This window comes from Leiobunum rupestre, chromosome 9, assembly GCF_980474605.1.
Source record: "Leiobunum rupestre chromosome 9, qqLeiRupe1.1.hap1, whole genome shotgun sequence".
NCBI lineage: Eukaryota > Metazoa > Arthropoda > Arachnida > Opiliones > Sclerosomatidae > Leiobunum > Leiobunum rupestre.
The window spans coordinates 35,711,271-35,955,063 of record NC_143392.1 but is presented as its reverse complement, the minus strand read 5'-3'; the positions used below and the strand labels follow the sequence as shown (position 1 = coordinate 35,955,063).

Genomic DNA, 243,793 nt, shown 5'->3' with positions numbered 1-243,793 from the left:
AAAATGGTTGTCACGAAAATACATGGGGACGAAATTCTTTGCCGAGGCCGCTATCGTCGCGAACATCATGAGCGCGTGCAGGGGTCCGTGGTCTGGCTTAAAACAAATTGAACATCGTCTTCAATGTATAACACTACCGATGCCTGGCAACACTTTACCGATTCTGGCAAACCCCTAGGTGAAAACTTTGTTATTCATTTGATATTCATGCTGGAAATTAATACATGCGTGTTGTCTAATTTAATTATGTCTAATTAATTGAAATGACGTTTAACTGAAACATTGGGGCATATTTTATTATTATTTACAATCCGGAAATATTTTTATTATTATTTACACAATTGTTGCTTAATATGTATATATAACAACGCTATATATTTGGCAAATTTTCAGAAATGCCTTTCGTATATTTTCTCGAGGAGTAGAGTAGTTTTATACTCCTAAATATGACCAAGAAATTTAAATTTCTCAAACTTTCTACGGAATTATTGAAATTTTAGTTATTTAATTAATATATTGCTCGTTTAATAAATGAGAAATGAATTGATGCAGACCGGGAAAAATTATTACTGTAGCTCGACAAAATGTAGATTTTATCGAAGTTGGTATTTATTCGTAATATTTAAAAAAACAAACTATTATATTTATTTTGGACGTTTCGCTGCCGTTAAAAACTTTGCTTAATGATTATTAACAATAACTTATCCCTATATAAGTCGTCTTCCTAACTTTGTTTTAACTGTAACAATGTCGCCAGGTATAACTTTCTCTAGGCTACGTTAGAGAAGAGAAAGTTTAAGGCGGCGACAGCAACGGTTGGTATTCGGGAATAGAAATGGCCACGCTCGAGCCGACGGTTGAGACCAAAGGAGTGTCCTCGGCACTGTCGCTGGCCTCGGTGATCATCTCGGAATTCGTCTCCGAAGACGGCGTGCGGCTGTGGAGGACTAGAGCTTGCCGAGAGGAGCTACCGTTTCCGGCCATCGACGATAGCAAGTCTCCGTAAAAAGTGGCGTGGTCTTCGCTGAAACTTTGACTATGTCCCAGACGCCTGACCGAGGGAGAGTTATTGGCGGCCGCGTCGTCTTCGGTGATGGTTGGTAAACAGTGCAAGGACGAGAATCCCTCTCTGGCGTGATGGTAAGACGCGTTATTGCTGTCAACGTCCAGTAAGCGACACACGTTTTCGGGGGAGAGCAGCGACTGAGCGGTCGAGAAGGCAGCCATCGAATACGACGAACTTGACCGGCGAGGGTAGTTATCAGGCACTCTGGTAGGAATTGGTAGGCTCGGACTCGATTTTTCCTTGTCAAAATCACTATTTTTAGAGGAAGCGACGTAACGCGCCGAGGAAGGCGACTGTTTCTCTCTGGGCACTGCGGTACTTTGTCGTTGAAACTGCGCTCGATGACCAGCGTCGCCGGAACGGGCCGGGTCGGAAGGACCCGCGAAGCTGGTGGAACGCGAGACCTCTCCCACGGACGCCGGGCTCGAGTAACCGCCCAAAAAGCTCGAAACGCCTCCTAAACTGCTTCGCCGTTTACTGGAAATGTCCGAAAGACTGAACCGTTTGCGCTGGAAGAAGGACACCTTCTTGGAGGAACTGATCAAGTTGGGAGGAGAAGACGCCATCGACTGCCTCTGCCGTTCGCTCGGGTCCAGTAAGAAGTCCGTCGACGCTCCCCTTTGACTACTAACCGGGGACAAGTGGAAAGACCTGTCCGAACCAGACGCGAACATATTGCTGGCCGAGAGAGAGAAGTGCGGTAAGGAGCGTCGCCGGCAAGAAGCCAGTTTGGGGCCCCGTTTGGGCAAGTAGGAAGCGCGAGACGGGCCCTCTTCGGGCTTCGCTTCCAAAGGTACTTTTTCGTAGTGGTCCGTCGAAGTCAGAGACGGTTCGCTCAAGCGGCCGCGCGCTGGGACGCTGCGGAAGGCTCGATGCTTCGCCAAATGGTCTCCGCAAGAATGTCGCCTGCTACTTCCGGAGTCGTGTCCTATTTTCTGTTCTTGAAGTTTCTTGTCGAATTCTTCGACCAGCATCTGTATTTCCCAGTCATTGGGAGCCGGCGCTCTCGGAGTCACGCTGATTGTGGAAGGCAATTCGATGGCGCACAAGGTAGGGTCCACGATCGGAGGGTCGTAAGCCACGGGAGGAAACTCGGTTCTCCACAGGTCATCCGAGGACAGGACGGTCGGCGGTTGTCCTTCCTGAAATTAACGAAACGAATCACTCGATTTTCAGCACGACCGGAAGTTGACGGGCCGTACTATTGGGTTGGTGTCTTCGTCCCAAGAAAAGGGTTGCCAAGTGGGGCACGGCCTGTTGGCTCCCGCAACTTGGGCCAACCCACTGGGCCACGAAGAGTGGTGACTGCTCGATTCGAGGCTGTGGGAGTGGTTGTTCGACGCTGACAAAACGGGATCGAGCACTAAGTCCTCCAAATCAGAATCTGTGTCCTGGATTTGCGCAAAATAACAAATTTTATCAATTTAATCGAAGTACTATTTCTTAAAAATGAAATAAACGCGATCGGATACAACTTCGTATAAATAGTTCAAGCGTGACCAAGATTTGTTTCAAACGAGTGTTTGATATGTCCCAGATTGGACAAAATATTTATAAATTTATAAAAAAAAGAAACAATTGGTTTGAAACGTTACGAAATAATCTTGCGTGTGGAATCAGCCAAAGTAGATAAGATTACGATTAACGGAGGTATAAAATAAGCCACAAGACACAAACTAAAACGAGATTTGTGCATCGTAAGAATAACGTGAAGTGATAAAAGACAAGGTGCTGGCGTTCGAACTCTCAATTTGCGTACCGTTGAAGACAAGTCTCCGGACACGGACGACAGCAGAGAAGACAAACTCGTGACATCGTCCAGAAACGTCGAACCGGAACCCAGACTATGCGCAATTGACCTATCCTTTAAGAGTGTAGGAGGAAGAAAAATTTGGCCAACTAAATTTCAATCTACCGGAGTGCAGTGGGGTGGGGTTTCATGCCGCGTTGAAATGGATTGTTCCGGGTGTGGTTCGGTAAAGGGATTCGAAACAAAAGATAGCGTCTCTACCTGAACTTTGAGAGCTTCTTGAAGTTCGTTGATCAACAGGCTTTTCTCCTCCAGTTGCGTTTGAAGACTAGTGATCTGACGGTGAAGATCGCGTTGAGTTTCGTCCTGAAAAATGACCAAATCACAACGGAAGGATAATTACAAAAAGAATCGAAGAGCGAACGAACCAAAACACGCACTAACAACGCAATACCACAAATATAAATCCGATGAAAAAACTGTTGACTACGGGACTCGCAACAATATGTCTGTATTACATTCGTGAAAACCGAGAAGGAATAGAAACTCTTTCGTTATGTTTTGATGTCAGCGGGAGTCTTCTAACTCGACGTCGTAGCTTTCTGATCTAGAGATCGTGTTAATCGTGCGCCTTAATTTCAAATCTCTACATTTTATTTAACTAAAACCATGAAAATTTTACGGGCTTGCCTTTGATAACGGTTTCCAGTAAAAATATACTGTTCGTTTTGAGAACTATCGGATATTTTTATGGACAGGTCAGCTCACTTCAGGATTATTTGCGCAACACGTTTGTCAGTTCATAGACCAAGAATCTAAGGGGACTCACTGTCCAGGCTTTAAAAAGCACGCGTGAATACTGGGAATAGGAAAATCACGGTTCATTTTAGTTCAATGTGGACTCGGGACTAACTTGGCGTAGCTGAAATCGATTTCGTAGAGAAGCTAGAACGTTCACGTTCAATTTGGACAAAATGGCGCCGTTGTTGTCGGTTAAATGATTAGGCTTAGTAAGTTTTAGACCTTTTATTTTTGAAATTGCTTCGTTAAAAGTTTAAGTAATGGTAATTAAACATTATGTTAAGTAAAAATAATCAGCAAACCGTGTATGGCTAAGGTTCTTTAATCAAATTAACTGGATTCCATTGAATTTCTAAATATTAATGACTAAGCCTAACCTAACTTTCTCGCACGTACTGTCGCCTAAGCCCCGACCACGGTTTATATATTTACACAGGTTAGACTACTCGGCTTATGAGCTACTCCCGCGTTTAGAGTATTTGAAAAATTCTACTTCGCGCCTACAGCGCCGGCTTGTGTAAAGTTTCTGAACCAGGGTTGGCACAATTTTGCCAAGGGTGAAAAAAAACTAGATCTTTCCGCGGTTTTTTCCACCTATTGTTTTCCTGTTATAAACCGTACTTCCATGGTTTTTTCCACCTCTAGTGGCAAAATTCAATAAAAAATAAATAATAAAAGCAGTATATTCTTCTATTCTATTCACTCTTTTTTCATCTCTCCTATTTGCAATGACCAAATTAGTCACTTAATAGATATATCAATGATTAATTTAGCATGAATAGACATTTTTCCACTTTTTTCCGGTTTTTACCAGTTTTTCCCACATGTCCCGGCAAAAACCGGTTTTTGCCAACCCTGTTCTGAACTATAATCAACTATGGTTAAAATAATATTTATTTTTAAAAATGGAGCGCCACCTATATTTTAAATTTAAATGTATCGTAGCAAATTAATAAATTTTAAAATACATATTATCAAATTATAAATACGGTAGCTCATTAGTCTATTTATAATTAAAATTTATAAAAATTTAATTTTTAATAAATTAATTAGTACTGATTTTATACATTAGAGAGCGTACCAGTAGCATAGTAGAAAACAGGGTTGCCTGTCAGAAGAACTTAAGAGGCTCAAAACGCTAGCACGTATCATGGATTAAAATTTAATCCATGCACGTATGAAGGTACAAGTAGTCTATAACCTGTGTAAATATATGAACCGTGGCCCGACTAAGATTATTTTAGTGATAGTTGAATAGAATTCTAGAGGCGCTTCAAAGCGACTGATGTAGCTCAGTAAGCCTTCCGATTTAGGCCACGCCTAACGTGTCAAAATATCGGGAGCCGTGAGTCCCCTTAGATTCCTGGTCCATGGTCAGTTTCAGGCCGCGGGAAAATCTCACTCTTCTCTTTTTCGCCATCTATAAATGGTACTCCAAATTACATATAAGAGATTATAGAAATCAAATTATTTTTATTATTATTTTGTCTTCTAAATTATTTTTAATTACATTCTTCAAGAAATTATATAAAACATTAAATTGATTTTATTCAGTTATCTGTAATTTAATCACTAGTTCCCCTAGCGGCCGTGAGATGGCGCAACGAACCCCAAATAAGCTAGTAAGGTTCGTCGATAAATATACACTATTTTGGAAGCGAGAACAAAGTTGCCAGCCTGTACGATAATTTCAACGATTTACAGTAGCAGAACGTACGATAATTCAGTCGAAATAAGCTAATGAGGACGCACTTTGCTTGGCGTTCAGTGTGCGCTAGGATTGATGTTTGACGTTCTCAAGGGCGGCTTACAGCAAGGAATCGACCCAATAATAATTATTTGGGCCCTCTTGTTGTAATGGGGGAGGAATTTTTCAAGGGTACGATAATTCTGACAATAAAACTATAATTTCCTCCTAATGGTACGATAAAGCTAATCGATCAGGTCGGAAATGCGTTGCCAGAATCTTTGCGCACTTGTGACTAACATGGCACCCGTCCATAAAGATAAAGATGCCTCTTATCAAAATTAGCAAAAACTTAAAATATTTAAATTAATCAACGAATATCCAATGCCTTCTACACCAGTAAAATGCTAAAATGACAATATTTCCGCTTTTGCCATGAATAACAGTAACTACATTGATGTACTCATTTCAACTCTTAGCGCCTATTCACACACGAGCCAAAGTTTTTGCAAAACAAACAACAGGTGAAACCAGCACCATTAAAGGTGTAGAGGGAACTTGTAGGAGGTGCAGTTTGTTCACATTAAGCTACGTCTACACGCTTTGGTACGCTGGCTTAACCTCTTTATTGCTGGTCAACACACGTTTTTGTCGGACGACTTTCGAAGAACAGCCGTTTTTGTGACCGAGGCTTAGCTTCAAATATTTAAATCTAATCATTTTCGTACACATCCATTTGATTACGCCAAACTAAATAATAATAGTAATATATTAAATACCATTACCAATATAAAGTGACATATTCTGTAGTATTTTTTAAGAATTACCAGCAATCTTCTTCGCCGGTTAAAGCTCAAAATCTGGACAACGAAAATGCAAACTACGCTCCGCTGTGAATAGGCCTTAGTATCGTGCTTGTAGGCGCGACAAACGCGTCATATCGGAATAAGAAAGGAAAACCCTAATCTCACTGAACTGATACAATTCTTACCAAATACGTTTTTAGAACTTGTTTCATACATTTCATGACTCTGCTGAAGTAAGATTCGAGAAGGGCTTCGGTGGGGCTGTCGCACCTCTTGATGGGAAATCCGTCGCCGCAAGAGCTTCTCCTTCCGCGTGCCGACGGTTTCCGCGCCGGCCTCGGAGGCACCGGATCGTCCCTCTTGATCAACTCCTCTTCGTCAGAGCTCTTACTTCCGGCGGGACTGTACTTGGGGAAACCGGAAACGGGCGACGTGACTCGCACCCCCGTCTCGACGATCGCTTTCGGACTCACGTTGGTCGAAACGTCCCGTTTGTCTTGGCCGCCTTGGATGTCCGAGTTCTTCTTAAAAGCGCATATCTGCGACTCGACAGACCCGCTGCTCCCCGAGGTACTCGTCCCAGAGTAATCCGACTCATCCATCGAGTCGATCTCGAAGGCTTCCATGCGAACCAGCTTCGTCCTTCTGGCGGCGTATCCTTCCGGTGTGGGCGCTCTCAGCAGTTCCGGGGTGATGATCAGCGGCGACTTGACGATGATCTTTCCGGTCTGCGGTTTGGAGACGGTGGCCAGCGGAGAGACGGGCAAAGGCCGGCTGACTCGCTCGCCACTCCCGTTCAATTTACAGCTAGCTAAAGTCGTTTTAGAGGGACTTAAATCGTGACTAAGCGACGATTTCGTATCACAGACATTTCTCTCCGCGAGCGCGTTGGATTTCACTGACGGTTCTTCCGGCGGCGGCGGCGGTGGCGCTGGTTTGGGTTTCGCGAAGGGCAAAGTCGAAGGCTTGGGTTTGGCCACGTCCGACTGGGCCGGTTCGTCCCGCGCTTTCATTAACACTTTCTTCAACAAGGGCACGTGCTTCTCGCACGTTGAAGGCACACTCGAATGATCACTTAATTGACTCCTATTATTATTACTATTATTACTCGTTTGGTCGTCCGCACTGTCCGCGACGTTCACCGATGACGCGTTTTTCGAGTCGGCGCCGCTGGGAATATCGGGAACCGGAGGTTTTGGAGGTTTAAAACTGCCGGCTAGCATCTTGAAGGAAGGTTTAACCGCGGGGGTTGTAGTCGCGGTCGTGGTGGTAGTTGAGGTGGTACTGGTGGCGATAATGGACGGCTTCGTCGCGGGGGCGACGGCGTCGCTACTGGGTTCCGCCGCTGGTTTGTCCTGGGCCGGGGCGGCGGCGGCCGCTTTGGCCAATTCAATCTGCCGCAGAAGTTTGATCCTTTCCAGAAAAGGAAGACCTTCCCCGACCACTTTCACCTGAGATTCGCTCGTCGCGACGGTCGTCGTGACCACCGTTTCTGTGACAGATGGATTTGGTTTTAGTCGAATCGTCTTAGGGTCGTTCCATGGAGAATGAGTCAAAGGATTTTATAATCAGCTAGGCACCACCCTAGGCAAAAGTCATCTAGCGACTTTAATTGCCTTTAATATAGGTGGCCGGGTTAAATCGCGTAGGAGGGTGCTGTAAAGCACTTCATGGCCCAAGAGCCAACATCTCCCTACACTTACTATTACCATTAGCAGGAAACATGACTCCTGCCATTAGCCTCTACAAGTTTTTATTTACCCTAATTGATCTTCGAGCTCATTGGAAATTGCTACAAATAGCGCTTATATAAACGGTCAATATTTTATTTCATAAATATTATCTTAGGGGTACCAAATCGAGCTTACATGTTTGCGATTTTTATGTTCTGTAATAAATAGGGGTCGATTTCGAAGGTCAGTAGAGAAAAATTCCCTTTTCTATCTCACATGACTTCATCTGTTGCCAACTTAAGAGAAGACGACGGAGCAGACGATTTTATGACGCAGGGATAGCGAGTCTTGTTAACCAAATTTCCACCCAATTAACTTTCGGAATTAATCAATTATTATTCGCGACCGAAAACTGTCGCTACGCCTCCTTTGGAAAAGCCCTGGACATAAGAGTAAATTTGACGAGGCACCCTGTTTTTAAGCATAAACTGAACTGAACTTTTACGTATTTCATGACGAAGTGCTACATAAAAACAAGTTCAGCAAGGGTAGCTTATTTTATGGAAAGGCCTATTGGAGTATTATATTAAATATTATAAATATTACAATTTGCGATCGAAAACTATCGCAACGCCCCCTTTGGTTCGCCATTGAAACCTATATAAGTAGCGGCTAAACTAGACGCTATTAGTTTTCCCTCATCGTTATTCGTCAATTTGACTTTATAAATAATGATTTCTGCATAGTTTGCTTATATTTTGATAAGTTTAATTAAAAAAAAACATTCTTATGACTTTTTAATTGTACTGTAGCAGACGCTAGATCATAGGCGCTATCTCGGAGCACGGTTAACTTTGATCTCTCGCGCTACAGCGGCCATCTCATTCGTTTCTGATTGACGTTTCTGTGTTAACCTATGAGCAAAAGATGTGTATGACGTGAGCGCCCCTAGAGGATTAATTTTTTTAGAATAGTTTTTACATTGAAGTCAATATAAAAACCGAGCATGGCGCTGAACTCCTACACGTTATAGTACAGTTTATAGGGGGAAAATCCTTGCTCGCGGAATTTCGACGAATGTGTTGGCCGCTGTAGCGCGAACAGCGCGTGATCAAAGTTGGCCGTGCTCGGAAAAACTAGCACCGTTACGCCACCTAGAATCGTTTCGGTCGCGAATAAAAAATTAACCGCTGGATAGTTTAAAAAAATACTTTTAATTTAATGTTTATATAAGTACAGTGCCATTTTTAGCAATGTTCAATGCAAACCCGTTGTCTCATTCTACATGTACGTAAAAATACGAAGTCAGCGTCTTACCATTTGTGGCTTGTGTCGAAACGCTATCGCTTCTAGAATGTATCTTGCTAAAACAAAGAATATTAGTTGGCTTTTTCTAAATACGAATATTTGCGTACGTATTGCTGTTGTACGTCGGTTAGTTCGGAATTAAGACCTCCAAATAAATCTAGATAATTTAGGGTTAGTTTTCATTAGGGTAAAAACGCCGCGAGGGCGAATGTTGACGCAAAAAATTGTATTAGGCTTAACCGGGATGTTTTTGCGTCGACGGCGACGCTCGCTGGGGTTTTCGCCTAGTGAAAACCGAGGAAATACCATAGAAATACTATTAGCTTTTAAATCTAGAAGCAGTTATGCTCATTGAGTTGGGAATATTAATCTAGAGGTCCAATCAAAACGTCGGATTTCAGTATTTCGCGAAACTAGTTTTTAACAAATAAGAATACTGCCGTCTGCTCCCAAATGACGAGAAACCTTTTTCATTCTAACCGTGGCGCCGTCTATCTCACAATGGTTCGTTCAAATAAGACGCGTTTTCCGGCAAAAAGTTTTTTTTTCTTCAAAAATGATGGATGGCGCCACGTGTCATATGATAACGTTTTCTCGTTATTTTAGAGGAAACGGCACATTCGTAATTTTCAAAAACTTGTTTCGCGGGGAGCAGATTTGATTGGATCTCTAGATTTATATTCTCAACTCAATGGTTATGCTTAGTAAATGTATTACTAAAATTCCGTTATACTTGACGTATTCCTATCAGTGATGCCAGATCGTGGGATAAATCCCATATTGTGGGATTTTTAGGGTGTTATTTTTGGAAATGGGATAATGGGTTTTCTTAACCAAATCAAAGGGTTTTGTGGGATTTTCCACTTTTTGGGAGATTTTCGAACGCCAGTTCAAAATACCCACGAAACTTTTTCTAAAGAAATATTGATACTGCCTTCGGAGAAAAAATAAAGTACCCCTTCTACAAGTGCCGCTTGTAAGAACCTTGCCCCCTTCCACCTGTTCGGCTCCATAACGGTCCTAACTTTTACTTTTCATTCTCATAAGCCACGGTACCCACCCTTAGTCCCCCCCCCCTCCATAAAGAACCGCAAGGAAGAACGGGCGGATCATGACGTGCGCCAAGTTCCAAGAAAGGTGAAAGGTCGCTGCTGCGATTGCAGCTGGCCTTCGCATTTCTTGGAATTCGTCCACAGCCTTATCTCCGAAACAGCGTTGCCAGACGTACGATAATTATCGCACAGTGCGATAATTTTATCAACATTTTTAGGGAGTACTATAATTTTCATGGCGTACGATATCGTACCATTATTTCGATAATTCTGCCTCAACGTACTATAATGTACGATAATCTTTAGATTTTTTTTAAAAGTCTACGAACGATTTATATTTTATTATTAATTTATATAACTTTTCTACTTAAAAATGAATGATATACATTTTCTGTACGCGTAGTCCAGAGTGTGAGTTTATTACTCCTAGCTATTACCCCATTTTTAAATAGATTTTTAAACATATTAAGTTCAGTTAATAATGATAATAGACATTTTGTTTATTTCCCTGAATTAAAACTCCTGTAGTGCTTTAAAAAATCATCTAAATTCAACGCATTTATGTATGAATTAAAATTTATCGCCAAAAAGAAATGTACGATAATTTTACAGGAAAATCGATAATTTTTTGGCCTAGATACGATAATTTCAGATTTTCGATCTGGCAACGCTGCTCCGAAACTACATTCAGAGGCTTAAACCAAAGATAATCTAGACTACGCTTAAACTATCATCACGTTACTGTGGAATGCATATTGCTGCATTTTGAGATCTAGCTTTGGGGCCAATAATATCAATTGCACTAACTTCAAGCCAGAACCCCGACATTTCGATCTCCACAATTCAAAAATGTATAATGAATAAAATGGTAGAGTTGCTACCTATGGATAAGCAAGGAGGATAAAGTAAACTAGTTCTTTAAATATGACATTAATAATTTTTCCAAAAAATAAAAATAAATAAAATACAAAACAAAAAAAAAACTAATTTGATTCGGTCCCAAAAAATTGTACCTGTTTTCCGAGGAGTTTTCGTGAATGTATAGGGGTTGCGGCTTTTGGGCGGTTTTTCACCGAAACTGTGGGATTTTTAACTTTCGAACATTGGCAACACTGATTCCTATCTCGGGTTCTTAACCTCCGCAATAATAACATTCAATTCTCTGACGCGTCAATCGATAATAAGCCTGTAAACTATATGTTTTGAATTTATATAAACAAGTCTTACGGTAGATTGAGTTTATGTAAATTCGGCGTATGCATTATTTATGCCACTTTTATGTGTATAAAGAAAAAATAAAAACCTCAATAATCGATGAATACGTTTTGGCATGATTTGTGGTCGGCCTGAAGACGAAGCTTCCGAATTTATTGATTTGTCGGGGAGCGAGGACATCTCCAACTGCGTTTCGGACGTCAGGTCGATTTTAGAGCTACAAAAGAAAATACATTATGTTTATTACGCGAATTTAATTAATAAATTTTTAATATTATTTCCGCTAATCTATACCAATAGGTGCCGACACAGGCAACTCGATACTTCAGTACGGTCTTAAATCTAAATATGTAGAAACATTATCCCAGACTATTTGTTTTTAGTCTGTAACGATAGGTGGCGACAGCAGCAATACGATACCAAAGTATGGTCAATGTAAAAATATTGTTATAGTAACTCCGAAATAAATAAATATAAATTTTAAACATTATCTTCGCTTTTGTTTTTGGTCCATACCAATAGGTGGCGGCACAAAAAATCAATAACTTACTAAATTCAATGCAAAAATATGGTAAAAAGGTTTTAAATTTATATCTTAAACATTATATTGGCTTATTTTGTTTTAATTCCATATCAATAGATGGCGATACTAGTAACGCAATATCTCTGTATACGTTCAATGCAAAAATATGGTAAAAGCGTTTAAAATTAAAATTTAAATATTATACATTATCTCCTTTAGTTGGTTTTTTGTCCATACCAATAGGTGGCGACAACAGCAATTCGATACGTTCAATGCAAAAATATTTTAACCCAAAAATGTTTTCGATTTGGAGAATCTCAAGGCTTAGTTTGGGGATTTATAGTAAAACATAGACAAATAAAAGATTATCCAGGACCGCAGCTGCTATCCTACACCTTTCTCCGTACCAAGAATGTATTTATTTATACTCAGGGAGAATGAATATGTCGAGATTATTTTTAGCGTTTCTCCAATTCCACCCGTTGGGCCCCCCAGTATGCTCCTCCGCTTTAATAAAATCAAATAATACTGCAATCTCATTGGTTCTTAAAAATTACGTTTTTCGACGCGATTAACGCTGCAGCGAGGACGCAAAAATAAGACCGCCTCCTTTTTCCCTCCCCCCCCCCCTTAGCGCGACGGGGTTAGGGGCTCAACGTGTCCGTCGATAGTCTCGACATATTCATTCTCCCTGAGTATAAATAAATACATACCAAAATGGTCGTCTCCTCAGCGTAACCGAACACTTGTGGTGGAAAAGGGGATTTAGGGACATTTGAATACGAATATTATTTCTAAAATATATGCTTGTCATTTAACTAAATTATATTAAAAAATGCAGATCTTATCTTTGGATACTTTCATTTTTTATTTGGGTTGTTTAATTTAATTTTTTTGGGTCACAGTCAAATTATTTTGAGATAAATTAATAATTTTCTATTTTTAATTTCTTTTTTGGGACATTTTAATTATTTGGGATAATTTAATTGTAAGCCAAAATTTATGGAAAAGATCTGTGACGTAAGTAGTACCCAAAATGACCTTTTCTACATGTTTTTAAAAAATTCGTCTGCTAGTTTTCGAATATTAAAATTCATTGTCTATTCGGTGCCTACGTTATTATAATAATTATTATTATTATTATTATATAACATATAAAAATAAAACTAAATGAATAGTTATCTTAAATTTAATTACTTTTATGTTGTAAAAACCTAAAACCAGAATGTAAAATAGTTTAGAAACTAAGCTCGAGCCAAACAATTCAAATTTTGGCGCGAATCACCAAATATTTGAAAAGGTAAAGACAAGGAAGAACGCCACCTATCGGTCTTTCCCGCGTAAGCCGAAAGCTGCTGTCACCACCTAGATGATGAGAGTGCACAGGCCTTTATAATAACGTAGGCACCGGTCTATTCCTACTAAAAACACGGGACTAGAAATACACGAATAGAAAAACTTGCAGACGAAAAGCCGATTAGAAGTGTAAAGGTTCTACGATAGATGGCGATACTTGTTATGTCCGCGAATTTTTTACTGCCCCGCCTAAAACGGGAGACGACCACTCCAGGTTTACTTGAATCCTCCTAGGTATAATAATTCTTTCCATAAAATCATTCCCGACTATCTTGCCTCCCTGCCGAACATTGCGGCCAGAACTTTGACAATATAAAGAAAAACCGGTTGTAAGTCCAGTTGCGGTCGCGCAAATTCTATATTTGACTTTGATGGGGATTTTATGGAAGCATCTAAAACCCCACTTCGCATAATCGGCGAAATTACCATTGACGATAGGCCTATTAAGTTACGGGTTTACGAACGCGAAGTTGGCCAGTTAAACCGTCTAAACATACACGCGATATAGCTGTTGACATTCCCCGAGGTCAATCGGTCCAAAGCGATTTGGATTAGCGTCACGTAAGCACCAAGCGATACTCGGTCGCGCACCAACGGTCCAAATTAATTATTTTTCACCTACTCGGTAGAGCCCGTTTTGGATCGTAACAGTCGCTGAAGGTTTTGAACGTCTTTTTTGAGTTTGAGCATGGCGGGTTTCAATTTCCGGTTGGTTTCCTTGCTTCCTTTGAAGGATCCGGAGGCGCTAGTGGCGTCCTTGCCCTGGCCGGAAGCGGCTCCGGAGGCGATGGCGCTCGGGGTGCTGGCGGCGCTCGTCTCTTCTTGCCGCTTCGAAGCCACGGCGGCCAACCGGGCCTCCATCAACCGTTTTCGACCCATTGTCTGTAAAATTTCCTGTTAGGAACATAAGCCGCGTAGTTACACTTAAAGAAGAGACTAGTTTATACCACTACCATTAAGAATTCAAGAAAAAGCAAATAGAAACCAAGCCAAATCGGTTATTCCCAAAATAAGACGTAGAAGGGACAGTTAGTTTTTAGGGTCTTTTCCTGAGATGTTTATTACGTTTATTTCCATTCGACCGAATCCCATTCGACCGAAAGAATTTTAAAATGTAGCCCAATTGGCGTGGTGATTTGGTATTTTATTTATAAGGTATGTACTATCGAAGATCCATGTTTAGGTTAGGTTAGGTTAGGTTAGGTTAGGTTAGGTTAGGTTAGAGTTGGTTAAGTTTACTATTTCAGTTTTGGTTCAGTTACTTTTCTTGACTAGGTGAAGCTAAAAATATAATTCCTGCTCATTCCATTTTATCTTAAAATAAATGCATAGTACAAAGCCAATTTATATAGCAGCGTTCGGTCGAATGGGACACATAAAAGCGTTCGGTCGAATGGGACACATAAAAACCGCACGTTTCGGCGGAATTCGGTCGAATGGGACACCTCAAAAACCGCCTTCGGTCGAATGCGATTTCGGTCGAATGGGACTAAAGCGTTTATTAGTCCGTATGTCAACTCGCTGCAATTTCAAATGGTTAATTACTCACGCTTAAACGCTCGTTTTCGATAGGGCTAAAACGGCGGAACGCCGAAAGTTGACGCAAAAAAAAGTGGTCTAAAGGCTGGTTTTCATAGGGCAAAAACGCTGCAACGGCAAGCGCCGACTTCTTTAAGCTTGTTTTCCACTAGCACGCGTCATAATGTTATTTTCGTTACGCGCGTAAAAACGTTTGAACGTTTCAAAGCTGAGAAACGCGTCGTTGCGCGCGCCAGTGGAAAACAAGCATTAGGCGTTCCTAGTTGCAGCGTATTTGTCCTAGCGAATTAGAAAATTGCGAATCACCGATTTTAAGTGAAAGTGATTGCTTTAAAAACATTTGGCGTGCACTACGATTAGACTAAAGGATTGAAAAAAAGAGGGGATGATGTGAAAGAGTCAACCTACTTGCGCTTCGGGATAGTCTTTCATAGCTGCCAGAACATCTTCCCTGGAAAGACTGAAAAGCTCCGAATAGCCCACGGAACACACGTCCGCAGTTCTTCTACCGGGAGAGGAAAACGCAAAACGCACTTTAGGAACAAGCCATAGTATTATGACACCTTGGACTAATTAGTACAGGGATATTTACTCACTAAAACGCAAAAACACTTCTTTCCATCCCTCTCCCGACTAAAAAAAGCGTAACTCACTCTGCGCATGTGCACGGAACGGCCATTTTTAAAAAACCGTAGTTCCGTCAATGAGGTAGAATATGAACTAGAGATCCAAACAAATCTGGGATTCGCGGGACACGTTTTATTTGAGTAGGAGAATTAGGCTTAAGTTTCAACTCTATCGAATCGTGTTGGCGCCATCTGTTTCTATAAGCAGACACTTTTGCAACATATATTAAGGTTTAGTTTTCCAATAACACGATAGATGGCGCCAACACGATTTGATTGAGTTCATTTACTAAGCCTAACTCTCCAACTCAACAAATACTGTAGGTTCTGGAGGCGGATTTGGATCTCTATTTATTTTACCTCATTGAGTTCCGTATATTTGCGGCTACAGGATTATAAGTAATAAACGAAGGTGGATTTTCCTGCTGATGATCATAGAAATAAATTTTACTCTCTTGATAATGGAACGACGGTCATTCCGAAACTAGTTGAGAATTTGTATAGAATTTTTAAAGTGTATATAAAGAAATTTATTCATGCATATAATGAAAGTGTCTGAAAATTTATTTCTATTACAGATTTTTAAACATGGCCGCTCCTTAAGGTACTTTCGCGCTTGCGCAGTCACTGTTACGCATATTTTTCTCGATAGAGGGATGTGAAGAGTGTTTCGCAATTGCTAAATAAATTATAATTATATGGCACCGAAACTTCCCTGTATTAATTAGTCCAAGATGACACGGTAAGCTTTGGACAATTACCTGTTGAAGCCGTCTAGATTTAGGATACCAATTTCACCGAAGAAATCTCCGGCTTTCATTTGAGTCAGCACCTTTCCGGTTTCGCTGCTCAACGAATGGAATAATAAGAATTAAGGTACATTAATAATAATAATAATAATAATAATAATCAGCTAGGCTAATACCCAAGGCACCACCTTAGGCCTAAGTCATCGAGCGACTTTTAAAGCCTTTAATTCAGGTGGCCGGGTTACAATGCGTAGGAGGGTGGTGGCAAGCCCTGCAAGCCACGTGAGCCAACAGCTCCCTACACTAACTATTACCGTTAACCTTAACAAGTTTTTATGGAAGGGGAAACCGAAGATCTCTGGGGTAAACCCCTTAAACCAGTGGGGAGAGAACTTGCAAACTCAACGCAGCACGGGCCAAAAAATATTGCTACACATTGTTTGACAACATTACCACAATTTGTTGGGCACACATAGGCAGGGCTGGATTTAACGAACTGGAGGCCGTGTGCTTGGAGACCCCAAATTAATGGACCAACTGGAGGCCCTGTGATAGGAGACTTTTGGAGGCAACAAATTAATGGGCAGGAGATGGAGTCCAAGCCCTTACGAGGCCCAGCCTTTATACGACGAAGAGGCTGAGGCTCTGTACTTAAGTACAATGGGAAATCCCACACTGCACAAAAGACTGGTTCAACTCGGGTAAAAACGGGTCAAAGGTGAGCATTGACGCAAAAAAAAGCCGTTAAGCCTTGGATTCCACTAGCGCGCGAAACGGTGCGTTACTCATCTTTTAGAACGTACAAACGTAAAAATGCATTTTAATAATTAATAATTATCAGCTAGGTTAATACCCAAGGTACCACCTTAGGCCCAAGTCCTCTAGCGACTTTTATTGCCTTTAAATCAGGTGGCCGTGTTACAATGCGTAGGAGGGTGGTGGCAAGCTCTTCATGCCAAGTGAGCCAACAGCTCCCTACACTTACTATTACCGTTAACCTCTACAAGTGTTTATGTAGTGGAAACCAAGTATTAGGCCAATAGTACAATTGTTTTTGCGTCGACACTCGCCGTTGCGGCGTTTTTCCCCTTGTGAAAAACAGCTTTACCGTAACGCCTTTACCCAAGTTTTCAAATACAAAACTGAATTTCAAGACTGAGGCTTAGATACAAATATTTAAATCTAATAATTTTCATACACAATCTCTTTTGATTAAAGAGATAGTGTCAGAATTTTCTACGTATATGAAGTTTTTTCATCAATTATTTAAAAATATAGTAAAGAAAAATATAGCTATAAAACATTTGGTATAAATATAAATATTCACGATTAATTTCAAATTTTAAAATAGAAAGATAGCGTAACTTTTTTTTATCACATACTGTCTACGTCATAGATAGGTTGATGTTTATTGGTTGCTACTAGAGCGAACTGGAGATAGAATTTTTAGGGGATGACAGGAGGAAATTTTACTCCCATCGCTTTCTTTTGATCCGAGTTTCACGCTTTAAGATTCTAAGCTTACAAATCCTCTACGCGATAGTAGAAAAAGACTACTGGAAATTCCCCGCCGCTCGAGCGCGCCGAAATCTACCAAACTCATGACGTCAACAATCTGTGAAGTTTTGCGCGGCTATTGAAATACCATTATTTTACATTAAAATATAAAACTAAATACTAATTCAAAGTGCTAATATGTATATATATTCTGATTCAGGACTTAAAAATCTATCATAACGTGTAAGCCAAAGAACAAAATTTTAAATTAATCTGAGTTGGCACTATCTCTTTAAACGAAACTAAATGAAAATAAAAATATTACCAGAAGTATATAGCGTATTTTTTACGAGAGAAGTGACCACCATATATTGATTTTCTAATACTATTTCACCGGTAAAATATGGTTTATCAATAGGTAAATATCCCTACACAGTGTCATTTTTACATCTTTAAGCAAAGTAATAAAGTGGGTAATTTTGAGCCGTTTTACGGTGTATACATCCGCGGTTTGGCGGGATATTCGCGCCTAATGGAATCCGCGTGTTTCATTTTAATGCCCCTAAATTGATACTTCTCTATATCAAGTTCCACGTATTTTATTCGTAGCTTGCTCGTGGTTGTTGCTTGTGTTCGTTGCCAAACTAACGCGTATTGGTCGGCTATGACATTAAGACGCCCACGCGGGGTTTAGCTACGACCATGGACCAAGAATCTAAGGGGACTCCAATGTTCAGGCTTCAAAAATCACGCGTTAATACTTGTAATATCACGGGTAATTTTAATTCAATGTGGACAAACTTGGCGTCGATGAAGTCGATTTCCGGCGTAGTTTCGGTGAGAAGCTGAAGCGCCCACGTTCAATTTGGGCAAAATGGCGCCGTTGTTGTCGGTTAAATGATTAGACTTAGTAAGTTTTACACCTTTTATTTTTGAAATTGGTTCCTTAAAAGTTTAAGTAATGTAATTAAACATTATGTTAAGTAAAAATAATCAGTAAGACGCGTATGGCTGAGGTTTTCTAATCAAATTAACTGGAATCCATTTAATTTCTAAACTTAAAAAAATTAATGAACTAAGCCTAACCTAACTTTCTCGCACGTACTGTCGCCTATAAGCCCCGACTAAGATTCTCGTAGTGATAGTTGAACAGAATTCTTGAGGCGCTTCAAAGCGGATGGTGAGCCTCAGTAACCTTACCGTGTCAAAATATCGGAAACAGTGAGTCCCCTTAGATTCTTGGTCCTTGCTTACGAAGCTACGAGCAAACACCCAATAGTTATAAAAATATATTTTTGAGAATGACGTGTTCTTTTGTTCGCCTGTTAACGTACCAAATATTTTCACGGAGCGTGTTTCGCGAACTCAGGCCCAAAATTGTATTGACCAACGAAAGTGGTTAAACATAGGATTTAAAAGCCGTCATATAATGTTAAACCAGGAGTATTCGAACAGAAACCTATGCGGAGTTTGCAGACGCGTCATGTAAATTCTAGTGTTGGAAGCGAAATCCGTTGCAATTACTGTCAAGCTCAAATTGAATCGAAATCCATCCTTAGCGCTACCTATCGTGCTAAGGCGAAACTAAATGAGCGCAGTGGATGGCAGCCAATTAAAATTAAGACAGCCAAATCAGAGCGACTATTACGCAGCAAACATTTTACCCGTGACCTTTACATTAAACCCATAAACCAAAGCTTCAGCAGTGGCGTAGGAACGGGTGGTACAGGGGTACAATGTATCCCCCTTAAAATCGTTCTACGCGCCTGCACTTCAGTTCGCATTTCAAAGATTTTTTCATAGGGATAATGCCAATAGAGGTCCATTTCGAAATACCCGAGGTCTTACCAGATGGCGGCAGTAGTCTGAAACGTAGAAATTTTAATTTAAGCTAATATTTTTTCTGGTTTCTTTTATGACGAATTTTTGTTTTAATGAATCACAGAATCGTTTTAAAAATTCGGACCAAATTTAACTTCCATATACCCGTGATAACAAATCCAACGAATGATAATTTGGCTTTTTAAAGCCCTATTTTCGAAATTCAAACGATTTTGTGGCATTTTAAAATAGCTTAAAATAGCATTAGCTGTTGTTAATAAATCCCTTTCCATCAAAACGTTTAGATTGGCGCCATCTAGTATAAATAAAAGCGTTAAAATCGAACCTCTAAGGGCTTCGGTCTAATGGTTTGTTTCCCTGTACGAATGATCCGGATAAAAGGCGCGTTTACCTGATGACTTCCAAAATGCCATCAGCGATGATGAACATTTCCCGGGCGACTTCTCCCTTCCGACAGATCATATCGCCGGGGGTAAAAATGTAAGCCTTCATCTTTAGCACCAAATCGTGTAGGAACTCGGGTTGGCACTCTTGAAAAATAGTCACCTGGAATGTCAACAAGAGGGGACAAAAACGGTTTCATTTAAAGGAAGATTAATGACAAGGTATTTTGATTTATTTTGTTACCTTCTTTAACGTTTTCAAATTGACGTGTAAGGCAAGCTCGGTTTTTAACTTGTCGGGCAGAATCCCCAGAGCGGAGTTGATGTCTCCTCCTCCTTGCATCCGCCCACGGGACCACGAGTAATCGTACCACCTCTGAACCCTCCTCTGCATATTGTGCGGGACTTTGTGGTGTCGCATGTACAATTTAGCACCATCCTATAGTTTCAACTCATTTTTAACCAACGACATCTCTGGCTACATTTTAAAATAACCTTATGAACCCGAATCATAAGCGAAAAACCGCATTCTTCAAAATTAATCGCCTGCCAGCGCCCCTACAGAGAAAAACGCCAAACTTTTCCACTCGAATACAAATCGCTCGCGTTAAAAGGTTTGATGTCCAGTTAAACATATTAATTGAGTTAATTTATTGATATTAGGACTAGCATCTTTGCTATTTGGGTGGAAATCTTTCTAATATCGGACACCGTGGCGCTACAAGCGGTACTGCTCTAAAGGTACCAAGGTATTTGGGTGGAAATCTATCTAATATCGGACACCGTGGCGCTACAAGCGGTACTGCTCTAAAGGTACCAAGCTATTTGGGTGGAAATCTTTCTAATATCGGACACCGTGGCCCAACAAGCGGTACTGCTCTAAAGGTACCAAGCTATTTGGGTGGAAATCTATCTAATATCGGACACCGTGGCGCTACAAGCGGTACTGCTCTAAAGGTACCAAGCTATTTGGGTGGAAATCTTTCTAATATCGGACACCGTGGCGCTACAAGCGGTACTGCTCTAAAGGTACCAAGCTATTTGGGTGGAAATCTTTCTAATATCGGACACCGTGGCACTACAAGCGGTACTGCTCTAAAGGTACCAAGCTATTTGGGTAGAAATCTTTCTAATATCGGACACCGTGGCGCTACAAGCAGTACTGCTTTAAAGGTACCAAGCTATTTGGGTGGAAATCTTTCTAATATCGGACACCGTGGCGCTACAAGCGGTATTGTTCTAAAGGTACCAAGCACCCAAACTAGATTCGGGTCCAGTAGTTTATTTGTCTAAGTTTACAACCACTATACGTTAAATAATAGTTCCAGGCCCCATGAGAACCGTTATTTATTGAAACCACTATAACTTTTAGGGGTAGAAATCCGCTTTTACATACACGCTCGCTGCACGGGCCCCGGTAATATGTACGTCTTTCGTTGCGATGATATCCCATCGGGAAGAAGAGCTTACAATTTTGGCCTAGAGAGGGCTCTGATATCCACCGAACACTCGCGTTGAAATAAACTTTCAAATATTCAACACTTTTTGGAAGGCTTAAAATAAGTAAAAGAAATAGTCCCTTTGAATTTCTATTTCGGAAAGAGACCCGGTAATGCGGTTAATAATAAAACCCGAAGAAGAGATCCGCCCTTATAGTTCCCGAGAGAGTTCATAGATGGAGCCTTTAATACCGAAAACCGTCCTCGTCTACTAAGTCCCTTATTTTATTTAGCCTCCTTCCTGGAACTCCGAACTACAAAGTCACGTTTACAGTTTAGTACGCGTGGAAAGCCTCGTTGAAGTCTTCGCGTTGACGTTCATAATAATGGTACTTAACCTCGCACTCTCTATCTTTCTGGCCGAAGAAAGCGGAAACGTGAAAATTCGGTAGCACTCTTAATACCAATTTATCGTTCGTTATCCAAGATATCGCGAAAAGAATGAAATATGTATTTTCTCGGGAAGACGAGAATTTTTTCACGACTCACATATTTTACTTTGGAAATACGTTCATTTGGAATTCTGCAAACGCGTTTTCGGGGTTATAGTTAAAAGGGCCGAACGACGCGGAAGTTTCAGATCAAAGAGCGAAATTTTTCATCTTTCTCAGAATCCTCCCCTTTTCAACCGACGGTATTTCACGGTTAAAAATTAAATCTTCAAAATAACAACAAAAAACTACTCGGAGTACGTCAAGAAGATAAAAATTCGATTCTCCACTTAAGAAAAATTATTCGTTAGAATTATTATTCTTTCCGTTAAGAATTTGCTAAGTGTCAAGTTAAAAATTATTATTTTAAAGATGGTGGACTAAGCCTATGATTTAAATTCACATATTTTAATAAATAAATATATATTTAATATTTATATTTATTTATATTAAAATTTATTATTTATTTATTTTATTTATATTTAAATTTATTTTATTTAAATTTATTTTATTTATATTTAAATTTATTTATATTTCAATATATTTATTTATATTTCAATATATTTATTTATATTTCAATATATTTATTTATATTTCAATATATTTATTTATATTTCAATATATTTATATATATTTCAATATATTTATATATATTTCAATATATTTATTTATATTTCAATATATTTATTTATATTTCAATATATTTATTTATATTTCAATATATTTATTTATATTTCAATATATTTATATATATTTCAATATAATTATTTATATTTCAATATATTTATTTATATTTCAATATATTTATTTATATATATTTATTTATATTTCAATATTTATTTATATATATTTATATATATTTATATATATTTATATATATTTATTTATATTTCAATATTTATTTATATATATTTCAATATTTATTTATATATATTTATATATATTTATTTATATTTAAATATTTATTTATAAATTTTTTTATAAATATTTATATATATTATTTATATATTTATATTTTTCAATATAATAAACATTATTTATAAATATTTATTTATATTATTTATATATTTATATTTTTCAATATAATATACAATTATTTATAAATATTTATTTATATTATTTATATATTTATATTTTTCAATATAATATACAATTATTTATAAATATTTATTTATATTATTTATATATTTATATTTTTCAATATAATATACAATTATTTAATATATTATTTAAACTTAAATATATCGTTGAAAATTAGCGAATTTATCCGAAATTTGTTACCTGTGACTGAAAATTATTAACCAAAGTAACTAGTCTCTATTTGGATTGATCATTTTGATCAAGGTTAGTGAGAATGCTGGAAGGCATTCTCACCCTTCTTAAGAAGATCAGTCCAGAGTTTGGGAAGTTATAATTATCATATTCAAGTTGAGAATGTTTAGCTTCTTTACGTACCCTTGGTGTTTCGCGAGAATAAAAGTTCTATAAATAGTAGTAATCCTACCAAAAGTCTTTCGAACTCCAAACGACTAGCATTTCGGTTGGTTATAACGTTTCCAACTTGACCTAAAATAACACAAAGAGTAGCGTTATGAGTTACGACAATCTGTATATAAATGTTAAATTAGAACAACACCTAAAAGTTACTACAATATTTCAAATGTACACAAAAACAATCACAATACTACTTTAAGGCGTTTTCGTACTTAAAAATGTACCAAAATGAGCTTACCGACGATTGTAGCAAAAACAAATACACCTATCAGGTAACTGACAATTGTGAAGATATACCTAGAAACAACGGAAAAGAGATCCAATTAGTGATTGCTAGAAACCGATTTGAGAACGGAATCGGTTACCGATATCGCGATTTTATAGATTAATTGGCTCGCGTTTAAATTTACCGATTAATCGGTTGGCCATTAAATTTACCGATTAATCGGCTCGCCTTTAAATATACCGAGGAATCTGTTCGATTTTAAATGTATTAATAACTCGGGTTGAGGTTAAATTTACCGATTAATCTGGTTGAGTTTAAATTTACCGATTAATCGGGTTGAGTTTAAATTTATCGATTAATCGGGTTGAGTTTAAATTTACCGATTAATGGGGTTGAGTTTAAATTTACCGATTAATCGGGTTGAGTTTAAATTTACCGATTAATCGGGTTGAGGTTAAATTTACCGATTAATCTGGTTGAGTTTAAATTTACCGATTAATCGGGTTGAGTTTAAATTTACCGATTAATCGGGTTGAGTTTAAATTTACCGATTAATCTGGTTGAGTTTAAATTTACCGATTAATCTGGTTGAGTTTAAATTTACCGATTAATCGGGTTGAGTTTAAATTTATCGAGTAATCGGGTTGAGTTTAAATTATCGATCAATCGGCTAAACTACCGATTCCTATTTCAAATTGTTTTTACTGATTATTTAAAAGTAAATTTTCTCAAAACGTCGATATAGATGGCGCTACTGTTATAGCTTTAAACCTTGACATAGCTAACGTTGGTAAATACGACCTATACCGATTTAAACCGGTGTTTATACCAATTATCCAAAAGCAAACTGTCTCAAATAACCGCATAGCTGGCGCTTTGGTTTAAATAATAACCTTGCACGTTGACATAGCTGACGTCAGCTGTTACGTCAGCTTTTTCCAAAGATAACGGTTAAAAATAGGTATCGGTCCCGGGAAGGGTTAAATTATTCTATCGAAACAGCACTTGAATAAATTTACTTTCAACTATCTATATATAATAATAATAACAATCAGCTAGGCTAATACCCAAGGCACCACCTTAGGCCTAAGTCATCAAGCGACTTTTGAAGCCATTAATTCAGGTGGCCGGGTTACAATGCGTAGGAGGGTGGTGGCAAGCCCTTCAAGCCACGCGAACCAACAGCTCCCTACACTAACTATTACCGTTAACCTCAACCAATATTTGTCAACCAATCAATAAATATGCCAAAATGTCTCAAAACTATTAAGGATAACCAAAAACAAATTATATTATTATATATTATTATTATAATTATAATTCGATCCGAATTTCCGGTAGCTCCTCCTTTTTCGTCACGTGACCTTCCCCATTTTCAAAACCAGTTATTCTGTAGCTATACCAAAGATAATAGTTGATTTTATAAAATAAAAAGTGGTCTTGCCCAGCTTGTTAAAATGTTGCTCTTACGTCACAAGACACAGCTTTATTAGTATATTTTGCGCACGAGCGATTTGCACTTGCGCGCTAGAAAAAGCTATATTCCTCGCGACTGTAGCGCGCGCTAGTAGGCTTGTGAAAGTAAGAGGCTGTGACGTAAGAGCAACATTTAAACAAGAAGGCCAAGTTAGTTTATAAAAAGAACTATTTAAACTCGTACCCTAGATTCGAAATAACTCCCTCGCGCGTTGCCGATAGCGTTTACAAACTTCCCGCTGGAACTCAGAAACAAATTCGCTCCATGGTTTGCGCCTTACCGCAACCGATGGAGCCCGATTTTTCTGAGGTCACGTGCCGGAAAAGGGTAAACGCTTCGTAACAAAATCGTCAATGGGAAAGCTCTCAGTAGGTGGTTTTTTTTCGCCTGTCCCAGGACAAAACGTGTAAACTTTTTACCCTAAAACGTTTTATTCGCCTGTTCTCGGGGTAAGATTTACCCTGTCCCGAATTTTGTTCGCTTGTTCCAGAGCTCTAAGGTTACACTTTTTACTCCTCCTCGAAAGGAGGTGTAGAGGGAGTAATCTAGCTTATATAGAAAATTCGTCCGCTTAAATTTCATTTCACGAAAACATAACGGGTTTTGAACATCTTCACATGTGGCAAGCTTTAAATAACGAATATCCAATTGTTAAATGCTATTTAATGACTTTAAAGAGAGAAGGGTGTCTATCCGGTGAATGAGAATTTCATTCTCAATCACCGGATAGACACAAAGAGCTTGGCTCCCGCCGTTCACCCGCGCCTATCCCGTTCCTCCCCCACCCGCGCCTCTCCTCCCTTGATCACCAGAATTTCCAATCACCAGAATTTCTAATCACCAGAATTTCTAATCATCAGATTGCCGCAGCAGTTTTATCTCTCCGAAATAATTAATGTACCCAAAATTGGACAGCCAGTTTATTATTCTTTTTAGGGGAATCTCTATGGGAGTTTAACATTACAATAAAGCTAAAAGGTCCAGTTTGGGGTACATTTGGTCCGAAATGGGGTACATAGGGCCGAAAATGGTGACTTTGGTCGTTTTTGGGGTACATTTGGTCCATTTTGGTCCATTTTTGGGTACATCCCTGCTTTCCCCCATCCCCATTCACTGGATACTTTATCTCTCGTTCACCAGCTCCTTTTCCCCATTGCTATCCCCATTCACTGGATACTTTATCTCTCTCTCTCGATCACCCGCTCCTTTCCCCCATTGCGTTCCTCCCTTAATCACCAGAATTTATAATCACTAGATTATCTCTCCCGTTCACCAGCTGCTTTCCCCCCATCCCCATTCTCCAAAATTAGTTTTTGCTCGTGCAGATATCTGGAGATTAGATTTTTACCCGTTTGCTTATCGCTTCCGAACTCCATAATTTCTAATCTCTAGGTAATAAAAACAAGTTATTTACATTTAATTTTTTATTTTAGAACTTTGTTTACATGTTAGTAGGTACTATCAGATATTCCATTAGATGGTTATCTTGTACATTACTCAATTAAAACAAATTAAAGTAGTTAAGTTTACAGGCATTTAAATGGGGTGAAACGATCTCCTGCAACTTAATTTAATTAAAAGTTCTAACTCACGTATTTGTAGTGTTTAGCAGCAGTATCGTCTGACATACAGTCACAAACGTCTTCTTCAGGTACAGGTGAGATGTATTTGTCAGTGACCGTAGTTGCTTTTGGCGTCGGGGGAATGTCCCATTCTAGCGAAAGGTACTTTTTTTCCGATGGTGAATTATCCCTAGCCGGACAGTTTGGAAAGAATCTAGCGTGTTCAAGTTCTGGTACGTCTCCTGATTCCCATCCTTCTAATACGCCATGGCACTTGTAACATCGTACTTCATCGCCCCGCTGAATATAGTAGAATCCAGCCTTCGCTAGTTGTTCCTTAGTAACGTGCGGATTTTTCCAGTGACGAAACGTTTCAAGTCGATACACTTCAATATCCATAGCTGATCTAGACCAAATACGTTCTATAGTTTCAAATGATACATTCTCTAAGCCTACATTTACCCATAAGTCTACTAAACCTAATTTTATCAATATGGTTAAATTTCTACGCTAAAATTCTCAATATAAACGCTTTTTTCAATATGCAAATTGTTTTAAATATGTCTAAAAATATAGTCTATTTCAAAGAAAAAAATAGTTACTTACTTTATGGGTAGAAATCCTTTGTCGAGCTGTAGAAAAGACAGCGATCCGTCAGCAGGTCTTTACTCGTCAATGCACCGTAGATAAATGACGCATGGAAGATTAATTTATTCCTATCTTGTTGAGAATAATTCATCACGTGATCTAAACTTCAAATAACCCTCAAATTCTATTGGCTGTCTCTCTCTGACAGTTTAAACTGCCTCTAATGATTGACGGCACATATTAACCCACTTGAGTATTTGGAAAAAACCCTTTGCTACTCAAAGGAGAGTTTTGGAAATACCACGTTGACGATAACAAAATCGAGCTCTCACTAGAAAATGTTTTGACGTCACCCAGATGAGATCCTATTGAACGAGATATTTCCGAACTAATAATTATCACGTGATCAAATCTGCAACTAATGATACTCATTGACGTCACATAATTTTACCCACTTGAAAAAAAAACCCATTGTAGATTCCTCTCGGGAGCTTTTGATGGAATCATATCCTAGAAAACAATACAATTAATAGAAATTTACATTAAATTAGTATACTATTAATACCATTTTGCGAACTACAGTGAAAAAAGTTACAATTTTACGGTAGAAACGTTTTCAATAACTTAATTGTCTAAAATGTATACTCTACAACAAAAACAAAATAGTAAATTACTTTCTACGCTAATCTTGGCCTAAAAAAAAAGCAAAATACTAAAATTCATTTTTAACTCTAATTCAGATTCCTACCTGGTAAGCCTAAATTTAATATACTAAGTATAATATGCCTTAAAGTTCAAATACTGTCTAATACAATAAATATTCATGAAAAATTCTTACTTTGTATGTACAATGAACGCTCCAAAAGGCTGAAAATGTAACATGGGACAAGACAGAATTTCTACCCAAACCTTTCCGATTGTATCGTCAAATAAAACAAAGATCTCGCTAAGTCAAAGTTCAGCTATCTTATCAATGGTACGAGCGCACGCGCTCGGAAAAATGAACGAGTCACGTGAGAATCGGTACGTCACGAGCCCCTATGCATAAATGTTAGGGCGTCTTACTACCATTAGATCTAATCGCACTAGCACATTCTCGAAAAATAAACCAGTTCTTGGGAATAAGAGACGGTTTTTTTATCAAAGATAAGCCAATTTATAGTTTATTGTATGAAAATATTAATTAATTCGGAAATATATTCGATGCTTACTGTTTTTTATAATAATACGCTGAAATACATTTTCCAATACGTAAAAAATTAAAGCTAGACCTAAAAAACCTGTAAAGTGTAAATAGTTAAGACTATTTTTTATCAAAGTAAGCCAAGTTTAAAGCTTATTGTCATTGGTTCCATAACAAAAACCACATTGTAACGTGATAATGGCTGCTCACTAATCCCAATTCCATGTGAAACTCTTTCAGTTTCTTTAAGTTCCTTTTGAGTTACAAAATAGGGTTTTAGAAATAGATTTTTCCTATTTCATTAAATATAAGTATTAAAATTAGAATTGCTTCATTAAATTATGCATTTGTACTGTTGTACTGTACTGTACACAATACCTGCATTTGAAATTGTATAACATAAAAACACAGTTTTTTAAAAAAATATATCAAGGTTTTCAATTCAGTTAAAGGTTCCATAACAAAAACCACATTCGGATCAAAATAAATTTATTTATTTATTTTATTTTTATACAGATTTTTTTCATTTTTTTTTGCCTTAATTTCAATTTTGGGAGTCGGTACCCGTTTCACCGAAGATGAAGATGCTTCGTTTTATTCAGCGTAGGGTAAATCGCCGTGTAAAAAAACATCTAGCATTGCATTAACTTTTTCCTCGTCCTCGTCCGAGACCCCTACAATACGTCTCTCGATCTATAAAGTAAAGAAATCAAAATAATAAGCTAAACGATAATCCATACCTTCTATTCACTAGTTCAATTTATCACTGTCTCATATATCCACTATCGTACATACATACATACATACACTAACTTACTAACGCTTTAGTCTCCGCAAGTTTTTATGTTGTATAATCAAAGTTTTGAATTGAATAATAATAATAATAATAATAATAATTAGATCAAAACAAATTTCAAGCTTACGTTAATGTATTCCCTTGAGTGAGGGCCCAATCTTTGAAAAATCTTATCAATGACGACATGGGTAGCTAGATGGACGTCGATGTAACCTTCGTCCTCTTGCAGGTTCAATTCACGTAAATACCAGTTTTTATATTTTCTTAACATTATTTCTAACGTTCTAAACGAAAATTGTTTTTCGGTTGGCATATCAGGCTTAAAAGAAAACCTAAGAACAGCTTTAGTTACACGCATATCCACGTTATTTTCCATAGCTAATATTTAGCCCTTAAACTTGCTCGTAATTACGAAGAATGTAAAAATGTAGATTGCTCGCTCCTATATTTATGCCAAATCAGAAATCACTTGAAATAATAACTTCATTTGGTACTTAAAAACGGTGAGAGGTGGGAGGAGGGGTTTGGTAATTTATAAATTTTTATAATCAAGTGTACCATAGCAAAAGTATATAAATAATACAAGAAGTGTACTAATTAGAATTTTCGCTCGCCAGGTAATTTCGTTTGATTTCCGTTTCGCACGGACGCAGATAACATGGTAACGCGACTACAGCGAACCGATAAAGCTAATTAATAAAATATTGTCAACCATTTGATATTAGAAATGTTAAAATAAAACTTTTACAGATAAATCTAATTTATAAAATATTGCCAATTGAGGGTTTGCAAGTTAGTTTGATTATAGGTTTTGTACCATCGTCTGCTTCGTAAACTTTAGGGATGCGTTGGGAGGGCTCAAATTAAGCTAAGGGGATACACTTCTTGTTTAATTTATATACTTCTAACCATATTAAAGTATCAATTTTAATTAAAGGAATTCAACTTAAGTGTTGTTTTGCTATCTGAAATTCGAAAACAAAGAAGGTAGTACAGGGGTACTTAAGTTGATTTTAATATTTTTTTAGAAATAACTTAAGTATACAGCGAAATAATCATTAGTGGTATCTAATTTTTTTAAGTGCCCCACATACTTCTCATCTCGTATAAAAGGGGGTCATTTTTGTACTATAAAACCATTCCATTCCTGAAATCCGCTACAGGAAAATCTGCAAAGGGATAAAAAACAATATATATAGCTTAAATCAAATAAATAAATAAATAAATATATTCTTTATGGATTATAAGTTCGCGAAAGGTGTGTATTATATTTAATTTCTTACATTTCGTATCATTATTTAATAGTGAAGATAAGTTGATTAAGCTAAGCAATTTACGAGCGACGTCCTAGCGTACTTGTAATTAAGAAAGTAAGTACTTAGTTTTACGATTTTGCTTAAAACTAGGATTTTAAATCGATAAAGTGAAACACGTAAAGTGTCCCTGACCAAAATTGTTTCACAAACATCTGTACCGTTTAATAAAATACGAGTATGATGACGATTTCTAGAGCCCTATGTTCAATAATGATTCATTAGGAAAATTTGAATATAGTTTAAATTTTTAATTACTTATTTTTGGGTTGACTACCAATTTGGAGGACTACTCTTTTGATTTTGATATAACTAAATTTGATTGGTTTTCGAAAAGTTTTCTCTTCTACCCCCGCCCCCAGTTTATAATTATGATGTCAGTTGTAAATTGTTTTTTTCGAGTATAAAAAGGGTAAACAGAAAAATTGAGAGATAGTATTAAGAAAACAGCCAATTGGAATTGTTTCGGAATCGGCTCGAGGGACTAAGTACGTAGATATACGTCAATTGCAAATTCTAAACTTTGTATATATATTATATTCAATCATTCATTCTTACTAATTTTATAGTAATGGATCCTATTTCCATAACTTTGGCCTCGGGAAATGAGTACGTCGGTATGACAACCGAATCTATGATTTGCTTTCACTGCGGCGAATGTACGGAAGAATTGGCTGTAAGAGGTGGAGCACTCTTCTTTTGCTGGGGTCGAGAGTGCGCGCATTATCAAATGGGTGTAATTTTTCGACATGGTAATGTCTATACCAAACACATCCCCGGGCATCTTATAAAGGAGTTCCCGCCCCATCTCCGCTGTACGTACTGTGGAAGAAGAGGGTCGAAGAGAAGCCGTCGACAGGAGGAGTGCTCAGCGTTCGATTTCATGGGATGCTGTCATTACCCTAAGCCTCCCAGAGACCGAACTGTAGTTCGTTTTATAAATAAATAAATAAATAAAATTGCGAATAATTTACAAATAAATGTCTATTGACTTTTCTTCATCCTATAATATAAGTTTATTCCTAAATTTTTAAGCTTATTACAATAAGATTTCTTTAAGAGACTGATGGTGCCCCAGCCGTGTACTTAACAAACGGTGTCAATAGTATCGTTGTCTCAATTCAATCTTGGGAATGTCTTACTGAAAAATGGTCCTATGTCATTGACGCTCTGGGGTCACAAACAGGAATACGAATTACTCTACCAACGCCTACTATTGAGCAGTATTCGGATTGCTGTTACAACCATTACTTTCGCGTAACGTCGACAGGCGGATTCTAGCGTACTTGTAATTAAGAAAGTAAGTACTTAGTTTTTACGATTTTGTTTAAAACTATGATTTTAAATCGATAAAGTGAAACACGTAAAGTGTCCCTGACCAAAATTGTTTCGCAAACATCTGTACCGTTTAATAAGATACGAGTATGATAACGATTTCTAGAGCCCTTTAAATTTTTAATTACTTATTTTTGGGTTGACTACCAATTTGGAGGACTACTGTTTTGATTTTGATATAACTAAATTTGATTGGTTTTCGAAAAGTTTTCTCTTCTACCCCCGCCCCCAGTTTATAATTATGATGTCAGTTGTAAATTGTTTTTTTCGAGTATAAAAAGGGTAAACAGAAAAATTGAGAGATAGTATTAAGAAAACAGCCAATTCGTTCGGAATCGGCTCGAGGGACTAAGTACGTAGATATACGTCAATTGTAAATTCTAAACTTTGTATATATATTATATTCAATCATTCATTCTTACTAATTTTATAGTAATGGATCCTATTTCCATAACTTTGGCCTCGGGAAATGAGTACGTCGGTACGACAACCGAATCTATGATTTGCTTTCACTGCGGCGAATGTACGGAAGAATTGGCTGTAAGAGGTGGAGCACTCTTCTTTTGCTGGGGTCGAGAGTGCGCGCATTATCAAATGGGAGTAATTTTTCGACATGGTAATGTCTATACCAAACACATCCCCGGGCATCTTATAAAGGAGTTCCCGCCCCATCTCCGCTGTACGTACTGTGGAAGAAGAGGGTCGAAGAGAAGCCGTCGACAGGAGGAGTGCTCAGCGTTCGATTTCATGGGATGCTGTCATTACCCTAAGCCTCCCAGAGACCGAACTGTAGTTCGTTTTATAAATAAATAAATAAATAAAATTGCGAATAATTTACAAATAAATGTCTATTGACTTTTCTTCATCCTATAATATAAGTTTATTCCTAAATTTTTAAGCTTATTACAATAAGATTTCTTTAAGAGAGAGAGAGAAAAGAATTGCTTAAATTATTAAGTTAGGGTTATAAGTCAACATGATAACTTATATCCTGGGTATAATTTACTAAACTTTGACTTGATAAAGTAGGTAATATATGATTCCATCTAAGTATACAAAAAAAATGCTTCAATCTTTCAATAACTTTATTTAAATTACATTGATTGTGGAAAGGCTTAATTTAAGTATGCGAAGGATATAATTTACTAAACTTCAATAACTTTTCGAAAACCAATCAAATTTAGTTATATCAAAATCAAAACAGTAGTCCTCCAAATTGGTAGTCAACCCAAAAATAAGTAATTAAAAATTTAAAGGGTTCTAGAAATCGTTATCATACTCGTATCTTATTAAACGGTACAGATGTTTGCGAAACAATTTTGGTCAGGGACACTTTACGTGTTTCACTTTATCGATTTAAAATCATAGTTTTAAGCAAAATCGTAAAAACTAAGTACTTACTTTCTTAATTACAAGTACGCTAGGACGTCGCTCGTAAATTGCTTAGCTTAATCAACTAATCTTCACTATAACAAGATCTGTTTACAAGAATACTTCATAGATTATCTTAAGTAGCGTATCTAAAGAATTTTAAATCGAGTTAAACGCTATAAAAGGAATTTTTTCGTAAAACTTGTCATTTGTGTTTGAAACTTCTTTACTCGTTAGAATATTTTTTTAATATTTGTCTTTAATATTTGTCTTTAATATTTATCCATAATGGAAATTCCTCAGCAAATTCTGAAATTCGTAAGATTAACGAAATATGCATGCGCACCTACTCGAGAAACACCTGGCTCTGCAGGTCTTGATTTATGTAGTGCATATAACTATGTTGTAGCCCCCATGGCAAGAGAGCTAATAAATACTGATTTAAGTGTAGTTATACCTGATTTCTGCTACGGCCGTATTGGTAATATTATATATATATATATATATTTATTTAACGAATACCATGTTTTATTTTTATTTATTTATTTCTAGCCCCTCGTTCGGGTCTTTCCGTAAAACATGGTATTGATGTTTTAGCAGGTGTGATAGATAAAGATTACACTGGTACAATAGGGGTTGTCTTGATTAATCACGGGAAAAACGCATTTAAAATTTTCAAAGGCGATCGAATAGCTCAACTTATCTGCGAATGTATTTCGATGCCAGTTCCTATGGAATGCCTTGTGAGTTAAATTGATATGTTCCACCCTCCAAAATTATTATTATTATTTCAATTTTCCTGTTTTGGTTTGTATTAGCAAATTGAAGAAGATACAGAAAGAGGTTCGAGAGGCTTCGGTTCTACAGATATTTGAAATAAATATTTAATGTGTGTTTTTTTTCATCCATATTCCTAATAATAATAAAACATGAAAATGGTTCGTATTTTTGTTTATTGTTTAGAAAATTACAGTATGTCTCCCAACAGTAATTGTAAATGTTTTATATCGTTCAAACAATAATTCGTTAGAGAATATATTTCAAAGGGGCAATTCCCACAGAATTTTTCTAAAAAGAGGTTTTCCAAAGGCTTAGAATAGTCGTTTGAGAGACGGAATCCACTGTATAGTTCTAAAAAGCCACAGGGATTCTCTCTCCTCTCCAAAGGTTTGAAAACACTATAGAAAGTTCTGAATTTTTGTTCGAGAACTTCATACATTGTGGTGATGGATGATTGATTTTGCCGAAGTACGGAAAGTTGCTCATCAATTCTGGGTTTACACTGATCGAACGCAATTACCTGGGGTACGCTAAGCGTCAAACTCCCAGTTAAACACATTTCATCTAGCAAATACTTTTGACTAAATGGTTGCAGAATCCAATTAAACTCTCCGCCTGTTGACGTTACGCGAAAGTAATGGTTGTAACAGCAATCCGAATACTGCTCAATAGTAGGCGTTGGTAGAGTAATTCGTATTCCTGTTTGTGACCCCAGAGCGTCAATGACATAGGACCATTTTTCAGTAAGACAATCCCAAGATTGAATTGAGACAACGATACTATTGACACCGTTTGTTAAGTACACGGCTGGGGCACCATCAAAAATTGAAGCTGTAACTCCAAAACCAGAGTGTGACTTCAGAGTAAGACATACTTTTTTAAAAATAAAAAATCATTAAATAATGATACGAAATGTAAGAAATTAAATATAATACACACCTTTCGCGAACTTATAATCCATAAAGAATATATTTATTTATTTATTTATTTGATTTAAGCTATATATATTGTTTTTTATCCCTTTGCAGATTTTCCTGTAGCGGATTTCAGGAATGGAATGGTTTTATAGTACAAAAATGACCCCCTTTTATACGAGATGAGAAGTATGTGGGGCACTTAAAAAAATTAGATACCACTAATGATTATTTCGCTGTATACTTAAGTTATTTCTAAAAAAATATTAAAATCAACTTAAGTACCCCTGTACTAGCTTCTTTGTTTTCGAATTTCAGATAGCAAAACAACACTTAAGTTGAATTCCTTTAATTAAAATTGATACTTTAATATGGTTAGAAGTATATAAATTAAACAAGAAGTGTATCCCCTTAGCTTAATTTGAGCCCTCCCAACGCATCCCTAAAGTTTACGAAGCAGACGATGGTACAAAACCTATAATCAAACTAACTTGCAAACCCTCAATTGGCAATATTTTATAAATTAGATTTATCTGTAAAAGTTTTATTTTAACATTTCTAATATCAAATGGTTGACAATATTTTATTAATTAGTTTTATCGGTTCGCTGTAGTCGCGTTACCATGTTATCTGCGTCCGTGCGAAACGGAAATCAAATGAAATTACCTGGCGAGCGAAAATAATAATTAGTGCACTTCTTGTATTATTTATATACTTTTGCTATGGTACATTTGATTATAAAAATTTATAAATTACCAAACCCCTCCTCCCACCTCTCACCGTTTTTAAGTACCAAATGAAGTTATTATTTCAAGTGATTTCTGATTTGGCATAAATATAGGAGCGAGCAATCTACATTTTTACATTCTTCGTAATTACGAGCAAGTTTAAGGGCTAAATATTAGCTATGGAAAATAACGTGGATATGCGTGTAACTAAAGCTGTTCTTAGGTTTTCTTTTAAGCCTGATATGCCAACCGAAAAACAATTTTCGTTTAGAACGTTAGAAATAATGTTAAGAAAATATAAAAACTGGTATTTACGTGAATTGAACCTGCAAGAGGACGAAGGTTACATCGACGTCCATCTAGCTACCCATGTCGTCATTGATAAGATTTTTCAAAGATTGGGCCCTCACTCAAGGGAATACATTAACGTAAGCTTGAAATTTGTTTTGATCTAATTATTATTATTATTATTATTATTATTCAATTCAAAACTTTGATTATACAACATAAAAACTTGCGGAGACTAAAGCGTTAGTAAGTTAGTGTATGTATGTATGTATGTACGATAGTGGATATATGAGACAGTGATAAATTGAACTAGTGAATAGAAGGTATGGATTATCGTTTAGCTTATTATTTTGATTTCTTTACTTTATAGATCGAGAGACGTATTGTAGGGGTCTCGGACGAGGACGAGGAAAAAGTTAATGCAATGCTAGATGTTTTTTTACACGGCGATTTACCCTACGCTGAATAAAACGAAGCATCTTCATCTTCGGTGAAACGGGTACCGACTCCCAAAATTGAAATTAAGGCAAAAAAAATGAAAAAAAATCTGTATAAAAATAAAATAAATAAATAAATTTATTTTGATCCGAATGTGGTTTTTGTTATGGAACCTTTAACTGAATTGAAAACCTTGATATATTTTTTTAAAAAACTGTGTTTTTATGTTATACAATTTCAAATGCAGGTATTGTGTACAGTACAGTACAACAGTACAAATGCATAATTTAATGAAGCAATTCTAATTTTAATACTTATATTTAATGAAATAGGAAAAATCTATTTCTAAAACCCTATTTTGTAACTCAAAAGGAACTTAAAGAAACTGAAAGAGTTTCACATGGAATTGGGATTAGTGAGCAGCCATTATCACGTTACAATGTGGTTTTTGTTATGGAACCAATGACAATAAGCTTTAAACTTGGCTTACTTTGATAAAAAATAGTCTTAACTATTTACACTTTACAGGTTTTTTAGGTCTAGCTTTAATTTTTTACGTATTGGAAAATGTATTTCAGCGTATTATTATAAAAAAACAGTAAGCATCGAATATATTTCCGAATTAATTAATATTTTCATACAATAAACTATAAATTGGCTTATCTTTGATAAAAAAACCGTCTCTTATTCCCAAGAACTGGTTTATTTTTCGAGAATGTGCTAGTGCGATTAGATCTAATGGTAGTAAGACGCCCTAACATTTATGCATAGGGGCTCGTGACGTACCGATTCTCACGTGACTCGTTCATTTTTCCGAGCGCGTGCGCTCGTACCATTGATAAGATAGCTGAACTTTGACTTAGCGAGATCTTTGTTTTATTTGACGATACAATCGGAAAGGTTTGGGTAGAAATTCTGTCTTGTCCCATGTTACATTTTCAGCCTTTTGGAGCGTTCATTGTACATACAAAGTAAGAATTTTTCATGAATATTTATTGTATTAGACAGTATTTGAACTTTAAGGCATATTATACTTAGTATATTAAATTTAGGCTTACCAGGTAGGAATCTGAATTAGAGTTAAAAATGAATTTTAGTATTTTGCTTTTTTTTTTTAGGCCAAGATTAGCGTAGAAAGTAATTTACTATTTTGTTTTTGTTGTAGAGTATACATTTTAGACAATTAAGTTATTGAAAACGTTTCTACCGTAAAATTGTAACTTTTTTCACTGTAGTTCGCAAAATGGTATTAATAGTATACTAATTTAATGTAAATTTCTATTTATTGTATTGTTTTCTAGGATATGATTCCATCAAAAGCTCCCGAGAGGAATCTACAATGGGTTTTTTTTTTTTCAAGTGGGTAAAATTATGTGACGTCAATGAGTATCATTAGTTGCAGATTTGATCACGTGATAATTATTAGTTCGGAAATATCTCGTTCAATAGGATCTCATCTGGGTGACGTCAAAACATTTTCTAGTGAGAGCTCGATTTTGATATCGTCAACGTGGTATTTCCAAAACTCTCCTTTGAGTAGCAAAGGGTTTTTTCCAAATACTCAAGTGGGTTAATATGTGCCGTCAATCATTAGAGGCAGTTTAAACTGTCAGAGAGAGACAGCCAATAGAATTTGAGGGTTATTTGAAGTTTAGATCACGTGATGAATTATTCTCAACAAGATAGGAATAAATTAATCTTCCATGCGTCATTTATCTACGGTGCATTGACGAGTAAAGACCTGCTGACGGATCGCTGTCTTTTCTACAGCTCGACAAAGGATTTCTACCCATAAAGTAAGTAACTATTTTTTTCTTTGAAATAGACTATATTTTTAGACATATTTAAAACAATTTGCATATTGAAAAAAGCGTTTATATTGAGAATTTTAGCGTAGAAATTTAACCATATTGATAAAATTAGGTTTAGTAGACTTATGGGTAAATGTAGGCTTAGAGAATGTATCATTTGAAACTATAGAACGTATTTGGTCTAGATCAGCTATGGATATTGAAGTGTATCGACTTGAAACGTTTCGTCACTGGAAAAATCCGCACGTTACTAAGGAACAACTAGCGAAGGCTGGATTCTACTATATTCAGCGGGGCGATGAAGTACGATGTTACAAGTGCCATGGCGTATTAGAAGGATGGGAATCAGGAGACGTACCAGAACTTGAACACGCTAGATTCTTTCCAAACTGTCCGGCTAGGGATAATTCACCATCGGAAAAAAAGTACCTTTCGCTAGAATGGGACATTCCCCCGACGCCAAAAGCAACTACGGTCACTGACAAATACATCTCACCTGTACCTGAAGAAGACGTTTGTGACTGTATGTCAGACGATACTGCTGCTAAACACTACAAATACGTGAGTTAGAACTTTTAATTAAATTAAGTTGCAGGAGATCGTTTCACCCCATTTAAATGCCTGTAAACTTAACTACTTTAATTTGTTTTAATTGAGTAATGTACAAGATAACCATCTAATGGAATATCTGATAGTACCTACTAACATGTAAACAAAGTTCTAAAATAAAAAATTAAATGTAAATAACTTGTTTTTATTACCTAGAGATTAGAAATTATGGAGTTCGGAAGCGATAAGCAAACGGGTAAAAATCTAATCTCCAGATATCTGCACGAGCAAAAACTAATTTTGGAGAATGGGGATGGGGGGAAAGCAGCTGGTGAACGGGAGAGATAATCTAGTGATTATAAATTCTGGTGATTAAGGGAGGAACGCAATGGGGGAAAGGAGCGGGTGATCGAGAGAGAGAGATAAAGTATCCAGTGAATGGGGATAGCAATGGGGAAAAGGAGCTGGTGAACGAGAGATAAAGTATCCAGTGAATGGGGATGGGGGAAAGCAGGGATGTACCCAAAAATGGACCAAAATGGACCAAATGTACCCCAAAAACGACCAAAGTCACCATTTTCGGCCCTATGTACCCCATTTCGGACCAAATGTACCCCAAACTGGACCTTTTAGCTTTATTGTAATGTTAAACTCCCATAGAGATTCCCCTAAAAAGAATAATAAACTGGCTGTCCAATTTTGGGTACATTAATTATTTCGGAGAGATAAAACTGCTGCGGCAATCTGATGATTAGAAATTCTGGTGATTAGAAATTCTGGTGATTGGAAATTCTGGTGATCAAGGGAGGAGAGGCGCGGGTGGGGGAGGAACGGGATAGGCGCGGGTGAACGGCGGGAGCCAAGCTCTTTGTGTCTATCCGGTGATTGAGAATGAAATTCTCAATCACCGGATAGACACCCCCCTCTCTCTTTAAAAGTTGCTTGATGACTTAGACCCAAGGTGGTGTCTTGGGTATTAGCCTAGCTAATTATTATTACTATTAAATAAATAAGAAAAATTAGTCCTATATTGATGATCTCACCACTGGTCGCCATCTTAAAAACAAAACAAATATATAAACTTTAACCTCTAAATACTCCCTTCTTACTCCAACTCGTTTTTTTTCGTCAAGATAGAATTGGAGTAATATGACATCATAGGGCTACACTTTTGAACCTGCTCTAAAAACCCAGAACAGGCAAAAAAAACCACCTATTATTCGAATCTAGGGTACGAGTTTAACCTTTCACTAGAGCATAGCGCCATCGATCCAACGCTGATATTTTATCTGCCGCCGAAAACGTTTTGGGTTTTTCTACGTAATTAATTTTTTGTTACAAAAAAATTTTTGAATTGTTTTCTAAAAATTTTCAAAGGGGGATACATTTTTACCCCTCCCCTCGCCACCGCCATTGAGTCCGGTTGCCACTAATGGTAAGCTTAAAGACTATTGAGGAAATCCGCTCTGGGGCTCTAGATTATTCTCAACTCAATAATAATAAAAGCTTTTTTATTGAGATAACCTTTTCAGTACATAGGACTGCTTTACAAAATGGTCTCCGATTTTAAATTAAACACCTAACACAAATTCAATCATCACCCGAATAAAAATATTTTTAAACACTTTCGTTCCCCTAATGATGGCCTAAATAAGCCGAAACTATAGTCGGTTTAAAAACTGATTTTTAAAAATTGTGCAAAATAAAAACCGTTGATTTTATAAAAATAATTTTAGTATAATTTATGCGCAAGTAGCTAAAACCAATTTTATTGTGTAAAGTAGGACGATTTTTAATCTTATTCGGGATAGTTTGCCATAAAGTTATTCCATTTTCTTTCACACTCTTGCTATTTAAAGTTTTCTTAGAATTTGCGCGATTCGATAAAAGTTATTTTGACTACTACGAGTGCCACCAAAAAAATCAACGCCGCCCAAAACCCATCTGACTTTCTTTCACGTTCTCAGTTACAATAAATACGTTCTTGGTATAAGACGAAGATGCAAACAAATGAGGCAGATAGTGGATGAGATGGAAAAACGGTTGGTTGAGATTTGGGATTAGGGTTAAAAATAGCGACTAATACCCTTTTGGGGGAGGGGCTAGGGGAAGGGGAGGGGCCGGGGAGGGGCGCAAAAAGAGGGGGGTCGACACTTCTTTATCGATTTGTAGGGTTATCTGGAGCGGAACAGGCGGTCGCAAATCGAATATTCGGACACCGAGCAACACATTTTTCAACGAGTTCCCCTTTTCGTTTCGAAATTTTATTGAACGTCCGTTACTATATATCAACATCGGCTGAACGAAACCACCTATCACTTGACATTGTCAGGTCACTCTTACCGATAGGTGAAGACTGTTTACTACTAAACCATTACTGTACCCTTGACCCTTTAAGGTCAACACCGCGTACGGGTTTTTCGCGAGATAATAACCGGCACCTAGGCCAGTAGATCAAAATGTACGCTTCTAAATCAAAAGTGAAAATAACGTAAAAAAAATTTAAGCAAAAACTGCTTTTAGTTTCGGGAGAGAAACGGAATTTATATGGAAAAAAGTGACAATAAAACTTTTGTAGAATCTGTTTTTCCGTTTTTGACAGAAACTATTCATTTTCTTGGATTTTTGAAGCGTTTTTTTTTCTATTTTTTTAGCTCTTTGAATTTATATTCCGACGTTATGGAAATAAAATATACGTGGATTCTATAAAATAAAAACATATTAGAAATTGAAATTATACCATTTTCCCAAAATTCAGGATTCAATTTCGGGGGAGGTTCTAACTGAACTACGAGCCACTTACGTTTTGCACCTCCTTGATCTATTTCGGGGGTATTTGAACGCAAACCCACCCCCTTAATTCCGTCCTTGACCGTGGCTTAGAATTCGAATTTTTCTTTAACAAATATTTCATTTGCAAGTTAATTATCACTACTTGAAGATATTTTACCGAAAAGTATTTACAATGAAACTAAGATTTTATCTCTAAAAAGGTTTTAGAGTAGTAAAATATTAAATTAAAGTGCTTTTGCGATCACAGTTATCAAAAAATATTAGCCAATAGAGTGCTTTCAATTCGAAACTCACGACGTCACCAATGTAATTTGCCTATTGATAAAAAACGGCAACTGTCATGGTGGCCACTATTAACACTACAGCTGTGACGTTACAAGTTTTCCAAATCGTATCAGCCGAAAACACTATAAATAAAAATTATGTAATTTCCATTAAGTGCCGATAGGTCTATTTCTGGCCTATAAACGCCTGTAAAAGTGTTCGACCAGCAAAACACCACTGTTCAGGGAGAAGCTACCTTCCAATAAACCTACGAAAAATCATTTTCAAATGCCATGTTAACTTTACCAATAAAACATTTAAGGGAAGTACAAACTAAATCGAAAAATCGTCTGCTAAGACGCGCTGTGACTTAATGTTTAACGTAACTAGCGCCAATCATCCCTAGCGCGTGTTAAACCTGACTGCAGAGATGTGATCTACCATAAATAAGGAAGTTCATACTTCATTTTAAACCCTTACCTATCAAAATCTTAATAAACTACAACAAACGCGCAATTCGAAGGTCAAGGTCAAGGTCAAACAGTCCGATAAACAATACGGTCTAAGTCGAGAGATAAGAGGGAAAACAAACACGAAAGCCAGCGGATCTCTTTATTCCCTAATAATAATGGAGATGAAATCTTCGAAGGGAATACACCAATTTCTAACCTACAAATTCGGAAAACAAACCTTCGGGACTGGATAACCTTAGTTACCTACGAAATTGGAGAGATAAGGGGGAAGACAAACTTGATAAGGATCCGAGATGGTAAGAGAGAAGCTATAGAAAAAAAAACTGGATTCCGATATTGACTTAAAATTAAGGAGGACCGAAAGGATTTTTCCGGGGATGTTTGGATACACGCTCCCGAGAGATGGCGCGGTAAGAAGGAGAAAATAAAGGAAGAAGACGCGGACGTCGTAGAGACACGAGCGCTTGGATAAACTTTAAAAGGAGGCGAGCAAATCGTAGCGGAAAGCTTGAAGGAGCGGAAAGGAAGTATTTCCATAATATCAGTACTCGGAACATCGCGGAGAGCGAAAATTGTATTTCCGAATCATCCCTCGTCGTTTCCGAATACAGTAAAATCGTCTTCTAACGCTGGGGGGAGCCACTTACGCGAGCAAACTTTACCCTTTTAGCGCCTCGCGATTTAAGCCTTCGGTCGGAGCGTACGATTGGGGCGACGGCTATCGGTGGCCGAGAGAATCTGTTCGGAATTCGAGGGATGGAATAAACCAGAATCGTTTGGGAAGCAATAAGTTGAGCGTGGGTGTCGGGATCGAGCGAGGGGGGGTCGTCCCAGCCCCCGTTTTCTACATTTTTAGCCTTTTTTGGGGTCGCTCGAAGGGAAAAAAGTGTGTCAAAAGCGAAGGCATGGAAAATGGGTGAAAGTTTTACCAAGGGTTAATTCTAGCGGAATAAATGGTTAAAGGGGGGTAAGGCCACACTTATTGAATAGGCCAGTTTTTTAACGGCGGCAATTTCTAAAGGCGCTGCTCACTACGATAAACCAATAGACCCGTTACGGATCGTCTGCCTTTTTTCCGTGAAATTGGCACCGATAAACTTTACGCAAAAATATGGTAACTCGCAATTTCAATATTTTTCTACTGAAAAACGATTTTAATATTTATTAATATTTTTCTACAGAAGAACGATTTTAATATTAATCAATATTTTTCTACTGAAAAACGATTTTAATATTAATTAATATTTTTCTACAGAAAAACGATTTTAATATTTATCAATATTTTTCTACTGAAAAACGATTTTAATATTAATTAATATTTTTCTACTGAAAAACGATTTTAATATTAATAAATATTTTTCTACAGAAAAACGATTTTAATATTAATCAATATTTTTCTACTGAAAAACGATTTTAATATTAATTAATATTTTTCTACTGAAAAACGATTTTAATATTTATTAATATTTTTCTACAGAAGAACGATTTTAGTATTAATCAATATTTTTCTACTGAAAAACGATTTTAATATTAATTAATATTTTTCTACAGAAAAACGATTTTAATATTTATCAATATTTTTCTACTGAAAGACGATTTTAATATTAATTAATATTTTTCTACAGAAAAACGATTTTAATATTTATCAATATTTTTCTACTGAAAGACGATTTTAATATTTATCAATATTTTTCTACTGAAAAACAATTTTAATATTTATTAATATTTTTCTACAGAAAAACGATTTTAATATTAATCAATATTTTTTTTACTGAAAAACGATTTTAATATTGATCAATATTTTTTTTACTGAAAAACGATTTTAATATTTATCAATATTATTTACTGAAAAACGATTTTAATATTTATAAATATTTTTATTCTTAAAAACGATTTTAATATTTATCAATTTTTTTATTCTTAAAAACGATTTTAATATTTATCAATTTTTTTATTCTTAAAAACGATTTTAATATTTATCAATATTTTTCTACAGAAAAACGATTTTAATATTAATCAATATTTTTTACTGAAAAACGATTTTAATATTTATCAATATTATTTACTGAAAAACGATTTTAATATTTATAAATATTTTTATTCTTAAAAACGATTTTAATATTTATCAATTTTTTTATTCTTAAAAACGATTTTAATATTTATCAATATTTTTCTACAGAAAAACGATTTTAATATTAATCAATATTTTTTCTACTGAAAAACGATTTTATTATTTATAAATATTTTTCTACTGAAAAACGATCTTAATATTTATAAATATTTTTCTACTGAAAAACGATTTTAATATTTATAAATATTTTTCTACTGAAAAACGATTTTAATATTTATAAATATTTTTCTACTGAAAAACGATCTTAATATTTATAAATATTTTTCTACTGAAAAACGATTTTAATATTTATAAATATTTTTCTACTGAAAAACGATCTTAATATTTATAAATATTTTTCTACTGAAAAACGATCTTAATATTTATAAATATTTTTCTACTGAAAAACGATTTTAATATTTATAAATATTTTTCTACTGAAAAACGATCTTAATATTTATAAATATTTTTCTACTGAAAAACGATTTTAATATTTATAAATATTTTTCTACTGAAAAACGATCTTAATATTTATAAATATTTTTCTACTGAAAAACGATCTTAATATTTATAAATATTTTTCTACTGAAAAACGATTTTAATATTTATAAATATTTTTCTACTGAAAAACGATTTTAATATTTATAAATATTTTTCTACTGAAAAACGATCTTAATATTTATAAATATTTTTCTACTGAAAAACGATCTTAATATTTATAAATATTTTTCTACTGAAAAACGATCTTAATATTTATAAATATTTTTCTACTGAAAAACGATCTTAATATTTATAAATATTTTTCTACTGAAAAACGATCTTAATATTTATAAATATTTTTCTACTGAAAAACGATCTTAATATTTATAAATATTTTTCTACTGAAAAACGATTTTAATATTTATAAATATTTTTCTACTGAAAAACGATTTTAATATTTATAAATATTTTTCTACTGAAAAACGATCTTAATATTTATAAATATTTTTCTACTGAAAAACGATTTTAATATTTATAAATATTTTTCTTCTGAAAAACGATCTTAATATTTATAAATATTTTTCTACTGAAAAACGATCTTAATATTTATAAATATTTTTCTACTGAAAAACGATTTTAATATTTATAAATATTTTTTTACTGAAAAACGATCTTAATATTTACAAATATTTTTCTACTGAAAAACGATTTTAATATTTATAAATATTTTTCTACTGAAAAACGATCTTAATATTTATAAATATTTTTCTACTGAAAAACGATCTTAATATTTATAAATATTTTTCTACTGAAAAACGATCTTAATATTTATAAATATTTTTCTACTGAAAAACGATCTTAATATTTATAAATATTTTTCTACTGAAAAACGATTTTAATATTTATAAATATTTTTCTACTGAAAAACGATTTTAATATTTATAAATATTTTTCTACTGAAAAACGATCTTAATATTTATAAATATTTTTCTACTGAAAAACGATCTTAATATTTATAAATATTTTTCTACTGAAAAACGATTTTAATATTTATAAATATTTTTCTACTGAAAAACGATTTTAATATTTATAAATATTTTTCTACTGAAAAACGATCTTAATATTTATAAATATTTTTCTACTGAAAAACGATTTTAATATTTATAAATATTTTTCTACTGAAAAACGATCTTAATATTTATAAATATTTTTCTACTGAAAAACGATCTTAATATTTATAAATATTTTTCTACTGAAAAACGATTTTAATATTTATAAATATTTTTCTACTGAAAAACGATTTTAATATTTATAAATATTTTTCTACTGAAAAACGATCTTAATATTTATAAATATTTTTCTACTGAAAAACGATCTTAATATTTATTAATATTTTTCTACAGAAGAACGATTTTAATATTAATCAATATTTTTCTACTGAAAAACGATTTTAATATTAATTAATATTTTTCTACAGAAAGACGATTTTAATATTAATATTTTTCTACAGAAAAACGATTTTAATATTTATCAATATTTTTCTACTGAAAAACAATTTTAATATTTATTAATATTTTTCTACAGAAAAACGATTTTAATATTAATAAATATTTTTTTTTACTGAAAAACGATTTTAATATTGATCAATATTTTTATTCTTAAAAACGATTTTAATATTTATCAATATTTTTATTCTTAAAAACGATTTTAATATTTATCAATATTTTTCTACAGAAAAACGATTTTAATATTAATCAATATTTTTTACTGAAAAACGATTTTAATATTTATCAATATTATTTACTGAAAAACGATTTCAATATTTATAAATATTTTTATTCTTAAAATTGATTTTAATATTTATCAATTTTTTCATTCTTAAAAACGATTTTAATATTTATCAATATTTTTCTACAGAAAAACGATTTTAATATTAATCAATATTTTTTCTACTGAAAAACGATTTTATTATTTATAAATATTTTTCTACTGAAAAACAATTTTAATATTTATAAATATTTTTCTACTGAAAAACAATTTTAATATTTATAAATATTTTCGAACTGAATATAAGTTCATTTTTATTCTGAAATATGGTGTATTGCAGATTAATATTTTTCTATTCGAAATAATTATTTTTGTTCTGAAATATGGTGTATTGCAGTTTCAATATTTTTCTATTGGAAATAAACTATTTTTTATTCTGAAATATGGAATATGGTAGTTTCAATTCTATAGGCAGCTAACGGTTCTACGTCACACGACGTCTCCCATGCTTTTTCCTGTTGAAAAAAAAACTCTACCCACCATGGCGGCCACAGCCAAAGCTACGGAGTGTTAGTTCCCTATTGGAAATAAACTATTTTATTTTTTTGAAATACGGTGTATTGCAGTTTCATTAATTTTCAACTGAAAATAACATACATTTTTTAAAAAAATGTTATCTAGCCTTTTAAAAATTTTCCTTCTAAAAAAGGTTTTATTTTCTGAAATATGGTTTCTTTTGATTTTATATTTCTTGAAATAACAGTGAATTTATTTTAAATTCATCATATTTTAAATAAATTTCCGTTAATCCCCTTATTAATTTTTATTTAATTATATTAGAATCACAAATTATCTAAATTATCGTTTACCTTAATTCATATTTTTAGTTTCCGGTTTTGACGTCACGATGGTCATTGGTTTCTCACCGAAGTCATCGGCTCCAAGAGCCGGTTTTTCCGATAACTGACGACTTTAAATTCAAGGCTATTTAAAAAAAACACCGATGACTGAAGAAAAGCCTTTAACAACTTACGACGTCATTATGACGAAAAAGCTCATCGGTGGAAAATATCAAACCATCGGGGTTTTTCCGTTGGCCTTAGGATAACGAAATTTCACTTAAATCGATGATGAGATACTAATTATCCCCTCTAAGATTCTCCAAATTGATACCTATTTTAACGACGTGACATAATGGCGTTCTTAAGACGAAAAGGTAACTACTTAGGTATCTTTCATTTTAATCAAACCGGAGCGAGGGAATTTTTGGAAAACGAGTCTATATTTCAGCGGAATGGTCAGGTAGATTCTACCTAGAATTTGTACGATACATTTTCATCCCGCTGAGAGAGAGAGAGAAGGGTAGTTGAAGAAGCTGAAGAAAGGCGAAAGAGGGGGATGTCCTAGAGATACTATCGATCCTCCGGGGGTACCAGTACAAAGCGAATGACTCGTGAATGAAGCCAGTATATAAGTTCACAACCCACTTCCCCTCTTCAACTTCTTAGCGTTTGGTTCCGGGGCCGGGAAAGACGTTCGCGGAAAGAACGACCCCGACAAGTCTCTTCGTTTTCTTTCAATATAGACAGAAAAAATGCTCCGTAAAGGAAGAAGCGTCATCAGCTGGTAGCGCCTTCCAAAGCGGACGCTGCTTAAGGCGACGCCCACGAAATGGTAGCGAGTAAGGGTATAGTTCTCTTAGCAACTATCAGTTAAGGAGGGGGACTAAACTCCGGGAAGAGATCGTCGTGGATTTCCAGGAGACTTGGCGAAGACCCGTCGTGAATCTTCGCCGGACAGAATGACGGCCACTATAGAAATCTAGCGCTAGTGACAGAACGGAAGGAAAGTGTAGGAGGATCCGAGAAGGCCCAGATGAGCGGCGAGGATGGGACGGGGTTGAGGGAGGCGATGGGGATGAGGAAGAGGCTGGCCCGATTTATAGATGAGAATCTCTTCGCAGCGACACCACTCCCTTCCCAGCCCGTCCGCTGTCGTCCGAATGTCAAGGAGGGGAGTGATAGGGCGGAACAAATACGGCTATCTTTACGTAATGCATTTCGGGCTGACACGCTGATTTCTCCGTCCGAGAGAAATAATAAGTAACCCCCTCCACGAAGAATACAATGGACGAGGAAATTACTTTTTTCGTTTTCTCAAAACTAGAAGAATCAACGGAGAAAAGTGATAGACGCGCTGCATTTTTTGCGTAGTCATTCGACGAAACTTTTAAGAGACCTGGCTGGTTTATTCCGATCGAGATAGCTTTAAGTATATAGGCGAAGATACTCGAGGTATCGAAGGGGTAACCTCGTCGAGAAAAGCGACTTTAGCCGAGTGATTGGTCCCTGAGCAACTGGATCACTTCACGGACATTTGAGGAACCACGTCTGAGTTGACACGATCATACGCGTAGAGAAGGAACGTAATGCATTTACTACGTTCCATCGACGGGTACTTACACACGGACGATTTCAATGTACACGGCTTTAATGGTTTCTAAAATCATAATTTTAACTTTCCTAATTGGAAAAAAAACATGGGTGACGTATTATATACGTCATGCTTCCAAGTAACTTTAGCAGGCCTGATACTCTCTTTTAGACAGTAGAATTTAGTGAGTTTAGTGACTAAAAAGTTTAAAAAAGTGACTAAATAGTGACTGAAAATCTACCTAAAATGGTAAAAACAAATACTGTGGTATTACGTTTTTTGACTAGTTACATAACTAAAATAGTAACTATATAACCATAGGAAGTTATATCACTTAGGCTATTTCCACTTCTACAAAGTTTTTATCACTAACAGCTTTTTTCAACCGCTTATTTGCTAATTAAAAAAATATTAAAAGTGAACAATGCGGAAAAATAAAAAAATTAAACAAATTACTTTTTAAGGGTTTTTAATTTTTTTTAAAACTTTTTATCGATTTAAAATGACTAATATCAGTAAACATACTACAAAACATTAATAGTGTTACATTTCTAACCAGTTTAAACTAGTCTAGAGGTTTAGTTTAACCTTTAGATTCGAAAAAATTAGTCGAAAATGCTGCTTAATTTAAATCTGCAAACCATATACTAGACTAATCGTGGAATGAAAACTTTTTTATTTTTTTTGGAAAAATACGGAAAACTTTCCCGAAAAAAAGGCCTCGGTCATTTCCCGGAAAATTGTCTGAGTGCGGGTAAAAACGTTTTTCCAAGATGGCTGCTTGTGGTCATTTTAGCAGATATATTCTGGATAAGCAGATGATTTTATTAGTTTACTGTCTTTGAGGTAGAGATCGGCGTTTGAATAAGAAATTATACAATTATTTATTTTTATTCATAAACGCAAATTATCCGAAAAATATACGAAAAAACCGAATATTTTTGAATGTTAAATCGTTGTTTATTCGTATAAAATGTTCATAAAAAACAGTTAACAAAACTTTTTATTGTTAATCGAAATTAGGCCGGTTAATTTATTCGTTCCGCCGACCTCTACTTTGAGGTAGAGTAAAAAGTATAGCCACAATAATCTGACCTTCCCAATTAGTTCACGGTGTAGAGTAATTATGTCTACCAGAACCAGAGAATAGTTTAATTTAGTGTAAAAGGTGTACAGTTTTTGTTCCGGAATAACCGAAAAATATCCACCTAATAGCGTAACTTTAAAAAATTATCAGATCACATATAATTATGTGGCTAATGCGCCTGGAAAAACGGACTGAGCTTAAACAACGCCAGTTTCTGTGAGAATTATCAGGGTCACCGTAGGTTTACCGACACATTCCAAGTGTAAACTTATATAACTTCCTGCCCGTAAAATACAAACACGTTGATCAGGTATATTTTCGGTACACGAATGATTTAATAACGAGGATTTCATTGATAAACATATTTCACATCAATACCATAATGTCCATAGGCGCTTCAATAAAACATCTTCAAGAGAAATGGCCAAATAAAAATAATATATCCGAGAGCCAGGACCTGCAAGTTACTGTTTATTTGATGCTTGTTGAAATAATGGAAACATTTCACCTGTAAATAGAACGTCGTGTTTTTGCTAAGCCGTAATATGTCTACCTGGGCTGCGTCAAAATTCCTTGAATTCTTCAGTTGATAGTGAGAATTCTCACTTCTCAAAATTTTGACGGTCCTTCTCGCAGGAAGTGACGTCATCTCTTCTCACGAGTTCTCTTGAGAAGAGTGAGAATTCTCACTTCTCAAAATTTGGACGGTCCTTCTCACAGGAAGTGACGTCATCTCTACTCACGAATTCTCTTGAGAAGAGTGAGAATTCTCACTTCTCAAATATTGACGGTTCTTCTCACAGGAAGTGACGTCATCTCTACTCACGAATTCTCTTGAGAAGAGTAGGAATGCCTCCGAGCATTCTTAATTGGTCAAAAAGGGGGGATATTATAAATAAAAATGGCAGCTAATATTCCAATCAGTTTACTTGATGCTGAAGAAAATAAACATTATGATATTTTGTGGACGAAAATGAATTTCAGAGAACACAGAATAGTTAGTTTTCTTCCTTTATATATTGTATCGTGAAGTCGTGTAAAAAATAATATTTATTGTTAAAGGCTTAGTTTACAACGTTCGTGGGATTATCGTAAGCCGACATCTTTAGAAGAATCTTTTTACACTTGACGCATTTTATTAAAAATTCTCACGAAGAACTCTTTTCAAGAGAAGAATTCCCTCTTAGAATTTTGACGTGCCCCAGGTTAAAAGGAAACGCTTGTTTCACACCGTATATGTGAAAAGTTTCCATTATTTCAACAAGCACTATATAAACAGTAACTTGCAGGTCCTGCTCTCGGAAACATTCGTGGCGATTTCCTTGAAGATGTTTTATTGAAGCTTCTATTGGACAGCACTTACGTATTTTGGGCTTAATCTGTTTATAGCTACTTATTATATATTTAACTATTAATTTAAATAGAAATTTTTACGTGTAAAATAGATGGATAAAATGAATTGTATAAATTCAATCAATTGAAATGGATAATCCTTAATTTAAATACTGACTTGGTTAAAGATTTGAACGTTGAAAGTTCAATATTTCAAAAATTTTGCTCTGCACATTTAAAGCTCACGTCACAATTAATGTTTGTTCATTACGACAACGGATAAACTTTGGTGGCGTCATCATTTGTCAGTTAATGTAAACCTAAATATAATTAAATCCGTAATATATAAAATATTTCAACTAAAAATAATTTAATAAGAACCTTCAAAGCTTTTATTAGAAATAATTCGTAAAATTTTTAATATTTTAAAGAGTAAATTTCAAATTATTCGTTACCGCCTTAATTTTTATATTAAACGAAGCGCGTACGTTTAAAATACCCAAATATAAAGTTTCGTTGCTTTCCGTTTCGTAGTTAATTAGAAGTAATTAGTAGAACGGCGTAACAATTTGAATTTTAGCGTGGTGATTGACGTCATTGACTACACGTTATTTCTCATTGGCCGCTATCCCCAACATAAGAATTTAGACTTGGATACAAAATGTAGATGCTACTGATTCCATGGCCGAATCCGAAAACTTTCCTATGAGATTCTACTACTGAATTTTGTACGCGAGTGTTTACATGGTTTTAAAAACACGCGCTCACGCTTATCCTTTAGAGCACGCGCTAAATTTAATTACAAGATGATCTTGGTAGGATAATGAAAACTATGTAATCTACCAGAAAAAATCGTAGTGTAGTCAATGACGTCAAAAACTAGGCACGATAAAATTATCTTTCAAAATAAAAGCCGCAGTGGGGCGCTACAAGTAAATTTCATTTTAATATTAAATAAAATTAAAAACGGTATTTCATCAAGTTAATTACATTTTCGGAAAGCCCGTGATCAAATGAACACGAAAAATATAATGTAGTTAAGTGTATATTCCGAAAATTTGTATGCAACTTACTCTTTAATACCATACTAATTTACGAAGCACCTTCAAAGCTTGTAGAAACTGTCAAAAGATGTCGCACCCCTCGACTTTTAAAAAACTATCAACATTTCTACGAATAGAATTTCTTCATGAATCAAGGATCTAAGTGGACTCACTGTTCCCGATATTTTGACACGGTAGGCGTGGCTTACTGAGGTACATCAGTCGCTTTGAAGAGCCTTAAGAATTCTGTTCAACTATCACTACGTGAATGTTACTCGGGGCTTAGGCGACAGTACGTGCGAGACAGTTAGGTTAGGCTTAGTTCATTAATTGTTTTAAGTTTAGAAATTAAATGGATTACAGTTAATTTGATTAAAAAACCTCAGCCATACACGGTTTACTAATTATTTTTACTTAACACAATGGATAATTACCATTACTTAAACTTTTAAAGGACCAATTTCAAAAATAAAAGGTCTAAGACTTATTAAGCCTAATCATTTATCCGACAACAACGGCGCCAATTTGTCAAAATTAAACGTGAACGCTCCAGCTTCTCTACGAAACTACGCCGGAAATCGACTTCAGTGACGCCAAGTTTGTCCACATTGAACTAAGATTATCCGTGATTTTCCTATTCCCAGTATTAGGCGTGCTTTTTAAAGCCTTGAACAGTGAATCCCCTTACATTTTGGGTCCATGATTTATCTATGGCAGCATAAAATAGAATAACGAGTCCCGTTGAATGTAGGTGGTCTGAGATTAAAAGCCAGTCATAGCTCGTGCTAGCAAACGATTTTTCTGTTTATTCGATTTAGAACATGCTCCCTTTCAAAGCAATGCTCATTCAATTTGCAGTAAGCGAGTTTCAATAACCACAGCGCCATCAATCGGCTGTAAAAATAACTATCAGGATGGTACTTGACGGTCTTAGGTCACCGAGGTCACGCTGAGGTATCACGTCAAAGTGATTATTTGGGGAATATTAAAATGATATTTATAATAATATTTAAATTAATTAATTAAAGGAAAAGTCCAGGTTGGGTAAAACTTGGGTCTATTTGAAAGATCATGTTTAAATAAACTCAAAAATATCAGTCGTAAAATTGTATCTTTTTTTAATGACGAGAAATTAATTTTTAAACGAGCGAAATTTACCGCCAAGCGAGCTGCAATTTTCTTTCGCCTTCCCTCCGCAGACCGCAAGCGGCAAGCGCGCGCGGGGAACAGAGCGCTGTTAAAGCCTGTTATAGCGCGAACAGCGCGTGATTAAAGTCCTAAAACGTCACCCCTAAACAAAAAATGGCAGATCGCTTGGCGGTAAATTTGGCTCGTTTAAAAATTAATTTATCGTCATTAAAAAAAGACACAATTTTACGACTGATATTTTTTAGTTTATTTAAACATGATCTTTCAAATAGACCCAAGTTTTACCCAACCTGGACTTTTCCTTTAAATAAACTTAAACATTTTCAAATTGTCGGTTAGTCGTATTAAAGTTTTTCGCCTTGAAGGCCTATCGGACGAAGTACCGCATATTTTTCCCCATTAAAGCTTAGTTTTCTCCCCTACTTATTGGTCTCTTTACTTGTTCGCGTTTTTACTTATCAAAATATAAGCAAACGATGTAATAATTTATTTATAAAATCAAATTTACCAATAACGACGAGGAAAAACTAATAGCGTCTGCTTTAGCTTTCTAGGTTTCAAGGGCGAACCAAAGAGGGCGTAGCGATAGTCCTCAGTCGCGAATTACAATTTGCTTCGTTACGCGGAGTAATATAGGCGGTCAGCTTTCGGTAGCGAATATTTAAAAATGTAAGTTTTCGATTTGGAATATACAAGTTTTAAGAATCGATGAAAATAAGGCAATTTTATTTCAATTTAAAACCCCTTTTGATTTAGAAACAATCCTAAATCGCAATTTTCGTTGTTAAAATTACCCGCGAGCCAATATAAGCCATTCATTTCCATTACGATTAGGGGCGAGTAGAAACCGACTGCAGATTTAACAGCTCTTCCACTTCGAGGCACGGTTCCGGGGAGAAGATTGGCCAATAAAAAACGACCGGCACTGGATGATAATAATCCAGCGTAGAGAGAGAGAGAGATACGAACTATACAGAAAGAGAAAACAAAAAGGAACGGCTCCTTTTTCTCTATTCCTTTTTATTCCGTCGCAGCATAGATGCCGCCGGAACTATACTCTGAGAAAGGAGCGGCTCTGGGATCTGAAAACTGACTCCTGGGGAACACAGGGTTTCATCGCTGTGCGGAGGCGTAGGAACCGATGGGCAAGGGTCAATGACCCTCCCTGAAAATTATTACGCTCGGTTGAAAATTTAAATTTCGAAAATAAAGGTATTAATGGCTTAATAGTGTCAATATTAAACTACGATCCTTAATTCTGTTAAGAAATATTGGTTTTATATCAAAATTAACTTGAAACTTACTAAAATCTCTTCTATTTTTCTGTTAATTATCAATTTAAATTCATCTATAAAATTTACAAATGGGAACTTTTTTTTAATCTGGTCCGTTTTCGGGTTTCAATTTGTTTTTCTTATCGCCAGGGGATTTCCCCCTCCCAAATTAAACGGCATGGTCCTCCCAACTTCTCAAACATCCCTACGCCACTGTCGCTATCTGTTCTAGGAGTATGGAGACCTCTACCTAGTGGGGCTAGGGGTTAAACTTAACAGTGTAATTTTAGAATTAAAGCAAGTGGCGGTTCTATCATTGCCACCTGTATTATGAAAAGGCCCCTGTTATTAGAGATGGCAATGAATCTTTACAATTCTTCGAAAAACGCGACTTTAGTGGAGAGCGTGGTGCCATCTATTTATGGCAAAGGAAGCTAAAATTTAAAATAGTCAAATGATAACGTCGTCGGAGAGCCATTAAAGGGTATTATAGTTAGACAACTTATACGCTATTTAGTGGGCTTTAACTTAAATTATATATCCCATGTAAAAATATTGTTTATAACTGCTGTAATTTTTGTTATTGACCAATTTCCAAACGATCCAATCAACGCGAGGGGTACCTATAAGTTGCGCCTTTTTGATTTCGACGATAGCGATATCTATTGAAAAAAGAGCTACTTCACGTCGAGCTACCACTTGCTTTAAATTAATATTAAAATTAAGAATTAAAGTAAAATTAATAATTAAATTTATATTAAATTAAAATTAAGAATTAAATTTATATTAAATTAAAATTAAGAATTAAATTTATATTAAATTAAAATTAAGAATTAAATTTATATTAAAATAAAATTAAGAGTTAGATTAAATTTATATTAAAATAAAATTAAGAGTTAGATTAAATTTATATTAAAATAAAATTAAGAGTTAGATTAAATTTATATTAAAATAAAATTAAGAGTTAGATTAAATTTATATTAAAATAAAATTAAGAGTTAGATTAAATTTATATTAAAATAAAATTAAGAGTTAGATTAAATTTATATTAAAATAAAATTAAGAGTTAGATTAAATTTATATTAAAATAAAATTAAGAGTTAGATTAAATTTATATTAAAATAAAATTAAGAATTAAATTTATATTAAAATAAAATTAAGAGTTCGATTAAATTTATATTAAAATAAAATTAAGAGTTAGATTAAATTATTATTTAAATATTACAGTACTTTTGTCGCCAAATATTCGGTTTACGTAAGTAGATGGAGACTTAAGCGCCGGATTATATTTGGCTTTTTGGCAACTTGTTTCTACTTCTTTTCTTTGTGCATGACGGGGGAGAGAGGGGGTCCTTTTTTCCCTAGTGGCATTATATTCGGCGCATCCCAGGATAAAAATGAGCTGGGCACGAGGGATGGAGAAAGAAGAGCGAGAGAAAGTCGAAACCGAGGCCCCCGAAATAATGAAAAATAGCGCTAAAGCGTGGTCGGCTTTCCTAATAATATGACGAGGCGAATAAAACGTCAGCGCCTTCTCCAAGAAAACCCCAGAAACTAAAAGATTTACCCCGTTTTACGAGTTGAGAGTTTAATGAAAAAAGGAGCTAGCTGCCACGTTAGATAAAAACGAAATAAAAAATATTGACGCCATAAAACGAACCACTTATAAACGTCTTTAGCCATAATATTAGCGAAGCGTTAGTTGTTAAATTTGATTTAGAATAGAAAAAAAAAGCACTTACTGTAGATTAGTCGCCGGAGTGGCCAAATCCCCGATGGTGGTCAAAGTGAGGGTCGACCAGTAGACCGATCCCAGGTACTTGCGTGTCAGGAAGCTCCAGTTGCCGCTGGGACTGGGGTAGGACCAGCTGCCTTGGAAGTTCTCCACTTCGGAGAGCATGTAGTAGAAGCAGCCGAACCAATGGGCCAGCAAGAGCAGGATGTGGATGAGGTTGACGACCCGCCACAGATTGGGGTATATGGTACGCGATTCGACGATGTAGTAGAACCGATACGAGCGGTACACTTTGATGAAACGCGGGAAACGCAACAAGGGGAAAGGTCCGACCGAGAACTGGATCAAGTCCAGCGGCGCCAGGGCCAACAGATCCATCATAAACATCTTGGAGCGCGCGTAATGTCCGGTGAGTTTTTTCGCGTCGCACACCATCATGCCTTGTTCCAGGTATCCGGTGCGGAACTGGACCATGATGTCCAGGATGTAGACGATGTCGGAGAAGATGTCCGTCGAGTACCAGAGTAAAGGCGCCGAGGACTGCAACTCGGGGAAGGCCTGGCGGACGATCAGCGTCCAGGCGTTGTAGAGGACGCAGCCCGTCAATATCCAGAGCCACATGAAGAGGGCGTTTTCGTCCGGGTTGAAGACCGTCGAGAAGATGCTGTACCAGGGGCGCGGGGGGCCGCCTTCGCCGCCGTTGCACGAGCTGCCGTAGTTGCCCCACATGCCGCCGCTGCGGGGGGCGGCGCCCGACGACGCGGGGTCGTGGATCTGCCTGGTTGAAAAGCGAGTCAAGAAGGAGTCCTCCCTCTTCAGCGGGTGCTTGCGGTTCACGTGAGTGATGGCGCCGGACAGTTGCACTGTCGTCCTCAATTTCAACCACCTAGAACGACCCCCGCTTCCGCCCGGGTCCGAAGCCGGGGAGCTCGCCGTCGCCGCCCCCCCAGCGCCTTCTCCGCCGTCCGTCACCGTCAGATGACCTTTGATCCCCCCCGCTCCGCTCAGTTCCCGCGGCCGGACGTCACCTTCGGAGCCCTTTTTCTCTCGTGAGACACCTGCTACGCGGAGGAGACAAAAACCATCTTGGGGTTCATTCTCGTCGTTGCGCCTCATCGTCGACTTCGAGACAAAGTACGAGATCGTTTTTGTCTGGGACTGCGTTCAGTAACGATCAACGGTGAAATAAAAATTCTTCGAGGAAATTGCAAAGAAGTAATAATTCCGAGAGCCAGGACCTGCAAGTGTCTGTTTATACAGAGAGTTTGAAAAGGTGATGCAAAAATTTGAAGGAGTTGTAGGGGTGAGTTGAGAAGTGTGCCTGTTTTTCCCCATTTTCCCACGATGAGTGAAAAGAGTGCCAGAGAGCTTCAAAGTCTGGCTTACTAGCCCCTGGAAGTAGACCGCAACAAGCGCCAAACCAAGCAGCAGGGACTTTAAATACTAATTATTTTTTTTTACGCTGGCTACCTCGATTTGTTTGCAAAGTCCTTTTTTTACCTATTACACGAACCCAAACCATAATATTCGCGTTTCCCTGCTGCTTGGTTTTGCGCTTGTTGCAGCCTACTTCCAGAGGCTAGTAGGCCACACTTTGAAGCTCTCTGGCGCTCTTTTAACTCATCATAGGAAAATAGGAAAAAACAGGCATACTTCTCAACCACCCCCTACAACTACTTCAAATTGTTGCATCACCCTTTGAAACAACTTGTATTGTGATTATTGAAAAAATGGAAACGTTTCACCTGTCCGGTATGCAACAATTTCCTTTTTTTTTCCAGGTTAAAAGTTTCTATTATTTCAATAAGCGCTATATAAAGAGAGACTTGCAGGTCCTGGCTCTCGAAAATATTACTTCTTGGTAATTTCCTTGAAGATGTTTTATTGAAGCGCCTATTGCAAATTGTGGCTGGGTTATTGACCCCGCGGTGCTAATGGACTCGGCTGCGATATTGAGCCAGACCCGTTGAATGCCCATTCGCTACTGTACGACTTTTCGCATTTCCGGTTTTGCCCTCATGTTTGCAAACAGAGAGTCAACGGGAAGGCTAGATGCGGACGACGTGGCAGACGATATTTTACTAAATCAGGAATCCATACCTCTACTTGGAATGCTAACCCTGCCGTTTCGCGTATGGTAAGATAACTCTGACGGCTTTGGCCCCGCCTACGAGAGAAAAAATCCCCTCTGCGCGCGCTCCCCTCTCACAGTGACGTTGTTGTTTGTTTAGTTAACATAGTGACGTCAAAAAAAACCGTCAGCCACATCGAGACGAAAATCTGCCGCTATAAGCATTCCAAGTAGAAGTATGGATTCCTCACTGAATTTATAGCAATCGTAAAAACTGTTTCCTCCCCGTTGAGTCTTACTGAACGCAGTCTGCCTTAGTAACCAAATGTCAGTTACAACGACAACTTATTTTCTAAATTCTTAAAGCTAAGTTTTTGGGGTATATGAGAGTACAATCGCTTATTAAAACGACCCTTCCAGATCCCCGGACTGAAATCGCGATATGTTTTTGATCGTAGTAAGAATTTGCATTGAACACCGGTTCAATGCAAATTTGAATATAAATAGATCTACCGAGGAACTCTTTCGAAGGAAGGAAAATATTTGGTGGGGTACAAAAATTGAACCCCACTAAAAATTTAAAAATACATTGGCCAAATCTTTACTCTGTGACTGTCCTCGTGTACCCCACTTTACCACACAATATCTAAAATTAAATTTATTTGTTCACACATTTATTATTTTCCGTGACTCCTCCTTTAGAGAAATTTGGTAAATTATAGACTGAAATGTAATTTATGATATTTTTGGGAGTACAATTTGGGGGGGGGGGGGAAGCTGGTGCCCTTGACTGAAATCTGGGGAGGGGGTAAAATAAAGATAATCAGCTAGGCTAGTACCCTTGGCATCACCGTAGGCCCAAGTCATCTTGCGACTTTTAATGCCATTAATTCATTTGGTCGGGTTATAATGCGTAGGAGGATGGTGGCCAAGCGAGCCAACAGCTCCCTACACTCACTATAGATGTTTCCATAAAATCCCCATCAAAGTAAAATATAAAATTTGTGGGACCGCAACTGGACTTACAACCGGTTTTTCTTTATATTGCCCAAGTTCTGGCAGCAATGTTCGGCAAGACAGTCGGGGAGGATTTTATGGAAAGAAGTATTACCGTTAAACTAAACAAGTTTTTATGGAAGAACTCTGTACCGCTGTACCCCCTATCCAGTCACCACTGTTACATCTGTGGTGTGAACCGTGTGTCATATTCGAGGTTAAAGTTTAAAACACACCTCGGTAAGATCGCTTAAAAATATGAAAGACAAATTTGTGTGCTGATTGACGTAATTAGTTCTTAACAATAGTCACATAACGTTAAAAATGAGATTCATAGTCACTCAACTGCATTTAATTAACTAGATTCGATAAAGGTTGTACCCTCAAAGTGAAAATGCGGCGAGCTTGGCGTTACGAATTCCACTTACGAGGAGTGTACCCGAGGTGTAAATCACCGATTTTGATGAAACTCGGGGGGTATGTAGACCTTGGGGTAACATGAATTTTCACCAAGGGAAAAGTTACGCTGGGCTTCCGTTTTGCTATGGCAACCGAAAATGTTTTTGACAACTTAAAATGAAAAAATCTACATTTAAAAAAGCATGGGATTTTCTCGGTTGAAAATTTTAAAAACTCAAAAAAAAAATAAAAAATTTAAATTTCAACTAAAATGCTAAATTTGAACACTTTTGGGTGAAATTCATCAAGTTTGGGTAATATTGAGAAAAATTCATTGAATTTGATAAATAAAGGAATATTTTAAAATTTTACCTAAATAGGGTATTGTCAAATAATTTGTTTTTGAAATCGACAAAAATTGGCTAAATTGACCAAAATGCTTTTTTAAATGTAGATTTTTTCATTTTAAGTTGTCAAAAACATTTTCGGTTGCCATAGCAAAACGGAAGCCCAGCGTAACTTTTCCCTTGGTGAAAATTCATTTTACCCTAAGGTCTACTTACCCCCCCGAGTTTCATCAAAATCGGTGATTTACACCTCGGGTACACTCCTCGTTAGAGGAGAAGGTTGTTTTCTAAACCCAACCAAACCATCACCAAGGTTACGAACCGAGAGATCACTCGAAATCCGCTTCCGCGTAGATCCAGCGTTACCATGGTAATGTCAGGGGGATTTTGAAACCAACAACTCTTTACTATGGTAATGGAAGGTAAAACGTGCAACCAACATCTAAGTAAAGAGAGTACATCCTTTAACGAAGCTAGTTAGTTAATCCAGGGACTGACGGAGATTCTCACCTCTGGATTCCGCGGGTGCTCTGAATCCATTTCCGGATGAAGAAGGCTGCGAGGACTCACCGTGAGGGCTGGTCGAAGCGGCCACTTGGACTCGACGCGGACTACCATCGACCATCATGGCCACGGAAGGCCTGGTCAGCGGAGACACTCCTAGCGCTCCTGGAGGACTATTCTGGAACGAAAAACAATGAGGCGAAAATCAATCATCTTAAAAGAAATAACGGCCAACGGGCCTATAGAGAAAACATCAAATAAGACAAATCCCTCGTTAATTTCGAGTACGGGCGGGAGTCGTTACGAACATCTCAGCCCCGAAGGAAAGGAAGATCGTTATACCCGAGATCAAAGAAAACGGGTTCAATGTTTTTCTAGTAGACGACGACCCTATTCCCGTAAGTTAAAGAAAAGGGACTATCTCCGCGCTGTACTTAGAGATTCGCGTTTGGAAGGAAGAAAAAATATCCTAGACAGAAACTCGGGGTATAAAACTGCTTCTTTTCATCTTTGGCAATTTAATGCCCAAAGGGAATCTCGCCGCAGACTGATAAAATAGCGTTAGCCCCAGTTAAGGGCGGACGGACGGACGGACGATACGTGGTACGTCCCTCCCCGCGAAAATGTCAAAAACGGTTGGCGTTTGATGGATAACCAGGGACCCCGAGCCAGCGAGAAAATATCTCGCCAGAGAAGGCTTCTCACCTTCCAAAGTCTCTCCGTCTTCTTATATTTCGGAGAAGGACGCGTTCCTTCGACCCTAACGCCTTACACTACGGATGGGAGGGGTAGAGAACCCAACTATTCATTGGCATTTCTTTCGCTAGATGGGGCCACCGCGATGACACGTCAGCCTCCCTCAACCAGTTAGGACAACGATATGACATTCGTTCCCTCTTATTACAAATATTTGGAATCTAGATGATCATGGCGGGAATTTATCGATTTACGTTATTGAAACCTCACTAGAGTGAAAGACTGCCTATTCCCAATGGCGTTCCGAATCACTAATTGGAGAAGATCGCCCCCTGTATTTAATGGTCCCAATCCTACGACGTATCTGTCTCTGTAATCTCGACATACGTCACCCGCGCTTCGAATCTTGGCGTTCAAAGTTCCCAATTCGGAAATGAGTCATTCAATTTGAACCGGATGTCTTTACAGATTTCCACTCTGGCTCGTTCGGTGACCGCGTCTAATTTGAGTTCTTAATTATATATTTCTTATATTTTAAATACTGTCATCTTGGAAATGTCTCATTTTGTATAAAGATACTTTTTTTAATGAAGTTATAAGGATAGTTTTTTTAATGAAGTTATAAAGATAGTTTTTTTAATGGAGTTATAAAGATACTTTTTTTAATGAAGTTATAAAGATACTTTTTTTAATGAATTTATAAAGATAGTTGTTTAATGAAGTTATAAAGATACTTTTTTTAATGAAGTTATAAAGATAGTTTTTTAATGGAGTTATAAAGATACTTCTTTTTAATGAAGTTATAAAGATAGTTTTTTTAATGGAGTTATAAAGATACTTTTTTTAATGAAGTTAAAAGGATACTTTTTTAAATGAAGTTATAAAGATAGTTTTTTTAATGGAGTTATAAAGATACTTCTTTTTAATGAAGTTATAAAGATACTTTTTTAATGAAGTTATAAAGATAGTTTTTTTAATGGAGTTATAAAGATACTTTTTTTTAATGAAGTTATAAAGATACTTTTTTTAATGAAGTTATAAAGATAGTTTTTTTAATGAAGTTATAAAGATACTTTTTTTTAATGGAGTTATAAAGATACTTCTTTTTAATGAAGTTATAAAGATACTTTTTTTAATGAAGTTATAAAGATAGTTTTTTAATGGAGTTATAAAGATACTTTTTTAATGAAGTTACAAAGATACTTCTTTTTAATGAAGTTATAAAGATACTTTTTAATGAAGTTATAAAGATAGTTTTTTTAATGGAGTTATAAAGATACTTCTTTTTAATGAAGTTATAAAGATACTTTTTTTAATGAAGTTATAAAGATAGTTTTTTTATTGGAGTTATAAAGATACTTTTATTTAATGAAGTTATAAAGATACTTTTTTAAATGAAGTTATAAAGATAGTTTTTTTAATGGTGTTATAAAGATACTTCTTTTTAATGAAGTTATAAAGATACTTTTTTTAATGAAGTTATAAAGATAGTTTTTTTAATGGAGTTATAAAGATACTTCTTTTTAATGAAGTTTTAAAGATACTTTTTTAATGAAGTTATAAAGATACTTTTTTTAATGAAGTTATAAAGATAGTTTTTTAATGGAGTTATAAAGATACTTCTTTTTAATGGAGTTATAAAGATACTTTTTTTAATGAAGTTATAAAGATACTTTTTTTAATGAAGTTATAAAGATAGTTTTTTTAATGGAGTTATAAAGTTACTTTTTTTAATGAAGTTATAAAGATACTTTTTTTAATGAAGTTATAAAGATAGTTTTTTAATGGAGTTATAAAGATACTTTTTTAATGAAGTTACAAAGATACTTCTTTTTAATGAAGTTATAAAGATACTTTTTTTAATGAAGTTATAAAGATAGTTTTTTTAATGGAGTTATAAAGATACTTTTTTTTAATGAAGTTATAAAGATACTTTTTTTAATGAAGTTATAAAGATAGTTTTTTTAATGAAGTTATAAAGATACTTTTTTTTAATGGAGTTATAAAGATACTTCTTTTTAATGAAGTTATAAAGATACTTTTTTTAATGAAGTTATAAAGATAGTTTTTTAATGGAGTTATAAAGATACTTTTTTAATGAAGTTACAAAGATACTTCTTTTTAATGAAGTTATAAAGATACTTTTTAATGAAGTTATAAAGATAGTTTTTTTAATGGAGTTATAAAGATACTTTTTTAATGGAGTTATAAAGATACTTCTTTTTAATGAAGTTATAAAGATACTTTTATTTAATGGAGTTATAAAGATACTTCTTTTTAATGAAGTTATAAAGATACTTTTTTTAATGAAGTTATAAAGATAGTTTTTTTAATGGAGTTATAAAGATAATTTTTTTAATGGAGTTATAAAGATACTTTTTTTAATGAAGTTACAAAGATACTTCTTTTTAATGAAGTTATATAGATACTTTTTTAATGAAGTTATAAAGATACTTTTTAAAATTAAGTTATAAAGATACTTTTTTAATGAAGTTATAAAGATACTTTTTTTAATGAATTTATAAAGATAGTTGTTTAATGAAGTTATAAAGATACTTTTTTTAATGAAGTTATAAAGATAGTTTTTTTAATGGAGTTATAAAGATACTTCTTTTTAATGAAGTTATAAAGATACTTTTTTTAATGAAGTTATAAAGATAGTTTTTTTATTGGAGTTATAAAGATACTTTTATTTAATGAAGTTATAAAGATACTTTTTTAAATGAAGTTATAAAGATAGTTTTTTTAATGGTGTTATAAAGATACTTCTTTTTAATGAAGTTATAAAGATACTTTTTTTAATGAAGTTATAAAGATAGTTTTTTTAATGGAGTTATAAAGATACTTCTTTTTAATGAAGTTTTAAAGATACTTTTTTAATGAAGTTATAAAGATACTTTTTTTAATGAAGTTATAAAGATAGTTTTTTAATGGAGTTATAAAGATACTTCTTTTTAATGAAGTTATAAAGATACTTTTTTTAATGAAGTTATAAAGATACTTTTTTTAATGAAGTTATAAAGATAGTTTTTTTAATGGAGTTATAAAGTTACTTTTTTAATGAAGTTATAAAGATACTTTTTTTAATGAAGTTATAAAGATAGTTTTTTAATGGAGTTATAAAGATACTTTTTTAATGAAGTTACAAAGATACTTCTTTTTAATGAAGTTATAAAGATATTTTTTTAATGAAGTTATAAAGATATTTTTTTAATGAAGTTATAAAGATAGTTTTTTTAATGGAGTTATAAAGATACTTCTTTTTAATGAAGTTATAAAGATACTTTTTTAATGAAGTTATAAAGATAGTTTTTTAATGGAGTTATAAAGATACTTTTTTTAATGAAGTTATAAAGATACTTTTTTAAATGAAGTTATAAAGATAGTTTTTTTAATGGAGTTATAAAGATACTTTTTTTAATGGAGTTATAAAGATACTTCTTTTTAATGAAGTTATAAAGATACTTTTATTAATGAAGTTATAAAGATAGTTTTTTAATGGAGTTATAAAGATACTTTTTTAATGAAGTTACAAAGATACTTCTTTTTAATGAAGTTATAAAGATACTTTTTTTAATGAAGTTATAAAGATAGTTTTTTAATGGAGTTATAAAGATACTTCTTTTTAATGAAGTTATAAAGATACTTTTTTTAATGAAGTTATAAAGATACTTTTTTTAATGAAGTTATAAAGATACTTTTTTTAATGGAGTTATAAAGATACTTCTTTTTAATGGAGTTATAAAGATACTTCTTTTTAATGAAGTTATAAAAATGATATTAAAAAATGTTAAATAATTTAACATAATTAAAATAAGTATGAAACTTCCTATTGTTTTAATGCCAATTTCCTGACCGAATCTTTTTTCGACACTGGCATTTTCGCCAAGCTCCGATTTGGACTTTCACCCGAATTGAGTAGTATGTTGTTGTCCTTGGTAGTAGTAGATTTTTCCTTGGTAATATTTAAACACTAGAAAGCTCTGTGCTTAACTAAATCTTAATTGCGCAATACCTCGGAAAATTAGATCGAAGATGATTTTGGCTAATTGTAGAGTTGTTAATTTTCCGGAAAAAAAAATGCGGAAAACTTTCCGCAAATCGGAAAAATAAAAAATTGAAACATAAATTTATTTTTAAGGGTTTTTTAATGTTTTTAACTTTTTATCGATATAAAATGTCTAAAATCAGTAAACATACTACAAAACATTAATAGTGTTACATTGTTAATCAGTTCAAAGCTAGTCTAGAAGTTTAGTTTTACTTTTAGATTCGAAAAAATGAGGCGAAAATGCCGCTTAATTTAAATTTGCAAACAATATTAGACTAATCATGGAATTAAAAGTGTTTTTTATTTTTTTCGGAAAAATACGGAAAATTTTCCGGAAAAAGGACTCGGTCATTTTCCGACTTACAACTCTAGCTAATCGTCATACTTATTGTTATTATGTTACTTAGGGTAATAATTTTTAAGTAAAAACGTAGGCTTAAGTAGCCTACACGTTTATTCCTACAAAAGTTTACATGAGGCGAAGTAATTGATAACTTTAAACCGAATTTTTTTTAAATCATCCTGTTTTATCATTGGTTCAATACAACTGACGTCTAAATTAAAAAGTTATAAAAACGTTCTTTCTTAAATAAACTTATCAAAGCAAGCGATGCAAAAATTACATTAAAATGCAAGTATCATTATTTATAAAGTCAAATTTACATACAGGTTGATAACTAATAAACGATACAATGCTAATAACTCCAAATGAATTTAAGCTAGGAATTTGAAACTTTCAGGATACATAGAACGTGCAGGGGCTCACTTGACAAGGGACATTTCCATTACCTTGAACCATGTCTTCAAGGTCATTTAAAATTTACCTCAAGAACCATTAGAGATAAAAAGTTGGTTTCAATTAGAAAAGTGTTTCCTGTCACATTTTAGATGTAAATAACTTTGATCCTTCCTTATTTGACCAATAACAGAAAGAATTTAGACAAAAACAGGAAAGGCGCGATGAAAATAATGTACCAAAGACCAGGTTAAAGGGCTAATAACTCGAATAATACTCATTCCAGAGTATAAAAATTTGCATTTCTCTAAATTCATTGGTTCTCGAGATAAACTTCGATTGACCTTGAACCATGGGTTGAATGTCATCCGAATTTACAAATTCTAAAGAATTCCTTTAAGATGAGTATGTCAAGCAAATTTTGATATTCTAACATGAGTAATTTTCGAGTTACTAGTCCTTTAACCTGGTCTCTTGTACATTATCTTATCACGACCTTCCGGTTTTTGTCTAAATTCCCTCGACTGGTTATTGGTCAAATTAGGTGGTATCAAAGCTATTTAGACCTCATATGTGACGGGAAATACTTTTCTATAATTGAAACCAACTTTGCATCTCTAATGGTTCTCGAGATAAATTTTAAATGACCTTGAATTTCCGTTTTCAAAGTGACCCCCTGCACGTTCTATGTGCCCTGAAAATTTCTCCTAGTTAAAACAAATTTTGAGTTATTGGTCCCGTATCGTTTTTTAGTTAACGATGAGGAAAACCTAATAGCGTCTGCTTTAGACGCTACCTATCTAGGTTTCAATGGCGAACCAAGGGGGCGTTGCGATAGTTTTTGGTCGTGAATTGATTATTATATATCATTATTTATATAATAATAAAATATATAAATATTATATTAGAGGCTCAACCAAAAATTCAGAAATTTAAACCTAAAACAAGCAGTGGTAACCTATTGAAATTAGTTTTTTTAAATAATCAAAGCCAGAAGAATATAATATCTTTTCCAAGAGTAATATCCATAAGCCATAAATATTTCACATTTGTCGGCTTAAACAACATCACGGCCGCTGAAAATGCACCACACGTATTACTGTGCCTGAGGTTATGAAATGTAAAAATGACTTCCTTTTATAGACCATTTTATAAGGCCCTATTTGACTATTTTTTCTTTCGAAACGCATTTTGAAAAATTAGCTAATAAAATTAGCAAAATATACTATACAGGGTGGAAGCCTCAGCCGTGGTCCAGCCTCGCTACTTCTCCTAGTACACCAGAGTGCTGCGGGTCGAACACTTCTACAGGCGCTGGTAGGCCACAAATAGACCAATGGCATAATTAGAAGCGCATCTTTATCCAATCACCCGAAAAAGCATTTGGAGGATGCGCTTCTAATTCTTCCATTGGTCTTTTTTTAGACTAGGAAAAGTACCGACGCTGGACCACGCCTGAGGCATCCAATTCTCCCATTGGTCTATTTGTGGCCTACCAGCGCCTGTAGAAGTGTTCCATCCGCAGCACTCTGGTGTACTAGGAGAAGTACCGAGGCTGAACCACGCTGAGGCTTCCACCACCCTGTATACTTCTGTCAGAAGTTCAGAACCAATATTAAGTATTTTATTATGAAATTTAAATGCAAAATTTCAAAAATTCATTTATCATACTTAATTATTTTAAATTTAACCCCAATTTTAAAGCAAGTTTCGGCTTTAAACGAAACCATTTGAATACTTATCCGTATTACACTAAAAAAAGACGTCGTAAACTATCGCCATCTATCGGGAAATATTATAATTTAATAAATCGACAAGAAATACAGGCGCAAAAGCCGACTTTCTCAAAGCGCTTGAAATACCACAAAAAGCTGAACTTCATACGATGCGTTTCGTTGGTCTGTTGAAAATCCGTAGAGACCAAGTTCGGCGAACGCCGTAAGACCAGCTTTTTTCAGTTTTCAAGTACCTTTGAAAACCTTGCTACCACGCGTTCCATATCGAAGACCCCTCCGCAACAAACCACTCACAAGGAGACGACCCGAGGTGTTACACACCGATTTTGTTCAAACTCGGCGGATTGGTAGACCATCATGTAACTTGAAAAATCCTAAAGGGATTTTATTCAATGGACAACGGTTTTGTCATGGCAATGAAAAATGTTTTTGACAACATAAAATAACATGGGATTTTGACCGATTGCCCTGTGAAAAATTTTTTTAAAAATTGATAAAAATGTGAACAATTTTGATTTTTTTCGTCAATTTTGGTATTTTAATTTGTTTTCAATTTTGAAAAATGTTTGGAATCGGTCAAAATCCCATGTTATTTTCAATGGGAAAATTTCCATTTTAAGTTGTCAAAAACATTTTTCGTTGCCATGGCAAAACTGTTGCCCATTGAATAAAATCCCTTTAGGATTTTTCAAGTTACATGAAGGTCTACCAATGCCCCGAGTTTGAACAAAATCGGTGTGTAACACCTCGGGTCGTCTCCTTGTAAGCAGCACCGATAATGTCAAAAGTCACAGGAGGGAGCCCATTGGGCGCGACCACAGAAATACTGGCTCTAATATTCCCTTAAGACGCCGACCCAGTAAAACCGGAAGTCGATAGAATAGGATCTAAAAGCGACGCCGCCTCGCCCCGTGCAGATACACCACTTCAGTAATTCGATCTGCGCAAGCGCTATAACTGACACGCCATCTATTATCAGAAGATAAATGCTCAATTGGTAATTTCTTTTAAAATATAAAAAATATACGCTTTCGGAAACCGGCCCTAGATGGCGCCCGTACGTAGGCTTTCAAAATCTAAACCAATTAGAGCTAATACGCGAGATCGGACTCACGCCATGTATTAAGCCATCGTGGTATTACACTAGCGACGACTACACTGCTTACGCAAAGATTACGCGCCTTCGTCCTCATAACCGAGTCTTTCATCGGGCGACATCTTAACAACATTGTTAAGACGTTGGACGAACTGTAAGAGATTAAGCCGATATAATTCCCGGTATTAAATCGGTGACAATGGACGGTTAAGTCCGCGACGATAACGCTAATTAAGCTGGGGTCGTATTCAAAACAATGGCCGCGACTGACTGAGATTTTAACGGATTTAAGGGCCATCTAGCCGAAGCCACCAAACCAGGTCTGATATAAACGAGACCTGGAAAATACGCGTCGCAAAGTCTTTTAATACTTAAGAAAAGAAGCCTCCGCTAGATGGAGTGTTTGTCGGACGCTCTTGAGTGATTGCGTGTCGGGAAAGGAGGTGCTGGCGTCGTTCCATTCTCCATCCTTAACCCGAGACGACACCCGAGGAAAAAATATTTCAAAGGGATATCCTAAGAAAATGCCTAAAAGAGTATACGTGGGATGGATAAGCGGCGGCGGTCGATGCTAAATTGGGACGCCCCGAGACTGCCCTATCGGCCTAGACGTCGATGCTTAATTCTAAACCACCGTATACCACCCTATATACGGTACACGTACCCCTCGAAGTGTTTTCCTGAAGCGCTGAAAGCGTCGAAGTAAAGGATCTTAGAAGGTGGCTGCGGATTCTCTACTGGCTTAAGCAGTTTTGGGAGACGCAAAGTTTGGATCCTTTCAGGGTCTACTTTTCTTTCTAGCGGAATTCCCTTCGCGTATCCCTCCGCCGTAGCTTCCGCTTTGATGGCAAGGTTATTAGTCGCTCGCGCTGAAGAAAAAAACCTATAGTCAGCGGTTTCGCCGACTGTCATATTTATTCCTAACTCTCTCTTTAACTTTTCCAGAATCCTTTAAAGACATTCGAAAGTGGATGGTGAAATGTGTCGAAAAGAAGAGGTTAAGATCGAAAAATATTTCGCGGAGAATATGCCTTGATAAAGCCCGATATTCTAGACGAATTCCAGAATGTATTTCGCGTTCTTAACCTCGTTATTAAATCAGAAGTAAGCTCTTTCCTATCCAGCGGTTTCCGAACGAATAAAGTCACTTTTAACGGTAACGAAGCGATTCAGAGAGCGAAATTTATGGCCAATTCCTTACTTGTTTACTGCTTTTTAGTACGACTTATACCGAAAACGTAAAAGTGCTATAAAAAGTCGGTACAATAAAGGATAATTTTTCCCTTCCATATAGCGAAAAAAAATGAATTTCGATTTTGCAAATATACAGGGTGTTTCAAAAGGTTATGCAAAAAATTGAAGGAGTTGTAGGAGTTGAGCTGGGTTGGCAATTTTTTTAATTTAAAAAAAAAACAAATAAATACATTTTTTTGATTTAAATCGGATTTTTATTGATTTTTTGATTTTAATTAAAATTTCAAAGTTTTATATAATTTAGTATCGTAATTTTACCTAAAAAAAATATGTTTTAATTTTTAAATATATGTATAATGAATTTATTAAATTTAAGCTAAAAATCATATAAAAGTTTTAATTTTTAAAACGTATTTTGGTACTTTACGAAAACCAATCGGCGTAATCTCCAGCCACAGGTAGAATCCAATGCAACATTAGGGGGAAGTACAAGAAAGACTATATTTAAACCTAAATTATAGCAATTGGCAAGGTTTTTCTTTTTCAAAAATACTATATAAAAATTGATTTAAATCAAGTTGATTTAAATCAGCCAACCCTGAGGGTGAGTTGAGAAGTATGCCTGTTTTTCCCACATTTTCATACGATGAGTGAAAAGAGCGCCAGAGAGCTTCAAAGTGTGGCCTACTAGCCCCTGGAAGTACGCTGCAACAAGCGCAAAACCAAGCAGCAGGGAAACGCGAACATTAAGGTTTGGGTTCGTGTGATAGGTAAATAGTACTTTGTAAACAAATCGAGGTAACCAGCGTAAAAAAAGGAAACTTAAACAGTATTTAAAGTCCCTGCTGCTTGGTTTTGCGCTTGTTGCAGCCTACTTCCAGGGGCTAGTAGGCCACACTTTGAAGCTCTCTGGCGCTCTTTTCACTCATCGTATGAAAATGGCAAAAGAAACAGGCATACTTCTCAACTCACCCCCTACAACTCCTTCAAATTCTTGCATAACATTTTGAAACACCCTGTATATTCATATAGAAAAAGCGGTTGTATGATAAAAAATGCGCAATTTTTAACAGTCAGAATCAAAATTGGGACGAGGGGGGTTTTGACACCCGTTTGACAAAATCATAAGAGAAGGAAGGGGTGGCCGAAATTGAACGAACTCCGACCCACCCCCGCAGACTTCAGTCACAATCTATCCATAACCGATACCCAAACGAACTAGACAGCGAAGTTAAATGAGGCCATACAGGGTACATTCTACGCCTAGCCCATTCGCATTCTTTCGCATTCCGTCTTTGACAATTTTAAGGCCTAGACGCTGTCTTTAATATGAAAGAAAAAATGAGAAAAAGATAGCTATTTAACGTCAGATGTCGCTCAAAGCGGGACAAGAACGGATTTTTGTAATTTCCTCGCATTGACGTTCGAGATTGAAACAAGTTGCCCAAGTCTCAAAACGATCATTTTGGCCAAGATCTTTTTAAGGAGAGGTTAAACGAGGGGGAAATAACTTGAGTAATCTGGTGTACACTCGTTAGGTAATCCCTCTTGTAATCTCAGGAGAAAGTAGTAATATCCTTAATTCCAAAATAATCTCGAGTAATATCCGTAATCAGTAATCTCGATTAATATTAATGAATCTCGCGTAATATCAGTAATATCAGTAATCATAATGAATCAAACGTAATACCAGTAATCATATTGAATCAAACGTAATACCAGTAATCATATTGAATCAAACGTAATACCAGTAATCATATTGAATCAAACGTAATACCAGTAATCATAATGAATCAAACGTAATACCAGTAATCATATTGAATCAAACGTAATACCAGTAATCATAATGAATCAAACGTAATATCAGTACTTAATCATAATGAATTAAACTTAATATCAGTAATCATAATGAATCTCGCGTAATATCAGTAATCATAATGAATCAAACGTAATATCAGTTATCATAATGAATCTCGCGTAATATCAGTAATCATAATGAATCAAACGTAATATCAGTAATCATAATGAATCAAACGTAATATCAGTAATCATAATGAATCAAACGTAATTACCAGTAATCATAATGAATCAAACGTAATATCAGTAATCATAATGAATCAAACGTAATATCAGTACTTAATCATAATGAATTAAACTTAATATCAGTAATCATAATGAATCTCGCGTAATATCAGTAATCATAATGAATCAAACGTAATATCAGTAATCATAATGAATCTCGCGTAATATCAGTAATCATAATGAATCTCGCGTAATATCAGTAATCATAATGAATCAAACGTAATACCAGTAATAATAATGCATCAAACGTAATACCAGTAATCATAATGAATCTCGCGTAATACCAGTAATCATAATGAATCAAACGCAATACCAGTAATCATAATGAATCAAACGTAATATCAGTAACCATAATGAATCGAACGTAATATCAGTAACCATAATGAATCAAACGTAATATCAGTAATCATTATGAATCTCGCGTAATATCAGTAATCATAATGAATCAATGTAATACCAGTAATCATAATCAATCTCGCGTAATATCAGTAATCATAATGAATCAAAGTAATACCAGTAATCATAATCAATCTCGCGTAATATCAGTAATCATAATGAATCGAACGTAATATCAGTAATCATTATGAATCTCGCGTAATATCAGTAATCATAATGAATCAAAGTAATACCAGTAATCATAATCAATCTCGCGTAATATCAGTAATCATAATGAATCAAACGTAATATCAGTAATCATTATGAATCTCGCGTAATATCAGTAACCATAATGAATCGAACGTAATATCAGTAACCATAATGAATCTCGCGTAATATCAGTAATCATTATGAATCTCGCGTAATATCAGTAATCATAATGAATCAAAGTAATACCAGTAATCATAATCAATCTCGCGTAATATCAGTAACCATAATGAATCGAACGTAATATCAGTAACCATAATGAATCTCGCGTAATATCAGTAATCATTATGAATCTCGCGTAATATCAGTAATCATAATGAATCAAAGTAATACCAGTAATCATAATCAATCTCGCGTAATATCAGTAACCATAATGAATCGAACGTAATATCAGTAACCATAATGAATCTCGCGTAATATCAGTAATCATTATGAATCTCGCGTAATATCAGTAATCATAATGAATCAAAGTAATACCAGTAATCATAATCAATCTCGCGTAATATCAGTAATCATAATGAATCGAACGTAATATCAGTAACCATAATGAATCAAACGTAATATCAGTAATCATTATGAATCTCGCGTAATATCAGTAATCATAATGAATCTCGCGTAATATCAGTAATCATAATGAATCTCGTGTAATATCAGTAATTTCGAGTAATCTCGCGTAATCTCTAGTAATCTTCAATAATCTTGCGTAATCAGATCTCTAATGATATTATTTGGATTACTCGAAATAAGTAATCCCACGTAATTTTTTGTAATCTCTAATTTTTTAAGTAATCTCTTGAAATATGTAAACTGGTGTACACATTTTCAGCGAGTTATTCCCCCCTCGAGGTTGACGCACATCCGGGTTTTATTAGCAACTCGTTCGTTAGTTTCAAGCGAGGAAAAAAATCCTTGTTTCGCGCCATCTATACTGATAGCCAAAACGATATACAGGATGTTAACTCAAAAACGATACAAGCTAATAACTCATAAAGTGTTTATGTATGAATTTGAAATTTTAATGGAGTATAAAGCGTTCCACAATTAAAATTTCAATGACCTTGAACCATGTCTACATGGCTTGGTTTGGCGCTTGTTGTAGCCTACTTCCAGGGGCTTGTAGGCCACACTTGGAAGCTCTCTGGCGCTCTTTTCACTCATCGTAGGAAAATGGGAAAAAACAGGCATACTTCTCAACTCACCCCTACAACTCCTGAAAATATTTGCATAACTTTTTGAAACACCCTCTATATAAGAAATTGTATTAAACAAATTATTTTAATCCTAATGTTTATTATAACTAAAAGCGTTACCATGGCAACGGATACAGGCCACACCCACGAACAAGTTACTAATATACTACCCTTCATAGTATCGGTACTCTGATTTTCGAGCTTAAAATCATATTAATTCCAAAATCCGTCGATAGATGTCGTGACTCGACAGCAGAAGATTTATCTATGCACTCACCAGAGGCAGAGAACGATTAAGACGATAGGGGAGTACGCTGACCTGTCCATAAAAAGACCATGATTTTAGCTTTGAAGCCGCTACCGATTTGGATGGACGAAAAGTCCGCAATTAAGCATAGGGAAAGCTTAGACGTATAATGTCAAATGCTTAAGCTCTCTATTAGCATAATGTCGATTTATCAGCCTTAATTCACGTTCTAAAGCGAAATTTAAATGAATAACGGTCTTAAGAGAAAAGCACGGTAATCTACGGCGATTCAGCCACTAGACGGAGCAACACGAAAAGGGATAAAATAATGGGTTAAAACCAAAAAAAAAACACGCGAACCTTCTTTGAGGAAAATACGCTAAAGGCCCATTTTCATGCTCGCTGGTAGCGGATAAAAATCATCAAAATACGCATCCGCCACTCGCAAGCGTGAAAATAAAGCTAAAATATCTGTTTGAAACAGATCGACGCGGAAAATTAAAAAGTGTGTAGCGGAAGCGGGTTTTGCCGATTTTTACCCGCTACCAGCGAGCATGAAAATGAGGCTTTAGAGCCCAACAACACTGAACAGTGGATTTACGCTTAGACCCAGAAGAAGCAATTTAGACGGACGAAAAGTAATTTGTCCCTAAATCTAGATTTAGCTGAAAATATACTTTTGAAGCTTTCCCAGATTTAGATGAAAATATACTTTTTAAGCGTTTTTTCCCCGTAATAGATGAACACTTAGAAAAATTATTTTCTCTTTCTTCTGATGGTCTTGTAGTGGTTAATGTAAAGAGTGGCCATGACCAAGTACCATAAAAAAGGGGAAACTACCGTAAAAAGGCGCGTACGACTACGGGCGGACGCGTGATAAAACGTGGTAATAAAACGCGGCCGCATCCTGATACACTCTTCCGCCGGGTACAAATGGTCCCGAGGGAACGGTGTCACCTAAACTCGTCCGCTCATTGAGGGAGAGGGCAGAACGCCGCTTACAAGCACGCCGCCAACGTTCTTGAGTTCTTCCAACGGAATAAACGCTAATGCAAATATAATGAGAAACAAAATGGTTATTAATAAAACGTGAGCGTGGAAATAATGGCGCTATCTTTGTGGCGTGAGTTGTCACATTGTTCATATTGCGCGTATATACTATAGGGGGATATTTTTCGCTTGTTCTCGGATTTCGGAGTAGGTTAAGAGTTGTTGATTTTGAATTTAATCGATTATTTTGATTTCAATCGATTATTTTGAATTTAATCGATTATTTTGATTTCAATCGATTATTTTGAATTTAATCGATTATTTTGATTTCAATCGATTATTTTGAATTTAATCGATTATTTTATTTCAATCGACAATTTTGATTTTAATCGACAATTTTGATTTTAATCGAATATTTTGATTTTAATCGAATATTTTGATTTTAATCACTTAATAATAATAATAATAATAATAATAATAATAATAATAATAATAATAATAATAATAATAATAATAATAATAATAATAATAATAATAATAATAATAATAATAATAATAATAATAATAATAATAAAATAATAATCCGCACCACCTAAGTTATCAAGCGACTTTTAAAGCCATTAATTCAGGTGGCCGGGTTACAATGCGTTGGAGGGTGGTGGCAAGCCCTTCATGCCACGCTCCCTACACTAACTACTACCGTTAACCTCTACAAGCTTTTAAGGAAAAGGGAAACCGAAGAACTCGGGGAAAACTTGCAAACTCAACACAGAAAAGGTTATTCCGCGTTTTAGCCCAGTGCCACAAGCTGGGATCGAACCCGACTCCTCTAACTGCGAGGCGAAAGTGCTAACCACTAATTCACCATGATGTCATTTTATTCTGATTCAGTGGTCGAGATTAGTTCGAGTGAGGGCACAAACGTTTTAGCAAAATGAATGCCTGGGGACATTTTAGCAGATAAATTCTAGAAAAGCAGACGACTTTATCAGTTTACTCTCTTAACATCTTCTTTTGATAAAGAGTAAAATGTGTAACACCAATACTCTGACCTTGACGAGCTAAATTTTCGAGCATAAGCAGATTTGGTAGCTACGCCAAAAATCGTTTTAATATTAGTCATTTATATCCCGAAGTATAAATACCAGGGTTGCCACAGTTTTTTCACATTCTTGAATCAAATTCCCTGACTTATCCAGGTTTTCCCTGACTATCTCCGGAGATTTTCCCTGACTTATTTTGTGTCAAGATTTGGTATTTTTTAACCAATATTTTAGTAAAAGTTTTCTATTTGCCATCGAAATTAAATTCCCTGACTTTCCCTGATTCTTAAACTAATTTTTTAAATTCCATGACATTTCCCTGATTTTTAAACTAATTTTTTAAATTCCATGACATTTCCCTGATTTTTAAACTAATTTTTTAAATTCCCTGATTTTTGTACCTATATTCAAATTCCCTGACTTTTCCAGGAATTCCAGGTTTTCCAGATACCGTGGCAACCCTGAAATACATTCTTGCACTGTAAATAATGGTTAGAAACGTTTAATAATGAAAATATGTAAATTATAATAAATGCCATAGGGAAAATTGTGCAGATTAAGTTTATTTCACTGACAAAATATTCAGTGACATTTTTGAAAAGGTATATACGAGGGTATTTAAGTGCGTCAGTAGATTCACTTAAGATTGCTATTGTACATATCAAAATAAGCGTTTTATATTATAGTTTTCCCAAAATGTATATTTAAATATTATGAATACCATTAGCAATGGTAAATATTCATTTTATTAAAACATAAATATCTGCATAATAAATAATGTTAAATGACTTCCAATAGCAGTAAAAAGGTTAATATTGATAAAAAGTTTTAATTTTGTTAAATAAAAAAATATAAACAGTACAAAAACATTTACAATTACAAATTTTTAAATTTGACTTATTTCAATTTTATATTTACCATTATAACTAATATTTACCATAACTAAGTTAATCGTAAATTTTAATTTTCCCAGTCATGGCTTATTTAATATAATAAAATAATAGTAAAAGAGACGGGATACTGCTTGACTAAATATTTGACGTCAACTTAAAAGGGAACTACGGTTCAAAAGCTCGCCAAAAATAAATTTTTTTAAAATTTTTAAATTTTAGTCATGTAGTATCCCGTCTCTTTTACTATTATTTTATTACATAACTAAGTTATTTACCATTATTAATCATACAATTTACCCCATGATAAACAGAAATTCAAAACACGGGAGCAATGCAATTTTATAAGAGATTTAGAGCAATTTCGGAATTTCTGAATATTATAAACCTAAGTAATAATAATAATAATAATAATAATTTGAAATTGATCCTGGCTAAGGATCACCTCAGACAAACTCAAAATCGCTTCATTAACCATTCTAATTTAAATTAGTCTCTCAATCAAAACATTTTACATCTTTATTAAGTATATAGTATGAGAATCTTAGACGTAGAATATTAACTTAAAATGTGTAAAAATATTAACTTAAAAGATGTACAAAGTTTTTTTAACTTAAAATATGTAAAACTTTAAACTTAAAATATGTAAAACTTTAAACTTAAAATATGTAAAACTTTAAACTTAAAATATGTAAAACTTTAAACTTAAAATATGTAAAACTTTAAACTTAAAATATGTAAAACTTTAAACTTAAAATATGTAAAAATGTAAACTTCAAAAGTGTAAAACTTTGAACTTAAAAAGTGTAAAACTTTGAACTTAAAAAGTGTAAAACTTTAAACTTAAAAAGTGTAAAACTTTAAACTTAAAAAGTGTAAAACTTTAAACTTAAAAAGTGTAAAACTTTAAACTTAAAAAGTGTAAAACTTTAAACTTAAAATGTGTAAATCTTGAATTTTAAAATGAGTTAATATTAAAACTCAGTGTGTAAACATTTAAAATTTGAACTACGAAATTGTAAACCTTGAACTTGTTTTGTCTTATAATTTAATAATAAGAACTGTAAATATGAACCTCTCCAACACTCAATAAATGTAAAGCCCCAAATTGAAATAAAAGAAGTCATAACCTGAAAAAATAATAATAATAATAATAATAATAATAATAATCAGCTACTTGTCTAATTCAAATAAATTGAAACAATTATACCGAAACACGAACAACTGAACGATTCAACTATTATTAAAATATTATTTAATAATAATAATATAATAATATTTTTCCGACAAATATTTCGGGTCAACGTCCTATTCTCATTCTTAAAATATTCTAACTCATTCAGGAATATTTCTACTTGTCTTTGGCAACTGAACCAGCGCCTGGGGCTGACACGCTGAATGCTGGAAAATAATTAAAATGCTATTTAGAATATTCTCCTTCGCTTCGCTGGCTAAAAACATCAAAATATTTTAGAAATAATATAATGGTAAACTTGATGGATAGTCCTTTTGAAAACATTTTTTTTGGCGTTCTCAACAACATATACGACGAAGCCATGCAATCTCTATTAAGATCCCCCACCCCCCGTTATTCTAAAGATGAACTCAAAAAAATAGTGTAAAAAATACCCAACGCGTCATCCTATCAAAACAAAATAAATTGTGAAAACGTTCAAAGAACACCGACTCCGATTAGCCTCGAAAATCGACAAACGGCGAAGCAAATAATCTTTAAGAAAAACACACAGCCTTCACCGGTTTTTTTAGTCTTGAGCTATAACGTTATTTAAACTCGCTGAAGCCTTGAACGAAGATTTATTGAAAAAAAAATCGATGTAAAGATGTTTTTCTTTATTACGTTAAGAGGAAGAGTATGTTGTATAAAATAAAACTGTAAAAAAATTGGAATCTCCGTAAGATGGAGTTAGCGGCGTATGGTAACTTACGTAATATAATATGCCTCAATTTGTTTTTTTTTTAGAATATGAGATGAAATAGCCCTGTAATAAGATACCGTTAAGTCAGTACAGAAATTTGGTAACTCGAAAATAGTTTCAAGACAGGAAATTTAATTATTATTGTTTTTGTAAATATTGAAGCGAGACAAAGTTTGATATTTGTATTTACTACTATGATGAAGAAATATAAAGCGTTCCATAAAATAGCAACGCGCAGTGGTTAGCACTTTCGCCTAGCAGCCAGAGGAGCCGGGTTCGATCCCAGTTTGTGGCACTGGGTGAAAACTTGGAACAAATCCTTCCGCGTTGAGTTTGCAAGTTCTTTCCCCGCTGATTGAAGGGGTTTTCCCCCGAGCTCTTCGGTTTCCCCTTCCATGAAAACTTGTTGAGGTTAAAGGTAATAGTGAGTTTAGGGAGCTGTTGGCTCGCGTGGCGTGTAGGGCTTGCTACCACCCTCCTACCCATTGTGACCCGGCCACCTGGATTAATGGCTTTAAAAGTCGCTTGCTGACTTGGGCCTAAGGTGGTGCCTTGGGTGTTTAGCCTAGTTGATTATTAAAAACGTTTTCTTTTAAATTACAGTACTACCATAATTTGACCTTGAAAATTTTATAATTTAATCACTACAATAACCCTTTTATTCGTTTAATTTCTGAAACGCAAACCATTCTATTAATTGTTATTTAAACTTTAAAATACACGCATTTTCTTATTTAAGAATCCGAAGTTAATCTTAATTTCTGAAAACGGAGTTACTATATTTGCGCTTTCACTTAGGGGTATCGTGATGCCTAAATCGAGTCACAGAGGGCGTTGTTAGTCTCGTTCTTATTCATATAAATCACGATATGATTCGCTCCGTTGAGCCGCGAAGGCCGATGACAACGAATACCGCGCTCGACGCATATTTTTTTTTATAACTAGATGGCGCTTTTTACCAACAGATTTCTTTCTAGCGAAAGAGAAAAAAGGGGTGAAAAAAAAGTTGACCCATTTCCAACCGCTAGGAGGCGGTGACATCCAGTTAAGTGATGACACGCATTTGTTAGGTTAGCGCCCAGCCTCTATCTCCACCCCGGGCTTTATACCCTCTTTGGATGAATTCGTATGTAAACGGATTCGATTCGGTTAGTTAATTCCAAGTTTTATTTTCGGATATAATTTAGGCTCTTAACGAGAAAAAAACACTTAATTTAGTTTAAAACCCTGCCATTACTAATGGTTGTAAATGGGAAACGTCCTTTCCTTAATGATACGTGAAAGTGGTTGTAATTATGGTTGGTCCGTATGGAGGATACAATAACAGCTTAATGATCTCGTCTATTGTTGACCTACTAGCCCCTGTAGAAGTGTTCCAACCGCAACACTACGCTGTTCAGGGAAAAGCTTAACTATGAACAAAAGTCCTTTTTACACACAATCCTAAGGATTTGTGTGTATTAGTCTCACGTACAGTGTAGCCGTTGCCGATGCCGCCGATGCCGCCGTGTCACGCATACCTCTTCAACGGTAAGGGCTAGAAGAGTCAATGATAACTCGTTCGAATGTACAGACATCGCCATTGATAGCCTTTCATAAAGTTTGCAAATCGGAGCCCAAGAAGTTTAGCATTTGCCCAACTTACTATTTTCGGTGATTTCCTTTATGTGGTTGATATTTTCTTTAAAATTAAGTCCGATAACGTTAAAAAAAATATTATTGGATAGGTTAGGATTAAGTTGAACTTCAACTTCGGTTAAATCAGTAAATATTAAATTTAAGTATAGTTTTCGGGGTTATTTACCGGACCCCAATGTTCGTGGTTTTATATTTCCGCCTGAAAGTCGACATAACGTTCCTTAATTTAAGTCCGATTTTCATGAAAGTTATATTTTTGAATAGCTGTGGTTTACATTTAACCTAGAATTGCAAATACGTTCCTTAAATTTAATTCTAAGTAAGGGTTTTTGGGTAGCGTATACGGACCCCCGCAATTTCCAACATTGTAAATCCGCGTGTTTATAGAGGTCTACGCGCCCGTTTCCCTCTGGCGATTTTCAAGGCCATTCAGAGTGGGCCGCGCTTTCATCGTATGAGCAGAAGTAACAATTAAGTATGACACTGATCGGGCCTAGTCTTCGGCGTATGACCAGAAGTAACAAATAAGTGTGTTCAGAAGTAACCAATAAGTGTGATCAGAAGTAACTAATAATTTACTAGATCAAATAAGTGTGACACTCAACGGCTGACTAGTAGTAACAAATAAGTGTGATCAGAAGTAAAAAATAAAAGTGACACTGATCGAAGGAATTTTCGATGCTTTCAAAGTATGACTAGAAGTAACAAATCAGTTTAAATATGTATATCTGTGTGACCGTGGATATATTTCGGTTGCGATACCGGCGTTGCAGGTTGCTGTGAATAGCTCAAACAAACTTAACACATTAGAAGGATTGTGTGTATTCTGACCGTCGTACGTCTTGTTTTAAATCTAAGGCTGTCTTTAAAATTATATTCCACACAGTTTGTCTCAATTTTCACATTTCAAAATTTATAAAGATAACCTAATTTATTTTATAACCCTACTATTACTAATGATTGTAAATGATTAATATCCTTTTCCTTAATGATACGTGAAAGTTGTTGTAATTACGGTTGGTCCTTACGGAGGATACAATAACTGCGTAACGATCTCATCTAGTTTTGACCTACTAGCCCCTGTAGAAGTGTTGCAACCGCGATGCTTCGCTGTTCAGGGAAAAGTTGAACTCTTGACAAAAATCTTCGTTTTTGAAATAATAAATGATGCCGAACTTTAAGAACGGAACTTCGTTCTGAACTTATGTCATATCCTGATATTTTCAAAATTTATTGAATTTTTTGAGAAAGAAAAAATGATAAATATAAAAACAATTTCTTTTATCTTAAAACTTTCCCTATAGTCTAACCTAGTTATTGAAAGGGGGATGTTAGAGGGGGGGTCAGAACATCAAACAAAATTGGCGCGCATTAGAGGAACCATCCATCAAGACGACCTCCGCCGAAAGCTCAGACCGAACGGAGAAAATAGAATAATTCGATTGACTCTAATGCTATTGATTACCGGTATCGGCAGCCGTACAGAAGTAAAAAATGACCCCGCAAAGAACAACGTTTTAGGCCAAACGGGGAAGAACCTCCGGGTCAGAAGGCAATCCATTGAAAGCGCCTGTACATATTTGGTCCCGCCCGACCCGACAACTTCGGAACGGGAAGGAGATAGTAGGTGGACGGTAAGGAAGATTGCGCGTCGAGGAGTATACGTCGAGGCGGCGGATGGGGTTTGCCGGGATAAAGAAACAATTGAAGGCAGCCCGACCAAAAACTAATGTTCCGTGAAACGACGAAATGGAAAATGGGGGAAAAGGTTTCGTCGTTGACAACGCGAGATATCAACGGTCGCCTTCAAAAGAAAACGACTCTAGTTTTCGGTTTCACCACGCGCCACAATTTCCTCCCCACAAAAAAAAGCGACAACAACCGTGTTTGGGGTCTTGTCCGCGGATAAACATTATCTCTTTAGCGCCCCGGAAGAAAGCTTATTGGGTTCTGGTACGGCTACCGGGAACTTACCGTCGTGACATACTCTTAAAGAAACGCTACTTTAGTTTTTAAGACGATAACAGTCAATGACCTTTCATATTTAAAAAAAAAAACATATTGAAGCCATGTTTCGAGATAGACAATAAGCCAATTTCACGGATGTCATAGCGGAACGAACCGCGTAATCTTCCTATCACTCGGGAAGGTAGCGGAACCAGAGTGTTGTGGAATGTCTCGAGAGTTACTCCAGCGATTTTATAAACTGGCAAAAAGCCCATTTGAACAACTTAGATGTGCATAGAGAAAGTTGAAAATCTACCGTAACAAATCCCCCAAAATCCAATTTTAAGTTATACTTGATATTTCAACAACGCGTCGGTTTATCTGACCGAGGCAGAGCTTCAATATTTCCATCTAATAATATTTCTACAAATCCTTTAAATTTCATAAACCTAAATTAAATTATTAAATTTAATATTGTCCACCTTTATTAAAGGGAACGGCCAAGCTTTTCCAAATATGGCCTTATTTCTGTATCAAAAGATTAACAAGACGTTCAATATACTAACACGTACCTTTTTTTGTCTTGAAAAAATAGCTTTTGGCCCAAAAAGTTGAAACGAAAAATAACGCCAGGTGTTTGGGTTTGAATTTTCGCCGCCATCTTAGGGGCTGCCGCCAGCGCCCCTACCCCCGTATGAGCGATTTGCGAACTATCCTAACTTTTAAAATCGCGCAATTTAGGCTTAGGTCTCGTATAACTGGAACGCGCCGCGCGTCCAAAACATATTCTTCAGCAGCGCGCGCTTTTACGTTGTTTGTCTGTCTCACCGACTTCTCACCAGGTGTCGCGGCGGACGCGCGCTTTTCGATTTCCCGAAATTTCTTTATTTTATTAAAAATTAACCACTCAATATTTTTTGATGCGGTTTTCACCATAAATTTTAGTTAATAATGGGCTATAGGGCTATCTAACTGGTTAAAGCTTGACCGTTCCCCTTTAATGTAACTTGAAACATTTTATTGTAGTAGAGGTATGTTTTTCAGAGTTACGAGCAATTTCCTTTGCCGGTTAACCTTCTAAGCCTATGCAACTTTTCACGGAGCGAGTGAACGAAAACTCGACGAGTATTTGTAAATTCGAATCGAAAACTACGTTAAAGATCGACGAAAATATTGTATCGTCTAAAGATAATAATAATAATAATAATAATAATAATAATAATCAGCTAGGCTAATAGGCAAAGCTCCACCTAAGGAAAGCCCTACATTCCACGCGAGCCAACAGCTGCCTACAATAGCTATTACCGTTAACCTCTACAAGTTTTCATGGAAGGGGAAACCGAAGAGCTCGGGGGAAAACCCCTTTAAATAGAGGGAAAAGAACTTGCAAACTCTACGTGGAAGGAGTTGTTCCGAGTTTTCCCCCAGTGCCACAAGCTGGGATCGAACCCGGCTCCTCTTGTTGCGAGGCGAAAGTGCTAACCACTTCGCGTTGCTATTTTATGGAATGCTTTATATTTCTTCATCATAGTAGTAAATACAAAATAATATAAAACCTAGTCTTGCTTCAAGATTTACAAAAACAATAATAATTAAATTTCCGGTCTTGAAACTATTTTTGAGTTGCCAAATTTCTGTACTGACTTAACGGTATCTTATTAAAGGGCTATTTCATCTCCTACTCTAAAAAAAAACAAATTGAGGCATATTATATTACGTAAGTTACCATACGCCGCTAACTCCATCTTACGGAGATTCCAATTTTCCCCACGATATGAAATACGTACTGTATATTTAATTCCAAAACTCCATAAGCGAATAAAGGATGAAAGTTGTCAATTAGAATTGTAAAAAAAATTGTAAATTTGTAAAGCCAAAAATATGAATGGACAGTTTCTTAGAAACATGAGACTTTTCGTCACCTTTGGACATAAAATATCCACGGGGTAACGAGAGAAGCTCCAGCATATTATTTTCTGCGAGTAAAAGGCGGCTTATAAGGGTGTAGTCCGATTTCATTGAAGCGAGCCGTCCTCTAACAAGGTCTTTTCGCCGAAGCCAGTCCCCGGTGATCTCAAACGAGAATCTTTTTACTTCTAGCACGCCCGATCCAAAACAGCCTCACGATAGCTCGACAAAATCTTTTTAACAAGATTTTTTTTCGTCAAAAATGATACGCGATATTTTTTTGAATTTTTAAAAAGGTTAGAAAAAACCGCGGAAAATAACGTAACTCCCCTGAATTGAAAGTTTTATTACGATCCTTGGTGCACTATCAATTTAATACACATTTTAATCACTCATTAAAGGTTCATCAGGAAGTGTCATAAATTCTTCGACGACGTATTTTTTTTGAATTTTTAAAAAAGGTTTGTAAAATAACCACCGAAAATAATGTAACGGCAAAATATTGAAATTTTTAATACGGTTCACCGCGTAATTTTTACACGATTTTATCAATATTTTATGGATCGTTATTCTAGAAAAGTAATAAATTATTTAATGGTTGATTAAGTATATTACCTTAATATTCGAAAATACCGAAATTGACGAGATTAAATTTTGAAATTGAAATTGTTAGTTACGACAGCTTTGCCGTAACGAGTCTGTGTATTTTCTTTGTAGAAAACGTATAAATATGACTGGAAAGTTTAGAATAAAATAACTGGAAAGTTTAGAAAAAAATGACTGGAAATTTTACAAAAAAAAATAAACTGGAAATTTTAGAAAAAAAATAGACTGAAAAGTTTAGAATAAAAAGACTGGAAAGTTTAGAAAAAAATGACTGGAAAGTTTAGGAAAAAGACTGGAAAGTTTAGAAAAAAATGACTGGAAAGTTTAGAAAAAATTACTGGAAAGCTTAGACAAAAATCGGACTGGAAAATTAATTAAATAATCTGACTGGAAAATTAATTAAATTATCGGACTGGCAAATTTGTTAAATTATCGGACTGGAAAATTTATGAAATTATCGGGCCGGAAAATGAAGAAAATTATCGGACCTGAAAATTTTATAATTATAGGACGGGAAAATTAGAAAAAATGCGACTTAAATTTAGTAAAAACTATGACCAAATTAAGTAAAAAATATGAATCAAATGAAGTAAAAAATATACCCAAATTTCGAAACAATTTCACTCAAATTTAGTAAAAACGTGACTTAAATTAAGTAAAAACAATGACTCAAATTAAGTAAAAAATATGACACAAATTAGGTAAAAAATATGACGCAAATTTAGAAAAAAAATGACTTAAATTTAGAAAAAATATGACTCGAATTTAGAAAAAAATATGACTCAAATTTATAATAAAAATATGGCTCAAATTATAAAAAATATGACTGGGAAAATGTAAAAATTTAGGGATGTTATATTTCTAGATCATTTTATTTCTGGAGTGGCGAATGGCAATCATATAAATAAGGGAAATTGGATTCCTATCGTTATTCAATACGGATAATACTATTTACTAAGTAGGTCAAGAAAAATTCCATTGATTAAAATAGAAAATCTTTAAGTTTGAAAAACAGAAGGGTTCCGCGACATATTTCCCGTTTTCCAGCTTGTGAAAAGAGCGAGCGCACTATGGCTTCCGACGACCCTAAATTCTGTCAAGAAATTTAAGGGTTTCCGGTTTAAGGGATAGAGAATAATAAAAAACCTAAACTATATAGATAGATATACTAGATAGGCTACGAACTGGGCTTGTGGCTGCTGCGTTAGAGCGGTTGGAGCCAGCAGCAACTTCGAGCTTCAAAAGATGAGGCAACTGAGGAGCCGCTTGGGACATGACGGCTGCCACCATAAAAAAGAACCAGAAAAAAGAAGTGGGTTACGCCAAAGGATTACGGGAACAAACAAATATCTACATACACGTGTCTAGTTCTCGCACCAACGCTTTAGCGTCACATACCTCGCGAAATACGCAAACATCACGTAATACCCACAGTTCACTTTGAACCGAATACAACGTCAAACACCAACATTCAAATAGCTAAAGTAAACTTGACAAAAGAGGTTAAAAACAATCTAGATATTACTTTTTTCTCGAGGTATTTTCTAAGCCTAAGCATGGTTAACTTTAACTGTTTTGGAGATTAAGATTGTGTTATCCACTAGGGGAAAAACACGTCAACGCAAAAATCTCCATTAGGCCTACTCCCGCGAAACACTAAAATTACTAGGCCATATTTCGCTAGAAAACCAAACTCATCCATTTTCGGTGTATTTGATACAAAATAATCTGAATATGGTTACGATTCTATCTCTATTTAGTCGGATTTTAAACTATATTCTGGCAGCTCTGTTTTTCCACACCAAAAATCGCGGACATTTTGTTCAGTCGAAACTTTATCCTAAGCGGTTCTTTCGATCGTTATTTTGAATTATCGAGCTAAGATCATAGATTTTTTTATCGACAAAAAAATTGTTAGGCTTAGTAGATATTTTCTGTGGACGCAAAAACGTTTTTAGGCATAGTACATTATTTTCTGTGGACGCAAACACTTTTTAGGCCTAGTACATTTTTTCTGTGGACGCAAAAACCATTTTAGGCCTAGTACATTATTTTTGTGGACGCAAAAACTTTTGTATGCCTAGTACATTTTTTCTGTCGACGCAAAAACATTTTTATGCCTAGTACATTTTTTCTGTCGACGCCAAAACGTTTTTATGCCTAGTACATTTTCTTCAAAGACGTGAAAATTCTGTTAGGCCACCTAAATTATTTCGTCGACGCAAAAAATTTCCGTTAGGCCTAGCAATTTTTTTTCTTCGATATATCTTTAAAAAGATACGCTTGGCGTTGCAGACTATGTTTTCAACGTATACATACATTTTCCGGTAAAAAATATTAACTAATTTTAACAGTAAATTTTATTTTCAGCAAACAAAATTCCGTCTTTATAATTTCATTATTTTAAAAATTATAAAAATTCTTATCAAACTCATAAATTTTCACGAAAATCCCATTTTATATTTTGATAATTTTTATATAAAGTTCAAAGGTGATTTAAGAGTCTTTATAGTTACGTTATTTTGTTAATTATAAATACTTTCATTAGATATAAACGGGGTTGTATTAGCTTCCTAAGACTTGGCTCGACGAGCTGGTATTACCATACTAAAATTTGTCCTCTTAATACGGGATATTCTTTCCGACAAGGGTTATTATTAGCTAATATCCCCCTCCAATTTAAGCTAGATACTTCCAAGTAACTATCACCACTGTCAGCTACTTTTTGCACAGTTAAAACTACTAGCTTAATTAGGTTTATTTAAGGTGCAGAGGAAAGTCAGTTCTGACTGATGAAGTTGACGGAAAAACGCCTTCGTAGGCGCGTTTCTCGGGACAACACCCACGTTCTGTCAGTCGTACAACGTAATTATAACGTTGCTCGCCTCTAAATTAAGGACGAACCCCCTAAAACTTGACAAATAATTAAAAGGTGGATTATCTCTCTAAAAACAGACAAGGCTTAGATTTTATAGCAAGACGTCATCCAAACTAGAGATGTCCAAACTGTATTTACGCATAATAGAGTACGAGCGATTGACGCGCAACGCCTCTAGCGGCGAGCTCGAGCGTAACTTGGTAAAAATAAACTACAATTCCCGTTGACGCTAATGTAAATGTAGCGATGATTTAAAGTAAATTAAAAAATTGTTTTTAGAAAAAATATTTGATTAACATTTTTTCATAATAAATGAATTTAAAAGAGACCCAAAACAATCCCTAAAGATATATTTTATCGTTTTATTTTCGAAATAGGCGGGCTCAAAGTTCATGTGTCTGCCTAGATATACATCTAGGGAGAGAGGTGAATTTTAAATACTTCTATCTTGTACGACCTAGAGTAATATTTTATAGAAATTATATGACAATTAAAATTAAATTACTTACATTAATTGTTATATCGTAGACTTTTTTAGTCATCGACGTATCTCGTATTAATTGCCCTTGAACTACTGAGATGTCTTCGTTAACTGTTTCCCTAACGTTAAATATACGATTGCCTACCAAAAGAGCTTGACCTTTTCAATACGTAGATTCTCTAAAATATTTTCTAAGTCCATTTAACGCCAAAAATCCCACGTATTTCGTTATTTGTTTCGTATTACAATTGGCGTTCGCCATCATTTAACGATAGTAGTAATCGAGTTTTTACGATTCAAAATACGCGATAGATTAAACCGAGGCTTAAGACTGGACAAGATTCACCGCCTTAAAATTTTCCTCTACTTTAAAGATACACTGTGAACGAACCAATGGATGAAAAGTTATGAAGCTAGCTTTTAAATAAACCTGAAACTTATTTCAAGTCATATTTATAAATCAATCACTGATGACGAAATTCGCGAAAAGTATTAATGTCGTTCTGAATTACAACCTATTTTCTAAAATCTCATTTTGCTTTCTAATACGCGAGTTGACAACGCAAACTTTACCTAAACGAGCAGCTGTTCGATTATCTACATGGCGCGTTAAAAATATTATTTTTGAGTGTTATAAAATGATAAACGATTTTTCAAGACGATTTTATATTACATTTAAGTTCATATAAACGGGAAAAATTGTCAGTGGAATATTTCTTATATCATTTGGTAGGTTAATTAACGTTTAATTATCGCCGACTTAACATTAATTTCAATGGGGCGGGGAAATTATTTTAAGTTACGCGCGAGCTCGCCACAAGAGGCGCTGGGTGTCATTTTCGTTTGAAACCGACAAAGCCTATAAAGGACACACAGGTTTACTAGTTTTCTAGCAGAAATAGGGCTGGGAAAATCCAAAACTATGATTGGCCAGATCTGCTTACGTAATAACATAAGTGTACAATATTGTTACATAAGTGTGACACTTCCTATTCTTCACATGCAAAAGTTTTACTGAGAGCTATTCGCAAGACAGACTGAATAACGGACATCGTCGCCGTTTTGCGTCCGCTTGCTAACGCGTCACACGTAGCTAGGGGGAGATTTTCTTCTTGTGATGACGTCACTTCGTTACTATCTCTCAGTAAAATATTCCCCAAAGTGACCAACTTATGGAATAAAATTATAGACTTATGGTAATAAGTAAGAGGAGGAGCTACTATATTTTTATACAGATTTTTCCAAAGCCGTGTTGGCCCTTTATTCTTCTGGTTTAAGGGGTTTTCCCACGAGTTCTTCAATTTGCCCTTTCCATAAAAACTTGTAGAGGTTAACGGTAATAGTTAGTGTAGGGATCTGTTGGCTCGCGTGGCATGCAGGGCTTGCCACCACCCTCCTACGCATTATAACCCGGTCATCTGAATTAAAGGCTTTAAAAGTCGCTTGATGACTTAGGCCTAAGGTGGTGCCAAGGGTATTAGCCTAGCTGATTATTATTATTATTATTATAACTAATTTTTATACTAAACCTTTTCCTTTAATTTATATCATAAGCCTATCATAAGGTCCCCCATGAGCAAAGGTCTAAGCCAAATTTTTGACGATCACCCGTTAATAAGAAATAGGTATTCAACATCTGTACCCTTAGCATCGTAGCCAAGGCTTATTCACAATTTTATCGCTTTAAAACTTAAAATTGCCAAATGATTCATCAGAACCTAAAACTGGCTTTTAGAAAAAAGATTTGTGTTTCTGATGGTATTTATTTTTCAAATTTGAGATTTAGACGCGTTTTGTGTGGCATTTATCAACCCGAGCGTGGCTGCTTTACCAAGTAAGATAATATTTTGAAAAAGAAGATGTCGCTAGACCTTTACTTATGAGGACCCTATGATAGGCTTATGTTTATATTAATATTAAATTTTCTGAATGTACAATAGGTTTTCAAAGTTTTAAGCACGCCACAAATTTAAAATTAAAATTAAACCTGAACTTCCTTAAATATTTGAAATATAATTTTTTTACATTGCACTTAAATTCATTTTAAATATTTGAACATTTGCAGTCAAAACATTGGAATTTAAATGCGAATGTCATTAATTATCAACTGCAAAAAGCGTAGGCGAATTTAATTAGCTAAACGACCGGTAGATGGAAGTAAAGTACCGAAAAACAATTAGCCCTTATCGGGTCATAAACCCTAACTGCCTTTAAATTTAAGCCACTGTAAAAATAATCATACCCGATAGTAAATTAGGCAAACCAAGGCTTAAGCTTATCTCGCATCGTCTGCTGGATAAATAGTGGTCGCTAATTAGTGTCTTCGCTACAAAGATATTCAATTTTTTTTAATTTTACAACTAATTTTTTTCCCAGAGTTCATCTCATCCTTGGTCAAAGGTAGCTCAAACGCAAATTACCGCGTTTTTAAGTTTCTCAGAATCCTTTTCGCGTTAATCTTATGGTCGTTTCCTCTTCTGGTTGCCAGCGTAATGGAAAAATCAAGAACTGCTACTCTCCCGCGCTTACAAGGAGACATCCCGAAGTGTAACCCACCGATTTGGTTCAAACTCGGGGGATTGGTAGACCTTCGTGTAACTTGAAAAATCCTAAAGGGAATTTATTCAATGGGCAACAGTTTTGCCATGGCAACGAAAAATGTTTTTGACAACAACAAATGGAAATTTTCCCTTGGAAAATAACATGGGATTTTGACCGATTCCTAGGAACCCCCCTGTGAAAAATTTGAACAAATTTCAAAATTTGGAAAATACCAAAAATAGAAAAAATACATCAAAATTGACAAAAAAAAACCATAAAAATTGATCAACTTTTGATCAATTTTGAGGTCAAAATCCCATGTTATTTTCAATGGGAAAATTTAATATTTTGTGTTGTCAAAAACATTTTTCGTTGCCATGGCAAAACGGTTGCCCATTGAATAAATTCCCTTTAGGATTTTTCATGATGCATGAAGGTCTACCAATCCCCCGAGTTTGAACAAAATCGGTGGGTTACACTTCGGGATGTCTCCTTGTCAGTTAACTCTTTATTTATCTGTCTTACTTGTTTCCTCAAGTACTCCGATAAAAAAACTTCGCAAACAAGACTTGCTTTTTAGCTTTTTAAGTGTTTCGTTCTGGCGCAGAACTATTACGCACCGCTTTCATCGAATTAAAAATTAATTTAAAATTCTGGTACCTTCATTTGCTACAGCCACTGCGTAGAGCTTTTTAATTGAATTAAGAAACCGTGGTTGCTATCGATTAAACCCAGTTTTACCTGTTTTCGGGCCATTACCATGGTTACTGACCAAAATGTATCTCATAAATGAAAGAAGCGGCTAAGTAAATGCAAACAATCCAACGATTCGTATTAACCGAAGCTTATAATCACGGTGTTACAGGGCAGATTAATTTTAGATTTTAATAACTATAACCATTAATTTAAAACTCTATCATTACCCTACTCCAGAACCAATGAAATGACGCGTGCTATAATTTGTTTGGCTTACTTTATGATGCAGGGTTTTAAATAGACGATATTAATTTTTGAACATAGCTTGCTAACTTAAAGGGAGTACGAACTAAATAAAAAATCGTCCAGCGCCAATCATACCTAGCTTTTCTTAAACCTGGTGGCAGAAATCCTTAATTAAATAATTTATACTTCCTTTAATTGTACATTTCTTGCCTTAAAATAGACCGAAATTTGGATATTTTATGATGGTCCAACAAGTTTATAATTTAATTTTATCAATTCATTAACTTTTGGGTGTAGAATTTTCGTAATTTCTTCAAATTTTAACAGGCTAATAAGTAAATACCTTTTTATTCCTTTTTGTCTACGCCCAATTCAAATTGGGATTTGTATTTGTTTCAGGTACAGCGTAGGCCCCGCCGTTGCCGCTGCCGCCGCCGCTATCACCGTATTGTATATAACTCTACAACCGTTAAGGTTAAAATGATAAATGATACATCTATCAAACAGAAAGTTACACGATCTCGATAGCCCAATATGAATTTCGGCGATCGGACGCGGAACATGGGCCAACCCTATTTTCGCGATTTCACGACGCTGTCACCGCATTTTAATTAAATAACGCTCCATCCAATATGGTTTGAAGAATGAAAGATACAAACAATCGATTGGAAAGGTCAAACGCTCAGCGTCCCATTAATAATAATAATAATCAGCTAGGCTAATACCCAAGGCACCACCTTAGGCCTAAGTCATCATGCGACTTTTGAAGCCCTTAATGATTTAGTTATTTTCGCCTTAAAAACAACATCATTTTCTTAAAATAAGCATGATTTTAGAAGTTTATCAATGGCTCGCGTGGCATTTACTCCTTTACACCTCCTTTCCAGAAGGAGTAAAAAGAGTAGCCCTAATACTCCGGAACAAGCGAATAGTTGATGGACCGGAGTAATTTTCATTCACAGAACAGGTGAATAAAACGTTTTGGGGGGTAAAAAGAGTACACTTTTAGTCCGAGAACAGGCGAATAAAACGTTTTGGGGGGTAAAAAGAGTACACTTTTAGTCCGAGAACAGGCGAATAAAACGTTTTGGGGGGTAAAAAGAGTACACTTTTAGTCCGAGAACAGGCGAATAAAACGTTTTGGGGGGTAAAAAGAGTACACTTTTAGTCCGAGAACAGGCGAATAAAACGTTTTCGGGGGTAAAAAGAGTACACTTTTAGTCCGAGAACAGGCGAATAAAACGTTTTGGGGGGTAAAAAGAGTACACTTTTAGTCCTAGAACAGGCGAATAAAACGTTTTGGGGTAAAAAGATTACACTTTTAGTCCTAGAACAGGCGAATAAAACGTTTTGGGGTAAAAAGAGTACACTTTTAGTCCTAGAACAGGCGAATAAAACGTTTTGGGGGGTAAAAAGAGTACACTTTTAGTCCGAGAACAGGCGAATAAAACGTTTTGGGGTAAAAAGAGTACACTTTTAGTCCTAGAACAGGCGAATAAAACATTTTGGGGGGTAAAGAGTACACTTTTAGTCCTAGAACAGGCGAATAAAACGTTTTGGGGTAAAAAGAGTACACTTTTAGTCCTAGAACAGGCGAATAAAACGTTTTGGGGTAAAAAGAGTACACTTTTAGTCCTAGAACAGGCGAATAAAACGTTTTGGGGTAAAAAGAGTACACTTTTAGTCCTAGAACAGGCGAATAAAACGTTTTGGGGTAAAAATAGTACACTTTTAGTCCGAGAACAGGCGAATAAAACGTTTTGGGGTAAAAAGAGTACACTTTTAGTCCTAGAACAGGCGAATAAAACGTTTTGGGGTAAAAAGAGTACACTTTTAGTCCTAGAACAGGCGAATAAAACGTTTTGGGGTAAAAAGAGTACACTTTTAGTCCTAGAACAGGCGAATAAAACGTTTTGGGGTAAAAAGAGTACACTTTTAGTCCTAGAACAGGCGAATAAAACGTTTTGGGGTAAAAAGAGTACACTTTTAGTCCTAGAACAGGCGAATAAAACGTTTTGGGGTAAAAATAGTACACTTTTAGTCCGAGAACAGGCGAATAAAACGTTTTGGGGTAAAAAGAGTACACTTTTAGTCCTAGAACAGGCGAATAAAACGTTTTGGGGTAAAAAGAGTACACTTTTAGTCCTAGAACAGGCGAATAAAACGTTTTGGGGTAAAAAGAGTACACTTTTAGTCCTAGAACAGGCGAATAAAACGTTTTGGGGTAAAAAGAGTACACTTTTAGTCCTAGAACAGGCGAATAAAACGTTTTGGGGTAAAAAGAGTAGCCTTTTAGTCCGAGAACAGGTGACAAGAAACCACCTACTGAATACTATCCGACATTTTAATAAATTTTAATAAAGAACAGTGCGCTTTACGAGGTAGAAATAGCAAACGAGACTGCCATCAGGCCCATCTCTACCATTGGGCTAGGTAGGGCTAAGCCCTAGGGCGTCGAACTCCGGTAGGGCACCGTCTGGTCCTTAATATTTTTTCTATAATTTAATTGTAATGACCCGGCCATATGAAAAAGAGTGCCTGATGTTATAAGCCCAGGGGCGCTTGAAAGGTAAAGACGGCCCTGACTGCCATTCAGCCTTGAGCGAATGAAGAGAAATCAGATACGCCTCAATCTTTTTTCACGGGCGCAAAAGTTATTTATAAATGATTAATCGTATTGGTTTTCCATTACAGAGAGAAGAGTAGACGTTTTAGGGTTGTTAACGAGATAAGCCTCGGCACCCAAACAACGCGCCCGTTCAAACGACAGGATAACGAGGGCTTTAAGACGTCTCATTAACGAAGCAATAAAAGACGCGAAAATTATTATTCGCGGATAAAAATCAGACGCGGTAGGCTCGGCTAACAGATGTCGCTACTAGGCCAACGAAAGCCGCGCATAAATTTGTTCCTAATTTCTCCGGAAGACGCGCCGACGAAAACGAACCCGGATTAACGTTTTAGATATTTCGCGATACACCAATACAACGTGGCAGCGAAGTTGGAAACGGGAACCGGGACTGAAGCGCTCTTTGACGAGGGATTGTACGATTTGTATTTGGAAATCCCGTTTCGTTCCCTTGACCTTTTTGACCTCCGCAGTAAGGAAGCCCTTTGTCGAGTGCCAGCTTGTCGCTAAGTAGGGGAATTAAGGAATAATGAGCCAATCGTTCAAGCGCGAAGAGGGGAAGGGTGGGCGAACGGGGCCACCGTCCACTCCAAATTTAGGGCGACGCGCGGGGGGCATACTCCATTACCGGGATATTTCGGTCCTTCGGAGACTTAACCAAATCGGACATCGACCAAGAGGCTAATCAACCGACCAACTAACCATTAGAAGAAACGCGCCCAATTCTCCAGAAATACGGAAAAACGAACGATTTTCCAGATTTAAATTTAAATGGAATTCTACAAAGGTCACGGTTTTATTCGAGCGGTAATGCAATGCGTCTTTTAAATTTTAAATTAGATTTTGGTACAAGACGGCAAAACATAGATAGATTAAACTACGATACGGTATGCGAGCAAAACAATCTAAATAATGGAGAACTTTAGTTGTTCAAATTAAATTTCTGTTAAATAACTACGTACTTATTTATACCAAGAATGTCTTTATTTGTGTTTCGTGATAATACAATGTTGAAACGATTTTAGCGTTGTTCTTAATTCGGGATACAGCGATAGCCGGTCGATATATCGGGCGATATTAACAAAGTTATTATCATATACACTACTGTTATGATAGATATCATTGTAAAAGACGGTTCAGTGCACTGAAGTACCATTTTATTCTAATTTTTCATGAAAAAAGGTTGGCAAGAGCATATCCGAATATGTTTCTTTTCATTTTACCAAAAGTAAATGAACCGCAGTTATCAGACTGCTATACTCCCCGTGTTGGAGGCGTTTTCCTTATGAAGATACATTTTGACCTCGAATTTGAAATTTTGCACGCTCCTAGGCCGAAAAAAAATTTTGTTTCTATGAAGCCATTTTTTATACATAGAAATAGCTATACCCACAATTCCCAAGTGCAATTTATCGCGTCAAAAGACGGGGATGGAAATTAGCTTTTATTCGACTCAATTTTCTCATCATTTTCATAAGGAAAACGCCCTCCGATTCTGAGCGCTATTTCGATAACTTCAGTTCATTTACTTCTGATTTAAATGATAAATATTTTCTATCACAAATCGAATATCGTTGTTTTCATTTGTTTACACTCGTAACCAGGGTTGGGCATAAGGATATTTTTTTTAGAAGTCAGCCTGACTAGTGAGCCTCCTATGTTAATTTATTGTATTAGTCACTGACTAGTAGAGGTAAAAATAGTGGTATAAAAACCAGAAGGACAGCCCACATTTTGCTTTACCCGTCAGAATTAAAATAGGAGTTTAATATCACTCGAGTTACATCATTCATGACTTTGGCCAATTAAATTTTTTTAAACAAAATGGGATTGATGAATGATGAATTTATGATATTTTCCTAAAACTGCAGTCTTCCACGATTGATTCAATTACAATAAATACAATCTGGTTATAGTCCATTTTTTCGCTATCAATTAATAGTCAGATAGACTTACTAAATATAATTAAATACAGTCTAGATAACAGTAATTAGATCATGATGAAAAGATAATCGTACTTAAATAGAAAAAACTTTATCTCTAATATTAATCAGAGAGATAAAAATAATTAATTTACCTTCATTTGTCGTCACGCCCGATGAATTAGGAAACAAGCCAGTACAAATTTGTCTAGGGTGTCTCCCCGAAAACATAGTTATTACCTAGGGCCCGGGCCTGATCAGGGTGGCCCTGTTCGTCTTGCGTCGCCGAAATTTGAACAATCATTTTTAGAATTAAGTCTATTTGCATATCACTTAAATTTAAAAAAACATGTATTAACAGTTTCTCAGTTGACGCGCACCGTCAAAAATGACCGTGTCACGGATAATTATAAAAGTAAACGTCCGCTGTAATAAATAGAGCCCTAATTCATCACTAATAACCGCGCGACACGATGAAAATTTTCAAAACAATTAACACTTTTAATAATGAAACTTGGCTAGCGAATTTTTCAAACTTTCCGGCCGACTTGTAACTTTCGGATCAAATTTGAAATTGCGTAAAGACGGGTTTAAAACGCGCAACCCTCCGCGCTGTCGCTTTGCGTTGAATGAAGCGCGAAAAGAATGGACCCCGGGAAAATCCTTGTTTAAGCATACCACGTCCGAACGCGAACGCGGGAGTTAGTCGAAACGCCGAACAAAACAAACTGTCTAATACGCGGAGTCGTTTATTCGCGCGAGATGTTTAGTTTTGATATAGAGGGCGCATTCTGTTTTCGCTGGCGAATTATTAATGGTAAAGATACGCCGAGGCTAAATTCGGCTTTCGCTTCGGGAAATTTCTGGGCTAAAGGGGAACAACTAGAAGCTCTATTAATTTCAAAGCAGCAACGATTTTTCAACGAAGAAAGTTCAGCAGGGTCAAAAAAGGTCAAAAAGCTCCCGAGGGAAATCAAAAAGCTCGCGTTCTCCCGCAGGATCTAGTCTCTTTTACCAAATGACTGACATTTTTCGCCACGTTTCTTTCAATTAGGCCTTGGCCACAGTTCTTCACCATTACGTCAACAATGTGTTTACACTTTACAGAATATGAAATGGAGGAAGTTTAAATTTAACTCTAGAATAGATATTTTCCCTATTTCCAGGGGTATGTCGGACACTAAATTTTGTATACTCTATTTTGTTTTAAACAATGTCAGAATCCTACGAAGTATCTTTTAGTTATCTGCTGATATTTAACTCGTATAAATTTTTATATCAGATTATTTTAAAATTTTCAAGGGTTTATCATTGAATTTCGTATACTTTCTTTTGTTTCAGACAATGCCATAAGCTTGCAATGTATCTCTTTTCTCATCGCATCAATTTTAAAATTTCCAGAGGTACAAATGATATTAAATCCTAAATACTACATATGTGTACTATGTATCTCTTATTCATCTCCTCAAATTGAACATAAATTTTAAGTCAGATAATTTTCGTATTTAGGATTCTAAATCTTGTATACTCCATTTTGTTTTGTGCAATATCAGAAGTGTAAAATGTATCTATTCTGTGAGAAGTATCCATATCTTTATACTGCTAATTTTATTCGTTTGCAGTTTTCCTCAACATTTTTCAAAATATGTGTGGAGAGCTAGTGAATGGCCAAATACCTCACATAGTTCATTCTAGAGCTTTTACTTAAGGGGGAAGACTACAGTGGCCATTGTCTAATTTCGCGCTATTTCAAGCTAAACTCTTTTAATTTTGTATTTTTACTTATAAAATTAATTTTTAAGTGTAGAATAGCCTCTTGTTTAGTGCTTAAAACAATTTTGACAATTTTAAATTTTAAAATAATTAAGTTATTACGTTTTAATTCGGAGCCCCGGAGCTAAACAAGTTGGGCAAGCGCCCAAACTACCCTTTAGTTAGGAGTCTTAGGACCTTATATCTCGTTAACTATTAATATTAGAATTATCAAAATTATTTTAAGCACAAGAGGAAGGTTCAGCCTAATAAGAAAAATATAATTCAATGATGTAATTGTTAAAACAGAAACGTTCAGCTTGAACGAAAAAGAGGCTTTTACTGTATTCTTCCCCCTTAAGGGAAATTCGTTTTGTAAAGAGGTTTTAACTTTTAAGCTGTAATTTTTACAATTAAAATCCATAGTTGGACAAATACAGATTCTACATTCTAAGCATCATAAATGGATACTTATTACTTAACTCGTAAGAGTTATTTTACAAACTTCTGGCAATATTAACTGACACTTCTAACCTTAAAAAGTCCACTTACGGATGGAACGAACTTACGTCGCCTTCGTTTTAAGACTGAGATGATATTTCGCGTTATAAAGCTAAACGATCTGGGAAAACGTTAAAAGGAAAACTAAATTATGTACACTTAAATAGTTTGATAGGTTAAATGAGATAAGACTTAAAACTTAACATCCCACTTTGCGCCTGTATCAGAAGCTCAAGGTAATATTTATAAGGTAAACTTGAAAAACAGGGAAAGACTGGCGAAGGAATTCACTTTCAATTTAGTTCAAGGGGAAAGTACAGCCGACTAAACAGGGCCAAATTTGCCTCCAGACATAGCGCTGAGAAGCGCCAGAGGTCGGAGGAGTAGAAAGGTGAGCTCAAGGCCTCAAACTCGAGAAAGGGGTTAAAGTAACAAACATTCTTGGAGAAACTCTAGAAAGAGGACCGGGACTTATGCACGAACTAGAATCGCTTATATATTGGTGGCGGCTAAGTTAATTAAGTTACTAAACGAACGGGATGCGGATCACGAAAGAATTTCGTCAAACTGCGTGGACGCTGGCGCCATCTCTTTGTCTTTTTGTCGTTTCCGTTCCCCCGCGTCACGCCTTCGACTCCACCGAAAACATTCGAGCTAACAAAATTCGCTCATTAGCGTCGAATATAGAGAGCGAAAACTAGAAGAAGAAACTTGGCCAAATGTTAATTAAAGGGCCTTTTATTTAACAAACCCCACCTAGAGGTACCCCTCCCTTCAAATCGCTCATTAGAGAGGCTTAAGACCGTTAAGTGACTCTTGTACGGCCGGGGAGAATTGCCCTACCCATTCGGCTCACCTTTTATTCCCGCAGTACACATTTGTCTTTCCACGTTATGACCGACCCGGAGAATTAAATTAATAAAAATCGCGTCTGCAAATCAGCGTCCAATTAAAAAGAGTACAAACGATATAATTAAATTAAATAAATGTCCTTGAAGTTAATTGATTGCGGATCCGGGTTATATACGATGTTTGGGTAGTTTGCCTAGCTGATCCGTGTGACCAAAGACGTTTAATACTAAAATCAAAAGTGACATAATTACCAAAAGTGTGACAATCCCTGTACTTTCGTATGCTAAAGGTTTAATGAAGGCTCGACTCGAGATCGACCACATAAAAGACCATTTATTGTCGCCTTTCTGGATCTCTTTTTTAGTCTATGGTATTATATCGTAGGTAGATGGCGATAGCATCTCCACAGAACGACGAAAAAGCAAAAAATAGACTAACTTTGACCAGTGCTACTTAGTTCCTCCGTTCCTCACTACGAGTCGTTATTTGTGGGTTTTAACTTCTTTCCCTCCCCAAGGCATACTTTCCCTTCTACCCCCCCCCCCCCCAACTTGTATTTCGCTCGTAACATTCATTAAGAAATAGGTCCGATTGACACACTTTTGGTAATTATGTCACTTTTGCTATTAGGAAATTATATTGGAATGTCTAAGGCTACATTGGTACCGCGATTGATTAAACAAACCCTGATTCATTTTCAAACTAAGGTCCTTAGAAAATTTATTAGTTTCTTCGCGAAACTGATCTGAACACGTGATTTTACGTGGAACTAGATGTTTAAAAAAATAGCAAATTAATTATTTCGAACTTTTATTCCAGAAAAGGCTTAAAGCAAGGGTCGGCTCGACGTGAAGTAGCTCTTTTTTCAACAGATGTCGCTAGTTTCGAAATCAAAACAAGATGCTGAAGCTACATTTTGAGCCAAAAGGCGGGACATAAAAAGTATGCTTCGCGTTGATTGGCCCGTTTGTAAATTTGTCAATAACTTCAATTATAGTAATTGTTTACAATATATTTTATATGGGATATCTAATTTAGGTTAAAGTTCACTAAGTAGAGTAAAAGTGGTCTAAATATAATTTTCTATAATGGCTCTTTGACGACGTTATTGTTTCGCTATTTTGAATTTTAGCTTCCGTTCCCATTAATAGATGGCTCCACGCTCTCCACGACAGTCATTTTTTTCGAAGATTCGGATAGATTCATGGCCATCTCTAATAACTGGGGCCTTTTGATAATACAGGTGGCAATGATAGAGCAGACAGTTGCTTTAATAGATGGCATCACGATCTCCAGTAAAGTCGTTTTTTTGAAGAATCGGATAGATTCATGGCTATCTCTAATAACAAGGGCCTTATCAAAATAAGGTGACAATGATAGAGCCGGCTGTTGCTTTAATGTAGAATCAACCATAGAAAAAACAATGCCCGTTTCTATGGAAATCATCATAGCCACCAATACAAGTGTATAAACAGGGTTGCCACAAAATTTTCATATTCAAATTCCCTGACTATTCCCTGTTTTCCCTGACCATTTTAAGAGATTTTCCCTGACTTATTAAGGGGAAAATTTTTCTTTTATATTTTACTTTTATCAGAAGTTAATAAATTTGGATGGCCTTATATTTCAGTAAAAAGGTTATTGCAATGTTGAAAAAATTAGCCAAACATTCAAGGAAATAAATGATAATCGTGGAATTTGTCATACATCAAGAGTTAAATTACCTTCAAAAAGTGCCCAGATAAAATTAAATTCCCTGACTTTTCCCTGAATCTTTACAAATTCTTAAAATTACCTGACATTTCCCTGACTTTTTAGGCCCATTTTTAAATTCCCTGACTTTTCCCTGATTTCCGTGTTTTCCCTGACGTGTGGCAACCCTGATAAATATATACTTATACTATTCCGAAAATATTTAATATACCTTATATTGTAACTGCTTTGTTTTGCTGAATTAGGTATCTAAAAATATGGGGCAGAAGCTGGTCAGTTTTTTAATCACAAAACACAATCATAGATGGCGATAATCTGTGTGAACTCTCCTTAGTTACCTATTCTTAGGTACTTGCATTAATTCTTGGTAGTAACATTTCATAGCATAAGGTAATGGGAAAATCTATAGATATTCTAAAGCAATTCGGAACTACAACTGTTTGCAGAACAGTCGTAAATGACGCGCCATCTACTAACAGAAAAGAGAAACAATCTGGTTTCGCAAAACAGACGTAGATGTCACCACAATAAATTCCAAAGATCCCGGAGCCACAAATTAACTGTCGACAGTTTCAAGAGATTCTATAGTTTTTTATAAGTCTTATACACTGCAAAAAATACGGATAAGAAATATTTCGAAATAGCGGCGAATATACAACAAAGGGGGATTTCGACCGAAAGATAACAAGTCTGTGAATTTAAAATCGTCCCCTCATAAATATGGATGACCCGCATTCTTCAAACTTTAAACCTTCCGAAAAAGGACACCCACTCACTGGCAGATCCTAAGCCGACGTTCAGTTCAACTTTAAAGCGATACGAATATTTAAATACATTGACTAATGGATTTATTTATATTAATTTATAACCTAATAAATTGTAAGTCACGCCTTCAGAAACGGCGGAGACGGACTGATGAAAAAATACAGTTGCCATGGTTACGTAATATTGGTATCTTCCCATTGCGCCGAATCCCATTCGACCGAATTCCCATTAGACCGAATTCCGCCAATGTTTTTGATGAAATTAGCCCAAAGGCGGGTTTTGTATTTTTCTAATCGACCGACGAAATATTCACAATTGAGCGACCGCAAAAAAAAATAGTTTTTCTTTCTACTCGTTGTGATTTTTTATGGAAGCGTTTTAATATATTTTTAAGTCTGTTAGGTTAGGTTAGGTTAGGTAACACTACATGCTGTTCTGACAGATGCTGAAACGGATAAAGCCGAATCCTAAACCCGGAGAAGTGCGGGTTTTTCGGTCGAATGGGATTGGGTTCGGTCGAATGGGATTCGGCGCAATGGAACGGATTCCGTAATATTTGGGGATGCTCGACTTTTAAATATTTTGAATTATTAATTGGACATTATCGTACTGCCTATTTTGAGCCATACAAACTAGCTACCTTTTGAAAATAATTCATTTTTAATACTTTAACGGTACGACGTTATATTGATTGACGAAACTATCTTATCTAATTAAAGATTTAATTTTAACATCCCCGGATTTTTAGCGTTCTAAAGATTTTTAATTTGACTTCTAAACGGTGGAATTTTTCGATGGAAATCCTACATTTATTTCTGGTTTATAAATTATAGGGTTAATTTCAATATAGAAATAGGAAAATTTTAAATTTAACAAATTCTTCGCGCGTTTTGATGAAAAACGTACTGAAATTTTTCGAGTCATTTCAAACTTTTGTTTTGTAATAATTAAAAAATTTACGTTATTTTAAAACTTCACTTTTGGACTGGTAAAAATCCCGGTTTAAACACTTACTTTTAGTGCCGTGTTTTAAACCTCGTCTGCAGATTTTACTAAAAATGTTTTTTAAAAGTTCGCGTTATGTTCATTTTCGAAAAACAATGCTAACTTTAATATTTTATAGTAAAATTTCCATTGTATAAAAGTTTGGTTTATTTAAAAAAATTATTTAAATGTATGAAAATAAATTTATTGAAACATTATAAATTTATTTAAAAATATAAAAAGAAATTTATTTTAAAACATTAAAAATTTATGTAAAAATATTATATGATATTTATTTAAAATATCAGAAATTTATTTAAAAGATCAAAAACTTATTTAAAAATATCAAATTTATTTACTATTATTAGAAATTTGTTTACTATAGTATAAGAAATTTGTTTACTATAGTATTAGAAATTTGTTTACTATATTATTAGAAATTTGTTTACTATTATTAGAAATGTTTTTACAATTATTAGAAATTTGTTTACTATAGTATTAGAAATTTGTTTACTATATTATTAGAAATTTGTTTACTATTATTAGAAATGTATTTACAATTATTAGAAATGTATTTACTATTATTAGAAATGTATTTACTATTATTAGAAATGTATTTACTATTATTAGAAATGTATTTACTATTATTAGAAATGTATTTACTATTATTAGAAATGTATTTACTATTATTAGAAATGTATTTACTATTATTAGAAATTGATTTACTATTATTAGAAACTGATTTTCTATTTATAGACATTTAATATTATCATAAATTTATTTACCATTATTAGAAATAGTAGATCTTCGAATACCAAGACACAGTTACAAAAACGTTTTTATCAGTCTTCCGATTTAAAAATTAAAGAACTACCCGCGTTATTTTGAAATAAATAGTAAATACGCGTATACCGATACGATAAAAAGAACTACAATAAAAAAAGACAATATATAAGTAACCTTACCGTTTTCTAGTCGAGCCTCTCGTAACATTGCCATCGGTTCTTACGGCGCGTTTACTGAACGTACAAACTTCCCAGTTATTAACTTCGCACGATTCCGGACAAAATATTCGCTGTTAAGTTCGACAAACTTCCCGACCAAACCGCGACTTTAAAAACTGGAAAAATAAGCGTACGGCGGAACTAACGACGAAGACCCTTTTGAACCGTTAGGTAGAGATGAAATTACGTAATAACTTAGTTACCGTTGACCGTTAATTAGAAGGGAAAACGACGGGGAGGAGATGAATGGAATGGGATGGAATGAGAGACGGGAGGAGGGAAGTGGAAAAGGGTGAAAAACTCGGCCCGATTTAAGACGAAGTAGATTTTCCGGCGGGTCGAAAATATTTTCCCTCGAATTAACTGGAAGGAGAAAATCGGGGCATTTTTAGCGGCGTGATGTCCCGCGATGACTTCAATCTCTGGCGTCGATGCCCGATGCAGGACCTTCGCGCATCTTCCGCGCAGCCGCGTTAGCCGCCCCCCCCCCCGCCCAACTCCGGACGAGGCTTAGTCGATATTCCCCACTAGCGTCCAAAAACGTAGACTGTCCTACTTTGGCGCGTATCGGCCGAGACGTTAGTTAGGGCCTTTTTCGACTCTCTCAAATACAACGCTGGTAACATCCCCCCCTCTTTTGTACTTGGTACGGCGCATTTGGGCCTAGATACGGAGCCTAGTACGCCCCCGCGCCTCGATCCGACGGATGGGCAGAGGGGGGCGATTGCCCAACCGGTTCTGGGAGGGTAAAACTTTCAAGTTTCCAACCCGGCCTGTTCTTAAATGTTAGCGTAAGTAACGTAACAAGCGTAAGTTACTGTTCCAACGCTTATTTTATTATTGATAACGTTTGTTATTTATATTGTATTATCATAAATAGCTCTTCGGTTTCCCCTTCCATTAAAACCTGTTGAGGTTAACGGTAATAGTGAGTGTAGGGAGCTGTTGGAACGCGTGGCTTGAAGGGCTTGCCACCACCCTTCTACGCATTGTAACCCGTCCATTTGAATTAATGGCTTCAAAAGTCGCTTGATGACTTAGGCCTAAGGTGGTGCCTTGGGTATTAGCCTATAGCTGATTATAATTATTATCATTGACAAGTATGGCACTTCCTACTACTAGACTACTACTAGGCTAGGCTAATACCCAAGGCACCACTTTAGGCTTAAGTCAGGTGGCCGGGTTACAATGCGTACTAATATTTTTTTAAAGATTTGTTCATTAATGAAACAGACTACGTGGCTAAGACTTGTTAGTAATCTTTGGAAGTGTCTTTGGATCAGCCAATGTTTATTAAAGGGAATATAACCTTCAAAGCAATGTTTATGGAAGACCCCTTCAATTATTCAAATTTCCCTGTACAGTGGCGCCAAACATTTTAAAAGCCAAAGGCAAGAGCGGCCAGAGCTGCAAACGTTAGTGTTCCACACCAAATACCTGAGGTTATATTACCTTTAAGAATTGAAAGGCTTCCAACAGTAAAATTAACGATTACTTTGGCAAAATACTGATAAATTATTGAATCGGCACGTAAAATTAACCATTACCAGGAATCCATACCTCTACTTGGAATGCTTATCCTGGCGTATCGCGTATGGTAAGATAACTCTGACGGCTTTGGCCCCGCCTACGAGAGAAAAAATCCCCTCTGCACGCGCTCCCCTCTCACGTTGTTGTTTGTTAAGTTAACACAGTGACGTCAAAAAACCCGTCATCCACATCGAAACGAAAATCTGCCGCGAGAAGTAGAGGTATGGATTCCTGCCATTACATGTATAATCATCAACGAGAAATTCTGGTGTCATACTTATTGTGTTAAGTTACTTATGGTATTAGACCTATCCAAAAACTCACGCCCCCCCCCCTTTATCCTTTATATTTCAAAGCGGGTTAAATGTAGAGGAAGAGATTCCAAATTGGGGGTTTGTGGGTGGTATTTTGTCTGGGTTGATGTCAAATTAAAAAGGCCCTTTTTGTTTTTGGGGACTTCACGCCGAAATAAAATTTTCTGGCTGTTAATATTCGAGCGTAAGAATTAAGAGTGAATGTCAAAGTCCGATTACGATCCAAAATGGCACGCGACGGAATTAAGGCATGCTGTTTTTGCCGAAGGGATTAAAAGAAAATGTTTTGCCCATCAACGAATTGGCTTCTTATAATAATATTGCCTTACTGCCGAACTTTTCTCGATCTTGTCATTCCATCGGATATAAGGCGATATTCCTGGAATGCTGTTTAGGAAGAAAATGTTTGGAACTATCTTAATAACTAATAGGTGGATTCTTTGAGTCTTTTCCGGAATTTCAGAGTAGAGTAAGAAGTAGACAGGGTTCATATAGACATTGAAATATCAGGGAATTAGATAGTCGACAGAAAAGTCTGGAAATTCCCATTATTTAGTAAAAATTAGGGAAAATTCCCATTATTTAGTAAAAATTGGGGGAAATTCCCATTATTTAGTAAAAATCGGAGAAATTCCCATTATTTAGTAAAATAGGGGGAAATCACCCATTATTTGGTAAAATAGGGGAATCACCCATTATTTAGTAAAAATCGGGGAAATTCCCATTATTTATTAAAAATCGGGGAAATTCCCATTATTTATTAAAAATCGGGGAAATTCCCATTATTTAGTAAAAATCGGGGAAATCACCCATTATTTAGTAAAAATCGGGGAAATCACCCATTATTTAGTAAAAATCGTTTAAATCCGTGAAATTTATGAAACCTCAGAAAGTTTGCCCTAAAGAGTACAAATTTACATCAATAATTTATTCTTAGCCGACGTTCTTAGCTAAGATTTGCCTTAATACTTGTTAGAATAAATAGCCATCATGAAATTAGTTACACTATGGTCGAGGGGTCGGACATTCAAAGAAATCCCGTACACTTTGCAAGAAATCCCGAAATCCAACGCGCAAGAAAAATTATAAGAATGTATACCGTAAAACATTTACTGCTAATGACCTTCATGACCTTGAACCTCATAAATTGAAGGTCGTTAGCATTAGTTTAACAGTGCAAGCTTAATATAAAATCAAATTCAAGCGTAAGAAGAAGTTAAATAATGTTTACAAAAAACATTCACTTCTAATGACCCTCATGACTTGGACCTTAATGGTCATCACGACCTTGACCCTAAAATTCAAGGTAATAAGAGTTTAATGGAAAATAAAATACAAGCGTAAGAAAAAATATCAGAGTGCATACCGAAAAAAACATTAATTTTCAAAATGCCCTTATGAGCTTGACCACAATGGTCATCATGACCTTGACCCTCATAAATTCAAGGTCGTGAGCATTTGTTTAAGAGAAAATCAAAATAAAGCGTAAGAAAAGTAAAAGAATGCGTACCGAAAGAACATTTACTTTTAATGGCCCTCATGACCTTGACCTTAATGATCATCCTGACTTTGAAACTCATAAATACCAGGTCGTGAGAATTTGTTTAAAAGAAAATCAAATTAAAGCGCAAGAAAAAGTAAAATAATGCATACCGAAAGAACATTTACTTATAATGGCCCTCATGACCTTGACCTTAATGATCATCCTGACTTTGACCCTCATAAATGCAAGGTCGTGAGCATTTGTTTAATAGAAAATCAAAATAAAGCGTAAGAAAAGTAAAAGAATGCGTACCGAAAGAACATTTACTTTTAATGGCCCTCATGACCTTGACCTTAATGATCATCCTGACTTTGAAACTCATAAATACCAGGTCGTGAGAATTTGTTAAATAGAAAATCAAATTAAAGCGCAAGAAAAAGTAAAATAATGCATACCGAAAGAACATTTACTTATAATGGCCCTCATGACCTTGACCTTAATGATCATCCTGACTTTGACCCTCATAAATGCAAGGTCGTGAGCATTTGTTTAATAGAAAATCAAAATAAAGCGTAAGAAAAGTAAAAGAATGCGTACCGAAAGAACATTTACTTTTAATGGCCCTCATGACCTTGACCTTAATGATCATCCTGACTTTGAAACTCATAAATACCAGGTCGTGAGAATTTGTTAAATAGAAAATCAAATTAAAGCGCAAGAAAAAGTAAAATAATGCATACCGAAAGAACATTTACTTATAATGGCCCTCATGACCTTGACCTTAATGATCATCCTGACTTTGACCCTCATAAATTCAAGGTCGTGAGCATTTGTTTAATAGAAAATCAAAATAAAGCGTAAGAAAAGTAAAAGAATGCGTACCGAAAGAACATTTACTTATAATGGCCCTTATGACCTTGACCTTAATGATCATCCTGACTTTGAAACTCATAAATACCAGCTCGTGAGAATTTGTTAAATAGAAAATCAAATTAAAGCGCAAGAAAAAGTAAAATAATGCATACCGAAAGAACATTTACTTATAATGGCCCTCATGACCTTGACCTTAATGATCATCCTGACTTTGACCCTCATAAATTCAAGGTCGTGAGCATTTGTTTAATAGAAAATCCAATAAAAACGTAAGAAAAATTAAAAGAATGCATACCGAAAGAACATTTACTTCTAATGGCCCTCATGACCTTGACCATAATGGACCTCATGACCTTGACCATAACGGCCCTCATAACCTTGACCATAATGGCCATCATGACCTTGACCCTAAAATTCAAGGTCATAAGAAATCTATATATTAATCAAGTTTAGTAGAAAATCAAATTCAAGGATGCAATTAAAGATTTGTGCAAAAAAGATCATCTCCAAAAAACAAAATCCAGGCGAGAGGAAGAAGGAGGAGAGTAATCACCTCATCTCGACCGAATTACGGATCAAAGGCTTATCCGTCAATGCGAACCGAAAGCTTTTGTCTGCAAGCGGATAAAGCCAGAACACCAATACCAGAGCTAGCCAGGCAATTCGGAACGAAGCGGAACTAAAGCTAAGTCAATGTCGAAGACATTCCCAACTCCCCGCCTGTCATCCTATAGTCAGACCAAGTAAGGATAAACCGCGTCTCTGTAGCCTTTCTAAAATAATAACCTTATTTCGGGACTACGGGTCCCTCGGAGTCACGTTTCGTAAAGAAGGTAAATAAAATTACCATTATTCGCCAAACACGTGATTTTCTACAGTGTGGTATTAAAAATTCCGTTATGCCGTGTAAAATACGATCCAAAGACAAACTTCGCTGAATTTTATAAATATTCATTGGTTCTAGGTTTCTCTATTAAACATTAAAATTTTTGTTGCGCAAGTTCACGGAGTTTCCTTTTATTATAACCAGGTTAAGCAAAACATTTTGAAAGAAACTATAGAATGCTTATACAGGGTGTCCACTAACAAAAAAATGATAAATAACTGAAAAACGTTTTTTTTTTTAAATTTCAAACATTGTAACATTCCTCGTGCAGGGGAACATTAGCTAGTGTAAAATTGAATGACCTTGAACCGTGTGTTCAAGGTCATTCAAAAACTATCTCGAGAACCGTTGGGTTTACGGATTTGGTTCCAATTAGAAAGTTGTTGCTCGCGATATAATTAGTTTAAATAACTTTGATTGGACTAAATTTAAGCAATCAGGGCCGTTCCTAACGTCTCCTGCATAACTTTTCCCATTTCTTTCAATTGGATTGCGTCAAATACAAATGGGAAAAATGTAGTTTGGTAAAATACAGGTTTCCGATACTTGGGATAAACCGATTTATCTCGACAACATTCAACCCAAGTTTACAGGTTTAGCGATATTTGAACCGGCGCGGCGTCCCAATTTTTATCGATGTTTCAACCGGCAAGCGCTGTTGACAGATACCAATATTTCAACAAGCGTCGCGAGTTTTTGAACATTTTAACCGGCCGCGGCCACGACCTAACAATTTTTACAGGTATTTCAACCAGCAAAGCGCTGTTTAAGATATCAATATTTCAACCAACCTCACGATTTCTTAAGTTTTACAAAAAAATTTAATGCCAACATTTCATTTCATTTAATAGAATATCGCGATATCGGCTTATTTTAACCCTAAATCAATTATCGTGAAATATTGATTACCACCTAATCTTACTTCTTTCCTACCGTAAACATTGAACAATACTAAATTAATTGAATCTCCAAAAAGCGAAGGGACCCAACCCGGTTCGAAATAGCAGAAAATTGTTACGGAACAAATTTAAACGTAGACGTGCCCAACATCGGAAATTACCCGCTGCTATTCGGACAAAACAAACATTGAAGGGTCGAGGAGCCAACTGAGAGATTAAATGCCTTTATCATCGAATCAGGACGTTTTGGGATCAACTAGGAACGAAAGAGAAGAGTAACCATGGGAACCCGCGTTGCCTCGGGCGGATAATAACGAGGACTGCGCATCAAATAGTTATTCCCTAAAAACAACAATCGTATTGATTAGCGCAATATGGAAAAAAAATATCTTCTATACTAAAATTGACAAATATAAGTAGTTATTCTATTCATTTTACAAAATAAATACCATAATGAATCCGTTAGAGAAATATATTGAAAATAAAATTGATGGTAACGAAAGTGGTTGGATAGTAATCGGTAATCGATGGTAAGCGGGAGCTAAACTGAACCACCGAACCACAAAAATCGTTTCCTAGAAACTACACGTTAAAAATAACGCGGGGATAAAGTACAGTTTCCGCCGTTTCAACCGTTTTTGTCTCCGTAAACCGGCGCAGGCTCTCAAAATTTATTCTACAAAAGAAAAAATGTAAGAGAATCTTCGAAGGACATACCCCGAAGAAAAAGCAACGCGGCATACTTTAGTCTTCCTTCCCTCTCGGATTCAAAAAGAAAAAAATACTTTTTTCGTTTTACGCGCCACCAAACCCGAAGGAGAAGTAAACGCGACGCAAGTTAAGGGTGATAGGAAAATAACAATCAAAATCTAGGACCTATTGGGGACTCTGTAGGAGGAATACCAAAATTACAGGTATGGCGACGGACTAAAACTAAGCATTTTCGCCGCTAGGAGGCGAAATCGGGTCGAAACGATTTCGAAAAAATACTTTTCTCGAGATATAAAGAAAATTTCCGAGACTTTCCGGAAAAATTGCCCGTTTATTTTCCCATAGTTTTTTTTTAGGTAAGCGTGGGACCAACGGGGGGCGCTGTTATCAGGTATTATTTACCTTGTTTTCGAATCATTTCGACTGGAAAGTATATAATGTCGAAGATATTTCTCGTGTATTTCGAGTTCAAAGAAAATAAAACTGTAAATAAATGGAATTTCTTTTTCTTTTCTTGGAAATAGTGGAAAGTGATGTGGTGGTGCTTCTGGAAGGTGGTTCATGGCCGATTGCCCAAATCGATTTGTTTTATAGTTTTCTCTCGTTCGGAAGTGGAACGATATTAATTTACAAAATCCTTTTTCTTTTCTCGATTTTCCGTATATACGAACAAGTTGGCAAGCCAAAATATACCTCTCCTCGGAAGAATTGTCCCAAGTGGTATTAATTTCGAGATAACCCTTAAAGATATATCTCCGCAATTATAGAGTTATTTGTTAAAAATGTTATCCCAGTTCTATCCCGCCCGGTATAAAATTTTAATTATAATTAAAATAATTGAGACGAAACGACCAATTTTAATTTATTCAGAATATCATAAGTTAAGTAGTTACAACAGTGAGTTAGACGTACTATAACAATTCACAATTGAATTAAACCCTCTTTACAGTACAAGTTTATCAGTTGAATATAATTCGAAACAAATTTTAATGAAATAAATATTTACAGAGGGTATTATAACGACCGTTCGCTTTTTGGTTTATCATTTTAACGGAATCGGGCCGATTTTAATTAAACGATAGTTTATCGAAATTTTGTTAAAAGAATATTCCCTAAGGCCGCGCGATAAATTTACGAGAATAATTTCCCGTCGTCGTTATATCGAAAATTTATTTGATTCGGGATTGCCAGAACTGTAATGTTGTGGGCGAGTGATTAGAAAATAAAATGACAACCAGAATTATGCAAAATTATAAATGTTTATTTTTATTCAGAACAGTCTATGGAACGTTCTAGATTTAACTTTCATCAATGACACAACAATATATACGTAATTGTACAGAACTGGTACTCAAGTGTCTAAGACTAGATTTGTCTTAGTTCATCGTGATTGAAACATAAACCAAAACACACTTACACTTAAGTAAATATCATAAATTATACTGAGTAATTTTAACTAAATTCAAACTACCTAACTATAAACTCTGCCTAAATTAACAGCTGAGAGCTGTTCTCTACTAATTACTTCCAATCTACTTAATTACCCTCACAGGTTGAGTCTATAATTTCAAGGGTATAATTAGGTTATTCCAATTCAAAAAATAATAACAATCAATTTTATCTTACAGCTGACTTGAGTTAGTTCACAATTACTTTAACACTTTCAGTCTTAAACACGCACTGTTCATACACTTAAGTCCATTCACTCACGTTCCAAACGCGAAACACAATTTAACTCTTTTCTTGACCGAAGACCGAGCATACTAATTAAAACCGCAAAGTTACCTCATAACTTTTGACCGACACCAGGACCCCGTCTTGTAGTAGTTCGTCTGACAGCCAAGAACTAAGAAAGACGATTTCTTCTATATTGACGGCAACGGCTTTATATACCTTTATTTTGTGTTTTTTTTGACCCGTCGAGATTTGACTAAAGTTCGAAAAATTGAAGAGATTATATTTTTTACCCGATTTAATTGATAGTTCCCCACACGGTGGCGCTATATTATTACTTTGATATAGTTTCCGCGGGAGTTTTGAATAATTATCCTTTTTCTAAGCGTTATTAAAAGGTAACAATGAACTACTTTTGGTGTTTTAACGAACTTTTGTTAAGAATTTAACAAACATTTAAAACAAAAAAAACCGTACCAAAGAATAAACAAACTAAGTTCAATAAACAATATATACAGATATTGTATTATTCCGTTTAGTAAAAAACCCGCCTTATCATAATTGTTCCTTTACTTTAATATTTTCCCTAAGGAAGTCAATGGCTCGGCGGTGAACTATGCGCATTGTTACAATGCGACCCGAGTTCAATTCCTGATCACGATCAAATTTTACATTAAAATACTAAAATATTTCATTAATTATAAGATTAATCTAATTTATAAATATTTCATTAAATATAAGATTAATCTAATTTATAAATATTTCATTAAATATAAGATTAATATAATTTATAAATATTTAAAATGATGTAGAATAAATTATAGTACCTAACGTTATAACTTTGTAAAGGACATTCGCCAAAGCTGTTTTTTAGAAAAACACCGAAAATTAACAAGCGTTGGTGGCTGAGTGGTTAGAGTACATCTCTCGCACGACGCAAACCCGGGTTCGATTCCCGGCCAGCGCGAAAAAATCGCAAATTGATACTAAGACGAATACCGTGTACAACTGGTGGAAACCCTGCCATTGGACGTTGAGAGGTTGCATAACACTCAGCACTCGGTCCGTTCCAAAGTCATTAAGAAGAAGTTGGAGATAAAACGCCCATGCAAACACAACAGACTCAACCGTCATAACACGAACTCAACATCTACAACAATCATAACACGAACTCAACATTCACGACCTACACATTAACTTTATTACCTCGGAGAGGTAAAAATGGAAAGATTCTTGTATAGAGAGTTGGTGCTTTTGACGTTAATTCGTCGGTATTATTTCGACTTTATTTCTAATGAATAATTACTTTAAGTGGAAGTATATAATATATGTTTTACGAGGCCATAAAAGCGAAAGGCAGATTCCAACTGGGTCTAATTTCCGGCCCAAACCGCGCTAGCATTACACCGCAATACCCCACCATATTTACTCCGTCTAAAGAAATAAAACTTAAAAGAATCAGGCGAGGTTATATTTACTTATAAACTATATTATCCCTGTAATATAGTTTAAAAATTACTGATATAATTCGCCTCAACAGTAATTATCTCTCAGTTTACATAAATACATTAATTGCTATCAATAAATTTAAACATGAGTCAATAATATTGTTCCATAAGTTTGTCACTTTGGAGAATATTTTAATGAGAGCTAGTAACGGAGTGACGTCATCACCAGAAGAAAATCTCCCCCTAGCGAGGCGCTGTCAAAGGCTACGTGTGACGCGGGAGCGAGCGAACGCAAAACGGCGACGAAACCCGTAATGCAGTCGGTCTTGTGAATAGCTCTCACAAGGAGAGTACCCGAGGTGCTTATTGCCGATTTTGTTCAAAGTCGGACGTAATGTAGACCTATACGAGATATGAAATTTCCCAAAAGGAGACGTTGCACTACCCATTCCATTTGCCATGGCAACCGGAAATGTTTTTGACCACTTAAAACAAAAAAAATCTCCATTTAAAAAAGCATGGGATTTTCTCGGTTTCACAGGGTCCTAGCTACGAATTTGTTTTTAATTTAAAATCACGAAATGGGTAATTTGGACCACATTTAGGTAAATGTCTTCAAGTTTGGGTAAATTAGAACATTTTTTAGGTAAAATTGTAACAATTTTTGGGTTAAAAAAGGAAAATATCTTATTTTTGTTTTAAATGGTCCAAAACATTTTCGGTTGCCATGGCAAATCGAACGGATAGTACAACGTCTCCTTTTGGGAAATTTCATATCTCATATAGGTCTACATTACGCCCGACTTTGAACAAAATTGGCGATAAACACCTCGGGTACTCTCCTTGTCAGTTTAAATAAATACATTAATTGCTATCAATAAATTTAAACATAAGTCTATATAATATTGTTCCATAAGTTTGTCACTTTGGAGCATATTTTACTGAGAGCTAGTAACGGAGTGACGTCATCACAAGAAGAAAATCTCCCCCTAGCGAAGCGCTGTCAAGGCTACGTGTGACGCGGGAGCGAGCAAACGCAAAACGGCGACGAAGCCCGTAATGCAGTCGGTCTTGTGAATAGCTCTCACAAGGAGAGTACCCGAGGTGTTTATTTCCGATTTTGTTCAAAGTCTGGCGTAATGTAGACCTATATTAGATATGAAATTTCCCAAAAGGAGACGTTGCACTATCCGTTCGATTTGCCATGGCAACCGAAAATGTTTTGGACCATTTAAAACAAAAATAAGATATTTTCCTTATTTTACTCAAAAATTGTTACAATTTTACCCCTAAAATGTTCTAATATACCCAAACTTGATGACATTTATCTAACTGTGGTACCAATTAACCCTTTCGTGATTTTAATTATTTTTAATTTTCGTGAAACCGAGAAAATGCCATGCTTTTTTAAATGGAGACTTTTTTGTTTTAAGTCGTCAAAAACATTTCCGGTTGCCATGGCAAATGGAATTTGTAGTGCCACGTCTCCTTTTGGGAAATTTCATATCTCATATAGGTCTACATGACGCCCGACTTTGAACAAAATCGGCAATAAACACCTCGGGTACTCTCCTTGTCAGTAAAACCTTTGCGTGTGAAGAATAGGAAGTGTCACACTTATGTTAAAATATTATACACTTATGATTTAAATCATTACAAGGAGGGATTTGATTTTTAAGTTTGCGTATTTTATCATTTGAGGCGCTTATAATTTTGATTTGCCATAGATTCTACGTCACTCCACACATAGGCATCAGTAATCACTTCGACTAATTGGTACACTTGCGAAACATAATCACCTATTTACGATATTTAATATTAGTTTACTACTATAGGGTAGTACCACCAGGGTTGGACATAAGGATATTTTTTAGTAGTCAGCCTGGCTAGTGAGCATCCTATGTTCATTTATTTTAGTATAGTCACGGACTAGTGGGGGTAAAAAGGGGGGTATAATAACAAGTAGGACAGCCGACATTTTGCTTTACCCGTCAGAATTAAAATAGGAATTTATTATCACTTGAGTTACATCACAATTTTTTTAAAATAATATGGGATTGATGAATGACGAATTTATGATACGCCATATTCGCCATTATTTATTAATATTAAGGTAAATTTTTCACTTGTCAAATTGACTAGCGAGCCCCCAGATTTTGATTTATTTTAGAAGTTAGTTTTAGTATTTTGTACCCCCCTGCTCCACGGAATAAATTCCATACTACGGGGCAAAGTTATAAAAAGGGGGAGAGAATAGTATGAAGTTCCCTGAGGAAAGCGAGGTTCAGAAGGAGACACTCGGAACAAAATTAAATTATAGGGTAGAAAAGGGGATCGAAAGTTAAACGGGTGGAAAAATTTTGACGGTAAGAGTTTCAATCAAAGAGTGCAGAAAAGTTAACCAAAAAAACACAGCACACCTAGTCCAGAGTAGCGTCAACACTCTGGGTCGCAATAGTTGTGCTGGAAGCATTAGAAGAATGCATGGATATAATATCCGTAAAACGGAAAGTAATTTTTTTCAGTGTTTAAATTTGTGGTAGTAAGCACCGGTTCGCCGGTAGCATTAGTTAGGAGGCCGTGAAACCTCGCTGTAATCGGGCAAGTGGTAATAAAATGGGTGACGGGTGCGGACAGCTCACCGCACACGCACGACGGTTCTAAGCAATGGCCTAGGTGAAACAAGTATTCGGGAAATCAGAGCATTTATTTTAGTAGTCAAATGTCGTGACTAGTGCCTTATGTCCAATCCTGAGTACCACTCCGTATTTTTAGTTATGGCCGCCATTTTGCGCGTTTTTCCCTCACGTGACTCAACCACGGCCAACTTTGATCTCTCGCGCTATAGCGGCCAACCCATTCGCTGAAATTCCGTGAACAAGGATTTTCCTACTATAAACTGTAGGAGTTCAGCGCCACGCTCGTTTTTATTGGCTTCAATGCAAAAACTTATCTAAAAATAATTTTCCGTTAGGGGCGCTCGACGCCGAGAGATATTTTTGTTCATAGGTTAACATAGAAACTTCAACGAATGGGTTGGCCGCTGTAGCTCTAAAAGCGCGTGATCAAAGTTGGCCGTGCGTGAGACTGAACCAATGGATACCACCAAACCAACATTAACAAAGAGTACGGTTTAGCTTTCACGTGACGTCATTTGTACGTCACCCCCACTCCCTATCAAGAGGTGATTTCAAACCGTAGACACTTTAAACAATTTAGTTGAATTAACCTTCCTACAAGAAATTCTATTTTTAGCCAACCTACCGGCGTATGGCGTGGCATTATTAAACTAAGGGGGTAAACTAGGTTAATGTTAGGTGTCGTCCGCGACAAAGGCCCACAACTGTTCCGCTCTCAGATGGGAGTACTCGGAAAGACTGAATAAAGGAACTCATTTTGTTAAAGCCAGCCACGACTGAAATTAGGATCGGGGCTGCTACAAAAATCTCTTCCACCCCAAATACAAATCCCGAGGCGTACAGTCTGGCTTAAAGGACCCGCACTAGAGAACAGTCGAGAAGGTGTATGGGCTGAAACAATACGCGCGGAGGACAGTCGAGCGGATAGCGCTCCTGGGCAGGGTTATTGGCCCTCAGGGGGGTTGAAAGGGAACTCCGAAATTGTTCCGCCAACTCGGAGAGGGCGATTAAAATAACACCTATACTTAGTCTTTGTTTACGTCTATAACCGCGCGGATAAGTTGAAGTTTAGTAGAGCGTTCCGGAACGCAAACTTCACCACCATCCTACCCCTTACCGAAGAACTATTAGTTCACATCACCTTAGTCGGGGGTATACGTGACCACTTCCGTGAAATAGCCCGGAGATACGAAATGGGAAATTGGCTCGGCGTAAGCGACCATAAAACGGAACTTGGTAGAAGGTTGCCATTACGAGATGTTTTCCACGGTTGTTTGCGGTGCAAATTGGCAAATTATAAGTAATGCTTTTAAGCGTGGTATAAAAGTCAAAGTCTAAAATCTACGTTGACTCACAAGGAGACATCCCGAAGTGTAACCCACCGATTTTGTTCAAACTCGGGGGATTGGTAGACCTTTGTGTAACTTGAAAAGTCCTAAAGGGAATTTATTCAATAGGCAACCGTTTTGCAACGAAAAATATTTTTCACAACAACAAATGGAAATTTTCATCTTGAAAATAACATGGGATTCTGACCGATTCCTAGGATCCCCCCTGTGAAAAATTTTAACAAATTTAAAAATTTCGAAAATGCAAAAAATTAAAAAAATAGATAAAAATTAATAAAAAGAACATCAAAATTGATCAACTTTTGATCAATTTGAGGTCAAAATCCCATGTTATTTTCAATGGGAAAATTTAATATTTTTCGTTGCCATGGCAAAACGGTTGCCCATTGAATAAATTCCCTTTAGGATTTTTCATGATACACGAAGGTCTACCAATCCCCCGAGTTTGAACAAAATCGGTTGGTTACACTTCGGGATGTCTCCTTGTCAGTGACTTAAAAATGAAGCTACATGTACTATAGATAATATCACGAATTTATTCATATTCAACCATGAATATAGAACAGTAGGTATATACCTGGTACCATCATTGTTAAAAAAAAAGCTGGACTTTCAGCCGATTTACGTCACAACGTCGACTATTTAAACGAGCCAATCCTGCAGAGTGACTGAGAAAAATCATATCACCTAGTGCAGGAATTGAACCTATAACCTTTGGATTACCGTCCCAACGCCACTACCATTGGCCACTAGTGAACCGGCCTCGGACATCCAATTTATGAATGACTCCCGTTGTTGACGATGTCGAAAGAAACTTCTATCAAATTGTATTAATTCCTGCGCAATAGATGTTTTGTAAGGAAGCGATTACCCACTTCCGGCATGTGACCTCAGAAAAATCAGCCTCCATCGGTTTCTGTAGTGCGCTATCTATAGTTGGGCCGCGTTCAGTGACGCTCAACGGAGGGGAAATTGTTATATAACCGTTGATCTCCGTTTGCAATCGTGACGCCACTACTGTTGAACGCTTTTTTACGATTGTTGTTAATTTTATAAAATATTGTCGGTCGTATCGTCCGCAACTAGCCTTCCCGCGTGCTGTGACGTCACGATTGCGTTTATCAACAAAATAAGCTTGTTTCGTTGACTCTCCGTTTTCAAACGTGACGTCAGCAGGGTTGGAAAAAATCCGGCTTTTATTGGAAAAATCCAGACAAGTGGTTTTAATTGGTTAAAACCGGTTTTTCCGTTATAACCGACTAAAATATAAACAGTACCTTTTACTTATGTAAGTAGAAATTGTCTGCAGTTATTGTCGTAAATAAGAAACTAAATAAGTAAAGCGAAATAACACTATATAAAATAACTGAATTATTTGGATTTCCTCGGGAAATTCCCCCTAGTTTTTGTTTATGACGCGCCGACAGAAGCGAGACAGCTGGCCAAGAAAGAATATTTTCAACATATGGACTAGTTTGGACTAAATTACGTAACTGATTTGGTTACGAAAAGGCCGAAAAACTGGTAAAAGTCAACCGGTTTCTAAATATGAAACCAAAAATAAACTAAATTTCTAAATAAAAACTATTATTTTACTAAAATATTCATATTGTAATTTGTTTTTAAAAAAAGGCAAACAAATCTGGATTTTTTCAAGTGGCTATAACCGGTTTTAACCAGGTGGCTATAACAGTATGGCTGGTTCTATGCCAACCCTGGACGTCAGTCTCGGAAGTGAAAAAAGTCGTACGGTAGCGAATGCGCATTCAACGGTCCAACCGTTTGCTGTTACTGAACGCGGCCTTGCTGACCATGGTAAATTAACGGAGCTAATTTCTTCAGAGTTCCGGCAGGAAATGGGTAAATGATATTGACTTGGCGCGAGGTCGTGATTTTGATTCTAGGGTACGAGCTCTGTAGGATATTTGTTATCGTGTAATATATTCTTATCAGAAAATTTATTGCGTGTATGATGAAATAGCACGATACTTCAAAACATTTTATATTGAGCATTTTTACTGTCTAAAACCTAGGAGCAACAAACGCAACACCCCACACAAGGAGAACGCAACCCGTCAAAAGTCGTGGATTTTCTCGCGTACATTTTTCATTGGCTAGACGCTTTAGCGCCTGCTGCCGTCGGAAGGGTAAAACGTTCAGCGTAAAGGCTCCTGACGCTCGTCCAATGAAATTCGTACATAACCCTTCGTTAGCGTGTTTAAAGGCTAGCTGCGTTCTTCTTGTGTTTGTTGCTACTAGCTAAAACCATATATTTTGCCTCTACTAAAGGCTAGTATCAAGTGTTCCCAAAATTCAACTTTTTTCAAATATTGTGCATACCACTGGAAAATAGTGGTAAATATGGTAAATAATAATAAATATTGGTTTATATTGTATCAATAATAAGTTAAATCATTAAAAAAATAATATATATCAACTTTAGAAGATCTTAAACTTTATTTTCATTATTCTACAAGTCTGTTTCAAATCTTCAAGGTTACCATTATTTACCTTTTTTTATATCATGTCGTTATTTACCATTATATAACAATTTTATATCATACCGTTATTTACCATTGTTTACCACTTTAATATCATAACTTTATTTACCATTATTTAACAATTTTATATCATAACGTTATTTACCATTATTTAACAATTTTATATCATAACGTTATTTACCATTATTTAGCACTTTTATATCATAATGTTATTAACCATTATTTAGCACATTTATATCATAACGGTATTTACCGTTATTTAGCAATTTTATATCATAACGTTACTTACCATTATTTAGCACTTTTATATCATAACGTTATTAACCATTATTTAGCACTTTTATATCATAACGGTATTTACCATTATTTAGCACATTTATATCATAACGTTTTTTACCATTATTTAGCACTTTTATATCATAACGGTATTTACCATTATTTAGCACTTTTATATCATAACGGTATTTACCGTTATTTAGCACTTTTATATCATACCGTTATTTACCATTATTTACCAACTGATAAATATCACTTCGCTCTTAGTATCAAGTAGCATTAACTTCTATTAACTGAAGCCTTATTCGCTTAGAACTTGTTATATATATGTTTTTGTAATCAACAGTATCATGATAGCATAGATGGTATAAAATAAAATAAAAAACAGAGTGTATGAATGTTTGACATTTATCTTCGTATTAAGAATCCAAATTGTTTGTTTCGATATTCAATAGTATACATCATTAACCAATATAACAGACCTGTTACCTAATAAATCTCTAATATAAAAATTCGCCTAGTACAAGGATAGTTCTAGTTAAGTTCAAAGTCCCAACATTTTCACATTTGATTTGGGGAATAAATAAGCAGGGCCGGCTCAAGAAATTTTATACACCCGGGCAAGGTGGATTTTTGGCGCCCCCTTTATTTTGATATTAAATTAAAACACCCCCCCCCCGGTAAAAAACATTACCATGTCCATGTTATAAATTTACCGTTTTCATAACAATAAATAATCCCTTTAATCACTTTCTCAATCCTTTGAGTAAATAAGCAAAATACTAGTCTCAAATCCATGGGTTTAAAAAGAAACTTAGATCATGAAAATATTCTTAACCCCAAACGTACTTCAATACCTAGGGTCGCTCCTACAGGCTACAACCCCTAAAAGCATATGTAACATAATTACTCATAAGTATGCCACTAGCATTATTTCTTCACTAACGGTTTGTTTCACAGATATTGCGTCATACATACCCTACGTAATATTTGACATCATATTTTATGTCATATTTGATGTCATCGAATCTCAAATGCCGATAATGCCGTCGCCCAAATAGCTTTACGTCTGATAAACCGACGGCCATTATTTTAGTAAGCAAACCGGTTTGAACAACCAAGGCTTGTGAGCTAAAATATAGTGTCAAGTTCTGTTAATGTAATTATTTTGCCAATTAATTAAGTTCTCGGAGACTCATGTTCTAAAATAAATTTGCATTGTCAAATAAAAAAAGCAGGTTTATTGGAAAAAATACTTGAAATTCAGGTTGATCTTTTCTGGCGCATTTAAAAGGTTGGAGTCTTTGCAGATTCTTTTGAGCCTAGGCCTAACTCTTCTAGGCTTGGTATGGGATTTAATAACGCTGGTGGAATATCCCACTTCGACTACTTATTTCATTTTCGGAAAGTGATATCTGAACCGAACCGTATTGGTCATTTTCCTTTTATTTTTCTAAATTACTCATTATTTAACTTCATCAAGATAAACCGAGCGAGTTTATAAATTTCAATGAAGCTACATTGGGCTGACTTAAATTCCGACGCAAAAAATTCCTTCTCAATTTAGAGGTTTTCCATTGGCTTAAATAAATATGTTAGTAGAAAATAGTGTGACTCCCAAAATTACTAGCATGAATAAAAAGGTTAAAATCTAACGTAGTACACCTTTTTACTGGTTCGTGGTGAAAAAAACCGTTAGTGAAGATTTTTGAATGGAATAAAAGAGCAGTGGCATACTACTGAGTAATTATGTTACATATGCTAAAAGGTACGTCTCTAAAATATTCATATATATATATATATATATAAGCCAAATTCTCTTAAACGAAAGAATAACAAACTTTGTTAGTCCTGCTGAACTAGCTCTATAGTCTGTATGAAACGTTTGGCCGGTTTTGGGCCTATTTGATAGAACGCTTTATTGCTTTAACAACTTAATTAAAACAGTATTTGGCGGGATTTTTTAAGGCCTACACTTAAGAACTTTTTTTAAGCTATCGCTTTCTTTTCTGCTTCAACGGCTTCTCTTAATTTCCTTTTTTTATAATCTAAATTCAATTCAACGTGTCTCTAATTAATATCTATCTAAAACTATTTAATTGAAACTAATAAATGGCTTTCTGCGCGTGCTCGTAAAATAGAAGTGACTAACGCTAACCCAGGACACACGACAGATTAAGGGGGAAGAATACAGTAAAAGGCTCTTTTTCGTTCAAGTTGAACGTTTCTGTTTTAACAATTACATAATTGAATTATATTTTTATTATTAGGCTGAACCTTCCTCTAGTGCTTAAAATAATTTTGATAATTCTGTTCCTGTTTCTCGGCCTTTTGGAGTCGCATCGGGATCTCCGGTGCCAGCTGTGCCGGGTTATGTGGACCGCTGTATTCCCGTCGTTCCCCTCTAGGAGCTCTCTCCAAAGGGTATGACTCTTTACCTACGTAGGTAGGGTGTCGGCTGGAGTTGCTATAGCATCCACTCTTAATCCCACGGCTGTGTGCGAAGTGAGGATTGGTCCACCAATTACTGCACTTTTTCTGGGTTGAGTGGTTTGCGTCAAAGGTGCAACCATCAGTAGTAGGGTACTACTACCCGAGGGGCTAACTACTTCCCGTAATCGGTGTTCACCCTAACTGTAATCTTCGGTAATCTTTTGAACTCATTTGTAATCCCGTAAACATTTGTAATTTTCGTACTCATCTGTAATCACGCGTATTCATTGGAACTATCCCGTACTTAATTACTCATCTGTAACAATTTTAAAGATTTGGGTTGCCTGTGTACTCATCGTAATCATTATGTTCTCATCCTAATCATTCTGTACTCATCGTAATCGGTCTGTACTCATCGTAATCATTTGTACTCATCTGTACTCATTATTGATTACGTAATTGGTGTACAGGCAAATTCTTACTGGCTAGCCCCTCGCTACTACCCATGCTGGATTTGTCATCTGTCCGGGCTTGGGGACGCTGGCGTAGGGCACTATGATGATAGGCCTCCGGTGGTATGGCCCCTGTTGCTAGGTACACCGGGCTAAAAATTCTGACACCCTTCTATTCTTGTACTATCGCCCAATCACTTTTTCTTCTTCATATTATATACCCTGGTTTATAATGAAAATAACAGGAAAATGCTTTATCCGTCAGAACTATGCACCGTAATTTTATGGTTTATTTACTATTGTAAAATAAATAGTCGCAAAAAACGTTCATCGACTATGTTGGACATTTTGGTTGGTAAAACGGTTTGTATTTCCAATTAGCTAAAGATTTTTCAAATTATGTTATGCTTTCATTAAAAATTTTATAAACAAATCCGATTCTTGGTAAACCAAAAAGGCTCATAACTCAATTTCGGCGCCCCTCTCAAACCGGCGCCCCGGGCAGTTGCCCGGGTTGCCCGGCCCTTGAGCCGCCCCTGTAAATAAGCTACGCTCGTTTCGATTCAATAATAGACTAGTACTATTGGGAGGCAATTGAAGAGCCGATATAATGTTCAGATACCCGAATTACCACGAATTAACTCTGGAAGAACGGTGCCCGTCAACTAACTTTTGCAAAAACAAAAGTTAATAATTTACGTACGAGTTAAAATACAGAGGAGAATATGGAAAGCCCGCAAGACAAAGTGAACAGCCGATTATCACTTTCCCTAATAATACACTTTAAGAGGCTGCATTTCGTGGAAAATGTTACCCATTTAGCGAAACAGCTCGTAAATTAACAACCTAAGGCTTACCACGAACGAAGGAACATTTTTGAATTTCTACTTGCTTTTAATTTAATTTTATTTGACAAACTTTATCAATTAGGTTTAAATACATTCTGGTTATAACCCATATTTTCCCTATCAATTAGGTTTAAATACATTCTGGTTATAACCCATATTTTCTCTATCAATTAGGTTTAAATACATTCTGGTTATAACCCATATTTTCCCTATCAATTAGGTTTAAATACATTCTGGTTATAACCCATATTTTCTCTATCAATTAGGTTTAAATACATTCTGGTTATAACCCATATTTTCCCTATCAATTAGTTTTAAATACATTCTGGTTATAACCCATATTTTCCCTATCAATTAGGTTTCAATACATTCTGGTTATAGCCCATATTTTTCCTATCAATTAGGTTTAAATACTTTCTGGTTATAACCCATATTTTCACTATCAATTAGGTTTAAATACTTTCTGGTTATAACCCATATTTTCTCTATCAATTAGGTTTGAATACTTTCTGGTTATTACCCATATTTTCCCTATCAATTAGGTTTGAATACTTTCTGGTTATAACCCATATTTTCCCTATCAATTAGGTTTGAATACTTTCTGGTTATAACCCATATTTTTCCTATAAATTAGGTTTAAATACATTCTGGTTATAACCCATATTTTCCCTATCAATTAGGTTTAATTACTTTCTGGTTATAACCCATATTTTTCCTATCAATTAGGTTTAATTACTTTCTGGATATAGCCCATACTTTCCCTATCAATTAGGTTTAAATACATTCTGGTTATAACCCATATTTTTCCTATCAATTAGGTTTAAATACTTTCTGGTTATAACCCATATTTTTCCTATAAATTAGGTTTAAATACATTCTGGTTATAACCCATATTTTTCCTATCAATTAGGTTTAATTACTTTCTGGATATAGCCCATACTTTCCTATCAATTAGGTTTAAATACTTTCTGGTTATAACCCATATTTTCACTATCAATTAGGTTTAAATACATTCTGGTTATAACCCATATTTTCCATATCAATTAGGTTTAAATACTTTCTGGTTATAACCCATATTTTCACTATCAATTAGGTTTAAATACATTCTGGTTATAACCCATATTTTCCATATCAATTAAGTTTAAATACTTTCTGGTTATAACCCATATTTTTCCTATCAATTAGGTTTAAATACTTTCTGGTTATAACCCATATTTTCCCTATCAATTAGATTTGAATACTTTCTGGTTATAACCCATATTTTCACTATCAATTAGGTTTAAATACATTCTGGTTATAACCCATATTTTCCATATCAATTAGGTTTAAATACTTTCTGGTTATAACCCATATTTTCACTATCAATTAGGTTTAAATACATTCTGGTTATAACCCATATTTTCCATATCAATTAGGTTTAAATACTTTCTGGTTATAACCCATATTTTTCCTATCAATTAGGTTTAAATACTTTCTGGTTATAACCCATATTTTCCCTATCAATTAGATTTGAATACTTTCTGGTTATAACCCATATTTTCCCTATCAATTAGATTTGAATACTTTCTGGTTATAACCCATATTTTCCCTATCAATTAGATTTGAATACTTTCTGGTTATAACCCATATTTTCCCTATCAATTAGATTTGAATACTTTCTGGTTATAACCCATATTTTCCCTATCAATTAGATTTGAATACTTTCTGGTTATAACCCATATTTTCCCTATCAATTAGATTTGAATACTTTCTGGTTATAACCCATATTTTCCCTATCAATTAGATTTGAATACTTTCTGGTTATAACCCATATTTTCCCTATCAATTAGATTTGAATGATTTCTGGTTATAACCCATATTTTCCCTATCAATTAGATTTGAATACTTTCTGGTTATAACCCATATTTTCCCTATCGCTTAGGTTTAGACAATCACTGTAATAACTAATTTCAATGGCACTTTATTTATCCCGAAATATCATTTGAAAAACGAATAATATGAACCGAAATAAGGAATATTTCCCCTTGGTACAATCTATATTTTTCGAAAAATCTAACTTTGAAGCATTCATTTTAGCCAGATCCTTATTCAAACCATTTCAAATAATATCCAACGGAAATAAGATTCTAAAGATAAAATGGAAAGATAATGGAGGAAAGGGAGAAAGTTGATTAAAAATTCATCGGAACGAAAGAACCCGTTTGGAACAATTCCGCAAATTAATAAAGATTGAGACGGAGGGCCCAGTCAAAGGTTACACTGACGAGAATCTCCCTCCGACGTTTTTAAGAAAAAGGCACGAATCCTTTATACAGGGTGTCCACTAAATTACCAAAAATTATAAATAACTGGAAAAAGTTTGTTTTGAAAAATTTCAAATTTCTATGGAATATTCCTGGTGCAGGGGACGTTTACTAGTGTAAAATTGATTGACCTTGAACCATGTCTTCAAGGTCATTCAAAAACTATCTCGAGAACCATTGGATTTACGGATTTGGTTCCAATTAGAAAGTTGTTGCTAGCCATATTATTAGTTCAAATAACTTTGAGTTGAACAAATTTGACCAATCAGAAGCCGAGAAATTGAAGGTTAATGAATTCAATGTTTGATAATAAAATTATATGATTAGTTTTTATGTGACTAAATCAAATAAATACTGCATAGTTTACAACGGTTCAATTATGCCACCGTTGGCTACGATACATGCTTGAGCTCGTTTAACGACGGAGTTCATAGTGTTGTTCAACATTTCAATTGAAATATAACGGAAGGCAATAATTATTCTTTCTCGCAAATCTTTTATTTTTCGGCTTCTGATTGGTCACATTTGGTCAAAACAAAGTTATTTGAACTAATAATATGGCGAGCAACAACTTTCCAATTGGAACCTAATCCGTAAACTCAACGGTTCACGAGATAGTTTTTAAATAACCTTGAAGCCATGGTTCAAGGTCAATCAATTTTACATTAGTAAATGTCCCCCTGCATGAGGAATGTTCCATAGAAATTTGAATTTTTTCAAAATAAACGTTATTCAATTATTTATCATTTTTCCTTTTTTAATGGACACCCTGTATAAGCGAAGTGCCGCTCACTAAACTCGTATAGTGAGGCTGGGGATAAATTTTATCCCCGTCGTTCCCACGACAACCGTAACTATGGCAACTAAGGAAGCCCCTTAAGATTCGAGGCTACTCCTACTCAGTCTCTCTCGCTCCCTAACTCCGTCGAACTGATAGCCTTTTATCGATGATACCACAGGGCCATTTTATAGCGACCCTACGCCCACATTTTACTACAATGACCGAAATTTTAAACGTTATATTTCTTAGCCCAAGGAACTTGAAGTTTACTCACTATTTTTTGGATATTTTGAATGCTTTTCTTACGCTTAAAAAGATTTGACGTATCTTCGCTTTTAAAGTTTTCAGGATTTTCTTTTCGTTTATAATAAAATGCACAGCACGTTTCCTTTTAAAAAACATATCTTTCTTTGTCACATATCTTTCACGCGACGTCATTATCTTTATAGTTTGTATATTCTAGCTAGGAGCAACAAACACAGCACCCCACACAAGGAGAACGCAACCCGTCAACGGTCGTGCATTTTCTCGCGTACATTTTTCATTGGTTAGACGCTTTAGCACCTGCTGCCGTCGGATGGGGAAAATTCGGAAATTGTCTCCCCCCCCCCGCCCGTAAAACGTTCAGGGTAAAGGCTCGTCCAACGAAATTTGTACACAACATTGCCTTAGCGTGTTTAAAGGCTAGCTGCGTTCTCCTTGTGTTTGTTGCTCCTAGATTCTAGCGACATTTACATTTTTATAGTCACTTTAGAAATGACACTTAACGTTTTACAAACACGATTAAAATTGGCGACGATTCGCAAATTTTAGAATTTGCGAGAGTGAAAATTCGCGTAAAAAAGTATTAGGGAACTTGGAAAAGGCCTAAAAACCTGGTCAATGGAACGAGTTTTAATTTCCACGCGGGTGGTAATGGTTTTTATCCAGCGTGTCGCCTTCTTTACAAAGCGCGAAAGAATTAGGCCACCAACCGACGAGAGAAATCTGGCGACAGACAAGTCTACTATGTCGTTAAATTCAGCAATATATTGGTGGCACCAGCGTGGAGACGGTATCCCCTTCGCAGACTTGACCCTCCAGAGGGCCTTTCGCCCCATTGCCAAGTCGGGATGTTTTTAGTGGTTCAGTTTTCTCTCCGTTCATTGTGAACAAAAGGAAGCTGGGATGCTTAAAAGAAAAGGGTTGCGTGTGCACTGGCGATAAGGCAGTTGAGCGGGGCTTAGCGATGCCACTGCCAAAGGACAATTAATCATGACGTGTCCCGCTGTTCGAGTCTTCTAAACAAAAACCAACTCTTTCCTCGCTAAACGATCGAACCAAGTTATCGGCTGGTCCCCAAATTACGCCTTACCATAAGCGAAACGCTACGCCGGAAGCATACGTCGTCTAATATCTAGTGGTAAAAAAAGTAGAGCTATGACAAGCGTGATTGAAAGTTAAGTATCATATAAATTGATTCAATCTTTTGAAAGACTTCTCGAACAAATATACCATGGTCTACAAAAATAACTACATTTCATTTTCCACAAAAACTGAGTATTTGTTTGTGCAGTTTTTACAAGAATGTCATTATTTGTACTCAAGGATAATGACTATATTGAGCGTGGCTCCCGAACCCCCTCGTAGTCTAACAGTAAGCTCCCCCCCCCCCCCGGTATCTCATTGGTTCCCTAAAGCTGACGTCATTGAGGCAGACGCCGGTGACGTTTTGTATAAATTAATTCTTGGTTTTTAACGTGATACAGGAATCCATACCTCTACTTGGAATGCTTATAGCGGCAGATTTTCGTCTCGATGTGGCTGACGGTTTATTTTTGACGTCACTATGTTAACTTAGCAAACAACAACGTGAGAGGGGAGCGCGTGCAGAGGGGATTTTTTCTCTCGTAGGCGGGGCCAAAGCCGTCAGAGTGATCTTACCATACGCGATACGCCAAGATAAGCATTACAAGTAGCGGTATGGATTCCTGCGTGAAATCATAAGATACGACTCCAAAGTAATTTCGTATAGAATTTTATCATATATCTCTTCTCTTAATATTATTGGTTTGAAACATGTACCCCTGCTTATTTTACAAAATATATTTTGGAAGGAAATATATCGTGAGGTGAAATTCATCAAATAACGAGTTTCTAAAACTATAATAATAATAAGCTAGGCTAATACCCAAGGCACCACCTTAGGCCTAAGTCATCGAGCGACTTTTGAAGCCATTAATTTAGGTGGCCGGGTTACAATGCGTAGGAGGGTGGTGACAAGCCCTGCATGCCACGCGTTCGAGCCAACAGCTCCCTACACTTACTATTACCGTTAACCTCAACATGTTTTTAAGATTTCCCGACTTATTTTGAGCCAAATTTTGAATTTTTACCTCTAATAAGCTTTTCTATAAAGTCATTACGCTTGCCGAACTTGTTTTAAAGTATCGCTTTCGTCACGAGATACGTAGGAGTTCAGTTCAGTTTTGAAGGTTAGATCTTTATAAAAAAGGGCAACTCGTCGAATTTTAATTCGTGCGTTTTTCAACTTGTTAAAATGTTCCACGCGCTCTTTAGTATTTTAGCGTAAAAGGCTCGCGCGTTTTCTTTATTTCAGGGAGCACGCGCGAAATCCCTCGAGCCCGTTTACGCTAAAATATCAAGAGGCGCGTGGAACTTTTTAACAAGTTGAATAAGTCCTAGATTTTACGCTAGCGTCTATTGGCTATTATAGTGAAACGTCACTTCTACGTCACGAGTGACGCGCCCTATACATCTAAACAAGAAGGCCAATGTTACTTTATGGAAAGGCATATTTAGTAAAGGTTTCCTATTTTCGGCCCAAATTAAATTCCCTGAGTTTTAGACCCAAAATTTCCAATCCTGACTGCGTAGAAATGTCTACTAATTAGTCAATCCTTTTAACTCTGTAAAAGTTTAAGAAACTTAATGTGTGGTAAATTTCTCCCAAACAGAATTTTGAAAAATAAACTTAAACCCGAGAAATTATACGTTTCAAGCGAATAATATTAACAGTATAGGGAGACGAATACTTATTTGCCAAGAGATATATTGTACGCTTTTGCTATTAGGCCAAAACTATTTGCTCGCTTTGGGACGAAAAGGGTACACCTTTTACCCCAAACTACCAGCTTCTTCCACACAATAACAGCCAACCTGTATTTTGAATATGCTCGCTATTTCCTAAAAATTAGTTAAAAACTAGAGAATAGTTTTCGCCTACTATCTTTTACACTTTACATCCTTAAGCGTAGTACTAGAAATTTTACATTTCGAGCAGCGAGTCGGTGTATACATCCGCCGTTTGTCGGGCAATTAGCTCAAATTGCAAACTGGTTCAATCCTGCGAAAATACATGTTGCATTAAATGTCCTGTATGGATAGTTATCTCGTTAGAGATATCTCTTACGTCTAATTAAAATGACGTTAAACCCCTTTCGAACCTTGGCCACTATCTTATCAAATTGCAACCATCAAAACGGCGAAAATGAGAGCCAATTTCTAGGAATACTGAAGTCTAGGATTAAACAGGGCAGAGAAGAGAAGCTAAATTGGCTTTAAGGCGCTTGGAGAAAAATATTTAGGAAAGGTTTTAAATATTTTCTTGCTCGCTCAGCGCTCCTTCTTAAAAAAATGTATAGAAAGAATTTCTGTCTATAATATATTTACGACAGTGCGGAGTAGGTTGAAGGGATCATGGGTCAAAACTTAAAGAGATGCCGAAGAAAAGTGAAAGGAAAAAATACGCATTTTTCTATCCATCCTCTATGAAAATGGCGAAGAGAAAAAAGCCTTGAAATAGGAGAGATTTCTAAGCGAAACGCGAAATTCAATTCGCTTGAAAGGACACTGAACCCTTTTTGGTTTTCATCCGCGTTGAAAAAAATATCGGCTACTCGTCAGTCAGGGTTACGTAGCTCTAATACGCGACTACTTTACCCTCGTCCTTCGTTTCGGCTTGTTTGACTTTTCGGTTTGTCGGAGGCCGCCATTTGGTAAAGATTGTTAAGGCGCTTCCAAGCCACCAGATGGAGTGTTTTAGCAAGGTCTTAATCAAGTGTCGCGAACCGTTTACGATGTTTAACGAGCATCGGCGTTGCAGTTTACGGCAGCCTAGAAATGGATTTAAGCCTACTGGCTAATAGCGCGACCCAATCCTTCAGAATTTAGGTCGCTTCAAAGCGGCCGACATTCGAGAACCGTCGTCTTTGATGGTGGCTAAGTAAAGATTCAAAAAGACTCTCTTTGGCGCTAGGCTTAAATATAATTGGCCAGTTTAACCACTTACCGCGCGTTCGGTCTACTGCGCGTTGCGCGTATAATTAAAATTAGCTAGAAACTGAGATTAGTTATGGGCCAAGGGTACGCGACTCCTAAAATAACAATGTAAATTGCAAGAATATCTTTAAGAGATATGTAAGTAACAGAATAACAATAGGCTTTGTCGATTTCCAATTAAACTGACACGCAGCGCCTCTCGTGGCAAGCTCACGCGTAACTTGGTTAAAAGTTTTTCCACGCCCCCATTGAAATTAATGTAAAGTTGGCGATAATTAAACGTTAATTAACCTACCAAATGATGTAAGAAATATTCCACTGACAATTTTTCCCGTTTATAGGAACTTAAATGTAATATAAAATCGTCTTGAAAAATCGTTTATCGCTTTATAACATTCAAAAATAATATTTTTCCCGCATCATGTAGATAACCGAACATCTACTCTTCTAGGTAAAGTTTGCGTTGTCAACCGCGTTAAAAATATTTTTTTTGAATGTTATAAAGTAATAAACAGTTTTTCAAGACGATTTTATATTACATTTAAGTTCATATTAACGGGGAAAATTGTCAGTGGAATATTTCTTATATCATTTGGTAGGTTAAATAACGTTTAATTATCGCCAACTTTTCATTAATTTCAATGGGGGTGGGGAAAAACTTTTAACCAAGTTACGCGCGAGCTCGCCACGAGAGGCGCTGCACGTCAATCGCTCTCTCCCTATAGAAAATGGCTCGAAAACGTGTAAGGAAAACTTGTAGAAGTTGCAGGTTGTACACACAAAGGCCTACGTCTACAATCCTACAAGTACCCCCTACACGTTTTCGGGTGATGGCTTAACTTGGCTAATAACTATGTCAATTAGGAAAAATTATCAAAGAACTGATTTTCAGAGCGGTTGCCAGAGTATGGTTTAGTTCAGCACATAGCCCCCTAGTGTCTAAAAATGTCCAAGGCGAAATATACTAGCACTAAGGACGATGATATACTACCAGGAAACTATATAGGTATACACTTGGAATGTCTAAGGATGATTTTTACGGCCGTGATGAAGCTCGTAGAAACGGGCGTGTCTTAAAGCGGGAAAACTCACGATAAAAACTCTCGCGCCTCGCTACCCTAATTCGACGGAAACTCGTCATTAAGCCTAGTCATGGTTATTATATTACTAGCTTACCTGATAATCTCTTTTATAACCATACAAATACCTGAAATTAGGTATCACTACACGTCTTTCGCGAAGAACATTATAGTTAATTCAAAATATTAAGTACGATAACAAATTGAGGTTTTTAAATCCATCGTTTTATAAGCCTATTTTGCGGGGGAAGATCGCCTATTTGTTACCATGACGACGCATTCTTTTCGCGTCAAACCTCGAGCCAATAAATTTGAAATGTCGTGTTACGTCTTACACTTGACGTAGTTAAGCCCCGCCTTTTTCTCGACTCGCTTTCGTATCACTTTCCCAATGGAACCTTAGACATTCCAAATGCATACCTCTATAGTTTCCTGATACTACTTAGTTCCGTTGCGAGTCCAAATCGTACCTGGGTTAAAAGGCCAGTGTAGAGAAAATACATGGCATTTCTGAAACGAGTGGGCGCTAGCTTCTACGAGGTTGCGCCTATGATCTAGCGTCTGCTACAGACAAATTAAAAAGTCATAAGAACGTTCTTTTTTAAATAAACTTATCAAAATATAAGCAAACAATGTAAAAATTATATTAAAATGAAAGTATCATTATTTATAAAGTCAAATTTACTAATAACGATGAGGAAAAACTAATAGCGTCTGATTTAGACGCTACCTATCTAGGTTTCAAGGGCGAACCAAAGGGGGCGTTGCGATAGTTTTCGGTCGCGAATTACATTTTACTTCATAACGCGGAGTAAGTAAGTTTTCAGCCAATCATGGATAGTAGATTTTAGAGGATCGGTAAAAAGCCTGGTTTTTAGCCCCCGTAAACCAATCACACTAAGGGAGTCGGCCAAGGTTATTTGAAAAAAAAAACAAGTATCGCTAAGAGTGGACGATACTGTTCGAAAAAATAAAAAAGATAAACACGAAGTACATTTTTACGCCAAAAGGTATTTTTTCACGTTTTTATAGATTAAATATGATATACTAAATATCAGTTGATAGTTTTTATTGAATTAAAAAACCAAAATTAAAAATTACTAAAATATAAAGCGCAAAAAATTACGTAACAATATCAACCGCATTAGATTGCCATTTTGAAATTTTAAGATCACGTGGTACAAACGACCTTTCAAGACTCCCTCGGAGTCTCTCGAGCTGATTGATACGCGGGGATAAATAAAAAGCACTGTGGAAGGGTATCGAAAACCTGTCCTCTACATTTACTGTCCATGAGCCAATCGCTTTCATTGAAAAGTGTTTCCAACCTGCAAAAACGCCTATTTAAATCTTATGACCTAGATACATACTTCTCTCGTAAGAGATATCTTATGTACTTCTGATAAATGTCAATTGCCTAAGAGTGACATTATGACAAGGGGAGGGTTATTTACTGACGAATGTTTCTGACGTCACATCCATAGATAATATGTCAAAGTGGGAATTGCTTAGCCGTTGCCCATGACATTATGAAGGCCTGTCCACTGGGAAATTCTTCAATGGGCGTTATTCCTATTTCCCTCAAGCGGTGGTTTTCGGAAGCTTGCGTGTGGAACATGGTGAAGCAGGGTTGCCATGCATTAATCATTCTAAATTATGTATTTTAATCAGTCGCTGGAAAATCGGGTTGCTATTCATTTTCGATGTTAAATAAATAATTTATAACGAAAAATGCTTGGTAACCCGGTTAAAATGGCGTCTGCTTCACCATGTTCCACACGAAAGCTTAAAAAACCGCCGCTTGAGGGAAATAGGAATTTGGCAATTTTATCCACTAGCTTCTCTCGTATCTGGAGCTCGTTGCCTAGGCAACGGAAAGGTTTCAACTATCAAGAGTCGAGACCCACAAAATATATACCGTTGCTAAGTGCAAACTGTGGCGTTATCGCAAATTAAGTTATCTAAAGAACTTCAATGACCAGAATTTAAGAAAAATGAAATTAATTTAAATGGTTTTAATATAAATTTTTATTTTGTCTCAATAAAACATCTTCCAGGAAATCGCCAAAAGTAAATATATCCGAGAGCCAGGACCTGCAAGTTACTGCTTGTTGAAATAATGGAACCTTTTCACCGGTAAACAGAACGTCGTGTTTTTGCTAAGCCTTATTATATAAAAAAAAAGTTACCTGGTTGCATACCGTACATGTGAAATTAAGTTTCCATTATTTCAACAAGAACTATATACACAGTAACTTGCAGGTCCTAGCCATTGAGTTGGGAATAAATAGAGGTACAACTAAATCTGGCCAATTTCGTTCAATAAGGAGACTTTATCAACTTTATCGTTCTACCGTGGCGGCATCTGTCTCTAGTGGTGGCAACTATATTGCAATTGAAATGTTTCGTGAATCTGATTGAAATGTATGATTACTCGTAACAAACAAACCTTTGAAGTTGTTTAAAAATAATTTTATTATCTCAACACGATCCTTTTTAACACCAGTTACAGTGAGTTAGCTAATAATTATTTATTTTTAGCCATATAACTTTACAAAATATAGATGGCGCTACCACCTAATTGTAAAGATGAATTTTGTACAGTCTTATCAGAACAGGTCCCGAAATCGTAATTGTAATTCTAGCAGTATTATTCCCAATTCAATGGTCCTGGCTCTCGGTAATTTTACTTCTTGGTAATTTCCTTGAAGATGTTTTGTTGAAGGGCCCATTGAAAAGGTTAAGCCTAACTATTTGAAAACCCCTTATTAGATCAAGATCAAAGTGCCATCTGTCGTGAATCAAAAGCAAAGAATCAAGTCGTCGTGTCGTTAAAATGTACGCGGCCAGGCCTTTATAATAACGTAGGCCAAAAATAACTTTAATAACTTCCTACCAAAATGAAACGAGTCGGAATAATATTATAGTAAGGTTCAGTCGAATCTACGATATGTACTATACATATTCATGAAAATTTTCTGCAAAATTACCGAGGCCTTTTTTCCACGAAAATTTTCCATATTTTTCCGAGATAAAAGGTTTTTATTCCATGATTAGCTTAATATTGTTCGTAAATTTAAATTTCATGGCATTTAGTCGAATCCGAAGGTAAATCTAAACCTTTAGAACAAAAACCCTTAAAAAGTAATATATGTTTAAATTTTTATACTTCCAATTTGTGGAAAATTTTCCGCATTTAATTTTTCCCGAAAATTAACAACTCTATATCCATCCATTTAATGAAACCTTGTTCACGGGATATGACGCAAATTACGTCACTTCCAACTCGGTGAAAAAAACGCGTCATCAACTTTACACCCTCAGCCTTGTAATTAATAATGTTTATAAATATCAGCCATTGTTTCTTTATTTTATGAGTTAACTAATTATATTTAATCATGGCTAGAATTAAATTAAAAAAATTTAAAGCATAGTTTAGGTCGTGCCTAGCGATTTCGTTTCCATGGTAACCTTCTTAATTACGCAAGGATAATAAGAATTTTCTGTTTTTGCGTCCACTTAATGCACGCTCGGTATTAAAATTTTACCTATGCAAATGTTACACAGAGGCACACTTATGAGTAATTATGTTACGTATGTTATTGAAATATCTGGCTGAAATTTTGACTTATGGGTTCAAAAACACATTTTAGAGATGCTTATATCTACACCTAAATGTTAAATTTAAGTTTCTCAAAAAGTACGTTACAGAATTACACCAAAAACTATCCGGTAAACAAAGATAAAACTATTAATGTACTGCTAAAATTTCAACCATTTAAGAAAAATCTATCCCGTCAGAACATACCACACCATGAATGTATTCATCTCAACCATGAATATCAAATTATAATATTACTCTTTCTACCATCTAGATAAAATCAGGAGACCGTCGTATGTCGTTGACTTGATCCACAAAACGTTTCCGGGATTGCGCGATTTAACCGGCGGATAAAAGGACTCATGATTCTTAGAAAAATACCTGTACTTTAACAAAATTACTTGATAATCAAAATTAATGGAATTCATTATTAATATTCTTACCTATCTTCGATCAATCAAAAAGATTTGTATTACAAAATTTTAAACTAAATTACGCGCCTTAGCAATGAAAGCTAGGCAAGTTTCAAAACGTTGCCCTTCAATACAATTTTTAAGTGGCGGCGCGTGACCGACGTCATAATAACTAAGCCCCTCCCATCCTAGCGACTGAGGCTAGACTACCTAATATTCATCTAGGAAATGAATACATTCATGACCACCCACAAAAAGAAGATTTCGAATCTACTAATTGAGCTCGCTCGCTTCGCTCGGCCGACAACGTTTTGAAGACCAATAAAGACGTCATCCTTAGTTACATCAAGTACCCCAAATCGTACAAAATATATGGCTTAATTACGGTACTTGAGCAAAAGTCATTCGCAATTTAGGAGGCTCTTATCAGGCTAAAATTTACAACTATGGGCCTCAAGAAGAGACTATCGGACAATGGCTGGCTTTCAGTCCGCTTTGATTGAAAGATCCGAGAGGGGTTCAGAGGCTGGCCATATATCAGCGCCACATCGCGGTGAAGAGTCGAAAACGTCAAAGACCACTATACTACCGACACAGGCGGGGGAAAAAATCCAATCCAGAAAAGCCTCTTTTTTATTCCAGAACGAAAAAAATATATATCCATAAAAATAGGCCTACTTTAGAAGACGAGAATAGCGTGGATTTCCTTCATCCCAACGCCCTCTCGCGGATCCTTTTTGCAGCTTTTATTGGTGGTGCATGCTAATGAAGAAAGGCTCCCGTAATAGGTGAAAACAACCTCATCTGATATTTCAATAAAGGCGCGGAGTGGGTTAGGTCTGCGATAACTCCTCCGATATCTCGGATTACATTCACGGCCTCGCCTCGTTTTAAGAAGCTGAAGACTTTTTCTATTTTGTTGCCGTTAAATCCGTTTTCACGCGGGTGGCTCTGATTAACAAGCTTGCCATTAAGGCTACAAGCTGTACTGGAATTATATACATTTATAAACTATGCGGTTATCTAATACACTTATGGGTAATTAAATATTATCTAAACAGATTGCTATCAAAAATTAAAAATATATCTATTTTGCATTGTGGAATTTAAGTGAGGGTGTAATTCGGTCCTTAAGGATTGTTAAGAGTAGGAAAGTAGTGCTAAAATTAAAGAAAAGTTTAATATCAACATACGCCAACTGCAGCGGCCTGAGGGAGTTTCAAAAAAAATCTTTAAGTTTTACAGAAAACAAGATGTCCCAGACCTTACAGTACACACAATCCCCTGATATATATTAAAGGGAATATAACCTCAGGTATTTGGAGTGGAATACCAACGTTTGCAGCTCTGACCACTCTGGCCTTTGGTTTTAAAAATGTTTGGCGCCACTGTACAGGGAAATTTGATAAATTGAAGGGGTCTTTCATAAAGATTGTTTTGCAGGTTATATTCCCTTTAAAGTTATATTTTGGTAATAAGATAACTAAAACAACTTCAAGGATGTTATAGTTATCTTTAAAAGGCTCTTTTTTAACCATCATGTCCACGAAGAACAACTTATCATTCACCCTGATTAAATAATTAGCGTACTAAACATTAACGACCTAATAGTTATTTTGTCTCTCAGAAAAACCAATTACAACGCTTAGCAAAAGCACAAAAGTAACACGTCATACTCACCACCAAAAATAACAATAAGCAAAGCACAATACAATAGGCTAATGAACTAGACACCGATTACAATGGGATACCAAAGAATAAGAATTCTCAATAACGCACGCTCGAGCACCCTGTCCATTACTAAACGCACGTTCCAATGTAGTAAAATGATTAAAGGGAGCATTATGGTGGATAGACGAATTCTGTCACCAGGTTTAACAAACGCTAGAGCAGATTGGCGCTAATTACTTTAAATGGAATCGGCGATAAAATAGAGCTTCTGGTTATAAAAACGTTATTAAAATTTAAATTAATGAATGCAACTACATACATGGGTCGGCCCTCAAGGGGTCGGAGTGTGCAATAACTGGTGGCTTTACCGGGGAGTCGGGGTCCGGCTCTTGTAACCCGTAAGGGCGGTGGCGCACTGGGAGATGTTAGCTCCGTCCAAAGGGTCCTATCTCCGACCTCCGACTTCGGTCAGGTGTGGGCTGGATACTGGGCTTCGGCCCAGGCTAATGGAGAGGGGCCGGGCAAACTGGCCGCCTCGGCGGATTGAGTAGCCTGCTGTGGGGCTGCGGGCCTCCATATGAGGGCACGGCGGACCCATCTCCCGGCCTTTTGGGCTCCCACCGGGATCTCCGGTGCCAGCTGTGCCGGGTTATGCGGGCTGCTGTGTGCCCGCCGTTCCCCTTTAGGAGCTCTCTCCAAAGGGCTTGGCTCCCTGCCTTTGTAGGTGGGGTGTCGGCCGGAGTTGCTAGAGCATCCGTTCTCTATCCCACTGCTGTGTGCGAAGTGGCGGGCTGGTCGTCCCATTGTTGCACCTTCTGCTGGGTTGAGCGGCTTGCGTCGAGGGTGCGACCATCAGTAGTGGGGTTCTGCTACCCATGCTGGTTTTGTCACCTGTCCGGGCTTGTGGACGCTGGCGTAGGGCATTCTGATGATAGGCCTCCGGTGGTGTGGTTCTTTTCTTACCGGTACACCGGGCTATAAATTCTGACAACATACATGGGTCAGAATTGTCAAGGCTTAAGCAAAATTAAAATTTTCAATGTAATGGAGCTTAATTTAAGAAATTCAAGTAGATTTCTAGACAATGGTGGTGCCAGAAGTTTCTAGTCAATGAAGCCAAGTAAGTGGGTTCCGTTACTCCGTATTAATTTTTTGGTGGTTCGTACTAAAAATTTAAATTTACACGGAATTTGAAAGTTAATTTATAAAAGTGTTTAGGTTAAATTTGGTAAATTTGCAAAAATGGTTACTACCCAAGTTCAAGACCCTCAAATGCCGAAATAAATACAGAGTTAGAAGGTCATGTAATTTCCTAGCAAGTGATTTATCATTTACCATTTTAACCATATCGGTTCAAGACTTATACGCAATACGGCGGCGTTGGTGGCAGCGGCGGCGACTACACGATACGCGAAAAGAATACACACCAATACCTAAAAGGTATTCCGCGTAAAAAGCGTAGAAAATGTAAGAATAAAAACATCAACTCTTTCCATCGTCGGCAAAAAAGCTGCAATGGCCTAATTAATAAAAAGAAGAGGTTGCTGAAACCTGCTTCACCTCGATACAGGCACGGAGTGAAAGACGATACTCAGCTAGATTTCTCCTCAGTCGCCTCCCTTCAACTAGATCGCCTTTTCTTTTAATAAATGATCAAGTCCATTATACATATAGGAGCTATCTGTCTGTACAGAACGAGAGAGAGCGAGAGAGAGAGAGAGAGAGAGAGCTTAAGAAATTGGAGATCCTATTTAAGCTGGAATTCGAGGAAGCGTCCGTGGATAAAAACGAAAGAAATCGGAGAAGCGCTACACTACAATTAAGTTGATTTACAAGAAGGCAATGAATGATTTAGTATAAACTTTCGGGCCAATTCCCAGAGACCCGCATATACAAGACGCGCCTAATTGGGAGTAATTGTTGAGCCAAAGCGACTATTATCGAATTAAGTAGCCGAAAGGATTTCTTCCAAATGATATCACTCCAAGTTCTTATTTTTTTAAAGAATTTTTTCAAGTTTATTCTAAGTTAAATTAACAATAACAGTATCCAATTAAACTCGAGGACGATATAAAATGCGAAGTAAAAGAGAACAACAATTTGGTCTAGATCGTTGTCTCTTATTTCTAGCTATGCATGTAACCCTAATAGTCTTTTTTACACCCAATTCCTAAAGGATTTGCGCGTACTGGGTTCACGAACAGTGTAGCCGATGCCGCCACCGCCGCCGCCGTATTCCACATCACTCTAAAAGAATTAGGCTTAGAAGGGCCAGGGATATCTCAATCGAAAGGAAATATCATGCCCTCGGTAGCCCGCTATGAATTTTGGAGCCCACAAGTTGGTCATTTGCTTATTTTAGTGCAATATGGCGATATTCGACTTTAAATCTACATACTTTTAAATTAAGAGCGACTTGCTTGAAAATTATATTTTTAGTTAGTACTGATAATTTCTGAACTACGTTTTCGGTTGAATTAAGAAATTTTAAATTTAAGTGAAATTTCTTGAGAATTCGCACTATTGTGATATTTGAATTAAGCACCATCAAACTCGTTCGAATTTCGCTACCTTATTTGCAAAACTACGTAACTCCAAAAATTCGGTTTGTCTAAAAATTAATTTAAATTAACGTGTTCGTGTTTCGCTACTTTTTCCAAAAGCGGGTCACTCGAAAAATTCATTTTCGATAAAATTCCTCTTGGGTTTATTAAGTTCATGTAAAAGATGATTGAAAAGTTGTTCAAATTTAAATTTAATATTTAAAATATACAGGGTGTTTCAAAAGGTTATGCAAAAACTTTTAGGAGTGGTAGGGGTGAGTTGAGAAGTATGCCTTTTTTTCATTTTCCTACGATGAGTCAGAGATCTTCAAAGTGTGGCCTACTAGCCCCTGGAAGTAGGCTGCAACAAGCGCAAAACCAAGCAGCAGGGACTTTAAATACTGTTTAAGCTTACTTTTTTACACTGTTTACCTCGATGTGTTTACAAAGTCCTTTTTTACCTATCACACGAACCCAAACCTTAATGTTCGAGTTTCCCTGCTGCTTGGTTTTGCGCTTGTTGCAGCCTACTTCCAGGGTCAAGTAGGCCACACTTTGAAGCTCTCTGGCGCTCTTTTAACTCATCGTAGGAAAATGGGTAAAAACTGGCATACTCCTCAACTCACCCCCTACAACTCCTTAACGTTTTTGCATAACCTTTTGAAACACCCTGTATGAAAATATGGGGGGATTGCGTGTGGTTAAATGTCCGTGACATCTTGTTTCTACGGTATATATTGAGAAGAGTTTTAGCGATGCTTCCAATCCTCCCCATGATCTAAAAGTGAACTCCTTCCCCTTGAAACAAAAAGGACAAAATCGAATCATTGGTTCTCTAAAAGTAGCGTCTTTCGACGCCGGCGACGTGTTCCCTTCCATTGCATGATAGTCATTCTCCCGACAGTTGAAATAAATACATTATTCATGTAACATAACAAGCTCTGAATTCGTAATTTGTGATTTCTGTTTCTCGAGAAGAATTTCGCCGGCGAGATAACTCTGGTATCATTTGAACTAGATAATTAACTTCATTTGTAAAATTCCAATTGTAAACCCAATTGAATTAATATTAAAATCAGACACTTAAATGGAGGTCTTCGATCAGCTTTTTTTTCCGGAAAGTTCGATAACCTTTGACTTTGAAAACTATTTTCTTTTACCATTGGTCAATAAAATAATTCATCTAAGACATGACTTACCCGAAAAATAATGTATTCAAATATCGATTTCTATTTGAAAACATGATTTTTCGGGTAAACCATGACTTAAATGAAATTCTTATTGGCTGATGGCTGAGTGGTTAGCGCTTTCGCCTCGAAGCAAGAGGAGCCAGGTTCGGTCCCAGCTTGTGACACTGGGTGAAATTACTCCTTCCGCGTTGAGTTCTTCGGTTTCCCCTTCGATTAAAACTTGCAAACGGTAATAGTTGATGTAGGGAGCTGTTGGCTCGCGTGGCATGAAGGGCTTGTAACCCGACCACCTGAATCAAAGGCATTATAAGTCGCTAGATGACTTGTGTGTAAAGGTGGTGCCTTGGGTATTAGCCTAGCTGATTATTATTATAAAAATAAAATAGTTTTTAAAGTCAGAAGTTAAATTTATACCAACCGGATACGTATCACAATTTAATATCGTGACTAAGTTAAATAATTTTCTTGTTTCACCCTTCAAGGTTACCGATAGATGTCCTTACACTCAACCGGGAAAGAGCATACGAACACGTTTTATTTGAGGTTCTAATAAAATATTTTATTGACAGTACACGTCTAAACATAAAAAGTAAAATTAAAATCTAATTTATTCACGTTTGATACTTTCAAATAAAATGTCTAGTACTCGTAGACAGATGTTCCTTGGCATAAATACAATTACTTGTAATAGGGAAGAAACGGTGAAATGGGGACACCGAGGACACTAGGACGCTCACCAACCGCGCTTTTAATGATTTCTCTTCCGTGGTCCATTCGAAACGATTGGCTTCCGAGTCTCTGGTAGCCTTTGGCCGAGCTTTCAAGCGACGAACCACGACTATAGCACCTTTTTTATCTCTCTCGGAGGACCCGCATTCGTCGATCGATCCGGGAGATGGTGCGATGTAGGATTCTACGAAAGATTCCAAGTCCGAGCAAGTCGACGCGGGTCCCAGGGATGAGGGCCGATTGGGGTGAACGTTATTCAGTGACCTTGCCAGAGATACTGCCCAAATTGATGGCCCCGTCCGGACGGTTCATCCCTTTTAAAGTTTAAAATGGCGGCGGAATAGGGACGCTACGGGCCACGATCGGGTACAATCATCGCCAGCAGATTGCGTTCTCCTCATTAGCTTCGAACCTTCTTTTGCCACTTCATTTATCAAATATCACGACCATCCGCTCTCCTATAACGCCACCCAGCGGTTCTTACAGGTACTGCCTACCCTTTCTCCCTCTTCAAATAGGAGACGCTTGTCCGTTATTGATTAGATAGCTTTTTTTCGTTATTTATTATCTCGATGGAAGTTTTAAATTTAAGTCCGCCGTTCCAGTGGCTGGAATTTGGTCGACTGAGTTTCTTCGGGCTTAATATGAATTTACGGGCTGGTGGCTTTATTTCTATACAATTAAGTTAATTAACTGAGAGATCAATTCGGATCATCGCCTTTGATGACTGCTATTTGAGCCAGGTACCGAAGAAATCATCAATTTTAAATGGGTATTACTTTTGTAACGCACTTTTACCTAAATTAATCATTTGTTCGTAAGCAACGTTAATTATACTGTAGAGTAATTTATAATTAAGTTCCACATTTATGAGTGTGTCGGTTTTGAGAGGCTGATCACTCAGCATAATCGGAGATTAACAGATTTGGAATTTCCAAAGGCTGTATCTAAGTTTATTTTGTCTGTACAGATTTTTATCTTCAACATCTGAAATTTTTACCGAGTCATTTCTAGAAAGACAAGACGTTTTAGGTGGACTTCAGAGTAAGTCATTAGGCCAAATACGTGCTCTTTGCTTCTTCGTCATAGTGAGCTCATTTAAAGGGAATATAACCTCAGGTATTTGGTGTGGAACACCAACGCTTGCAGCTCTGGCCGCTCTTGCCTTTGGCTTTAAAAATGTTTGGCGCCACTGTACAGGGACATTTGAAAAATTGAAGGGGTCTTCCGTAAAGATTGCTTTGCAGGTTATATTCCCTTTAAGTTGGATTATTATTTTGTCGCTAGAGGCAATTTTCTTTGTTGGTATGACCATAAGTAATATAATATGGTAAGTTTGACACTGAACGATTTTGGTTGAAACTAGGTGGGTATGTAGACCTTATGGTAACATGAAATTTCACCAAGGGAAAAGTTGCAACGGGCATTAGTTTCGCCATGGCAACCGAAAATGTTTTGACAACACAGTATGTATATTTTCTTATTGAAACTTACATGGGAATCTGAGCGCTTCTAAGAAAATTTTCAAAACCAAAAAAATAGATCAAAATTGACAAATGAAATTAATTTTATGATATTTTGATGAATTTGATTAAATTTGATCAGAATCGGTAAAAATGGAGAAAAGCGAAATATTAAAATAAAAAGTTGTATTTACCAACTAATCGCCAAATCGACGGTAATAAATGAATTTTATCAAAATTAATAAAATAGAATTTAGTTGTTTGAATTTGATCAAAATTAATAATTTTAATTAGAATTATTATTATTATTATTATTTAGAAGTGGTCAGATTCCCATGTCATTTTCAATGGGACGCGCGCGTTACGATTTCCCGAAATTTCTTTATTTTATTAAAAATTAACCACTCAATATTTTTAGATGCGGTTTTCGCCATAAATTTTAGTTTTTAATGGGCTATAGGGCTATTTAACTGGTTAAAGCTTGACCGTTCCCCTTTAAAGACAATTAAAGTCGGTAGATGACTTAGGCCTAAGGTCAATGGTATTAGCCTAGCTGATTAATATTATTCTACTAATGTACTTATGGTATTACGTCCAATATACCTCATTCCAGTAATTATTAGAAGTAACTGTCACACTTAAAGAACACAATTATAGACTTATGGTTACAGTCTCTAACTATTATCTGTCAAATCGATCATTTGCAACCTCGAAATTAGAAGAAAAAAAGTTGCTTGAAAAGCGAAAAAAAGTTGTTTACAAGTAGGCCTAGGCTTCTTACAATTTCCGACGCGGGATTTCAACGAGGATTTGCTCCTCGATCTAGGCGATGTAAAACAGGGTTTGAGGGATTTTTAAAATCTTCCTATTTCCATAGAAGAAGTCTCGATTTCGAATGTATTATTCAACAGAAAAAGGCCCCGAAAAAGGAAACTAAGGAAAAAAAATGTCTTAAAAATGCAGGTACAAGAAATAGAAAAATGATAAAAGATAAACAAGACGAAAAAAAATAAAGAATTTGCCAAATCCTTTTGAAAAACTCCAAGAATTTCCACATCGTAGAAATCTGTTCCCTTTGATTTGCGCGTTTAGTCGAAAAGGTTGGTGAGTAAATATACAACAAACGTAACGAGCGAGTCGAGTATTTAACGAGAATATTATCGTTGGAATATGCAAATAACTACCTCATCAAAATCCGACGAAATGTATTTTTGGAAATTTCTCTTCCTATCACTAAATTACATTTATTTCGCTTTGAAAGAGAGTACTTATTATTTTCCACGCAGCAGTTCGTCTAGTTCCAAATAAGAACAAGATGGCGTAGGCCATAACCGCAGCTTCACCAAGGCTGCCATTTATTATCGTAATTGCGGACAAATTGACCGTTTCGCGGGGACTTTTACGTCAGAGTTTTATTCGGGGGGGGGGAGTGAAAAACCCCTTTGATTAATAACGTTGTCGCTGCTTTGGCAACTAATACCAATCGAACGACGTATCAATTAAATTTTTATCGAGTACCATTGATGAGTAATCGACTTTTCGCGTAATCCCTTTCGGAACTAGCGCGGCGGTGAATTCACCACCACCATCAACTATAACGTCAAGAGCGAAAATAACAGCCTCATTCCCTCTATAACTAGAAGGGTGAGGCTAAAAATGTAAAGGTTACATTTTAATGAAGTGAAACTAAAAACGATCACTAAATTTAGTTGCTTTATGAAACAGCTTTTTTCAAAATTGTAAGCGATGCTATTTTAAATTTAATTTAAAAGTAAGATTTAGAGTATTACCGGGGAATTCAATTTCATAGCGTACGGTATTGTTTCCTACGTTCTAGACTGTCGCGCCATGGAGTTATATCTTACCTGCTGGGGTGGCGGAGTGGTTTAGCACTCTCGCCTCGCAGCAAGAAGAGCCAGGTTCAATCCCAATTTGTGGTACAGGTTGAAACCTCGGAACAACGTCTTCGTTGAGTTTGCATGTTCTCTACCCACTGGTTAAATGGTTTTACCCCCTGAGTTCTTCGGTTTCCCCTCCCCATAAAAAATTTGGGGAGGTTAATAGTTAGTGTAGGGAGCTGTTGGCTCACGTGGCATGAAGGGCTTGCCACCACCCTCCTACGCATTGTAACCCGGCCACCTGTTTAATGGCATTAAAAGTCGCTCGATGACTTGGGTCTAAGGTGGTGCCTTGGGTATTAACCTAGCTGATTATTATGTTATTATGTTATATTCCCTTTAAAGCGGCGAGGTGTTTACCTTGAACACCGGTGTAATGCGGGTTGAACACTTCTACAGGCGCCAGTAGGCCAAAAATAGAGCAAATAGTAAATTTAAGGAAATACGTAAATTTTAGGTAGATTTAGTTACAATTTGTTTACCGGTTTGGAAAGTTTACGGCGCTTTGTAATATTTGGCTACAATTAGGGACCTAAATATCGTTATAGCGGAAGCCAATTAGCTCAAAACTCATATTTCAAAGGCTCGTAATATTTAGGTAAGGCGTATACGAAATCTTTCGGGAAAGTAAGGAGGGGCTTCGAAAATTCCGCAGACGCGTTAAACGAGGCATGAGCCGAGGCCTAATTGAGTCGAAGAAGGAAACGAACTAAAAACTATACGCGCCGAGCGAAGGAAAACTTTCCTAATCTACCGACACGAGAAAATATATCTCACAATAAATAAACGGCCTTAGCGACGCGACGGAGGAGAGGTCAGCCTGATGCGCCAGTAAACAAGAACGAAGCGAGAACGAGGCAGGGGTCAAAGGCGACGCCGGGTGGGTGTTCGTCTTCACGCGTACACCCCTCTTTTATTACCCAGCCCGAAGATTTAGGCATGACCATCTGGACCCGAAGTTAAGCCCAGGCGGCAATTGGGGAATTTCGTGTTTTTTCCGCTTCTCCGGCTAAGGCCAGGGTGCCGCCGGGTTTCCATAAAGATTACACCGAGATTATTCCTGGAAGAGGGGCATTAATTGAGCTTGACCAAAAATCGACGCTTTGGCCATCCTCCAGCTCTTCTTCTTCGTTGCTCTGATAATATTTTGGGATCGAGTCTTTCATCAAGGAATGTATACACGCACTGTCCTATTTTATTACCAGCTAATAACTGAAATACGGCTGGTCTCCGATAGCTTTTAAACTCATGACAAAATTTGGGTTGGAGGATACGCTGTTTATTGAGATTATCTTTTATAATCTGGTATATTACATTTATTCCATATTTTTAATATTATTTTATAATATCTAGTTGGTTTTAATTTTAATATTATTTTATAATCTCTTGTTTGTTTTAATTTTAATATTATTTTATAATCTCTTGTTTGTTTTAATTTTAATATTATTTTATAATCTCTTGTTTGTTTTAATTTTATATTATCTTGTTTGTTTTATTTTTATATTTTTTTATATTATCTTGTTTGTTTTAATTTTAATATTATTTTATAATCTCTTGTTTGTTTTAATTTTAATATCATTTTATAATATCTTGTTTGTTTTAATTTTAATATCATTTTATAATCTCTTATTTTAATATTATTTTATAATCTCTTATTTTAATGTTATTTTATAATCTCTTGTTTGTTTTAATTTTAATATTATTTTATATCTTGTTTGTTTTAATTTTAATATTATTTTATATCTTGTTTGATTTAATTTTAATATTATTTTATATCTTGTTAGTTTTAATTTTAATATTATTTTATATCTTGTTTGTTTTATTTTTAATATTATTTTATATCATGTTTGTTTTAATTTTAATATTATTTTATAATCTCTTGTTTGTTTTAATTTTAATATTATTTTATAATATCTTGTTTGTTTTAATTTTAATATCATTTTATAATATCTTGTTTGTTTTAATTTTAATATTATTTTATAATCTCTTATTTTAATATTATTTTATAATCTCTTATTTTAATGTTATTTTATAATCTCTTGTTTGTTTTAATTTTAATATTATTTTATATCTAGTTTGTTTTAATTTTAATATTATTTTATATCTTGTTTGATTTAATTTTAATATTATTTTATATCTTGTTTGTTTTATTTTTAATATTATTTTATATCTTGTTAGTTTTAATTTTAATATTATTTTATATCATGTTTGTTTTAATTTTAATATTATTTTTTAATCTCTTGTTTGTTTTAATTTTACATCATTTATATTCTCTTGCTTGTTTTAATTTTAACATTATTTTATATTATCTTGTTTGTTTTAATTTTAACATTATTTTATATTCTCTTGTTTGATTTAATTTTAATATTATTTTATATCTTGTTAGTTTTAATTTTAATATTATTTTATATCTTGTTTGTTTTAATTTTAATATTATTTTATAATCTCTTGTTTGTTTTAATTTTAATATTATTTTATAATCTCTTGTTTGTTTTAATTTTAATATCATTTTATAATATCTTGTTTGTTTTAATTTTAATATTATTTTATAATCTCTTATTTTAATATTATTTTATAATCTCTTATTTTAATGTTATTTTATAATCTCTTGTTTGTTTTAATTTTACATCATTTATATTCTCTTGCTTGTTTTAATTTTAACATTATTTTATATTATCTTGTTTGTTTTAATTTTAACATTATTTTATATTCTCTTGTTTGTTTTAATTTTAATATTATTTTATAATCTCTTGTTTGTTTTAATTTTAATATTATTTTATAATATCTTGTTTGTTTTAATTTTAATATAATATTATAATCTCTTGTTTGTTTTAATTTTAATATTATTTTATAATCTCTTGTTTGTTTTAATTTCAATATCATATTATAATATCTTGTTTGTTTTAACTTTAATATTATTTTATAATCTCTTATTTTAATATTATTTTATAATCTCTTATTTTAATATTATTTTATAATCTCTTATTTTAATATTATTTTATAATCTCTTATTTTAATATTATTTTATAATCTCTTATTTTAATATTATTTTATAATCTCTTATTTTAATATTATTTTATAATCTCTTATTTTAATATTATTTTATAATCTCTTATTTTAATATTATTTTATAATCTCTTATTTTAATATTATTTTATAATCTCTTATTTTAATATTATTTTATAATCTCTTATTTTAATATTATTTTATAATCTCTTATTTTAATATTATTTTATAATCTCTTATTTTAATATTATTTTATAATCTCTTATTTTAATATTATTTTATAATCTCTTATTTTAATATTATTTTATAATCTCTTATTTTAATATTATTTTATAATCTCTTATTTTAATATTATTTTATAATCTCTTATTTTAATATTATTTTATAATCTCTGGTTTGTTTTAATTTTAATATTATTTTATGCCTTGTTTTATTAATTTTAATATTTTTTAAATTCTTAAATTCTAGTCATATTTCTTAAATTATTTGAAATTTGTGATCGGGTCGTCTTGGTAACCACATTTTCTACAGTTATTGGTAGAAAAGCTTGGTTCTATTCGCCAAAATATTATTAATATGTTAGATTACGAAGATTTCATAACCTGATAAATCTGTGTGTAATCTATGTTATTTAAAAAGTCTAAATTAATAATGCTAGGCATGAAATAATGTTTCTGATAATTCTTAAAATTTAGAAAAGTATATTTAAAATTAACCGTATCAAAAATGAGATCGTAAAAGCTTAAAGGGAATATTTCAATAATTCAGTTCCATTTAAAGGGGAACGGTCAAGCTTTAACCAGTTATATAGCCCTATAGCCCATTATAAACTAAAATTTAAGGCGAAAACCGCATCAAATAATATTGAGTGTGTAATTTTTAATAAAATAAAGAAATTTCGGGAAATCGAAAAGCGCGCGTCCGCCGCGACACCTGGTGAGAAGTCGGTGAGACAGAAAAACAACGTAAAAGTGTGCGCGCTGCTGAAGACGCAAAAAATTTGTTTTGCACGCGCGGCGCGTTCCAGTTATTAGAGACTTAAGCCTAAATTGCGAGATTTTAAAAGTTAGAATAGTTCGCAAATCGCTCATACGGGGTTAGGACCGCTGGCGGCAGCCCCTAAGATGGCGGCGAAAATTCAAACCCAAACACCCGGCGTTATTTTTCGTTTCAACTTTTTGGGTCAAAAGCTATTTTTTCAAGAGAAAAAAAGAGGTACGTGTTAGTATATTGAACGTCTTGTTAATCTTTTGATACAGAAATAAGGCCATATTTGGTAGGTGCCTCGTCAAATTGGGAGAGTTTCGTTTGGCCGACTTCTCATTTGGCCGACCACAAAATACACGTTACGCCGACTGTCCATTTGGCCGACTGAACATTTGTCTGACTGTCCATTTGTCCGACTGTCCATTTGACCGACTGAGAAGTTGGCCTAATGGGCAGTCGGCCAAATGGACAGTGCATTTGACCGACTGCTCGTTTGGCAAACTGCTCGTTTGGCCGACTGCTCGTTTGACCGACTGCTCGTTTGACCGACTACTCGTTTGGCCGACTGCTCGTTTGGCCGACTGCTCGTTTGGCCGACTGCTCATTTGGCCGACTGCTCATTTGGCCGACTGCTCATTTGGCCGACTGCTCATTTGGCCGACTGCTCATTTGGCCGACTGCTTATTTGGCATTTGGACGATACTAGGTGCGTTTGGCTAAGTACTGTCCTCTAGGTCGCGTTTTAGAAGGCCCAGCTTGGTTATAAAGAACGGGGCTGGGGGGGCGCCGGTCCGGCCCCCCAGCACTCGAGCGAAGCGAGTGCGCGGCGCCGTTAGGCGCCAATACTTAGAATAAATTGCCAGTTCTATAAGTCAACCTAACACTAAAGACATAGATAAGGACAGGCTATAGTATAAGAGTCGGTCAAATGAGCAGTCGGTCTAATGAGCAGTCGGTAAAATGAGCAGTCGGTAAAATGAGCAGTCGGCGAAATGAGCAGTCGGCCAAACGAGCAGTCGGCCAAACGAGCAGTCGGTCAAACGAGCAGTCGGTCAAACGAGTAGTTGGTCAAACGAGTAGTCGGTCAAACGAGCAGTCGGCCAAACGAGCAGTCGGTCAAATGAGTAGTCGGACAAATGAGCAGTCGGTCAAATGGGCTGCTCATTTGGCCGATGAGAATTTCGGCTAAAAGAGTAGTCGGCCAAATGAGTAGTCGGCCTAATGAGTAGTCGGCCATATGGTCTGCTCATTTGGCCGACCGAAAAGTCGACCAAATGAGCTGTCGGCCAAATGGGCAGTCGGACATATGAGCAGTCGGCCAAATGAAAAGTCGGTCAAATGAGGAGTCGGCCAAATGAGGAGTCAGCCAAATGCACCCCACCCGTCAAATTTACTCATATGTCCAGGGCTTTTCGTAGTAACACGTCACCCGTGACGTAGCAGAAACATCAAAACAATAAGGACAGTGTTACTTAATTCTCACATTTTTACTTCTGTACACTTTTGTGCAACATCTTATAACATTTTACAAAATTCATGATAGTACAATAAACTAGATGTCGCGGTTTTTTTTACACGCAGTTATTATGACTAACATTACCGCGCCCTGATACAATAGTATATTCGGCTTTTATCACTTGTAGTAACGCTTGGGAAATGGCGCGTAATAGCTGCTACACGAACGGGGTCGGATACGTCGAGGAATTGCGAATTGAAGAGACAAACGAATATGGATTTAAGGAAGCAATGCAATTGAGCAAATCGAAACATTTTCGGGGCTTTTTATTCGATCGCAATCAAGCGCATTCGATCTCCCTGGATACAGGGGGCTCTAGGCACTTCCAATAATGAGTTGAACCAAAAATACACTCAAAAAATCATGAAGCGTTTATCCTATAGCGTATTTCTCGAGGCGGGTTTATTTACATGACAAATTCCACTTAAGTTTTTCCACAAAATTACGCCAACTCAGCGTGATTAAATAGAATTTGCTACTATTGTACGTCGGAAAATGTTCCGCGAAAAATGACCGAGGCCTTTTTTCAGGAAACTTTTCCGTATTTTTCCGTAAAAAATAAAAAAAGTTTTCATTCCATGATTAGTCTAATATTGTTTGCAAATTTATATAAAGCGGCATTTTCGCCTCATTTTTTCGAATATAAAGTAAAACTAAACCTCTAGACTAGTTTAAACTGATTGACAATGTAACGCTATTAATGTTTTGTAGTATGTCTACGGGGCTGTTCACAAATTACGTAACGCAGAAAAACCACTTTTTGGACTCCCCCCCCTCCCCCTCGTAACAAAGAGTAACAAATGGAGAGACCCCTCTTCTTAAATTACGTAACAAATATCGAACCCCCCCCCCTTAAATAATTATAGTACGTAACAACTAATATGCTGGTAATAAAGTACAATAAGATCAGGTACTAAATTTTGTTGTTTGTAATTTACATTTGAAATTACAACTGTATTTTTATGCAACACTTTATACCCATGGGTATGAAATTCTTTTAAACGTCAGTAAACCAATGAAAATGCTTATGTTTTTAATAATTGCGACTGTTTCTGAAAGTGATGAAAATTTTATTCTACGATATTAAAAATAAGATGTGTTATGAAACATTTTAGTGAACCCTCCCTCCCCCCCCCCCCCCCCCACGTAACAATTCGTAACGCTTGCCAAAACCCCCCCTCCCCCCCTACTGATATTAGACATTTCATATCGATAAAAATATAAAAATTTATGTTTCAATTTTTTATTTTTCCGATTTGCGGAACATTTTTTTGGGAATTTTTCCGCATTTTATTTTTTCGGAAAATTAACAACTCTATAATTTGCGTTATTAAATGAAAATTTTATAATTTACATATTTAACTCTTATTTTATGTGTTTCGTTCGAATACTCACAACCTATAATTTTAAGCAATTGATAGTTAACTTCATCTGTCGTTCAAATTTAAGATATATATTTAAACGTCTTAAATTCGTTGTGTTATTTCGAATAAAGGATTCCTCTTTGAATATTTTGAACTAATTAAAATTAAAGTATAAAGGAAAAAATTTTATTAAAGTCTCAATTATTAATTTTAATTTTAATTATTTTAAAGATTGAACGCCTGTTATTGTTATTCCATTTGCAAAGAAAGTGCACTAAAGTAATAATAATAATAATAATAGTAATAATAATAATCAGCTAGGTTAATACCCAAGGCACCATCTAGGTTAGTAATTTCAAATTTGAAATATTAATATCGCTCAACAAAACTAATTTTCTAAAGAACCTTTATATACAAATATTTCTTTTCAAAAAAAAATAACTAAAGTACTTCAAAAAAACAATTACGAAAATATGGAAAAAACTACGTCGCATTATACATGAAGGTAAAAGTCCCTTTTAAAGGCAATAATAACATAATGTAAAGCGGCCCATTGAATCCGAAATATTTGGCAACGTAAGAGCAACGCAAAGCTGTGATTTGGCACTAGGGTGTTTTATTGGCTGTACGAAAATAAACTATGCGAAACAAGAAAGAAACCTCTAAAAAGTTAACGGTCTGTAGTACTGACTCTACGATTTACATTGAAAAGAAGGGAGGGTTGCGAGTTTATCGAGCTAGGCCTTTGCTCAGTGTTAAAATATAGCCAAGGCTTATGGAGGGAAAGAATAACGGGCATACCACTTTCTCGGAGCTCCATCTCGAGAACTACACGAAATACTATAAGACAGCGGCTACGCGAGAAGAAGAAGCGAAAAATGTGGACTTGTTTCTATCAAACAACGAAAGGCGGAAGGTTGTAACACCAACGCCATCTAGCGAGAGCGGGGGCCAATTTTTAGGGGTCCGAAGAAAATCGTAAGCCTCTTGACGGCTCTTTATTTAATGGAAAAACAGGCTATCTCGTATGAGAAAGAAGGAAGGAAGATGGCGCTCGCTGCCTATATTTCTTAATACTTCGCGTGGCCCGCTTTATTTGGAAAGATTGAGACCAAACCTTTCTCCCCGCTCAAGAGGGGAAGACATTCTTATACGGGATAAAATGCTAGGGTCAAAGCTAGTAGACGACTATCATTCGCTACGAGGGCACCGAGACTATCTATCTTGTCAGTGGCGTGTAAAGCAGGCCCTCCTTTCGAAGCTCGCTGTTGAGATAAGATGTGGATTGAGTCAGCTTCATGCAAGTTGTATATATAAATATATATATATATATATAAGGGGAAAATGTTTTAATCTTCGGATATTTCGTGAAAAAGATATTTTGACTTCGGTTGGGCGTTATTGGCAGGCTGATTTACGGGTGAAAACCTGCCAAGGGTTGATTGTTTCCAACGCCTATTCGTAAGGTCACAGTTAGTAGATAACCGCGAGAGGTTGTTGCAATAATACCAAGAACATAGTTAGGATTTCTTAGAACGTACTAGTGCACGTTATAAATCTCCACTTCCAAATAAAACACTAATTTTTATATATTAACGACAATTTTAGCCCCGTTTATAATAACAACTTTTCTCGTAATTTTGTATTTGATTCAAAATTTTGATTAAAGGTTAATTCAGACTGGGATGGATGAGTGGTTAGCACTTTAACCTCGCAGCAGAATGAGCCAGGTTCGATCCATGTTTGTGGCACTGGGTGAAAAGTCGGAACAACTCCTTCCGCGTTGAGTTTGTAAGTTCTCTACCCACTGGTTTAAGGGTTTTTTTTCCATAAAAGTCTATTGAGGTTAACGGCAAAAGTTAGTGTAGCGAACGACTAGCTACCACCACCCTCCTACGCATTGTAACCCGACCACCTGATTTCAAAGGTATTTAAAATTCACTATCTGACTTAGGCTAATACCCTTGGCACCACCTTAGGCCCAACTGTTTATTATTAAATGATTTAAGTTCTGAATTAACCATCATCCAAATAATTATTTTCAATTAGAGGGGCGAGATAAAAATAATTATATTATTATTCGATAGATGGCGATACGATAAGCCGCAACTCGTAAGTCATTTATACTTTCTTATCTAAGAACCCGGGATAATAAAAACGACCTAGAAGAGTAAAACAGTAAATAGTTTGTACAATGGGGCTAAAGTTAGACAATAAAATAGCGTTCGCCGCCCTCCCAAAAAGAAGTGAAGGGTCATTTCTGGCAATGGTCTGGACCGCGATTTCGGTCGGTGGTCAAGCGGTCCACACCCGGCCTCGATGACCGGACAAAGCGATCGATGGCATTAGCCTAATCGAGAAACAAAAAGGGCGGATTGTACACAATGGGCGATTTGAAGAAGTAATCTGTAACAGTCGACGAAAGCCTCGTTCTACGTGGCGATTTGGCGGCCAGTTCAATTCGATTGATGGTTAACGTCCCAAATCGAGAAAAATATCACAACGGCCGCAAATAGCAAAAACAGTCAAGAAAGCGGATCGAAAGGAATTAGGAATTTAGATGAAAAATGTCAAACTCACCACTCGCTCGAATGATCTCTTTCCATGCACGGCTGACAGGCAAGGGTGGCTCTCCTGAATCAATGACAAAATGGGAATTAATACCGCTGACTACTTCATCAAAAGAAACGATTCACATTTTAGAAACACTGGAAAATATCAAACTAGACAAACAATCAGCAAGACGCGTATAATACAAATATTATAGGATCAATTGATAGCTTTAAATTTAAGAACGATCAATTGATAGCTTTAAATTTAAGAACGATCAATTGATAGCTTTAAAATTAGTAGGATTAATTGATAGCTTTAAATTTTAGTACGATCAATTGATAACTTTAAATTTAAGAACGATCAATTGATAGCTTTAAATTTTAGTACGATCAATTGATAACTTTAAATTTAAGAACGATCAATTGATAGCTTTAAAATTAGTCGGATTAATTGAAAGCTTTAATTTTAGTAGGATTAATTGATTGTTTTAATTTTAGTAGGATCAATTGATAGCTTGAATTTTAGTAGTATTAATTGATAGCTTTAATTTCAGTAGTATTAATTGAAAGCTTGAATTTTAGTACGATCAATTGATAGCTTGAATTTTAGTACGATCAATTGATAGCTTGAATTTTAGTAGGATTAATTGATAACTTTAATTTTAGAACGATTAATTGATAACTTTAATTTTAGTACGATTAATTGTTAGCTTTAAATTTAGAACTATTAATTGATAACTTTAAAGTTAGAAGGGATAATTTTGAGCGTTAAATTTAGGAGTAAATTAATGGGATTAATTTATAGAGTAAAGTTTAGTAGGATTAATTTAGGGCGTTAAATTTGGGTTTAATCTAGAGCGTTAAATTTGGGTTTAATCTTGAGCATTAAGTTGAGATTAATTTAGAGCGTTGATTTTAGTAGTATTAATTTAGAGAGTTGATTTCATTACCTCTCCGAAGGGACTTTGTACCCTAGGAGGGGTTATACAACAACCGTGTCAGTCTGTCTGTCTGTCTGTCTGTGGGTCTGTCTGTCAGGCCTGCATTTTCGGCGCAAAGGGTAATCATTGAGTACGCAGATTCTTGGCTCACTGCGTTCGCAGTTTTCTCGTGTGACGGTGAGCGTTAACGGATTGCTTTGCGGTTGGGTTGGTCTTTTTTCGTCAAAACTCACCGTCGCGACAGTTTTAACTCAATTTGATTGGATATTTCGTTATTGTAATGTGATGTTTGTGGGTGTTGAGTTTGTTGTGAATGTTGAGGGTGTGCAGATGGTTGTGTTATGAAGGTTGTGGATGTTGGGTCTGGTGTGTTTGTACGGGCATTTTCTCTCCAACTTCTTCTTAATGACTTTGGGACGGACCGAGTGCTATGCAACCTCTCAACGTCCAATGGCAGGGTTTCCACCAGTTGTACACGGTATTCGTCTTAATATCAATTTGCGATTTTTTGGCGCCGGCCGGGAATCGAACCCGGGTCTGCCTCGTGCAAGAGATGTACTCTAACCACTCAGCCACCAACGCTTGTTAATTTACGGTGTTTTTCTAAAAAACAGCTTTGGCGAATGTCCTTTACAAAGTTATAACGTTAGGTACTATAATTTATTCGACATCATTTTAAATATTTATAAATTAAATTAATCTTATATTTAATTAAATATTTATAAATTATATTAATCTTATATTTAATTAAATATTTATAGATTATATTAATCTTATATTTAATTAAATATTTATAGATTATTTTAATCTTATATTTAATTAAATATTTATAGATTATATTAATCTTATATTTAATTAAATATTTATAGATTATATTAATCTTATATTTAATTAAATATTTATAGATTATATTAATCTTATATTTAATTAAATATTTATAGATTATATTAATCTTATATTTAATTAAATATTTATAGATTATATTAATCTTATATTTAATTAAATATTTTAGTATTTTAATGTAAAATTTGATCGTGATCAGGAATTGAACTCGGGTCGCATTGAAACAATGCAGATAGTTCACCGCCGAGCCATTGACTTCCTTAGGGAAAATATTAAAGTAAAGGAACAATTATGATAAGGCGGGTTTTTTTACTAAATGGATTAAAACCATATCTGTATATATTGTTTATTGAACTTTGTTTGTTTATTCTTTGGTACGGTTTTTTGTTTTGTTTTAAATTTTTGTTAAATTCTTAACAAAATTTCGTTAAAACACAAAAAGTAGTTCATTGTTACCTTTTAATATCGCTTAGAAAAAGGATAATTATTCAAAACTCCCGCGGAAACTATATTAAAGTAATAATATAGCGCCACCGTGTGGAGAACTATCAATCAAACCGGGTAAAAAATATAATCTCTTCAATTTTTCGAACTTTAGTCACACAAAATAACAGTACATAAGGCCGTTGCCGTCAATATAGAAGATTTAGTCTTTCTTAGTTCTTGGCTGTCAGACGAGCTACTTCAGGACGGGGTCCTGGTGTCGGTCAAAAGTTATGAGGTAACTTTGCGGTTTTAATTAGTTTGTTTGGTCTTCGGTCAAGAAAAGAGATAAATTGTGTTTCGCGTTTGGAACGTGAGTGAATGGACTTCAGTGTAAGAATTGTGCGTGTTTAAGACTGAAAGTGTTAAAGTAATTGTGAACTAACTCAAGTCAGCTGTAAGATAAAATTGATTGTTATTATTTTTTGAATTGGAATAACCTAATTATACCCTTGAAATTATCAATTCAACCTGTGAGGGTAATTAAGTAGAATGGAAGTAATTAGTAGCGAACAGCTCTCAGCTTTTAATTAAGACAGAGTTTATAGTTAGGTAGTTTGAATTTAGTTAAAATTACTCAGTATAATTTATGATATTTACTTAAGTGTAAGTGTGTTTTGGTTTATTTTTCAATCACGATGAACTAAGACGAATCTAGTCTTAGACACTTGAGTACCAGTTCTGTACAATTACGTAGAAGGGATATATATTGTTGGGTTATTGATGAAAGTTAAATCTAGAACGTTCCATAGACTGTTCTGAATAAAAATAAACATTTATAATTTTGCATAATTCTGGTTGCCATTTTAATTTCTAATCACTCGCCCACAACATTACAGTTCTGGCAATCCCGAATCAAATAAATTTTCGATATAACGGTGACGGGAAATTATTCTCGTAAATTTATCGCGCGGCCTTAGGGAATATTCTTTTAACAAAATTTCGATAAACTCTCGTTTAATTAAAATCGGCCCGATTCCGTTAAAATTATAAACCAAAAAGCGAACGATCGTTATAATACCCTCTGTAGATATTTCTTTCATTAAAATTTGCTTCGTATTATATTTAACTGATAAACTTGTTCTGTAAAAAGGGTTTAATTCAATTGTGCATTGTTATAGTACGTCTAACTCACTGTTGTAACTACTTAACTTATGATATTCTGAATAAATTAAATTTGGTCGTTTCGTCTCAATTATTTTAAATGAAATAAAAATTTTATACCGGGCGGGATTGAACCGGGATTAAGTTTTTAGTAAATAACTTTGAAATGCGGAAATATCTTTAAGGGTTGTCTCGATAAATTATTACCACTAGGGACAATTCTTACGAGGAGAGGTATATTTTGGCTTGCCAACTTGCGTTGATTTTATTAGTATTAATTTAGAGCGTTGATTTTATTAGTATTAATTTAGAGTATTTAGATTTATTTCGTGTAATAAACGGCTTTAAATCAGAAAACTATCATAATCGGGAAGAAAGAAGTATAAAGAACTTTGAAACTTCTACAATCTCCAAGAAAATAAGTCAATAAAATTACGAGCATGGAGTAAACATAAATTTAATCGACAGGTTTCTGTTTCTATCGATCCATTTAATTTAAAACCAACGAAGAGCGTATTTCCTTAGACTTAAATTTAATAGAAAGGCAGGTGTGACTTAGCCCCGGGTTAATTTCATTCCGAATATAAAAAAAAGGTTCTCCAATTTTGGAAAACATCGAATCCAAAAAAAAAAACACGAAATCCGATAGGAAAATAGCGAAAGCTTCCAATGTTTGGATAACGATATTTCGTCCCAAAACAATCCAATCTCGCCTTTTGTCTCTCCGTCGTTGCATCCGCGTCGATCGGCACCTCGAACCGGCCGTACTTTATTAAGCGTACCTCGACGTACACTTCGACCGGAATCCCGATCGAGCTTAACCTCCTTAATATCATCCCAAGGCTCCATTTTAATAACGTAGAAACCATTGGCTTTTAGCCGAAAAACAGTCAATATTACCCCACCTCCCCTTGGCCTTTTCCCCAGGTTCAATACCTAAAGGAAGGTAAGTCCACGTTTACTGACAGTTCGTTCAAAGGCGGGAAATGAGGTAAAGTTTACGGTTATTTTCGTAGTGGGGAGAAAATCTATAACTAACTAACTCGGCTTAAAAACAAAAGGGAGGAGATGATTGGAGTGCGGCTAATGAAAGGCTTTGGGATCCAAAATGAGCCGTTACGCGCTTTGGATCACGTTTCATCCAAATGGTTTTCTCGCTACTCCCTTCACGTGAAAAACCCGATCTTATACACTTATTTTCGCCCCACTAAATGACTGTAATTTACTAGACCAAGCCCCATATAGAGCCACTTTACACAGAAACATCAAATTTACACTTCCAGTTCTAAAAATCTTACGGTTTTCTAAAAATAGTATAAAGATAAACAGTTTTCATTAGTTTGAAAAGCAGTAACAAAAATAAATTAATATTAGTAACGTAAAATTAGTTTTCGTAAAAATTTGTGTTATAAATCATAAAGTTACCTCAACTACGAAATAGATCAATCGCGTCAACAGCCAAATAGATCAATCGCGTCAACAGCCAAATAGATCAATCGCGTCAACAACCAAATAGATCAATCGCGTCAACTACCAAATAGATCAATCGCGTCAACAACCAAATAGATCAATCGCGTCAACTACCAAATAGATCAATCACGTCAACTACCAAATAGATCAATCGCGTCAACTACCTAATAGATCAATCACCTTAACTATGAAATAGATAAATTCCTTTCACTATGAAATAGATAAATTCCTTTCACTACGAAATAGAAAAAATTGTGTCATCTACGAAATAGATCAGTCACGTCATCTACGAAATGTATAAATTATTTTAACTACAAAATTGACCAATTACATCAAAAACCAACCAGAAAAATGTTTTTCAGAAACAAAGCTAGAAACATTTTCTAAATCTAATATTGATTTAGATGCTAAGATAGACTTAATACGTACCCTACATTGATAAGTGTCATAAATTCAGTGATACGTAAAACGAACAGCGGTGGCGGAAAAAAAACCTACAACAATCACCGTTTAATAGGGTTTGGGAGATCTCTTAAGACAAATAACCGTGTACCGGCATCTGGGGGCCCGACTAAATCGGCAGAAAGTGCTACCCGCGTATTCCCTCCCCCTGTCTACCCTAACTCGACGTCGGTTGGTAATTCCCAAATGAAAGTGTCACGTCCTAATGGAGAATTCTGGCGAAAGGATGCAGCGCCTCGTAACGGAGGATGGTCGAGTTAATCCGCGCACGCCGAAGGGGGCCGAAGCGAGTCACAATGGAGGAGAGCGAATCCTTCTTCCGTGGCGCTATTTTCTAGGTTCATAGGCATGGCTAATTTCGGAGAGGGACCAGCGGTGATAAGAGGCTCCTGGCCCGAGCGAGATAACGACACGAAACAAAGATACGCTTCGGGCACTAACAATAACAATGTTTAAAAGGAAGCGAGCGTGGACAAAAACTTGCGACCATATTACCACATTTAATGGCTTTAAATTCAATTTCAAGTGGCTAGATAGCGACGGCGCTATTCCATTATAAAACGAAAATAAATTATAAGTTTATCATAAAAACAGGCCAAAATAGTTACAGAATAAACAGCTTAAAAAAATTAGTATAAAATATTGTTTTGCGTAAATAGAACAAATAAAATTCAGGTCTAATTAATTTTACGATTTCAATTAGAAAATAGATTACATTTTCGTTAACCTTTATTTGAACCTTTGACCGAAGTTAATGTTTTTTTTTAATAATTATCAACTAGGCTAATACCCAAGGCACCACCTTAGGCCTAAGTCATCAACCGACTTTTAAAGCCAATAATTAAGGTGGCCGGGTTAAAATACGTAGGAAGGTGGTGGCAAGCGGATACAGAAAAAAACTCAAGGGGGGGGGGGGGGTGCGCTAAAATACACCCTGAGCTAGTCACATGCAAAGATTAAGCGTATCCGCCATTGGGCAAGCTCTTCTAGCCACGCGAGCCAACAGTTCCCGAAACTCACTAATACCTTTAACCTCAACAAGTTTTTATGGTAGGGGAAACCGATGAGCTCGGAGGAAAGCCCTTTAAATCAGTGGGGAGAGAACTTACAAACTCAACACGGAAGGAGTTTTTCGGAGTTTTCACCCAGTACCACAAGTTGGGATCGAACCCGGCTCCTCTCGCTGCGAGGCGAAAGTGCTAACCATTCCACCACCCCACCATGTATGTTCGTTAATGCTTTGAGATCATTGCCAAGTCTTCGATGTGCTCTAGGAATCTAGACGTCCATAGTAAACATAGGTTGCAGTCATACGCGCCGTATAATATTTCTGTAGTATAGTCTAATTATTTTCGTCATCGTGTACACTGAGAGAAAAAACTGTAAAATTTACAGAAATATTTTACAGCACCCGTTCTGTATTTTTTTTAATACAGTACTGTACTGTTTAAATTACTATATTCAAGAAATATTAACAGTATAAATTACAAGAGGTTTTTAGGTATTTAAAATGCAGGGGCTTCATGTAGTATTTATCGTTGAATAATAATATATACATACATTTTCAGAATATATTGCAATTTGTTTTACAGTATAAATTACAGGATGTTTTTAGGTATTTAAAATACAGGGGCTTCATGTAGTATTTATCGTTGAATTGTGATATATACAAACATTTTCAGTACATATTACTATTTGTTTATAGTAAAAATTAGAGGTTTGTTTAAGATATTTGTAATAAAGGATAGTCATGTAGTTTCTATGGTAGAAATGTTATATATGTACATATTTGCTCAATACATATTACTATGTATTTACAATAAAAAATGAAGACGTTTTAAGGTATTTAAAATACAGGTTGTCCCTGTAGTTATTGTGGTCGAAGTTGAATTGCTACCAAACAGTAATAATCCATAAAAATGCATTATTTGTTGTAAATCAACTAATATGAAGAAAAGATTTTAAGTGACATATCGTAAAAGCACCTATGGAGTCATATTTTTAATTACCCATCAAATGTAAACAAATTAATGTTTATACATTTAAATGCAAATTCATCGCGTTAGTGTTTGTGGTTTGAACTAAGTTTAATACGTGTCTGGATTCCGAGCCAATGAGTTGCATTACTATGTTGTGCACGTGTTTATGTCTCTTGATTTGGACTCTAGTTCTTCTGGAGCTTATTGGTATATATTTAGCAAATTTGTTGGATATTTTTTACAATTAAAGTACCTTAAAAATTAATTACGGAAATGTTTAGTGTACATAAACTTATTTTAAAAAGGGTAGTAAGAACAAATCAAATATATAATATTTCCTGGCGTGTTAGAAATTTTAATTATTATTTCAGTTGTATACAATACAATGATTCTGGTTGAAAATTTTACGATGAGCTATTTGTATTAATTACAGGAATCTCAAATAAAAGATATTTACGAAACTTCCTGTAAAAAGTACAGAACATTCCTGGCTACTGTGCGTCCAGGAGTTCCCTGTAATTTCTACCCAATATTTTTCTCTCAGTGTACCTTGATGACAACAGATAGCAAGCCGTTGCTTAAGCCATAAAAACAACCAAGAACCGATTCAGGTTATCAGAGAACAGGTAAGCATCACACTGTTTGCCTCGGAAGTAAAACCACGCCCCTATCGCGTAATATTTTACCTCCATTAAGAGGGCAACCCGATTTTCATCATAAAAATTTGGTTATTTCTAACTAAATTAGTATAACAACAAAACGTGTAACAAGTTTAGCAAATGCAAAAAACGAATGACCTTGTAAGCCAAGCTCCGACTAATCTAATATGGTGGGAAGAATTTATAATAAATGGTAAAATTTTACATGGCCAAATTAAATAATTAATATTCGCGAATTTACTAAACGTCTACGGACGGATGCGCGCAGCCAGCCGAGCCTCGCAGCTGCTGTTGATATTAAAACGATTTCCGATAACTGAAGCGAATCGGGAACCCGAAGTCTGTCTTTTCGCTACTTTTAATCAGTGTACGGCTGATCGAATCGCTCGAATAATTTTTAGTCGAAAATTACGGATCATTTCCTAGCGACGCTTTTAATCAAAACTCAACGAGAGAGACGGAGAATCCAAGGATGGAGAAAATCGAAAGCAAACGGGACCTCTGGCGCCATCTATCCCCTAACGCCCGAACTAGGGATTTTCCTAAATCGATACGGAAGAGGATGGAGAGGTAGACTCAAACGGGAAAACGACGAATTAACTTTATAAAGTACGCGAATTACGGAACCGGAATAAAACCCTTAATGACAGCGATACGATTGAGATCATATTTGTTACACCCTCGTATAACTAAGTTAAAAATTTGAATAATAAACAAGGCCATTGGATACCAGAAAATATCTCCCATTCTGACGAACTTGGGCGTCTTCCAGGGTGCGCTAAAAGCCGTTTTCGTAATAGGAAACCTATTCGGCGCTGAGTTAATGCTTTCGGGCCGTGTAATGCAGCTCGATAAGCGCGTAATTAGTTTTGAAGCAGCATCCGGAAGGAATCAAAGAAATATTTCCTAATTTTCCTTAGAAAACGGCCAACAAAAGCGACTGGAATAATAACGCTAACCGAAGCTCTAATATTGAACAGCGAACTAAAGCCTTTACGTCTATTAATTGTCTTCGGAGTCAAATGATTTCGGCTTTGAAATTCGCAACTCGCTTAGTAACGTAGGGGAAATGCGCCTTTATAAAGCCATTTAAAAGGACATAAATCTAGCGCCGCTGTGTAGTGTATTATATCCGGGGCTCGAGGAAAAGGGGAAGACCAAATTCGTACACACCTCGGCTAAGCCTTTGAACTCGGGAGTGTCGGAAACTAATTTTGCTCATTTTTAAGTGGAACTAAACGAAGAGCGGCCACCGTTCGTGAATTAAAATAATTAAACTATAAAACGAGAAAATAAGGACTTTGGGTTTGGACCCTTTTAAACTAATGTAACGCCTGTAATGCATGGTAAACGTCTCCTAAAAGAAGGTATCAATATTTTAAAGCAACTGTCGGCTCTATCATTGCCACCTCTATTATCAAAAGGCCCCTGTTATTAGAGATGGCCATGAATCTATCCGAATCTTCGAAAAAAATGACTGTCGTGGAGAGCGTGGAATGGGAACGGAAGCTTAAATTCAAAATAACGAAACAATAACGTCGTCAGAGAGCCTTTATAGAGTATTATATTTGGACCACTTTTACTCTACTTAGTGAACTTTAACCTAAATTTGATATCCCATATATAATATATTGTAAACAATTACTATAATTGAAGTTATTGACAAATTTACAAACGGGCCAATCAACGCGAAGCATACTTTTTATGTCCCGCCTTTTGGCTCAAAATGTAGCTTCAGCATCTTGTTTTGATTTCGAAGAAAAAAGAGCTACTTCACCTAGAGCCGACACTTGCTTTAAAATAACCCCCTACGCCATGCTAAAAATTGGGGGAGGGAAGTAAAAGTTATGACACCCTCAGTGCGAAATTACGGTACCTCAAATTAGTAAAATTTTATATTGACGTTTCAAGCCACTTATTGATAAAATTTGAAAACTAAAAGTTTTTTCTACGGGACATTTTAAGTTATTTTTAACGCAAAAATATGGTAATTTAAAGATAAATTGCTTTTATTATTATTCTTCTTGATTTAAATTTGCACCATTATTCAAATTTTATAATACCTACATAAAATACAATAAATTTAGAATTATTAAAGGTAAAATAATTATTTTTTATAATATTAAGTTTGCACTATTTTTTATTATTTATCTGACCATTAAATTAAATATATGGACCATATTTAAAAAAACAATAGTATTTATTGTTATTTTTTAAAGTTCTAAATTTTTAATATTATTTAAATTATTTAATCCATACATTTTATATAATGGCATCTTTATTTAACGTTAAAATAACTTTTATTAATATTTTCTATTGTTAAATTTGCACTATTATTTAAACTAATCCCTACATTAAATACAACGGTCTCTTTACTTAAAGCAAAGATAATTTTGCAGATATTCTTTTAGTATTCAATTTACACTTATTTAAACTAATCCCTACATTAAATGTATATGGACTTTTAAAACAACGAAGTTTTGTCATAAAAGAACAATATTAAAAGCAATTCTGAAAAATTGTTCGTTAAAATATTCTTTCACCGAAGTAGGGTCACATTAAATCTCCATTAAGAAAATGAATTCGAGTAGAATGACCAATTTCACAATGTACTCGCTAAAAATAAACGAGTTATAACGATTGAATTGGAAAAGGTTAATTTGCATATTTATATCTTCAACGTGCTTTTAATAAATATTTTTATGGATTATTTATTTAAAATTCCAAAAACGTAGTCGTTTGGTTTATTTTGTCTCTTAACTGGATATGTACTCGTGGCCAGCACACGTCCGGTGAAGAGCCAGATTAAACCCAACACATATAGGTAGTGGACCTTAAAAAGTTGACCAAGACCCTAATTAAAATAAAAAAACATACTTTAAACTACCACATACGTGAAAACGCTGCGTAATAGTTATTTCCGTTTCGGTGTCACTCGGATCAGCGCCATTTTATTTTAATAAACACCCTACCCGCAGAGCCACTCGGCGGCAAACGCCAAAACTAACTTGCGTATGTTAACACTGACGAGCGCCCCCTGGTGGATCGAGCTACTTCACGCGTGTGACGATTCGCCATGGTGATGGCACTTGGCCCTAAATTGGTTAGAGTGTGCAATAACTGGTGGCTTTACAGGGGAGTCGGGGTCCGGCTCCAGTAACCCCTAAGGGCGGTGGCGCGCTGGGAGATGTTAGCTCTGATCAAATGGTCCTATCTTCACCTCCGACGATAGGGCACTATGTTGATCAGCCTCCGGTGGTATGGCCCCTTTTTCTAGGTACTCCGGGCTATAAATTTTGTCACACTGGTGAAGGCACTTTAAGAATGGTAGTTAATATTAACGTTCCTCAAAATTCCAGAAGGTGGCTCTGCACTCGCTGTGAGGCGAAATTATCCAAATTTTTAAAATTAATTACACAACAACCTCTGAATATCTAATACCGTAGCTTTCAGAGTTTTTCATCGTCTATACATCCATGCTAAATGTCCATGGTTCAGTGTGATTGGTCGACAAGCGATTTTATACGCAATCACGAAGGGATTTGTGTGTACTGGGTCCGCGCACAGTGTAGCCGATGCCGCCACCGCCGCCGCCGTATTCAACATAACTCTCCTAGAACTACGCTTAGAAGGGCCTGGGATATCTTAATCGAAAGGAAATATCATGCCCTCGATAGCCAGCTATGAATTTTGGAGATCGGGGGCCCACAAGTTGGGTATTTTCCCCATTTTAGTGCTATATGGCGATATTCGACTTTTAATTTACATACTTTTTATAAATTAAGAGCGACTTGGTTGAATATTTTATTATTAGTTATTACTGATCATTTCTGAACTGCATTTTCGGTTAAATTAAGAAGATTAAATTGTAAGTGAGATTTCTGGCCAATTCGCGGGACCCCACAGCCCACGTACGCACTATTGTGATATTTGACTTTCGTACCAATTGATACCAGCGCCATCTAACCCCGTAAAACATTTGCGTTTCGCCACCTATTTCCAAAATCCGGTAACTCTAAAAATTCGTTTCGTCTAAAAATTAATTAAAATAAACGTGTTCACGTTTCACCACCTTATTTCCAAAACCAGGTAACTCTAAAAATTAGGTTTGTCTAAAAATTAATTTAAATTAACGTGTTCTTGTTTCGCTACTATATTTCCAAAAGCAGGTAACTCGAAAAAATCATTTTCGATAAAATTCCTCTAGGGTTTATAAAGTTAATGTACAAGGTGATTGAAAATGCGTTTAAATTTAAATTTAATATTTAAAATATATTTAATACATCGGGGGAATTGTGTAACATCTTGGGTGACATCTTGTTACTTATTTCTTTTCATATTCATCCTGTTAAAAACCATTAACGATTATTCTAATAAGTGGTTTCCAGGAAAGAACTTTTAAGCTTGGAGGAATGTTAGGGCACGCTTCTGAGGAGAACAAAGAACTTGCTTCGAAACAATGAACGAAGTTTTGCGAGAGAAAAAATTATAAAATAAAATCACTACCTTCGGGGAATATTCGTCGAGAAGACAAAGCTGACAGCTAGTTGACAAACTATTGGAATCAGAAAGCCCTGTAACTCGACTGGAAAAAAAGGTGGAAAGTAAAAAAGCAACGATCGACTTTCGGAAAACTGTTATCGGTGAACAAATTAGGATTCCACCTTTCGAAGAACGGATTTGTTCCAGATTCAATTAATTTCCCAGTTGCAGAGCCAACTAGCGACTTATAAAATGAGCGGGATTTCATCTTTTAAATTTCGAGTTTTTCTCTGAATTAATTATTCCCTTTTTACTTTATTTTTAATTCCTCGCAAATTGCACTTTGTATGCAAATGGATTTTCGGGAAAATTGGGGATCGATGATAAATATAACACGTATCAAAAGTGACATAATTACCAAAAGTGTGTCAATCGGACCTATTTCTGAATGAATGATACGAGCGAAATACAAGTTGGGAAGGTAGAAGGGAAAGTATGCCTTGGGGAGGGAAGAAAGTTAAAACCAACAAATAACGCCTCGTTGTGAGGAACGGAGGAACTAAGTAGCACTGGTCAAAGTTAGTGTATTTTTTTGATTTTTCGTCGTTCTGTGGAGATGCTATCGCCATCTACCTACGATATAATACCATAGACTAAATAAAGATCCAGAAAGGCGACAATAAATAGTCTTTTATGTAGTCGATCTCGAGTCGAGCATTCATTAAACCTTTAGCATACGAAAGTACAGGGATTGTCACACTTTTGGTAATTATGTCACTTTTGCATGTATCATGAATCTATTTAAGCCATGAATATTCAACTGGAATACGCTAGGTCCCAGGCGACGCGTGGGGCGGAGCCAATTTATAGTGACGTAGGGGAAGTAGAACTCTGCTCTTATTTATAAGCAGTCGAAACGTTAGTTCCTAAAATAGTGCGTTGTGGTTAGGTTTCCTTTTTGCAGTATTTATCATTAGAATTGAATATTATTACTTTAGAATAGTTATTACTATAATAAAATTATAACATAGCATTTATTATTTAATAATAATAATATGGCAAACACTGACAAGGAGACTACCCGAGGTGGTTATCACCGATTTTGTTGAAACTCAGGGGTTAGGTAGACCTTATGGTAGTATGAAAATTGCCAAAGGGAAAAGTTGCTATGGGCTTTAGTTTTCCCATGGCAACCGAAAATGTTTTTGATCTCTCAAAACCAATAAATCTCCATTTAAAAAAGCAAGGAATTTTCTCGGTTTCACAGGGTACTTAATTACTTAAAAAAATCAAAACTTACCCAAATAGATGAATTTGACCTATTTTGGGTAAAATTGATCAATTTTGGTTAAATTTCAACCAAATTTGGGTAACCGAGAAAATCGCATGCTTTTTTAAATGGAGAGATCAAAACATTTTCGGTTGTCCTGGGAAAACTAAAGCCCATAGCAACTTTTCCCTTTGGCAATTTTCATTCTACCATAAGGTCTACCTAACCCCCGAGTTTCAAGAAAATAGGTGATAACCACCTCGGTTAGTCTCCTTGTGAGTCAGGTTTTCTTCCAAAGTATCACCGAGGCTTAAGCTTTTCAGAGATAGTTTGTATGTTAAAATGGTTAAAAACCTCACAGGCACTCGATAGAATCGCATTCAAAATATCGGAGTTACATTCCTTCATTTTGTATTTTTATTCTAGAAATATTTATAACTTTAAACCTTATTTTTAACAAAATAACTATTCAGCTCTTAGAAACTATCTAGCGCTAAAATGACATCATTTCCGAATTCGTTCTTATTGGCTTAAAAAAGTAAATCACTCGTATGGCTCGAAGATAGGCTCCGCCCCACGTTCTCAAGGAGTATACCGTGGCTTATGATAGAGTTGAATATTCATGGCTTTAATAGATTCATGGTTATATACTATAAACAAGAATGTATTTATTTATACTCGGGGATAATGAATATGTCGAGACTATCGACGGACACGTTGAGGCCCTAACCCCGTCACGCTAAGGGGGGGGGGAGGAAAAAAGTAGGCGGTCTTATTTTTTGCGTCCTCGCAGCAGCGTTAATCACTCGAAAAACGTAATTTTTAAGAACCAATGATATTGCAGTATTATTTGATTTTATTAAAGCGGAGGAGCATACCGGGGGTCCCAACGGGTGGAATTGGAGAAACGCTAAAAATAATCTCAACATATTCATTCTCCCTGAGTATAAATAAATACATTCTTGCTATAAATAATTGATCGGCAGGGGTAAATCATTGAGTTGGGAATATTAATCTAGAGGTCCAATAAAAATGTCAGATTTCCGTATTTTGCGAAACAAGTTTTTAAAAAATAAGAATACTTCCATCTGCTCCCAAATGACGAGACAACTTTATCATTCTACCCGTGGCGCCGTCTATCTCTCAATGGTTCGTTCAAATAAGACGCGTTTTCCGGCAAAAAGATTTTTTTTTCCAAAATAATGGATGGCGCCACCAGTCATATGATAACATTTTCTCGTCATTTTAGAGGAGACGGCACATTCGTAATTTTCCAAAACTTGCTTCGCGGGGAGCAGATTTGATTGGATCTCCAGATTAATATTCCCAACTCAATGGGGTAAATGCGGGCCGTCACTAGCTTGTTATCGGCTTTTTTTAAAGGGTTGCGTTTGTAAAGTGCCGCCATCTGCGAACGGAATAATTGCAAACTACTCTTAAATTGGTGATTTATTTTAGTAGTCACTGACTAGTGGGAGTAAAAATGAGGATATAAAAACAAGGACAGTTAACATCTTGCTTTACCCGTCAGAATTAAAATAGGAGTTTAATATCACTCGAGTAACATGACTTTGGCCAATTAATTTTTTTAAATCAAAATGGGATTAATGAATGATGAATTTATGATACGCCATATTCGCCATTATTTATTAATATTTAGGTAAATTTTTCACTTGTCAAATTTACTAGTGAGCTCCCAGATTTCGATTAATTTTATTAGTCGGAGCATTCATTTTAGTAGTCGGAGCATTCATTTTAGTAGTCGGAGCATTCATTTTAGTAGTCGGAGCATTCATTTTAGTAGTCGGAGCATTCATTTTATTAGTCGGAGCATTCATTTTATTAGTCGGAACATTTATTTTATTAGTCGGAACATTTATTTTATTAGTCGGAGCATTTATTTCAGTAGTCGGAGCATTTATTTTATTAGTCGGAGCATTCATTTTAGTAGTCGGAGCATTCATTTTAGTAGTCGGAGCATTCATTTTAGTAGTCGGAGCATTCATTTTATTAGTCGGAGCATTCATTTTATTAGTCGGAACATTTATTTTATTAGTCGGAGCATTTATTTTAGTAGTCGGAGCATTTATTTTAGTAGTCGGAGCATTTATTTTAGTAGTCGGAGCATTTATTTTAGTAGTCGGAGCATTTATTTTAGTAGTCGGAGCATTTATTTTAGTAGTCGGAGCATTTATTTTAGTAGTCGGAGCATTTATTTTAGTAGTCGGAGCATTTATTTTAGTAGTCGGAGCATTTATTTTAGTAGTTGGAGCATTTATTTTAGTAGTCGGAGCATTTATTTTAGTAGTCGGAGCATTTATTTTAGTAGTCGGAGCATTTATTTTAGTCGTCGGAGCATTTATTTTAGTCGTCGGAGCATTTATTTTAGTCGTCGGAGCATTTATTTTAGTCGTCGGAGCATTTATTTTAGTCGTCGGAGCATTTATTTTAGTCGTCGGAGCATTTATTTCAGTAGTCGGAGCATTTATTTCAGTAGTCGGAGCATTTATTTCAGTAGTCGGAGCATTTATTTCAGTAGTCGGAGCATTTATTTCAGTAGTCGGAGCATTTATTTCAGTAATCGGAGCATTTATTTTAGTAATCGGAGCATTTATTTTAGTAATCGGAGCATTTATTTCAGTAGTCGGAGCATTTATTTCAGTAGTCGGAGCATTTATTTCAGTAGTCGGAGCATTTATTTTAGTAGTCGGAGCATTTATTTCAGTAGTCGGAGCATTTATTTCAGTAGTCGGAGCATTTATTTCAGTAGTCGGAGCATTTATTTTAGTAGTCGGAGCATTTATTTCAGTAGTCGGAGCATTTATTTCAGTAGTCGGAGCATTTATTTTAGTAGTCGGAGCATTTATTTCAGTAGTCGGAGCATTTATTTTAGTAGTCGCAGCATTTATTTCAGTAGTCGCAGCATTTATTTCAGTAGTCGGAGCATTTATTTTAGTAGTCGGAGCATTTATTTCAGTAGTCGGAGCATTTATTTTAGAAGTCGGAGCATTTATTTTAGTAGTCAAATGCCGTGACTAGTGCCTAATGTCCAATATTTTACGCCATTTCGGTATATTGTGGCGCCATCTACGGCGATTCCTCGAAAGTACAAAATATTAATTTCGTGGAAAAGAGAGAAAAGGAAGTTACGTAGAATTTGACTTTTCTGATTGTCGATGGCGCTACAGATAGTAACAATAAAATACAGGGTGATAAAACAAACCCAAATAGCGTAACAAAAATAAATCAATAATAGTGGATTTAACCCTTTGCTTTTGACCACCCTCAATCCCATAACCTCACACGTGATAGCCTAATGAGGCATGCAGATATGACGCATTAGGTCTAAGGTCTCCCCGCATCCACCTAACCAATTTAGACATCCAACTTTCAAGAAGCCGAAAGTGCTAGAAGCACTATCTTCTAAATCGTAGTTCCGGTGTCTACCTGTAAAGAATAGAACGGCACTTTAGCACTTTCAACTCCATCACCGTGAAATTACCCCCATTTCTGACCACCCGCCACCACCCAACGGATAGGAAATAGTCCGGTTCTTTTAAAACCCACACTGAAATGACAAGCGTCACGAATCTAACTTTCGAATTGACCCGGAAGATAATCAAAGTGCCGGACGAAACTGGTTCCAAGATATACGACGCGTGTTTACGTAAAAACCATCAAATATTACGGAGGTTAGGCTTCCGACGTCAAGTTGGGAGTGTTGTTAAGATTACTGACGTCACCTGGAAAAAAACCTTTGACGGATCGAGCTTAACCTCTCCCTACTTAATGGCGTCATTTGGCATTTTCACCCGCGGTTTTTCTTATAAGAAAAATAGCCGACCGATCGATTGGAACGGACGTTTCTCCCATAATCGATTAAGATCGATCGGGATCAATACCTGATGGAAAAGACCTTGGAAAACTCTGAAACCATCAAATTTGGGGAGACCATTTTACAGATTATTCCGCGGCGTATCACTCTCAATCAAGGGCCAAAACGTTACTAGCGTAGAACTGGCGAAGAAGATTTTTTAGGAAAAACAGATAAAACTTGGGAAAAAGGGGTGGTATAGAAAAAGCAGTTTTCGTTCAATCTCCAAGAGAGCCAATCTTTGGCGAAACCGCGGATCGTACTTCCTTTAAACTTAGCATATTGACGGCTCTAGAGAAAAGGGAGTTGAAACTCCTTCGCACATTCATATGGAATTTAGGACTCGGAAGACGGCCGAGGCTTAGGATATTGTCAACAAAACTGGTATATTTATTGGGATGGATTTCCCCCGGGAATAGCGCTCTGATCGAACGCCAGGTGCGGGACATAGTTTTGTTTCTGGATTGCCATGTACTTCAACTGCGCCACGTCACATTCAATTTGGAAGGCGACAAAGTTCAAATCGAAACTTCCGCGCGTCGTTGGCCAGAGTTCGAGTTTAAGGCCAATTCAACATATTTGGTGCGCACGATTCGCAAACCCAGTTTGCTCCAACTGAATCGAGGAAATATTTCCACGACGTGTTCAGTAGCGGCGCCAGGATTTTTGGGGAAGTAGCCCCCCCCCCCCCCCACTACAATTTTTTCAAATTCGTTCACGTGGATTTTTTTTAAGCAAGTAGTGCAATTTTTGAGTAAAATGGGTACGCGACGAAAAAATTAGAACTACTAACACTTAACAAATGAACGGTTATTTACTTATTTCTACGACTGAGTTCAAGTCTATCAATTTACATTCATTCCTTCGCTACTTCGCATGTCCATTCGTTACATCAGAACTTACAACTTTACGAAAATGATTGTACATAGGTACACAAAATAAAGTAAGATTAAGAACCATTTATTGGTAAAAATAAAATATAAGATACAATTTGGATAAAGTAGCGCTCGCCGAAAATTAAAACTAAAAATAAACTACGGTCACTGAAAAGTGACTCGTACCTTTGACAGGAATAAAAACAGCAGTGTCGTTAAGAGAATCACTCGCATTGAATATTGGAAAATTATTAATTTCAAATTAATAATTAAATAAATTATTTCGCAAACAAATTGCAGAATTTTCTGATATTAAATAATTTGGAGGCCCATATATGAAATTTTGGAGGCCCCTTAAGACGAATTTGGACGCCCCTACCAAAATTTCAAGTAGGCCCAGGCCTACCCCGGCCTGTTGCTGGCGCCGCTAATGGACGTGTTGGCAGAAGTAAATGAACCGAAGTTATCGAAATTAAAATGATGAGAAAAAAGAGTCAAATACAAGCTCATTTCCATCCCCGTCTTTTGACGCGATTAATACTACACTTTGATCTAAGCCAAAAGACCGAGTTTCTTAATTATTTAGTCATACACACTAAAAAAGCTTAAATTATTGCAATGGTTTTTAAAAGCCTTCTTCTAAAGACACTAGGCCGTATAATAATCGGCAAATTATTATTAGTCAACGTATAATTGGTTAATATTGCCATTAACCAGTTGGTTATATTGGGTATGGTGCCATGCGTGGAAACAGCTATTGCAGCGTTCAATTTTCATTTTGAATGTGTCGGAGTTCCGTCACTGACGCTCTTTCCTTGGTTGTATAAATAGCCATATTTACCCAGCTAGTTATTTAAAAGTCAAATTTGCCTATCTAGGATTCAATGGCGACCCAAAGGGGGCGTAGCGATAGTTCTCGGTCGCGAATCGGTTTCAAAAATGTTAAACAGAATATGGCAGCGCGTTCTTGGCCAATAGCGATAAAATAAAGCGCGTGTCAAAACTATTGAAGTTGGCTGTACCTTCGGTTTTTGAAAATACCTTTAGATTATTGAAACTGGAGAATTCATCGTGTTTTCAAAATCACTAACTTACTTTACCATCTTTAAAGTTTATGAGTTGGAAGTGACGGAATTTACGTTATAGCCCGTGAAAAAGGTTTCAATAAAGAAAATGATTATTTGGCATACTTACTTGTGATTATGTTAGACATGGTAACACTCATAAGTATGGCATAAAAGTATTTCATTTAATAAAACCTTGTTCACTGAGTATGGCCAAAAGAATTAATTATATTGCTAGTTTTGACGACGAGTTTTTTAAAACGAAAAATATGGCGCCATCTGCTTAGAAAGCGACTCGCGGCCAAGAATTCTTCTTAGATCCTCCTTCCAACAATGTAACGCAAAACGCGTCATCAACACTCAGAGGCGTGATACCAGTTTGGGCCCTCGGGGGCCCGTTATTTTGGGCCCATGATTTCTCGGCAACCGCTGAGGCGATAAACATGAACGATACGTCTATTAAAGGGGTATAAAAATTCTCCGATGCGTGATATCCGTTTGAGCCCCCGGAGGCCCGTTATTTTAGGCCCATGATTTCTCGGCAAAGGTACGTCCATTATTGGTTGCTTACACGATACCCATTAAATGGGCCCTTAAATTTGGGAAATTGATTTCTTGGAAACCGCTCAGACCACCTATGTAAACGATACGTCGATTCATGAGGTATAAAACTTTATCTCGATAGCGATGGCCATTGGGACCCTTGGGAGCCCATACATTTGGCTGATGTGGAACTAATAATACGGCTGGGCCTACTTGTTTTTTTTACGTTTGACGGGAGCCGAAATGGCGAAACGTCCCTGTATTAATTATTCCAAATGCTTTTGTTGGCACTCATGGGCCTCGATCGTACCTAAGAAAATTATCGACCTGATTACGTAGTTCACAAATACGCCGCTAACGAAAAATTCGCGCTGTGCGTAACGTCCAGGTAAAGTTGGCAAATAATCTCCTTCGCTAAAAATTTTTTGCTGAAGACCAAGGCTTAATAAAATATAAAACGCTTTCATCATGAAAACTGCCGTTTATTGCGAAATAATGTAAACCAATTATTAATTAGCAACCGAGGCTTAGCTCAAAATAAATCTCAATATTTTGTGTACAAATTCTTTGATCAAGCACACTAAATGACAATTTTAAAATTAAATACCTTTATTAATGTAGCTCAACTGTAAATATTTAAATCTCAATATTTCGTGTACATATTCCTTGATTACGCAAACACTAAATGATAATATTAAATTTAAATACTTTATTGATGTAAATTGACATATTCTATAATAGTATAAATATTTTTAAGGGCAACTTAATCATTTGCAAAATTCAGCCTGATTTTTAGCTAGCTCCTCCCTTTCGTTATAGCAGATTCAACCAATCATAATTTTTTCTGCCCAATTTCCGGAGATTCGGCGGCAAACTGCGCTCACTAACAGCAATTTTTAAATTGTGAATAGGGTCTTTAATATTCCGCTTACAGCGAAACCCTAACCTAGATCCTAGGGCAGCGCGTGCGAGGTACAAAAGGGTCGTCAATGCGTGATGGATTCTCAATTCGTCTATTGAAAATCGCGGGCCCAGTTTCTTCTAGTCGGTCGCTTTTTAGGAGAGCAGAGTTGTATACGAATGTAATGGATAAATTTAGCGTCTTTCATCGAAATTGGGGACTTTCAAATTTGCATATTTTAAACTGGTTGTATCAAGTTTCGTATTGAAGTTTATATAGTAATATGAAAATCATTTTACGGAACATTTTGGGACGCGACTGGCGTTTCTGAAATCTATCTAGGTGTGGTGGCGGAGTGGTTAGCGCTTTAGCCTCGCAGCAAGAGGAGCTGGGTTCGATCCCAACTTGTGGCACTAGGTGAAAACTCGGAACTACTCCTTCTGCGTTGAGTTTGCAAGTTCTCTCCCCACTGGTTGAAGGGTTTTCCCCCGATCTCTTCGGTTTCCCCTTCCATAAAAAACTTGTTGAGGTTAACGGTAATAGTTAGTGTAGGGAGCTGTTGGCTCGATCGCGTGGCATGCAGGGCTTGCCGCCACCCTCCTACGCAGTGTAACCCGGCCACCTGAATTAAAGGCTTCAAAAGTCGCTTGATGACTTAGGCCTAAGGTGGTGCCATGGGTATTAGCCTAGCTGATTATTATTATTATTTTATTTATTTTATTTTTTTATTTGAGAATTAAATAATTGTTTAATTATGCACATTTCAGTGCATCCTAAATTCTTAAAAATACAATAACACGTATATAATTTATAATTATATATTTTTGTCTCCCAAATAGTACTTGTCTAAAATTATGAATTGCATGATAAACCTATTATTTAGAGTTGGTAATTTTCCGGAAAAATTCAATCAGAAAAAATAAAAAGTTGAAACAGAAATTACTTTTTATTCTAGACTAGTCTAGAGGTTTAGTTTTACTTTGGATTAAACAAAATGAGGTAAAATGTCACGAAATTTAAATATGCGAACAATATTACGTTAATCATGGAATAAAAACCTTTTTTTTTCTTTTTTTCCGGAAAAATACGGAACAATTTTCCGGAAAAAAAGCCTAGGTAAATTTCCACGGACAATTTTCCGACTTACAGCTCTAATATTATTAGTTCTAAGTTTCATTTTCTTTTTAAAGTAACACTTGTCTAAAATTATCTACTTAATATTTATTTAAATAACCAATTGTTGAATAAAAATTGTAATGTTTAAATAATCGAAGGTGAATAAACCTATTATTTAAATAAAACAAACAATTATTTAAATAAATACCACTTTTATTCAAATTAATGCTTGGTTGCGTAAAAACATAATTAAATAAGTCAAAATTATATTCGTTTTACCAACGTTTTTTTAAATGAATCGGAAAATTTGTGGATAATGAATAAACAATTCCGAACACTAATTGATAAGTTTTTATTTATTTTCAAAATAGCATTTTTTTAAAATAATCTAGAGCTCATTTTGAAGCAAATTCTCCGTAAACTAACAAACTTAATCGTAATAATGATGAAAATTCTCGTCACTAGAGGGTGTTTTAGTGGTACGGCGATAAATGCGCAGTTTGAAGGCAACCCTTTTTAATTTCGAGGAAGGGCAAATGCCATTTAATATACACTATAAACATCCATAAACTTCACTTTCCCCCACTAGGAGGCGCCGAAGAGTAATTCCTACAAATTAATCGCCTCATAAAAAGCAGCGCGCGAGGCGTTGGGGCTTTAGAGAAACGATGAAAAATGGAGGCATTAATCGCCCCCTCTAGAGGCGAATTAAAAAGCCCGTAATTCCTCTTCGCTTTTACTTAAAAGCATCGGAGGAAAAACCCTTCCATTATTGCGTCGCTGACGCTTTGGCAAATTTTCAGGCTTAGCCCAACAATATAAAATCACGGCCGAGGCTTAGGTCCAGGCGACTTAACTAACTGTCGAGTGAGGTTGGGCTTCGGATGATACATTACTGTTTCTTTTCCAGGGATGCGCAGCCTTATTTTAGTCTCTTTTATTTCAAAATGAATGATTTAGAAGTTGTACGGGCAGAAAAATTACTGGTCTGAATTTCGTAGACAAACCGCAAATTGAGATTTTGGGTTTAGAATTTAAAAGAAACGGGCGGAGGGTGGGATTTCCTCGGAAGGCTAGGCTGGAGTGAAATGCCAAATAAGCGGAATTTAAATGCGACTGGCTGGAGAAGTCCTCCTTCGTATCGAATGCTTACGAGGTATTGCAAAAGCGCCTCTACCGTTTCTTTTAAGCGAAGTATAAAAAAAACTATTTTTAGAATTCGTTGAAATTTGGATGGATTAATCTCGCCCATACTAAGACCGATTTTATTTAATACCGATTCGCGAAGAAATGCCCCCTATTGGTCTGCCCCCGTTGGTCTGCCCCCGTTGGTCTGCCCCCGTTGGTCTGCCCCCGTTGGTCTGCCCCCGTTGGTCTGCCCCCGTTGGTCTGCCCCCGTTGGTCTGCCCCCGTTGGTCTGCCCCCGTTGGTCTGCCCCCGTTGGTCTGCCCCCGTTGGTCTGCCCCCGTTGGTCTGCCCCCGTTGGTCGGCCCCCGTTGGTCGGCCCCCGTTGGTCGGCCCCCGTCGGTCGGCCCCCGTTGGTTGGCCCCCGTTGGTTGGCCCCCGTTGGTCGGCCCCCGTTGGTCGGCCCCCGTTGGTCGGCCCCCGTTGGTCGGCCCCCGTTGGTCTGCCCCCGTTGGTCTGCCCCCGTTGGTCGGCCCCCGTCGGTCGGCCCCCGTCGGTCGGCCCCCGTCGGTCGGCCCCCGTCTGTCGGCCCCCGTCGGTCTGCCCCTGTTGGTCTGCCCCTGTTGGTCTGCCCCTGTTGGTCTGCCCTGTTGGCCTGCCCCTGTTGGCCTGCCCCTGTTGGCCTGCCCCTGTTGGCCTGCCCTTGTAACGTTATCCTTAAAATCGCCGCTTTTGTAATAGAGGAAAAAACCTAAAATATTGCTTTCGAAATTCTATAGAAACTTTTCCATATTCATCCAAAAATCTAAAGAAAAGTCGACTTATAGAAATAGTTATAGTGCATTCTATAGAATATAGAAAATTTTAGACTTCACAGAAAGTTATTATAAAAAATTGATAGATAAATTATCCCTTTCTATTATACAAAAATTTGTGTTTGAAATTCTATAAAATATTTAACTTCATTGAAACTTGGGATATTTTTCCATATCCATTCAGGTATAAAAACACTTTATAGAGCATTCGTCCTTTTTTATTTTGAAATTCTATAGAATCTTTATAATTTCAATGGAAACATTGGTTATTTTTCATATCTATAGAAACGTCAAAGTATAACAATATAGGCTATAGAAAACCTTAGACATAAGTCGAGGCATTAAATATAAAGCATTATATATGATATAGAAAACCTTAGACATTCTTCGAACTCTTATGGAAGTCTCTTGAAAGTCAAGATAATTTTTTAAGGGAGACCTTATCCATTTCTAATTTTTTATTTTGAAAATATATAGAATAATATATGATTTCTATAGCCTCTTTATTCTTGTCATTCTAAAGCCTTTGACAAGAGTTCACAGAAAGTCTCCAGGATAATTTTGATAAAAAACTTTCTATTTCTGTTTTTAAAATTCTATATATAATACAAAATTTCTATAGATCTTTTTTTTCTGTTTATTTTTCTATATCCAATAGAAAATTCTATCGAAAAGTCGTAGTATAAAAATGGAGCATTCTATAGGATTTTGAAATTCCTAGACAGCTATCGAACTCCTATAGTAATCTATAAAGTTTCTAGATATCTTTTGTATCAAATTCTCCTTTTAAAATTCTATAGAATAATACATAATTTCTATAGAAACTTTCTGGTTATTTTTCTATATCCATTGGAAAAATCTATAAAAAGTCTCAAGAAAGGTTTTTAAGAGAGACCTTATTTTTTTGCTTTTGAAATTCTATAGAATAATATATAATTTCTATAGAAACATTTTCTGGTAATTTTTCTATATTCAATAAAAAATCTATAAAAAACTCGAAGTAATAGGAAACTCGAAGTATAAAAATAGTGCAGTCTATAGGATTTAGAAAACCTTAGACATTCTATAGCCTTCGAAAAGAGTCAAGAGTATTTTTGTAAACGAGACCTTATCCTTCGAAAATATTTTTCGTTACACCTTTAAAAGTGAATTTCCCGGAAAACTTTGAAGTAGCCCTCTATTATCTAAATCTACCGGTTTAGAAGTTCCAAATAGTCTTGATATATTTTCCTCAATGCCAAAACTAGACGAGCGCCTAAGAAAAATTTACCGTCTTGGGACTTAGGAAACTCTTCCATCCAGACGCCATTTTAAAACAATAGAAAAGTTAACCAAAGAGCCGTCGACGTTTACACTCAAACTTCGCGAAGCTTTGAACAACACCTTCAAGTTATCCGAACGAAACCACAGGGAATCGCTATGAAGCGTAGACGTTCGCGTTCGGTTGCTTAACTTCCCTAGCATATAGCCCCAAAGGGAGCGGGAGCTTTATTTAAAAAAAAAAACGTTTTCCGATGACAGCTTCTGGAATTTCCCTCCAGGGTCCAAAATAAAATATTAAAAATCCGTCTTCAGTGGCTTCATTCAACGCTTCAGCGAAATATCACTTTCGTAAAAATGTCGTTGCCAAGATAGGGACCAGCGCTTTTAATATTTTTTTAAATTCAACTTGGAATCCGCTGAATTTACGCAACGTGAATCTACAGTTTTTAATATACATTCTAAGAATGTCGTGGGTTTATTCAATTTTGTAGGAATGCGTTAAATATACGAAAGATCAACCAAAGTGTAACGGAGTAAAAACCTAGGTTTTACATGGATGAAATACGTTGTTTTAATTAAACTAGTTGGACCAGTATTTTCGGTGCGAACAGGATGTTTAGTCTTCCGGTACCTTCTACAATAGACCCATCCTGATTAAAAGTGGCTATGTTCCCACTGTAAAAAGCATTTTTAGCAGATTTATTTGTAAAATGTTTACACCAGTTTCGCGGTTACGGTTATTTAATCCTTTGGGTGGTTAGTTACTGACACTGTTGGTTCCAGCTAGGAGCAACAAACACAGCACCCCACACAAGGAGAACGCAACCCGTCATAAGTCGTGCATTTTCTTGCGTACAGTTTTCATTGGTTAGACGCTTTTAGCGCCTGCTGCCGTCGGAAGGGGTAAATTCGGAAATTGTCTCCCCCCCACCCGTAAAAAGTTCAGCGTAAAGGTTCGTCCAATGAAATTTGTACACAACACTGCGTTAGCGTGTTCAAAGGCTAGCTGCGTTCTCCTTGTGTTTGTTGCTCCTATGTTCCATATTTCTGAAACCTAGTACGTTAGTTTGTTAGTAATTTTTCAATAGTACAACAACTGACGTTGAAAATTTCAGGAAAATTATATCATACACACAAAAATTTAACCATTCATAAATTCCCAAAATATAAAAAAATATTTTAAAGTATCTTTCACAATATCATAAGTATAAAAAATATTACTTATACAGAAGTTGTATCTCTATACTGCTGGTATTATTCCCTAGAAACACGTACATTTGCAAGATCCCATTGCTTTCTAAAATCCCTTTTGTAAGAAAATTACGAGGTGGAAATAAATCTTTACACCGATAAAATATAGTTTATAAATAAGTAAATATTTAAAGTGTAATTTTGGCATTTTACATCCATATTTGACAAGAAAATCGCTCTCTTTCAAAACTGCCTCAAATTCGTGTTCTAGTTGACTACTTATCTCCCAAGAGATATGGTACACTTCTGTTAATAAATAAAGGGGATACGAGCCTAAAAATATCTAAATAAGCGTTTCCTTGACACTATTATGTACGTTACAGTTGCAAATGGGCTAAAATGGGTCAAACAAATACTTTGAAAAACAAAAACGACTGAGAACGTAACAAGACAAACGCAACAAGCCCCTTATACCCACTTATAAAATATCGAGGATATACACAGATAAGGGGCTTCAATATCTTATACAGGGTGGAAGCCTCAGCCGTGGTCCAGATTCGGTACTTCTCCTAGTACACCAGAGTACTGCGGGTAGAACACTTCTACAGGCGCTGGTAGACCAAAAATAGACCAATGGGTGAATTGGAAGCCTCAGCCGTGGTCCAGCGTCGGTACTTTTCCTAGTCTAAGAATCGACCAATGGGAGAATTAGAAGCGCATATTACAAATGGTTTTTCGGGCGATTGGATAAAGATGCGCTTATAATTATCCCCTTGGTCTATTTATGGAATACCAGCGCCTGTAGAAGTGTTCGACCCGCAGCACTCTGGTGTACTAGGAGAAGTACCGAGGCTGGACCACGGTTGAGGCTTCCACCCTGTATAGCCCAGAAAACGGTTTTATATCCAAAGCGGGTGCTACGGGGGGAAAAGCCGTAAAAAAATAACGCCTTCTTCGAGTTTTCGGGGCAATGGATATCGGCTTGGATCGACTACGAACGTTAAAAAAGAGGGAAATACATAATTCATTGCACCCTTCTCGTATCGTATAGAAAACCATCAGTACAGGGGCTAAATAACGCCTCCCCAAAATAAAAATAAAAAAAAGTGAAAGAAAAGATGCCAGGCACGCTGGAAAAACGACCAATAATCTTTCAAAGGATAAACAGGGTTTTAACCTTCCCGAACTTTGAGAGCTATTATTTTGGATATAGGGCAAAGCAGCTCATACAGAAAGGTCGAATCAGGGTTATGGAAGGATATAGGGCAGAGCTGTCAAGGGTCGAAACAGGGTTGACACTTTTCGAATTTTTTTAAATAAAATTTAAATCGGATTTTTTTTTATTTTATTCTATTGGATTTTTAAACAACTATTATCTATTTTACAGTCAAATTCATGGATACTTTGTTTCTAACGATTACATAATCAAAATTTAATTAGAAATCAGTTAAAATTAATTTATATTTATTATTTAATTTTATTAGATTGGGTTTCTATTGGCATTGTTTTAGAACCTATTTTTGATATTTAAATCAAAAATTAGGTCGAGCCCATACCCCCATGACATTTAAGGGCCAAAGTCATTTGTTGTAGTTAGGAATAAGGTCAATAAACCAAATTTCTCTTTGGCTTATTTGGGTAGACGATTAAGAAAGGAGTTCTAATTCATATTCCGAAACTTGAAAGATAATAACTATCGTAACTGAAATTTTTTATTTTGGACGTTATTTAACTTGGATGGTTTCCTTATTGCTTAAAAATATAATATTGCATTAGGGCACCAGTTCTTTATAGGAATAACACCTATATTGTACATTGCAGGATTTATTTAAAATACCAAATAAAGGTCAAGGTATTTTTCAATCTATAATAATTTATCACTAAGCACATTCAAGTTGAATTCAACTAAAGTTTCTTTAAATTTAAAGGGGAACGGTCAAGCTTTAACCAGTTAGATAGCCCTATAGCCCATTAAAAACTAAAACCGCATAAAAAAATATTGAGTGGTTAATTTTTAATAAAATAAAGAAATTTCGGGAAATCGAAAAGCGCGCGTCCGCCGGGACACCTGGTGAGAAGTTGGTTAGACAGAAAAACCACGTAAAAGCGCGCGCTGCTGAAGACGCGAAAAATTTGTTTTGCCCGCGTGGCGCGTTCCAGTTATAAGAGACTTAAGCCTAAATTGCGCGATTTTAAAAGTTAGGATAGTTCGCAAATCGCTCATACGGGGTTAGGGGCGCTGGCGGCAGCCCCTAAGATGGCGGCGAAAATTCAAACCCAAACACCTGGCGTTATTTTTCGTTTCAACGTTTTGGGCCAAAAGCTATTTTTCCAAGACAAAAAAAGGCACGTGTTAGTATATTGTACGTCTTGTTAATCTTTTGGTACGGAAATGAGGCCATATTTGGAAAAGCTTGGCCGGTCCCCTTTAAATTAGCAAACCAATTAGTTTTATTTCCGTTTAGGGAATTCGTTAAACATGAACCCCAACAACAATTTGAATTTCGTAAAATTATTTTTTTCTCGGAAGTAAGTATATCAGTAAGTGTATCTGAATGTGCCGAACATCTCGTCTAAGCCTCGGTTCACTTACGAAACGGCCGTATAATGCTTTTAGCAGTTGAGAGATACTTGTTTACTAGAAGACGTGCTACGCTGTTACCGGCTGTACTTTGGAAAATATATTTATCAAATTAAGAGCTAATTTCGTGAGAGGGACGGTATCTCACTTTAAGACAGGATCCATTTGGCCGTAGTTACCTCATCTATACGAGGAAACAACATACCTTCGAATTCCTAAGCCGTACACACTCAGGTATAACGATCGTCTCTAACATAAGGCATGTTTGAAGTAAATCTCGAGATTAATATATCACTACGTCAGTGCCAAAATATGTTAATTCAAAAATGGCAGTTTAGAGAAATTCCAAGGGATTGCTTCAGAGCACTCTGTTCAAGAATTTGCCATACAATTTTGTTTTCCAACAGTTACCATATTTTCAAACTTAAATTTAAAATTTTAATGTTATTAATATAGTTATTTAAAAAAATTACGTAGCTTTAAATTTTATATTTGTATAATTAATATCCTGCAGTCACAATAATCTATTACCGAAGGCTGCTTCCTAATTTAAATAGAATCGATATTTAAATTATGCATTAAATTTGATTCCAAGATTTTTTTAAATAAAATTTTTCTTAAGTTACCTGGTTTTTCTCAACTTGAAATTATTTTCTAAATAAAATATTAAAGTGTCAATAATTAAGTGCTGAGGTTTTCCCAATTTAAATAAAATTAATTAAATTTAATTTTTAAAACCAGCTCGATTTTGTACTCAAGAATAAATGTTTGTTTCCAATTTCGAAAAAACCGCAGTTACTATATTTTCTATATAAATCTAATCTTTAGTTTCCGGGAATATTATTAAACCAAATGAGAATGAATTCCCGGAACTAATTACGTTCCAAATCCTACGTTTCGATTTATTCCGCAGTTATACGCGCTAATTGCGAATATGAACTCTTATACGTATACAAACATGGACACGCAATTGATCGCGTACGTCAAGTCTTTTCATATTATTTAGACATCCCGAAGTAAGCCTAATTTAAATGGAAAATAGTCTACATGATAGAATCGTCTATTAACAGTCGCTTCGATTTGTTTACGTAACTAGCGCCAGTTAAAACTAACTACAATTCACGTCGGGTCCTGGCTATTAAAGTACTAGCTCAAATGACGCGTAGTGTTGTACTTTCTCAAATGACGCACTACACTTGCTCAAATGACGCGTAATGTTGTACTTGTTCAAATGACGCTCTACATTTGTTCAAATGACGCGTAGTGTTGTACTTGTTCAAATGACGCTCTACATTTGTTCAAATGACGCGTAGTGTTGTACTTTCTCAAATGACGCACTACACTAGCTCAAATGACGCGTAGTGTTGTACTTGTTCAAATGACGCTCTACATTTGTTCAAATGACACGCAGTGTTGTACTTTCTCAAATGACGCACTACACTTTATCAAATGACGCGTAGTGCTGTACTTGTTCAAATGACGCTCTACATTTGTTCAAATGACGCGTAGTGTTGTACTTTCTCAAATGACGCACTACACTTTCTCAAATGACGCGTAGTGTTGTACTTGTTCAAATGACGCTCTACATTTGTTCAAATGACGTGTAGTGTTGTACTTGTTCAAATGACGCTCTACATTTGTTCAAATGACGTGTAGTGTTGTACTTGTTCAAATGACGCTCTACATTTGTTCAAATGACACGCAGTGTTGTACTTTCTCAAATGACGCACTACACTTTCTCAAATGACGCGTAGTGCTGTACTTGTTCAAATGACGCTCTACATTTGTTCAAATGACGTGTAGTGTTGTACTTGTTCAAATGACGCTCTACATTTGTTCAAATGACGTGTAGTGTTGTACTTGTTCAAATGACGCTCTACATTTGTTCAAATGACGTGTAGTGTTGTACTTGTTCAAATGACACTCTACATTTGTTCAAATGACGCGTAGTGTTGTACTTTCTCAAATGACGCACTACACTTTCTCAAATGACGCGTAGTGTTGTACTTGTTCAAATGACGCTCTACATTTGTTCAAATGACGTGTAGTGGTGTACTTTCTCAAATGACGCACTACACTAGCTCAAATGACGCGTAGTGTTGTACTTTCTCAAATGACGCACTACACTTGCTCAAATGACGCGCAGTGTTGTACTTGTTCAAATGACGCTCTACATTTGCTCAAATGACGCGCAGTGTTGTACTTTCTCAAATGGACAACTTATACTATATTTAGTGGGCTTAAACCTAAAATACATATCGGATGTAAAAATATTGTTTAGAATTGCCGTAATTTATGTTATTTACCAATTTCCAAACGATCCAATCAACGCGAGAGGTACCTATAAATACCGCCTTTTTTATTTCGACGCTAGCGACATCTATACATAGTTTGCACCGAAGGGAGGGGCCTATGGTCTCCAAGGAAACTGGGAGGGTGATCAAAAATTCAAACCATTTCGCGCGTAGCTACTAAATAGGTAGCCATTTTGTTGGTAATGTCGTCAAAAGCTACAAAACGTATTAGATTTATGCTTTAAAATTTTAAATGGGCCCTAAACAAAGCTTGATAAGATTCTAAGGCCGGGTTATTTAAAAAAATATCAAATTACGACAGAAATATCTACGAAAAGAAGTTGACAAAGCTTATCAAAGTTAGGCCTTTGCGGTCATCCTTTTTACAATTACCTTCACTATCGAATAAAATAAACAATTTTCGCTCTCCCTTGGTAATTGAACTACTCGAACAATTTTTAACCAGGCAGATAACCATTTTTAACGTGAAACTAATTTCTTAATCATTTGAAAATAATTGAAATCCGCAAACAGACGATTGAAACTGTTAACCCTCCCGTTTTACTAAGAAATCTACACCGGCAAAATTGCGGCATAGAACCGTTCATTCTTGCTCAAATTAAATATATATTCTTGGTTCTTATATCTATACTTGGAACTGCGTCATTGATGACGTAGGGATGCAAACTATGTATTGAAAACAAGAGCTACTTCACGTCGAGCCGCCACTTGCATTAAGATGACACGATAATATGATCCCCCTTACCGAAATAAAAGGGGAAAATATTACACGCGTAAAGGCAGGGAGGTGTTTTTTTATCCCCGAAAATCACGAATCACACGCATATTCTCCTTAACCTCAATACATTCTTACAACCATAAATATAGAACTTCATGCTCTCTACCAAACTGGGAATAATTTAAAAATTTACCCTTTTGTTTATAAATTTCCTTCCTTGAAATACATTGTTTTTAGGGCAGGTATTACTTTAAAAAAAAATATCGTTTCGAGAGTCCCTACTTTTATGGGGACATTTTTACGGCCAAAGATAGGGTTAAAAATAAATAAAGCTTTAACAGGATTTCGTCGGATTTTATGGCCGATTCGAGTCAAAAGTCGAGGAAATAAAAATACACCTAATCTGCTTGAAATTGCACGTAATGTTGACTGAAATGAAAACGGCTTTCGAAAGGGGGCAACGAGCTGGATACAAGCGCGGGGAATACGTGACGTTTGCTTCTCTAATTGCATTAGATGACCAATACCCGCCAATACCAATAAAGATTGTTCTACCTCTAACATACGTGACGCGTAAGCCCAAAAGTCTTCGTATTTCATAACTTTCTAAATATATTTCTGGACCAAATAATTCACTCACCGATCGAATAAGCAGATTGTACACCGTACCCGAAACCAAAAATTAAGACTTTATTTATCTTCGCTTGTGATTTTCTTGAATTTTATTCTACGCGGTAAATTTTATTCTGGTTTCTAATAGTGGAAAAAATGTCATTAAAATCTGACACTGGAGATCGGGAAATACCACATGGAATGATTTAGCTGCAACTTAGTTTCGCGTTTTTATTTTAGAATTGTTTTCGCGTGATTCGGTTACTTTTTATTTACAATTTAGTTCCGTAATCAGTGTACAAGTTCGGCGTGAACAGGCTAGTTTTATTTGCAAAATAGTTCCGCGTGATCAGGCTAGTTTTATTTGCAAAATAGTTCCGCGTGATCAGGCTAGTTTTATTTGCAAAATAGTTCCGCGTGATCAGGCTAGTTTTATTTGCAAAATAGTTCCGCGTGATCAGGCTAGTTTTATTTGCAAAATAGTTCCGCGTGATCAGGCTAGTTTTATTTGCAAAATAGTTCCGCGTGATCAGGCTAGTTTCATCTACAAATTAAATCTATGTGATCAGGCTAGTATTATCTACAAATTAGTTCCGCGTGCTCAGCCTAGTTTTACTAACCTATTAGTTCCGCGTGCTCAGCCTAGTTTTACTAACCTATTAGTTCCGCATAATGAAGATAGTTTTATCTACATCTTTCCGCGTGATAAGCCTAGTTTTACTAACAAAAAAGTTCCGCGTTATTAGGTTAGTTTTATCTACATATTATTTCCGCGTGATTTGGCTAGTTTTATCTACAAATAAGTAGCTTTATCTACGAATAAGTAGCTTTATCTACGAATAAGTAGCTTTATCTACGAATAAGTAGCTTTATCTACGAATAAGTAGCTTTATCTACGAATAAGTAGCTTTATCTACGAATAAGTAGCTTTATCTACGAATAAGTAGCTTTATCTACGAATAAATAGTCTTATCTACGAATAAGTAGTTTTATCTACGAATAAGTAGCTTTATCTACGAATAAGTAGGTTTATCTACGAATAAATAGCTTTATCTACGAATAAATAGTTTTATCCACGAATAAGTAGTTTTATCCACGAATAAGTAGTTTTATCCACGAATAAATAGTTTTATCCACGAATAAATAGTTTTATCTACGAATAAGTAGTTTTATCTACGAAAAAGTAGTTTTATCTACAAACATAATACCGTGTTCGCACTAAAGAATTGGTTCACCAAAGGCTAAAAAGTGCAAAAAAAGTGGTGGACAAGTGAGAATCGAGTCCGTGACGACTCTTACCTTGTGGTCGCTACTACTGGAGGAGCTGCTACTGGAACTGGCGTCGCTGTCTCCCCAAATGGGCGAGAGGCGTCGGCTCTGGTGGTGGTAAGAGGCGCCGGGCAGGGCCAGGTTGCCAGTGGCGCTGTTGGGGACCACGACGATGGGCGCGGCGGTGGGCACGAGGGGCATGTTGCCCCCGTCGAAGCTGGCGTTGCGCTGGTTGGACTCTTGACTGCCCCCGGCCGAGCCGAAAGACATTTGACGCAAAGAAGCCATACGATCGGAGCTGGCGCGGAAAGCGGCCACACTCACTTTCATCGCGCGAAACTAACCACGGACGAGAACTCTTCGCGACAACGGCCCGGATCTATGAACGCCCCGACGACTGAAGCCGCTCCGAAACGTCTAGCGACTAGACGCTAAGGGGCGACCGCGAACGCGCTCGGGACACCTTAGCCGAATGGGAACGAAAATAACCACGGCGTCAAAGGTCGCCGATGTCCGCGACAATTTGTCAGTTCATTGTCCGTTACGTGTCCTCCGCGGCGTGTCTACGGCTGTCTCGGAAGAGCGCGAAACGTAATGAATAGACAATCTTTAGAAAACCTCGAAAGAGAAGACTTTTGGAGAGGTCCGGGCCAATTAGTGCGCCTCATTAGCGGCCCAATAATACGAACTAACCAAGACAAACAGCTCAGGCCCACAAAACGAGAGTTATCGTGTCAATTTTTACACCCAATTTTATTATCTAGCGTCCCCTTTATTCTAATATTTACACGATGAAAAATTTTTATTTGTTAAAATTAAAACTTAATTGCTAGGCGACGGTAGCTCGTATATTTTAACAACCAATTCCATTTAGGATAAAGCCTATTTAACTTTCAAAACGCCTTTTAAATAAATCAATAGCAACAAGTATAAAATATGCCTAATAATCTACGCTAAATCGCTAAATTTACTGACCAGAAACACCATGCAAACAGTTAATACCAATTCTAAACTTCCCTTGCATAAAAAAGGTCCGGGTTAAATCGTTAATATTAATTTAAATTAAAATGAAAAAAAATGTTAAATTTCTCTTTCAAAATTTTCAAAGAAATGATTATTCCATGAACGAACAAAAATATAATTTTTTTACAACTCACCCAACAACGGTACGAGAGAAAATCGCTAAATAGATATTTAATTTTCTCACTCGCTAAAAATCGCCAAACAATTTTTTTCCAGTAAAAAAAATCGGAATAAATTTTGGCGCGACGGTGGCAAAGAAAAACGCTTTCGACCGAAGAAAGACAAAGATTAAAAAAAAACTAAAGAGTAAAATGGAGCGCGCGCAAAGGCGGGAGGTCACCAGAATAAAAGCTGGTTCACAGCCGCGATTTCCACTTCGAATCTTCAAAATGAGAAAAGTCTGAACGGAAGAGAAACCAGAGATGTGAGAGAGAGAGTTTTAGACAGAGACAGAGAGAGATACGCGAGAGCCTTGAAGTTTCGCGAGGGGGGGCGTATTAGTTACCCCGTCGCGGAGGGAGGGTAGGAAACGTTCCCTTTTTGGGGAAGATTGGCACGTGGTCCGAGGGACCCCCGTGATTATACAATAGCCGGACTGAAAGGGCGGCCGAAAAAAGAGGGAAGCGGTAGAAAACTTAAAATAGGAGCTCTCGGGCCGCGAAACTTCTACCTGGCATAGTTGGCGCATCAATGAGCGCCACCTGCGGCAGCGACTGGAACTATCGATTCTATTGACAGACGGCTCCGCTCTCTCCCGCCCAAACCTCCCTCTCCCGCGAGCGAAGCGGGGAAGCTGACGGCCCAGGGAAGCCTTGCTTATTCCGTTCGCCGTAAAAATAATGCTCTTTTCAATAAGAGGAGGCCTCGAGGACGTGTTATTATAGTTCGGGGTACGGGTTGCCAGCACCCCTCCCCCTCGACCCCCCACCCCGACCCCGACTCCGACGCCGCCCCGCGTTCATGCTAAGCGTTTTGCAGCATGGTTTTCAAAAAGACATTTTTCAGAATAGGCGATGGGATTTAGAAATGTTTTCCAGGGTGATTGTTGTGGTTGATTGTAGTGGTCTAGACTTCAGCAGCGTAATTTAGTTTTACTAATGTTAAGCCTAATTTAGTATTTACTACTAATTTAGAATTTACTAATGTTACGCTTAATTTAGTATTTACTCCTAATTTAGAATTTACTAATGTTACGCCTAATTTAGTATTTACTCCTAAGTTAGAAATTACTAATGTTACGACTAATTTAGTATTTACTCCTAATTTAGAATTTACTAATGTTACGACTAATTTAGTATTTACTCCTAATTTAGAATTTACTAATGTTACGCCTAATTTAGTATTTACTCCTAATTTAGAATTTACTAATGTTACGCCTAATTTAGTATTTACTCCTAATTTAGAATTTACTAATGTTACGCCTAATTTAGTTTTTACTCCTAATTTAGAATATACTATTGTTACGCCTTAGTATTTACTGTTGTTACGAATAATTAAGTATATACTAAAATTACACCTTATTTAGTATTTAATAATATTACGCCAAATTTAGTAATTATTATTATTACGCCTAATTTAGAATTTACTAATGTTAGACATAATTTAGAATTGACTAATGTTTCGCATAATTTTGAATTTACTAATGTAACGCCTAATTTGGAATTTATTAATGTAACACCTAATTTAGAATATACAAATATTACACCTAATTTAGAATATACAAAAATTACGTCTAATTTAGAATTTACTAATGTTACGCATAATTTTGTATTTACTAATATTACACATAATTTAGTATTTAATAGTATTACGCCTAATTTAGAATGCACTAAAATTACACCTAATTTAAAATGTAAAAATTTTAAGCCTAATTTACTAATGTTACGCATAATTTAGAATATACAAATGTTACGCCTTATTTAGAATTTACTAATATTACGCCAAATTTAAAATTAATTAAAATTAAGCCTATTTTAGAATTTACTAATATTGCACCTGATTTAGAATTTACTAATGTTACGCCTAATTTAGTATTAACTAATATTATGCTTAATTTTTTAGTTACTAAGATTACGCCCAATTTACTAATATTTTGCATATTTTTGATTGACTAGTTAGATTACAGTTTATTTCGTATTGACTAAAATTACGCCTATTTTATTATTATTGACTAAGGTTACGCCTTATTTAGTATTTACTAATATTACGTTTATTTTTTTATTTACTAAGATTACGTCTAATTTTTTATTTACTAAGATTACGCCTAATCTATGGTTACGTCTAATTTGGTACTGTCGAAGATAACGCATAATTTTGTATGGTGATTACGCCTAATTGAAAGAAACCTAATATTTACCCAACTTAAATATTTACTAATATTACACATATTTTTGTAAAAACATAAGTTAGTGCTTACTAATATTACGCATAATTTAATGCTTACTAAAAATACGCATAATTTAGTGCTTATTAAAATTACGCATAATTTAGTGCTTATTAAAATTACGCATAAATTAGTGCTTACTAAAGTTACGCATAATTTAGTGCTTACTAAAGTTACGCATAATTTGTTGCTTACTACAATTATGCATAATTTGGTTCTTACTAATATTACGCATAATTTATTACTTACTAAAATTATTCCTAATTTAAGTTTTTCTAAAATTATTCATAATTTAATTTTCCTAAAATTAATCATTTATAATTTAATTTTTCCTAAAATTAATCATTTATAATTTAATATTTCCTAAAATTATTCATAATTTAATTTTTCCTAAAATGATTCATAACTTAATTTTTCCTAAAATGATTCTTAATTTTATATTTACTAAAATTACGCACAATTTAGTTCTTAGAACATCTTAACAAAATTGCACAGGCACTAATATATTAGTAATGAAGGTAGTTAACTCGGAAATAATTTCGATTAGTTAAAGCTTTTCAGCCTTAGTTACATGAAATTATATTGACGCCAATTAATTTTGCCCACCATAGTATTCACACTAGAAACAATTCGTCAGTGTAACGGTACACTAGATTTTCCGGTCTCAACAGAGGTGGGAGGAACTACACTAAAATAATTTTTTAGTTGATTAAATGACCGAAACTAGAAAATTTAAATAATATTTAAACTTAGCCTGTTCAGCACTAAAAGGATAAAATCCAACACGATGTTATATACAGGGTGTCTACATTTGATCGGCCCAGGTATTTTTTCAAAAACCATTCTTTCTAGAAATGAAAAAGTTTCAGTATGTACTCTCTCGGGGAAGATCGTTGTTATTTGTAAATTTCTGAAAAATCGTGAAATTTTTCACGGTTTTAGAAGTGTTAGTTTCAGTGACGAAATGGCCGATTCCCACCATACCAATTCCGTTAAAGGTTATCAAGTATGCTCTACAACTTGCTTTTTGAAACTTTTCGTCTACCACGTAGCGTTCAAAAACTAACACTTCTAAAACCATGAACAATTTCACGATTTTTCTGAAATTTACAAATAACAACGATCTTCCCCGAGAGAGTACATACTGAAAATTTCACATTTCTAGAAAGAATAGTTTTTGAGAAAAATGCCTGGGCCGATCAAATGTAGACACCCTGTATACAGAATGTACGGTAAAATCACGCGCATAGTATTTTATTTATAGAACGTCATATTTTAATAAGTATCATAAGAGGCGAGACAGAGTTTAAGTAAGCGAAAATGTCTAGATGATACGTAGGGCGGATCAGCACTTTTTAAGCCTAACAAGTGAACTGTTAGAAGTCGTTAGGCTTACAGGTAATGGCTCGTATATCCCCATTTTACCCACGTACTCCTAGTCACATACCCTCTATGCTATCATATTTTGGCGTTAATCTAATCTCAAAGCGAAGCTACTGTTAACATTTACCTACCAAAGGTGGGAAATTGACAATGTAAGGGTATAGATATAATTTTTTCCAGGTAATATTAAAAACCAACAAGAAAAAGTAGTTAAAAAAGGTTAAAAATGATAAAACTATTGCGCTTGAATGGTTCTGTGTAGTTCATTGATTTATCACAATATTACCGAGATTCCCATTGCGTTCGTCAAATATTTCGGTAAATTCCAATTATTTGTCATAACTTATCTAAATTTCCACCGATGTATCACATTTGTTTCGACAATTTCCATTGATTCACACAATTTTCGGTAATTTACAATGATTCACACAATTTTTCGGTAATTTCCAATGATTCACACAATTTTTCGGTAATTTCCAACGATTCACACAATTTTTCGGTAATTTCCAATGATTCACACAATTTTTGGGTAATTTCCAATGATTCACACAATTTTTCGGTAATTTCCAATGATTCACACATTTTTTCGGTAATTTCCAATGATTCACACAATTTTTCGGTAATTTCCAATGATTCACACAATTTTTCGGTAATTTCCAATGATTCCCTAAATGTTTCCGTGATTTCTTGGTATGTCTCACAACTTTACAGTAATTTCTACTGATTTATCATAATATTTCGATGTTTTCCAGTGCTCTATCAGTTTTTCCCGAGCTTTCCAATGTTTTCTCACATTTTTACGCTGATGGGGTTATTTTCTAAAGTGAATTCCGTTGATTACCTACTATTTGTGCGCTAGATTACTCCAGTAACTTACAAATCAATTTAGCGCTTGAAAAAAGGTAATATTAAGGCAAAACAAACATAAAAATCGGAGAAATAGCCCAGCTTGACAAATTAAATTATTAAGGGGAACCCAAGTTTTTTTATAAGAAATATCTGGTTGAATAGTTCGCTATCTTAATAGAAACGTTCCAGGAAAGCTTTGGCGCATCGGGGCAGAGCCGGCTTATAGGGGCTGGTCCTATAATGCGTCTCCTTTCCGCGGGAACTGGCAGTTGCGGGGCCGTCTTGTATCGGTCGTTAGGGGTCTTACTCCGGAGGGCCGAGTCAATACAATTACGGCCGGCGGACACAAGTAGGGCGCCTGGGACACCCAGCTCCGTGTAGACCTAATTTATAAAGGGATATGTTTTCTTTCTTCTTATCAAGATTGTCCCTAGAAGGGCTTTGTAACGACGGGAAAGGTTCCGTTCACACCGCGGGAAATTCATCAAAATAAGGACTAAAGAAATTAAGCGGAGGAGTGGTTAGCGCTTTCGCCCAAGGTTGGATCCCGCCTTGAGGCACTGGATTCAAAACTGGGAACAATTCTTTCTTCCGCGTAGAGTTTATTGCCCCCCCCCCCCCCGATCTGTTTATGATGTTTTTCTCCGAGTACTTCGGTTTCCTCGTGTTTTAAAACTTGCGGAGTGTAGGGACATTAGTTGGTATCTCGGGAAGGGTTATCTTCAACGCGGTATAAATTCCCCTGTATCGCGGTTAAAAAATCTTTGGCGGGCAAAGTAGGTTATAATAATAATTATTATTAAGACATTTTGCAAAAAAAAAAAACGCAGGGAATTTCGCCAAAACGGAGAAAAATCGCAAAAACGGATGAAATTCGCCAAAGCGGAGGAAATTTCGCATAGTATGAATGCCGGAGAAAATTTAGTAAAATGCGGGAATAAATTTAACAAAGTGCGAAGTAATTTTTTCTCATAATGCGCAGTAATTTTCTAAAAAGTACGAACTACATTCCGAAAAAGTACGAACTATATTCCGAAAAAGTACGAACTATATTCCGAAAAAGTACGAACTATATTCCGAAAAAGTACGAACTATATTCCGAAAAAGTACGAACTATATATTCCGAAAAAGTACGAACTATATATTCCGAAAAAGTACGAACTATATTCCGAAAAAGTACGAACTATATTCCGAAAAAGTACGAACTATATTTCGAAAAAGGACGAACTATATTCCGAAAAAGGACGAACTATATTCCGAAAAAGGACGAACTATATTCCGAAAAAGGACGAACTATATTCCGAAAAAGGACGAACTATATTCCGAAAAAGTACGAACAAAATTTCGTCGTGCGGGCGTTCCCAAACATAGCGGATGTTATTTCGAGATGGTCGACACACGCCCGATAAATTACGTTTGCGCGTAGCGAACTCCAATGATTTATACGATATAAAATGTGTTATATAAAGTTTAAACCGGAGCTCAAAATATGAAATATGTGAGAGGAATTTTTCGGGGAATGCCACCGTTGGCACGAGTTCCGATTTTCCTTTAAAAAGAGCATATATATTACTATTTTTCAAGGTTAAATTGAACGTCAAAATTTATCATTTATACGCGCACCTGTGTAGAAAAATTCCTAAAATATAATATATAATTCACGGTGAATTTGAACTACCCGAGTGCTAAAATGTGATAACTCAATTTTTGAAAAATTAAGAGTTTTGGTTATTTCGTAGGATCAAAAATAAATAGAGAGAAAAGTCCAACCACACAATTTTTAAATGAGCTCGAAAATATGGCTAAGAATTTGAGGGCTATTTGATACTCCCAAATAAGGAATTATTGTACTTTGATCTGGTTTAATTGAAATCTGATATACAGGATGTTAACTAAAAAACGATACAGAGCCAATTACTCAAAATGTGTTTTATGTAAGAATTTGAAATTTGCAGGTTACATAGAGGGGGCAGGGGGACAAATGTCAATGAAAATTTCAATGACCTTGAACCAGGTCTTCAAGGTCATTCAAATTTAATCTCGAGAACCATTAGGATTAGAAGAATGGTTCCAATTAGAAATGTGTTCTACGTTTAATTCTAAGTCTAAACAGCTTTGACCCGATCTAATTTGACCAATGGGAAGCCGAGAAATGTTAGACCAAACACCATAAGGTCGTGTGTGGTATTCTAATCAAGACACGATATTTAAGGGCTTTTAAATCGAAGACTACCAGATCTAATGGATCAAAATTATCGTGAAACTCTAAACTGAGTGGGGAAGTTCAAAATTTGTAATTTATGATGACCTTGAAACATTAGTTCAAGGTCATTCAAAATTTATCTCGAGAACCAATTAGCATTAGAAGAATGGTTCCAATTAGAAAAATGCCCGCCAAGGTTTTTTAAGTCAATTTACGTTTAACCCGAGCTAAATAAACCAACAAAACTCCAAAATAAACGACAATTAATTGATTTAAGACGTACCAAGTATTTTTATTAATTTTATAGTTTAAATGTTTTAAACACAAAAGAAACTTAATAAGTAATTGAAATAAATAAGCAACTAATACACGAGCGCAAGCATGCGTAGTACCCAATGGAGGTATTTTTGAACACTTCATAAATAACATTATCATTGTTATGTTAATTATTATTTGAAAGTTAATCTTCAGTTTTTTCATTATTTATTTAAATTATTTGTAAATAATTCTTACGTTTATTAGTTGCTTATTTATTTCAATTACTTATTTAGTTTATTTTGTGTTTAAAACATTTAAACTAAAAAAGTTAATAAAATACTTGATACGTCTTAAATCAATTAATTAACGTTTATTTTGGAGTTTTATTGGTTTATTTACCTCGGGTAAATGGTAATTTGACTTAAAAAACCTTGGCTGGAATTTTTGTAATTGGAACCATTCTTCTAATACTAATGGGTCTCGAGATAAATTTTTAATGACCTTGAACTAATGTTTCAAGGTCGTCATAAGTTACAAATTTTAAACTCCCCCACTCAGTTTAGAGATTCACGATAATTTTGATCCATTAGATCTGGTAGTTTTCGATTTATAAGCCCTTAAATGTCGTGTCTTTATTAGAATACCACACACGACCTTATGGTGTTTGGTCTAACATTTCTCGGTTTCCCATTGGTCAAATTAGATCGGGTCAAAGCTGATTAGACTTAAAATTAAACGTAGAACACATTTCTAATTGGAATCCTTCTTCTAATCCTAACGGTTCTCGAGATAAAATTTGAATGACCTTGAAGACCTGGTTCAAGGTCATTGAAATTTTCATTGTCATTTGTCCCCCTGCACCCTCTATGTAACCTGAAAATTTAAAATTCTTACATAAAACACATTTTGAGTAATTGTCTCTGTATCGTTTTTTAGTTAACACGTGGTCCTGTATTAGCAATATAAAGAAATATCTGCTTAATAGGGAAAAAACTAGCTTTTCCAAATATAGCCTTATTTCCGTATAAAAAGATTAACAAGACGTTCAATATACTAACACGTACCTTTTTTTGTCTTGGAAAAATAGCTTTTGGCCCAAAAAGTTGAAACGAAAAATAACGCCAGGTGTTTGGGTTTGAATTTTCGACGCCATCTTAGGGGCTGCCGCCGGCGCCCCTAACCCCGTATGAGCGATTTGCGAACTATCCTGACTTTTAAAATCGCGCAATTTAGGCGCGCGGGCAAAACAATTTTTTTGCGTCTTCAGCAGCGCGCCCTTTTACGTTGTTTTCCTGCCTCACCGACTTCTCAGCAGGTGTCGCGGCGGACGCGCGCTTTTCGATTTCCCGAAATTTCTTTATTTTATTAAAAATTAACCACTCAATATTTTTTGATGCGGTTTTCGGCATAAATTTGAGTTTTTAATGGGCTCTACGGCTATCTAACTGGTTAAAGCTGGACCGTTCCCCTTTAAAAATGCGTTGAATATAATTTTGTAAAACACCTTAGCCTTTAGTTCTTAATTATTAAAACCTGAAAAAGAAACGAACTACTTTTTACCGCAGAGGAGTACACGATTTTATAAAATTCCGTATTGATAATATAATATTGCCGCGCTCACTTTTGTAGAGCCACCCTGTTTCAAAAGGGCTTCAATAAAACCTTTAAACCTTTATGGGGAAGTTCAAAATATTAGCTATTGAAGATAATTGTGTAAAAAGAAACTTTAAAGAATCTCTATACATTAAAGATAGAGGTAAAATTAATCAAAATAAAGGTTCAATAGACGTAAAAAATTATGGTATATTTAAGAATAAAAATTAAAAATAATAGTTGAAATATTTGTAGAAATTTCATTACGTATTGAACTATGGCTTGAAAAGGAACTTCGGTTATATATTATCTTTTTATTAAAAAAAATTTAGTCATAAAGTATCTTGTGTTATTAGCATACAATTTTAAAAAAATTACTTTTAAAAATAATAATTTTAAATTACCTATAAATAATTTCTTGCTAAAACTTAACTACCAAAATATCTTAAATCCGTTTGCAATACAATTTTACCAGCAAATTAAATTTCCCCAAAACCAATATCACATTTTTGAGATACCATAATTTTGTACCGAGCTTTGTAAATAAGGGTTGTATTTGTATAAATTTGCGGAACATATCCCGAAAAAAGTTCAAAATACCAAAAAGTATTAAACCGTAAGTAGAAATTTTTTAAATGTTTGGCAAGCTATCAATGAGCGTCTATAAAACCACGGTGAATAAGAAAAAAATATTTATTTAAGTAGACTTGGGGGAACGATACAAAGATGGAGCCACAGTAGTAGCGTTTTATCAGTGCCAAGCCAGGTTTCCACCGTACTATGATCAATCATACTCTTCAGTTAGAAGTAATGGTAAAGTAAAGTTGGCTTTACACCGTTGAAAATCACTGTCGTTGCGGCAAAGCCCTCCCCCAGTGGCTAGAAATCTTTCTTGAAAAACGACTTCTCCCAAATAAAACGATTTCGCCTATACCAGCGCCCCTAGCGGTTGACAACGAGGGGCTTCTACCGTCCCCAGAGGACAATTTGGGGAGGACCGGGGGGTGGTTTATGAGCAATTGGAGAGTACCAGTGAGCGGCGACCGAAAATGGCCAGCAGGTAACCCAAAAATCGAGGCATCATTTTTCCTAAGCCCTGACCATCAAAGAAAAAATATCTTTCGAAATTTGATGAAGAAAAAGAAGACTCCACGCGTGATAGAATACGCGAAAGATGAAGAACGATAGATATTGAAGAAAATTTATCCGAACGCGCTTCCTTTTATATCCGAAAGATGAAAAATATAGCAGCCCGTATTTGTAGAGACGTTCTGGCGGTGTAAACAGAACTCAACCACTAACTTTTTCCTCGCACCTTCTCGTTCATTTTTCGTTGCTCTAACGACCCAATTTGTCTTCGGGGGAGGTTACTGGCTTATAAAAATTGTCTCCAGGGGTATTGTTTAGTTTTGGGGTTCACGCGGCCGTCCAAAATGTTTCGGGAAATGCATTACGCCTGTGGGAGATGGAATAAAATGGATCTTTGGGCTTGCTAAAGTTTTTATTTTTTTTATCAATATTTTAATTTATTTTTTATATTCATGGAAAATCAATAAATGTAACTCTTTAAAAGGAGGGAACAAATTGATGTTTCAAAAATATAAATTTTATAAAAATAATCCCTGGGTCAGAAGCTCATTGTGAATAAAAACATTTTATTAACGGTCATTTCAAATATAATTAATTTTTAGTCAAAAAAAATTATATATTTTTAAATTATATGTTAAGTTTGGTAAATTAGAAATTTATTTTCCTTAATTTATGGTGTGTTTTTGCTGACACATGAAAAGTAAAATTTCATTTAATCTACATTATATTTAATTACTACTTAACATTTCGTTCCCTATTCAAAAATAATATTTTTAATTTTTCATAAATTCGAAATCTATATAAATATTTCATTAATCAAGTGATTCAAATGTTATGTTAAACCAAATAACTCCGTACGGTATAGCTTATGTTTACGAATTGTTATAAAAACGTGAAGACAATAATATTTGACACGTGCGCAGTTAGACCAAAAAGCAGAAGAATTTTTACTGTTATTACACATTTTATATCGATAAAAAGGTAAACAAATTAAAAACCCTTCAAAGTAATTTATGTTTCAATTTTTTATTTTTCCGAGTAATGTTCCGGTAAATTTCCTGGAAATTTTTCCGCATTTTATTTTGCCGGAAAATTAACAACACTAGTTTTTTTTTAGAACTGTCACCATGGACCAAGAATCTAAGGGGACTCACTGTTCAAGCTTTAAATGGGAAAATCACGGTTCATTTTAGTTCAATGCGGACAAACTTGGCGTCGTTGAAGTCGATTTCCGACGTAGTTTCGTAGAGAAGCTGGAGCGCCCACGTTCAATTTGGGCAAAATGGCGCCGTTGTTGTCGCTTAAATGATTCGGCTTAGTGAGACCTAATATTTTTAAAATTTGTTCTTTAAAAGTTAAAGTAATGATAATTAAAAAAATTGGGTTAAGTAAAAATAACCAGTAAGCCGAGTATGGCTAAGATTGTTTTATCAAATTCACTGGAACCCATTTCATTTCTTAACTTAAAAAAATTAATGAACTTAGCCTAACCTAACTTTCTCGCAAGTACTGTCGCCTAAGCCTCAACTAAATTGTAAGATTATCTTAGTGATAGTTGAACAGAATTCTTGAGGCGTTTCAAAGCGGCTGGTGCGCCTCAGTAAGCCTTCCGATTTAAGCCACGCCTACCGTGTCAAAATATCGGGAACAGTTATTTTTTTGGTCCATGCTGTCACAAATGCCTGCAAAATTATTTCTGTTTTAATAATATCCAATTTGAGAACAGTACCATTAAGGTTAACCTTACCGCTAGCAACAGTTTTAAAGAAGTGAACTATTAACGCAAGCTTACGACAACCCAAATCACTTTTTAAAGAAGGGAATTTTCAAATCTTTCCAGCGTCCCAAAATAAGAAGTTTGAGTGATGGGGGCGGAACGGGAGAAGAGAGGGTCCAAAGGGGGGAATGTGGAAACCATTAAAAGGTCATTAAAACCTCCGTGACCCTTCTGTTAGTAATGGGCAATTTTGAAAGAATATCCACGAAAAAGATCAAGGAAGAAAAAAAATCCATATTTTTCGAACATTACGTCTATTCAAAAACCATTTGGAAGGCGGTCACCCTGAATCCCTGATAATGCAAAAGACGATGGCCAAAAAAGGCGATTAAAACATAAAAGAAAGACTTTGACACTAGAATAAGCAAATTTTTTACAAATTCTTCAAATTTGGAACAATTTATAATATAAGAAATTGTTTTATTTGTACCCCACCCAAAAAGTGCTGAACGTCAAAGCGCTAAAAACGTTAATTCAAAATTCAAAAATCAAAATGAGAAAACTTTATCGTATTTTCGGCGAACCCACTGTTTGGTCTATAATCCGCTAGAGGGACGCGTAACGAATTAAAGTCCGAATTTCCCGATAATCCATTAACGAGACGAAACTACGTTCTTATTCGAAGAAGAAAGCTATTAATTGAGCATCGCAGTCCCAAATTAATAAGCTCGATCGACGGAACTGACGATAACGGCGACATATTGAAAGAACCGATTCCGCCGCGTCATTTCCGGTTGGTGGTCAGCGCGGGATGAAAATCTAGGAATCCGAAAGATCAAATATCCAGTTGGGCCGACGTGAAAGATGGACGGAGGAAACTCATCGGAAATCGGAGAGAAAAAGATGACCACCACAGCGGGATATCCGATGGCTCCTCAAGCTGATTTCTACCGAAAACACCAGACTAACCTGATATTGCCGTCCAATGGAGGGATGGAGAGTGCAGGATACGCGGCGAAGGGTTTCGGAGATTTGTACTCGGACACTGTCATTGAAGCAAAGCGCGTCTACGGTACTGTCATCTCGTCTAATTATTCAGCCGCGAACTGCGCAGTTATCAATAAAAGCAGCCCGCTTAGAGGCAAATCTACTCAGACTGCCCACAGCAAAAACAGTTAAGCCTACTACGATTATATTATCCATAGACGGAAATAAAAGAAATTTCAGATTTCCTTTCGGGAAAGAATCATAATTATGCTTCCATAAGAAATACTCACTGCATTCACAGAACATTAGATGGGCTTACAACCGATATTCACTGCTTAGCAATGATTAGTCCTGGTTAAGAATTAATATTGATTACTAATGGTTAAGGATTAATAATGACTATTCCTGGTTAAATATTAATAATGATTATAACTGGTTAAATATTAATAATGATTATAAATGGTTAATTATTAATAATGATTATAACTGGTTAATTATTAATAATGATTATAACTGGTTAAATATTAATAATGATTATAAATGGTTAATTATTAATAATGATTATATCTGGCTAAGGATTTATAATGATTTTTCGTGGTTAAAGAATAATAATGATTATTCCTGGTTAAAGATTAATAATGATTTTTCCGGATTAAGGATTAATATTGATTATTCCTGGTTAAGGATTAATATTGATTATTCCTGGTTAAGGATTAATATTGATTATTCCTGGTTAAGGATTAATATTGATTATTCCTGGTTAAGGATTAATATTGATTATTCATTTTTTAAGGATTAATATTGATTATTCATTTTTTAAGGATTAATATTGATTATTCATTGTTAAAGATTAATATTGGTAATTCATTGTTAAGGATTAATATTGATTATTCATTGTTAAGGATTAATATTGATTATTCATGGTTAAGGATTAAGAATGCTTTTTGGTTAAGGATTAAGAATGCTTTTTGGTTAAAGATTAAAAATGATTATTCCTGGTTAAAGGTTAAAAATGATTATTCCTGGTTAAAGATTAAAAAATACTATTCCGGGATCGTTAAGGATTAATAATGCTTTTTGGTTAAAGATTAAAAATGATTATTCCGAGATCATAAATAATTAATATTCCTGGATCATAAATAATTAATATTCCTGGATCATAAATAATTAACATTCCTGGATCATAAATAATTAACGTTCCTGGATCATAAATAATTAATATTCCTGGATCATAAATAATTAATATTCCTGGATCATAAATAATTAATATTCCTGGATCATAAATAATTAATATTCCTGGATCATAAATAATAACTATTAATTATGAGCCAGGAATAATAACTATTAATATTCCTGGATCATAAATAATAACTATTAATTATGAGCCAGGAATAATAGCAATTAATTATGAGCCAGGAATAATAACTATTAATTATGAGCCAGGAATAATAACTATTAATTATGAGCCAGGAATAATAACTATTAATTATGATCCAGGAATAATAACTATTAATTATGAGCCAGGAATAATAACTATTAATTATGAGCCAGGAATAATAACTATTAATTATGAGCCAGGAATAATAACTATTAATTATGAGCCAGGAATAATAACTATTAATTATGAGCCAGGAATAATAACTATTAATTATGAGCCAGGAATAATACTATTCCTGGTTAATAATTAATAAATAATAAAACTATTCCTGTTTAATTAATAAATAATACAACTATTCCTGGTTAATAATTAATAAATAATAAAACTATTCCTGGTTAATAATTAATTAATTAATAATACAACTATTCCTGGTTAATAATTAATAAATAATACAACTATTCCTGGTTAATAATTAATAAATAATAAAACTATTCCTGGTTAATAATTAATTAATTAATAATACAACTATTCCTGGTTAATAATTAATAAATAATACAACTATTCCTGGTTAATAATTAAAAAATAATACAACTATTCCTGGTTAATAATTAATAAATAATACAACTATTCCTGGTTAATAATTAATAAATAATACAATTATTCCTGGTTAATAATTAATAAATAATACAACTATTCCTGGTTAATAATTAATAAATAATACAACTATTCCTGGTTAATAATTAATAAATAATACAACTATTCCTGGTTAATAATTAATAAATAATACAACTATTCCTGGTTAATAATTAATAAATAATACAACTATTCCTGGTTAATAATTAATAAATAATACAACTATTCCTGGTTAATAATTAATAAATAATACAACTATTCCTGGTTAATAATTAATAAATAATGCATTCTAGAGTAATATCATGCATTCTAGAATAATATCATGCATTCTAGAGTAATATCATGCATTCTAGAGTAATATCATGCATTCTAGAATAATATCGTACATTCTAGAGTAATATCGTACATTCTAGAGTAATATCGTACATTCTAGAGTAATATCGTACATTCTAGAGTAATATCGTACATTCTAGAATATTATCATATATTCTAAAATATTATCGTACATTCTAGAATAATATCGTACATTCTAGAATAATATCGTACATTTTAGAGTAATATCGTACATTTTAGAGTAATATCGTACATTTTAGAGTAATATCGTACATTTTAGAGTAATATCGTACATTTTAGAGTAATATCGTACATTTAGAATAATACATAAATTCTAGAATAATACATAAATTCTAGAATAATACATAAATTCTAGAATAATACATAAATTCTAGAATAATACATAAATTCTAGAATAATACATAAATTCTAGAATAATACATAAATTCTAGAATAATACATAAATTCTAGAATAATACATAAATTCTAGAATACATAAATTCTAGAATAATACATAAATTCTAGAATAATACATATTTTCTTGAATAATACATAAATTCTAGAATAATACATAAATTCTAGAATAATACATAAATTCTAGAGTAATACATAAATTCTAGAATAATACATAAATTATAGAGTAATACATAAATTCTAGAGTAATACATAAATGATAGAATAATACATACATTCTAGAATAATATATAAATTCTAGAATAATATATAAATTCTAGAATAATATATAAATTCTAGAATAATATATAAATTCTAGAATAATATATAAATTCTAGAATAATACATAAATTCTAGAATAATATATATATTCTAGAATAATATAGGTAACTTTATAATGAGCTACGTAAAAATTACGTAGCACAGCCGTCCAAAATATTAATAAAAAAAACCCCTAAAAGAGCACCCAAAATGATTCGATCATAATTCAAAAAAAGAAAGGATTAAATGAGGTTTTTCTATTTTGGGGTCTAAAAAATTCGATTTTACCCCCAAAAAGGAAACTTCTGGGCGGTAGAGTTATATAATCTTCTCTATGCAATGTCGCGTGTTCTTATTAAATTAAAGGTTGGCCCGGGGGGACACTTGTACCCACACTCGGGCGGGGGGGGGCGAGGGAAGGAATCGATATTACAATATGGAAAAATAATCTCGCTTTTAATACGATGAAATGGGAGGGATGTGGGTAAGAGGGAAGGGCCGAATTAAAGGGGTCACATTGGAGCGACCACGCCGATAAGCCCCTCTCCGAGACTCGAAACAATAACGCCGAAGTAAATTAGGAAAGCCACGATGGACGAAAAAATTCATTTTTCGCTCGAAAGAACGCGAAACTGGCCTTTTTATTAATAAAGTTTCTCAAAGGAAAAAATATGCGCCAACTTTCTCGAATGAGAAAAAGAAAGATTAGAGATTAACGTTGAAAACATTAGATTTCCTTATAAATTTTCCAATTAACAATGAAAATTAATAAAATATATATTAATACATATATTTTACCCTGTTCTCGGACTAATAGTGTGCCATTTTTACCCTAAAACGTTTTATTTACCAGCACAGTTTAGATTTACTCTGCCCGTTAACTATTCGCTGGTTCCGCAGTTATTCGTATAAAACTAGTGCAATGGAATATGCTACCATGGTAACCAAATCTCGTGGTCGCCAGGCACGAGCTAAACTATGGATTGTAAAATAGACGCTTCAATAAAACCTCTTCAAGGAAATGGCCAAGAAGTAATATTTCCGAGAATCGGGACTTGAAAGTTACTGTTTATATAGTGTTTGTGGAAATAATGGAAACTTTTCACCTACACGGTATGCAACGAGTGTTTCCTTTTAACCAGGTAGCTTTTTTGGGGATGTTAAAGCTTAGCAAAACACGACGTTCGATTTACAGCCTTTTTACAGATGAAAAGTTTCAATTATTTCAACAAGCAGTCTCTTGCAGGTCCTGGCTCTCGGATATATTACTTCTTGGCGATTTCCTTGATGATGTTTTATTGCGGAAACGCGAGACGAATTTGCCAGCTACCATAACATTACCGCCAACTATTCGCGACCGAAACGAGTGTAGGTGGTGTAACGGCGCTTGCTTCTCCGAGATAGCACCTATGATCTAGCGTCTGCTACAGACCAATTAAAAAGTCATACGAACGTGTTTTTTTAAATAAACTTATCCAAATATAAGCGAACGATGCATAAATTATATTTAAAATGCAAGCATCATTATTAATAAAGTTAAATTTACTAATAACGATGAGGAAAAACTAATAGCGTCTGCTTTAGCCGCTACCCATCTAGCTTTCAAAGGAGGCGTAGCGATTGTTTTCGGTTGCGAATAACGCTACTATTTCTACTCATCCTCAAAAGTTAAGAGACTAAACTAAAAATATCGTCTGCTTTTCCAGAATTTATCGAACCAAAATGGAAACAGGCAGCCATTTTGGGAAAAGGGTTTTTGCGTGTCACTTCAAGGTCACGATACCCTGGAATCTTCTTTGACAAATAATGTTTGATTGAGGCCAAGGCTTAACCGAGATTTTTTGGGTCATCACGATAAAATTATGTTAGGCCTTAACTGAAATTTTTTGCGTCATCGCTAATTTTTTCATTAAAACCAGGCAAAACAACTGCGTTTATAAAGTGAATGTCTTGTGAATTTTGGCTTGTAATTGTGGTCTTTGTCTAGTCAGGTGAACCTTGTAACCGACCAACCGGAAACATTGCATTCAGCTATCCCCTTTTCGCCACGTAAGAGGGGAAGTAAAGTGAGGTCTTTTACCAATTGAAGATTTAACAACAATAGAATCCGGCTTTTGAAAGCGAAATCCCAATTGCTATTCGGTTAAAATTACGAGTCCTTGATATTGTATCTGGCAATAGTAGGCGGAATCCCGATAGAATTTATCGGAATTCCCCAATTTCCCCAAAGACATTGTCGTGACCCTACTCGATAATGCCGCAAAAGTCAATCTAGCAACGACATCCCTTTGTCTAGGTCCGGTATCTCCCCTTCAACCACCTCGCCGGACACGGAGGGAGAGATAAGACACGTCTTCGAAGACAGTGAATAGCGCAGAAATTCCGCGTCACAATCAGAGAAAGAAAGAGTCGAAAGTTATCGGCGTCTATAAGAAGAATCAGTACAACCAGAGAGGCAAGTTCTTACTCTTAAGAAAACGAGGACTCGCTGTGTTGCCAGATGACCAAGTCTTATTTGAGTTAATTGAGTAGAACCGGAGAACCCCCTCTGAGGACGGGACTTAATCGTTATTTCGGAAACGCTTTGAGAGATGCCATTTTGTAAAACCCAATTTGTGTCGAGCTCCTTTTCATTCTCTTCTCATTTTACGGGAACAATTAAGTTTCTGCTTCAAAGTATTCAGAGGAGATGTTGGGTAATGCCAAAGGATTAAACGACTCCTGAACGGATGGGATCGTATTAAGGATATAGTGCGGAATGGGAAACTCAATGGCCTTTAACTTAATACAATTCATTGAGCCCGGCATGTGCCAATTTTCAAGGGAAACGTTTCATTTAAACGGTGGAAACGTTGAAAGCTCAAACGGATTAAGTTTTCCTACCTTACCGCTAGGTAGTGTAGCTAGCTAGCTGTAATTTGGTAAATCCAACGCTCACAAAAGGTATAAATTTAAAAGTTGAATAAGCAACCACCAAAATTATCATAAACTTTAATCTAAAATATCTTCGTTCTACTACAAATTCATCGTAAAATGAAACTTTGAATAATGAAAAAGTTTAAAAAGTCATTAGAGATGTTAAACAAAGCACTCTGGATAAAATGATTAAGTTAATAACTTTGTAATTACCGAAATAATTCTGTATTGGCTCCGTAATTAACGTAGCCATCCCGTTATGAATTCTGTAATCGCTCCATAATCACCGTAGCCAGCTAGGCTGAATAATAATCAGCTAGGCTAATACCCAAGGCACCACCTTGGGCCTAAGTCATCCTTAATCACCATTGCCCGTTATAGTTCTGTAATCACTCCATATTTACTGTTGCCATCCCGTTATAACTCTTTAATCACTCCATAATCACCGATTACATCCCGTTATAAATTCTATAATCGCTCCATAATCCCAGTTGCCATCCGATTATAACTGTATTCGCTCCGTAATCAAGGTTGCAATCCCGTTTTAATTCTGCAATGGCTCCTTAATCACCATTGTCATCCCGTTATAACTCTGTAATCGCTCCATAATCACCATTGTCATCCCGTTATAACTCTGTAATCGCTCCATAATCACCATTGTCATCCCGTTATAACTCTGTAATCGCTCCATAATCGCCGTAGCCATCCCGTTATAATTATGCAATCACTCCTTGATCACCATTGCCATCCCGTTATAAATAAATAATTTCCAAGATAATTTCGAATCTATCTTAGAATCGGAGGTGGAAAAAATATCATTTAACTATACCAATTATACTAAAATAATAATTATAATTATAGTTATTTAACGTGATAACATGGATGGTTATGAGAGACATTTGGGGTTTCCTTTGTAAACAACAATCTGAAAATTCAAATCACAACCGCTAAAACCGTTAAAAATCTGTTTCCTGTTTATGACGTTTGAATCACTAGGATAGCAACGCTGCTGAACGCGTTAACATTTTTTTTGGGTCTTTATAGGGAAATGTTATAGATCTGGGCCGTCCCTGTTGTTAATTAGTCCATGCCGTAGCCATCCCGTTATAACTCTGTAATCGCTCCATAATCGCCGTAGCCATCCCGTTATAACTCTGTAATCGCTCCATAATCGCCGTAGCCATCCCGTTATAACTCTGTAATCGCTCCATAATCGCCGTAGCCATTCCGTAATAATTATGCAATGGCTCCTTGATCACCATTGCCATCCCGTTATAATTCTGCAATCGCGCCTTGATCACCATTGCCATCCCGTTATAACTATGTAATCGATCCATAATCGCCGTAGCCATCCCGTTATAACTCTGTAATCGCTCCATAATCGCCGTAGCCATCCCGTTATAACTCTGTAATCGCTCCATAATCACCATTGCAATCCCGTTACAATTATGCAATGGCTCCTTGATCACCATTGCCATCCCGTTATAACTCTGTAGTCGCTCTAATCATGCACAGTCGCAATAATAAACGCGTAGTCGCTCTAATCAAGCACAGTCGCAATAATCAACGCGTAGTCGCTCTAATCAAGCACAGTCGCTCTAATCATGCACAGTCGCTCTAATCATGCACAGTCGCAATAATCAACGCGTAGTCACTCTAATCAAGCACAGTCGCTCTAATCAACGCGTAGTCGCTCTAATCAAGCACAGTCGCTCTAATCATGCACAGTCGCAATAATCAACGCGTAGTCGCTCTAATCAAGCACAGTCGCTCTAATCATGCACAGTCGCTCTAATCATGCACAGTCGCAATAATCAACGCGTAGTCGCAATAATCAACGCGTAGTCGCTCTAATCAAGCACAGTCGCTCTAATCATGCACAGTCGCTCTAATCATGCACAGTCGCAATAATCAACGCGTAGTCGCAATAATCAACGCGTAGTCGCTCTAATCAACGCGTAGTCGCTCTAATCAACGCGTAGTCGCTCTAATCAACGCGTAGTCGCTCTAATCAACGCGTAGTCGCTCTAATCAAGCACAGTCGCTCTAATCATGCACAGTCTCAATAATCAACGCGTAGTCGCTCTAATCAACGCGTAGTCGCTCTAATCAACGCGTAGTCGCTCTAATCAACGTGCAATCGCTGTAATCAACGTGCAATCGCTGTAATCAACGTGCAATCGCGGTAATCAATGTGCAATCGCTGTAATCAACGTGCAATCGCGGTAATCAATGTGCAATCGCGGTAATCAAGGTATAATCGCTGTAATTGATCCGTAATCACGATACAGAAAAATGATAAGTGATAAGCCTCTCGTAGGCCCCATTTCACTTTATCGGTATTTTCCACATGTTCTTTTATATTTACTTCCAAAAAGGGTATAACAATTTGTCATTTCGAATTTTGAAAGGGACCTTTAAATGGCACTCAAATTCCAATAAATTCATAAATTGGAAAAGAAGAAATAGTCTCAGCCGTAACGAAACGTGACGGCGTATTTTTATTCCCGCGACTTCGAGACTCGTAAATTTAGATCTGAAATCGCAATATTACGAGAGATTAAGCTCGCGCTAGAAAAACGAATAGATAGAACGTGTAGATGCAGATTTATCGCGTACACTCTACTCGTCGTACTCGTTAAGCGAGCGGGTGTTTAACCTCTCTATTGAAAAAAACTAAGTTTCGCGGTGAATTAAGCGGTCGACAGATAGCGTATAGCTAGAAGCGGGTATGGAAGAGATTACGCCGTTTTTTTAACGCCGCTTCCTAGATGGCGCCAAATTATAACTTCGAATTGGTGGACACCATTGCCAAAGGAAGAGATGCCATTAGATTCCTGCAAACTGGATCCCATGGTGTATATAGGGCTTCGACACTATCTGTTCGAGGAATTTTGAGCCCTTTATCTAGTTGGGCTGGAAGTTAATCTTTTATTATTAGATTAAGAATTAAAAAAATATGAAATTTAAATTAAGAGTTAAAAAATATGAAATTTAAATTAAGAGTTAAAAAATATGAAATTTAAATTAAGAGTTAAAAAATATGAAATTTAAATTAAGAATTAAAATAATATTAAATTAATATTAAGAATTAAAATAATATGAAATTTAAATTAAGAATTAAAATAATATGAAATTTAAATTAAGAGTTAAAAAAATATGAAATTTAAATTAAGAATTAAAATAATATGAAATTTAAATTAAGAATAAAAAAAATATGAAATTTAAATTAAGATTTAAAAAAATATGAAATTTAAATTAAGAATTAAAAAAATATGAAATTTAAATTAAGAATTAAAAAAATATGAAATTTAAATTAAGAATTAAAATAATATGAAATTTAAATTAAGAATTAAAATAATATGAAATTTAAATTAAGAATTAAAATAATATGAAATTTAAATTAAGAATTAAAATAATATGAAATTTAAATTAAGAATTAAAAAAATATGAAATTTAAATTAAGAATTAAAATAATATGAAATTTAAATTAAGAATTAAAATAATATGAAATTTAAATTAAGAATTAAAATAATATGAAATTTAAATTAAGAATTAAAATAATATGAAATTTAAATTAAGAATTAAAATAATATGAAATTTAAATTAAGAATTAAAATAATATGAAATTTAAATTAAGAATTAAAATAATATGAAATTTAAATTAAGAATTAAAATAATATGAAATTTAAATTAAGAGTTAAAAAAATATGAAATTAAAATTAGAAACTAATATGAAATGAATATGAAATTAAAATTAGAAACTAATATGAAATGAATATGAAATTAAAATTAGAAACTAATATGAAATGAATATGAAATTAAAATTAGAAACTAATATGAAATGAATATGAAATTAAAATTAAAAACTAATATGAAATGAATATGAAATTCAAATTAAAAACTAATATGAAATGACTATGAAATTAAAATTAAAAACTAATATGAAATGACTAATATGAAATTAATAATAATTAATTATAAATAACAATTATAAACTAATATGAAATTAATAATAATTAATTATAAATAACAATTATAAACTAATATGAAATGAATGAATGAAATGGATGTTTATTGTGCATCAAAACAATACAAAAGTATTAGCAAGTCGATACACGCGTTGTACAATTGAAATAGGTTACATCGAGTCAAATCAGATATACAATAATATTCGCAATACATATTTGATACGTGTTAAGTTCAGTATAAACGAAAGTTCAAATAATTATTTTCGACTAAGATAATTAAAATATTATGTAAACTTTAGGTTTTTGAAATCTGACATTTTGCAGCAAAAAATGTCAATCTTGGAATCATATCTATTTACGGTTTTTTGAATCCGATTTAAAGGGTCCAAAGAACTGAATTTAGTTTTAATATACTTGTGTTTCTTATTGCGTGGCTTGGAATAGATATGTTTAGGACATGGGACTATATTATGAAATAATTTATACAAAAATACAAGTTCAACTAGTTGACGAGAGTGTGTCAATGAGTTTAAATGAATATTACATTAATAATAATTAATTATAAATAACAATTATAAATTAAATTTATTAAATTAAAAATAACAATTATAAACTAAATTTATTAAATTATAAATAAAAATTATAAATTAAATTTATGAAATTAACATTAATATCATATTAGTGCTACTACACGAATGTAGATGGCGCCGCACTATATTTTGCCTATTCTCAATTTGTTTCATGGCGATAGGAGGTGTTAGGTACGCGAAGAAAAACTCAAAGTACCGGAACTAACGACTAGAGACAAAAGTCATTTTCCATCCCGCAATGTTCGCTTTTTTTCTCCCTACAGCGACATCTAGTGGCAATTTCTTTTTCCCTCTTAATCAGTTTCACGCGTCGCGAAATGTTTCCGTGGAAACGCGCTCTCGTCAATGTTTGAACAGGCGGACGCATCGGCGCTGGTCGAAGTAATGTCCCCAATCCCCACCACACGTTCATTAGCAGCTAATTAGAGGTGAAAGAGACGAAGGGAAACCCCTTCCCAACTCGCCATTACCGCGCAAACTAAATTAGCACTCCCGCGCTTCGGATCAAAGTAATTACAAGTTTTTTCCTATTCTCAAATACAGCTACGCCGGATGAAATATTAATCACGTCAGTCAAATACTTACGAAGAATTCCGGAGAAAAGATTTGAATAAATTATTCCTGTCATTTTTGGGCTAATAAATATATTCAGAGACTTTATTGGTTTTCGTTCAAACTCGATTTGAAGTTGGTAAATGTTAACGTGCACTTTAAATTTTACCTATAAGCGTGGCGCCTATAAGTAAAATTTAAAGTGCACGTTAAAAAGCCGTACTTTGTCAATTTCTAGGTTAAGTTTTAAATCCAATTACTAATTTTATCTATTAAACTCGAGTATTGTAACGAGAGGTCAGACATTTAAAGAAATCCGGTACACGTTTCTCTACAGAGAAAAAAATGGCTACGCCGCATTTACTATGTTTTTTAACTCTTTTATTAGCCTGTATAACTCTTGCTTCCCGCATATCAAGGTCTTTAATAACAACAGTCACAGCGGGATCAATAATGATATTATTCGAGCGATAAAAAATAAAGATCGCCTTCGCAAAATTTCAGCGCGGCACCCTTCAGCGAAGAATTTAGCCAATTACAAATCAGCCAGAAACATCTGTAATAACTGGGTAAGGAATGCTAGACTCCAATACTTTAAAAATAAACTTGAAGAACACTACAATAATCCAAGGGAGTCTTGGAAAATAATTAATAATCTCTTAGGCAATTCTAAAAAACGCCAGTCCTTTCCAAAAAACTCTGACCCTGACACCTAGGAGCAACAAACACAACACCCCACACAAGGAGAACGCAACCCGTCAAAAGTCGTGGATTTTCTCGCGTACGTTTTTCATTGGCTAGACGCTTTAGCGCCTGCTGCCGTCGGAAGGGGAAAATTCGGAAATTGTCTTCCCTCCCGCCAGTAAAACGTTCAGCGTAAAGGCTCGTGACGCTCGTCCAATGAAATTCGTACACAACCCTTCGTTAGCGTGTTTAAAGGCTAGCTGAACGCAGCTAGCCTTATGTTTGTTGTTCCTAGCTGACACTTTCAATGAATTTTTTAACCCCTTCGAGTTATATGACAAAAGTGGCTCAAATCACTTGGACACTTCTTTTGATCTGGTAAAAAATAACCCTATAGCTCAATGGTACTGCTGAACGTTAGCAAAGATGATGTTCCGCTGGCCTTCAACAATCTACGCCCTAATTCCGCGGCGGGTTTCGACGAAGTGTCGCCCAAAATATTAAAACTTGTTGAACCTTTTACGTTTTTAATTAATGTGTCTTTTACCAGTGGTGTTTATCCGAGCTTACTTAAAAAATCTTTTATCGTTCCAATATTTAAAAATGGCGATGCATCTATACCTAATAGCTATAGACCAATTTCTGTACTATCGGCGTTCGCTAGAACTTTGTTTTTGTAACCTTTCAACTTAATAACCTTAAACCAGTGTGGATTTATAGAGCATAGTGGAGTTGAGTCTGTCCTAGGGCACGTCTATAAAAAGATTTTAAATTCCCTCGATGAGAGCGAGCTAGCGGTTGGAGTCTTCCTGGACCTCAAAAAAAGCGTTTGACAAGGTCCATCTAAATCGTCTTCCGCTGAAGTGGTCTAAAATGGGAATTAGAGGTGTTCCCCTTCAATGGCTCAAGTCTTATTTTCTCAATCGTACAAGTCAAACAAAACTGGATGGCTCTCTCTCGTCCTCTCGTACCGTGTTCAGGGGCGCCTGTTTAACGATTACTGCCTTATTCTCTACGCCGATGATACTCTTTTACTTGAAAGTGGTACAGATTTAAACATCCTTATTAGTAACTTAAACATCAAATTATCTAAAATTGACAAATGGCTTTCGGATAATTATCTCGAGCTCAATGTAGATAAAACAGTATACATGGTCTTCTAAACTCAAAAAAAAATTTAACAAAAATAAACCAAAATACTATAACAGTTGCGAAATTGTAAATATCTTGGCTTAAATTTTGATTTCCACTGAAAATGGTCAAATCACATTGACTATATTGCTAAAAAAATTGGCCTATAGTAATTATACGCTGAACAGGTTACGTCAAGTTTTTGATCATTCCACTCGGCTTCAACTCTATTATGCCCTATTTCATTACCACTTAAATTACTGTGCCTTTATTTGGGGCAACACCACGGACAATAACTTAAATAAGTTATTAATTCTTCAAAAAAGAGCCTTAAGAATCGTTGCCGATAAGTCTTTTTACGCCCATACTGAGCCAATTTTTAAAAATTTAAAAATTCTTAACATCTATAATACTATAATTGTACTGTGGTCTTGTCTTTATTTTTAAATCGCTTACGAAATATATTCACAATATTTTCGATGTTAACCCCCCAAATACCAGCAATCGTAGGTTACTCCAAATTCCGTTTGCTAGAACTACGTTAAAACTTTGCTCAATTCTATGTCAAATTTCTAATATTTTTAACGAAATGAATCCTTCTTTTAAAGAGGATATTAATATTTTTAAAGAAACCGCGAAAAATTGTATTTTATCTAATTCTTAATCCAATTATTGTATTCGCTAATCTATTGTTACTTACTTTTATTGGTTTAAATTTACATTGTTAACTAATAGGCGCTTAAATAAAACATCTTCCCAGAAATTGCCAAGAAGTAATATTTCCGACAGCCAGGACTCATAAGTAATTTTTATTGTGCTTGTTAAAATATTAGAAAGCTGGAAACTTTTCTCGAACATAACATCGGTTTTTTGCTAAGCCTTAACATGCCAAAATAGTAACCTGATTAAAAGGAAACACTTGTTGCATACCGTACTGCAAAAGTAATACGTTTAGTTCTAAAGGAATTAGTTTTCATCTTTTTCCGAAAGAAAATTTTATAAGAAATTAATTAACTCTGCCTCCATGAGAAGCCTTAAAATATTCCGTATAATTTTAATTATTTATACCATAAGAGGATGATAATAATAATAATATTATCTTCTTATATTTAGTTTTAGTAACATTATATATTTTACCTTAAAAAATATTATCGAAAATTAACATTAGTCGACGCATTTCTTATCTGACGCAAAATTCTCATGAGGGCAAAAACGCGTCTCCATTTGGCTTAAATATGACTTTATGGCTAGCCATTCTAACCGTTTAACCGACTGACCGGAAATAGTTCCTTACCAGATGAATTTGGAGAGGGGAGTAAAAACCGAGTATCTTTTATTGAAGCGTCCATTAATTGTCAAAACTGATGTGTAATCCATCTTCAGGCTTCAAAGTTGTTAACGACTTAGCCTAGTCCTTCACTATGTCAAGTATTAATTATAAGAATAAAAAGAGAGAGTTATTATTAAATCCAGCCTGAATTTCTTTAAAATCTCGAATTCCGGCAAGATATCCAGAAATCCGCCGCGAAATCTCGAAATACGGCAAGAAATGCCAAAATCGGACGAGAAATCCTGAAATCCACGGATAATTCGCGGAATACGACGAAAAACCCCAAAATCCGGGACAAAAGCTTAGAAATCCGAAATGCAACAAAAAATCTTGAAAAACAGCGTGAAATCTCGGATTTCCACATCCCGTAAACACCTTTTTGCTGAATTTCCGCTCGAATTTTAATCATGCCAGTCATACGCGTATGAAGAGTTGCCGGATAAAATATTTGCATAATATATTCAGTGACTGTCATTTTTGGGTTAATAAATAAAATAAGAGACTTTGAGTTTTCGTTCATGATGTTAAACCACGCCCATTAGACAAAACTTAAAGGGATAGTGTGCAACGGTAAAAAATCCTAATTTGTCAATTGGTATATTAATTTTTTTTTACTTTTTTATTAAACTCAGTATTGTAATTTTAATACTTCTAATACTTAATAGAAGGTTTGCATAATTTGTTCATGTCATTTTTTGCGCTAATAAATATATAAAAATATTTTATAGCTTTTCATTCAAACTAGATTTGAAGTTAAACCACGCCCACTAGGCAACGATAAAAAACATAATTTATTGATTGTCAGATGAAATATATAAATTTAAATTTTTTAATATCCTGTCTGTACATTGAAATGCTTTAAAATTGTTCAAATTCTCTAATTACAACCTACAGACAAAACTCGCAAATCTATTATAAAAAAAACATGCAAGTATAACAAAAATAAAACATCGTATTTTAGGATACTTTATATTCCAACTCTTTCAAAAAAAAGCCAAATCTTTTAAAAATTTAAAAAAATCCCGGGCGATAACGCCACAAATATCCAAATGAAAAAAATCAATATGACAGGATAGCTAGATATAATACAAGCAAGAACGTATTTAGGTTACTGAGAACTTGGACCCGACTGAAAATCGCAATTCCAATGAAACAGTAACGCCATCTGTTGAGGTTTGGTTTTTAAATATTTTTCTTCGAGTAACTATTTTGAATGAATATTCCACTTTAATTAGAGTAGCACGAAAAATTTTTCAGTAACTAGTTATACCTATTCCCTAGAATATTATAAAGTTCTGACGACGGACACTAGATGGCGCAATGCAAGTAGGAAAATGGACGGTATCCATTTTAGAGAGTATCTTAGCAAAGATAATATAGAGCCCGTGCCCTAGATTCGAAATAACTGCCTCGCGCGAGTTCAATAGCGGTTACCCACTTCCTGCCGGAACTTCATGAAATAACTGCTAAATACTATCGATTAAATTTAATACATTATTGTTAGTAAATCATGCTAATGAGCCTGGAAACTAGCCTCGTACGTTCTCAGAAGCCTAAACACGTTCTTAATAACATTTAAAAAATACCATTATCTGCGCCTTCTAAAACTAAATAAGATTACTTCAAAAATATTCCCAAATTTCGGCAAAGGAGAAATATTAGTAGGTCCAAATTCATCTCTACTAACTAGTCCCACAAACTTCAGCAATGTGGGCATATAAAACAGTAGAAAAGTCTATACATAATATCAGAAGCGTATAATATATATCCTACGAGATAAGTATCTATCTCCATATACTGCTAATGTCACGCGATTGAAAATGGACCTTATCAATATTTTAAAATACGTTTCGAAAGTAAAAATGTGCGAGGAAAATAATAATCATCAGCTAGGTTAAAATCCAAGGCTCCACCTTAGGCCCAAGTCATCCGGCATCTTTCAATGCCTTTAATTCCGGCAGCCGTGTTACAATGCGTAGGAGGGTTGTGGAAAACCCTTCATGCCACGCGAGCCAACAGCTCCCTACACTTACTATGGCCGTTAGCCTCAACACGTTTTTATGGAAGGGGAAACCGATGAACTCGGGGGAAAACCTCTCTATAACTAGTAGCGAGAGAGCTTGCAACCTCAACTTCGAAGGAGTGGTTCTAATTTTTCACCCAGTGTCAAAAGATGGGATCGAACCCAGCTCCTCTTGCTGATTGTGTTACATATACAGGAATGTTTGGATGCAACTAACTTTCCCTAGCATTGAATAATAATTATTTATTATTAAAAAATACAGGAATGTTTGGATGCAACTAACTTTCCCTAGCATTGAATAATAATTATTTATTATTAAAAAATACAGGAATGTTTGGATGCAACTAACTTTCCCTAACATTGAAGTGTACAAATCCCTCTATCGAAAATACTTGCAAACTCAACGCTGGATACTTATATCGAGACAATGATTTTATATACTTCTGATAATACATATAGTGGAAATCCAGAAAATACACCAACGAGAATAACAAAAGCTTATAAAAAAAATGCGACAGACATAGACGGAGAAGCTGCGAGGGGGATTAATAAATTTATTCAAATTCGCTATGCAAGCTCACGTAGAGATAGCGCCGTTTCCACTAAGACGGTTAGGAGGGAATGGTTCCAAGGGAAAAGGTATAGGTAGCTTTCGAGCGACGCCATAGTCTCTATAGTCGAACGCTAGTGACCTCCCTCTTCCCCCCCCTCACAGCCTACCTTCAACACATGGCCGCCATGTTGAATAAAATCCCTCGCGAAACCTTATAGCGAATTGTGCTAAGTTTCCTATCTAAACATCACGTCCGCAATTGGAGAAATATTTGAACAACGCTTTTAAAGAAACCTCCGGAGGGTCCCTTTTCCGGAAAAAGCATCCGGGAAACAAAAATGCATATCCAGATATATATTTCTAATTCTCTTTCTACGGAGTGACTTTTTCCAAGATAAAAATTCAATAAAATACACACAACCCGAAAAATAGATATCCCCTGGTGGAATACTTCACCCTGGGCACCGGTGTGCCCAGCAACGATCTATCGTATGATATTTTTCAGAATTGCCTAGTGAGTTCGGCGCTTAACCATTTAGCTTACCCTAAACAACTTGATAATAAAGGTGTTGCGCTAAAAGGCTGGTACGATAAGGACGTTCATCGAGCTATTCAGGGTCGAAAAGAAGCGAATAAGCTATATAGAAAGGCAGCAAAGGCAGATAGTGAAAATTCACAGGATCTTTGGGCGAAGTATTTGACAAAAAAACGGGAGGTAAATACCATAGTCTCCCGGAAAATAAAAGAGGTAAATAAGCAAACGGAAGAAGAAATTAAAAAGGCTGGCCGCAACTCTAGTAAACTGTTTTGGTCGCTTTTCCGTGATGCGCTACCTACAAAGCCACCGGAGATCTTGAAAGACAATGATGGACGTTTGCTTTCTGCCCCGGATGAAATCTGCACTTTACTCACTGACAGAGTAGCTCAAGACGAAAAGGGTTTCCAGGACCGTCACTGCCAACTAAAAATTGAGGATTTCCCAATTGAGCTGACTTCGGATAACGTGTTTGAAGCCTCTCTTACTGATGAATTCTCCATGTTTGAGTTAAAAAATGCTATTAAATCTTTACCGAAAGGGAAGGCAGCTGGTGAAGACTGTATCCCAAACGAATTTCTTCAGAGTCTAGGCCAAACCGGTTTGGAGGCGTTACTTATTCTTTTTAACCGAACTTTGATGAGTAATGACATTCCCCAAGCGTGGAACCTCACGGAAATTAAGTTGATTTTCAAAGGGGGTGGTAAGGATGGCCAGGACTTCGCCTCATACCGACCTATTGCTCTGTCGCAATGTATTAGCAAATTATACATGACAATGCTAAAGATGAGGCTTGAAAGGTTCGTAGCTGATAACGTCATCCTAGGTGAACTCCAAAATGGCTTCCGCCAAGATCGCCGGGCTTCCGATAATATCTACATCCTGACTCAGATGATCGAGGTTGCACTCCTGGAAAATCGCCCTCTTTATATAGCATTTTTGGACTTAAAGAAAGCTTACGATTCCGTCTGCCGCGAAAAACTATGGGAAACAATGCTTCACTTTGAAATTCCCAAAAAATTTGTTCAACACATCAAAATGATTTACAACAATGTCCAGTATCGATACTGGTTTGGCACTTCGTCGACCGGATTCATTAAAAGTACCGTGGGCTTGAAACAGGGGTGCCCTCTGTCACCCCTGCTCTTCGCGCTTTATCTCCAGCCATTAGAAGAACGCTTAGTGAAATCCGGCAAAGGATTTCATTTGCGCCATCCTACCTATGAGAAGATCAATTTCAAGATTCCCGGTCTTTTCTTCGCTGATGATATTTTTAATGCCGCTGAAGATCACGTCGAACTCCAAGACCTACTCAACATATGCGCTGATTACGCTACTGATTATGGCCTTGAGTTTAGCGCCAATAAATGCGTTATCTTTCCAGCCAATCTTGTCGATGCGGAGCCTGAACCACAATTCAAAATCCAGGACAATCTGGTCCCAATATCAAATACCGTCGAATACTTGGGTATTACCCTAACAACGGGAAAGGATTACCTCGAAGTTCACGAGAAAAAGCTCCGAAAGAAAGCGACCTCCCTAATGGGCGCGATTAAACACAAGGGCTCACACTCGTACAATCCTTACATCGTCACTCGTACTCTGTGGAAATCAGTGGCAGTCCCATCACTCACGTATTGCAACGAGGCCATTCGCGTATCGATGGATACTATTCGAGCATTTGATCAGGCTCAGACGGGAGTTGGGAAGATGGCTGTTGGTGGAAATTTCATCACTGCAAACTCGGCTATTAAGGGTGAAATGGCGTGGTCTTTGCTTCACGAAAGAGAAGCAAAAAGTAAATTGCGCTACCTGGGACGCCTTCGCTTTATGGAGGAATCTCGTCTTGCCCATTCTATGTATCAATACATCCGAAACACAGGCCTCCGAACAAAATGGGTCACTCGGACGACGTACCTCGACGGGGCGTATGGGTCCGCAGTCTCTCGCGCAAATGTCTCAAACCTCCGGGAGTGGAACCAAGCGATTGATACATCGGTGACAAAACGTTCGAACGATAACTGGCAAAAACACATAAATTCCCACCAGAGCATGAAATTATACACGCGGAAATCCAAACCCAACCTGGAGCAGTTTTATGATAACGATCGACGAAGTCATCTTTACTTTCAGGCCAGAACCGGCGCGTTACCAACTGCTAGTCGGTTCGCGGATATTTTTGGAGCCGAACCAGGATGTTTATTGTGCGGCTCGTCTGTACAAGACGTGTACCACCTGGTTATGCATTGCCCCGCGTTCGCGAGTTATCGCCTCCCATTGGATCCCGAGCGTCCTAATGACACTGAATTCCAAGAGCGCCTTGGTTTTTATTCGACATCGGAGATGGACTGGGAACGTATAAATTCCACAAAAAACATTTTGTATGAGTGGGATAAAGCCCGCATCCAAAAAACACCTTCGAACTGAACTGAACAATTCTCGTGGCCTGATTATGTTTCTTTTGAGTTGCCCCTGCTCATTCACTAGTTTTTCCATTGTATATAAGTTCATCATATCATCATCTAACGTATCTCTGTTTACATTTTACTGTTTTCTTTATTTATTTTTATTCAGTGTATTTTACCATATTGTACCGGTAGAGTCATTGACTCCTCCCTGTTAAAAAAGGGACCATTGTAATTTATGGACGGTATTAAAGTCATTCATTCATTCATTCGGCGTTTGGAACACTTTTACAGGCGGATCTATTTTTGGTCTACTTTATTAATATATTGTAAAAGCTTTTTAAGTAAAACCGAAATTTTTTAAACGAAGCTGAAAATAAAGGAAGTGGTGCTATCTAGCGATCATTTCGAAATCCTCGCTGGTGTTAGTAATAAAGAAGTTAAAAAACCATCGCATTTAGAAATCTGAAGTAGTACCGAGTTATTATTTTAGAATAACAATACATATTATATTAAATTTAATAATTTAATTTGCATTATATTAAGATAGATTCTGAGTGATTTCAAGAGAATCTTTTATATAATAATTTTGTTTGAACCCTTAAAATTTTATACATTTTTTAATATTTGTATTTATGTTAAGGAACTACGGAATGAGATTTGTTTTAGGAGACAATATTATAAAATTGTAATTAAAAGTAATTAGTATATTAATGGAATACCATATTGTATCTGCCTTTTTAAGTTACTAAACAATTAAATTAACTCAAACCATGCCAATTAAAATTATAATTTATGTTGGATATCATTATCGTTTATATTAACTCGATTATAGCGCAAATAAACCTTACTAATTACTACTGTTTAAAGGCTACGCTACATTCCATCATAATTTGCAATATTATTTAATATCAAAAGTACATTATTTTTTCTACAAGAGAAGTCCATATACTTCTAATGTTTACTTGCTGGTAACAACATAAGTCTATAATATAGTTCCATAAGTTTGTCACTTTGGGAAATATTTTACGGAGAGCTAGTAACGGAGTGACGTCATCACAAGAAGAAAATCTCCCCCTAGAGAGGCGCTGTCAAAGGCTACGTGTGACGCGTTAGCAAGCGGACGCAAAATTGCGACGAAGCCCGTAATGTAGTCTATCTTGTGAATAGCTCTCAGTAAAATTTTTGCACGTGAAGAATAGGAAGTGTAACCCTTAATATTATACACTTATGGTAACACGTACCTTCGCAGGCTCCCGCTGATTTTTCAAAAGATGACTCGGAAGAAAAAATAGTGACGTTAAAAAAAACATTGATTTAATAAATATTAAATCGAAAAATCTGGTTTATAAATAAGTAAAAGTCCTAGGCGAAGTTACGTTTGTGATATTAATGACCTAGATCGATACTTCTCACGCGTGAAATTTATTATAAACTGCTGGTAATATTAATATTTAGGATAAACGAAGCGAATAACTGATTTCCATTTATTAGAGCAAAGATAATATTCCCTTTCGAAATAAACGATAGAATTATACACTACGCCAACAAACCCATCATTCAAGCAAACACGAGACCAGTGCTGCCATCGAGCGACATCGAAATAAATCATTTTAAACTACTACTCGTAGAAAAGCACCGTAAATAGGGAACAACGTAAGCTTCACGCGATTCAATGATCAAAACGGGCCGGATCAGCGGGACAGAAAAGCTTACAAGTGTCTCGAGAAGAAAAATAATCGAAGGGTAGTCCGTTAACCTTAAAAGCCCATCAGGTAGATACGTTTTTGCAGTGAACGTATCCCACTAGCCAACCTTTTACACTTTGGCGAAACGGTTCGTTTCGAAGATAAGCAAAAACGGGGATGTAAGTCCCCCCCCATTGAGATATATTTCTTAACTGAGCCGTTTGAAAAACACGAATCGCTCGAACGGTCGCGCCTGGCGATAAAAAGCGGGGTATCCGAGTGTAAAACCCATGTAGAAAAAATGTTTTCGTTTCAATCAATAAGCAATATCTTGCTGCGGGAGAAGTAGTAGTAGTAGTAGTAGTAGTAGTTATAGTAGTGGTAGTTGAAGGGAAAATAAAAAAAAAGTATTTTTAGGGACAAGGCCCGCAGGAAGAATCGTGGAGAGAGAAGAAAGCGCGCATCAATAACGGAGGCGTCATTTTTTCCTTTCTTTGGTCAATGGTATATTAAAATGAAAACTCCCACTGAGGGAAAAGATTCGCGAACACATCTAATAGGTGGGAATACATCAGTATAATTCGGCATTGGGTGAAAATACGAACAGCCAGTGTTCCAAAGTGGTATTTAAAAGGTAGTAAATTGGGGGATAAATCATGCAAAAACGTGTAAATAGTAAATAATAAATTGTCATCAGTTGTATTTAAATTTAAATTTAAATCTAAATTTATTAGTAAACAATGTTTAAAAATTTTAAATTTAGACTTTCCATTATTTACCATTATTACCATTATTTACCATTATTACCATTATTTACCATTATTACCATAATCCCGTTATTTACCAAAATACCATTTAATTACCATTATTTACCAAAATACCATTTAATTACCATTATTTACCAAAATACCATTTAATTACCATTATTTACCAAAATACCATTTAATTACCATTATTTACCAAAATACCATTTAATTACCATTATTTACCAAAATACCCTTATTTACAAAATACCATTTAATTACCATTATTTACCAAAATACCGTTATTTAGAAAAATACCGTTATTTAGCAAAATACTGTTATTTACTAAAATATCATTATTTACAAAAATACCATTTAATTACCATTATTTACAAAAATACCATTTAATTACCATTATTTAACAAAATACCGTTATTTACCATTATATACCAAAATACCGTTATTTACCATTATTTAGGAAAATACCATTATTTAGAAAAATACCATTATTTAGAAAAATACCCTTATTTAACAAAATACCGTTATTTACCATTATTTAGGAAAATAACATTATTTAGCAAAATATCGTTATTTACAAAAATACCGTTATTTACCATTATTTACCAAAATACCATTATTTACAAAAATACCATTATTTACCAAAATACCGTTATTTACCATTATTTACCAAAATACCGTTATTTAAAAAAATACCGTTATTTACCAACCGTTATTTACCAAAATACCGTTATTTACCAAAATACCATTATTTACAAAAATACCATTTACAAAAATACCATTTAATTACCATTATTTAGCAAAATACCGTTATTTATCATTATTTAGGAAAATACCATTATTTAGCAAAATACCGTTATTTACCATTATTTAGGAAAATACCATTATTTAGCAAAATACCGTTATTTACAAAAATACCGTTATTTACAAAAATACCGTTATTTACCATTATTTACCAAAATACCGTTATTTACCATTATTTAGCAAAATACCGTTATTTATCATTATTTAGGAAAATACCATTATTTAGCAAAATACCGTTATTTACCATTATTTAGGAAAATACCATTATTTAGCAAAATACCGTTATTTACAAAAATACCGTTATTTACAAAAATACCGTTATTTACCATTATTTACCAAAATACCGTTATTTACCATTATTTACCAAAATACCATTATTTACAAAAATACCATTATTTACCAAAATACCGTTATTTACCAACCGTTATTTACCAACCGTTATTTACCAAAATACCGTTATTTACCAAAATACCATTATTTACCAAAATACCGTTATTTACCAAAATACCATTATTTACAAAAATGCCATTTACAAAAATACCATTTAATTACCATTATTTACAAAAACACCATTTGATTACCATTATTTAGCAAAATACCGTTATTTATCATTATTTAGTAAAATACCGTTATTTATCTTTATTTAGCAAAATACCGTTATTTATCATTATTTAGCAAAATACCGTTATTTATCATTATTTACCAAAATACCGTTATTGGCCATTATTTAGCAAAATACCGTTATTTATCATTATTTACCAAAATACCGTTATTTACCATTATCTAGCAAAATACCGTTATTTAGCAAAATACCGTTATTTACAGTTATTTACCTAAATACCATTATTTACCTAAATACCATTATTTACCTAAATACCATTATTTACATAAATACCATTATTTACCTAAATACCATTATTTACCTAAATACCATTATTTACCTAAATACCATTATTTACCTAAATACCATTATTTACCTAAATACCATTATTTACCTAAATACCATTATTTACCTAAATACCATTATTTACCTAAATACCATTATTTACCTAAATACCATTATTTACCTAAATACCATTATTTACCTAAATACCATTATTTACCTAAATACCATTATTTACCTAAATACCATTATTTACCTAAATACCATTATTTACCTAAATACCATTATTTACCTAAATACCATTATTTACCTAAATACCATTATTTACCTAAATACCATTATTTACCTAAATACCATTATTTACCTAAATACCATTATTTACCTAAATACCATTATTTACCTAAATACCATTATTTACCTAAATACCATTATTTACCTAAATACCATTATTTACCTAAATACCATTATTTACCTAAATACCATTATTTACCTAAATACCATTATTTACCTAAATACCATTATTTACCTAAATACCATTATTTACCTAAATACCATTATTTACCTAAATACCATTATTTACCTAAATACCATTATTTACTAGTGGTATGCATATGCACAAATTTTAAAAAACTTTAAATGACTCTTTTGACGTATACAACAACAATTAACATATTCCCAAGACAATATGAATCCTAATTAATTAATCGCTTTACAGAGCGTTTATAAAAAAAAATTACGCGCACCATTTTCCCTACGGCTTTTATTCCAATTTCCACGTTTTTTATTTTTTTCCAGATTAAAAAATGCAAAAAATGTATAAATTAACGAATTAAGTAAAAATATATCACGGCTATGCCTTAAAACGAAGCAGGGTTGCCATAATATTTTCAGATTCAAGATCTTGGACTTTTGGTTTTTTCTGACTATTTATAGAGATTTACCAAGATTAGTCACATTTTAACGATATATTTAATTTTATCAGGAGTTAATGGATTTATTCCAGCTTATTAATGTTTTCAATAAAAGACGTTTTATTGCAACGTTAGAATGGCATTTGAAAATGACCAAAACCTTTAAGAATCTTTGTAATTGAAGACAGGTTAAGCCACCCCTCGAAAACGTGTACGTGAAACTTGTACGAGTGTAGAACGTAGCTTTATTCTGTACAGTCTACATTTCTACAAGTTCTCCATACTTGTTTTCGGTGGATGAATTAACCTGTCTTATCACAAAATATATCACATAACTATAAAAAAATGACCACTAAATCGCCTTCATAAAATATTCGATAAAGATATTAAATTCCCCGACATTTTACAAATTCTTAAAATCCCATTTTTAAATTCCCCGACACTTTACAAATTCTTAAAAGACAATTTTTAAATTCCCTGTCGTCTTTATAAATAAATCAAATTCCCTGCCTTTCCTTGACTTGTTCCAATTCTTAAAGTTCCCCGATTTACAAACAATATTTTCAAATTCTTAAAAACAATTATCTGACTTTTAACTATTAAAAAAATCCCTGATTTTCAACCCTTATTTCAAATTATACAAAAGTTTCCTGACTTTCAACCCTATTTTCAAATTCTAAAAAATCTGACTTTCAAGCCCAACTTTCAATTTATTCTTTAAAAAATATCTGATTTTCAATCCAATTTTCCAATTCTTAAATTTCCCAGACTTCCAAGCACTATTTTCCAATTATTAAAATTCCTTGACTTCCAAGCACTATTTTTCAATTATTAAAATTCCCTGCCTTCCAAGCACTATTTTCCAATTATCAAAATTCCCAGACTTCCAAGCACTATTTTCCAATTCTTAAAATTCCCTGACTTCCAAGCACTATTTTCCAATTCTTAAAATTCCCTGACTTCCAAGCACTATTTCCCAATTATTAAAATTCCCAGACTTCCAAGCACTATTTTCCAATTATTAAAATTCCCAGACTTCCAAGCACTATTTTCCAATTATTAAAATTCCCAGACTTCCAAGCACTATTTTCCAATTATTAAAATTCCCTGCCTTCCAAGCACTATTTTCCAATTATCAAAATTCCCAGACTTCCAAGCACTATTTTCCAATTCTTAAAATTCCCTGACTTCCAAGCACTATTTTCCAATTCTTAAAATTCCCTGACTTCCAAGCACTATTTTCCAATTATTAAAATTCCCAGACTTCCAAGCACTATTTTCCAATTATTAAAATTCCCAGACTTCCAAGCACTATTTTCCAATTCTTAAAATTCCCAGACTTCCAAGCACTATTTTCCAATTCTTAAAATTCCCTGACTTCCAAGCACTATTTTCCAATTATCAAAATTCCCAGACCTCCAAGCACTATTTTCCAATTATTAAATTTCTTTTACTTTCAAGACCGGTTTTTAAATTCTTTAAATTCCCCGACTTTACCTGTTTTCGCAGACACGGAGCTACAATACAAATATATAAATGAGAAAAACTGCATTAAAGATAAACCCAACCTTCTAACTAAAAGAAAACATGATCAAAATGTAAATAAACAGCAATTTTATCCGAATATAAAGTATACATCTCGGGTCGAAACAAATCTCTCGTCTTATTGCGCCGAAAGAAAAGAGTCGAAACAGCGCCATCTACGAGCTATCTGTCTGATAGAGTCATTTATATTTGAAGTAGCCAAGCCAATCTGCCGTCTTCCGAGAAATTCCCCATCAAAGACGCCCTACTGGCAAGCCCAACCCAATTCGGCCGGGGAAGGTTGACAGAGTGGCCAGGCAGCCTCTTCAGGACGTACTCGCCCGGAGACGAAAAAGCCCTCTTTAAATTCCGGGACAGATCGGAAAGCGCTATCGACGCGACAACCCCACTGCCGTGCAAAGCGCAAAAGCATTAACGACCAAAACCAAAATATGGAGAAAACCCGCGAAATTCAAACTTTCTTTGCCTTAAGATACCGCAACTTACTTCTTTAAAGTTTATATAGTAGACTTGGATTTTTCAACTCAAATTATATTCTGGTACTAAACAATTTACAGGCCAAACGATATTTCAAAAATATCATTAAAACCATGTCTTAAAACGCGAAAAAAATGCGTTTTTGGTTTGAAAATAATGCAAAAACCTAAAATAATGCGTTTTGCAACAAGTCATTTCTCTAAGAACAAAAATTTTAAATTCGAAAATTAGTTCGAAATTGAATTTAACGTATAAAATAAGGAGAAATAAAACCAAAATCTGTAAATCGAAAATTTGGTCGTTAATGCTTTTGTGCTTTGCACGGCAGCCCATCTCTCGTCCACCAAAGTCCTCAACCGAAATGGAAAAATCAGGAATATCGTCGGGGGTGGAACTAGCTAACGTCCGTAGAGACGACACTCTTATTCTTTTAAGGTTCTCTTTGACATCTCCCGCCGCCGGGAAAAGGACAAAACGCTTTCTCGGGGAACAAATATAGCAACTCCAAAATGTTCGTTCGAAGAACATTGGAATTTCCCATTATTCATTTGATATTATTATTTAAACTAAATGGAGCGCGCAATTTTGATTCGCAATTTGAAAAAACGTTTTACAAAATTAAAATTTGATTTACGGTACAATATTAATACATAGTGGTGTTGCCTAAAAATTATCTATTTTACATTTAAAACTATAACTTCGAAGATTAACTTAAAATTGTGCAACTTTGATGTTTAAAATATACAGGATGGTTTTTTTTGCTCGAAAAAGTGATTTTTTTCAAAAACTCTGTTTTCTAGAAAGTTGAAATTTGTACTGTACATTATACGTGGCGGGGGACACTTTCTACCAAAATTGCATCTAAATCGAAAAATAGTTTCACGTTTTTTGAAAATTTAAATTTTAACCGCTGGGTGCTATAAGAAAATTGTCAATGAGAAAATTGTAGAGCGTCACCGAAAACGTACAAATAGCGTTGGCGCGAAAAAATAGACGTATCTTTCAGTGACAAAATACGACTTAAAAAAGTGACAAGTTGGGCAAGCTAAAATAACTTTTTTTGAATTCCATTGGGAATTATGGAAGTCAGAAATTTGTTACATTTGTTGTTGGGCGCTTGAATGTTTGGATTGGTCTTGTTAAACATGTTTTTTATAAGGTAAATTTTCATTGTTTTTTGTAAGATTTTCGTTATTCAATATGAGGGAAAAGGTAGAAAAAACCATTCCAAGGCTCTAAGAAAGGTAAATTGTATTTATAACGGATAGTTTGATTTAAAGATTCTCTGAAAAGAGCGACTGAAAAGGCTCGATATGATTTCATAAATTTCCTACCAGTGCAAAAATCCTACGAGCGCATTGAATTTTGTCTTTTTGTTTAAATATAATTTATATTGCTGCCAATATACATCTATTTGGGACACTACCTATGCACGAGATAAAAGTAGGGTTGCTGTTTAGTCGGGTTGTGCCTGGTTTTAAGTAACAAGAAACACGGCCGGTCTGGACAGATCGGGCTAAAACCGACTAGGCGGCACTCCAAGATAAAAATCAAGGGATTTCGGTCCCCTTTCTCGATTTTTTAGAAATTTTATGACGTGATGGAAGTTTTAAGATTATAGAGGTACCTAAAATCTTATTTTATGTAACATTGTTTATTTGTGATGATTTATGACTGCAGACGTGCACATTTCAATAAACCAAAACTAAAAACAATGTGTGGATATTTTCCCTTTTCTTAGTTCTATGCGACCAAAAATTTCAGGATGATAACTATATTAAAAACCCTACTACGGGTTAGGTAGTATTTGCATGGGGCATCGAAAACCCTAAGGCCGTCAATGGTTGGTCAACAACGCTTAGCGAAATTCTTGGCTCGTTTAAATAAGCGTGTACTCTTTGGTTCTTCTCCCTGTGAGTTTATCTATAATACCATAAGTGGCATAATTACCCTAAGTGTGCCAATAGGAGCCTTTCCCACAGAAAATCTTCAATTTGAGCTTGTTCTAAACAGACCAAAGAACCGTAGGACTCGCGAATTCCGTTCAATACCCTATATGGTATTTTTAATGCTCGCGCCGCAGACGCCGCTTCGCAAACACATTACGTAAATTTCGTCACTGGAAAAATGACGTCATTTACGTCAATTTCGTTAAACAAGGTATCATGGAAAAATTCATCTTATTGACACACTTAGGGTAATTATGCCACTTATGATAATACGTTTAATGATACGTAATATTACTTTAAATGAGTTTACTCGTGATTCATAAGTATAATGATTAGTTGAAAACGTGTTTTAAACATAGTTTTTTATTGTTTATTATGTGTTTTTTATTGTTCGCTTTAAAAACAGTTTAAAACAATGAATCTTGTTTAAAACAATAAAAAACATTGTTTTTGTTCTTTTTAAAAAAAAACAAGTATTTTGCCAACCCTGTGTTGGAAACCGGTTAATTGGTCCAGTATTCTTACCACAAAATCTAAATGGCCAGAGTTATTTAGATTTCTTGATAAATTAGCTAGAACAACAACTTGACGAACTGCCGTTGGCGCAACGAGCAAGACTGTGGTTTCAGCAAGACGGTATTACCACAGAGCCGTGAGAGATTACCTAAACAACAAATTTCCACAACGATGGTTAGGGAGAAACGGTCCCGTACACTGGCCAGTAAGGTCGCCCGATTTGACTCCGTTGGAATTCTTTCTTTGGGGCTTCGTCAAGGACAAGGTGTACGCCACTCCGGTTGAGACCCTTGAAGAGCTGCGTCAACGAATTGTAAGCGCTTGCCGGGAAGTAACCCCGGAAATTATTCAAGCCGCCTTCGACAATATGATTGTTCACGCCCAAGACTGCATCGTAGTCAAAGGTGGTATTTTCGAAACGTACTTATACATTTTGTTCATACGTAGATAAATAAAATGTCTCTTTGTTTTTTCAAAAAATTCGCATTTTTCATCCTACGAAATTAAATCGTGTAATACCTTCTTCGCCATTGTCTCCTCGATTTTTCAGGGTGTTTATTGCATTAAACACCAGATTAACAAATTTCTGACTTTCATAAAGTTACACTACTCTCCCAATGGAATTCAAAAAAAGTTATTTTAGCTTGCCCAACTTGTCACTTTAGCTTGCCCAACTTGTCACTTTTTCAAGTCGTATTTTTTCAGTGAAAAAGGGGTCTATGTTTTTTGCGCCAACGCTATTTGTACTTTTTCGGTGACGCTCTACAATTTTCTTATAGAACCTAGCGGTTAAAATTTAAATTTTCAAAAAATGTGAAAATATTTTTCGATTTAGATGCAATTTTGGTAGAAAGTGTCCCCCGGCTCGTATAATGTACAGTACAAATTTCAACTTTCTACAAAACATAGTTTTTGAAAACAATCACTTTTTCGAGCAGAAAAAAACACCCTGTATAAATAACAGAAATAGCAGTTCTTTTATTAAACAAAAAAGGTTAAAAATATAGAAATAAAAGATCTTTTAGTAACAATAATATTTAAAAATAAATAAATATCAGTTCTATTAATAAAAAACTGAAAAATATATAAAACTCAGTAATTTAAAATAAAACATTTAAAAATATAGAAATAGCAGGTATTTAAAAAAACATTTAAAAATATAGATATTTAATTTGTTTTATTAAAAGAACTTCTAGGTATAGGGAAATAGTTCTTTTATTAAAAAAATAAATATAGAATTATCAGTTCTTTTAATGAAAAAATATTTAAAAATATAGGAATCGTAGCTCTTTTAATAAAAAAAACATTAAAAATTAAATATCGGGTTATTTAAAAAAACCTTTAAAAATATAGAAATATAAGTTCTTTTAATAAAAAAGCATTTTAAAATTATGAATCAGCAGCTCTTTTAATAAAAAAACATTTCAAAATATAAAAAAGCAGTTCTACTAAAAAATATTTAGATAGAAATAGCAGCTCTACTAAAAAACAATTAAAAATATAGAAATAGCAGCTCTACTAAAAAAACATTTAAAAATATAGAAATAGCAGCTCTACTAAAAAACCTTTAGAAATATAGAAATAGCAGCTCTACTAAAAAAAACATTTAAAAATATAGAAATAGCACTTATACTAAAAACATTTAATAATTTATTGAAATAGCAGCTCTTTTAATAGAAGTAGCAGTTCTATTAATAAAAAACGTTTAAAAATAAAAGTCGCAACGATTTGATATACAGAGAACACGGCAAATTGGAAAAATTATTGCGAAATTTCAATTTACATTCAAGGCTCCCAGCGAAATTTTAACAAAATTTGAAAAAAAAATTGTTTCCATAGGAAATACTATTAAAGCCCTATTTTTAAATACCTCAAGATGGCGCCACCAGTCTGAAACGTAGAAATTTTAAATAAAACTAAAATACCGCAAAAATTATATTTTTCTTTGGCCGTAACATCGCTTAAAATATGAGTTGTTCGATGTAAGATATCAGTCAGTATTTATTCTTTTATTGTCAAATATTTTAAACTGGCGCCATATAATTTAAATAAAAACCTTAAAATCGAACATCTAAAGGCTTCGCTCAGAATGTTTGTTTCCCTGGTAGCAATTTATGAATCGGTCTATTTAAAATATGATACTTTAGAGACGGTAGTGTAGGTAAGTTGAATAAAAATAGCTACTCTACCTAAAACTCCCTAGTAAACTTAATTATCGTAACCCTTCAATCATTTCGATTCTTTGAAATAATCAATTTTTTTTATTTAAAGCAAAAGTGTAGTACCCCGATGTCTCAATAGATGTCCTTGTCGTCAGTGATTGTAAACTAGTCAATAGGCGCATCAATAAATGTCGCTCTCTTTTTCTTTCCTCCCCTACGCGCATGCGCGAATCACTGAATAAAATAGTCCCATGTTTATGTTAGTTTTATTTTTAATGCTAAAGTTGATATCGCGTGCGAAATTGAACTAGCCATTCAATATTGAAATATGACGCAGCGCGCGCTTTAAAATATAACACTTTGGCAAGTATGTCCTTGCTCTCTGTATTACTACTTCTAGGCAAATCGCTTAATTTAAGCGTATATTTGGTCTGATTGGTTGAGAGGGACTAAATATCTCTTATCTATTTTATAATGCGCACCGGGACTGATAAAATTGAAATATTTCGTGCAGAGCTGTAACGATAGGGGGCGATATTTACCGAATCTTTATTGCGTAATACGCCGGTCTTCTAAGGACTTGGCCGAAAAGGATTTTAGCGGCCCTATTAATATGCGATTTTTAATTTATAAAACCAAATAGAATATATATTGACTCTTAATCTCTTTATTCATATTCAGGTAGAGTAGAACATACGAAGTAAATAGATGATAGCTAGACGAAACTATAGATAGTTTAGATGCATAAACGCCCCAAATGACACAGAAATATAGACAGAAAACTCATTATACTACACACGGTAAATGTACATCGAGTAAAATCATACCTGGACCAGGCTGAGAAATAAGGAATTTTTTTAAACTGGACCTGTGGCCAGTAGAGCCTAGGTAGTTTAATTAAAAAACTGGCCACTGGCCACTTACCATTTTAACCTTCAAAATCAGGCTTTCATAATTTATGGTCAAATTATCTATTCTTGACAATACAATATGTGCTAGAAGCAAAGACCAACCATTTTAGCGATTAATATAGAACTTTTTTAATCTTGAAGGGAAAAAATTTGAATTAATTAAGTGGTCACCAGGGCCACTAACACCACAAGCATTTAATTTTTAAACTGGCCCAGCTAATTTTTAAAGTGGAGATTGGTCTGTGATAGTGCCTTATTTCTCACACTGACCTGGACCAAACTAGATAAGCCTGTTTAGGGTTTTGAGATAGTTTAGATACGTACATAAACTATACTATACATAAAAATCTCAACTAAGATAGAAATATAGACAGCAAAACTGAATATACTACACAGGGTAAATGTACATCGAGTAAAATCATACCTGGACCAGTCTGTTTAGGATTTTAGATAGTTTAGATACGTACATACCATACTATACAGAAAAATCTCAACTAACATAGAAATATAGACATAAAACTGAATATACTACACAGGGTAAATGTACATCGAGTAAAATTATACCTGGACCATACTTGATTAGTCTGTTTAGGATTTGAGATAGTTTTAGATATGTGCATACTATACTATACATAAATTTCTCAAATAAGATAGAAATATAGACAGCAAAACTGAATATACTATACAGGGTTAATGTACATCGAGTAAAATTATACCTGGACCATGCAATATAGTCTTCAAAGATGGTGTATACAAGGTTAATCAACTATAAGGTTGGATGTCGAGTGCTTTTGGCCACCGCTAACAATTCCGATCCGCCTCACCCTCCCTTCCACCGCTATTATCGTGGAAGACTATAAACTTGACCAAGATCAGATTATTCCGCCACAAAAAACTGGTATTTTGATTTTCCTAAAGTTTTTTTTATTATTTTATTGGTCAAAACATTATTTCCCTGATATTTGTTAGTTTTTCAGACTTTTCAACCTTATTCACAGTTGAGAAAGTGATCTAAAAATATTCCTGATCCGGACCACATTTGTTTATAATTTTACACGTATTTCTACTTATTCACAATAGATGGCGCGGTCGGCAAATTCATATAAATTTACCCCTTTTCTCTACTCAGGCGGAGGAAAGTCAGTCAGAATTTTCGTAAGATATGCGCTTCTATTGCGGGTATAGGGTCGATATCCAACCTTATTGTTGAATAATCTTAATAATAGAACGAATTAATGCCAAATATTTTTCTCTAAAACATTTGAAAGTAAAGACCCTAAAAATCTTTGGTATGTAAATATTTGTGCGGCCCTTAAATTCCGTAAATTTTTTAAACAAGGATCTAGTAAGCCCCGAAAAACCATCTACTTTTTTTAAGTCAATAAGTGTGACAATTAACGAGATTTACAACCAAACTGATTTTCATAGTTATTTCGTAATCAAGATGTTTTCTTAGCACAGAGCCCTCTAGTGTATAAAATACGCGAGACTTCCGCTAAGCCGAAATATCTGGTTTCCGATAGATAGGCGGAATATTAGGCTAAAATGATAAAAATTAAAAAGTTTCTCTCGGCGCCACGAGCTCATGTTTTTTTATCACGCGTGATTCGCACGCGGACTTCAAAACAAAGCCAAAGCCCCTCGCGACTCCAAAACGTGCTCTCCGATATTAGGCTTCAATTTTTATCAAAAAGTAGTCATCCAAAACGGTAAGTCGCGAGTCCAAGTCACAGCTTGAAGAGAGTATCAGTGCCGAAAAAAGGTTCGGTTAGAAAATTAGCAATATAGATATAGGAATTGTCATACTTATTGTTATTATGTTACCTATAAAGGTTTAAAGTTTATAAAACATCTTACTGACTAAATAAACCGAGGCTAAAGCTCTAATAGTGAGATAGAAACTTTCGCAGAAAAACCTAGGAGTTTTTAGTATATAAACCACATAATTCACGGACCCAACAACAAGGCTACCAATTAGTAAGTAATAACACCTAACTGATTATAAAACATATTAGTTTAAACTGAGAATATCTAAGCATTATAAATCATAATATTTCAACATACCCCTTATACTTCTCACCAAAAATGTATAGTTATCTACAATAGCAAAAGTGACATAATTACCAAAAGTGTGTCAATCGGACCTATTTCTAATGAATGTTACGAGCGAAATACAAGTTGGGAGGGGAGAAGGGAAAGTATGCTTTGGGGAGGGAAGGAAGTTAAAACCCACAAATAACGCCTCGTAGGGAGGAACGGAGGAACTAAGTAGCACTGGTCAAAGTTAGTCTATTTTTTGATTTTTCGTCGTTCTGTGGAGATGCTATCACCATCTACTTACGATATAATACAATAGACTAAAAAAAGATCCAGAAAGGCGACAATAAATAGTCTAGTCGATCTCGAGTCGAGCATTCATTAAACCTTTAACATACGAAAGTAAGGGATTGTCACACTTTTGGTAATTATGTCACTTTTGAATAGCTACGGCTCTATGCGGGCCCGAAAATAATATATTTTTTCTGGAACCCAGAACAAGTCGATTTTTCGATCTAGGTCATATTACCCTTTAAGAATCAAAGTTTATCCGAATCTGGAGAAATCAGAGTTGCTATAATTTGGCACTGGACCGGCGTAAAAGAGCGGCCAAGTGAAAAAGAAGGAGTCAGCGACTCGTGTAATAAACGATCTGGAAAGGTTCTCTGTCTGTGACCTTTTCGTTTCGGCTTGTTATCAACAAAAACTAGGGCTGACCGGCGAACGTTTACGGCGACGGCCCTTTACAACTGACCACTCTGGGTTTCGGCACGCTTCACGGGGGAAAAGAGACCTTTCGAAGAAACAAGCAAAATAAACTAAATTCCCAAAGTGTCACTGAAAAAGGAGACTTCAGTGGTTAAGACGACACTTTATCAAAACGCCGCCGAAAAGTTTCTTCAGAAGTTTATCTAACAAAATCCTTTCTGGATAACATCTCTTTGTGATAGCTTTCGCGCGACTAGGTCCGTTGAGAGCGGGCCAGGACCCGGGCCCTGGTTAACTCAGCGTTCGTACAAAATTTACGAAATTAAACTCCCTGACATTTCCAGGTTTTCCACGACCGAATTGCCAAATTTTCCCTGACCATTTTTGTAGAATAAATGAAGGGCTTGAGGTAAAATCTTTCAAAATATTTATTATGTACATCTTTAAAAATTTATTTTTGGGTCATTTTCAAATTCCCTTACCTTTTTCGACCATTTTCAAATTCCCTTACCTTTTTCGATCATTTTCAAATTCCCTGACCTTTTGGAAACATTCTCAAATTCCCCGACTTTTCCCTGACCTTTTGGAAACATTTTCAAATTCCCTGACTTTTCCAGGTTTTCCAGGTATTATAGGTCGTGTACGAACCCTGTAAAACAATAATTCCGGAACCTAAGAGAGCCGTTATAACTGGAAATAGCTATACGTTTACGAGAAAAAAATTAAAGGGTGTTAAACGCGGGTACTTCCGGTTGTATAGGTTTCCCTATAACCGGACCCACGTCTGAGGTCATTGTCTTTATAGTGGAAGGTTAATTTCATCACTTTTTCGTTGTAACAATTTTCGTTGAACTTTAATCGTAGATCGAAAAGATTAGACTAAATCCTTTTCCTCTATCAAAACATTTTCAGTTGGTTGGTTACCAGATTAGACAGGCTAGCCAAAGAAGAAACTACAATCCATACTCAAGTCAAACCTAGTTAAAGGGGAACGGTCAAGCTTTAACCAGTTAGTTAGCCCTATAGCCCATTAAAAACTAAAATTTATGGCGAAAACCGCATCAAAAAATATTGAGTGGTTAATTTTTAATAAAATAAAAAAATTTCGGGAAATCGAAAAGCGCGCGTCCGCCGCGACACCTGGTGAGAAGTCGGTGAGAAAGAAAAACAACGTAAAAGCGCGCGCTGCTGAAGACGCAAAAAATTTGTTTTGCACGCGCGGCGCGTTCCAGTTATAAGAGACCTAACCCTAAATTGTGCAATTTTAAAAGTTAGGATAGTTCGCAAATCGCTCATACACCGGGCGTTATTTTTCGTTTCAACTTTTTGGGCCGAAAGCTATTTTTTCAAGACAAAAAAAGGTGCGTGTTAGTATATTGAACGTCTTGTTAATCTTTTGATACGGAAATAAGGCCATATTTGGAAAAGCTTGGCGGTTCCTTTTTAAATAAGTTCGAAATTAGCTGTATTAGGCTGGTTTTCGTAGTTCCAAGTGGAAAATTAGTAGCGACGCGACGGCGAGAATCGACGTAAAAAATCTCCGTTAGGCCTAACACCGTTTCTTCCCCTTTTATAAAACCAGCCCTTATTTCTAGCACCTTTTTACGCCTAAGCGGCAAGGACTATATCATCCAGGATGATGTGTGTTAATACTCCTTAGCGAATTGCTAAAAAGGTTTTATTGGGTTGGTCTTAAAATTCATTTTGCGCGTGAAAATACGTCTCCGTGTTAGGGTTAAATAAATTAAATTAAAATGTAATTTTGGAATCAGTCGATTGAGGGTCTGTACTCTAAAATTAACTTCCACGAAGAAAATACTAGTAGATTCATGTACAGAAAGAGTCTGACTAGCAACTAATTAAGCTACTTAACAGAGAACAAGTGTCAAAAGCAGACGGTACAATTTGACAATTTGGCCAGAGCCGGGGAAGAAGAGAACGAAACATACGGTCGTATCGCCGCCTAACGGATTATTTTCGCGATAACTGACCTCATTAACCTTAATATAATTACGAAAATGTTTAATACGGCTACTACCACTTTTAGCGAGCTTTCAAACGAACAAGGCCTAAGTAGAATCGTAAGTAGCTTAGTAAACTTTTGCAAAAATATAACGGACTCTAACCAATAAAAAGCAATCGAGAAAAAAGCTATAAAAACCAAACGTTTCCTATTCATTGTCTCATATCTCGAGTTACCATTAAAATAGAATAAAAATATTTGGCGTGGTGTATCCAATTACAAGACTTCTAAACGTAAAGAATAAGTGACAGAGAGGTTAAGCCTAACGACTTCTAGATGTACGTGTTAGGCTTAAGAAATGCGCGTATAAACCCTGATTCTCATTCTCCTGACGTATGTTTAACCGTAAGGTCTAGGAACTGAAACGCTTCTGAATCTCCCGGCAACCAACCCAAGATGGCAGCAATTACGTTGCCTGGAGTGCCGCGGACAAAACTATCAGCAGATAATCCCGCTCAAGTGGATGGGAAAAAGTTACGAGGAAAAAAGATCAGAAATTCTACCAAAAAAATACGTATATTTTAGCGGGAAATATCGGCAAGCAGAAACGCAATAAAAAAGAACTAACGTTTTATTCGCTTTCTGAACGTCTTTTTTTTACGAAATTGTAAACCTAACTTGACAGTTACGTCCAATACGAGGGCAGAAGGTGAAGTCAGCGTATACAGGGGATATATCATCCGTAACGGAAGACACGATATTGGTAGTCTGTCTTGACGTGGGCTCCTTTATTTCATTTTGGCGGGAGTGAAATGTCAATTTCGTTTCTTTATGAAATCGTCATGAAAGGGCTAGAAAAATGTCCCGACTCTGACGGCGTAAAGGCCTAAAAAGAAGGGCTAAATTTGACGGCCATAGCGAAAGATGGACCCAAATTTAACGGAGGAGGAAAATCGGTACAAAATTGGACTCTAGGGGCTTCGGATTCCGATGACTTTTATCCGATTTTCGACGGAATAGGATAACTTTTGAGAGAGAAAGGCGGGAACTACCTCATTTACTTAATCGAGTGCTGTTCACTTTCGTTTATTGGCTTAAACACGGCCATTGAAAATATTTGCTTCAAATTAGAAAACCGGATTGTAATTGCTTTCAAACACTTAATGCAGACCTGTTAGACAAATATACCGTAGAGAGTTGGCGATAGTTATGAATTCTAAGTTGGGCTTATATGAAAAATGTATTATTTTCTTCTGTTAAGATATAAGCGCATTTAGGATTAAAGTTAACGGATAAGTTCTTTATTTTAACAAAATTGGGGATAAAATTTTCATTCGCAATTTATAACAATTAAGTTATAAATTTTATATTTAAAACCAGTACTTTAAAGTTAAGAATATTTAACTTAGAGAAAATTGCGCCATCTTGTTATAGAAAATTTTAATATTTAATATTGAGAAATAGAAGTTGTATAAAATTTAAAAGCCACACACTTTTACTGTTTAGTGAGAAATCACTATTTTAAGTTTATTAAAACAGTTTTTATTTACCATTTTATACGCGAAACTACGAATATAACGATTATAAAAAAAACGTAATATAATACTTCCTGGATAATTTCATAATAGTTTTATTGAATCGCCTTCCCCGAACTTGAAAAAACGTAGCTTATTTTTGATCTACTATCTCCTGTAGAAGTGTTCCACCAATTACATACATACATATTTATTTTCCTTTGGATTTAAAAACCTCTTTTGAAACATGAGGGGGAACCATTTAGAGCTGGATTAGCAGCAGACAAATTTATATAAAAATAAAACTCAATAACATCCACATACAAAATTAATGTAGAAAAAAAAATACAGAAAACAATAATAAAAATTACAAAAAGTTTTATACAAATATAATACAGTGTCTTTAAATATTCCAGCCACCTCCGGCAGGCCACAACCAAAACCTTCAATTTAAATTAATTTTACAGTCTTTTTAACCCGGGACCTCCCCAACGTCCTATGATTCGTGAACCAAAGCTACACAGTCATCTGACTTGATCAGAGGCAAAAACCTACATTGTTCTTTTCGAACCGGCGCGAATTTCAAACACTCTATCGTTATTGTAGAAAGTAGAGTTGTAAATCGGAAAATTACCAAGGCTTTTTTTCCGTATTTTTCCGAAAAAAAAAGAAAAAAAGTCTAAAAAGGTTTTAATTCCATGATTAGCCTAATATTGTTCACAGATTTAAATTTCACGGCCTTTTCGCCTCATTTTGTCGAATCCAAAAGTAAAACTAAACCTCTAGACTAGTCTAGAATAAAAACCCTTAAAAAGTAATTTCTGTTTCAATTTTTTATTTTTCTAATTTTTCCGCAATTCGGAAAGTTTTCTGGAAACTTTTCCGCATTAAATTTTTCAGGAAAACTAACAACTCTAGTAGAAAGCTTCTAAAGCGAGTTTGTCCTATCGCGTTTTCCATTTCCCGGCGCCACTTCGGGAAGAGAAGAACCAAACTAAATGTTCCAATGTTTAGTGCCATCCATAGCAAATGAATTCGGCTACCTTTCAACAGATGGCGCTGAGAAACTCGCAATATCAATCTCTTAATGTCAATAGAGATTAAGCTAATATTATAATACGGGTAGGATTACTTGACATTTTTCAATAGAAAATTTATATAAAATTGCCTTAATTGGACGCTAATGAGTGTGAAACGAAATAATTACTTTAAATAATTTGTTGGATTATAATTTATCTTAAAATTTAATTGAACCACCCGCTAATTAATCGAACTTTAAAAATTCGCCCTTTGTTTAGCGGTAATCCGAGCCATTAATAAATTTTAATCACTTGGCAAATTCGGCCGCCGTAGAGCGCTAGACTGAACTCTTAAATTGGTTGCGAGTGGTCAGTACAAGTCGAGTCATTAGCGAGCATTGGCGAGATCGGTGGCCCATAACAGGCTTAATGAGGGAAAATTTCAGAACCGAGGAAACTGGCGCGTCTTAAACCGCTAATTTCAACACCCGAGATCGAACGAAGGAGGCTCTAAATCGCCTTTGCCAACGCTACCCACTCCCAGTGGTGGGCATCGCC

General features: G+C 35.3%; 3 protein-coding genes across 11 annotated transcripts; 1 reads left to right on the top strand and 2 right to left on the bottom strand.

Moving 5' to 3' along the window:
* Positions 1–269: 269 nt before the first annotated feature.
* Positions 270–190,636, bottom strand: Cngl (Cyclic nucleotide-gated ion channel-like). Of its 6 annotated transcripts, none has more exons than XM_090158261.1 (18): positions 190,185–190,636; positions 156,228–156,281; positions 60,920–61,091; positions 56,604–57,657; positions 23,536–23,594; positions 23,308–23,369; positions 20,118–20,312; positions 19,882–20,036; positions 16,164–16,247; positions 15,185–15,281; positions 13,860–14,131; positions 11,447–11,575; positions 9,101–9,147; positions 6,296–7,602; positions 3,078–3,182; positions 2,826–2,930; positions 2,269–2,457; positions 270–2,208 (listed from the first exon to the last, which is right to left on the bottom strand). In XM_090158261.1, exons 1-18 carry the CDS (start codon positions 190,482–190,484, stop codon positions 796–798), a joined length of 5,799 nt encoding a protein of 1,932 aa, XP_090014387.1. In that variant the 5' UTR covers positions 190,485–190,636; the 3' UTR covers positions 270–795. The 6 variants fall into 6 exon arrangements, with proteins under 6 accessions (XP_090014387.1, XP_090014389.1, XP_090014388.1 ...); XM_090158263.1 differs by having other exon boundaries at positions 13,860–14,119; XM_090158262.1 differs by having other exon boundaries at positions 56,604–57,654.
* On the bottom strand, positions 26,486–28,293 carry LOC149927300 (death-associated inhibitor of apoptosis 2-like). Of its 3 annotated transcripts, XM_090158603.1 has the most exons (4): positions 27,989–28,293; positions 27,606–27,660; positions 27,169–27,515; positions 26,486–26,968 (listed from the first exon to the last, which is right to left on the bottom strand). In XM_090158603.1, exon 4 carries the CDS (start codon positions 26,959–26,961, stop codon positions 26,584–26,586), a length of 378 nt encoding a protein of 125 aa, XP_090014729.1. In that variant the 5' UTR covers positions 26,962–26,968; positions 27,169–27,515; positions 27,606–27,660; positions 27,989–28,293; the 3' UTR covers positions 26,486–26,583. The 3 variants fall into 3 exon arrangements, with proteins under 3 accessions (XP_090014729.1, XP_090014728.1, XP_090014730.1); XM_090158602.1 differs by lacking the exon at positions 27,989–28,293 and having other exon boundaries at positions 27,606–27,828; XM_090158604.1 differs by lacking the exon at positions 27,989–28,293 and having other exon boundaries at positions 26,486–26,963; positions 27,606–27,828.
* LOC149927299 (death-associated inhibitor of apoptosis 2-like) lies at positions 37,670–38,775 on the top strand. 2 transcript variants are annotated; one of them, XM_090158819.1, is made up of 2 exons: positions 37,670–38,092; positions 38,298–38,775. In XM_090158819.1, the coding sequence occupies exon 2, from the start codon at positions 38,300–38,302 to the stop codon at positions 38,675–38,677; it is 378 nt and encodes a 125-aa protein (XP_090014945.1). In that variant the 5' UTR covers positions 37,670–38,092; positions 38,298–38,299; the 3' UTR covers positions 38,678–38,775. The 2 variants fall into 2 exon arrangements, with proteins under 2 accessions (XP_090014945.1, XP_090014944.1); XM_090158818.1 differs by having other exon boundaries at positions 38,293–38,775.
* Positions 190,637–243,793: the final 53,157 nt, after the last annotated feature.

What these genes read in the sequence shown, in the direction of transcription:
- LOC149927300 (XM_090158603.1), bottom strand. Translation starts at nt 26,961, where the DNA reads ATGGATATTGAAGTGTATCGACTTGAAACGTTTCGTCACTGGAAAAAT.
- LOC149927299 (XM_090158819.1), top strand. Translation starts at nt 38,300, where the DNA reads ATGGATATTGAAGTGTATCGACTTGAAACGTTTCGTCACTGGAAAAAT.
- Cngl (XM_090158261.1), bottom strand. Translation starts at nt 190,484, where the DNA reads ATGAAAGTGAGTGTGGCCGCTTTCCGCGCCAGCTCCGATCGTATGGCT. An exon ending in CCAGTAGTAGCGACCACAAG is followed by an intron (nt 156,282 to 190,184) that starts GTAAGAGTCGTC and finishes TCATTGATTCAG; the next exon opens with GAGAGCCACCCTTGCCTGTC. An exon ending in AGCACCCGCGGAATCCAGAG is followed by an intron (nt 57,658 to 60,919) that starts GTGAGAATCTCC and finishes TCCTCCGCGTAG; the next exon opens with CAGGTGTCTCACGAGAGAAA.